The 224,394-nt window shown below is 42.8% G+C and overlaps 6 protein-coding genes across 16 annotated transcripts; 3 read left to right on the forward strand and 3 right to left on the reverse strand.

Moving 5' to 3' along the window:
* Window positions 1-4,469: 4,469 nt before the first annotated feature.
* Window positions 4,470-8,988, reverse strand: LITAFD (LITAF domain containing). Its single transcript, XM_065686319.1, has 4 exons — window positions 8,829-8,988; window positions 6,558-6,623; window positions 5,252-5,411; window positions 4,470-4,819 (listed from the first exon to the last, which is right to left on the reverse strand). The coding sequence occupies exons 1-4, from the start codon at window positions 8,932-8,934 to the stop codon at window positions 4,711-4,713; spliced, it is 441 nt and encodes a 146-aa protein (XP_065542391.1). The 5' UTR covers window positions 8,935-8,988; the 3' UTR covers window positions 4,470-4,710.
* Window positions 8,989-38,709: 29,721 nt separating this feature from the next.
* Window positions 38,710-73,592, forward strand: CARHSP1 (calcium regulated heat stable protein 1). Of its 4 annotated transcripts, none has more exons than XM_065683930.1 (4): window positions 38,710-38,816; window positions 58,167-58,359; window positions 61,144-61,266; window positions 72,692-73,592. In XM_065683930.1, the coding sequence occupies exons 2-4, from the start codon at window positions 58,187-58,189 to the stop codon at window positions 72,852-72,854; spliced, it is 459 nt and encodes a 152-aa protein (XP_065540002.1). In that variant the 5' UTR covers window positions 38,710-38,816; window positions 58,167-58,186; the 3' UTR covers window positions 72,855-73,592. The 4 variants fall into 4 exon arrangements, with proteins under 4 accessions (XP_065540002.1, XP_065540003.1, XP_065540001.1 ...); XM_065683931.1 differs by lacking the exon at window positions 38,710-38,816 and adding an exon at window positions 38,823-38,997; XM_065683929.1 differs by lacking the exon at window positions 38,710-38,816 and adding an exon at window positions 51,731-51,804.
* Window positions 73,593-75,607: 2,015 nt separating this feature from the next.
* PMM2 (phosphomannomutase 2) lies at window positions 75,608-83,417 on the reverse strand. The gene is made up of 8 exons (XM_065683928.1): window positions 83,308-83,417; window positions 82,922-83,033; window positions 81,805-81,881; window positions 80,868-80,959; window positions 80,588-80,687; window positions 79,511-79,586; window positions 78,217-78,332; window positions 75,608-76,441 (listed from the first exon to the last, which is right to left on the reverse strand). The coding sequence occupies exons 1-8, from the start codon at window positions 83,374-83,376 to the stop codon at window positions 76,337-76,339; spliced, it is 747 nt and encodes a 248-aa protein (XP_065540000.1). The 5' UTR covers window positions 83,377-83,417; the 3' UTR covers window positions 75,608-76,336.
* Window positions 80,705-85,948, forward strand: TMEM186 (transmembrane protein 186). Its single transcript, XM_065683927.1, has 2 exons — window positions 80,705-83,475; window positions 84,280-85,948. The coding sequence occupies exons 1-2, from the start codon at window positions 83,449-83,451 to the stop codon at window positions 85,048-85,050; spliced, it is 798 nt and encodes a 265-aa protein (XP_065539999.1). The 5' UTR covers window positions 80,705-83,448; the 3' UTR covers window positions 85,051-85,948.
* Window positions 85,949-86,754: 806 nt separating this feature from the next.
* On the reverse strand, window positions 86,755-161,861 carry ABAT (4-aminobutyrate aminotransferase). 6 transcript variants are annotated; one of them, XM_065683922.1, is made up of 27 exons: window positions 161,790-161,852; window positions 160,134-160,475; window positions 157,259-157,609; window positions 156,835-156,875; window positions 156,605-156,749; window positions 156,061-156,132; window positions 155,464-155,517; window positions 154,197-154,277; window positions 152,554-152,656; window positions 151,582-151,750; window positions 141,963-142,037; window positions 117,441-117,567; window positions 107,911-108,008; window positions 107,162-107,191; window positions 106,485-106,602; window positions 101,134-101,183; window positions 97,492-97,572; window positions 97,169-97,261; window positions 96,729-96,791; window positions 95,485-95,548; window positions 94,652-94,800; window positions 93,658-93,795; window positions 91,572-91,739; window positions 90,703-90,849; window positions 90,079-90,190; window positions 89,745-89,812; window positions 86,755-88,916 (listed from the first exon to the last, which is right to left on the reverse strand). In XM_065683922.1, exons 2-27 carry the CDS (start codon window positions 160,258-160,260, stop codon window positions 88,863-88,865), a joined length of 2,778 nt encoding a protein of 925 aa, XP_065539994.1. In that variant the 5' UTR covers window positions 160,261-160,475; window positions 161,790-161,852; the 3' UTR covers window positions 86,755-88,862. The 6 variants fall into 6 exon arrangements, with proteins under 6 accessions (XP_065539994.1, XP_065539992.1, XP_065539993.1 ...); XM_065683920.1 differs by lacking the exon at window positions 89,745-89,812 and having other exon boundaries at window positions 161,790-161,851; XM_065683921.1 differs by lacking the exons at window positions 89,745-89,812; window positions 161,790-161,852 and adding an exon at window positions 160,740-160,939.
* Window positions 161,862-173,499: 11,638 nt separating this feature from the next.
* On the forward strand, window positions 173,500-190,382 carry TMEM114 (transmembrane protein 114). Of its 3 annotated transcripts, none has more exons than XM_065683936.1 (4): window positions 173,500-174,034; window positions 174,973-175,053; window positions 184,227-184,364; window positions 189,401-190,382. In XM_065683936.1, exons 1-4 carry the CDS (start codon window positions 173,851-173,853, stop codon window positions 189,499-189,501), a joined length of 504 nt encoding a protein of 167 aa, XP_065540008.1. In that variant the 5' UTR covers window positions 173,500-173,850; the 3' UTR covers window positions 189,502-190,382. The 3 variants fall into 3 exon arrangements, with proteins under 3 accessions (XP_065540008.1, XP_065540005.1, XP_065540006.1); XM_065683933.1 differs by lacking the exon at window positions 189,401-190,382 and adding an exon at window positions 186,947-189,121; XM_065683934.1 differs by lacking the exons at window positions 174,973-175,053; window positions 189,401-190,382 and adding an exon at window positions 186,947-189,121.
* Window positions 190,383-224,394: the final 34,012 nt, after the last annotated feature.

Below are 224,394 nucleotides of genomic sequence, written 5' to 3' on the forward strand. Positions count from 1 at the left end.
GATGACTCTGCCTGCCTGTACAAAATTTTGTGGTCCAGATTCTCAAGTCTAATACTATAAATGCTGTAAAGTGAAATCTGGAGTCTCTAAAGGTAAGCCTCCTTAATAGAGTAATAGATTCCCACTGTAATGTGTTCCCTGTATTCATAACCAAAACAGAAAATGCTTAGAAGCTTCCCTTTCTCAGACCTGTCAGTAAACGTTTAGTAGGGGGTGAGTACATGTGATGGCCTTTATACCTTTTTCTGAGGTGGATTCTGGCAATTACTGAAAACACCAGCAAGGATTTTTAAATTTAATTTTAAGATCTAATTCATTCTTTTAGCTTTAAAATTAATTAATTGCTCAAGTTTTTTGTGGGGTTTTGTTTTGTTGGGGGTTTTTTATCTTTCAGTGCTTTTAACTGTCTCTGGTTTCTAGTCAAGGCTTTTCTCTTTTGTTACCTGAGTGCAGAGCTTCCAGGTAGAGGGAAGTGCTTTAAATGACTTGCCGTAAGTGGATAAAGTTTTGCTTTAATTTGTATTTGCATCAAAGTGGTGAGAATTACAACCCCATCCAAGTGGTGTTCATACTAGTACTTAGATTGTCTCTGCAGGCTTTCAGCAAATGTCAGGATTTGTATTCAAAACATTTTGGTAAAATCAGAGACTCTGGTTCAGCAGTAGGAAGCCCTAATGATGTTTTGTGACTTTAATGTTACAGTAACTGATCTAAACTTGAGCTTGTAGCCAAATGTGACTAATTTTTCACGTTCATGCGTAGGATGTTGGAAGCTTTTAGGAAATACCTTAAGGAATCGCAATACTTCCTATTTCAGAAGAGAATACCGCTAACAAAGTAAATTTTGGGTGCCTTTTGATTTTTTTAGATGACAAGTTTTAACGTGCTTCAGTGTTTGTGGTATTCCGTCACTAGTTTTGAAGAGATGATACATGCAGGCATTCCAGATGCAGTTCTCAATAACTGAAGGTTTTTAATGAAAAAATAAATTTTTTTCTGGAGCACAAGTAACTTGTTCAAAAGTGGAAACACCTACGAAGAGAAGAGGAAGACAGGAGGTTTCTCAGGTGCAGTATATTTAGTTCATTCTAAAAAAATTTACATGAATACAGTCCTCAAAATTACCGTTCTTTCAAAATTTTTATTCAGATTTTGGAATTATCTGGATAATAAGCAGTGAATGCATTAAATGAAGTTAATATAAGTTTTAAGCAATAAGGATGTAATTACATGGTACAGGTCATCCGGACAAAATGGTGTTAAATGGCCCATCTGAATTCTCCCTAGGAAAATAGCAAGCATTGTTCGTGTAGATTTACATAGTGCCTTTTATCCTAAAGGAGTCCAAAGCATTCTGTAGGATCTAAGCAAATCACACCAGTGACAGCTGCTTATTAGAGAGTGACAGCCAACCAAACACCCTGTGTACAAGAAGGCCTACTGAGCAACACCTGGACAAACCTGTGCTGCCCCAGGATGCATTGGAGGGATCGGGCCGATGTGCCGCAGGATGTGCCGAACGTGCAGTGCCTCCTGCGTACTGGATCTACCTCAGCTGCTGCCCCTCCAGAGCTGGCACGCCAGCATCCTGCCCACATCCCATCCGGCATCTCACTGGAGCTTGGAGCCCCTGCCCTGTGGGCTCTGTGCTGGCTGCAGGTGTCAGGGCCCAAATACAAGCTGTACCATAGTTTTGCTAGTGAATATCCTTTGTGAGAAATCATTTTCTGTAGGAACTGTATATATTGTAAATAAAGTAGACTAGGGTAAACACTGGATTGGTGTCCTGTCTGTTCATTTCAGAGAAGATCGGGTGTGAAAGCTAAGGAGTACACTCAGAAGTCAGAGTGATTTTGGTTAGACCAAGGAGATAAACTCTGCAAAATTCAGCCGACCTGTGTGTTAAGAATGACACTCACAGTGTAGGGAGAGCTGACCACAAGGCAAACGTTGACTTCTGTGGCAGTTCCCAGTTTTTGAACTCTTTGTTTTTTCTTGGAGGAACTAAACAATGATTTGGATATTGAGGCAGAGAGCATCAGTGTTTGGTGTGTGAATGCTGTGGTGTCATTTATTGTTGGCTTTTAAACCAGCCTGGTCTTTAGGGTCAGAAAAAGGGAAAATACTCACCTGTGCTGTGCCCAAATCTGGTTTCAAATCTGTGCTCAACATCATTTCTGTCCCAGGTGATGTTGAAGTTAGCCATGTACCAAGCACAACAGCAGTAAATTGCATTTGCCAACCACCAGGCTGTGCCTGGAAGCCTGCATTTTGTTATTAAATACTTGTGTAAATTGTTGTTTAAACATCTCCAACTATTGGTGTAAAAATGATCCAGCTACATCTGTTGAATGATTCCTGCACATCTTAAATCATATAAATTATTTCTTATGTATATATTCATGTGGGGTTTTGCTCTGTCACCTTTTCTCCTAACTGTTACTGGTTCGATGCATTCTTTATCACTACTTAACGGCGAAGCTTGCTGTTTCACAGCCCGATTTTAAAATGGAGAAAAACCTTAACATTTAAAAATAATGTGTGAAATGGCGTGAAACTTGTCGGTCCAACATCTCCATGGCTGCTTGTGGATTTAATCCGTGTCATATTGTTTCACCCTGGGTTGAAGGAGGTTGGGTCCCCAGTGGATTGGGGCATTACTGACCTGGTACAATTGTACCACTGGGCTGGGAGGTGGAACATGTCAGCCTCGACAGAAATGCCTCCATTGAGGAACTGCACTGCAGAGCCTCTGCTTCTCTTGGAGGTTGAGTTTCTAAGTGTGCATACAGCAGTAACTCACACAGGTGAGGGGCAGTGTGTTTCCAGGTGGCTTGCTTTGGCTGCTGCTGTGCTGAGGCCCTAAGGAGGGCCAGGTCTGCTCCAGGCGCTATTCTCGGTCCGTGGTGCTCATCGGCACGGGTTGGCCCATAGAGCTGCAGATGTGGGGCATGCTGTGCTTGCTCTACAGCCAGTTTGTGCTTGGCTATTAGCCGCGGTTTCCTTCAGCAGCGTCCCAGTGCCGCTGCTCTCACCTTCAGCAGGTCACCGTGCCTGATTGTGGCGCCTGCCACGCTGCCCCAGCCTGGCCTCCCTCTCTTTGGTTTGAACTGCTTGGGAAACGCCCGCTTTACGTTCTCGCTGGCGTTGATCCAATGTCCTTGTTTCGCTCAGGACCGCGGCTCGGTCCCCGTCCATGCACCCTGCTGCAGCGAGGGGCCCCGCGAGGGGGCGCAGTGTGGCGGCGGGGCGCGGCGGCGCCGAGGGCTGTGCGCGCCGCGGTGCCCGCGGGGAGCGGCGTGCTGCCTCGGGAGCACAGCGAGGGAGGGCTGTGGGGCTCCCTGGTGTCCCCCCGGCTGTCCTGAGGTGCGGAGGGTCCTGTGCGTGCCGGTGGCGACAAACCCCTCCTGCGGCGAGTCCCGGCCTTGAGGGCATCCCCGCGGCGCTGGAGCCAACGTGGCTAAATGGCTGTTGAGGGACACGCTTTTCTTTTTGCGGCTTAAGCGGACTAAATAGCTGCAACAAATGACTCGGTCAAACGTCATGTCAGAAGAACTGGGAAGTTGAAAGGTGTTTCTAACTACAAGGTGGCTACGGATCCTTCAGAGCGCAGGCAGGGTACCTCATCCACAGTCAGACAGTGTCGGGGGATCAGCCTGAGTGCTGCCAGAGACGCACCCCGCTTGCCACCGAAATTACGGTACTAACACGAAAACGGTTGTGATAAAACGTTGAAATCAAGGGCTTCTTACATTCTTCTGCTGACTTTTCCAGCCAGCAATAAACGGCAGCTGGTCCTGTCAGTGTTGAGCAGGTTCTTGGCACCGTCTGGGTATGTAACTGCAGAGATTTGGTTTTGAAAGTTAAGTGTCTTTGGGTGAGAACTGTGAAAGCTCTCTGCAAAGTGTAAAGCCCAGTAAGCCCTTGTTTGGGAGGTGCTGCACTGCAGTGGTGAGGCGGAGAGGTAAAATGAAGGCCTTGTGTTGTGGTACTGGTGGCTTTTTTCCAAGCTGTGCTTGCTGGTTTTTCTGTGTTTGCCTGTTGGTTCTTGGTTTGTAAAGGGGGTATCCCAGGCTGACCAGTGTCTCTGCTCTGGATGCAGTGGGTCATGGAAGCAATGCAGACAGGAGATGTTTTGCCAGTATTGTTAACAATAACAAGTTTATTTTCTTACCTTGTATGTAATACAGTAAAGACAGTTCCATAATTTAGTGTTTCGTTAATAAATTATCAGCTACACTGTACCACCCACAGCCCTGCAGGGGTAGTACTATGAAGAAGAGCAGAGAGAGGTGAAATTCCAGCCAGTCAGTTCCAGTGCATAGAAGGTAAGTGCTTCCCTAAAATGTGCATGTCCAAACCTCTCAGTTAGTGATGGGTTGAAAAGTCCAGAAGACTCTGCGTCCCAGCTGGGTTTGAGATTTGAGAGCAGCAGTAGTAGCACTGAAGTAAGTACTCATGAGCTGGTCACAGCTCAGGACAATGAATCAAATAGAGCATAAGTACAGGTGACACTAAATTAGTCTTCAAGGCTTTTTGTTTTAAAGTAAGTCCAACTATATGATGGTAAACTCCAGACGGATTCACCAGCAAGGGAGTTGCAGAACCTAAGCCTACTCCTATATGTTTCATACCAGTAGTTTTATGTGTAGAATCTTATGCAGTTAAGAAACAGACACTTGATGCCATCTGGTTGCATAAACTTCGTTTCTATAGTCTTTTGTATCTATAAATATGAAAATGGCAGCATGGGCAGTAGTGGTCTGCGTCCTTGAAGATCCTCACAAAGAAAGGTACGAAGCAGCATCCAAAACAGCACCTACAGCCAAAGAGGAGATGGACATGCACAAATGATTTACTGACTTTGCCTTCTGCTTGGCTACATCTGTGGTTTTCTTCTGCCTTATTCTGTCCGCCCTTTCACTGCATAAATCTCAAGTCTTCTAATGTTTGAACTACCTTCCAAAAAATCTTCACCATTAACACCCGACGCATTAGCCTGATTCTGAGCCTGATCCTAAATGTTGTACTGGGGCAGTGGACAGTGTTGTACCAGTTTTGCTTGTCAGTTAAATTTAGCAAGTTTGCATCCCCTGTAGCCATGATGACTGTATCTAGAATGGACAGAATAACTAATTTCCAAGTAGAGAAGGGTAAACCATCTATACAAGCACTAGCTAGAACTTTGGTTTTTTAATACTTTTTTAACCTTCTGCTATGAAGAATCTTCAAAGCATGCATGGAAGCTTACCCAACCATGCACAAGCTGGTGCACAGAAGGTAGGACAGTTTGCCCAGTCTGTAGGTGACCTGTGTGGTGATGTGCTGGCGGCAAGAAGGGCATATTGTGGATGTTGGTTTGCTTGAGAAGATTCCTGCTACGATGATTGGAGGCTGAGACACCATGTAAACTGAGAGCAAGAGGAAATGAGGAGCAAAATTAGAAGTAAATCTTTCACAAGTTATAAAGTCTCAGTTGGAGAATGTAGGTTCTTAACATGGCTGATCTAGAAGCACATATGTTCCTATTACTGATTTCAAGAACCACTGATATTCATAAGAACCACGGTACTGCTTGTTCTGTGTATCCCAGTATGTTGCTTCTACCCACAGCGAGTATTTACCCAGATAAGGACATATGCAAGGAATTGCCTATGCGGTAACCCCCATTGTCAGGCAGTCTCCACTAGCCACTTTGACACTGAAAATTTATCTTCTGATACTTAAAATAATATGAAAAAGCATGTTCTCCCTGAAGAAGAGATTTGAAGGCTATAGAAGAACTTTCTGGATCAACTTTTCAGTGGTTACAAGAAATTCATCGGGGTGGTTATTCTAACATACAAATGTCATTACTTTTATATGCTGGTGCTGTGCTTAGTCAGTGAAGTCTATAGCTTCCCTCACGTTTTTTCAGGCTGGACCTGACTGTCATACTTCTTGAAGGGCATGGATTTTGTAGGTACATGAAGACTATTTTTTCAGAAATGTTTTCAGTGAAAACTATGATTTTAAACATCCTAAACCAAATTTAGGGTACATACTGTAGCCTGAAGCAAAACTTTAAGAGTGGGAAGGTATTGTCTGTTAGATAGATAGGGTATAGTATATCTGAGTTTAATTGCCTTCTGGTCTTAGTGATTTTTAACAATGTTATGTGTCTCCTCCTGTAAGCGATGATATTCGACTGTCCTTTGAAGCCTTTCCTCAGTGTCTCCTTTGAGCTTCTCCACTTCCATAAAGGTGACTAGAACAGGAACAACGAAATACATTGGACTTAAAATTATTTGTTCTGAAAGTCCTAGTTCCTAGCTGGTTAAAAAATAAATAAATCGGGAGCTTCTGTAGATTATCTAATGCTGAGAAACCACGTCCGACTCTCTCATCTTAGTTTGTCTTCCAACATTTTTAGGGAAATTTTCCAGCCCCTTAGATTGTGGCAGGGTAGGTGGTCAGAAAACTCCATCTTCTGTGTTGATTTTAAAACTAAAAATATTTCACTTTTGTTAGCATGTAGAACCTTGAAAATTATAGAAACACAGTCCCCTGGCACTTACCTGGTTGCTCAGTGGTGGCTGTTTCCCGATAGGAGTAAGGTGGGGGAGCAGGATACTCATAACCCCCTGTGCAAAGAAAAACAGGGAAAACCATAAAAATGCCTACAGCTTAATGCTTCTTGAAAGCCCCATTAAGAGTCTGATAAGAAGCTGCACTGGGAGGTAGCTTGCGGCGGGGAGGGGGTAGGGAAGGGGAGGAGGGGGGGGCTGATGTAGCTCAGTTAAGTATAGGGCAAATATGCAGAGTTGAATCATGGAATTTAAAAGGCAAAAGAGCCCACAGTGGCAAGCTGGCCTCATTTCCAATGTAGCATAAACTGAGAAACCAAATTGTTTTTTTCAACACAAAGGCAGTAAATGCATCTATTCCAGCATAACATTGGAATGATACTTGGTTTTAATTTAAGGATTCCATTGATAAAATATCCACTGTACCTCTAACTAGTTCCAGTGATAGACTGAAATTCTCTTAGTATTTAGAGCCTTTTTTCTAGCTTGAATTTTATCTGCCCTCAGCTTCCAAGTAATTTCATTATACCCTTTGTTCTAGAAAAAAGAGATCTTTTTACTTTTGTTGTGGAGAAAGGAAGCTGGTGACTAAGACACCTCGTGCTTTTCTAGTTCTTTAGTTCTGACCTCACAGATTAGGAGTGTAATCAGCTTACCTGAGTGTGAAATAAATGAATGTGTAAAATACACATTCATTAATACCTTCAAAATAAATTAGTGTATAAAACTTTGCAGCCAGCTCGCATAGATGTGGTCTGCAGCAGGACAGTCCCTGTGAGAAGTCTTGTTTGATCAAGCCTGCACAGCATCAGAGAAGCTTTTGCCCCCAGGCAGAGCAGCGCTGATGTGGCAGTCCAGCCTGCACAGTTGAGCCTTGCAGAAACAGCGTGAGTTCAAACAGGGAATAAGCCCACAGGGATACAAAATGAGATAAAAAAATGGATTTTTCCAAAGTGAGACAAAATATAATGGCAAAGTTGAAAAAATGGTAGCAATGTTTCCTTGAATGGCTTGCCAGAAGTGGTAGAGATTTGCAACAGCATTTAATGGTTGGGTGTTTATAGTTGCCAGGTTGTTTGTTGGTTTGTTTATTGTTTGTTTGGTTTTTTTGGGGTTTTCTTTTTTGAGCGGGGGTTGTGGAAAAACAAATTGGTAAAGAAATTAAAAAGTAAAGGATTTCCTTCTGATTTAGAAGAGGAATATTACCACAGGTGAGATAACACTTGATGTGTTTTTGTGAAGGATCTGCAAGGACAAGACAATGCAGCTCAGTGTTAACACGTGTTGAGTACCCATCCCTTGGCTGAGTAGTTCACAAGTGACTTTTTCTCCTCAGCCTCTTGCAAGCTCTTCTGACTTTAGAAAGAGGTCAGAGAGGTCTTTGGAGACAAAAATACTTACTGAGAGAGCTCATCAGAATAAAATGCTCTGACAACGAGTCAGGGTTAGAGGCGCAGTACTGACACATCTAGCCTTATCAGTCACCTTCTGACCTCCCATTCTGGTTTTCTGTTCCAGTCCCATCTGGTGAATAGCAATTTCCTCAATAGCAGGAAGGTAACAAAGGTAAAATCGCTGATATCTCAGTGTGTCTTTAAATGAGTGTGGGCTCGAACAGGCGCAAGACAAAGAGGTGTTGTGAGGTAATTATGTAGGTGTGAGAGCAATGCCTAGTTTCAGAGGGAAAAGCCAGCCCAGCAGAGCAGCAGCTGTCCACACTTGCAGTCATTGGGCTGAATTGTCAGCACTCAGTCATGATGTTTTCCCCATGGTACAATAGTGGGGAGGGGTTGTTCATCGCTCTAGAACCTGGCTGCAGAACTGACTCATGTAGGGAAGGCAGCCCTGGGCAGCAGGAGCATTTGGGAAAAGGCAGGTCCTCTGGAAAACTAGATTACAATTCAAGCAAGACTTAGCCTATCCATGTACAGTTTGCTGGCTGAACATTTGCTTGTTAGAGGTATGAAATTATTGTAGAGGTACAACTGCAATTCTTTTTCCAATAAAGCATATGTTGTTTCGAAAATTATTAACTAAACCAACAAAAATGTTCTTTTGCCATTGTAAGTGATGATGTTAGGAGATCCTATCAGCTTGCCTACCCCAACCCTGTTTTTATATGCTGGCATAGGTACTTTGTAAACTCATCATGTCCTGGGTAAGATGGGCCCTTTAGAGCTGCCTCAGATACACTGTCAATGTTTGCCACACAGCCATGAAGAGGGTGCTCTTTCCAAAGCCCTCCCAGTGAAGCCTGCTTACCTTCTTGGCTGCAGTGCCCTGGTGCAAAGGGTTCTTGTGCATAGGGCTCATGGCGCGGTTCATACATAATCATAGGAATTTCCACGCGTGCCTTCTCACTGGGCATCTCTGCAGCTCACCTGCCAAAAGCAGCGCAAACCAAAATCCACTGTGACTTCCAGTGCCCTGTAATGCCTGCTTCTGTAATTCTTAGTTCTCACGCTCACATTTAACTTAGAGGAAAACCAGCAGTTCTCGTATTCTGGCGTTTTTATAGACTGAAGTGCAGTCAGTTCCTGTTACACTTCATGATGAGGGAGATGGGAAGGGGGAAGAGAAAATACCGTTTTTACATATTTCTTTGTCCTGTAAAGCTAAAAATGTTCCTCCAGGAAAACACACTAGTCGAAGTGTGTAAACTCCTGACTGGAAGTGTTACATTTGCAGAAAAGTTAACCTGATTTTTTCCTATGGGTTGTCAAAGCAATCAAGGAGGGGTAGAGCATATCTGAAAAACCTTCATGTGTCATTAAGTCAGAGCCGGCGACAATGCAAGCAGTGGCAATCTGGATCTGTCTTTCCTTGAGTTGTTGTGCAACCTTATCATCGTCATTATCATGACCAGTTTTGTACTGTGAAACTATTGTCTCATCACTAGTGTGACAGGCTTCTGTTGTGCAAGATCGTTATTAAATATGACTGCACTGCCTGAGGCTCTGAACAGGATGAGGCCACAAAATATATGTGTTTTGCAGGTGTTAGCAGGAACTGCTCCTCACAATAAAGGAGAGTGGGAGGAAGAGGACACAGATGTGTCTGCACTACTGCAAGTGGAATGGTGTTAATTATTTCTAGCTGTCCCTTAAACCAGTATTAGCCTGTTGGTTTCCTACTAACGTTAACTGTAGGAGTCCTTTGCAGAAGAAAGTTACAGCCTTTTGCACAGGTCAGCAAGGAACAGCAATTTTGTGAGGAAAAAAGGAGGAAAGATCTTTGTAAGAAGCTTCTAAATGAGCCTGATGCAGGTTTAGTGGCTGTTTAGGTAACTCCATTTAACTCCTTGCATTCCAGCTAAATGTCCTGTATTGCTGTGCAGATGCCTTCCCTGGTTCAGATCAGGACTGTGCCCATTTCACTTGCTCAGTGGTGATGCAAAAGTGAGGGTTTCTATTGTTTAAAGACACTTGGATAAGCAAATAGGGTCTAAGAAATGTAACCTTTGGCAAGTCAGTGCAAGCTGGCTGAATATGAGCTCAAACTGGTGTAGGATAGAAATTGCTAAACAAGACAAGATGGTCTGAGCAGGTCTGTTTTCAAGGAGCGCTGGAGGGGAATATGGATGGGGGAGGCCAAAAGAGGGGGGAGTTAGTAGTGCTGAGATAAAGCATCAGTCCTTTTAGGGAGGAAGAAAAGGAGGAATTTGTAAATACCACTAGGGAAGAAGTGATGTAATTTTCACAAATCTGTATGAATTGAAAGTGATATTGGAAAATGGTAGCAGAATTAATACTAAAGGGAATAGGTAGAATGGTGGCAAGAAAAAAATCAGAAATGCAGAATTGACAATGTTAAAGGCAAAGATGCTGGAGAAAATTGCCAATATCTGGATTGAAGAGGAGGGGTGGGTATACTTGTCATAAAGAATCTAAAATAGGTGATTGGGAATGTCAGAGATATTAACAGGCCATTGCCGAAGCTTCATGAGGATCCTACTGAGAACAAAAAAGAAATGCGGAGAATCAAGAGAACTTGGGTAAGACGAAGCTATTTGAGCCAAGGGAGAGTAATGATTACAGAGAAGACAGACAGTGTGTCAATAGTAACTGCGGGTTCAGGAGTGTGCTGATAGACAATATTGCATTAGCCAGTGTTGACCAAGGATTGTTTACCTGGGACAGGGATCAGTGAGCAAAATTATAGGGAGTCTCTTAAGTTTTTGGCTTACTGTTATCTTGGTACTTAAGCACCATACACTAAATACTGGGTGGTGTCAATTTGGGTGACATTTCTGCTGAATTCATCTCATTCACTGTGAAGCACGAAAAAGAGGAAAGGGCTTTTAGATTTCATCCCGTGACTATAGGCCCAGGCAAAAGTCCTGTTGTAAGGCACAAGGTAAGAGAGAATAATAATGGTTAACATAGTGAGAGTGTTGCATATTAACAGGTGAATGCAAGCAAACACTGAGTAATCCTTGCTCCACCCAGTGAAGTATTAGTATAATATCACCAGTTAAATGTATAGGACAAGAGATACAGAAGTGAATCAGCAGCAAAGCCAGGAGCAGTGTGGGAGTCCCACTGGATGCCAGGTTTGTGCTTGATCTATTGAGCCGTCAAGCACAGAAGCTGTGGGCCATAAGCTGTTGATGAAGTTGGTGCCCTGAATTTGCTCACTTACAGTGTTGAGATACGTGCTTCTAATAGTGCTGTCAGTAGCTCTGTGTATTGTGATAGAGGACCTGCCTGAGAGCAGATGAGCTGTGAGAACCGGATGGGCAGCTGGGCCTCAGCTTCTGCAGAAGCTTCTTCAGCCTACCTGGGAGAGAGTACCAGGGTGTTTGATACCCTCTGGGCCTGAATGCTGCAAGTCCAGAGGTCCACAAAAGGCATTCTGTAGGATGTTTTACACAACAAAGTAGATCCTTTCATTTGTCATGTAAGTGGTTACTCTCAGTTCTTGGTACCCAAGAGCTCTCTGGGGCTGTGCCCCCAAGGCTGTAAGTGTTATTGCCATAGATTAGAGCTAGAGACTTTAATCTCATTTATGATCATCTGCTGGGTATATCTGATGGGTATGGGCAAGAACATACAGTGTTAGTAGTCCTGTAGGAAAAAGATGTAAGGAGAAATATTGGTCAGCAGTTCCTGAAGAGTAGGAAAATGTCCTATAAACTCCACTCCAGGAACATCTAAAAGGCCAATACCTAATAGCTAGGGAGGTGATGTAAATTGCCTCCTCTGCAGTCACACTGAGCAAAGGGAGCTCTCTGCAAGGACACAGCAGGCCCTTAAGCACTCCTGAAGTGGGGGCTTTGTTTGTCTGAAGCACTCAAGATTGACTCAAACAACTGCAAGCTGCTTGATTTGCAGGCAGGAATATGAAGTCCCAGGGGCACCAAAACAAGTCTGTGACTTCTCTCTTCTGAAGTTTCAGTCTCCTCTACATATGAGTATAATGGGTTTGCACTGGAAAATAAAGCTCACTTGAGCCCTGTGGAAATTACTCTAAAAAAAAAAAAATCACGCCCAGAGGCATATTCACAAAGAGCTAACTCAGGGAAAGGGAGCTGGAAATGACAAAGCCATTGTGTTTCTGCAAGGACACATCCTAGGGGAGGATGGGCAACAGCAGTTCCCATCATCTTCCTCTGGATTTGCCCCAGGCACTTGTGTTCTGGTGTGAAGTGCAGTGTCATGCAGCCAAGGAAAGCTGCTGAACTGCCAAATTTCGGGGCAGGGCCCAGCTCCCACCTGAGCCTCTGCACATTCCCTCCCAACATCCCTGGTGGCTACATAATACCACAGATGAGCATAGTTTGATGTGTGCCTGCAAAGAGGCAGAGGTGCTGTCATTTTTGCTTGGTAAAGGGGAAACTGAGGCACGCAGAGGACAGTCTTATCAGGAGTCCTGACAGAGTTGTCATTTGACCTCCTCTGTGTGGTTCAAATAATTGAAAAGAAGAACCATGGCTTTCCTCCCCTCTGCGGTATTCTTTGGAAAGGTTTTTCGGGCGCTGCTTGTTTGCAGGGGTGGGTAGAGAGAAGGTGACATCATTGCAAATCATTTGTCACCTTTCAAAAATGCTTTTTTCAGTTTGATTTCAAGTTTGTTGGAAATACGCTTTTCCCACAAACACTTCTTCAAAGGCGACATTGTGGTATTTGAAATGGAAGCATTCATGAGCCTCAAGAGTCCCGTGCGATTCGTGCCTGGTTTGACCTAGGTATAGCTCAACAAAACACAAACTGGGAGCTACTTGACAGTCATCTCAGAAATCTCATTATTTGAGTGCTGATGCATCTTTGTTTTAGTCTTACAAGTGTGCCAATGAAGTATGTATGATTTCATTTGAAAGCTGAAGTTCACTGCAGTACTAATCCTTCTCCATTTAGATTCAGAAACTACAGTCTGAGGAGAAGAGGAGGCAGATGGGATTCGGCAGGTGCATGTGTATCAGTCTAAGTAACGTTTACCCTGGAATTCTGTTCTCTTGAGGGAATGATGTGGTACTTCTGTGAAAGCTGATAAAGTTTTACTGATCTATTACTACTACTATTATTATTAATAATATTGATATTAATTTATTATTTAACTGGGGTTTGTTTTAGCAAGATTAATTGTTGGTCTCATACTGCAGACTCCAAATGAATTTTCAAAACAGTTTTCTGAAGTGCTTGGCACTGGCCTATCTCTGTTCCAGTTGAAGCAGTGGAGCTGCTCCCAGGACCCAGACCTGGATGTAACCGCGCAAAGTACCTCACACTTCTGGGACTGGAGGGGAAAATGTAGGGACAGCTTGGATGTGTGAGAGAGGGACTAAAGCTGCAAAGGGCAGCCTGTGCTACAGCTGGCTGTAAGGACTGAATCAGTATGTCACCTGGCAGGTGGTTTTCCTATTTGGCTACCACATCACGTACCAGGATACCATCCAGAATCTTAGGCAGGACAAGAAGCAGACACTTCATAAGTGTTTAATCTTCATTCCAGCTCCAGCTGATAATAGTGTGAGATTTGCCATTGACTTCAGTAAGATCAGATTCAGAGATAGAAGAAAGGGAACATAAAATTTGGGAGGAAGCATTAAGTGATTCATGAATTCATGGATGGCTGATGCCAACCTCATGAAGTTTAACCATGGCAAGTGCAAGGTCCTACACCTGGGTCGGAGCAATCCCAGCCACAGCTACAGGTTGGGCAGAGAAGAGATTCAGAGCAGCCCTGCGGAGAAGGACTTGGGGGTGCTGGTCAATGAGAAAATGAACATGAGCCGGCTTCAGTGTGTGCTCACAGCCCAGAAACCAACCGTATCCTGGGCTGCATCAAAAGGAGCGTGACCAGCAGGTCAAAGGAGGTGATCCTGCCCCTCTACTCTGCTCTTGTGAGACCTCACCTGGAGTATTGTGTGCAGTTCTGGTGTCCTCAACATAAAAAGGACATGGAACTGCTGGAACAAGTCCAGAGGAGGGCCACGAGGATGATCAGGGGACTGGAGCACCTCCCGTATGAAGACAGGCTGAGGAAGTTGGGGCTGTTCAGCCTGGAGAAGAGAAGGCTGCTTGGAGACCTCATAGCAGCCTTCCAGTACCTGAAGGTGGGTTATAGGGATGCTGGGGAGGGACTCTTCATCAGGGACTGTAGTGACAGGACAAGGGGTAACGGGTTAAAACTTAAACAGGGGAAGTTTAGATTGGATATAAGAAGGAAATTCTTTCCTGTTACGGTGGTGAGGCCCAGGGAGGTTGCGAACGCTCCATCCCTGGCGGTGTTCAAGGCCCGGTTGGATAAAGCCCGGGGTGGTATGGTTTAGTATGAGATGTCCCTGCCCATGGCAGGGGAGTTGGAACTAGATGATCTTAAGGTCCTTTCCAACCCTAACTATTCTATGACTCTATGATTTGAAGAAGATAGAATAATGTACTCAAAATTTCTGTGTTTTGTAAGATTAATATTAAAATATTATAGTAAGTGATCTTCAGATTTCATGGGTATAGATTTCATCTATACCTCATGTGGAGGTATAGATGTTTTCACCAGTGATCTGTTGGCTTGCAGGATGCTAGTCCAAAGGCTTTCAGTTTGCTCTAATGTGTTCTTGTTCTCCTGTCATTACTAGTTTAATGCTGTCTTGGGCATTTAGCCCTTCCAGCTGCATTTATGAGACAATTTAAGTTTCTGCTATTTTAAAGAGTGACCATAAAATGCTATTGCTGGCATGCCATTGCAGCTATGACTTGAACAATATTGAGTGCCTGTGTTTTACTTTATTGAAGCAGTTAATTCTAGTTTTCAGCTAGCAACAAAACGCTGAATTCCTCAGTGGAGAGATCTTTTCCCCTTAGCTCTGAGTTGATTGTTTATTGTAACTTTCACAATGTGCTGAGGCTTTTCGGATGTTCAGGAAGCAAGATTTCTAGCTCTAACACAGCTAAACAAGATTTGGGGGAACAGCATTCAGGTATTTGTTTATTCTTTTTCTTAAAATAGAAGCTAAAAGAGATTACTGCTGGCAGCAAAGTAAAAATTGGACATTAAAAGGTATTCAAGATGTCTGAAGTAGACAACCTTTTCAATGAGATGAAGGATGCTCTGCCAATTCCCTGTTCTTTACTCCCAGACTTCTATAATTATTCTGGCTTTTAAGCCTGTATCAGGCTACCAGCTTCCTTTCTCAAACGGAGAGGATATCGCTATGGGGGATTCAGCTGAGTATGAACTGTATTTCTCTTTGCAAACTCTTCACCTGGTTCCTTTGGCTTGTCTGTAGACTGCATTGACTCACTAGCCACCATGTAAGGTCACTGCTTGAAGTGGTCAGTGGAACAAGTTGGTGGTTCATCTGTTGAAGTCATCAGCATGTTTTTGTTATTGAGCCAAGGAACCTAGGTAGAACCTAAAAAGTCACTGTGTAGATACGGCTTCTCCTCTGCTTGTGTGGAAAGGGAGATATTTACGTGTAATCTAAGTCCCTATGGTTTAAATGGAAGTTTAGACTAAAATGAGCATAACCGTTGTTCATAAAATCAGGAGGAAGCACATAGTGAGCAGTGAAATGTTGGTGAACTAAGCTCTACTGAGAAAGAAATAGCTTTTTGCTTCTTCCATTTTGGAGAAAATCTCTGTGGTATTATAAATGGTAACACAGAGGCAAAGAGATTTGGGAGGTCTGGGGGTTTGTTCTGGTTTGGTTTTGTTTGCTGTGATGTGTGCCCAGAGGGCTGGTTCTCTGGTTACTGGGCTTGTGCAAGCAGCTGCAGCACTTGTGCATGCAGATCAGCAGCCTGGCCCTGTCTATGTGGACTCACAGTCCCTTGCTGGTTAGGGAAGGACTCCCCGGAATTTCCAGGCCTGACCCAGAGCATATGTTTATGTTAGGTCGCTCCTTCATGAAGGGAGCTCTGGTCTATAATTCAGTACATTTACTGCTCCTGTTGCTCTCACCTTAAAGATGTTCAAAATACTGTGAACTTTCAGAAACCACCTAGCCTAAAATCATTCATGACAGTTTCTCCCTGTTTGTTACTGTGCCAGCATCACATGTCTATGGAAAAACCTTCTCCCCTTAAGACAGCCCAGAGAACATTCCTGGCTCTCTGCAGCGTTTTGTTCATAGGGCTAAGCAAGCTTTTAAGTCCTTCTTGTTTCTGTACAGTGAATTCGTTGTTAACTATGAACAGCCAGTGTGCTCTGTCCTCAGCCTATACAATGGTATGAATGTCATATTTAATGTAAATGCTGGTTTTAGAACAATCCAGTGGCACTTTTTCCAAAGCCGTTTCGGGCTGATAGTTTGTATTTATGCTGTTATTGACCAGCAGTAGGTCTTTTTCCTCTAATGTAATTTTGTGCTAATGAACTCCCCAGCTTGTAGCTGAAATTCCTGGTACAATTTTCTAACTGCGCTGCTTTGTAGCATTATAACACATATGAATTCTGTCACAGCATTTCTCTAGGTTTTCTTATTCTGTGTAATAGATTTTCTGCTTCCATGATTTATTTCTTCATTCATACATTTTGTTAGCCACTCCTATGTTTCTGTCAAGCTTATAAATTAAATCACTGAGTAAGATTCATCACCTTTGATGCAAACCAGATGTATCTCTTAAATACTGTTCCTTCATTTACTCTTTGAGGTATAATCACTTGCTTCCCTCAGATGAACAACTTTATTCAGATTTAAAGGGCCTTTATTCTGAAGGTTGAGCATGGCCTGGGCCCTGGGATTGCATTAGAATTTGTCCCTCCCTAATTGCCATTTCAAAAATAGAGTCACAACCTCCCCACTAAAAGGAAGTATTGTCCAGTGGCTTGTGTATTAACTGGAGTGTGTGTGTGGGAAAGATGGGCTCAGTTCCTGTTCTGCAACAGTGATGATGAGCAAATTAATTAGTCTTGGTTTTGCTTAGCTCTATTGTATACGGAAACCCTGTATTGGGGAGGCACACTGCGATCATTCTGCAGTGTCATAGTCCACATTTGGTTATGCCTTGTCTTAAAATCTGAGCAAACAACAGAAGATAGGAAATGCTCAGTTGTCCTCTATTGACACGATTTTGTCTTTCACATTCTCTTCTAGCTGTTGGAATTGAGGGAAGCCTTATGCGATTGTTCCCAGCAGTTTGCCATTACCTTAAAATCTGATATTTGCCATTTAATTATTTTATGAATTAACATTCCTTTAGCAACAGCATTGAATCATGGTTAGCCAGGATTTCATTTATACCTGTGTAAAAATAATGTCCATAACTTGTCCTTCAATTGAAAAGTGACCAAACAGCTCAAGTAACATGTCATATAGCATCTGGACCTGGTTTAGCAACTTTTACATAGTTATTATGAATAAACATTCATTTGAAGAAAGCAGGTATGTGCCCTGCTCTTACGCGTAAGCTAAACCCATTCCTATAGAGGATTAGTTTGACTTTCCATTCTTACTGCTCTTCTCATCTTAACCTTATCAGAAAGCTTGTTTTCCTTTTTTTCCATCTCTGATCTGTTCTAGAAAAAAGTTAAAATATTCTGAGAAAAATCTTTGCCTTCAGATTTTAGGAGTATGGCAGAGATCTTGCAGATTTCAATTCAATCACGAAGAGTTAACATTTACAGCAGAGAGCCACAGCTGTCATGCTCCTTGAGCTCACTGTCTGGTTTAATCCTTGCCACTTCCCTTCCTTTACTCCCCAAGGAGCAAACATAGTATTGATCCCATGTCACTTGAAAGCTCTTACCTTTAGGTAGTTCTGGCAAATCCTGGGAGCAAAACTGCTTCAGGAGTTGATCACTTCATCCATGCCTTTTCAACGTGTCTGTGTCTAGGAAGGGAAGCAGCACACATGACCTGCCGTCATGCCTCAGCAGTGTAGCCATTTGAAGATGCGAGTCAGGTTGTTACAGCGTATAATTACCCCCGTTTGCCCACAGTCCCAGCCTACTGCTCACACCTGCTCTGCAGCAAAAGGAATGTTGTGGGACAGGCTTGCATGAGTTTGTTGGTTTGGGTTTTTTTAATAATAACCCAGAAATTTGACTTTGTGCTAACCTGAAAGCTAGCCAAAGACAATTAGAAGAAGCACAGGAATAACTTGAGGACAATGGGGAGAACAGTCTATGTCCTAACCCATAGTGCCTCTATACAAACCATCATGGAGAATGTTGAAAAGCAACAGCTACAGGTGTATATGACGCTCTGATATTGTATTACTGAAGTCAGTGATCACTTTAACTTTCTGACCAATTAGGTGTTTGTGCTTAGGTTAGCAAAGATACCTGTGCAGGGTGGTAACGCTTGACATTATCGCTGAGATCTTTTTGGTAATGAGGTTTGTGGTTGAACTGAACTATTTGTTGAATAGGTGCTTTGTGGTGGGTTGACCTTGGCCAACTGCTAGACTTCCACCCAGATGCTCTGTCTCTCCTCCTCAACAGCAAGGCAGGTAAAAATAATGGAAGTGCTCTTTGGTTGAGATAAAGACAGGGAGATCACATACCAGTGACCACCACAGGCAAAACAGACTAGACTTGGGGAAACTTGATTGAGTTTATTTCTCATGGCTGGTGAGAAACAAAGACAAAAGTTGGAACAACTCCCCTAGATGCCACAGGTTTGGCGTCTCCAAGTATAACAGTGGCAACGTGAACTTCCCATTAAGGATCATTCTTGCTTCAACCAAACCCACTGCAAAACTGTTTTGTAGAAAGACTGTTCTCCACAAGAGGTGCCCATCCACAATGTACTGGAAAGGGACAGAGAATGATGCATTGTGTTTTGCCTGTTCAAACCATGCTCTTTGCTTGGCTCTTGAGCAAACAAAGTCTTACTCAAGAAGCAGCCATAGCAGTGCAGGAAGCCCCTGACCTGGAGAGGTTAGGATTGTACAGTAATTAGCAAAATAGTAAGGTATGGCTGAGGAACTGCCAATGGGTAAAGGAAGAAGAGAGTGAGCAGTTGACCATGCCAATTTTTCATGCTGCTTTTGTTACCATAACTTAGTAACTCTTCGAAAAAGAGATTGTTGTTAATGGATGGTTTGGTGTTACTGGTGAAAGCGCATCACCTGCCTCTCACTCAGACTTGAAGGACCAGGTACAGAGTCTTTGCTCAAATTTGCCTCACCGGCAAGAATGGAAACTCAGCACTTTGTACACTATACACACGCTATGATTTACCTTTGACCACCATCGGAGTAGTTGTGAACTCCCCAGACAACACCTCCAGGCTAAATGAAAAATATGAAAGGATGGCTGAGAGCAACCATGGCTGGTCTGATTTTTGCTTTTCAAATATTTGCTCTGTCACAGATTTCACAGATTTTCACAGATGTTGGGCAAGTTAGTCACTCCTCTGTGTTCTCTCCATGTAAAGGGGGAAATAGACTGATCATAATAGTACTATGCAACTTAATTTTAATAGAGAGGTTAAAATGCTGCTCTATTGAAACTGAAATGCTTTGGGGAGATACATTATTTTGACATTTTCTCAGTAAAGGTTTTATTTCTCAGGGTTCACTGGTCATTTCTGATGAGGGAGAAAGATCATTGCTGCCATGTATATGTCTAAGTGTGCTAGGGTTTGAAGATATTTGATGAAGTTAAAAGCCAAGAGGTATAGATATAATGCATAAATATAACAGGTAGTAATAGGGTATTGAAGAGGCTGAAGTGTGGAATAAGTAAAAGGAATACTGATCTATGAAAACATTACTAATTCTGTATATTCTTATATGTTGTGAAGATGGTAGCCGCTAGCACTGAATCCTTTCACTCCTTGCTTTTCAGTGACTGTAACATTGCAATCGGAGACACTACAATTAAGCAGGAGGTAAATCTGTGGGAGAAAGGGCCTATTTCTTTGGGGAGAGCTGTCTTTATTTTTTCTTCCTCAAAGAGTAGAAGAAAGAAGATGATGAAAACATGAGTGAATCCAGAAATGCTCAGGCACAAGAAATTCTTACTGTGGTGTAGGGTGGCTTAAGTGCTTAAATATTTAGAACAGCTTTAATATGCTTAAGATGCTGCCAAGCTGACGCTCGTGAAAGATCCTGAAGTTGTTTAAGCTCTTAGGGTTGTTTACAGGCGTGCAGGGCACAGGCAGTTACCATTTCACCTGTTCCAAGTGGCACTGGGCACACACGTTTTCACACCTTCAACCTTTATTATAGGTGAAGTGAGAGGACGCAAAGATCCTCTTGTCTCCTGCCGTACACACTTTTCTCACTGCTGTGGTCACCCATGAACCTCACTGTGATTCTTCAGCTTAGGGGAGAAGTGAGTGATTTTAAACCTCTATTTACATGCCTGTCACTGGCTTTCTTTTGCAATCTTAATTATGCTGTTTGCTCTAAGAGGATTTGTGTGATACTTAGCAAAGAGAAAGATGATATCAGTCCCCCTGAATCATTATATCAGTCCCCTTGAATCATATGTATCAATCCCCTGAATATCATCTATGCTATCAGAGACAAACAAGGGTGTAATAATTACTATAAATGCGTCTATCAAGGGCTGATTGCTTTTCCTATCATCACGAAAGATAGCCTCTTACTGCATGTAGGAGCTCCATTAACAATTATGTGGGGGCTTCTCTCCTATTTTACCTTACAGTCTCTCATATGATGGGACAACTGGATTCAAGACTTTCATCTGCGTGTAGTTGATACCCCTAGTTCTGACTGTGGATGTGGTAACCATGGCGTTAAGATCAGAAGGATCATTGTGTATAATAAAAGCTGTGAAACCTCACTTGGGGATTCCTGCATAGCTGCTGGTGGACCCAAGAGCACTTCTAGATACGGAGCGTTACACAGACCCATGTGTAAGGCAGTATCATGGGGAAGCTGCACCAGTGAAAGCTCTGGGAGGTTTGGAGCCTGGCCCAGGCCTAAGAGCATCCTGCAGGTGCACACAGAAGAGAGCACACAGTGGTGCAGCAAGGCCCTGCTAAGTCAGAGCAGCTCTCCTCCTTTGCCAGGCCACATATGAAGCACAAATGGAGCACGCTGGAGTTCTCTGTATCTCTCTATTGACTTTAGGGGTCTTCAGACAACTGGCTCATGCTGTGCTCCTCACTTGTAGGTGGATGAAACTGTGAGATGTTGCCCTCCCTTTGCTCCCTTTTAAATAGTTTGTATGCTCTTTGGAGCTTGATTATCTCTTTGTTGCTGTTTGTGTTCAAGGTCTAGCACAGTTGACTGAAACCTTTGTTGAAGCATGACAGAATAAAGTTAAATTGAGATCTTATTACAGATAATCTGTATTTTTATATAGCTTCTCTGCTACTGGAAAATTAACAATGAATAAAGGCCCTTTCCTAATAAAGCTTGGAGAAAGATCTGAATATCTTTATGGTTACAAAAACCAGAGACCTTGTGCGCACAATTCCCCTCCTGTTTACGCCAGCAGTTATTTGTTTGCAGTCAATGGTATCTGGAGTTGGAAGTATTTTGTAATTCAAGAAATCAGCATCTGTGAATATCCCTGCAATTGTCTACCATAAATATAGTACAGGTAGAAAAAAAAATCCTCTCCCAATTAAAATGTCAGTTTGTCATAGCTGAGGATTCATCCTATTGACTGGGAACTTGCCTATCCTGTTTGGTATCTGAATGCAACATATTTCTTGGAACACTGATTACACAAGAAGGATCAGAGTGACTCAACTGTGAAACATCATTCTTTTCAGATAAGGTCTAGAGATGTGTTGCTTTAGTATGCAAAGTAAATATGTAAGTGTCTCATAGTACATAGCTCAAAACAAAGCAGAAACCGCTTCCACACAATGGTTTCCAAATGAAAAAAGGATCAGCAATATGAAAAAGTATACACAGGCTTTTTCCAGTAGTTTGCCTGTTGAAATAAGACAGACAAAAGCACCAGCCACATGCCATGCAGCAACATGAAAACTCACTGTACACTCTGCAACTAATCTGCTCTGAAACCCCAGCCTGCTGCAACTGGACTGTGTGCCCAGCCACAGTGGGGACATTGCTCAGCTGAGCTGGTAGCACAAAAGTCATAATTTTCTTTATTTTTCCCCTTTTAATGTAACAGTCCTAAAAGCTCAGAGCCTGGTGTCAGGAAGATGTTTGCAGCTTTTTTCTAGACTGTGACTTTGCCAAAAAAGTTTGGACCAGATAATCCTTGAGGTGCCCTTCCAACCTGGTCTTCTGTGATTCACAGAGTCTTACTGATTGACACCCTAAGGCAGAGAAAAAGCTTAATTCAAAATTAATTGTTGGATCAAAGGAAAACTAGTAAACCTAGGCCTTGGTTTGCAAGGAATACCCTTATGGAAAATATTTCATTGTTTTCTTTTTTATCTAGGTCATTTCTGAGAAGTCAAGTCCTCACATTCACAACAAATTCTACTTTCATGCTAATACATCCCTGCCACCAACGGTAATATTTGTGCTTCCAACTTGGCACCACGCGGTTTGGCTTGGACAAGGCAGGCAAAGCTGTCAGCTGAGACCTGTGCAATTACTGCTGAGCTTTTCATGCCTTGGAGTAATAGACCACAGCATGAAACACTACAAATCCTGCTGTAAGAATGAAATTGCATCTACTGCTTATTATCCCACCTTAGCAACTGCTAGAGCCAGAACCATGAAGGAGTAGACTCACAGACTGGAAAAAATACAGAGTTGAGAAATTTCATGCAGGGATGACATAGCCCATTCTGCCGCATGACTGCGGTGCTGACACCAGTGATTATGCAGTTGGGCTGTGTTTGGTATGTCCAAGAATTGTAAAAGCTTCTGCTTAATTTAATGGACTTTCTGACTTTTCTAGACAATAGGAATGAATAGGATTCCCATCTATATGATGTATGTGACAAAACCACCTTAGAGATCATCACAGTGTTATCAGAAGGAAGAGGACTTGACCATTAGCCCTCAGGAAGTAATTAACTTGAATGGTAAAGCCTAAGATGCTGGAAAGGTGATCACTAGAGCTGGCTTGCAAGCCAGAGATGTTTCTGATGTAAGAAAAAGTATGTGGTTGGATGACTGAATTATTGTCTAACTATAAACTTGGTGCAGTCAGAAGAATAAGTATCTTGGTATTTCTGTTGTTCCTAGAATTCTACATTGCTTTATTTATAAAAGTGGACAATGTGGAAAGGAAATCTGACATACTTTAAATAGGCCAAAAATACCTGCTCCTTTGCAAAGGCTGTGTTGAAATTGCACAGGCTTTGCAAAGACTAGTTGCAAGTGCAATCAAAATACTTCAGAGGTTGCTTCCCCTTCAGGGCGCCCTGCCATACACGACAAGGTCAATGCACACCTATGTGGTTCTACAAGGAAAAGGGATGTGAAATGAACAAATATGCAGAATCTCATTGCTGCTGTCGCTCATGAAGAGGGGCTTCAGGTCCCTACAGCCAGGAGGACTCCAAGGGTAAGGGAGGTGCTGTATGGTCCAGTGCCTGCATGGGGGAGGTTCCCAGAGTCTGTTAAATCATAGAATAGTGAGTATTGGAAAGGACTTTAACATTAGCCAGTTCCAACCCTGCCATGGGCAGGGACACCTCACACAAAAGCATGTCACCCAAGGCTCTGTCCAACCTGGCCTTGAACACTGCCAAGGATGGAGCACTTATAACTTCTTTGGGCAACCTGTTCCATTGCCTCACCACCCTCTGACTAAATAGGCCATTAATTAACCTTAGTCACAGATTTTTGTTGTTTGGGTTATTTTGGGGTTTGTTTGTTTGTTTGTTTGTTTGAATGAACAGATATTCCATTTTACAGTACATGATCATATCTTTTTTAGCCCTTTCCCTTGACTGGGCTTTCAAGAGCACTTAACAAAACTCCACCAGAAAAGAGGTTCCACTTAGGGAGAACAAGATTTCCTGTACCTCTGTCCTTAGCTTTTCTGTGTGGTGACTGTGTTCATGAAGATGGCATTGCTGAAAGAGTAATTTATACAAGTTACCTGCAAAGTGTGCAACTAGAATTACATGAGAATGTGACAACAGTACGTAGACAACAAAGTCATAAAGGTCAAGAACTCAAATACAGACTAATGATACATTGATTCGTAGAATAAATATTGTATTAAAACAGACAATTCAGACTGAAATTGTACAGATACTAATGCACTTGCAGTACAGGTTGTGGATTCAAACCCAACAAACCCCGAATTGACTTTCCTCTGGGCGCAGCTCACCCTGCAGCTGGGTTACTGGATGCTGCCACCTACAGTCTGCATTGCTGCAGGTCTCTGTTTCAGCCACTGGCAAGACAAATACAACCTGTCACGTCTTTCTCACTTTAGAAGCCTCGGGTTTTGTCGTGGTTTAAACCCTTTTTAATGTAGTCATTGTTCTGCAGGCAACGTGACGTGAGAAAGCAGTCACATGCTCTGGAGAGGTTGCTAGTTGTGATCACTATGGTCAAGTGAAAACCAGACTGATCCACTTTCTCTTTTTTTGTCATGAAGAGACGAGCATCCTGCCTGTACATTGGTGGTACCTAGCTGGCTGGGCTACTGTCTTTCACTGGGACAGTAAACTGCCTGGCTTGACTGAGAGAGCCATTAAACATCCCTTTCCTTGGTGATAGTAAAATAACTGAAAACCACCACCCAAAGACAGAAATTACACACCCACAAAAACTGATAAGGCTGGCTGGGCCAATAAGTGCAGGAACTAATTGACCTGCCTGAGGGTTGTTAGGAGGAGCCATCAGAGAGATGAAGGTGTCCTTGTGCCAACATAGGGTACCTCAAACATAAGCTGAGTATTCCACTTACGCAGTTGAGTTTTGAAGTCTCTGAAGCTCTCTAATGCCATTTGAAAGTGTTTTTGATTTATGGTAGGCTGAAGTAAAAATATACAAAGAACTGCTTCAGCATGGCAGAGAACATGGCACACAGAGAAGGTCTGCTTCAGCTGCTGCAAGTTGTGCTGTGTTGGAGGTTGAAGCTGTTACTTGGTTAGGAGTGATTTGAGTTGAAGCAGGGTCCTGAGAAGGCCTCTGAGGCAAGGTGTTGGCCTCAGGCAAGAAGGAAATGCTTTTGTGTTGGTCCCAATATGCACACACCTATGCCTCTTACTTAAACTGGGAAGTAGGTACTAAGTCACTACTTCAATATATTTTTACCTAAGTATCATTACAGAGAGCAGTATTTTCTATGCAGAAACTTAATCAAGAATGTCTCTGCTGCCTGCTTTGCATCTGTGGGCAAATAAGGATTGTGAGCAGAGATAAGAGCAAAATCATTCCCTGGTAAAAGAGGTTTGTCATTTGTTTGCCTTTCATCAAAGACAACATCCAACAGCCATGAGCAGTCCTTCCTTTGAGGACTGAAATCAGGAGCACTCAGCCACAGCGCTATTACTGTGACACTGTGGCACCAAGCACATCACCAATAAGAGAACACAGCCGGCCTCATTCATTCCCAGATCTTTCCTCTCTTTTAATATGCACTGTTCTTAGGAGGATTTCACTGCTGTACATGAGGGGCTATATCTGCTTCTCAGATATTTCTCACAGACAAGACACCTAGTGATTAAGTACTGAAGGATCAAAAGACAGACTGGTGCACCTATCCAAATAGTTTCACTTTTGGAGCATAAGGAATCATAGAATAGTTAAGGTTGGAAAGGACCTTAAGATCATCTAGTTCCAACCCCCTGCCATGGGCAAGGAATTCATGCACAGGACAGATCAGAGAGTAGGTTAATTTTAACACAGCGTGCTACTCTTGAGCAGCTCTGCTTGGAGGGGGAGGGTTTCGTCTCACAAAATACTGATTGAACAAGAGTAAGTCAGATTATGTACCTCTGGAAATGCTTTGCATTGCTCTGTGTCTCATTAACTCTTGCAAAAATACTGGTCAGAGCAATATATTATAATGCATCTGTTTCTTGGTGCCTCTATCAGTTAGGAATGTAACAAAGACAGAGCAAGAAATTAAAAGATAATAAAACCTTTTGTTGCTGAACCTGGACTTTTTCCTTGTTCCTGGCATCCAATTCATTTTATTTCTTCAGGAAACAGTCAAATGAATGATTAATAGATCAGCCAGTGCACTGTTGTGAAATACAGAGGTTTTTCTGCAGAGCAAATAGAAGTATTCCTCTTGTTCTGCTGTTTGAGTTCTCTCTTGGTGGCTTATGGTGCAATGGCTAAGAGTTTCCTGTAGCAGACAGACAGGCCAGTGTGTTGAGCAGCTCAGAAATACTATTTTCCCCCGTATCTGTCAGCTGTGACACTTTCCCATCTGCCCCTGCAACCTGTCTGTGGATTGTTGTAACAGCATTAATCAGCAGAATCAACAAAACCCAGATTACATGACTGACAGCAGAGAAAGGCCCAGATGTTACCTCATCAACGTTTTTGCATGGCCTGATCAGCCACGTTCTGCCTGATCTTGTCAGCTCACTACTCTGAGCAGTGTTCTTGCACTGGGGCATAGCGTGGGGCTTTGCTAGGGTAGGACAGAGTATGAAGAAAAGATTGAGAACATGAAGAGTGGCTTTACAGATTCAAACAGCCTACTGTCAGATCTCCCTTTTTATGGTTTAGGGAAGGTGCTTCTGGGTATTTCAGTAGTTCTGCGAAGAAGGAGACACCCAAGTGATCCAGAGTTGGAGAGCTCAGATTTGGATTCCTCCTCTCATTGTCTCATAAGGAAAGACTGTAAGGAGGTCTGCCGGAAGGAGATGTGTCCGTAGCATACGTCAATTTCTGTAACATGCCTTTTTGCAGAGGAGGCAGTGAAACTGAACTGGCAGGTACTCAAACACACACACAAGCGTGAAAAATTGTATCCTTAGCTGTTAATCTGGAAGGATAGTGTATCAGTACCCTGTCCTGCTGGCATCCTCCGAGAGCAAAAGTTGCTTTAAGGACAAAACCAGGAAATGTTGACTCAGGTCTTTTACACGTACTCCTGACAAAACCACTCATCTTGACCACAAATACAAGGCTGATGCGGAAGGCAAATGCAAAGATGGGTTTATCTGTTGTTGGGAACTCAGTACCACCATCTTGTCCCCCCCTTCTGAGACAGCTTGGTGTGCCAGCTAAGTAGTACAGCCTTTCTGGCTTACATTTAGAACAGGGTTTAAAATCTTTTGGAGTATTTTTTGAGCAGTATCATTGTACTGTGATTTAGAGTCTGCAGCATCTAATCCTGCCCAGCACTTAAAAATGGTTTTAAGATGTAGAGCTGAAGCATCCTAATCACTGAGGGATGGTTTGTGTCTACAACAGACTACACCCAAAGACAAGGCTGAAAGCAAATGGCAGTTTCTAATGATGATATGCAGTAGATAATGTGTTTAGCCTTAATTGTATTTACAGTAAGTGGAGCCCTTGAGGGAAAACCAGTTTCTCCGTCAAAATGGAGCCACAAGATAGGCTTGTTGTTTAAATTCACCATCTGCTAGTGAGCTTTTAAATCCTTTAGAAGGCAGGAGCTGGTGTGTGACAGTTGCAGAGTAAATGTTTGCCTGTTTTGGTGCTGCTGACTACAGAGGGGCCAACAATAGTGCACAGCATCGGCAGAAATGAGACATCCTGGCCGGGCAGCTTCCCAGTTCTCCCGACCAGGAGATCACTGAGTTCTTGGCCCTAGGACAGTGAATTTGCGCTAATTGACAGTATCTTACTTTTCTGTGTTACCTTAAGGAATAGTCCATAATATCCCAAATATTCCATATTCCAATATCCCAAATTAAGAACTAGTCCATAGTATCTCTGCAGACCACAGACTGCAGAACACTGGTATAGATTAGACTTACATAGCAACATAAGGAGCCCAAAAAATAATATCAAGGTAGCTGCAGTGCAAGTGTTTCTCAGGCTCTGTGGAAAGAGTAGGTATGTAGTTAATTCAAAAGAGGAAAGAAGGGAGAGGAACATGAAAGCTGTGAAGCTGCCTTGTCAAAAGGACATTACTCCTGTGGTCACTCTTTTTACTCCACAGAAAACACACTGATTCTTTCACTCTCTGTGCCAAACTGACTGCCCCCAGACGGTCTGCTCGAGAGACAACACAGTACTTAAAGAGCAGAGAAATATGTATAGTTTGAGAAGATGGAAAAGCTGCATCAGTCTGCCTGGTACACAGAGAGGGGGAGTTGTATGTTCAGCACGGCTGTCCCTCAGGTAATGAGCTGTGAGCTGGCCGATCCAATCCCTTATGCTATTTAAGCTGAAAGATCTGCATTCTGAGTTCGCCCACATGACGGTCTGAAAAGCTGCTATACAGAGTGGGTATCTTCACCAAATTAAGGAAAATTAGGATACTGAATGCTGCTGCATCCATGATCATGCAGTGTTTCTGTTGATTACTAGTTTTAAACAACAGGTCTTGCTGTGGTATCTGAACACTGCCAAGGTTAAATACCTTTATCTGCAAGTCTGTTTTGTTAGCTCGTTTTCCTTTGCTACAAAAGGAACCTGAGTTATTTACCTGAGTAAATAACTGTGAACTTGAAAATGTAAGTAATATCTGTTTGGGGTTTGGTTTGTTTTTTCTTCTTGACAGAAATGGATTGTGAATAACTTCAAAAGTGAGACCTGAGACCAGCCACTTTCTTCAAAATTAAAACTGAGTCTGTAAGTCATCACCGAGCAATTTGGTACCTGGCAACAGAGTGCTAAGGCTGAAGGGCTGTTTTGTCTATTGCATGGCCAAAGTGAAAAACTGAACACAATTTCACTTTGAATCAGCTCGAAACAAAACATGAACTGAATTAAGAAACATAGATTGCACGAAATAGAACATTGTATTAGGCATAAAACATCTTTACCATGAGGAAGAATTGAAGACATTCACAAACTGATAATAATAGTTAAACTAAGCTGTTTAAACCTATTAGTGAGGTGGTATTGCCAGAGGCTGTTGACTGATAGCTTTGGTGGAGTTGCAGCAGGTTTAACATCAGAGTGGGGAATCACCTCATTGCTGACTGTAATGACTCCATTGAGCACTTCTTTCTGTGTCAGCCTGAAGACTGTTTTTTAATCTCATCCCACTGAAACATTTATGTGTCTGGGCTAAGTGTTGCACCACATACAAATATTCATATGATTAATAAAAGCATCCTTCATACAGCAAATTCTAGTCTGTCAGTCCGGAATTTGAGGCTGCAGGTGGAAGATTAATGGAAAAGCACAAGGCTACTGTCCTTAGCAGGAGAATTGATGTCACCTCTGGTACATAGAGAAACCCTAGAGATGAACAGGAGCCCTCTTCTTTGGTGCTTATCACATGCGATGTTGATTCTCCTGGTGAGAACACTGCTATTTAGTTCAGCTGAAACTGGAGTTAAGTCGGGATCATTTTAATCTGTAACTGAACTGAATACAGTGCCATTCTGAAAAAAATCAGAGCTGGTAAGTGTTTCTGCTTCATAGGTATTTTCTGTTTTCCACAGGCTTAAGGACGTAAAACACCTCTCGAAGCTGTCTTCATCACTAATACATCTAAAGCTGAGTATGTATGGCTGTGGGGTTACTGTTCTTCAGTGTTATCATGCAGGAGTGGCTATCTATAGACTTACTGTGAAATCTTTTCCAGAGTCAAAGCTATTTAGAGATTAATGGGAAAGAATTAAACACCTGAAGACAGCTATGGGGCTGTAAAATGAGGGACATGGATGAGGTGGGAACTGACCTGATGAACTAGTAGGAATTGTTTAATTGAATTCTTTTAAAAAATACAATTTAACTTAAACAAAGTATCTGGGAATTTCTTCTACTTTCCCACTGATTCTTTTTTCCCCTGAGGAAATATGACTGGTGAAAGGACAGAATAGTGCAGAAAATTCCCTGATCCAAGCACCCTTATCTTGGCCTTTTCCTTGTCAGCTGCCCTGAAGTTGGCATTAAAACAAAATGCAATATTCTCTAAGAAAACAGCTAAGATGTGACACTACTGCACCACACTTTCCAGCCCCCTGAAGCTCTTTATAAGCAGAAACAACAACCATTTTTAGGCTACAATCTCTGTGCAAGGATCTTATGTTCCCATGCTTTTATTTTCACGTTTCATACACTGGTGTGATACAAACCCAAAATCCTTATATTTGACATACAAACAAGATTTTTTTTGTTTTTATGTTGTATTAATGCCTCCAAATTTTCTGAAAGCAGCAGGAAATTGTTGGACCTCATGAAATTCTTTGGGTTTTTTCAGACTTACAGAGCCGGGGGTTAACTTTCCTTGAATAGCTGATGGAATCTGACACCTGTAATTGTTAGTATAAAGAGTACAAAAAATATCTGCTCCTGCATGCCCAGCTCCTACTGTCAAAGAATCCCAAACTGTCACTACAGAGGCATGAATCATTTCTCTGGGCTACGAAAAGTAGCCCTTAGTTGAAAGAAGGGCAGTAGCTGAAAGAAGCTGATGTTGTGAACACACTCCTGTTTTAATCCTCCTTTTGCTCGTGCTCTTTTCCCCACCATGAAGGTAGAAGGAGGCAGTGAGATACTGAGGGCTCAAGCTGCCTGCACAAGTGAAACCTGAACTTTTGAAGAAGCAGTTTTCTTAAACAGTTCTGTCCCAAAATAGACACAGGAAGTAGTAACATGGATAGTGAAAGACTGGGAGCAAGGTAGCTGAGTATTTCCTGTTTGCTTTACCTGTTTGAAACAAAAGGGTTGGAAGGTATTTCCTCTTGATGATAAGAACATGGTCATTGCTGGGAAATGGGGTATGTTTAACATCATCACAAAGGCCTTTGTGGCTAATCAGAGCCAGGAATAACTGTAACCAGCCCACCCTGCTGCAGTGTTCTGGTAGCTCGCTGGTGTTGTAAAGGCTTCTGCAGAAGCAAGGTCAGGCTAAAACAGTGAAACTTTGTGAGTACTGACCTTAACAGGCACCAATTCAAGTAACTGATTAGTCTCCTGGATGAGCTGTAGCATCCTCAGAGTTGTTCTAGATCCCTCCCCCAGTAATGACTGTGTCTCAATGCATTCATCCAATGGAGATGGTGCTGCCTGAAAATTTTATCTGAAAATCTTATTTGCTTGTTTACTTAATGCAACATTTACTCTCTTTCTCCTTCAAATTTGTACAGGAGATTTTGACTTGTCCTTGACTCCCCCACCCCCATTTTAGAGCAGATTTTCCAATATTTGACCTTCCTCCAGATGAAGATTCAAAATTAGATGAATGATTTTTGTTCTGTTTTCTAATTGTCAAGTTCTTTGCCAGCACTTGGTCTTGTCTTGTACATAGACTTGCAGAAAGTACATTGGATTCTTTGCATTAAAGATTGTTTACATTTTCCTGTACCTTAAGTGAATGTTTTTGCTCATGCAAACCCCAGAACGTGAGCACATCTGTACCCATTTAGTAAACTAAATATTGATTTTCAAGCTAGATTGTTTGTTGTATTGAGACTCTCTCTATACAGTGATTAGAAGGATTTCCTCTGGGGTAGATGCAGCAGCAATTTAAATGGAGAAGTATGCAGTTATGCAAGAACATAACTGCTAATGTCCTCATGGATTTTCCATCCCAATAAACTCATATCTGCTTTCTTATCAGGCACCTGATCTATAAAAGCACTCTCTGAGAACGGTACAGTCATATTTAAGTATGTTCATCTTTATCAGGTGATGACATCAGTTGTCACTATCCTGGACTTAACCCAAAGGACTGTACAATAGTCTGTATTGTACAGCACTTTGAAATAAAGCACTATGTTATTTTCCTAGTCTCTATTCTGTTGTGGAGTAGAGAAATACGAAGTGCCAGGAGAGGGACCTGTGAACATTGTGGAAAGCATAAACAAACTTCTTTCATAAGGACAAGCTGCTGTTTACTGGGTGGGTATAATAAGCCAGACCAATTCTGTTACTCTGTAAGGAGATATTTTTTTTATTATCCTTATATGCGTCATTTTCCTTTTTATGCAAACCAGAATTCTTGCTGAATCTCTTTCAAATGACTTTTTGATGCCCTTTGCATCATCACAGAATAAATCCCTGCTATTGCTTAGACATAGGTATTTGCACCATGATCTAAGTGTCAAATGCAGAGCATAAAACTCTGGGCCCAAAGGGAAGCTGCGCTAGTGAACAATTACAGTTAAACTTAGATCCATGGGCCCATGAGAGAAACGCAACGGTAGAGAGAGCACTATTATCTGTTAACATTGCCATCCCCACAATTATTTTTCTCTAGCTGCTAAATGCTTTATGAGCCTTGCTTGAATGTCATTGATCTCATTGGGAGACAATAGACATTTCAGTATTAGCTTCAGTTAGAGCAAAACAATTTCCTAGGAGGTACTCTCTGCAATAAAAGGTGTCATAAAACTCAACACTTCACCAAAGATGTAGGAAGTGGGGTTTAGTCTATTTTTCTGTCTGAGTTACTTTGAGCCTACATCTGGCATGTGGATCTCCTGTGGATCTATGTGGTCTTCGGTCTTGGAGCTCTTTGATGATGCAATTCCTTTTGCTGAGAATAATTCAATATATATTAATCCAGTTGTGAAGGAACTACAGTATCATCTACTGATGATGGGAATATTCTGGATGAGGAGAGTCCAGTACTGAAGGCTCAATGCAGGTGACTTATACAGTCCACTTGAGCCAACAGACCAGTTGAGAGACACTGAAGAACAGTCTTACAGTCTTGTCTTCTCTGGGAATTGCCTTAGTTGGAGCTTCGCATGCTCAGCTCGAGCATCCTATCCCTTCAGCTACTAAATAAGGAAAAAAGCACCAACCCTCCTCTAGCTATTGTTTTGCAGAAAGGAACGGGATAAATACTTGGCTCCTGAAGAGACAGAGAGTTAGGAACCCCAGTCAGAGAAGGAGGAGCATTTAGCCAAAGGAACCAAAGTTCTTTTCAGAAGGTGACTTGAGACACACTTTCCTGACTTTGTTGCTTACATTTCTTATATCACATCAGCTCCCAAAGCCTCCCTGTGGTTTTAAAACAAATGGCATAACGTGCTACTTTGCCAGACACAAACCCCATGCCTGCTTTTACGTGCTCCCACTGCATGGTTCGTATGTGCTACATCTGTAAGCAGACATCTTTTAGATGTTCTGCATGTGTGGAACTTACCCCTGTCCACTGCCTTCTAAAGAAGAATTTTGCCTATTTGAACTTGGTGAAAGTTTCCATTTCATTTTATTGTAAGTAAAAAAAAAAAAAAAAAAAAGCTACCAACATGAAGGATATAAAGAAAAGGCTTTATAAAAGCCACTTGATTTCAAGGCAGTGTAGCCCTTGTATGGCTTCAATGTGCCTCTAAAGGAACAGGGCAGAGAATTCTGCCTCCCATACTCATTTCCTAGCAAGTGTAGCTATTGACTGTCTGCTGTGAGAAGCCTCTGCAGGTCTCCAGCGCTGCCTGATTGCACTTTCTGAGACTCTTCAGACTGGTACCTAAAAAAAGAATTGATTAGGAGGATGGATAGATATCATGTCTAATCATTAAATATTTAAACCTGGCAGGCTTTCAGGAGTGGCAGGCTTGCTAGCCTGTGATCACACCCTTGTTTCACCAGATCTAACTTGCCATTGTAGGTTTTCAGAAGACTTGAGATAATGTGTACATGAGATGCTACATCCAGTGGTTTTTAAGAGAAAATGAGGACAGAGATGCAGACAAGGACTTTGCCTTTAATCCTGTCTTGTAGATTGGAACAAGTAATCAGAATTAAGAAATGTAGCTGGGAGAATGCTTTTTTCTCTCCCTGGTGTGGGATTGAAAATACCGATGAGATTAATGCGCAAAATGAAATAAACACAAATATTGTAGCCCATATATCAAATCGATTATAAACAGGAATTAGTATCTTGTTCCATGGACTGTGAATGCAGTTTCTGTTACAAAACTTCTAGATACAGAAGTACAGAGAATCTTCTAGATGCTTGGACATTGAAGCCTTGTACTCATTCTTTTTCATCTCTGTGTTCTTTCACTTAACAGTCCTAGCACCATGGGGATTTTTATCTAGTCCTTAAAAATCCAGTTGTTGACAGTTTTTTCTTGCTGAGCAGGATGTGCATTCACAAGCGTTTGGAAGAATCTGTCTGTCCAGTCAGTTCATACTGCTAGTAACAGCCAGACTTTTTCCAAAAGAGGTAGTAATCCCACTACCAGGGATGTAAATATATTTGTACCAGTTTAATCACAGCTATCACAAACAATCAACTGATAATGAACAGAGAACTTTGCAGGATATCAATTTTAAGCACAACCATGAGCTCTGTGTGCCACTGGGGATTTAAACAGAATAGACAAAGAGGGAAGAGAATGATGAATATTCTGAAGATGGCCAGATCATGAGGGAATAAGAAACATCCTACCATAAGCTGTCTATGAAAATCACCAGCCTTTGTGTTTCACCTTCTAACAGCTGCAGCTGCCACACATTCAAGTGATGCTGCTGTCTATGCACTTTGTGGTTTTGCTCTGGGCTGTTGCCATCTATCGAGGCAGGTCATAAAACAACCCAACCCTCTTGCGTGGCAGGATGGTTTCATAGATTCTTTTTCATGATGAAGCTTTTGCTGTGTGTTCATTTGGACAGAACCTAGCTTCCATTTTGTTCGGGTTTTTTTTTTCTTTTCTGTAATTATTTATCAGCATGTCATCATTATGAATTATGTGATAATTATCATCATTATTCATCATTTTGAATTATGAATATTATCCAGCATGTGGTAAAATAAATGTGTTTAAATAACTGCAGATAATACAACATGATATTTTGTCAAAGACTGATACATTTGTCGAAGACCTGACTGGTTAACTAGCAGCCATCTTTTGATCATGACATCTGTCAGAACTAGTAAAATGTGAGTCAGTTTGATCTCTGTACCAGTTTAAAACTGGAAATCTGTATAGAGACCACAGTAATATGCTTGTTGAGCAGCTACTTTTATATTTTGTGTTTCAAAAAGCAGTTTCCTAACACAATGGTATATACTAGTGATGCACAGTATGGTAGTGTCTCTAGTGACATGCTGTCATATGTATACTCAGAGGATAACCACCATTAAGTGTTTAGTGATTGATTTGTGCCCTGTGTTGCTTTTGTAGATTAACTTCACCTTAACACACTGTACCTTAGAAAGCAAACATCAGCTGAGATGCTGAATCTTGTCTTCAGATATGAATGCCTTTGCCCATCAGTTGCTGGCCTGACCCTCCAGCATGTATGATGTACAACCTCGCATAAGCTCATGCGTTGATCCCTGTAAAGAGCAGAGATCTTTCTGTCTTCTTGACTTCTTATTGCAAGCTCATAGCAAACAGGCCTGATTATGAATGCAGAGCTGAGTCTGCTGGGGCATCAACTGGAATTATAAGGGGAAGCTTTTAGGGAGGGCAGAGGCTGAGGCAGCTTGAGGATGTGAGCCTCCACAGAGCAGCTGGCAAGCAGAGTGGTCAGTAAGACAACTTGTGTTAGTGATTAAGAATAAATATAATCAACAGGAGTAAAGGACAGAAGGTGCTGACTGAAGAGAGAACAGAGGAGAATATTTTATTTCTGACAGCTAGTCAGTATTTACAAAATAAAAAGCAAATGGCAGAGTAAAGAGTTCTTCTTTAAGGCCTTGTTTTCCCACTAGAATAGGGTTTGGGTTACTTTAAAGGCACCTATTGCATGTGAAGTAAAAACACAGAGAAGACAAGACGTATTGGTCTTAAACCACCACAATTTCCCTGGAGCTTACCTTGCTGAAAAGCTCATCTGTTCTGTGTTTGTACTTCAGCACAATCCATACACAGTATTTTTCCTCAAGTGAAAAACTGCATCCTTTTGACTGTGAAGACAAGCAATCTGAAAGAACAGGTTTGAGAGCTCAGTTAGGTGACTGCCTCAGGAGTAATGGACAGGCAACCTGACTGACCCAAAAATATTTGGTAGCTTCTGCCTGATTTTAAGCATTAAAAGATTCCTCTGCTCCTTATCTTTCTTTAGAAGAAGTGGAACCTGAGGACATGCTAGCCAAGAGAAAAAATGATCTGCAATGACTAGGTGGATTATGCCTCCTATCAAGCTGTTCACTGATGACTCCTGCACTGGTATGAAGTCCCTTGCTTCCTAATAAAGACAACTAAATTTCACCTGCATGCAAACAATGGGAGGAAGAACCTGGACCTCTTTTAGTATAAGAAAAGGAAGCATTACTTAGTATTAACTGAAGTCTAACCCCTAACCACAGAGAGAGATTTGTTTTTTTATGATGATTTCCAACCCTGGTTTTGCTGCAGTGATTTATCTGGGAACAGCAAAGTTGTCCTCAATTCCTATGCTTTGCAAACCGAACAGAACTCATCTGAAGCATGATTCAGAGTTACAGATGATTAAGATAGTGAGAGCACACAATAACTTGACAGATACCTGGTATAAAAAAAAATAAAATTATAAAACAGAATGACTGTATCCTGTTGTAAACAGCTTTACATGGAAAGCAGTTCACAGGCTTTTGGTTTAGCACGCTGGTGTGGCATTGCTCAGTTTCCAGTCTGCATTGCAACTGGACACATGAGAACATAAATGGCAATGGAGCACTCTGGAGTGAAGCATATTTAATATGCCACATATTCAAAGAGTTAAGGGTATTTTTCCTCCCATTATTCTCTGCTACAATCTGATTGTTCCAATCATTAAAAGCCTGTTTCTAATTTCCAGGCACAGTTCATTCATACCCAGCCTACACTCTTTGTGCTTGTGCCAACCACATCTTTCAGGTTAAATAGTTAAAAAAACCCAAAACAGTGCAGAAGTCAGAATTGGAAATGGGGTTTCTCTGTGCTGTGTGGAGCTGTCCTAGACTAGTTCATGCCTTTCTAATAGAGCTGGACAGAGTTCACCCTATTCCAGCACCTATCTAGTTATTTAATAGCTGTTGAAGCCATCTCATCCTTGCTGCTATGCAGGGATGTATAGCACCCACCATTACTAATGAATCACATTAGCTGGTACATTTTCCCCCCTACACACTCATTTTCTTGACTCAAATTGTGTAAGTAATTGCACTTGGAATACATTAAATGAATGAAAAGTGCTATAATGATGCTATGCTATCAAGAAACCTGCTTTTTCCCTGTCAGGACTGCTGAGGGGAGAGCATAGCCCCTGTCACAGTCCAGAGCTGTGTCTGAGGAAGCAGAGAACCAGACAGCAGAAAGGAGAGAGGCAGCTCTGGACCACCTCCTGTCCATGAGGTGCCCCTTGTTGGCCCAGCCCAGCGGCAGTGGCCTTGCAGAGATTTCTCAGCCCTGCCTGCAACCCCGGAAGCAGCCAACACCATCCTGCCGCTGTCCACCCCACACCAGGGACAGAGAGAACAAGGTAGGCACATCTGCTGAAGGTGCTCAACCTGTCATTAGTAATTGTACTGCGGAGAAGGAGAAGGGGAGGGAGACAGCTTGGAGTCTAGTGGGAAGCTGGAACCTCGTCTCTTGCAGCTCGTGAAAAAAGCAGCAGGCAAAATCACTTTTCCTAACTGTGATAGCTGGACACACGCACACTCACACGGAGGGACCCTGAAGCCCACAGTCTGGTACTGAAAACCAACCCCATGAATATGTTGTCATCTATCTGCTATAGGCTGTGCACTTCTGTTTGGGTAGAGCAGGGAGAAAGGGGTGACTCACAAGTGCTGAACTTCTGAGGAAAGCACAGCTGTAATCCCAGACCCTGAGACTGGGGAGATGGCTCTGAACAGTGCTTGCTTATGTAGTGCTTCCCCTTCATTCTCCTCCACCTTTTGTATTGCCATACAAAGCAGAAAAGATTTCCAGGAATAACATTAGTGTTTTAAGCAAGAGCACTCATCAGTCCCACTACTGTGTATCCTACACAGGGGTGAGATCTTGTGCAGAACAGAATTGGGCAGGTAAGATACTTTGGAAGATGATGACCCTGTGGTTGACACAGGAAGCTGATTACTTCGTATGGTGCCACCTTTCTTAGCTCTCCTGCCTCAGGTCAACCACTGTATGTTATAGGACTCCTGTTCACTTTTCCTTGCGGAAAGAAAAGCCCTGCAAAAATCTGTGTGTGGTGGCTTGGCTACAAGAGTGTATACTGCTATCTCCTCTACATCTTACATTTGTAATGACATAAGGATGTACTTTGCCTGGTACCTAAAAGTGGAAAAGAATCATAAAGAATTCAGTGCTGAAGCTATTTAAAAAAAAAAAGACACCATACACACACAAAAAAAGAAAAAGCCACTGAAAACCTGTGGTTTATTATCAGCTGAGAGAATTGTGCACAGATGAAAGCACTGCTTTCTGGTGACTGGGTGCTGGGTGAAGACAGCTCTCTTGGTCGTAACATCTTCCAGTAATTCTTGTGTTCCTGTTAAAGTCCGCGCAACTACCTGAGACCTTGTTCTCGTCCCTGTCCTGCCGCATGTTGTCAGGCTCTGCTGTGCGTGGCAGCGCTGGTTTCTGCAGGCAAGCACATGCGAGTGTGCACACGAGTGTGCTTCCGCATCAGCGTGCACCACGGCTCAGCTCCTCAGCCTTCCTCACTGCAAAATCCGAGAAAACACACCGGGATTATCCCTTTAACTTCAACTGCTTCTACTGAGCTCTCTGGCTGCATCCCCCCCTCCAACACCACTGTCGCCTCGCTATTGTGACACGAGCTCCGGGCCGAGCACGGTGCCCTCCTGCGACTCCGCTCCCCGAGCCGGGGCTGCGCTGGCCTCGGGGCGGGGCGGAACGGGCCCGGCCCACCCGCTTTATAGCGCGGGGCGCTCCGCGGCGGCACTAGCGCCGCCCGCCAGCCCGGCCCGCCGTGGGCAGCCAGAGCCCGCTCGGAGCAGGTGAGCAGCTCCGGCCTGGCCGGGCCGAGCCGAGCGGGAGGGGACGCTCGGCAGCGGCGGGGCCGGGCAGACCCTCTCGGCTGAGCGCGTAGCCGCGGAGGAAGCCGGGTGGGGTGAGGCCGCGGGAGGCGCGGAGAGCCCTGCCCGCCGGCCCCCTGTCCCTGGATTGATTTCACTTCAGGTAGTAGGGCTTGTCTGCCTGCTTCCTTTTCTGTTCTTCCTCTTACTGTCTTTTTCCTTTTTTTCCTGTTTTTTTTTTTTTTTTTAATTTGCACAGTTATTTGTGCTTTTTGGCACTCAGGACCGGGGATGCGTCGTTGTTACGCTCAAAATTGCTAATTTTATAAATCACGAGAAAGACAAAGAGTGCTAAGAGTTGTCTCCCAGTAGGAATCGAAAGGTCTAACAGCACTGGTTGCTTAAAGGGATGCTTCAGAACTCACAAAGTCTGTTCCTGTGGCGTGAACGGTTTGCACCTGTCTTTGTTAGAAGTGGGGGAAATAGCCTTTATTTCATGTTCTGCTCGCAAGCTGGATGTGTACGCGTGTCGCTCGTCTTTGTGGAGAAGCCTCTCAGCTTGGTTTTTGGATCTGTGCGTCTGAATTCAGGTTTTAGGGGGAGGATCTGAAGTTCTCTTCTGGCACTGTTATTGCTGGAACTGCAGGGCTACTTCTGAGAAATGTTTGCCAACCCTTCTGTAGTGCTAGATTTGGTTTCTTGGAGAGTGTGAGAAAATTGTAAGGTTGCTTTGACCTGAGCCTCCTGATCATTATGTTTCGTGAGGCTGAGAAGGGGTTTTTGACTGCTGTTCTTAAGCTCGTGACGTCTGGCAAAGATATTTGTTTCCTTTCCTTGATTATCACTGGAAGATAGCAAGTCCCATGAATGCAGCTGCAGAGGGCTTGTGCTTTCGCAAATGCAGCTTAGTAGCTTGTTAAATCTAGAGAGACTTAACTAACATGTAGTAAGGATATTTCTATTTTTTTAAAAGTAAGCATACATGAATCCTTTGTGTTTTTACAGAAAAAAAGTCTCGTGTGCCAAAGAAAATGTAAAAAGATGTGGCTGTTGTCTGGCAATGTGTTTATTTTCACATGCTATGTGAGGGTCTAAAAGGAGAGAAGGCATGTTTCTTGTGAGTGGCTCTTTGCAGGAGCAGAGCTGAGGCTGAAGCTCATCCCACAGCTCTGTGTGCATCATGACATGCCTGGTTGTACTGCCTCTGTGTCCTGTGTACCTACCTGCTGCTGGTTACAGCTACCCTCTCTGCTGCTTTGAGCTTGCACTGAGGTTTGCCCATGGTGTAAATACTTTTACCAGCAGCATCCACTCCTTTATTTGCATTCTTGTAAGCACAGAAATATTTGCATACAAATAATCTGAAAGTAGCCAGGTAACATTAATCTGTTATCTCTTAAGGCTATTGCTTTTTGGGTAGTGGTATACTTCTGGAGAATCCAGCCTTTATCTATACTTGAAGAATTAACCACAGCAAGACTGTGAATGTATCTACTGCAGGTAAATTTCCCTTACAGCAAACTGCTAGACTGTGTTGGTATTACACTACATCAAATGTGGTTCTTTGGATGCAGTGCAGTGTGGGAGGTTATTTCTAGCTGATACGACCAGCAAGCAATGGCCAAGGTTGTTCTTCCTGCTGAGCCTGGCAGTGGCAGAAGGGAAGAAATCTTCCCCCTGCTTCCATTTCACCCTGAGTGGACCATGGCAAAGCAGCTGAGTCCTGGTGTTTGTGGCTAGGGTGGATTCAGGGTGAAAGCTGTTACTGTTTTAATCTATTTTTGTCAAGTTTCTATTGGGCCATTTTTGCCCATGGGGTTGACTTGGCAGGCTTATATTGTAACTGCTTGAAACTTGGAAGAAGACTGCTGAGGATCATCATTAGCAACATGTAATGAGATTGTAGATGTTCAAGTCTGTTCATTAGTATTCTGGATGTCGGTAGCGAGAGTTGATGGCTAATTTGCTCCTCATCTGGAAGGTTTCTGATGAAGGCTAAGGAGAGGAATTGAATTTGGGAAGTGCGAAGCACAACTTCTACCTTGGAGCAGGGGAGGGGGAGCGATTCAGTGTGAGTGGAGATCACATTCGTTTGCAGGCATCAGGGCTGGGAACAGCCCTCTGCACAGCACAGGGTGGCAACGTTTGAGGAGGTTCGTTCCCTTTTGGGGAATGAAATGGTGTGCTTGGTTGTTTTTTTTTTTTTGGTGTTTTTTATATTTTTTTCCTGCACAACAGGGTTGTGGGTTTTTTTGTTTGTTTTGGTATTAAAAAAAAAAAAGGCAACCCAGAAAAAAACAACCCAAAGCTCAAATCCTGCATTTTGCAACAAGTTGATGTGGGGAAGCAAAACGGAACACCATAGAGGAACGAGCCATGAGAATGGTGGTTTGGGTTTGCATAATGTGTCACTCCTGGCACAGTTTAGGTAAAATAACAGGTAGAAAGCATTCATCTCGCTAACCGCTTTCTCTTTTCTCTTGGGAAGGTAGAGGCAGTTTTGCTTTCTTCTGTTTCAGTCTAATACTGCCTTTTCCTCACGTCGGAGGCAGCCCCCGGACAGCTCAGTGATCTTCATTTCCTCTGCCTCCCGCACTGATGTCTGCTCGCTTCCGCTCCCCGCTGCCTGTCTGGATGGTCTCTGGGGGCTGCAGGGTGTAACTCCGAGCCTCAGGAAGCGGATGAACCTTGCTCTGCTCTCTGCTCTCAGTTCTGCAGTGTTGCTCCCCTGAGCTGACCTCTGCTAGCGGGTAGTGCTTTCAGGATTTTTCTTTGTGCCTGTTCACGTTTTTCCTGACGTGTCTGTGGATGTAGCTTGTATGATACAATCCCCATTACCAGGCAGAGCCCTGAACGAAGCAGTGAGTGGTGTCTGTGCTGCTAACAAAACAGTGCTGCCTACATGGCATTGAACTCTCCCTTTTACAGCATTGCCTCCCGCACAGGCTCCCCTTTCTGAGAATAAACAACTGCTTCTTGGGTTTTGTAAACAGGCATGAGCGAGATTGCTTTGGAGGAAGGCTGCTTTTTTCCCTTCAGCTGGTTACCAAGAACAAAAGACATTAAGGAACAGAAGATGCAGAGACAAGGACCACTCCGTCATGAGGTTGCACCTCAAGCGCCATCCCCACCTTAGTGTCAGCTGTTGGGTACATCTGGGAGAGGAACTGAACTGACACTTTCTTTGTCTCTGTGTGGTGCAGAAACACACTTGGCATTCATTTCTGTCACATTTGGGGCACTTGAAGTACATTAAAGTGGTGCTTCTGTTGCTTGCTCTCCCCTAGGGAATCTATGTAATACCATGTGAGTCAAATCACATCTTCTCAGGCTTGGCTGTAGGGCTTAGAGGTAAATGGGGCGTGGGTTCAGCCCTGGGAGCTTGACCTTGTGCTAATGACAGGGCTTCAACAGCCTGGAAACCTCCCTTCCACTTCAGTTAAATCAGGTTTCATTTGTGTGACTGTGATGCTACAATCTCACTGACTGATCACAGAGGCTTGCTGGTGCTTTATCTGCTGTTGGTTTGAGGCTGTTGCACAGCTGCTTTTTTTCATTGGGTCAGTTTTAAATATAGGTAAATAATCAAGTAAACCAAGAAATCCTTTTTAAATCATGATTGATTATCTTGGGGGCAATGACACTTGGGTCAGGAGGTTGTTGCTTTATTAGTGCTATTTGGAAAGTGAACAGTAGTCTAAAGGAAACGAACACTACATTTTTGACCATGGTGTGAGTGTTGGGCTCCTTGGACTGATCAAGCACTTGCCTTGAATTATGCATTTCTTCAGGGAGGAGGTGAAGATAAGGTGAAGGTCTGGACAGATGGTTAAAAACTAATGTTTCAAGCAGATGTGAATCTAGTCTTTGAGTCCTTGCTGTTTTGTGCAAGGATTCTGTGCAGCGTGCTGTGGCCACATACCTCACTTAGCAACAGGGCCTGGGAGGGGAACTGCGGGTTGGGCTGCAGCCTCCTCTTGAAAGGTGATCAGATAGGAGGGATACAGGCACAGAGGAAACAAAATAACCTGCAGTTTAATTCCTGGGTGGTTTTCCACTTCCAGCAGCGCTGCAGGGGAGGGCTCTGTTACGGGTTTCTGGAAAAAGAAAGTGAGCTGTGTGTGCCACTGTGTTGTTCCTTGTGCCCATGGCTCTGTGCCTGATCTGATCACAGACTGCTTTGTGTGGGACAAAGGAAAACAGAGAACCTTGACCTGGTAATTGCTCTTGAATATTAAACCACACTGGTCCTTTGCCATGCCTCGTGAGCAGTGTATGACTTTGGCAGTGGTGGAGAGCTATGAACTAAGGCTGATCCTAACAAGGAAAGCAAAGTATGCATTGGTGCTACCCTGAGTGGGAGCTTGTGAGCTAACACTGGGGACTGCTGCAAAGCTGGCTTCGAAGCCAGGCTGGATGGAGCTGCGGCTGTGAGACACGAGTAGAGTGTGGCCAGTGCCCCCACACTGCGCTGTAGGAGCCTGGAGCAGTGGGTCTCTGTCATGCTCAGCCATGTGTGGTGTGTTCCACGTCCCATCTGCAGCACTGTATTTGTCACATGGGGGGGGGACAAGCTGCCTGCTGCAACCGCAGCTTTTGGATGGCCAACAGTAACAAAATACTAACGTTCCTGAGAATTGGAGTGTGAACCTCTGCTACTAAAGGGGAATTTATGCTGTTGATTGTTGGGGTGAGGAGTAAGGAGGTTTGTATCCAGCTCAACATCTGATGCTGAATGAATGTTTCATCTTGCTTGGCCAGCTGGGGAGGAATTTTCTTTCTGTGTTAGAACTCATTTAGTGTTTGGTTTGTTTACATTGCACAGCCAGACAGGTTGACCAAGGCACTCTAGAGATACGGACTGTGCTGTTTTATGAGCTCCTGCTTCCCAGTGTCTATCGTTTGATGGCTTTGTCTTCATCATATGATTTCAGAAGGCTGGCCAAGGGCATTCACTTGTTTTCAGTTACTTGATTAAAGCAAACCACAGTCATGACTGCAACTTGTTGAGTTACCTAAGAGGGTAAATGAAGCTGCCAGAAAGCAAAGGAAAAGAATTTCCTGTTTACAAAATTTACACCTATTACTGAGGTGTAAATATAGGTGGATTTTTCACCCAGCTCAGCAAGGCAGTGCCTATCTGTGCAGTGGCATGTCCAGACCAGGAGCTCTGCTGGCAGCAGCCAGGAAAGGTGGGATTTAGTTAGCTATGTAGGTTGTGACTCTTACTTCCTCCAGTATTTGGAGAAAATCTAGCAGTGGGGATTATGAAATGTGGTGATAGCCTTTTTATAGAGCCTCTTTGTGATGGAGAATGGCAGGAGGAGTTCTTAAAGTGTTTCACACGGTAGGTTTTTCATTTTGGTGGTAGGGGAGAAGGTAAATAGGCTGAATATTTGTATTCACTTTCTGCTTTGTGGTGTTACAGTAAGAATGTCTGAAAAGTGATCTTGCACGAGTCTCAGTTTCTGAATAAACATGAGGTTTCTTTCCATGTCAAAAGGCTGCTTTTTCCTATCCCAGGAGCTCTGGCAGTGTCCTAAAAATTCTCACCGATGTTTAGAACACAGGATTCTAGAGGAGACAATGTGCTTTTATCTAGAGCTGTGCAGCTACACTGTTGTCTGATGCACTTTTTTTTTTTTATTTTTTTTTTAGATGTTATTTTTTCTTTTCCCCAGTGCCAGCTTTGGGCAGACAAGGTCTCTCTCCCGGGGATGTGAGGTGGTGCACTGCAGTGTCTTTTACCCACAGCAGGGACTTCAGGAAAGCGCATCCCTGCTGGAGTCAGGCCAGGCTGAATCTGGCCAAGCTGCTGCACAGGCAGTGCTGGCATGGTGGTCAGGGTGTCACCATGCTGCTGCCTGCACTGTCAGATCTTCACATGCTGACCTTTCCCACCCTGCCATCCCTCAGGCTCTTCACGTAGACGAATGTCTAGTGAAAACCTCCCAGAGCAATAAAATAAGAAACAAAACTAGTGCAGAGCTGACTTGGCATTTATCACAGCCTGGTGGGGAGAAAAATACTTTGCTTTTTGGCAGCTTCATTTACCCTTTTTGCTGGACACTCTCTAGGCTGCTATAATTAGGACCCTAATCAAATCTGATTATAAATACTTCAGTGAGGCTGGGCTGCAGTGCCACCCCTTCCCTGGCACAGATTCTGAGGATGCACTCTGCCTCTGGTACCCCACCAATATGGAGCTATGCAGCCTGGGATCTCCTGGCCACCAAGACCGGGGTGACCCCGCCAGACATGCATGCACCTGGTTTCCCGGTGCTGTGACAAGACTTGTTCTGGAATTATGGCTTGCTCCAAGGCAGGCAGATGTGCAAGCTTACCTGAGGTTTCTTAGATATGTAGCACCAGGTTTCATGCAAAATATCAGTCTAGGTAAAAAAGCATTTCTCTGCCTTCATTTTCTCACTGGTCTTGAACCTCTCTTGGTCGTGGGTCTGCTCCTGCTTCACTGGGTCACTCCTGTGCAGGCCCTTTGTGCATTGCACCAAACCCCTGTGGGAAGGACTGCTCCCAGTGCTGTGTGTGTGGGGCTGCTATGGGACAGAGTACCCAGCAGCCCTTTGCTCCTGGCTGCAAGTGTGACTCCTGCCTGATTATGGCAGGAGAGCCTGTGCATCCCGGATCAGAAGCTAGGGTGTTGTGCTGCGCATCTTGGAGATCACCATCATCACCAGAGAGCCCTGTGTGAGAAGGTGCCTCCTTGGCATTTCCTGTGGTGTGTGTGTAGGGCTTGTTCCCTACCGGGCAGCTTGCCCCATGCCCAGTGTGTGTGTGTGCCAGACAGAAGCCCAGTTTGTTCTTGGGTTTCATCCATGGCTGTCAAGACTGCCTGCTGGCTGTCAGTGCCTCCTTCTTGCCTGCACCTGGCTCTCAGTACATGTGGTTTTCTAGGTTTGGCTGGTTTTTTGTCTCCTTCCACCAAGCTTGGTACAGGATCCCTGGCGCTAGCTAGCAGGTCTGGTTACCCTGCTGTGCCTCTGGTGTGCGGCTGCATATACATGGGAGGCTGCTGTCAGCTCCCAGTGAGCAAATCTGGTCACTTCTTAAGGTCATGTAACTGTTAGTATGTGACCAACCAGGTAAATTGAATCAAAATACTCTTTCATAGCAGCAGTCACTGCCTTTGCTGTGCCATGCTTGCTCTGCTGCTGTGTCCTGTTCCTTCTGTTTGCAGAGCATGGTACTGTGCAACCTGTGGGTTTGCATGAGCAGGGTAAGCATGAAGCTGAATGCAAAACCTTTAGAATTATGATAGTATCACAGACTGGTTTGGGTTGGAAGGGACCTTAAAGCTCATCCAGTTCCAACATCCTGCCACAAGCAGGGCCACCTTGCACTAGACCAGGTTGCTCCAAGCCCTGTCCAGCCTGGCCTTGAACACTGCCAGGGATGGGGCAGCCACAGCTTCTCTGGGCACCCTGTGCCAGCGCCTCAGCACCCTCACAGGGAAGAGCTTCTGCCTAAGAGCCCATCTCAATCTTTCCTCTGTCGGTTTAAAACTGTTCCCCCTTATCTTATCACTACATGCCCTGAAGTAGGTACAGGTCCTTGAGATAGTGACTATTGTAATATGATGCAATATTCTATTCAACATGTGCTTCTATATCAAATTTTAGTTTTATACCTGAAGAACATGCATGCCTCAAGATTCATCTGCCTTTTTTCAACTACAACAGTTGATTTTTGCCTTTCTTGCAAAGCTGTGTTTCCTGTTCCCTTGCTTTGGTCTGTGTTGGCTTTTGAGCATTATCACAGTAGACATAAACAAGAGCAACAGATCTGTGATTCTGGACAGCTCTACCCTATTCAGTACACTTCCAGCACATCACTGGAGCCATGGCTCTTGCAATCACAGCATGTTAAATAGTTTTGTTGACGTGTAAGTCGGCACGAAATCCAGCCTCACACACGTGCCTGTGCTGGCGCTGTGGTTTCACAGGCAGTAAAACACAATATGACTCCTTTTGCCATTTAACTGGCTCTCAATGCAGAGAGTGGATGTGCTGAGCAAGACAGACCGGTTTGTGCACACATGGTAATTGGGGAAAGCAGTCAAACTCTCTGTGGGTCAATTGTCTCTGGTTGACAGTGCATTGCCTACAGTAGACTTGCTGGACTATTGGTATTGTAAGGCTTTTTGAGACTCTTTTTCCTCGAAGTCTAAAGTGTGTTATCAGTGATGTTTTCCAAACTGCCATCCAAGAGGATGTGATGGAGGATTTGTATGGTATGTGGTTTCCAAAGAGTTCAGGATGTTTATTGAGGTGGCTGCTGTCCCTGAAGCAGCTGTGGACGCTGCGAGCTGTGGGTGTGAGCTTTGGCTGCATTACTGTTCATGCAATCACAGATTTGATTACACCATATGGGGACTACCTGTTTGTCAGTGCAGTAGGTCGCACAGTTCTAGCGAAAGCAGCAGCTCGCAGTGGGGATAGTTCTGCTGCCAAGACTGAGCTGAGGAGACGTAACAGGATAAAGCTCTCTGGTTTGCAAGTAGTTTGGTTGTGTGTGTTTGCTTCTGCATTGTTTGGCAAATAGGTTATGTAAGAAAAACACACACACTGCACAGATCTGTTCTATGTAGTGCTTGTCCTGTGGACTTTAGCCAAACAAATTCAGACAATTACAGCTTGAGAGCCAGGAGCTAAACATGTATTTTATAGTGTTATAAAGCACTTGTCTCCCAGTGGAGCACACGTGTGACTTTTGCTTGTGAGTGGTGTTCATGACTGCAGAGTGTGAAGATCCTTTGCTTCAGTCTCCTCTTCACTCTAAGCAGAATGGAGTTGATTGCAAGGATTTTTCTGGTCACAAGCAGGCACCTTGGCAGTGGGTCTGCTGTGTCCCGCTTGCTGATGCAGGACATGGACATTGGCCTAAGTATGGGCAGGTGCTGTGATGGGCTTAGCAGGAATGAAGCCTTGCTGCAATTGGGACGTGGAGGCACTGGCAGGGAAAGAGCATTAACTCCCTCTATTAAGCTGCTTTGCAAGAAGTCTGTTCCTCTCCAGCAGTATGATCCAGACCAGGAGTGAGACAGACTCTGGATTGAAGCAGGGAACCAGGGCTGGCTATTGGCAACCTGATGAACCTCTGTGGCTCAGTCAGGGCTTTGTATGCAGAGGTATGGACACAGCTGGTCCTCGCCATGTTACTGCAAACTAGGTTGTTATCTTCAGAGCCAGGGGAAGGAGGATGCTGAGGGGAGTCTCAGGGTCACAAGCGCAAGGTTGGTTCCAGCATGGTGAGATATGCTGTTAACTGATTTCAGAAATACAGTGGAGAGAAGAAGCAAGACAGAAATGCAGTTGCTAAATGGGCCAGTGTTTCTATAAGCATATATTTATGAACTTTCTCCATTTAAAATTTAGGTATCATCCCATCTCCTGTCTTTAAGTGTGTGTGTATGTGTGAAAATACTCCCTTTTATTTTATTTTAATGTAATGTGCATTTCTGTACCTCTGAGTGCTCTGTCAATTAGCACAAGGTGAATGTGTTTCAACAAGCTGTCTTGGAGTGATGAAGGCAGTCACTAACTGTTCATTTGGGTGCAATATAGTGTTTCAGTAAATTGTATATCTGTTGGACATTAATTGATATTGATGCAGCTTCCTAATGATATCTTGATTGCAAACCTTTTGTTTAATTGATTTCTGAAAGATCTAATTGGAATATATTCAGGTTATTAGACTAGGATGATTAAAAATAAAAATATGCATAGCAGGTGTCAGGCAGAGAGACTGGGAGATGGCCAGTGCATTGGGATAACCAGAAAATAGAGCCAAGCCTGGCAAAAAGGAGGTGGTTCAGTGGATGCCTCATAGTACTGGTCTGAGGATCAAGTTATTTGTGAGAGGCTTCTGATGCTGTACCCTGACATCTGCCTCTTGCTGTAATGCTGGCAAATTAAAAGTCCTCAGAGGGTTATTTTTTCCATTGTCAATACTCGTATGCCTCAAATTTCCATGGTTATAGATCTCTGCAATATGAACTGTTTTTCCCCTATTCAAAATGTTGATTAGGGAGGAAACACAGTGAACTGATTGTTCTGAATAATACTTGAGCCACATAAATATTTTAGGGAATTTTAGTATTCTTAAAAGGCTCAAAGTTGCACATGAACAAACTTCCCCATAATCCTGGCTGAAGTTTTGAGACGTGAGAGAAGGCTGAGAAAGGAACTTCTCAGAAGTGCCTAGGGATTTACATATGTAGAGCTATTCTTCATAAGTGTCACACTAAGTAAGCCCATTTGCCTTGTAGATAAGCCCTAAGATGCTTAGACACAAGACACATGAGCTATTTCTCATGTTTTGATATAAATATTTTCTGCCAAAATGCAATAAATCCTGGAATAAATTCACATGGAATGTGCCAGCATGGAAGTAATGGCAGAGGGAGAGCTTCAGACCTGCAAAAGCACTGAAGGAAAAGTTGAGTTGCAGAGCTCAAGAGCAGGCACTGGAAGAGACAGCTTGGTCCCTGTCCAGTCGTACAAATGTACTTCATCTGGGAAATATGTATACTTGCTGTGACTGGGCCTGTGTAGCAAGAATAGGATGAGATGTATTAAGTGCTGTCTCTGCTATCAAAGAACAGAGTTCCCAGCCTTGGCTAATGGAGCTGCGATGAAGGGAGCAGGAGTCTGGAGTAGTATAAGGTGTTTCTTTTGTCCTTAGAAATTTAAAAAGGGGGTGGTGGTGTGTGGAACAGCAGGAAGGTGTTTGTAGCTCCTCTTGCTCTCTATCCCATTTATGTGTCTTCTGGTGGAAAATACAAGGTTTGATTTATCAATAAGTCTGTACCCTTCCCTGTGTGCTCCTCTGAGCTAATGCTTCCTTCCTGTTTGGTCCCTTGGATATTATGCTGTTCCCTTTCCTTTTCTTCCCAGTTTGCTATGCTTTGCCTTTTGATCTCACTGCCTTTTCTTAATTTCTCTGTAAAAATGGCCACTCCTCGCTGTCCACTAAAAGGAGATTAATTTGTTTTTTCACATGACCTTTAAGCTGTGGAACTCCTTGCTTATAGAATACTGTAGGTGCTACGAGATTGTATGAGCTCAGAAAAGGCCCCCAAAAACTTACTGGAGGTTATTAAATACCACCATACAACCTGTAGTTTGGCATTTATTTAAATTGTACATCCAAAATGCTGGAAAGTGAACGTAAACACCATTATGTATTTATTTACCTTGTACTTCACTCTGACCTAGGCAGCCACTGCTGGCTTGCCAGCATCAGATGGAGTTAAGTCATGCTGATGTTCCCTCATTTCACTGCGAAAGTACTTTCGTGATCTCCCTTCATGCTTCTCTGTCATAGAATCATAGAATGGTTTGGGTTGGGAAATACCTTAAGATCATCTAGTTCCAAGGCCCCTGCCATGGCCAGGGACATCTCACAGTATTACTACTGTCCCTTTATTACAGCCCATCTGGAACATGTGAAGACTAAATAGGGAAACCAGCACTTGCTACTGGAGGTAATGTGTGGTGTACTTAGCTCCAGGACAAGAGCACTGGGAGCAGGACTCTGGGAGTTGCCATATGTGCTTCTGCTCCTGGTGCTGGCAGCACTGGTGTTGCTGGAGCGGTTTTGCAAGCAGCTGGGCAGTGCTGTGACATAGCATCACAGTGCTGCTACAGAAACAACTGGGTTTGTAGGCTGGCAGTTCATGCAGAAACCAGTTGGAGACTGAAGACAGGGCAACAGGCCTGGTGTCACACCCCAGGCTTGCTCTGGCTCAGCATCATCATCACCATGCTGGTCCAGGAGTGATAATTCATGACCTCCCTGCAGCTCTGCCTTGTCCTGGTGCAGGCCTGGGCTCTTAGCTGCCCCAGCAGCACATGGAAGAGGGTAACAGCTCCCAACTGTTCCCACCATGTGTGGTTGGTGAGAGGCTGCTGCCTCCTGCTGAGGTGCAGGTGGTGGGTGCAGTGGCTAATGTGCAGGTCCCTGTCCCAGACTTCAAGTGTGGTGCACTGAAACCTGTGGATTTGCATGAGCAGGGAAATAAAGATGAATGCAAACCCTTTAGAATTATGATGGTATCACAGGATGGTTTAGATTGGAAGGGGTCTTACAGCTCATATAATTCCAATCCGCTGCCATGGGCAGGGACATCTTCCACTGGAGCAGGTTGTTCCAGGCCCTGTCCAACCTGGCCTTGAACACTGCCAGGGATGGGGCAGCCACCACTTCCCTGGGCAACCTGTGCAGTGCGCGTGAGAATCCCCCCTCTTCCTGTTCTGCCTGCCCTGTTGTGGATGTTTTGGTTTGTACTAGAGATAACCAAAGCAGAGTGAACAGCATTGCAAGTGATGGTCATTTAAATACTTGATGACATTAGCCAGTAATGTATGTGCACAGAAACTTAAGTCGCCGGGCAATACTTGTGTTTGATTAGCATGCAGGAATCACTACCATAATCTTTTTCATCTTTCTTTGCTGGGTAAGAACTCCCATAGGAGGGTGCTTGCCTGGGGCCTGTCATTGCTTGTCCAGACATGCCGTGAGCTGGGGAGAGTTTTCCATCTCTTTTAATCTGTTCTATAAACAACAACAGGTAAGTGAGATACTGTAAGCAGGCTGAAGTCTTGGACTTGTGCTGTGGGAGAGTGTGAGGGGAGGTGGCTGGTCTCAGGGCAGCTCTGTGCCCTACCCAGCCTTGTCTGAGGAAGTGACCTCCCTGCTGGGCGCTCCTGTGTTCTGCTCCCACTGAAATACTTTGTGGCAAGATGTGGGATGAAATATGGCCCCCTTCGTATCACTATGCATGCTCTCTCTTTAGGCAAATACTAGTGATAGTGATGTCACCCTGGCAGCTGACACATTACAGCTGGTGATGGCCTCCTGTGTTTGCCTTCCAGTGGAGGTCCCTGGCTAGCTCTGTTCTGGACAGTTGGGAGCAAGAAGTTTATGCAGCATCAGTCAGCCACTGCAGGTACTGGATTTCCTGTGAGGGAGTCTCTTCTATATTTTTGACAGAATGAGCCACAGGGTATCAACATAGATCCTTCAGTATAACCATAAACCAATCAAACCTGTACCCAACCCAACTATCCACTCTGTTCCTTAACTTAAATGCAGTTTAAGTTCATCTAGAAACTTGCATGACCAGTGGAAAACACAGGACTGTAAGAAGTCCTCATCTTTACCAAGATACTATAGAGGCTGCTGATGACTTGGTTCCCCTCTCACCCACTTTCTGTGGTCTCTGCTGTGCAGGGCTGGTTTTTGCTGCTCAGGCAACATTGATTCAGACACAGCAAACTGCTCACTAGAGGAGCAGAAAGGCAGTGGTAGTGTTTTGGAGAAGGTGTTCACTACTGAGACTGCCTGGAAATAGCTGTTGCTTAATCCAAACTAACTTGAATGCACCGAGGAGCAACAGGAATTTTCCTTGTAGTGTTTTGCTGACCTCATAATTAGGTTTTTACTTGACATGGACAGTTGGGCAGTGTCCTGGTCCCCATTAACTGCCAAATCACTACAGAATGCAGGCACTCCTCTGCAACCTCGAGCATCATGTTTATACTGTAATCCTTTGTGTGGACATGTCACATGCATGTTGTAACTCCTCTGAGTTTCCGTGTTAATTGGAATACCAGTGCTAATTGTGGAAAGTTAGTCATGCAGACTCAGCTGGAAGGGGAAGCTTTTTGAACCAGCTTTCGTAATTGAATGTGTTCTCTAAGTGCTGATCTTTGTGACGTAGGCGTGCTGTGATGCTCTGTGGTGCTGGGATCCTTGCGTACACTGGGGTCTGAGTACCTGAATGCGCTTTGGACAGAAGCTGAAGGTGGGAGCAGTACCATGGCCTGGTGCTCACAGTCAGTGGGTTCTCAGGTGCCTTGTAAAGGTGCCAGGGAAATGGGAGCTGTTTTAGGATAACTGGGGGCACAGTTGGGAGTCAAGCACACCCAGTTCCTCTCCTTCAAGACAAGGGATGCAGAGAGCAAAGGGTCACAGTGCTTTCAGTCTTTCAGTAGATGAGAGCAAGGGACATACTGTTGGGAAAGGGCACTTTGGAGCAGAATCAGCCTCTCATGCTCACTGTGTGCCATCGAGCCATGTTCTTAACCTTGCTGAGATCTTGTAGCTGCCAGCAGAAGAGCAGGCAAAGCACAGGGGTTTATCTGCACAGCTTCCTTAGAGAAGGAGAGAATTGAAGATGTGTAGAATAAATTCAGAAACCCGGACATTTTGAAAGCAAGTGATGTAAAAGTTTGAGTTCTTGACTTTGTTTCTAAATCCAAAGGATGTCCAGAAAACAAATGCATTTTCAGATGTCCGTATTCCCTTTTGAGGCTGAAATGAAAGAGCTAACTTCAAGGAAAAGTCAGCTGAGCGTGTGTCGTGGTTTAAACCGAACCACAAACCTCGTTCACTCACTCCCCCGCTTCTTGCCCTCCCCCTCCTCCTGGAGGGACGGAGAGGAGAATCAAAAAGAATGCAACTCCCACGGGTTGAGATAAGACCAGTTTAGTAACTAAGGTATAACACAGATCACTACTGCTACCGCCAATAATAATAGTGCTAAAGGAAATAATAAGAGGAAAGAATACAACACCTCAGCACCAGCCGACCAATAACTCGCCCCCACTCCCCCCAGCCGAGCACTGACCGATACCTCATCCAACCCTGCAGTCCCCCAGCCCTTCTGGGTCACTCCAAGTTACATCCCTGGGCGTGACGTGCTGTGGTATGGAATACCTCTTTGGTCAGTTTGGGTCAGGTGTCCTGTCTCTGCTTCCTCCCGGCTTCCCCTCCTCCCTGGCAGAGCATGAGGCTCAGAAAGTCCTTGGCCAGACCAAACATTTGAGCAGCAACTGAAAACATCGATGTTATCAGCACTGTTCCCAGGCCAAAAGATCAAAACACAGCACTGCACTAGCTACTAAGAAGGAGAAAAATGCCTGCTGCTGCTGAACCCAGGACAGCGTGGCTGCTCTTGGGGTACAGAATGTGGCTCTCCCGTTGAGGAAAGGGCCTTGTTTTCCAGGTATGTGTGGCCAATGCTGTTCAGAGGCAATTGTGCTGCCTTCTGAAAGCAGCTCCTGCTGACAGTGCTGTTCCCAGGTGAGGAGGCTGGGAAGAGCTTTTCCTCTGTGCCAGAGCACTGAAGCATGCTGAGCAGTGTTCGCTGGGGCTGAGCTGTGTGCCTGCTTGCTGGAGGGGTTGCAGTGTCTCTGTGAAAAAGAGACCATTCATAGATGGAGGGATTTCCTGGAGTCTGTTGTGCTGCTTGCTATATCCGGTTTGAGTTCTTTCCAGGCATTCCCTTTAAATGAAGTGGGACTCGATTTCCATGGTAGTGTTGTGCTGGTCAGAATGGATAACTTCCCCCCAGACTGCGAATTTTAGGGTATTTTTAAAGTTACAGAATATACTTAAAGAAGAATAAAAAAAGAATATGTCAATATAGAGAGAACTGATGGTGGCACCTACAGACCCCCGACTTGAATGACTTCTGTAGATTTTTTTTTTTTAATAGTGTATTTTCTAAGAATTTCAGAGATTTCTCCTGCATGTATTGCACTCTGTGCTTTGTATGTCACCTGTTGGAGGTGACATTTTTGGGGTCCTTTTGTGTACAGAGTGCTCAATTCTTCTGAAAAAGAAGTATGGTAAAATATATGTATTTGCTTTGAAATGTTAGATCAGTTGATTTTTTTTTTTCTCTAATGGTTCTGTGATTTATTTATATTTTAGTTTGGTGCATACTTACAGTCTAAAAAAATTATATATACACACACAAAACCCCCACACTGGTGAAAAATAAATGATGTATGTTGAAATATGGGCAGATTTAAGGGTCATGCGGAATGTGGTTGGAGTTTCCTAAAGAGCCTGAATATACCTTGCATTTTGTTGCCTTCAGTCGGTAAATACCTTGAAGGCAAATACTTTGCTGGCTCAAGCAGAAGAAATACACTGTCTGCACTGTTCCTTGTCTTTGTTGCAGCTAGAATTGCATGCTTCTGGGCTTTTGTAGCTATGATTTCTTGCTGTGAAGTCGTGGCTGCCTTCACAAAAAACAGCAAGCATGAGGCTCTCAGGGAGCTCTCTTAGCAGAGTCTGGGGTTCATGTGATACCTTCCTTGCCATAGGCACGTAGAGGGTGGTGGCTGGTCTGGATGGACAGGGAAACTCACGGGAACAGGGTGGGAGCTGGTGGGCTTGAGATGTAAGAAAGTGGGTTTGTTCAGCTGGTCATGAGGAAGGGAAGGTATTGCTGCTGCTGAGGAAGGGCTGTTGGCAGCGGTCTGCATCCCAGGGCCAAGTGTTGATGTGCAGAGGGTCAATTCAGAACCCCGGATAACATCTGAAAAGCAGTCTTTGAAGGCTGCCACTAACTGCATTTGGAAGGCAAAGCTTGTGCAAAGAGGAAGGCTGGGACGTGAGGTTTCAGTTTGAGTGTTTGCTGTAGGCTTCCTGTATAAACACTGCACAGCCTCTGAATGCCTCCAGCTGTGCGTACAAGTGGGGATAGCATGTCTGCTCCTTTAAGAGTGCTGCCAATGGCAATGAGTTATTCCCTGTAGGAAATGAGTTAATCCCTGTATGAACAACGTCAAGACAGTGGCCACGCCAGAACAAACTGAAATAGCCAAACTCCACCTTTGTCTCTGAAAAGGCTCAGATGAAATGATCTTCTGCACTGAGCCAGCTGAGCATAGGATTGCAGGGGGCAGGAGCTGCTGTCATCTCACTGTACACAGTGCACACAGTAAAACTTGGTCATTCAGTGTGCAGTCCTTTTCAGTGTGTCCCATTTTCATGATTGTCAGAGAAACCCAAGAGGCAAATAGATGTGCTGGTGCACTTGCACACGTAGTAGCACAACAGACATGCCAACACAGACTGTTGCTGAGCTGTAGTGTAGCCACAGGCTTCCTACTGCTGCTCGTTTCATCCCCTCCTCTTCTGAGCCGTACTCACTTGCTGCAGTGAGTGTGAAGTTGAGCGTAGCTGCTCCTGGCTGCTTCCAGCTGTTTGCATTAGTGTATCAGCTCTTACTGAGCTCTCATCACAATTTAGGACTTGGTAATAGACTATGAGAGTCAAGGCCATTCATCTACTTTGGCCATGGGCAGGGAACAAAAAGGGTATTTGTACAGTGAAATGGCACTGAATGTTCCACATCAGTGTTTTACTTTATGTTTATGGAGCAGAAGGCACAAAAATAACATAAATGGGAACAATAAGGTACATTAGCACACATCTAACTCCATTTAGCTGCCTTTATTTGTAAGTATTTTTGTTGTTGTCTGTGTTGTAAAGGGGGAAAATTCTCCTGCCTCTCTACCCTTGTTTGAGGAAGGGAATGGGCAGTATTTTGTGGCTGGCTCTGCTGTACTGCTGTGGATGGGTGGAAAGCTCTGCATTTTGTTTGTCACCTGACAAGCTGGTTTATATTTAAATTAGGAGAGAAAGTGTGTGATTCTGAAAGCTGTGTTTTCACTAATGCGAAGGCCAGACCATGTGTGCTGAGTTCCCAGAATGAAGTTTTATTTGCTATTTGACTCAGTAGTTGTAGTCCTGCCATGTCAAACATGCCTTCCTTGAAAGAAAGGCACGCAAAGGAGAGGTCTTGTGAAATCTGAGGAGACTTCCTCAGTACCAGCCAGCTCAGCAGGGCCTCTTTGGAGGGACAGGAAGTTTGGGAAATCCTGTCCCTTTTGTGTTACCATCTTGGTCTCAGCTGAACTTTGTCATGGTGTTGGGCAGGGCATTAGCTTGTGATTGGCAAATGCCATCCGTATTTGAAACGCCATCCATAAAACTGTGGTTTTGTTTCCAGCTGGGTTGTTGCCCTTGAGAACAGTGTGGAAAGCTCAAGCTGGTACACGAGGGAACATGACTATCCATTTCTACCTTCTCAGTACCCTAAGCAATTAAACACAAAAGCCTTTGTTCCCAGGTGATTTCATTCTTAAGAGGCCTCTTTAATTTTAGTCCTTAGTTTCAAGAAGAAATAATGAGAATTTGTCATTGACAAGAAGGCTGCATTTCTCAAATGTCATGTGAAGGATCCACTCCATAATTCATGTGCTGGGGAGTGTGGGTGTCAAAAGGAGGGTGTGTAATGGAGATGAGAAGTTTCAGTTCAATGAAACTACTGGTCTTAAAGTCAACTTTATTTGCCTTCAGGACACTTTCTTGGCCCAGATCACTATGCTTTTCGCTAATTCATCCAGGTAATTTTAGATTTTTGTGAGATTGTGATGGGTTATTGTTCATTTTTGTACAGCTTATTCCTTTTCCAGTGTGGACAGGCACTTGCAGAGTGAAACCAGAGCAATGCTGACTAATTTCTCTTGTTTCTGTCACTGCTGCACCTGAAAGCCATACATTTGTGTGTGTAGAAGTGCTGCTGCTTCTTCTTACCAGCTGTGAGTTCTGTGAGTTGTGCGTGTGTGATGGGATGCATATTGCTGTTGGTGTGCTGAGAAAGGGACCTTCTCCCTCCTCTCCTGTAGGACATGAGTAGGAGCAAATCTGACGTGGGCTGTGGGGTCTGAATGCAATGGGGACTATTGGCTTCCTAGTTGTTGGAGACACAGGCCTACAGAAGGGGACTGATTGTTCTGCCAGATCTCTCCAGGCTGGAGGGGTCACCTCCTTGTGGTCATCCACTACCTCCCTGCTTTGTTCGTTTTCCTGTCCTTGGCAGAGTAAATTAACTGTCTGACTCAGTCTGAAGTGAATTAAGGAGCCGCTTGTATGATTTCTCTTCTTGCAGTCAAGCTGAAGGTGTTACGAGCTCTGACAGAGCTGTGCTAATAGCTGAGCAGCAGCAACGAAGTTAGCATTGGTGATGGCACTGCAAAAATAACCTCCAGCAGTGAAGATGCAGCTTTTATTTCAGTGTTTCTTCTTTCAGTCTTTCTTGTAAAGTGTGCTGATGTGCAGCTGCAGGAAGCTCCTGTGGCTGTCAGTGGTCAAACCCATCTGCCTGGGAGCTGCATGGGGCACACTGGTACTAGGGTGGGCTTGAGCTCTGTTTCAGGAGTCATTGCCTGTGAGTAAGGCAGGAGTAAGCAAATAAATGTTAGTTGTTGAATAATTAGTTTTCAGTGGAGCTTCCTAGTACAGCTTACAAAAGCTGTGGGATTGAAAAATAAACAAACTTAATAAAAAATGAATTCAACTGATACAGAGCAGGGGCTTTTGATGCAACTGTGTCCATGTGTACGTCTGCAGGAAATGAGTCATTCTTACAAAATCATCGGCTGAAGAATTTGTGACTTGTATGACAATTCCCATTTTGAGCTAAGTCAGATCTCTTCTTCTCTCTAGGCTTTTCTCAGGCATCAGGAATGTCTTCTGAGCCCACTTCATCTGCCTCGCAGCAGTCCCCCACCTCTCCACCCTCACACGGTTCTCTCCATCTGCCTGAAACCCGCAGGGCAAGAGACCGCTCCCCGTCACCCATGAGAGGGTACCTCATTCCCAGCCCACTGCCCACCCGACGGACCAGGACCTTCTCAGCGTGAGTATGGGAAACCTGCACTTCATAAACACACACCAAGCAAGTACTGAGGTGAAGGGAGTCAGTGGGGGTGGTGGTGGTGGGAGTGCTTCTGTCTGGAAGATGCTTTAGTATTTTCCTGTTCTCCAAGAAATTCTGGTGCTGCTAGACTTTTAGTCCAAATTGCCTGTAGTTTTTCAATGCTCTGTTTGTGTAAATGATGCTCAAAGTCTTTTCCACTCTTAAGATCAGTTTTAAAGAGAAGGGAAAATACACTGGGATTTTTTTAAAACAGAGTTTTGTGTCTGAAGCTTTGTTTTGCTTCAGTCACTGGGTTGTGGCTCCTGGGACTAGTTCCTGCTGGTGTTTCTTCATCAGCTCCATCTTGTGTTTTGACATGACCTCTCTTCTCACTGGACCTGACCTCGCTGGAGGTTTTAGTTCATTCAGTCTTGACACCTGTGTTACTGTCAGCCAGGTTCCATTTTAGGGATGCTCCATGACCCTGTCACTTTCCAAAGGGCTTGTTTCCTTTTCCTATTTAGCTTTCATATCTCTATCTTCACATTGCTCAAGTAGACCTGTAAAAGAATATGTTGGCTTTCAAGGTATGAACTCTGGTCTCTGATTCTCTGAAATTGCATGAGTTTTTCCATAAAATGAGGTTTGTTGCTATTTGTAGTTATTTGAGGTAGTGATCCTACAGCAAAGTCAGCTTTCGTGTGGCCCAGGTGGTGCTGTGCAGACTCCTGGGAGCTTCCTGCTCGAAGGGGACTCCTCCACAGCACAGCAGTAGAGGATGATGTTGCAAGGCTTGGCCATTGCAAAAAAGTCTTAGTGCCTATGATGGGCAGTGCCAGTGAGGTGCTGACCTGCAGAAGGCAACGTGGACTTCTTTCTTAATTTCAGTGGCCTTTGACTCAGGGTCTGAGAGTAGGTTATGAAGCTGTCATCAGTCTGTTGCACAGTCTTGCAATTACTTCTGTGTGAGGGAGGCCTGAGTGAGACACTGTGAAAGTAAGATCTCAAACCCTCAGCTAGCTTATTTTGTGCCCCTTAATGTAGTTGGCATGCTTTTTCCTTTTTGCTTCTTGCGGTGTTACCCAGATCTTCAAGAGTTATCCTTGCAGATTTAAATAGCATCAATCTTGATGATGCTTTGTATTATGGCTTCTGTATTCAAAATGAGGCAAAAAAGAACAGCAGCAGCAGAAGAGAAATGTACGTGTTGTCAGTTCCAGAAGCCTTCAAATGTCCTAAACTTTGTAATGGAAATACATTGCTAAAAGGAACATAACTGACTTGATAATTGGGATTGCCCTTGAAAAGCAGTTCCAAACCAGATTTCCTCAGTGCCATGCTAATAATGAACTCTTTGTAATTCTTCTCAGCTGTTAATCCTAGTCTGAGTCCTACAAAACTAAAGAATTAGTTATTTGACTTCCACAGTTCTTTAATCGTTAATTACTGTAGGAATCTTGCAGCATTTGTTTGCTCTGAAGATCAAAATAACTATAATTTTACTTGTTTTTAGTGTTCTCTTTATACAAGAGGAGCTCTAAGTGAGCTCTGTCCCCATAGTTGTATTGAAAAGATGAATGTGACAGGCAGTGGCTGCTCATTCAGTGGGATTATTTAATGTGGGTTCATTGCAAGTGTGGGGTCTTTTTCCCCACTGTACTTTATCTCCTTGAAAGCTGCAATTGAACTTTAATGGTTTACTTAGGGCAGTGAGTGCTTTTCTGTGTAACAAGCACTTGTGGAGTCAGGTGCAGCTTTACAGAGATGGAAATGAAATGATTTAACGTAATGGACTTCTTTCTTTAGCACGTTCAACTGTATTTCTTTAGTGCTAGTTTGACTTAAGGCACAGAGCTATTGCCACATATTTTTTAATGATTTTATTTAGACTTCAGTAAACTTTAAACATTTGGGAAGTGATGTCAAAATTGATGCATGTAACCAGATGGCAACACAGTCACTTACTGAGTTTGAAGAATCCTACTGAAGTCCTCTTCTAACCTAGTGGATAGTCATGGCATAAGGAGGTCTTGATCTATTAATTCCTTTGTGTAAACCCTATAAGAAGCTTAAAACAGTCGGCTTTATTAATGAAAGTATTTGAGATTGCATCTCTGGAGATACAACTCAGTGTATTTGATAGGGAGAAGTATTCAATCCCACAGTTTTCAGGATGGGTCATGCAAGTTGTTTTTCTTGATTGGTAGCAAGTCATTTCAAAATACATGTCCCATGACAATGGAGAAGATCAGTCTTGATCTTGGTGTTTTGCATACCAGATGTACTTTATATCCTGATGGAGTCATTTGAAGGTGAAATAGTGACTTCACTGAATCCTAGTCTGGCAGGGTAAGAATAGACATGTATGCAGAAGGGGTGTGTGTATGTATTTATGCATGACATGTGTACACATTGTCATTATGCACTGCGTTCTCTCTATACTAAGTGCATACTGATGCTCCTAAACTTACAAAAGGTGTAAGATGCTTATATTTAGCATAGTGTCCAGAGGAAAATTTGGCAGGGTGATAGAGCAGATGGATTCAAGATGGCAGCTGATGGATTATAATGCTAGCAAACATCTTTATCTCCCTTAAAAAAGCTACGGGCAAAATATGGGCAATATATGAAACTGAATTGTAAGCAATTGCTACAGAGGAGTGTACCCACAGGAAGTATTTGGACCACTGTGCCCAATTACATAGCAGGTTCTGGCTTACACTCCCAGAATATGTTGCATCCATGCTCAGCAATGAACCACTCTTTTTGTGCTTTCTTCTGCAGAACTGTGAGAGCATCGGAGGGTCCTATCTACAAAGGTGTCTGTAAATGCTTCTGTCGCTCCAAAGGCCATGGATTTATTACCCCTGCAGATGGAGGGCCCGACATCTTTGTACACATCTCTGAGTAAGCTGTCTGGGTGGCTGAAAAGGCTGGAGCTTTGGTTTGCTTCAATTACTGAATGCTTTTGGTGTTTCAGATACAAGAATGGTTTATAACCTGTCACCTTTACCTCAGCAAAGAGGAGTTATGCAGATGCTACTGGCAGCGATAGATTATGCTGCTCTTTTCCTGTATTACTAAAAATCTGTTGAGTTAAAAACTGGAAGATGATCCTGTCAAATCTCTTGGAATAAGCTGTGTAGCTTCACCCAGGCCCAGAAACTTGCATTTACCTAAAGCAAATAATCTATGCAGTATCCAGTTTTAATTTAAAGATTTAGAACTGAAAATTCACTACTTCTGCTTTGCACTGCTTGTACTGTTATTAAAGTAAAGGTTAATTACCTTAACTTTTAAGAAAATTCATACTTTATTACTTCTTTGAATTTATCTATTTTCAGTTTTGAACGGTTTATAGCTAAAGCTATAAACTCTCTGTTAAAGGGTTCATTAGAACCTCCACTGTTTTGCCTTGAGCACACTGAGAGCCATCACCTCTGAATCTACCTTTTGATAAGCTAAACAGATTAAGCTTTTCAAGTTCCTCACTGAGAACTCCTTTTTTTTTTTCCAGTCTGAAACACCTTCCAGTCTCTTTTCTCAGTGTGCTGTAGAACTTAAATTTAAACCAATGCATTTTACACATACTTCCAGTGTAGGGAGATGATATCTCCTCCAGACTCCTACTGTTTTTCTTTTTGTCCCATAATCACATTAGCCCTCTTGTCCCTGGTCTTTTGCTGAGTTGTTTATCAGTTCTGACCTCGTCATCCTTTGCAGTGTCAGAGTTTGGTGCAGCCCCAGATACGGGCTGGCACCCACAGCAGTTGTGTTTGCACACAAACAACACAAGCAGTTGTGTTTCCTTGTTCTTAGATGTCCAAGTCCCTGTTTAGTTGTACTGCAGCACCTCTCACTGAAACAGGCTGTGCTGGACCAAGGGGTCCAGATCATGCACTGTGACTGCACTGTCTGTTATTTAATGCTTGTCTGATCTACAGGGTTTAATAGGCAAATTTGTATTTGTCTCTAGATTGAGATGTTGACCAGCATTGTAGTTGAAACTGGTCTTTGAGGGCATGTAGTAAGATTGCTCAATGTTTATTCTCCAATAACCTCTCTTAGATCTATGGCCAGTTTCTAGTCTATCTATTGTTTACAGTGTTGAAGCTCTATAATCCTTATTTGTTGTTTGGAGTGGTTATCCAGTGATAAGTCAACAAAAGCCTTACTGACGTTGTTCACACTATCCCAGCTATCTTTCCTGCTTGTGTGTATAGCACGTGCCCTTGGAGGAGCACACTGGCCTTCTTCCAGCTTTCTAAAACATTGTTGTGCGATAGGCTCTGGCAAGCCAAAGGTTTTTAGGACTCATAGGTGCAAATGGGCTGAGTAGTCCTACTCGTGTGTTCAACCCAAGGAAATGTTATTCAGTGTCTTCTTTTTCTTGCATATAATACAAATGCACAACTTCTGATTTCCTGACTAACTTAAAAGTAACATTTCTTATGCCACAATTAAAAATTTAACTGTGGACATCTAGTCTGGCCTGTACAGTTACTGATCAGCAAGGGCTTAGTTTAAACAGACCTCTCATGGACACATGAATTTTCAGCCTTCTAATGAATTCTTTTTAAAGAACTGTATTTTCAGTTCTGTTCCCCCCCCCCCCTACATTTTCTCTTCCAATTAGTTGGGTAAAATTCTCTTTGGTCATGTGAAATTAGCCCTTTTAAAACCCTAGAGATTGGTTCACATTTTGTATAGACAAACAAAGGGGCATACCCAATTATTCAGGTGTTCTCCAGTTCCTGTCCTGTGGCCCAACACATCTTTCTCTGTGGGCCCAAACCCCAGTACTTGATTCTGGATATACTAACTGCTTCTACCCTCAGTCCCCCTCCAACCAGCTAGAATTCTGAGTGAATCACACTCCAGTGATTTTTGGCTATATAAGACTCCCATTGTCTTCTATGGTGATACACTGTATGACATTAGGAAAATTATATTTTTGTCTGCTGTAATTTTTTGGTGGTCTAAGAGACCCCCTTTCACAGGAGTTCCCCTCTTGTGGGCTGTGCTGGTTGGTGTATTGATCTTGAGCTTTCAAAAGGCTTTGACTGTGAGCCATCGGTAGGCTAGATTTGAGCAATTGTGCCCTGAGTGTGGTGTGCTGCTGTTCCCTTTTCTTTCACTCACCCCATCTATTCCAAGGCGCTATTGAATGAGTCACCAAGCTTGTAAAAGTTCCTGGGCAGCCACACTTGTTTGTTTTGTTTTTTTTCTTGATGTATTTTCAGCATGTTTATTTTGCTGAAGCACATCAAGTTCTCGGCTTGCCCTCGCCCTCACCCACCTGTGCCCTCAGGCTGCCCCTGCATGGGGAAGCTGGAGCAGATAAAGGATGAGGGGAGGGTTGCTGCATGAGCAGGAGGTGATGGGCTCCGGCCCACACAGGTACAACCTGTGGTACAATGAAGTGGTTTCATTTCAACCTAATGCTCACACCGGTGGGGAGCTGTTTCCATACACCATGCTGCAGTGCACCCAGGCTTTCTCCAGTACAGCAGATCTCGCAAGTTAACTGTAGATGAGAAGATTGGAGGGGACTTCTTCTACCCCATCTGCTGCTGGAATGCAACCATGCCTTTGGCAGATGCTTTACCCAGCCCACTCCTAACAGTTTGAGTTCTGGGTATCCACTGCCTCCCTGGGCAATCTCTTCCTGTCATCAGCAGACCTGGCTCTTAGTTGTTTCTGATGTTTAACTGACATCTCCCCTTGCTTTCAGTATGGCACTTCACTACTTCTGTCTCCGCAGTTGGTAAATAATGCTGTTCTTCTTTAAACCTATCATTTATGCAGTCAAAGACCATTTTTCTTGCTCTTTCAGAAACATTTTGGTGAGGTTAGTTCATATGAATTTTGTAGAACTGAAAGATGTGCTCTATGCAGCTCTGTAGGCACCGTTCTGCCCTTCTGAAGCCAACAGGACTTCTTTTCTACTGAGCCAGGACTGAGCCACTTTTAAAAATGTTTCTTATTCAGGTACCATCTCAGAACTCACTTTCAAAAATAGCTGATTTTTCTGCCTCAACCTGTTACTAAAAGGTGCTATTATTGAAGTACTGAAGGTTTCAGAACATTGTGTTCTTTAATTACTCTGATTGTATTGGAGTTGTTGGAAACAGCTTTTACTGCTAGAGGGTGATGGTATCACTGTCTTAATTCTGATGCAAGGCAGCACTAGAAAGATGACTTAACAATGCCTTCCATTTCAGTTTATTTCACAGTGAATTAGAAACATTGCTCTTTATTAATGGCAGTCACTTATTGCAGCAGCATTCTGTAACCATCACTGTGGTTCCAGGGATTTTAATGCCTCTGGTTTTCACAGTGTGAGTTTTGAGATACTGCTTATGTTTATCACATGATTCTTTTCTGCCTATATTACTCAGTTAAACCTGGATGTGAGACAGACAGCAATCTGTTCTCTCTCTGTGTGGCGTAGGCATCTACTTGTGAGGTGAAAGAGGGTTGTTTCTCCTAAATCAGTTCTTCCTGAAAGCTAGGATTTCAGGAACATGGATAAAATGGTTTGCCGGTTTGGATTCATCAAGTTCCTCTTCAGCAGTGAGCTGTGATGATTAGTGAAGGTTTTGAGCGTCGGGACCAGGTGCAGATTATCTTGTAGGACCTATTTTGCAGATTAATAGGATTTTAAACATAAAATTTTATGTTTATATTTTTCTTCCCTGTGCTTTGGGGGAGATGTAAGGTTACTTGTCAATGAAAATACCTTCCATAAAATGGGATGTTTTCTCATGTAAGTTTCCATTTAGTTCTGGAAAATAATAAAACTTAGCATGGCATTTCCATTTCTGTAAGCGAGCAGTGGTCTAAAAATAAGGTCAAATATGTGTCATTCAAAAGCTTCTTCACTTGGCATCCACAAAACTTTCAATTTCAGTACCTATGCAAGACTTTAAGCTGGATGTGGACACGTAGGCTTGTTTTATGAGTGGAACCTGCAGCAAAGCTGCATTACTTTGAAGTGGATAGATAAGCATGAGAAATGCCATCTGGAAACGCAAGTTTTAATGGTGTGTTTGGTCTCTTTGGCTTTGTCTGTTTTACTGAGTGGTGTGATCTGGTGGACAGATAAGAGCCAGCTCGTGCGTTCTGGCCTGGAGATGCACAGCCTGGCATCAGGCTTGGGCTCACTGCTGCTCTCTGCATTGCACACACAGTGAGTCCTGGTCCCTTGTGTTGACTGGAAACAGTTCTCAAGTTGGTAACAACTGCACTAGGAAAATGTCACGGCTCGAGTATGGAGAGATTTTGTTGTTCCCTGTTTCATCCTTCACCCTTTTCCAGAGCAGAAAATGTAATGTGCTTGCTAGTAGTGATGTAAAACCCGAGCTAGCAAGCAAGGGGATGGAGGAGTTGCTGAGATGGCGATTCCCAATACTGTCTCTGGAATGCTGCAAGCAAAGGCAAATTCATGTGCCTGGAGTGAAAATTTTAAAAAGCCCTTAGTGACACTTTTAGCAGTGACATGAGCTGTTAATGTTTTCATTTCCACCAGCCTGTGTTGTGAGCCACTGTCACCTAACTGATGGTGTTATTGTAGCATCAGTGCTGAGAACCGTATCCTCCCGGATATCTGACCTTCTCTGCTGCCATTCCGTTGTGGGACTGAGTCAGCTCTTGCAAATAGCAGCCAGGCTGGTTGTTGCTGAAACTGATTGCTCTGGAGGCTTCAGTTTCACTCTCTTGCCACTCTTCCTGTGGACATGGGATGCTTCCAAAGAGCAGACAGATAACCCCTGCAGTGCTGGCTGTGGAGGCCCTGCCTTGTGCTGCCTGTACAGGCTCATAGCTGCCCTCCAAACAGGGTCCTGAGGGCACAGGCTAAGGTGGGTGAGTTGAGGTGGGGTGCATGTGCCTGTAGGGCCGATCAAATGATACATTTTAGAGCACTGCATAGGAATCCTGTTCTTCTGCCTTTGCAGTGTATTTGGGAGTGGGCATATGATATTCCTTTACTCTCCAGGCTTTTGCACTTGGTTGGGGCTTGGCCTGAAGCCTGGGTGCCTGCAAGGGCAAGGCAAGGAGATAGTGCACCAGGGAGCAGTGACAAATGGATGACCACACTCTTGGTTTTTAAAGATTTTATTTTGCAAAAGCAGCTGATCTAATGGAACAGAAAAACCACGTGCAGTGCTTGTGGGTTTTCTGCAGTACTTGGCTCCAGAGGGGAAAATGCTGCATTGCAGAGGCCTTCAGGCTGGATTCCCAATCCCATGCTTAATGATGGCTTTGGAGATTTGACATTATACTTCACCTTTGACACTGGCATGCAGTGCCTTTGGGTCCCTGGAGAGATCTGGAGTTTGCTGTGCTTTGCTTTTCTGTTGTGATCGCGGGGAATTATGCTTATAGTGGAAATGAATAGAACAAGGATAGCCTTTTCAACCTGCTGGTTGGCTCAAGAAACTCACACTGCACTGGCGCTTGCAGGAAGTTCAGCTTGCTGTGGTCGTTATTGTAGCAAAACCTTCCCGGGGTCTCCACTTAAATCATACAAACTGTAATAGGTCAAAGCCAAGAGTTACGCTCTACCTGCAAGCCAGGCAGGGGACGTTCAAGGAGCCTGTGGCCACCTGAGGATGGAGGTTCTTCATGGTTAGTGAGCACAGAACATAACTGCCCTGGGCTTTGGTTTCCAGATGCAAAAGCAGGTATTATTGTGACAGGATCCAAGTTGGATGCTTGCAGGAACAGGCATTTTCTGTACCTGAGTCCATGTAGGCATCTTTGGAATGCTCTGCCTCTTGTGATCACCAGTTTCTTCCTCATAGTGCATGGTGTGCTGAACTAGCTGCTGAAAGTAGAGCCATAAATATCCCTGAACATGGATTCAGAAGATGCACCTAGAGAGCCCAGCAGAGCAGACCAACAGGATGGTGCATGCCCTGCGCTGGGAGGGAAGCGCAGCTCCTGCCCTAGCAGGAGATCTGGGAAGATCTCTGCAACAGCTCAAAGACCAGGGGGCAATCGCATGGCAGAGACCTTAAATATTAACAGCTGGGTTTCTTCAGTATTTGGACCTCTTTACACCTGTGTGTCCCCATTATGAGTGTGACTGGTGGGTGAGAGGCAGCCCTGCTTCTGCTTTGCCTGGTGGCCGGCTTGATAAGGTCATGGCCTGGCTTTGCTGATGCATGCTGGACCTGTCAACTTACCCCAGCACTGCATTCAGGATTAGTAACTCTTAATAGTTCATTATTCCGTCATGTCCTGCTGTTCAATAGAACTGTGGGTTTCCTGGGCAGTGTGTTAAATCGGCTTCAAGAAGCCCACAGGGTAATACAGCCCATTGATCCATGGGATCCATGCAGATCCAGCTGCATGGTCTGATCCATGCCAGGCTTGTTGACCAGCAAGGCTCTGAATTCACTGCAAACTCTTGTTCAAAAATGTTTCCATGTGATTTAGTCTTTGTCCCAAGAGGTTCAACTAGAGCCCTGGAATATGAATAGCAGATGTGAGAAGGAAGAACTAGAACATTCCTTATTTAGGTAATTTCCTAATAACCTCCCAGTTCCCTAAAAATAGTGCACGATAAAAAGCTCCCCTGTACCACACTGGCGCGGAGGTGGGAAATGGGAGTTGCTGGATAATCTAAACCTCATTCTATTGTGTCTCACTGACACTAACATCAGGAAAACATTTCCTATTTTTAGCTTAATTTGTTGAAGTATCTTAAAGTTCCTGGATACATAAATATCCATTATTTTGAACAGAAGATGCATATTAATCTCTTAAATAGCACTGAAAATCTCCATCTTCTAGGTCAACATTTAATATATAGCTAGGGCGAAAGTAAAAAAACCCAAAACAAACAAACTTCTAAAAATATTTACTCAATCTGTAACATCAAAAAAGTCCATGTTTAACTTCCTCTACCAAATTATCCAGGTAGCTTATATTATATAGTGAGTGGCTGCTGTAGGCTGAATCTGTTCCAAGATAAGTTTATTTTCTCTGATCTTTTCTAGTTTATTCCCCTCCCAGGCTTAAGGCAATTGCTTCCTGATGGAGGATCTTCTTTGTGTAGGGCTCTGCCTCCAGTGCCATACCCCCTCATCACCTTCAGTGCTACTGTATTGTTCTTTCTGGACACCACCAGAAGTACTGCACAATTTGGATGTTTGTTCCTGCTTCTAAACCTGGGGTAGTGATAACAGTGCTGGAGTCTGTCTGTGCCTATCCCAGAAGCAGCATTTGGTGGGCAAACACTGTGCTGGGAGCACCATTCACAAACAGGTTTACTCAGGCTGCAAATTAAGACCTTTGTCCTTTCACTTTTTGCATGCGCTGGGGGCAATGAGTTAAAAATCTCGTATTCAGTAGCTACCAAGAATAACTGGTAATCAGAAAGCTGAAGGAACCAAGAGAATATTGGATCTGTGGGAGAAAAGTTTAAATACCAAATGCATGAAATGAAATTTGAGCTTTTTGTTGTGGCCACAACCTTTTTGTGCTGTGTAAGGACGGGCCTGGTCTTGATGGGATAAAGTCACCTCTACAAACTTGAAAAGAAATAAGACAAATTAGGGGATGAGAAGAAGCTATGTTGGGGTTGAATCAGGTTTTATTACAAGCTTCAGCCTCCTGTAGTGTCAGCTTGGATAAGGAAAAAGCCAAGAAAGGATCTTGATGCTGCCAGTGTAATGCTTGGTCCTGTAAGAAGTGCTTCCTCATGGAGAAAAGTGTACCTTCCTGGGTAATGCTGTGCAGATCTGGGGCTGATGTGAGCTGCTTAGAAGGAATGGGAGTAATTAACCTCATGATTCAAGCTTCAGAAATCTGTGTAAGCAAATGTTTGCTTTGTTTTCTCCTGTGCAGACCAGGGGCCGTAGACAGTACCCCAAACAGTCACATCATAAGTGCTGAGGGGTGCAGCAGCTTTCACTGACAGCTGAGAGTGCATCATCCAGTCCGACCTGGTCCCTTTGCTTCTGCTTTCCCTCACTGCAGGCTGTCAGATGTTAGGCATCCCATTTCTCTGTATGTATTGATCACTTTTTCTTACTTTCTTGGAAAAACAGGACCGTTTTGGTTACCAGTACACCTATAACCCCTTTCTTACCAGAACCCATCCTGGTATATATTCATACTTCAATTTTAAACCAAAGTGACCCCAACAAAACACCTGTCTGTTTTAGCACTCAAGCTGTATTTCTTCCTCACTAGACTTTGAAGATTTAAGTGTTATCTAATTTATCTGTTTTTTCAAGAACCTTAAAGCCCTGCCTTTGTGTATTGGCATGTGTTTGGTGCTTCAGGAAACAGTGAGAATCCACTTTCTTTCTGCATTAGCCAGACCTACTGATAGCTTTTGCAGATTTGGGGTATTTATTTTGCCAACTGCGTCTCATCCTGTTTTACAGGAGCTTTTAAAGAACAACTGAGGTTCCTGTTCATTAAAAAAGCTTTCCAACCAAACATCAGATCCCTTCCTGGGCAGGGCATCCATTTCATTTGATGCTTGTGAAGTGGTGACTGTCAGCTCACTATTTGCTGTACATGTGCATCCCCTGTGCCACAATCAAAGGCCGTGCTTGGGGCTGTGAAATGGGTGGCTGTAATACCCAGAGGAGATGCTGCTTTAGTTCTAGGCCCATGTAATTGCTCTGCCTGTGCTCCCTGAAACACCATCCATAGCTGGCCTCTGTGCTCAAAGCCACATGAAGAAACATGTTTCATTACAGCTTGTTCAGTGGCTCAGCTGCACTTGACTCAGTGTAGACTTTCCACTTCAGCTCATGTTGTCTACCTTCATTACATCTGAGCTGGGAAATGTTTCTGCTCACTGTTTTGCTAGTACCATGTTTCTTTGTACAGATAAAATGCCTGTGCTGTATTGCCTTCCACGGAAAGATGCTATCTTGCTCAGATGGGACTGACATCCTGCATAGGTTGTCATGTGAGTTACTGCACATGGTAAAGCGATTTTAGCTCAGTGACAATTCTTTTGGCAACCAGCGATCTTTGAAGAGATTCAAGTGGGAAAGATGGTGTCTCTTCTTGGGGTTTCATGTCTGCTTGTCAGGCTCTGAGTGCAGGTAGCGTCTTCTCATCCTTGCTTGAAATCCTCTGTTTAAAGTTTAGGTGAACTGCAAAGAATTTGGTGGCAGATTCCTTTGGCAGTAAGAAAAGGTGAGCTAATGTCTGACAGTAAGTACTGGGTGTGCAACCCCTCCACGCCTGAAGAAATCTTAAACCTGTTAAAAATGGGGAAAGGGGGGTATAACGAAGGCAGTGATTAAAGAGGACAGCTACAGCAAGAGTTTAGAAGTGGGAGCTTCAACGCAGCCTATCCAGTGTGATACAGGGCTGGGCTGACAGCTTGGCCTGGAGGCTTTGGAAGTAACTAAAGGTCAGTGGTGTCAGCCTGCGTGGGGAAGAAAGGGCTGTCAGCTCTGGTGAAGGAGGCTTGAGCATCTTGGGTTTTCTTCTGCCTTCAATTTAGTGCCACTTTCCCAGGCATTGCTCTGAAGAGTTCAGCTTGGGATGTGCCCTCTTGGGTCTGATTCCTGCAGTCTCAGGCAGCTCTCGAGTAAGGGTGTTTAGCCCAGGGAAATCAAGTCTGAAGGACATGTGTTCCCACAGGCCTTGGGAACGCCTCTAGCTTCCCATAGCAGGTTTTAGATCCATATTTAGGTACAGCAGCAAACAGTAACTTTTCTTCCAAATTTCCCATGGGAGAAGTTAACACTTTATGGGTCAGTTTTTGCTTCCCTTGTGCATGCCTGCTTACCCTTGTCTCATCCCTGAGTACAGGCTGCTTCTGCTCAGCCACAGCCTGATGCACCAGCTCCCTGAGCAGCAGTGCACAGCAGATGCACAGGTCAGAGGGGAGCAGAAACAGAGGCAGCCCTTGAAAGAAGAAGGGTGTTGGAGAGGCTGTGCAAAAGATGGAGCTGAAGGAGTTTTGCCGGCAGCAGAGAGAAGCATCTGATGTGAAATTAATACAGGCAGTGAGGGCCAGTATAGTTATCTCCTGTCAGTCCTGCCAGTCTTTCCTGCAATAGAAAAGCTGTAACAAGAATGGGGCATAAGGCAAGAGTGGACTGAATGGCACTGGTGTAGCCTTAGATCTCAGAAACAGTTGTGGGGTAAAATTCCTGGTGGTGTGAGTATGCTCCCAGCCTGCTCCCAGTGAAGGCAGATAACACACCCAGTAGTGTCTGCCCCATTTCTGACCTAGAAGGCTTGTTTTCTTCTTTTGCCCTGACCCCATATCTTGCTCCCAGTGTGACAGAGGGTACACGAGCAAGTCAGACCAGTTGGGCACCCAGTATATTTTACAATTAGCGTTTATCTGTTCACATATACAAATGCTGCTGAAAACCACCAGCAATCTAGAGCCTGCGTTGTAAGAGGAGAGAACCTGAGCATGGGATGGTCTTGGTCTGTTGAAGGGAAGGCGAAGCATTCTTTTCTGCTGTCAGAGGATTGGGTTGGAAGGCATCTCTGCCTGACTGCCTTCATTGGCACGTGCTGGGATCTTTATTAAAAAGCTCTGATCTTGACTGCAGGGGTGGAAGGCAGGCAGGATGTTACCCTTGGCAGTTGTCTCATCAGTATGCTTGCATTTCCCCATCTCTCCAGTAAGGACTCAGGGTAAGGAATGCAGGGTGTAAGTCCTCCAGCATCCCATGTCCTCATGCTGGAAGAGGCTGGGTAGGAGTGAGTGACCCCTGGAAATCCTCCGGAGTGCTGGGGGGCAGTTCCTGTGGTGCGGTGTGTCACCGAGCTCCTTCCAACACTTTTTGCTGTGAAAAACCCCAGGTTTGTTTTCATCCTCCAGACAAACTGTGTTGTGGTGTAACCTAAAGTAATGCCTGGCACGGTACAGTCCGTCTGTGCCATGAAACAAGACAAAGGGGGGGGACCTCAGACAAGCCAAACTTCAAAAGCTTATGCGAGAGAATAAAATAAAACCCACACCAACTTCTCTGGTTTGAAAACACAAACCCCAAATGGAGCGGCAAACGGTGTCAGCCCTGCCCTCTAGTGCTGCTGGCGAGGAAGAGGTGGCTGCAGGGGTGGTTCCCCGCAGGGCTCTCCAAGGCTCGTTGTTTTTAAGCCGTACGAAGTGGGGAGTTGTTTGTGTGTGGTGGTGTTCATAGTGTTTTCATAGGATTTTGGTGCAAGACGACAATAATCAATCTCAGGCTGTGGTGGAAGGTGGGCTCTATAAAACCCCCTGAAATATCTTGGTAATAATTGCCACAAAAGATAATCGTGATAGGAAACTTAAGCTGCGGAAGAGCATTGATGTGATTTATGATTAACTGAAGCTTCCCCTCCACAGCATCGAAGGCGAATATGTTCCCGTGGCAGGCGACGAGGTCACCTATAAGATGTGCACCATCCCCCCGAAGAACGAGAAGCTGCAGGCAGTGGAGGTGGTGATCACCCACTTGGCTCCTGGAACCAAGCATGAGACCTGGTCGGGGCACGTCGTCAGCTCCTGAGGTGCCCCAGAGGGAGCACAGTCACTGCTCAACACCTGGCTGCAGTGGACCTGTGCTAAGAATACCTTGTGTGTTGTGCAGGCGGAAATACTGCCTTGTCAATAAAGCAGAAGCAGGCCAGAATTAGTGGTGTTACAGCTGAAACACAAAACAAAAGGTAATTCAAATGCTAATGAAAACAAAATTTAGCGCAATGTGTTTACAAAACTGTATTTTAAAGAGAGCTGGTGTGTGCTTGGTGGAGGAGGGGAAGCTTGGGGTTTCTCTTTTATCTCATGAGCTGGTGCCAGGAAATGCCCAGGGGACTCGAGGAGAGGGCTGGAGGAGAGCTTTGGCTGCGGCAGAGGCACCGCTCTGAGGCCCTAGAGGTGTGTGAGCACTGTATTCCCTGGAGCTGCTCTTCTGTAAGGCTTGGAGTAGGCTTCCTGCTGGGACAATGCCTGCACACCTTGGCTTGAGTGAGGGAGAGGTGTTCACTGCTGCCACTGCTTTGCCTTATGGATGGAAGCTCACAAGAGTAGCTACAGCAGGGTGGGATTTTTCCATCTGGTGGTTATGCTCCCATGGCCCCAGCTGGGTGCCCTTCAGGTGCTCCCTTTGCAAATGGCATGCCTGTGTATGAGTGGAATATTGTGGTTTTAAAGCCTGGATTGTTTGTGAATCTATTTAGGTGCCTTGATGGTTGATTAGCAACAGATTTTATAGGCCAGTATTAAAAAAAAAAACTAAAAAAAAAAATCAACCCAAAATTCAAAAATTTCACTTCAAGGTAAGTGGTAGAAAACTGTAAAGTAGTGGGTGCTTCACAGCCTCTGTGTCTGTATTTAGACAAAGCTGAAGATTACCTTATTGATGGCATATAGTTGAATGCCTGCCACAGCATTGCTCTGGGCAGGCAGAGTAACCATACCCCTGGAAAGCAAGTTGTGTGCTGTTCAGTATCACAGTGTATGCTGTTCAGGGGCAAGTGTGTAAACTGCTGTGTGAGTTCCTGAACAGGCTCAGCTGCATGTCTGGGTGAAGCAGCTCAGTAGGATGTGATATGGTCACCCTTGCCCTGACTCTTCTCTGCCTGCAAGATTTCATGTAGTTGTAGTGCAACTTAGGTCTGTCCCTGTTTGCCTTCCACATCTTTTATTTTCCAAATGAAGCATTTTTCTCTGTTATGTTCTTAACAGTGGATTTTTATTGACTTTGAAAATAAAGAAATAGAAAAGATGGCATCACACTCTCCTGTTAGTTGTGTGACAGGGAACTAACTCCAGCTGCCTAGTGCAGTTTTAGCAGCCACTTGCTGTCATGAAATATCTTAAGACATTTAAGGTGCCTGGAGACACCTCCAGGTGTCTGGAGGTTAGTAACTACTGTGATGGTGGTTCTACTGTGGCTGTACCTGCATTACACTGTAGTGTGAAATAACAACCCACCTGCAGTAGGGTTTGGGAGTTCTGGTTGTTTTTTATTAACCATAAGACTTAGTAGTGGTGGATTTAACAGTGTTCAGCTTGTTGGAGTAACACAGGCTGCTTCCTTTACAACAAATGTGACCACTGTAATGCTTTAACATATGTCTTCAGTCTGCTCTCTGCGTAGTTTGTATTGAGGTAGTGTTACAGAACACAGGTGCTGCATATGCACTCCTGTATGATGATAGTTGAAATGTTTTAAAAAGCATTGTAGTATCAACTGACTGGCATTACCAGAATGATTAGGGAGTATCTTAGCAAGTTTTCTAGCTGCTTAATTGGTTAGTGTACGATATATACAACCACTTCTGTAAATACATTTTTTTTTCCATTGTATAGTATTTAATATTAGCTATTATTTATATTAACATACAATAGGGGGGAACAAGGAGCTATAAGCACAGCCTGGTCATTTGAATGGGGACGTGGGGGAGGAAGGCAAGCCAGAATGCTTCAGAAGGGGCTCCCAGGGCAGAGCAGCCAGTGTTCACAATGGTGCAGCAGCTTTATCCAGGCTCCAGGGGACAGGACCACAGCTTGGGCCTGACCTGCTTTTTTGAGCTCACACTAGGGAAGGAGAGATGGAGGCAAGGGATGAGACATGGTGGGTTGCTGTGCTTTGCTTTCTGTTCGGTTTTTTTTTTCCTGGCCTCAGGAGACACAATGTTTGCTTCTCATCTGCTGGCCTGAGAGACAAATGATAAACCTCAGCTATTGGCAATGGCTGTGCAAGACCCACTAGCAAGCTTATACCATTCAAACATGTGCAGGTATGTGCACACAGGTGATGGTATTTGAGGCTGAGAACAAATCTGTGTTTGTTCCTGCACGGGGTATTTTGCATAGGTGACATCCTACAAATACAGGACACAACCATGCAGCAGCATAACCAAACCATCAGATACCTCCCAAGTACACTCGCACAAAGCAGCAGCTGCTAAAATCTGGCCACCTTTACAGAGCATCTGGGCACTACAGGTAGTTCTGGCCTGAAGTCTGCTCTCATGGAAATGGCTGAGACTCAGCTACTCTGGAAGTAGGCACATGAAAAGGGTGTTAGAAGACAGATAGTTCCCATGCAGAAGGGCAATGCAGCTCCCCCACCTGTTCTGTAAGCCCTCTGGGGATTATAGTTTGTATACAAAGATGGTGTTCTCCCCTTTTTTACTGCATAAGTATCACATAAACTTGGAAAGATTCAAGTCAAATCATTTCTCTGTGCAGACAGACAGCACACAACAGGTCTGCTTTACATATTTTGTTTGCCAAAATGACAAACTGAAATAGTAATTTTTTGTTATGAGATTTTTATTCTCCTTTACTAAATGAAACCGTTTTAAACAAGATTGCTTTCCTAATGCCAGATGTGACAAGTAGTATTAACAGTTACAGACTGTCATGCTTCAACTTGAAATTTAACAGAGTTTACATCGCTGTCCTTAGTACTAAAATCTCACCTACCCTTAATGTCCTATCAGGAATGTAATCAGTGACAGAAGTGTGACAGTGGCAGCTGTTACAGTGGTGGTAGAACTGATGCCTGTTCTGACCATGCAGTTCTCTCTTCCTAGTCCCAGAGAGAAAGAACACCTCTCTTTTACTCATCTTCCAGTTTTAAACAAGAAAATCACATCTGCCACATAATTCTTGATTTTTATAGTAAAAGGTAGTATTAAAAAAAAAACCCCAACCAACTCTAAAACATTCATCTTTTAAATAGCAGCTTAATAAAAACAAGGGATAAAGCCTTATAGGCTAATTTTGAGATCATAAATCAGATCACAATCAACAAGAAAGAAAACAAAGTACCTGTGTGAATGGGCACAGGGAAAGGATGGTACTCAATGAGCTCTGCTGTATTCTACCACTGAGCAACAAAGTACTTCCCTTCAGTCATGACTGACCTGCAAAGCACTTGCTATTCATGACCAATTACAAAAAACCATACATCAGGAAGACAATTTTGAGTCATTAGTGTGCCTTAACCATTTTATCAGTGTGAATCCTAAAAGTCTTTTATTTAAAAAACAGCTCTTCACAGATTCTTCTTGTATCCTGTGGGGATGTGACGCTGTGGCCTTCTGTTCTGGAGTCTGTGTAAATTTCATAGTCATTCCCTCCCTGAAAACAGATGAGGAAAAAGGCAGAAGGGGATTTAATTCTATTTAACTTAATGTACAGTCACGGACTTGGGGTGGAAAGGGGACACACAAAAGAACCTATGGAAAGAAGGGGCTTTTTACAAGGGGGAATGGCTCTAAACGGACAGAGTGGAGAACTAGATTATATACTGGGAAAAACTTCTCCATGAGGGTGGTGAGGCACTGGCACAGGTTGCCCAGAGAAGCTGTGGCTGCCCCATCCCTGGCAGTGTTCAAGGCCAGGTTGGATGGGGCTCGGAACAACCTACTTTAGTGGAAGATGTCCCTGCCTGGGGCAGGGAGTTGGAACTGGATGAGCTTTAAGGTCCCTTCCAACCAAAACCTTTCTTTGCTAACACTGTCACATCTGAGATGTCTTCCAGAAAGCTAAAAACCTGCGAACCTCCAGTGTGAGATTTTTGCATGATGTGTTTATAGCACAGCTCAGCCAAACCTTCAGCTGAACACCACACGCTTGCATGAGAGCTTCCTGCCCTGCACTTTAGCACTGGTAAAGAAAGAGTACAACTTTACCTCTGTTTATAGCTTGTGTAATTGACTTTTAGAAATTGTTTACTTGTTAATACCAGGGTGTAAAGCTTGTTACAGGACACTATACCAGCACATGGTATTTGTAACTTCTTTTGCATTATCCTCTTCCTTCCAACTTGGTCTTCTTTCCTTTTAGTTATACATCATTGTTCAGATGTGAACTTTTGCTTCTGCACTAATGTTTTGGCCTTGTGGCTACTGGTTTGATGTGACATTTGTAATTGGTTTCAGATCACGGGATCCATTAACTGTCCTTTCACAGCTGGCGCAGGGAGCAAAGCCAGAGGCACCTGCATGAGCAGGGCCCCGTGAAAGCTGCAGCTTCATGTGTTACAGGAAGCAGTTTCCTAATGTTTGTAAATTGTTTGCCACGTGGCTTCCCAGTGAGGCAGCAGCAGCTCTGGCTACTTCCAAACTCTTTAAATGCTGCACTGCCACTTACAGGGGTTTAAAATCAACTGTCCATAGCTCTATGCCAGAGGGACTTTTGCAGCTCATTTCAAGGGGGGAAAAACCCTTTAAAGCTTCTTGTAAAATTTGGCCTTTTATGTTTATAAAGCTATAAAGTTCTTTTTAACTTACAAAAATTGTAAGTTCCTATAAAACTAAGCCTTTTCTGCTAAATCTTAGCCTGACACCATCCCTCAGCCATGCTCAGACAACTTCCATTTCACCCTTGTGCTTGCCGTTGCACTCACTGGCTCTAGACAGGTCTTTGCTTGCTGTTTAGAAAAGCCTCTAACTTGCCCTGCAAAGATGTTTAGCTCAGCCCAATGCCTCAGGACAGGAGTTATGTGTAATTTCAGCTCCTCAATGTGGAGACAGAGTGGTTAGCAAAGGAACAGTATTAAATTCAATGGAAAAATCAATGTTTAATAAACACCAGCCACCAAGAACCATCAATCTACAACAAAAAAACTTGATAATGTTTTACACAGTCATGTCACCTAGGTTTTAAACAGAATTACAGAAGTTCAATTTAAAACCAAACTCTATTAAGTCTGTCAAGAACATGGTGTTCACTTCAGCAAACAGAAGTGACACAGCTGTGTCTCAGCACTGTGCTGACCAGTAACCCACAACAAGGTAAACACAGACGTACGTTTATATTCTGACTTCAATTCCTGTCAGCTGGTTAGAACCCACACTGCTTGTGCTTTAAAAGAAAAGCTCTGAAATACACACACAAAACAGTATACTCACTGGCATAGTCTTATCTCCGAAGAAATAAATGGTCTTGTATCCATCACTGGCAACGATTCCTAAGCAGTACCGCTTATCCCAGCCATCTGGGAACACATCGAAGCTTATCTGGCCTCCTAGGACAGACACGAACCAAGCTGTTGTTAATGCATTGTTATAATTTGTTTGTTTTGTTAATGTTTTACTATTAAAACACATTCCTGAGGGAAGAGTAAGTGCGAAAACCTAAACTGGGTCAGATTTTTGGTAGAGGGAGCTCTGAGAAGTCAGAGATGTTGTAAGACCCTGGAGTTAAGTCTTACAGCAAGTGTTCTATAGGGTATCAGTAATTAGTTGTGATTTACAGATTCTTACTTACCCATTAAACAAATATGAAAGTCTTAGCATGTTCCCAAGCACTCATGGCTCCCAAAACTGAACCTTTATTTAAAAATTACATTTAATCTTTTTAACTTTAGAAAGAAACTACATGACTGAATACAGCCATTGGTCTATGTACAGCCATAAGGTCTTACACAAAAGACTTGCTAAAGCTTGAGAACAGAAAAAGGAGGAAATCAGTTTTTTTAACACAGCCTGACAGAACAACAAATGCTTCAGTTCCAAATGCTTGGGGTTTATCCATGCATAAAAGCATCATTTCCAGTTGAAGCAGGTGTCAAAAGAGTATTTACAACATGCTTTAGGAGAGCCATACTGCAGTTCATTTCTGCCTCAGTGTTTCCACACCACAGCACTAATAGCAACCATACTTTTTTATAATTTTGAAAAATAATAAAGGGCAAGAATGTGGTAATATACTGGGGGAAAGGGAGGAAAAAAGAAACACATGGAAAAGTAATTCCCCATTATATCACTTTTATCTTTAAGACTGCACTTGCTTTTGGAATTCCTTTCCTTTCGCAAATAAAGCTGCAGGGCTGAAGAACCAAGGCTACTGGAACAGTACTGATACAGCATTTCTGATCAAAACTGATTTGCAGAAACAACTCTTGACTAATCAGAAGCATGTAACTTGCTTCAAAATGAGCAAAATCAGTCACCCAACTGACAATAAAAGACAATAAACTGATGACAAGCAACGATGTTATCTCTGTTGATGGATTTCAATTAAAATGTACCACATGAAAGCCAAAGGGGAAAAAGAGGCTTAGTCTTGCATGCAGTGCCTGCAGCCACCCCCAGAGAGAGATCTGTCATACACGAGAGAAGTCATACCCTCTTATGGCTATGACACATACTAAGTGACATTTAAATTAAATGACATTTTAATGACATTTTTTTAATATGATACCTATAGAAAACGTGAGGCCTTTTCCTGCAAATTCTCTTCGTAAATCAGCTACAAATTTCTCTCTTATATGTTCCTTCTGTTGAAAAAATAAATGCACAACAAAACCAAACATCTGTATTAATTCATCAATAAAAAGATAACCCCCAAAAAACACCCCAAAAACATCCAAAGGTCTGCGTAATTAGGATCGGTGTGCTAGAGCCTCATTTTATTATCACTGAAACCACGCTGAGAATATTTCCACTTTAACTGGTTATCAGCCTGTCAAAAATGAGAGCAAAACTTCATTTAGATGCTGCGTTATCTACTTTTCTAGCTGAAAATCTTAGAATGACAAGGAAGTATGCTTTAACTCCTGGTAAAATTCAGTTTTACACATGGGGAGACTGGGGCATAGGAAGTCTCAAAACTGGTACTAATCTTCTGATGCCATATACCGCAAAAATGGGAGTATATGGATGTTTTCAGAATGCTTTGGACTTGGTATCTTTCAGCATCCATTAATTGAGACCCAGGCAAAGTCTTCTTTTGAGGATCTGAATCTCACTTTTTGTGTTGGGTCCGAAACAGTTATGACAGTGTAGCAGGGAACAGAACTCTGATACCACGGCTCAGATTCACATAGCTGTGTGCAAAGGAAAATAAATGGTGAAGAGTTTGGCCTCAGATTTTAAATTCTGCTTTAAAAGGCTCTAAAGAGTTGACAAGAAACAGAATAGTTTCATTGATTTGCATGGATATAGGTTGGTATCCTAAAAAGCGCTCCACATAAGTATGGTTTGATCTCTGAGAGGTTTTTTAAGAAGCATCCTGCAGAAGTAGGATGTTTGGTACTCTGGATATAGGTTCAGCCAAACCCATCCCTTCTGCAAGTAATCATTGTTCACTAGTGCAACAAACAAAGTATTATTAATTTCCTGAAATCTGAACAGAGAAGTTGGTTAAACCACACGGAAAGGGTTAAAATGAAAAGAAAACTTAGAAAGGCGCAAAGTATAAAAGCTTTTTAAAACTCATAACCTGGCCATAACTGCCTCTTCCAGAAGAGCCGTATAGTTTTCAAGAGTTGTAACTCACTTTATCAAGTTCATAGAACTCAACTCGTTCTTCCTGGCTGCAGCTTCTTCCAATGGGGGACACATTTAACATCCCGTTTCGGAACTCAATAAAAGTGCCCCTGAAAAAGAATGGGTTGAGGCAGAAAATAGATGAAAAATTGGTTGAAATACCAAGTATTTGGTTTAATTCCAAAACCAACAGGATCATTAGTTTTTTTGCCAAGCAGCCTGCTTTACACATGGATGTTCAACACTATAGCATGCAGAACATGGTGACGCTGGTGTGTGTACACACATACCTTTTCTTTGGCAGTTTAATCTTCGCAATGTAGCTCAGGCAGTAGTTGATCAGATCCTGAAGTATGTCCTCGCCCAGGTACCCCTGAATGCTCTAACAAAATAACCACCAATCAAGGTCCAGAATTAGAGATTCTAAAAACAAGTCATGTGGAAAACACAGATACTGTATAACGGGGCGCAGTTAATACCACAAAGGAACATGCCTTCAGTAAGTAGCTCTCAGTTGATGCACACATGGTGCTAACTGAAGGCTCTCATTTTTCTCTTTGTTTACCTCCCTTTTTTAAACCATAGCACCAAACTCTTATTCAGTATGAATAAAGAATAAAGAACAAAGCTGGAGGTGCAGACTGTCACTACGTGAATCAGAGAGCTGGAGCACCTCTGCTCTGGAGACAGGCTGAGAGAGCTGGGCTTGTTCAGCCTGGAGAAGGCTCCAGGGAGATCTGAGAGCCTTTTTTTTGTAGCCTAAAGGGGCTACAAGAAACCTGGAAGGGGCTTTTGACAAGGGTGTGTACAGACAGGACAAGGGGGAATGGCTTTAACCTAACAGAGGGGAGACTGAGATGAGCTCTTAGGCAGAAGCTCTTCCCTGTGAGGGTGCTGAGGCGCTGGCACAGGGTGCCCAGAGAAGCTGCGGCTGCCCCATCCCTGGCAGGGTTCAAAGCCAGGTTGGATGGGGCTTGGAGCAACCTGGTCTGGTGAAAGGTGTCCCTGCCCGTGGCAGGGGATTGGAACTGGAAACTGGATGAGCTTTAAGGTCCCTTCCAACTCAAACCATTCTGTGATTCTGTGATCTGTTACAGAGATGACACGTGAGAACAGCAGCCACACTGGCCTTAGTTAGAAGGATGATTATAAGGGACTGCACTGTAGCCACAAAGGAAAGTTTCGTTTAGAAAATGTCTCTTCCATGTCACTAGTAAGTTCCCTTACCTGCTTGCACAAGAATTTCCCATCTTTGTAGGCTACAAGGCCATTTTCTGGAAAAACGTAGTCAAATTTTTCAACCACTACAACCAAACAAAAAGACAGTAATTTATCACTTCCACTGTATGTCTAATGCTGAACTGTATAAAATAGGTTAAACTGTATTAAATAGGTTAAAATCCAGCAAACATTAGATCATACAGAATGAAAGACTCAGTAACATAACACTGAACACGAGTCACTCTCATTTCACTCCACGATTAGCACACACCTCAAATCACATGAAGACTGTGGGTTTGCTTAAAGGCTCTTCCTCTCCTGCAGATATGCCTCTTTGCATCACATGATAAGGAAGTGACTGAACACCTCAAACATTACAAAAGCCTGGCATACAGCCTGGCTAGAGAGCACCTCAACTACTACCCTCTCGGGTTTCTTTTCTCAGTGTTACTAATTTGCAGCAGATGTCAGACTTGTGAGGGTCTTACTGTGGTGCAAGGCCAGGTTGGACAGGGCTTGGCGCAATCTGGTCTAGTGGAAGGTGTTCCTGCCCATGGCAGGGGCTGGAACTGGATGAGCTTTAAGGTCCCTTCCAATCCGAACTGTTCCGAGTCTGATGATTCTATGATGATATGGCTTACTGGAGAGCACTTGTAAGTCAAACAAATTCTGCATTACTTGGGCATTACCGAAGGCATATTTGTGTCACCAGTTAAATAAAGACCATTAAAGGCCACCTTATATACAGAAAATGAAATGCCTCTCAAAGGCCTGAAGCCGAGAGTCCATCTCTGCATCAGAACCCTGCAGTTAACAACCCCAGATCCTCGGGGAAGCGCTCCACAGCTGAGCATCCTGCACCTGTACCTGTTCTGTACGGAATTCCACGGTGGTCAAACGCCCTCCCACGGTACTGTCACCGAGTCAGGATGTCACTGTTAGTAACAACCCCTGAACCGAGGTACCTGCAAACGCAACCACAGGCTGCGCTCTCTAAACGCCTGTAAGTGGCTCTTCCAAGACCGAGTGTGAGACAGCAAAGCCAGGCAGCGCCAGCAGCAAAGCGGGGCGACGGACGGGGGTCACTACGCTCAACCTCCGCAGCCTCCCGCGCTGCCCTCACCGTCATCCCCGAGCTGTTCCTTGATCTTCTCGAAGTCGGAGCCTCCCACCACTCCGACCTTCACCCTCCGCCGCAGCTCCTGCAGGAACGCCGCCATCTCCGCCGTGATTTTCTAAGGGCCAAAACAAAACAAGCTCTCTGTCGGCGTTCCTACCGTGACACCGGCACCTCCAGTTCGCAACGACGAGCAAACCCCCCGCGCCGCGCGGATCTTTCCAAAAGGGTACGGTGTTTCGCCTTAACGGTAGTTAGCGCACCGAGCACCGCGGGGACAGGATGCGGAACGCGGGGCACCCGCGGGGCTGGCAGCCCCTGAGGAGCGGCCCGTGCCCGCCGGCAGTGGAAGCGGCCTGCCCGGTGTGCCCGCCCCGGCGCGGAGCACTCGCCTGTCGCGGAGCGGTGAGGGTGCCATCCACGTCGAACAGGCACAGCACGGACGGCTCCGCCGCCGACATGGCGCCCGCCAGACGCGGGGCACGACGGGAAGCGGGGACACGCTCCGCCCGTGGACGCTGTGGCGCAGGCGCATGTGGGATGCTGGAGCAATGGCAGTGGTGAGCGGGTGCTCCCTTCCTCCTTCCCTTTTCTCTTTCGCCTTCCCTTTTCCCTTTCCTCCTTCCCCTTTTCCCTTTCCTCCTTCCCTTTCCCGGGCGCGGGGTGAGCGGTGCCGCCTGTGAGGCGCCCGCAACGGGTCTGGGCCGCCTCAGTGAGGAGTGGAGCCGCGGTGTCTGCCGCCGGCCTCCAGCCCGCAGGGTGCAGGCGGGCTCTGGAGCGGTGCCCTCGGGCCGTGCCCGTGCCCGTTGCTGTCCGCTGGGTTTCGCGTCCTTGCAGGGACAGTAGCGAGCGTGTGCCAGCGTGAGGGCAGCGCGGAGTTCCCTCTGTTGCCTTTGTCTTGTGTTGTCCCGCACGTTCCTCGTGGTCCTCAGGGCCCTCTTGCGGCGCGGCCCTCCATTGTGGTTAACTCTTTTCTGTTGCCCTAAAATTGTTACAGAAGGGCTTATTGAACACACCCCTGGCCAGCAGCGCCACGTTCTCTTGCCCTCATTGCTTAGAGGCAGCCTGTGGTGCTGGTGCTCTTACTTGGATGTTGCTCAAAGACAGAGTGAGGCAGAGATGCCGTGAGGCTGTGTTCAGGGAGCTGGCTCTGGTATCAGCTATGTTACCAGAAGTGTTTTCCCTCCTCAGCTGCAGGCATGAATACCAGCTTTCTAACATAACGCTGGTTTTAAGTACAAGGTTACAGTCAGCTGGGGCTGCTGCTTGCTGTCCTTGTGTGCCTGAGGAGCAGATTCTGAGCTGAAGGGGACTTGGTCCTAAAGACAACTCAAATGATGACCTGTGGGAATGTTTCCTTATAGGCTAGGCTCTGCAGAATTAGGACTAAGACCTGCATGGCACCAGCTTTTGGGAGATGTCTACAAAAGGAGCTCTGGACAAAGTCATGGAAAAAGCAGGATGCGCAGCCGCCCTGGTTGTGTGGTCCATGGGTGCGTTTGCAGTCACAATTGTGTGGTCCATGGGTGCGTTTGCAGTCACAAAACCAGCACATTAACAGAGTTAATAATTATCCCGGGAGACAGCCAGAGCCATCTGCCTGTCTGTGCCACTCGGCCCCCGCTGCTGTGGTCAGGCAAAAGGCAGCAGATGGGAAAGCAGAAGAGTTCAAGCTGGTGTACAGGTTCCCAGGGATCAAGTACTGCCGGATGCTGTCCCGACTGAAGCTGCTGCAGACTGGCACCACCCTGCTCATGCTGCCGCCTGTCTGCTACCTCTACCTGCAAGACCAGGTTTCTCAGGGTGTCTTCTTGTATACAGCTGGCATCGCATTCTTTGCTGGTGCAATGCTGTATGGTATGAGCTACTTTTTCAGACGAATTATTGGATTAATGTACTTAAGTGAAACTGGCTGTACGGTTAAAGTGGCCCACTTGACGTTTTGGGGAAGACGGAATGACATTTACTGTCCCCTAGAGACAGTGATACCTCTGGATGAAGTCAGAGATAGCAAAGGGGAGCTGCTTCTCCAGTTCAAACGCTATAACAGTACAGACGTTTTATATTTTACACTTAGGTTTGGCCAGATTGTAGACAGACAGAAGTTTATGCAAATATTTGGAGAACCTGAGTGATACAGCAGCTAATTTCCAGTGATTTTCCTTGTTGCATGTTCATTGTGCTTATTCTTCTGTGAAGTTTAACTACCAAAGTAACATACTTCTGTCATTTTCCTATGCAAAGCTAGCTGGTAATTGCACTCGGTGTAGAAAGTAACAACGGTAAAGAGCAATCCACTGGATTAAGTGGCTATGTAGCTTGTTTAAGGTATGAGCAGTGTCTCTTCCATGTCAGATAGTGATGTGCCTGGTGCACTGTCACCAGCAGTTCAGTCTAAAGTGCTCTACTTGGAAGATGCAGTGGGAGGCTATATCAATTACTGCTGCTGACCCCAACTGTTTCCGCTGGCCTTTCAGATGGTCCTGATACAGGGAAAACTCTTGAAGTGCCGCCAGGACAGCTTCAATTAGTTGTTTCTTTCAGCACATTTCAGTTTGTCTGGGAAGCCTCTTGAAATTAAAACTCATATGTACATACATACGACAATGCTGGATGTCAGGGAGCTACATGTTCATGCATTAATGAAATTGGGGTGACTGGGAGGAACAGCATACAATGCTGGATGCAGTGTGTGGGGTCCCTTGGCAAGGTCTTCCAGGACATGAACATAATGGGGCAAAACATGTTGCAAGACATATGGACAGTTCAGGTGTAAGGGTGAGGTACTGATTGGGAGGGTATTTCAGGGGCTTCTTATAGAAACCAAGGGAAAACATACCTAAACCATAAACTGTGATGCTGTGGATTACAAGGACAGTCTGAAAGCCTTTACTCACTTTGGATCCTCATGATCATCTGAAAATTTGGACCTGCTTTGCACATACTCATGTTTGTGTTTTGTGACTGACATTTAATCAATGCTGTAACAAGAGTTGCAAAAACTTCAGTAAATGTAACCAAAACTGTCTTGTACTATGAATGCAGCTGTCTTCTGTGAAGGTTACTATATAGCCTTGATGTGTTTACCCATTTGGGCATATTTTAACATCAAAAGCTCCTTTGCCAAATACCCTTTCCACTCCCTGTTCCCCCAGTCTGAGTTTACCTGAAAGGAAACAAAAAAAAGTATGACACCTGAAAGCAATGCTGAATGAAGGCTGGAAATGGGTGCTTTGCATTCCGTTGTGCTTGCAGGGCTGAGTACCTGTGTCTGTGACACAGTACACTGTGTCAGTGATCTAATTCCATAGTTGTTGGCACGATGCCTCCTTTTGCAAAACCAAAACAGTAGAAATGAGGAGCAGGATGTAAAGCCACATCTGCTCACTTGCTGAGCTGCCATAAGCCAGTGAACTCCTTACACCACTCTTCTAGCTGTTAATTCACAGCAAATAAGCCAGCCCTCACCCACAGAGACATTTGGAGTGTTCTTTTCCTTGTGACTTCCTCATGCATACTGAAACTTGTGTCTCTTCATGGATCAGCAGATGCAGGTAAGTAAAAACACCATGTCACTGCATGGGCTAACCCTGATTTACTATTGTGTTGAACTTTTCCTAATGGAAACTCCATTCTTTTAAATTTTGGCTGACACCGTATGGTAAAGCAGTAGCAAAAGGAGAAATGTTCCATGGCTAAAACACCATTGCAGCAAAATACAGTGGACTGTAAGCATGCATCATGTTTTTTGAAGGCTTATCTTCATTAGAATGTATTTAATATGCACCAGTGCTTCAGTTTAGGAAGATACTAGGTGTAAAATGAAAAGCCTGGAGAAGTTCCATTATAAATATTTTATTTAAGAATATTGATTACATGAGATGTCATTTGTTACGAATCTGTGTACAGTTACTAGTTACACCATGAAGTGTAGTTAAGTATTTGTTTCAACATCTATTTGACACTGTCCACAGGATGCTGTAAACAATAGTAACTTTATATGCTTCAGCTGCAGTGCTTCCTAAGTTATTCTCTTAACATGATTTCATCAACATGTTGTACACAATTATACAGTTACTGAGTGTCAGTAAAAATTATAAAAACACCTAGAATATTCATAATAAAAGTGAAGATGTGGTAAGACTTCAAATTACTGGACCCTTGCTTCTGTAAAAGTACAAGACTTGCTAGAGACATTTACTAAAACTACTGCACTGATATGTTAAACAAACTAATTCCCAAAATGCTGTCAAATACAGTTCTCAGTTTGACTTTCGTCTTGTTGATAATACACTTAAAAGGACAGCGATGACAACGAGATTGTGCTGAACACCAGTTTACAAGTCCTTCCCCCCAGATTTCTACAACCTCTGTTCAAAAACCTGCTCGGATTCTGACCAGCTGGTACCAGGATTCCTGTTTCTGCAGAGGTTTACAGAAATACCCTTGTTTTTAGGCTAGCAGAAGTGAGTGTACTGGGGTTTCCCATTACCAGCACTCAAGAAATAAAATGGGAAAACCACAATTAATACTTCTCAAAGCAAGTAAGAAACCTCTCACATTTTGGTAGTTGTATTAAACGTGTAGATATTTTAATGCTCTGTCTCATTATGTTCTTAAAAATTGTGGCCAGATCATAATAGGGCAGCTTTAAAGCCCACTGTGGTCCCTGTTTTTTGGCGCACAACATAAACTTATTAAGCAAAATGCAGATATTTGCTAGCCAAGAAAAGGGGGGAAAAAAGGCACTAGACCTAGTTCAGGTCAGCCTTAAGCAAACAACAAAGAGCACATAGTAAAGAGACATCCAAAACAATTCTTAGGAGAAATGTATTGACAAACTGTTGACACTTTTTGATCTGTGGCCTTCTAGAAGATCTCTCAAGTATCAATGACAGAATGAACTATTAGAACAAACACAATTACTTTGCATTACAGATGTGCAGTTAGGACTAGGCCTTCACTGTAGTGGCTCCTACTTCAGGTAATTGGCAAGATCAAGCAATTCTGCTTAGTAGTTTTCCAAAATGCCTCAAGTATTCGTGTAGAATGTGTAACAGATAAATGAATGCCTATTGTGTGGTTCGGGGTAAATGGCAGCAAATCATTCTGGGTTGCTGAGAGGTGGTAATAATGTGCTTCACGTGATTCTCTAAGCTTTCTCAAATTAGATACCTCGAGGTGTAGTTTTCTCTGCACAAGTCTGATTGTAAGGGAAGGTAAAAGTTTTAAAATCCAGGACAAAGGAAGAAGCATGAGTACTTGAGTTGCATGTACAGCACTGCACAAGTGGCTGAGTGCATTAGTGCCTCTAAAGTGGTGTGCGTGCAGGCTGAAAGTTGGGCAGAGAGTAGCTGATGGTGTCCTGATCCAGTTGGTGTAGCAGGAGTTCAGGGGCATAAAACTGTAAAACATTGTGTTTGGCAGTGGGGGAAAGCAGAGCTTTCCTTGAATCACTGGGTTTATTCCAGCTACCCTTAGAGAATGGCACTTTCTGTATGGCAGGCTTGTGGCTGCTTGCGGATACAAGAGTAAATGTGCTGGAATTACCTGTGCAAACAGACTGTACCAGGTCATATTTAGACTATCAAATAGTCAGGACCATGAATGTAGAGAGGACTCTGCAGTTACTATGACCCAAGCCAGAAGATGGAGGGCCACAGCATCTACGAACGCACAGTGCGGGACAGCTGCATGTACCTGCTGGTGCCCAGTACCAATGCTCTGCCTGGGTCGAGTTTGCATGGAGCAGCTTGCCTTGGGCAGGATTACAGACAGAACACAAACCTTAGTTTATGACTTTACACTTATCTCGTAAGTAGAGAAGACATGAATTAATGCAAACTAATTTCATAGCGTTCAGTGTGAGGGAACTGCTTTTACTTGAAGTTTGCTAAGATGTCACTGAAAATGTTCAGGAAGAGGTGTGCGTGGTGATCCTTGAAGATCAGCGTTGGACGGAAACGAATTGATCTGTCGCCACAGCCTCCCAGCACAACACCTAAACCAAGCATAGAACAGGTCCTCTAGTCATTTCCATCATTGCCAAATACCCAGAAAATGAGGTTCACCTCACTGCAGGAGCTGGGAGAACTCCCCAAATCACTGCTAACCACACAGCAATATAGCACAGTCAGGGATTCAGAAGGGCCTCAAGCTGCACAGCAACTTAGAACACAGTGGATGCCTGTAGCTAAAACACCTGGAATGTTGGGACTAATCTAAACAGTAGTGGAAAGAGCTCCAACAGCATCTGAGCCTTCAAAGCTGCCATGCCATACTGGTTAAGTACAGCAGTGCCACAAAATGACACAATAGGTTTCTTCAGAACAAAATTGCAAGCTACTTCATTTTTAATGACAAAATATTAAAATAGCTCAGTGCTGGCAAACAACTTCCTGCAGTACTTCAAGTGCATGGTATTGTTTTTACCCCAGAATCAATTCTTTTGAAAACTCCATGCCACAGAGCTGAGCTTGCCTTGCCTTTAGTCAGAGCCTTGGTTACCATGAAACAAACCACTTGCCTTCTCTCTTCAGTCTTTAAAATTGTGCTTTCACAATAGTGTAGATGCATCATGCCCGCTTCAAGAGATACAAGTAACAGAAAAAACTGACAGCAGCAAACCCAGGGTCCACACACAGTTAAATTCAAAGGGCACATTGGGCTTCAGATACCTGGGCTTTTCTACAGCTGGTTATGAGCTCTGTAGTTAAGAGAGGGATGTAGCTGTAGATCTGTGCCCATTTTAGGCAACACACTGTATTTCACTCTTGGGTATTCCATAAAATTCCTATCTTTTCCTCCCTTTCTCCTGAGTGACACTTACATTAGGTTTCTTCTCATTTTCCTGATCTGTGTCTAGAAGTAATGTGTGCCTGGGTGCACCTAGGGTCACTGCAGAGGAATGTGAAAGGGATGTCACAAAAACTCTTGCCCTACATAGAGCTCTTCAGCAATGTTAGACCTATGCAGAAAGGTAAACACACACCATGGAACAGACCGGTCTGATGTTTCTAGAAAATATAAGTATTTCCAGAAAAGTTAAGTACAGTTTTGTTCATAATTGTAGTACACATACCCCTTAGGAAAAAGCAAAATTTAAAACATTACATACGCTACTGCTTGTCACTTGAAGCTAATCCACACACAAGTGTTCTTACCTTTGTTTCTGGCTATTGTAATTAGTTTGTTTCTAGTTGCATCATTTGGAGTGTCAAATGAACAAAATGTTCCTCTTCCTCTCACTCTGCTGATAAGATGGGGGTAACGAGCCTGCAAAGAGAGGTGAGGAAGTAGGGCGGGCAGCTGCTGCCACAGAGGGGACCTGGTGGCAAGCTCTGCTCCGCCAGCATCCTCCTATGGAAACCTGCTGCCTCTGCCGCTACAGTGGAGTGGAGCTATTGCAGGGGCTCGATGTCCCACCCAACCTGCAAGCTCTTTTCCCCATTCTCCTCTCTTACAAGAGTAACCTTATTTGGGTAGTACCAGTTGTATTCTGGCCCTCCAAAGGATGAAGGTTGTAATTTTTTGTGTTCTCCTGCCTGCTATGCCTTGAGTTGTGGAGAGAGCAGAGAAAGTATGTGGGTTTATCCTGTGCAAAATGCCTTTTGGGAGGCAGGCATCTGTGAGCCTACCCTTAAATGCCTGTCTTGATTTTCCTTCTCACATGGAGCTCCAGAGCTGAAGATGGAGTTCCTCAGTCCAAGAGTTTGAAGTGGATGAAGTCAGGTCCTACCTGATGAGCAAATTTCAACTTCTTATCTCTAATTCTTCCAGGTGTTTACCTGTAAATCCAGCAGCCCGGTCAGTAGTGCTTTCCCGGCATGGGTTGCATTGTTTAGAAGGTCTTCTCTTTTAATAACCTTGATGACTTCAGCAAGCAAAAGGTTCTTGGATGGGTCTCCAAGCCAGGTATTAAAAATCCGATAGGGCTTGGGAAAGAGTGGAAAGAGAGTTGTGAAACATATTAACAGGCGAATCACTACAATAAAAAAAAAGCAAGCTGTCAAACTGGTAATGCAAACATCTGGTGTATGCAAAATGCATTCATCCCACCAACCCCCTTTTTTGTTATAAAAGCAAAATACAGCTGCCCTGCTGAGCAGAAACAAAGGGCAACTACTTTATGCTACAAATTCAGGTCATTCTGTCTTGCTGCTCTAACATCTCACTGAAACGTGGCTATAGATGACAGGGAAATCAGCATCCTCTATACAGGTTTTACATTCAAGCTTTATGCTCTCCCACCTGCCTTTTTTTTCTTTTCTTTTTTTCATTTATTGCATCTAAAGGGACATTAATGCAAAGAAGAAATCTTACTGACAGAATCCAAAACACTGGCATACAAGCTCTGAAGATAACAAGCTGCCCTACAGTTTGTGGTTGGATTTTGTACTGCAGGGTAGTTCATTAGGCTAAACCCAGTTCTCTCCCTCCCACCAGCTTTATGACCTTTGTGACTGACAGCAACTGGAATAAAAGTGAAGACACAACAACTTTTGTAGAAGCACAAAGCAAGTGCCTATGAAATAGCAGCTCCATTCAGCTGAACCTGTGTTACTGAAGGAAAGCTTGTCTATTCCATGGCCACTACAGTTACTTGTGAATGGGTCTGCAGCTAGCATGAAGTTCAAGTTCCATTGACAAATCTTACAGCATTTGGCCTGAACTCCTCTTTGTAGAAAAACCCTCCTGTCATCATCTTCTTACTGAAGGATACCACATCAGCTGGGTCATCCAGGCCCCAGTGTTCATGTGCCCAGAATTTTCCTGTGCAGCCACATCCTGTCTGCACCTCATCCACCAAGAAGGCACAGCCATGCTGTAGAAATAGATGTAAAGAGCAGGGAATGAGCCCTTGTTTCCAAACCAAAAATGCCTCCCTTAGTGAACAGATAAATACAAGCCAGTTACAAAAGCCCTCCTGCCTCTCCCTTCACAGCTCCAAATCTCCCTTCCTCACCCCCTAATCCCAACACCACTCCCTGCACTAGATTTCACAATTAAAAATTCAGCTGTTTGTCTCCGAATGGCACTAGAAACATATTTTCTACCTAAATTCACAAACTACATGGTTTTATATAACCATGAACATTTTCTAGAGGAGACCTGAAAACATCTGGTAAGAGCCTGGGTGGCATTTTCAAAACCCTGAGGGAAGCAGAATGTCATTTCTAGGAGGTTTGTTTGTTTTAAATAAGAATTCTCTGCTTCCAATCTGAGTCAGGCATTTGTGCATAAAGGCAGTATCAGCAGCATGATCCATTCGGTCCAGGGGTCTAACCTGATCTTGGAAGATCTGCCTTTTCAGATGTGTCTGCTGAAAGAGCTGCCCATTTTAGCCAGCAACGTGGTTTTTTATGTGAAGTACCATTCTGCTGAAACTTTGAGATAGGGAGATCAAGCTATGTCATGATATTGTAATGAAAAACAATAGGTGAGTACTTTTGGCAGCATCTTGTTTTAGACAAGGCAAACTTTTTCACTTCACCTCATTTATTCTATCACTCCAGCATGAGTAATTGTTAACTATGGGAAAAGCTGCTTTCTCTCGTGGCAGAACAGAATTTCCTAAACATCACCTATACCCCTTTCTGTAAGCACGCAAATGTTTTGAGGGTGAAAAAAGCACTGAGTAGGTCTTACTGAGTATCATCACTTCTAAGGTACTTCACTTTCCAAGTATCAAGACATCTGCATTGATTTACTGCAACATCTGCATCATAGTTGGACTGAGATTTGCATTTCAGCTTTTTTTTTTTTGCAATGAAAAAAAAGTCTGTCAACAAAAAGTCATCCTTTTCCAAACCTGTCTCTTCTGAAATTGTTTGAATCCCCTCAACAAATTTCCATTATAATTCAGAGAACACAACTGTGAAATCCACAGTTAATGAATCAGAGCAATTTCTCTCTCAGACATTAGAAAAAAGCACTAGGTGTGCACCCAGTGGAAGAGAATGTGCCGTGCTGTCCTGGGTTCAGCAGTAGCAGTCAGTTTTTCTCCTTCTTAGTAGCTGGTGCAGTGCTGTGTTTTGACTTAGCCTGGGAACAGAGCTGATAACACCGATGCTTTTAGTTGTTGCTAAGTAATGTTTACTCTGACCAAGGACTTTGTGAGTCTCATGCTCTGCCAGGGACGAGGGGAGGCCGGGAGGAAGCAGGGACAGGACACCTGACCCAAGCTAGCCAAAGAGGTATTCCATACCACAGCACGTCATGCCCAGGGAGGTAACTGGGAGTTACCCGGAAGGGCACAGGCTCTCTTCGGGGGGGTCAAACTCGTTCGGCAGTGGTATTGTATCATAGAATCATAGAATAGTTAGGGTTGGAAAGGACCTCATATTCTCTTCCCTTGTTATTTTCTCTTATCATTATTATCATTGGTGGTAGCAGCAGTGATCTGTGTTATACCTTAGTTACTGGGCTGTTCTTATCTCAACCCATGGGATTCTCCTCTCCACCCCTCTGGGAGGGGGGAGGAGGGGGGGTGGGGAAGGAAAGAAAGAGGGATAAAGAGGCAGGGGAGAGTGAGTGAACGAGCTGTGTAGCTCGGTTTAAACCATGACATGTGCTGATAAGGGGCTGCCTGTATCTGAATACATAAACATAACTACCCCAACTGCTGTGAGGAGGCCTGGAGGCTCTCAAGTTGCCTGGGGCAGGGGAGAGGGCCTCTGGAGACACCAAGAAGTATTTGCATGATTAGCTACCACTGAGTGAACAGTGAAATATTTGATTACCTTTCTGGCAATATCCCGTAGCTTTCTGAAGAAGTCATCAGAAGCATGATTGTCCCCACCCTCTGACTGTATTGGTTCTACAATGATTCCGGCCACAATCTTCTTCTTTTTCCTGTACTTAACAATCAGGTCTTCCACCTGTAAATCAGACATTTATGGTACATTCGCTTTTCAGGAATTTGTACATTTCCTCCTAGAAAGGTTAAGTCTCAGCAACACAACTTCAACATTTCAGAGGCATTCCTGGCTATAAAGGTGTTAGGAACCCTGAGGTTCGGCATGTTTGCATAAGAAAAACGTGCCTTTAGCACACCACAGCCCCTCTGTAGTTTGTGTGGTGCTCCAAACTGTGCCCTATTTCAGTTCCAGTCACCGGGCATACCATGCCTTGCTCCCCACCACCACCTCAAAAGAGATCCCTTGGAAGTGGCAGATCCTGGATCCCAGTAAGCCCAACAGGGAATCACATGGTTCTGGTACCTGGAGACAGTTTTCCTCCCTTATCGCTGTTCTGGCCACCTTTCTTCTCTCTGGGGCTAGAGAAGGCACAAAGTCCCTGCCCACTCCCTCCCTGCAGCCATAGGTAGGACCACAACTTGATGCCAGAACGCTACCACAGAAAAGCTCAAAAACCTGAAAACACTGTTCCAGGTTCTCTTTGCAGAGGATTATACACACTGTGCTTGCTCTTCGTGAGCGTCCCTTTGCAAGATCTGGCAGACAGGTTCACTGTGATACAAGCAACTTCTCCTGCATGTGGTATTTCACTTTGGTAGGGTTCATGTAGACCTCCAACTCACAGTAAGCTTGGCTGTTCCTCTGACAGGCAGGGACAAACTTCAGACCGTAAACAACAGTGAATGCTGCTTTAATCACATGCTGTTCCAACCCCTGAAAACATTCTTCTAGTGAAAACCAGCTAATCCTACTAACACTATTCATTATTTCAAAAAAACCCAAAAACAACTAGAAAGCTGCCAGGGAATTTTTTTACCTCCTCTAAACAACGGGCTTCTTCCTGTTGATTCTCTTTCACAAAGTCTTCCAGAGGATACTTTAGCCTTGGAAATGGAGCAATAGGCCAGTCCAGCGATGGAATGTCCAATTTGTGAATTGCTTTAGAGTGAGTTGTAGCTAAGCAACCTAAACCCAGAAAAGCAAAAATTGAAGTAATACCTGTCTAGGAACAATACAGGAAAAATGCTACCCAGAGGTGAAAAACTGCCTCACACCAGGACTGTAGAATTCTCTAATTGCTCTGGTTTTACTTTAGTTTCTGAAATACTGGGTAATTTGGTTTAGCTAGGCTTAGTGAATTGCTCCAGCTTTCAAGTGTCAGTTTCCACATGCACTGTTGCCAAAGAACAGGAGAACCTCTGTCCATGTGAACAGGGTGCTTAGATGAGATGAGTTTCACCTGACCAAATACAACTGCTTGCAAAGCTCAGAATGGGTAATGTGTTTACAACAGGGAGTGAGCCAATATAAGATGACAAAAATTAGTGACATCTTGTGTGCATGTTGTGGCGATTTTACCCAGGAGTTACCTTTTTACTAGTATAGATAGGAAACGTCAGATTCAGAATGAACATAAGAGACCATCTGAAAATAATTATAGTACATATATAACATTAATTCCCACTGCCACTCAAACACTCTTTCAATACTAGTGTGGCTTGCAAGGTTCTTCAGTAAGTCTACACATCTCTAATGGAAAACAGGAGACTAAGGAAAATAAAACACTTCTCAGGAACCATGGTGAGACGACAGTGCAGCAGTGAGAGGAGGCAAAGGGAGGAGGAGGAGGTATGCCCGTGCTTATCTTACCCAGTGTCCTCCCGTGGAAGCTACCCATGAAGGAGAGCATGGCATAGTCAGGGCAGCCAGGGGGCTGGAGGAAGAGCAGACAGGCAGCAGTCAGGGACAAGGACACACCGCAGCGCTGCTGCCTCCCTCAGCACTCCCACTGGAGGCTGTGGCCATCAGGCACCACGCAGCATTAGACACCCATTTAAACACACACATTTGTCATCCCCTAATAACCACCCAGCCTCCTCAAATGCATTCATTAATACTAATGAACACTTGGCAGCTCACACTGTATCATAGCAACTCTTCACACATGAGGTCACACAAGGGCTGAACATTCAGTAGGATCGGCTCTTTTTGTACAAACTGTGAGCATGTGTATGGGATGCTCGGGGACGGTGATCACCAGAAGTGATCATTAGTTTTGCACGTCCTACACTATCTTGTAAAATTCCTGCTCCTTCAGGTCATGATGTGCCATGTTATTGGTACTGGACACCCATCTGTCTGACCAGCCTGTGAGCAGCATCAAGAACTTCATAATTCTGAAGACAAACAAAGCAAGCCTAACAAAACCCTAGAAGAACCCTCCTCATTTTTAAAGCCAAATGAGTTCCCTAATCCCACATGAATGCATTGAATGCTTGCCACTACAGAAGTGCCATAGATCAGGCTGGGACCAGCAGGTTATTAATTTCTAACACATTTATCTCAAGGAGATCAAGTACTGTCTTCTGCTGTTGTTGCATGTTCAAATTTGTGATTGGCAAGAGCCAGATCACCATCCATCTATCATGTAGGCTCCTCAGGCGATGTTTAGGTTGGATATTAGGAAAGAACATCTTCACCGAGAGGGTGGTCAGGCATTGGAACAGGCTGCCCAGGGCAGTGGCGGAATCACCATCCCTGTGCGCATTCACAGCGTCGTGTGGACGAGGCCTTTAGTGACATGGTTTAGTGGTGGCCTTGACAGTACTGGGGTAATGGTTGGACTTCATGATCTTAAAGGTCTTTTCCAACCTCATTGAATCTATGATTCTATGATGCCATGAAAAAAGGGAGATCTTCCCAAGATTTACAACTGGGAAGTATGCAAGAATACAAGCAGCAGGTCTTGATTATTTGTTGCGAGCAGTTTGTATTTCACCATTTCCTACATTTACAAGCCCAAGATTCCACTTAAAGCTGATTTTAATTCCCCGTCTTCCTTTATAAATCCAAGCCAATGGTACCTCTGAGGTGTGGAAAAGAGCAAACATTACCTGGTTAATTATGCAGGATTCCAGTTCCTCCTTTGTGACATTGTTATGGCCCCTCTCCTTGTTCTGCAAAAAAACCCCCAAAGAACCCAATGATAGTTTTCCTGTAGCTGTAACCAAAGCAGTTATAGCTGAACCACAAATTAGTAATGCTGGTATGCCAAATTAGAGCCAATGAACACACTGACAGTGGCTCCTAGATAGTGACTGCAATCTGCATGTTCTTTATTTCCTTTTCTTCGTAATTTCTAAAGTTGTATCAATACAAACTGAAAGCTCAGATGAAAACTTTTAAATAAAGATTTTATACTAGGTTGAACATAATTAACACCACGAACAAGACAACCTCCAAGCCTTATTTTGGTTTACAGTAACAGTTCTGATAATGAATAAATACTCATTTTACATTGAAGCCTACAAAAATATGTTAATACTTTACTCACTCTGTACCACAGAAATATTGCTTTAAAGGCATTTTCATTAGAGCAGGATCCGCAAGCCATGGTGATCACCTGTGACAGGCCCTTAGGAGCCACCTGTCAAGGAAGACAGGAAATTACTCCAAAATATTACACATAATATCACATAGTGCAAAGTGATGATATCACTGCTCAGTTGTTAACATCATGAGCTGCAGTATAATGGGAGACTAACCGAGTCTAGGATGAGGGAAGACAATTCCCTATCAAAGTCCGTAACATCCTTTGATTTGCCCGTGCCCAAAAGCACAGAACATGGTAACTCATCACTGCTGTCTCAAACTTACTGATAATAAAGATTCCTTCAGTCTTTGTGCAAAGTTCTCTGGAGGCAAAATCCCTAGGGCAGGTCTGTTGACAAAAGTGCTCTAGAAAGACAAAGAAAGACAAATTGTTAGGTTTTACTATCACATAAAAAGGATCATGTTGATATCAAGGCAGTTACATTTTATTCTCATTACAAATACTTAGCCAGAAATTTGTATCGTGGCAGAAGGGGTTTTAAAACCAGAGGACAATACTCATGTCTTAGAAAATGTTTTTTCTGCCTAACTCTTAATACTTCATTCTTGCAGGACACCTTAGAGAAGGGACACACTAACTGATACTGACATCTCCTCTTCAATATTGCAATTTTAGTTGCTCAATCTCATTTTTCCTTATACACAGGGAATACACTTCAAAATCTTAACTATTTGCCTTTAGCCTGTATAGCTACATCTAAATACAATTAGCATAGCAGCATTTTCTTCCTTACTGAGCCTCAAGACAGACCATTTCACAACACTTGTTATAAATATCCTCAAGATACTATTACAATGAGAATCAGGGCAACAAGGCAAAAGTGAACTTAAAGGATAGGGGCTGCATCTGAGAAAGATAACACACATGCAAGGATCAGCAACACAACACTACAAAAAAATAGATTCTTGACAAAAATTTGTGCTCATTGGCATGCTGTCTCCCTTCCAGCCTCCTTGGGCATGTACAATAATGGGCAGTGCAGCACAGAGATGGTGAGAAGCTCCCCTGCATGTTATTACCCCAGTACTCAACAACATGCCTTTAGTGAAGCTCCAGAACATTGACTGTGATATATTCAGACAGAGGTGCAGACTTGGGTACATGGAAAAGCTTTGTCACCAACAGTGAAGCCGTGGAATGGGTTGCCTCAAGAGGCCGTACAGCCTCCCCCCTTGCAGACTACACAATCCAGATAAAGCCCTGAGCAACCTGGTCTGACTCACACCTTCAAGAAAGGTACTTCTGGTGTCAGAAGGTATGGTGGGAATGCTGAGCCACTGGCCTACACAGGCAGCTCTGGAACACACTCAGTCTCCCCAGTCCGCTAACAGAGATGAATGTCATCTTTATGCAATTAATGTAAATTAAGTGTCATGGATTAAAACTGACTCATCATTGCTCTTAGTCTTTGTAGCTAAACTTATTTGAGTCACAATGTGCTACTTCTTATTTTAAATTAAACTTGCTCAGGAAAAGACAAGCTCAATAAGTTTGCCACCTGCAAAGCAGCATTATTTGCCCTTATTTTTGTTACTCTTCTTGTTATAACAAGTCATTGTTGAAATTAAAGGCTGAGCTTCAATGACTTATATCTTTATGGGTCTCCAGAGGGGACAAGCTGCCTCCCCCAAAACATCTGTGTTTTCACTGCCACTCAAACTCAAAGCTTGCACATTTATGATCATCTTTCAATCTTTTTCCTCCATTTGTACTCATTTATTCAGACATGTAGACCACAGCAAGGGGCACGAGTGGCCACTGTGCCTGCAAGAACACTTCATCAGAATTCTTAGGGAAAAACAAAGATCACATGAGATGTAACAGAGTGTGAGCTAGGACTTTGTAAGTTGAACAAGTGTCTCACTTCCAAAACATCATTTCAACAGACTCAAGCTTAAACCCCCACAACCTGAGCAAGGATGTTACTGACAGATTAACACAAAGCTTTTGTTAAGTGTGTATGAGAAATCTTACTTCACTTTTTGTCTCAGCTTAGAAGTAAATTTTCCATCTCAAGTCAGATAAGAGGCCATAAATTTGTTGTGAATTTGATTATGGGCTGTCACAGTCAATTGATAACATTTGCCACTGAGCAGAAAGTTGTGTTTTTCTTTTGTTGTTAATGAGATGCTCAGTACTGAGAAGAAGAGAACATTGACATCACGCTGCTGTAGTCCCAGATGAACAGATGCACATTCTGTTCTCTGTGCCTGGCTACAGAGAGGGTACGTGGAGCATTACAACCAACCAAGTAAGAAAGCACTGATCCCATCATGAACAGTAATCACGGGCCCTCCCTCAGTGTGTACTGCTCAAAAAAAGTACTTTCACAATAAAGCTGGTGCTTTATCTGCAGGCAGAGCCCGGCACACACTCCTGTCTGCAGTGGGTTTGCCAGCACAGCTTCACCAAGGCCAAGTCCTGCCTGACCTACCTGGTGGCTTTCTATTACAGAGTTACTAATTCAGTGGACAAAAGAAGGGCTACGGATGTTGTCCATATGGACTTCTGTAAAGCCTTTGACATGGTCCCCCACAACATCCTTCTGTCTAAATTGGAGAGATATGGATTTGATGGGTGGACTGTTCAGTGGATGAGGAATTAGCTGGATGGCTGCATCCAGAGGGTAGTGGTCAATGGCTCAATGTCTGGATGGGCAAGAGTGACAAGTGGTGTCCCTCAGGGGTCCATACTGGGACCAGTACTCTTTAATATCTTCATCAACAACAGACAGTGGGATTGAGTGTGCCGTCAGCAAGTATGCAGATGATGCCACGCTAAGTACTGCAGCTGACATACCTGAGGGACAGGAAGCCATCCAGAGGGACTTGGACAGGCTCAACAGGTGGGTCCATGCGAACCTGATGAGGTTCAACAGGGCCAACTGCAGGGTCCTGCGCCAAGGTCAGGGCAACCCTTGGTATCAATACAAGTTGGGGGATGAAGGTATTGAGAGTAGGCCTGAGGAGAAGGACCTGGGGGTACTGGTGGATGAAAGATTGGAGATGACCCAGCAGTGTGTACTTGCAGCCCTGAAGGTCTATTGTATCTTGGGCTGCATTCAAAGGAGCATGGCCACCAGGTCAAGGGAGGTGATTCTGCCCCTCTGCTCTGCTCTGGTGAGACACCACCTGGAGCACTGTGTTCAGCTCTGGAGTCCTCAGTACAGGAAAAACATGGAGCTGTTGGAGAGGGTCCAGAGGAGGCCACAGAAATGACCAGTGATGGAGCACCTCTACTATGAGGAATGACTAAGAGAGTTGGGGTTGTTCAGCCTGGGGAAGACAAGACTCTGGGGACACCTTACTGCAGCCTTTCAGTTCTTAAAAGGGGGCTATAAGAAAGATGGGGAGAGACTTTTTAGGAAGTCCTACTGCAATAGGATGAGGGGTAAACGGGTTTAAACTAAAAGAGATTCAGGCTGGACATGAGGAAGAAATTCTTTACAATGAGGGTGGTAAAACACTAGCACAGGTTGCCCAGCAAGGTGGTGGATGCACCATCCCTGGAGACATTCAAGGCCAGGCTGGACATGGTTCTGAGTGACCTGGTCTAGCTGAAGATGACACGCTGCCCAGGCCATGTCCAGGCTAAAGCTTGCTGGATACCAAAACTGCGCAGGGAGGTGCAGACTGATGGGGTTTAGTGCTGCCCTCCCAGTGGACTGGGGCAGGTTTCAGAAATCGGAATAGGGGACAGCAAAAGCTTTGATGCTCATATGTGGGACAGAGGGGTCCTGGCTGCACTATTCACTCTGGGCTTTGGAGGCAGTTCCTTTGGAAGCAGCAGATCCCATCATACTTTAAATTGAGTCATTAAGCATTATCAGTTTAAGAAAAAAGTCAGAATGCCCGCCACAAGGAGGAGGGGATGCCTTCAAGTACTTCATGTTTTAATTCACTTACCAAGTTCTGTGGCTGCTGCAGAAGCTTTATCAGAGAGGGATGGCTGTAACCTAATAAAAAAAAGAACAAAGAAAGAAAATAGTTATTTCCATCCAGTTTCAGTAAACTAATGTGAAGAGTAACCTAGACAATAACCTTAACTTAATGCTTGACTGCTTCTATGTAACTTGTGTATGTTTTAGCTAATAGTAATAGAACTTCTTTTGAAGTTAATGTACTTTAGCTTCAAATATACTTTTGCGAAACTTATGTAAGTACTGAAAGTTAAAAACTGAACACAAAAATAAATGAACACGACATGGATCTTTTGCCTGACAAGGCCTAATTGAAGCATTATAGTTCCTACCTAGTTACTGTAGAACTGACACTATTAACCACTTGCTTGCTTTCCTTTCTAGGTTTCCCACATATATTTGGTTTCTGTACAGTGTGACATGTGAACCTCTCCTCTTCCTCAGTTAACAGCAGCTTTGCACTCTGCCAATGCAGCCCACAAGCTGTTGTTGCTGTAGGTCACCATTTAGCTCTGGTATAGAAGTGTCTCCAGTCTCTCCACCCTGAAGCAGGCTGCTTGCTATTCTCACTCACCACAACCCTGATCTGCTAGACTTGTGTGGCTTTCACCATGCAGTGACCACCCAACACCGTCGAGGGAAGTTCCCCATGCAGCTCTGTCCATTACAGTAGCTGAAGCTACACCTTCATAGCAATCTTTATCATCTTTGAGTATCAGGCTGATTATTCCCAACACAGTGACAGAGGTTCCCCCCCCTCCCTTCCCCCCCTCTGCTTTTTAACTGACTGGATTTTTCTTCATTGCAAAATCAACATTCCCCCTGTTTCTTCCATGCCATTCCTCAGTATTTGGCAGCTGACCATACAAAACAGACATGCAAAAACCCACACTTACTGTTTTCCCAAAGAAAGCTCACTTAGCAATTGTAATTTCACTGCATTACAGTGTGCTAACAAAACATCAGCAAGGGCTTTTTGTCCTTCAGCAGCTCCAGCCAGGCAGTACAGGGTAACCTTACTAGCGCAGCCATGCTGTTCTCAGAGCTGGCTGTTGGTTGCTGAAGAGCACATGATATGGCAGACCCAGCAGGGACAAGCCCTGGGACTCCAGCAGAACTTTGCCAGTGGCTTTACAGTGCTCCCTGACATCAGTTGCGATCGGGCAGCGCTCACCACGCCACCCTCTACAGTGCTACCTCCACACCATGTGCAGAGTGCTGCCACAACTGGGTTTGAGATGTGCCTCCATGCTGTCCAGACTGTCAGGTAGTCATACACTGGCATTTATCTGCACGCATGAAGATGCGCATTCCAGCCAGGCACACTGCAGATGTTCATGTGTGATCATTAACAGTCCCACAAGAAGGAAGAGGCTCTCTACACAGACAGTCATGCACTTGGACCTCGTGGGCTGTGATAAACACCCAAATCTAACCCACCACAACCCATTCATCATTCTGAGACACCTGCCTGAAAATCTTGGTTTCTCATAAATTCATATACCTCAGCTGTGCATCACCATAAAAAACCCTGTTTGATAAACTGCTGTCTCATATTAAAGCAGCAGATTCTGCTTTTTTCACTGTCTTTCATGACCAGTTTTTGTTCCTTCCGGTTTTCCTTACTTTGACAAAGTGTTACTTGGAAAAAGATGCAACGATGTGTCCTTTTTACCCAGAAACACCAAGATACTAAGGATGCTTTGGATCTAACACAAGAAGGATTGATGTTCAACTGCGCAACTTGCTTGCTTACCGGTAAACCAACCTATCTGATATTAAAAAAACCCAACAAAGGAGCCCAAAAAAGTAATTTGAAGCCTGATTTCTAATGTATGAAGTGCCATATCCAGAGATTAACATCATCTTTTATATAGCCTTGTAGAAACAGCTGGAAACTTCATCTTCCCTACTGCTCAAGAAGTCAGCCCCCTCTAATTTTATCGCAGAAGCTTATCAAGCCAGTGCAGCTGAATGACAACAGCCCTGATTATCCTGGCTGAGCAATGGAGCTTTAGGCTGCTGCATTAACAAATCAATTATAAATTCTGTTTTGAGTATTTTAGTTCAAAACAAGGAGATATCCAGATTGTTTTAGCTGCATGTCATGCTGCAAAGAATTTGTTGAAATTATTGTCAAGAGAATCCAAGCAGTTATTTGTGACACAGACAACTAAATCTGCATTGCACCTGCTGTCATGGGAAGAGCTGTTTCTAGGCTGAAAGCTGTGTCACTGTGAGCTGTAGCTGTGCTGCTGCTGAGAGCACCTTTGAGAGTACACCTAGTATTTTAGAAGTCTCCAAACTAAACTCGCAGAACTTTGTTATAAATAGCTACCACTGTTTAGGAGCTTAACCATTAACTCTGCTATTGCTGGTAAAGACATGTAACACCACTGCTGCTGTCAAGATGCATGAAGAATGCAGAGATGTTTGCATCTTCTTTTAAGTAACACAAATTCAAGGCTTTTATTACCCATAACTTACCCCTTCCCACCCACACAAGGTGTGTTTCCCATTCTCTTCGCTTCAGGCCCAGAGGCCCTCCTAACACACCCTATTCAGCTGGTGCATCCCCAAACAGGCCCCAGGAGGAGAAGAGAGAATCCTTAGAGCCCGGCTGTTTCTGTAAGATGCTGAGCTGGTACATGGGTTCACAGTCATAAAGTAACACCAGGCAGAACTAAGCAGTTCAATAACTATTACACAACTGTGGCAGACAAATTCAGGAAGCTCTAGGCTGAGATGTCAAACAGTAGCATGCTTCACTGCCATAACCAATGTGAGGGTTTGTAGCTTTAGGAATCCACTCTCACATACACTCCTTCCAGAAGAGACAGGGCTGGCTCTTAAGAGGACACCTGCTTCATCACTCTTGCTGTGTGTTTAGATCAATGTGACAGGAAAGTACATATCCTCAGGCTTATGAATGTGCCTCTTTGCAAGAGGAAAAAAACTGGAGGCTGCTAGAACAATGAGATGGAGAAAGCCCAAAGAATCCATTTGATCCAAGCAGCAGGCTGCTGTCAATAGTATCCAACTACACCTCTCTGCATTGCCCCAAACAAAACAGGCCTTCCCAGCACTGAAAACCGTGTTTCATTTAACGTTTCAGGATGTTTGCTAGCAAACATGCTGATAGAATCTCCTCTTGTATTTAGCTCCATGGCGTTTCTAACTCCAGACAGACTAGATACAGGTTTAAAGGAGTATATTGAGCCACAGCTTCCCAAAAAACATGATAAAAAATTGTTTTAATTTTTGGTTTTCAGCAAGAAACAGCCCAGAACATCTTTGCCTGGAGGTTTTTTATACTTTAATTCTTATCTCACCACACAGGCACTTATTATCTCTCAAGCTGTGCTGATAAATATATTCTAGGTGGCAGACCATTATTAAATCTCAGGGCATCTTGACAGATTCATAAAAGGTTTTATTGGATTTACTTGCAGAGAGATAAGCACAGATGACTCGCAAGCACATTGTGATCTTGTTTTGGTGTCCCAGTCTAGAACCTAATGCTGTCACCAAGAGGGATGTTATTAGTAACCTCTGCAGCTTCAGATAGTCAGTCTTGTCATTCAGTGCAACTTAAAAAAAACCAAATGAATGCTGTGTGGTCAATTAGATTTAGGTCAGCCTGTAAATATTCCGTTTCCATTTACCCTTTGTTGCTACAAAGGGTATCGCAGCCATTATCTGAGAAGATATATGTGAAGAACTGCACTATAGTTCCCTTGTGACTGAGGAACATGTCCTCTAGGACAAAAAAACCCACAGTTTATTCTCACAAGTGAATTGCCACAGATGAGGGAGGAACTAGATGGCTTAGCTGATATAGATGGCTCATCAGTTATAGGTACTGGAGTCTTATGTATATGTCACCAGTTTCTATCAACCAGAAAAAGTAAACTGCAGAAGCGCTGCCCATTTCTGCCTGTTAAGAAAATATTTCCGCCTAAAACTGAAACGTTTTATACACAAAAAGTGTATTAAAAGAGGTGTTGCTTGCACCATCAGGCATTAGAAAGTCAGAAAGGCTCAGTGCACCACATGAACAACCTTCATTTCATTCTTTTGGAGTATACACTGACTTTCCTTCAATTGCATGACCATGCACTAGTTTCTCAAATCAGTATTTCTTGTGTGAAGAACAGGAGGTCTTGAACACTAAATGCACTTCCTTTCCTAGACCTCTACTGTCCAATCCAACTCAAGCTAGATGAGCATTGGCACACAAGCATTGTGCTCCTTTGTCTCACCCCTGTTTCTACATTAGCAGTGACAAAGTTTACTCAGTGCAGCATCTAGCTAAAAGATAAAAATTATCTAGAACTTCTGTTAATGAAAATAAGCTGCAAAAATTTAAGAGCTCTGGAATGGTTACACATTTACTGAGGTGCTACATGACAGCAACAATATTAACTGTCTGCAAAGGAGACTGGGATAACTACAAACTCACTGCCATAAGACCCACAAGGTCTTTCATAACTGAATTTTGGTAATGACCTGAACAGCACTAAATTCTGTTTCCCAATAAGGGAGGCCTGTAGGGATGATTTTGAGTCGTCACAGTTTCTATACATAGCACAACATCTACCTTTTAAATGACCCCAGCATTTCTGCTCTTTTTGCCTTTGCAGAAATGTATTTTTAAGCAACTGATAGGAACCATGGACAAGGAACAAACTGAACACCTACTGAAACCGGTATTCCTTGCAGTTGGAGCCTACATCTCTGCCTTGCTGCTTTTCCTTCTTGAAATGCTTCATGAAAACATAAAATCAACTGACTTTCCCAAGTAGTTGATACATCCCATTGCTTGGTTCCTCAGCCTGGCTGGCCTGCCTTTGCTTCCACCCAGCACCACAGTTCAGTGTTTGGTCTTCTTTCATCCTATTGGAGTCCATATGGAAAACTCCTTTTTTCAGTTCTTTTGAGATAGAAGTGTTAACTAAAATATATAATTTATTGTTAAAATGTTCAAGTCATGTTTGTTAATGTTTAGAACAGTGACATACTGTTACAGAATCACAAAGTAACAAGTCCAAGCAAAGACCACCTAAACATGGAACTTACATACTCAAGTTAAATTAATACTAGAGCACCTTCCACATACCACTATGTACTTCCAGTGAGTTGTCAGTATTCAATTTGTAGTTTCTTCAGCTGTTCAAAAACACCACATGTAATACACAGCATTGAGATGTACCCTGACCTCAACAAGGCATACCTTATGTCTGCTTTGTTTTTCTATCCAACCATCTTCCCTGGTAGTGGCCAAGATAGATAAGAAAATGACACCTTGAGGACAAAGCAAGATACACTGCTTCCTACCTATTGGGATGGATGAAATCTGAGAGTAGAGATCGAGCATGCGATTGCCATCTACATCTACGAGGTAGTTCCCTCGGCTCTCTTCATAGTTGCAAAAAAAGTGTACAGCATCTGCATTCTTAAAGGAGAAAACAAACAATTAATGCTTTAAAATGTACCAGTGTGTAGGTAGGTTCAACTAATGGCTCTACAGCAAAATCTGATAATGCCTAACAGTAAGATACAAAGGCACATTATATTAATTGCATAGGAATTAACTGTAGAGCTCTTTTTATAAAGAGGGGCTGTTAAAAGGACAAGTATGCATTTCTTCTACAGAAATAAAGCACAGGCTTTAAGCAACTGCTCATCTTGGCAAAGCAATACACACATAGGCTGACATGCTTTAAGCTCAGACCCAAATGTACCTATGTTGTCATTGGCCACTTCATACCAACTTAAAAGGCATGTATAGTGTTTAAAGAAAAATCACTGTTCCCAGCGAAATAACTGCAGTATTCAAAATATACTAAAAAGATTTTATTCAAATGTCCATTCATTCAGTGTGGAAACTCAAGAGTCAAGTGTTTTACCTTTTTTTTTTGGTATGGAATTAAACATACACAGCAGGATTTCAAAGCAAGTTCTAAAATCACAGTATTAACACCCCCCGAAACTCAGAAAACTTGACAAGTTACCTGAATGCCACTCAGCTGCTTCAGTAATTCCTGTAAAAAAACAAGCAAACAACAGAGTCTCAAGTATGTAATTACCACATACTGAAGGAGAATGTATGCTTCTTTTTTACAATCACATCAATCATATGCAAAACTTGCAGTCCTGTGTGCTTACCTAGCAACTCTACTTGCCACATGGACTTCCACAGTGCGTCTTGCAAATACTACAATCAAAACTATGAACTGTGGCATGCAAAGCTGCAGGGGCTGCAAACACAGTTTAATTGTAAACCTCCCCAAAAGGAAAGCTGCCTCTTCTATATTGGTCAACTGAAAACAAGAGAGAAATCAGAAAATAAGAGAAGCCAGAGTCCTGCAAATTGGAACTCTTTCTTCACTTCAAAATGGAAACATTATTTCACATCATATAAAGCCAGCTGAGTTTCTGTTTCAGCAGCAGCACAAGTGACCAAGCCTCATGAGATGTTTCATCAAACTGATGCTCTTTTGCTTTCAATTACTTCATACGGGAAGTTGGCAGTTGAGATTCAGATCTCCCTCTCAGAGAGAGGGCATTTCATTCATGAGCTTTTCACTCTCAGCATCTTCATAAAAGTGGCCGTAGACTGTTGTGAACTGATGTTTATTCATATCAGATTTAAGGGTTGGAATTAAATTTGTTTTCCAACAAGTTAAACACAGCTAAAGAAAAAATAAAAAAGGAAAACTAAACCCCACAAAATCCAACCTACTGTGCTTTGGTAACTTACTCTAGATCGTGGTCCAGGAACTTCTGTCTTCATTAGAGGTCCATCATAATCAAAATCCACATCAATTTTAGCTGCAGCTTGACTGATATATCTGTGCCCTGTAAGAAATAATGAAAACCTGAGTATATTCTGTGCTCTCCTCTCAGAATAAATATCCATACCTTACCAGACTGAGAACACTTGACAGATGAGACCCATTACATTGTACTGTATGAAGTGAACTAAATATCTTTGACAAGTGTTAAAATAAAACTAATACAAGGGAGGTGGCTTTAAAATACATTAAAAAAAACCCAAGAAGGCAACTCTAGAGAAACAGAGACAAATCCTGCTGTAAAGGACAGGGGCACTTAGAGCACATCTCTTTCCATCTCTGTTGTTGAGTCTGTCCGTTACACCTTTGCCATAAATTCCCCACTCCTGTGCAGAGTTGGCTTCATTTGCTAATAATTCATTCAGTAATAACCAAAAAGCCTGCTGGAGTCCACAGGTAAAAACCCTTGCCATGTTCTGCAATAGCTCAAAGAAAACCATCTGGAAAGATTTGTCTCAGAAAGGTAAATGGCTATGTTGAAAACAAATTCAAAATCTCACATGAATGCAGCATCTTGCAGTACAGCTCTGAAATCTGGGTCAGAAATAGTGACAGCTTTTCCTCTGATCCTGCCTCTGACCTTGCTGTTCTTTATCCACATGTGTAATTGGGGAGTCATAATAAACTTGACATCTTAATGAAACAAAAAGGCAAAAATTCACTGTGCTTCATTAGTAACAGGCTCTGCTTCCATATCTGAAATAACTGTTTCGAAATCTAGGGTTTCGGCATACTTCAAATGACAGAGACAGTTCTGGTGAGCATATATTCCAAATATGTACGTATTCCATTAAAGGGATTACAGGATAATATGGGAACTGTACATTTACAACAAAGAAAGCAGATTCAAGAGCTCTACCAAGGTGACCAGTAAGAGACCATGAGCTTGCTCTGAATCCTGTGGTTAAGTGTTGAACTGAACTAACACTCTTAACAATTGCATTTTTGTCAGGGAGCACTTGCAAACCTCTACCCACGACAATGTCAACAACAAATTAACCTTCATATGATGAACTTAGGGGAATTACACTTGGACCAGAACAATACTTGAAAGATAAGGGCATAACTTTAGTCTGTGATGGTGCAATTTAGATAGCCCAAATGTTTGCATAGCCCAAATGGCTTGCCTCAGTTTGTCAGCCCACGCTAAGATGTCTCAGTCAAGCTTGATTTTGAGAAACTATCTAAAAAATTACAGCCCTTTGGGATCTTCTCTAACTGAGCACTTAAATTCACTGCTCATTTTGGGAAAACTTTGTCTGCAAAGATGATTATTCTCAGCTTTAATTCTAAGCCCTTATATCTGAGATGCGTCAGTGCCTCTCTGCAAAGCTATTAATAGATTTCATTACAGCAACACCACTTCATTTTGGTGCCATTCTGTTTAGTGTTCATGTAAATTGGAGACCACATGACAACTGCTCCACTAGAAAAAAAGCAACTGCATATAAAAGATCAAAAGCCACACAATTCATAGCCAATAAAGCTGCAGATTTAGTAGACACACCATGAAGTCTAAAAGGGGAAAAGAGACCAAACTAAGGCTTTTGTGCACCCTGCTCCTCCCTGATGGAGATCACAGCAAAGCAGTGATAAATGTTTCTCCTTGTGTGTCCTCTTCTCTCCCTCTCCCCAGGCTCTGGGTACTAGTTGAGATGATAAAGGAGAAAGCAACAAGAGACGCATAAATTATATATCGGGCATTCTGGAACTTAGCAGTAACAGGAACGATAGAGACCCTGTGCCACCGTGTCCCCTTGTTGGGACAGGGATTAAAGGTTTCCTCTCCAGCTAACAATCAAGCTACTCCTTCAATCATTCAAGGTCCCTGACTAGCTCTGGATCTGAGGCCAACAGTGAAAGACTTCCTGGCCATCACCTGTGAGGTGTAGATGATATCTTCCCTCCTCCACTTCCCTAAAGGACAATCTGTGAAGTATTTTAACAGGTGAGGATTCTGAATTAAACACAGATTTAATTATTCCTCTAAGAAAATTCTGTTGTGGATATTGCAGAGGGCATAGTCTCTCCTGCAAAACCACACATACTTACCGAGCTGCACAACAGGGAATTAATTTGGAGAGTAATTTACTGCTGTCTTAAGTTGTTTAACATTACGTGTCAAGAACTGTGTGCTGTTAAACCATACTTCCATCAGTCAGGCTGTGTACAAAAGACCAAAACCAGTCAGCCTGCTTTGCAGATCATTATCATCATCTTTTTGCTACAGTTTATGCCTCTTTTGCATAGGTCTGTTGAACTAGGTATTTACTGAGGGCATACATAAACGATTAAAACCAAAGAGTATTTTGCTGTGCAGTGCTGCACTAAGTGTACCAACAGACAGGTTTTCATACACAAAGACTGGTCATGTGAAACTAAAACATACAGGTCTTCCCTGAAGAAGAGTTGACTTAAAGATCATTTTTATCAAATCAGTAGTGTTGGTCAATTTGTGAGACTGTATTTTTTTAAACAGCTTTAGGAGCAGCCTATCCAAACTACAATTACTTTCTGCAAACCAGAGCCATCTAAAAAATGACAGCACAAGTGACGGGTTTCCCTTCATTCTCTTATTGTCTCCTAAAAAGCATGCTGCACGCCATCAGGCACTGCAAGCAACTTCTAGGCTGATTGAGTGATACAAATTTGATTCTATATACTTGTTTTCAGGAGCCCACAGAGCATCTCATTTTATTAATGCCAGTGTTATGGCAGCTCTGCTGATCTGCTGATCTACTGATCCTTACACTTGCCACAGAGTTGTTCCACATCCTAGCTCAGGCAAACACTATGGTTTGAATTGGAAGGAATAACTTGCCATAAATATATTGAAAATGCCTGTGTTACCGGATCAAAAGACTTTGAAAAGGTTTGGGGTTTTTTCTTCCCCTTAGGTAGAGGATGATGAATACAGGATAGAACAAAACCCTCACCATACAAGCAAAGCTTCTGATAGCAAAAACTAAAATCAAAGTGGAGTTACTCCTCAAACTTTTTATTTTTTAATGAAGCTCTTCTCCCTTTAGGGGTATAACATAAACGATTGGCACAAGCTCACACAGTTTCTAGCAAGGTCAACAGACTCATTCCAAATAGGCCACTTCACTACGCATCCCACTGCCATACTTGTTCACAGGGTTGGTTAAAAATAAACAAAACAACCCAAATTTTGGGAATACAAAACTCTGGTTCCCCTGCTTCCCCCTTTTAGCTCTGGGCTTTTTTCTTCCCTTACTCTTCCTCAACTAAATCAGGATTCTGATTGGAAATCTTCATGACAGCATAAACAGCCAGCTCCTGCAAAGAGCTCGGCCACTATGTGACTTGGATTGGCACACATGGGCTGTGCAACCCTCTGGTACTCACATATAAATAGCTCTCCTAAAAGAGCATTGTAACAGCAAGAAAACAAGCTGTCTTACTGCCACACGGTGGATAGATGACTTTTAAAGCCTAATGCTACCTCAGGGCTCAGAGACCTGTCCAAAAGCTCCTGACAATGAGACAAAAGGAAGCACAGCAGTTTTTATTAGCTAAGGCTTCCACTCATCTTGATGCTGCAGAGTTCAGCGAGGTATTGCCACAGCACTGCCTTCAGAGGCGCGGTTCATCAGGGTCTTACATGCTGTCCTTATTCTACAGGCAAAACCTGGAGCTCAGACAGCTCTCAACAGGCACTGATGCCAGAGCCCTGGTGAAAGACAGTCTGGCCACCCTCTGCATGAAGACTCGCCAGCTTTTTGGCATTCCTTACTCTGAATACCGTGCCACACTTTGTCCTCCAGGCCCCGAGTAATGGTGGGGCACATGAGTGCTGCCTCTTGCTCCCAGGCCCCAAGGCCCTGCACACACAGCACAGCTCTGGGAGGTGGCTCACTCTCCTGCCAAGGCTCTTCCATGCACTTGGACACTGTGTGACCGCTGGTTGCATCAATACCTGCTTTGTTTTGCTTGAAGGAGGATTTCAACCCAGAGACCGTCTCTCTTGCTTCCCCTCACACCAAGTGTCAGTATTGCATTCTCCTAATGAGACAAGTAAATGCAAGTAAATTGGATCACTCACTGTAGTGTTCTGTCCCCTAGTAAACTGCAGTGTGCTCTGCTCAGCTGGCATTTCTCTTGAAGGTACTCACTGTACTTCACAACTTAGCCCAAGTTGTTCCTGTTTAACTTTTTATATCAACTGATCCTGCAAGAGAGCCCTGGAGTCACCCCATAACTCAGGCTACTCCAATTTCATACTTAGATGAGTTTAAACACTTGCATGTCAGGTCTTGGTTTGAACACTGCACTTTGCCTCTCTAAAAGAAAGCAGAGATGAGACACACAAAAACTGAGATTCTCAGTACGTCCAAGCACGATACTTTCAGTCTGATGGGTGTCTGACTTCATTAGTTTAAAAGAAAAGGTTTTTCTTCAAAAGAAAAGATGGAAGCTCAATAGAAATGTATTACTGGCCTAAACATCTTCACAGATTATTATTTTTTAAACCAATATAATTTTATGTTAATATGCTTAAGTACATATTACACTATAATTTGTATGTAAATCAATACCTAGATGTTTAAAGATATGCTCTTGAGCTAATGGACCAAGTCAATTCACTGACTTTCTAAAGTCTATGATCAAACTGCAACAGGAAAAGAGTTTCTTGTGTTGTATGAGCTTAACTGAAGAGCAGGACCAAACGGCATGACCTCAGCTCTCACCTTAAAAGTGTGTAGAGGTAATGGGCTATAGCAGTGTCCATCTGAAGCAGCATTAGGAAAGCTCTTAAATTACATTTAACTAATACGACTGAGAACAGCATCCTCTTTTCCCTGGTAAACAAAGCTGTTTTTTCATAGCATGGCAAAAGTCAAAACCCCAAAGTACGTACTATTAATGAACCCAATCATCTGAGAGCATATCAGCTGAGTGATTTACAGAGTTTTCTAGCCATCTTATTTAAAGAGAGTGGGTACAGTAAGTTAAATTCTATTTTCCTTGCATCTTGCAGACTTCTCAAAGCTCTATGCAACACACATCATCTTCCTAAACACTTGGATAACATCAGCAAATAATCACATCCTTCCTTTTCATCTAAGAGGATGTAATGATTTGCTGGCAGACAGAAAAGCTCATTTTCCTACTTCTCTTTTCTATGCTACCCTCATCGCTCACCAGGTGTCTCACTACACAATTTTTAACAAAGTACCACATTGCTATAGGAGCATAATTGCTGTAAGTACACCCTCCTAGCATCTTATGATGTTGGTAGTCACAAAGAGCACTACTGTTAGCAGGGCTCTGTGCTAACAAGAGTCAAGTTCAGCACAGGGTTAGAAAGAAAGTGCTTGAACCTCTGATACGTTTGACCACAAATAACGCTCCTGTAACAGTTCCCGAGTGTACAGCAACTGGGGATTGCCTGGGAAAAACTCCAGTGGAAGCACTGAAATTACATCAGTGTAATTAAGAGAAGGATCTAGTGCAAGATAAAAAAGGAAATAGAAGAAGATAGGTGAAAATAAATGCTGGCAGAGCAGATCTCTAAAATGCATGTGAGAGAGCACGGAGTGAAAGCTCTCCAGTCCCCAAAGGGGCACATTACACGTGCCATAGAATGGCTGCCCTATGCAAGTGCAGAACAGCAATCTCCCTGGCATGCCTTCAACCTCCACTCCATGGTGTCTATCAAACCACCTTCCAGACAGTATTTCTAGAGTGTGGAGGCCCTGACAGCCAGAAGTAGGAGGACTGTGATTTCCCCCAAGTCCTCTTTTAGGTGTTGCAAGTAGAATCTGTTACAAACAGATCTTGAGACGGAATGGCAAAAGGCCAGGCTAGCTAGAGATGTTTGGGAAAACGAACATCACTATTGCATAATATTGTGAAAACTGAGATTGCTATTTACAGAGTGCTTTGCTGTACGATCAGAAGCTCTTCCTCATGAGATTGTCTGTGTTTCAGTACTCCCACACTGGAGATTTTATTGGAAGAGGATTCTCCAGAGATGAAGAAAAAAATCCAGTACCCAACAGGCTGTACAGAAGTGGAAGCTCCCATAAGAGAGGTTAAGAATATTCCCCCTCCCCATCAGGGAGGGGGAGAGACTGAGACAGTATTTAGATAAACTGAGAAAGATGAAGTCTTGGGAGAGGTAATAGGTTGCAAATATATAAAAGGCTACTAGAAAGGACAAAACCACATTCCAGCTTCCAGGTCCTTTGAGGGCAGGGCAAACTTTTTTCCCCTGTTTTGAAACTTAGGCTAAATGTTAGAAAAAAGTTTTCAAGGTAAGGTCAGGTCAGCAGTACAGCAGATTGCCTGGGGAGGCTGCAGAAGCCACGCTGCTGGGAGCCTTTCGGAACAGCATCCTAGAAGGGCACAGGCATGCAGTAATGCAAATTGATGCTAACTTAAGGCACAAGGCGGACCTTTTGGCTTGCTTTACGGTTTGAGATTCAGAGACCAATTCAACCCCTTAGGGTAATCAGTAGGAAACTGAACTTTGATCTCCAGAGTCCCAGCCTGCCCAAGTAATTATGTACTACCCTACCAGCTAACAAGCTACTGAATCTTCACCTGCCTCCAAAGCATGGAATGAACAGCTTTTCCTATTACAGCGGCGTGACTGATAAAACCAGAGCTGGCACAAAGCAGAGTAAGTATTTACATTCAGACTGTTGTGTTCACCTTGCAGCACAGTGAGCTGACAGCAACAGTAGAACTCAGCTCAGGTAAAGTGTAACACGGAGGCTAAGGCTGTCATGTCTCCTGCGCTTGCCTGGCTGTTACTGTACTGACAGCAGTACACAGGAGTCTTTGTCAGAAAACATCAGGCAGCTACAGCCTATGGGCATTCTTCTGCTACCCTTCAAATTCCAGTGATCTTTATCTTTGAGGCCAAACTATCAAGTATAGATCAAATATCTAAGGAAAGTAAAACCATATGTGACTAAGGCATATTTTTAATAAAGGAGTAAGGACTCCACATACTCACAGGCTTCACAGTTTTGGGGAAGATTTAAGTTGCATAGTACTGTCATTTTTTTGCCTAGCTTTTGCATTTTGATCAACTTAACTGATTTACATTTTCCCTTTCTAGTTAGCTTGCCACAGACCAGCACTGTGTTAATAATGAGAACACTATAAGCAATGGCTAAGTAAAAAAGATTCTCCAAACAGATGCTTATCTCTTGCCCATGCTCTGTAGAAGACTGAAGGCTTGAAATCCTTCTTAATTAAACATATCCCCCGTGTACAACTAGAGAAAAGGTTCCTAACACTATTTTGATTAATATAAAGCTTAGTTACCTTTGTTCCCACTTGTTTTACAACTGAATGCAAACTTGCCAACATCCTTCCCTTCCACTTGCCCCCTTTTTTCGTCAGTAACGGATTTATTTCAGTCTCAGGGCCAGCACAATGCTAACTCCCACATTTGCTCTAAAAACCAGAAATAATCAAGGGTGAAAAAATCTCTTTCTGTAAATAAGTTTATCAGATTCAAGCTGAACTGGATTATTCCACTTAATGCACACACACAACTGAAACATGATAGCCCACAGACATAGAGACTTCTACCAAGAGGTAATCTATTCTCTCCTGCTCTCCACCTCCATCCCTCTTTGCAAACCCTGTCATTTCAGTACCCACAGAAAATAAATCAGCAAACCAAATGGCACCGCAGGGGGTTTTGTGGGAGTAATGGACAAGTCTCTTTCAGTCTGCAAAGCTCTGAACTTGAGTGCTCAAAAATACCTCAGAGGAAAGCACCCTGGAGCAGAGAGCTCCTGGATGTCAGCCTCAGCATTTCCCCAAAAGCCAGCAGAGACCAGCATCGTGGCACCCTTAGCTGGGGCTCACTACAAAAATGGCCCAGAACTCCAATTTTTGCTACAAGAATCAGAGCCTCCTGCCTATTACGTCAGCCAGGAATGTTGCAGTCTAAAAACCTGCCAGGGTACAGACCCTTCTGGTGAAGGCTTCTCCTCTTGATCCATCTTCCCGAATATCTGGACACAACACAGAGCAGTCAGTCCCAAAGGCCACAGGTCTGTGATACACACTACAGCCAAGGCCCTCTATTCTTCGCTTCAAAATTTTAGCAGACTTTTCCATTTACAAGTTTCCTGAAAGCAAGGATGCACTAACGGGGCCTGGAGGTGCTTTCCTTCCTCATTGCAGAACTACACCCCCCACTGCAATGGTGAGAAAGGAAGAGTGAGTTGGTGCATCTGCCCTCCAGTGACTTCACATATCTTGCATAGCAGCAATATATCTGTCTTGTGGCTGGGAAGCAGCCTGGAAGTTTGAAAGACACGGGGAGGGACTAGAAGCAGTAATGATACTGAGATAACAAATTAGCTCAAAGGACTGACAGCTAACGAAGGCCTGGTTGCTGCAAGCACTTTCCATAGTCCACTATCGACCAAACTATCCCTACTCGCGCACAGCACAATGAGTGGCGTCACCCCCATAAATAGAAACACATTCTGTACTGAAACACTGACCTAATACTTTTCCAATAGTTATCCGACCAGGCTTTGTGTTCTTTAGCCAAAGGTCAGTTGCTCCCCAAAGTGTATTATTTAAAAGGAAATAAATCATGTTTAAGTTTTTGAGCAAATGGAAGGGTTCTCTGTTTGCCTGGCAGTGGCAGAAGGAGCACAATGGCACTGGAAGAAGCCTGGAGGAGAGAACAAGCATTAATATTTACTCAGTCACAGAAAAAGCCATTCAGCCATACTGTATTCAGTGTAACAGCACGTGAAATGGATGGAAGCCAGACCTCAGATTCTACACTGCTTTGTCCAAAAAAGCCAACAGAATTTAGTTTTTGTATCTATTTCACAAAGATTGCAGGTTTAATATACACATCAGAAGCTAAATTACAAGCCCGAGCCAAGCAAAAACTTACTGTCATACGCTTATGAGACAATAGTTTGATTCCATGTGGTAGGTTTTTATTTCACACTAGAGCTAGCTCCAGGCAGAAGTACTCATCCCCTGTGAGGGTCACCTCTTCACATTAGTCACACAAACCCTCTCACAAGGGAAGATGGGCAGGGTCACACTACACAGCACGAAGACAAGAACCAGCTGATTCTGATGGATGATCATTTTATCTCTGCACCATGGAGCGTCAGAAAATAAGAGTTCCAAGGGCTGAAGAGTTTTGTTTCAGTTAACATGTTTACAATGCAAGTTATGAACTGAGTTTTGCTTGCAGAATAACAATTGAAAAAAAAAACCAACAAAGCAACAGCACCTCTATGGGCCACTTCTGGCCTACAGCTGCATCACTACCGAAGATGCAGAGCATTGTATCCTTAAAGACTCACCACCACCAGACTAACCTCAGCAATGTTCAAACTGGAATTTTGTCTACTAGCATGCATAAGTACTTACCAAATACAAACCAATATAGTATAAAAAAAACACTTACCAAATACAAGCAATCTGGAGTTTTGCTGCAGGCAACAGGTCAGCTGTCGACTCAGCAACATTGACGCCATATTTTCTTTACTCAAAAGACCAAGACTTGAAAGACTTTTTTTTTTCTGGCTAATGCTCTGAAAAAAAGAAAAGCGAACACTTATTTGTGTCCCTACAGATGCAGCTGCTATTCCTGTGCCATTCATTTCAATTTCCCCTTTCACTAATTTCAATCCAAAGAAACTGACAGCATGCTTTGACGGATTAATGCAAATGTCCAGAGCAGTCTCAGCACTGAGCCCCAAGTCTGATGCTAGGTCTTGTTGAAGCAAATGACTTCTAGGCTAAATCTGTATCTCCCAGCATTAGCAGGGACCAGTGGTAAAGATCATTACCAGTTTTCCCTTGCTCTTCTTTTCTACTTTATGTATGCTGACTATATTGAACTTTTAAAAACAATGTTTCCAGTCAGTCTCTCAAGCCAATCTGTTACTTCCATTCAACCAAAGTTTATGAGAAAAATCTCATACAAAAAACCAAGAACCAACCAAACAGCAGGGCAAGCATTAGGAAATAAAAGAAAGTAAATCCCCTGAAATAACAAGTTCTACCAATTAACCACATCTCTATGAAGAGACTGTGAGAGCTGAGACTGTTCATTCTGAAGAAGGCTCAGGTTGCATCCCATCAGTGTGTAATAAATACCTGACAGGAGGGAGTAAAAAAGGAGCCAGAGTCTTCTCAGGGGTGTCCAGTGACTGTATAAGAGGAAATGGGCACAAACCAAAACACAGCAAGCTCCATCTAAACATAGAAAAACCCCAGACAGGTCACCCAGAGGGAATGGAGTCACCATGCTTGGAGATATACAAAACCCAACTGGACATAGTCTTGAGCAGCCTGCTTTAGGTGATGCTGCCCAAGCAGAGGGTTGGACCAGATGGGCTCCAGAGGTCCCTTCCAAGCTCAGCTGGTTTGTGATTCTGCCTCAGCTAGTTAAATATAAATGACTTTGTAAAGTCAAATACCATGAATAGTAATATGACTCCTTTTTCACTCTGGATCACCTCTGAAGAAAGCCTGGCTGAAAGTCATAAATAGATAAAACAGGTCATTGAATTATTACCTAGGATACAGGTTAAATTAAAACTTTACACTTAGAAGCTTTGGTACCCCATGTATGTAGGGCACTAGATGTCTTCTTTGCCTGTACAGAGACTGAGCTGGCATTTTTCACCTCACTGGATGTCCGTCCCTCTACCCTCAGAAGGTGTAGCCATCAGCAGCAACTGGCCAAGGCCAAATGAAATGTGGCTACTAACTGTAAGGCTCCTGGAAAAAAACTGTATTTAACAAATATGCTCCAAGAACAGAGCTGAGCTTCCAGCAGAAAGAGATGACACCTTACTGGTTACATCAATGCCATCAAATACATCAAATCCATCATGACTAAATGCAGGGAAGCAGTTGATCTATTGCTACCACAGTAAGTACCACCTCTTACCCAACACTAGTATATCAGAAACTTAATTACTGTATCGTCTTTAACCAAGATACCATTTGTTTTCCTTCACACTTGAGGTTTTTCAAAACTGGCAAAAGAAAACAAAAACCTCCTTGCCTATGGAGATCTATGAATGCATGGACCACTTAATACTCAGGTACAAAGAAATTCCCCTGTGGCTTCCCAGACAGTTGACACAGCATTTGGTTCCACTTGGTTTGCTCTGAGCTCAGTTTAAAATCCAAGGTATTTTGAAATCTGCCACGGTGAGCAGACACTTGCACAATGTTTCAGAGCACGCTAGAAAAGCTGGATGAGCTTTGTTAGGTTTTGGGTCAGACGTGTACAGGGAACTAGTTATTTTTTTTTTCAAAAAAGAGTAGCTTCATGTGTAAGACAAGATTCATTCATTCATTCAGCATTTTTTCACTCTTGGCTCTTTTCTTTATCGTGCTAACTTTTGCATAATCAGTGTACAAATGCCCCAATACCATAAATTTATTCTCATGACTATTGTCTAGCAAAAAACAAGTGCAGGTCTAAGTCAGTGAGATTCCTGTTGTGGAAAAACACTGTTAAAGGGTGAATCAGCCCAGCAGTACCTCTCACAACGATTAACCACCTTGACTGATGTTCTCTGCTCAGAGCTATTTATCTGGTCTGTACTTCTGCAATCAGAAGGCTAAAACACCCCACCAAGATTTGCTTCATTGTTCTAAACCCCTCAGTCATCTCCCATGGGTGGTTTGGTACCAACTGACTAATCCACCTTCCCTGCAGTGATAAGATGCCTCTTATAGAATCATAGAATAGTTAGGGTTGGAAAGGACCTCAAGATCATCTAGTTCCAACCCCCCTGCCATAGGCAGGGACATCTCACACTAAACCATCCCACCCAAGGCTTCATCCAACCTGGCCTTGAACACAGGGATGGAGCACTCACAACCCCCCTGGGCAACCGATTCCAGTGACTCACCACCCTAACAGGAAAGAATTTCCTCCTTATATCCAATCTAAACTTCCCCTGTTTAAGTTTTAACCCATTACCCCTTGTCCTGTCACTACAGTCCCTGACAAAGAGACCCTCCCCAGCAACCCTATAGGCCCCCTTCAGGTACTGGAAGGCTGCTATGAGGTCTTCATGCAGCCTTCTCTTCTCCAGGCTGAACAGCCCCAACTTCCTCAGCCTATCTTCATACGGGAGGTGCTCCAGTCCCCTGATCATCCTCGCGGCCCTCCTCTGGACTTGTTCCAGCAGTTCCATGTCCTTTTTATGTTGAGGACACCAGAACTGCACACAATACTCCAGGTGAGGTCTCACAAGAGCAGAGTAGAGGGGCAGGATCACCTCCTTCGACCTGCTGGTCACGCTCCTTTTGATGCAGCCCAGGATATGGTTGGCTTTCTGGGCTGTGAGCACACACTGAAGCCAGCTCATGTTCATTTTCTCATCGACCAGCACCCCCAAGTCCTTCTCCGCAGGGCCGCTCTGAATCTCTTCTTTGCCCAATCTGTAGGCGTGCCTGGGATTGCTCCGACCCAGGTGTTCTCATACAAGTCACACATACCTTCCAGTCACACCACATGGCTGTACCCACCAGAGTCCAGGTCTCCCTCCAGTAGTCCCTACTTTTCCTCCCCTAGGTGAACCACTCCTACCTCTTTTCTCCCACAATATTATTTTAGAGTTATATTCACTGCTTATCTTCTGTTAAAATACTGTATTCATAAAAGGCTAAAAAGTATATCTGGAAATGCTATTGGCTTTCTGAAAAACTCGTAGAAAAAATTATTACAAGAGGTTTAAAAATAAAGTAGGTTAGCCCTAATTTTCCTTGACAGTTGTTATATAAAAAGTCTTACTGGAGTCAGAATAAATCATGCAATATCACATGATTTATACTAAAAATCAAGCTTCTTTTCCATCTCCATTACGTACACGAGTTCTCACAGGAGGTCAGCTGATGCAACTGCTATGTCTCTAAGCATGTGCTACTTGGTTATCATAATAACCAATTGAATTGTGCCTCCATAATCCACCTCTTGATCTATTCCCACCAGCCCAGCTTCTTCTAGCACTGCAAGCAGCAGTGGCACAGATTGCAAGCCAGCAGAAATCAGTTCTCCGGCACACATCAAACAAGGAGCAGAGCCACGCTGCATCACCTCTGCTGCTGCTTTAAAATCCACGCAAATTGCATCCCCCAGTTCCAGACTGGAAAGGGGATGTGATGAACAGCGTTTAGATGAGATCTGTGATTAAATGCTAGCTACCTTAGACAAGTCAGGCTCTTTCAAAAATAAGATTCACAAAGGTCTTCTCTAAATACTTTTCCTCTAATAGCAACAGTCTAAGTTGGTGAAGGCCATTGTCAAAAACAGCTTTTATGAATGTTCAGGACACTAATTCTGCAGATACATTTGCATAGATTTGTGTATGGAATTTTGCATTACATAAACACATGCATTGGCAAATAAGGTTTAAGTCGCAGACACATTCTTCCAGTAAGAAAACTGATTTTCCAAGAGGAAGCTCAGTACAGTTTGCTGAGCACATGAAGCACAAGGATTTGAGTTTTTAAATGCACACTGCGAAACTGGAGGGATTTTCTTTTTTAACAGCAGCTCTTAAAATTCTGTACTGAGTGATTATTTCTGATAGGCAGAATTTGTTACTAGGAGCGACAGCAGCCATTCAGCAGCACTAGCATTGGCTGCTGTGGACACAGAAAGATGGGTTGGTTTTGAGCTAACAAGATTATGTTTCTTAGGGGGACCTCCTGGAGAAATAAAAAATATTTAGAGAGGGACCCCTAACCTTGATCAAGATACGAGAGAGAAAATAGCCAAACTAGGAGTTCATATAACATCCTGGCTTGCTAGCAGAAAAGCTAATGCAGCATGACGCCTGTGTTTCAGACTGCGGCTTGCAAAAACATGCCTCTGAAAGAAAGCAGGGTAAGAGGTGAAACACAGACCAGCAAAACATGGATGAGAAGTCAGCACTGCAGATTTGCATCTCTTTCCTGCAACTCATGCCAAAGACAGGGAAGCCTGTTTTAAATTCATGGGGGCACATTAATCTGTCCCTTGGCTGCTAAAAACCCATTTAACAGGGAACAATTAAGTGGAACTGCAGCAGGAACTGCATGCTCCACAAGTCTTTACAATATGTATTTGGGGAGAAGGGATGTAAAGGCAAATTCATTCCTTTTTTCCTGTTTTCCTTCGCTTGACTTTTCTATGGTGCAAAGCAGTGCATCATGCTACATTTAATTACTGTGAAATTCAAAACATCTTAAACTACCTTTAGTCCTGCTTGCTTGGATCCATCTTGATGTGAAAGCAGCTCATTCTCTTTAGGAGCTGTGCAGGGTGTGTTGGGGGGAGCACGGGCAGCAGCCCCAGGTCCTCAAGCTTTGCCATCCGTCCCGCAGATGGCTGCAGATGCTCAGCATGATTCGATGCTGCATTTTCTGCATCTGTTTTTTAACAGTGAAAGAAACTGCAAATGGAGACACCAACTTAGCTAAGGTTTCTGTGACTTAAACAAAAGAACAATGTTGAAATGCTTGGCAGTACTCAGGTAGCCATGCTGGAAGTTGAGAAAACACTGCAAAGCTGATTTTCTTTGTAATTAATAGTTAATTTCCTTGGCTTCACAGGAGAGTGAGTCCAACTACAGTTACAAAGACCCACAGCATGATAAAGCGTTAGTGGTTAAGGTTTTTCGTGTTGTTTATCTTCCATAAACTCATTTCTCCTTTTCTAACCCCCACAATGCTCCCATACCTGTACTTCAGGGCCCTTCAAACAGCTTTTCTGGAAGAGAATCAGACTGGAATATATCAGAGGCAAACTTTTGGAAAGAGTTTGGATAATGGGGCCAGGACACGGGCACCAAGAAGAGGGAGTCACAGACCCCATCACATAGGCAGTGACTGTTGCATGGTAAATGAGAGATGAGATAAACAGTTCTGAAACAGAAGAAAGATATAAAGGTACTTCCAGAAGGAAGTACCTTAACTGGTCCTACATTCTGCACCCCATAAACTCCGCAAAATCCCTTGTTTCTTTTTTTTTTTATTTTCTTCATCAACTCGTGGCAGATAACATTCTGTGTCTGGGGCTCACAAAGCAGAGAGGGTCCTGTCTTAAAAGAATAATAAAAATCTGTTTGTTAAAGGGGGGGAAAGTCTCCTGGTTCACGAACAAGCATCTTTCATGACTTAGGTGATGCAGCTCAAGCATTTTACTTCTAAAACCAGCTCAAGATGATTTCAGAGTCTAGAATTTCACAAAGAAATATAAGTATGGGTGCGGTGGAAAACAATTGAGTCTGTCATCCATTAAACATAAGCACATCCTTTCTTAGTCTGTATCTGAGGAAGAACAGGGCAACCTAAGGTCATCGCAGTATCTATGTAAAAAGATTCAGTGTATAGAGCAGTCACTGCTCAAAAATGCACGGCTGTCACCGAGTACTGCTCCACCCTCCCCTGGGGAGACAGAAAATGCCCACAGGCAACAGATCAATAGAGGAGAAAACTGAATGACTTCACCAGTTTTATTGACAGAGGGCAGAGTGACATCAGAAATCCTGACTTACTGCTTTAGCCACTTAAATGTAGTAAGCAACAAAGTAAATAAAGAAGCCTGCCAGCAGATTGATGTATTGAACTGCATTTCACTTGGTCCCAGAGGCAGAGTTAAGAGTTCAATATAAACTATGTGGTTATGAAAGCCTGAGTGCACACAATGAGATGCAACAGGTCCTTTTACTTCAATGGGGTTTTCTTCCTCAAAGGTACAGTTCTGAAAAATATTTTAATTAGTTTACAACAGCATTTGCAAGAGAAGTTTGCTAGAGCAGTACCAAGAATTTCTAGTAACTAAGGACCATGGAAATGAGACAGTCCTGTTAAGAGTTAGTTGCAAGAAAATTTACATCTAGCGTTCATATAAGGCTGACATTAGATTTTCCATCCAGCATCTATACAAACCCAGCTCAAAACAGAGCTGAACCCCTGATTACAGGAAGAACAGTACCTAGCACCACCCTCATGAGGTGGCACAGGAAAGAGAAACAAGCTGTTCCTCACCCAGCTTGGTCAAGCAAAACCACAGCCTCATACCAAACAATCAAAGGTGGTTAACAAGCACTCCACAACATCAAGGCCACATACCAAGATCACTACAGGGGCAAGCTGAGGAAGAGGTCTGCTGGGTCTGTGGGTAAACCGACACATCAGAGAAACCCCTAAGTGAAGCTCAGCACTTACCTGGGACAATTTCACAGGCAGCAGCCAAAAAAATCAGCACAAAGAGTGACTCTCACCAAAGAATGGTGAGCTTCTCCAGGGAGCTCACCAAGGCACTTTCTACCGAACAACACTGACACCAAAACCAGTGACAGCAATCTGGCAAATGGAAGCATGTATCTACCACCAAAATGGGTTTTACCAGTAAACACTTCACAAGCTGACAGTTGCTTTTGCTGTTTATGCCTCTAATAACCTTAACGGCTTTGTGTAGAACAGGATGTAATTGGAACCTCCACGATTGTACTTAAGTTGTCAAGGACACAGTCGTCATAGTTACAAGTGAAGCTCAAGTGTCTGTTATTCATGGTTGCTTATTTATTTATTGATACCGACAGGCTCAAACACCCCGCTACTGTTCAGAGGACAGAAATGGGGAGACTGGTTTTGTCACTCAAGCCTTGACAAAACAGTAAATATAGCACACGACTGTATTAAGTCTTCCCTAATAAACCGGCATTTTTCACAGCTACCTTCTCTCACTCACATTCAGCTGGCATTCAAGTCAGGCTGATCTGAACACTGCTGCAAAAGCCCAGAGCAAGATGCAACACGCAAAACAAAACCCTCTTGTCTGTAGCTTGGAAGTACAGCACAGTATCCATCCTGGCATGGCAACAACTGCCTAGCAGAGACCAACCATCAGGTCAGAGCCGAACCCCCAGCAAAGCTAGAACAGAAACCTTCAGTCCTTCCACCAGGTTTTACAACTCATTTACAGGCAGAAGTGTCATTACAGTCATGTGTCCAGGTTCTCTTCCTCAGATGTCCCCTAAGCAGGGTTTGGTGGCTGTATATGAATACATCTGAGTTTGTTTTCTTTTTAAAAAAACAAACAAAACACAAAACAACAGAAGATTCTGCCTTTGTCTCCATTTTCCCTCTCCCCAACAAATACTGGACCAAGCAAAGACTTCTGGTCCATGAGCCAATGAATAAGAACAGGTAGGAATGTCATGATTGTGGTACACTAGAATTCAGGCGACTCACTAAACTTTTCAGCAGTGCATTTTTGATTCAAGAACTCATTGCAACAGCTAAGCTGGGATGTGATGTGCCTACACCTTCCCTGAGAGAAATATGTTCTCACAGGAAAAGAAACAATGGGGTCAGAAAAGTCATCTGTTAGAAACTGGGCAAGTTCCAGATACAAACTATGTAAGTGGCATACCTGTACATAAACGTTAGTAAAAACCAAGCACAACCAAACTAATGTTAGCTGAAAACATACTATTTTTTTTTTTTTTTAGTCATTCCTTAATAGCTCCCACTGAAAAGAATTGCACTTTGGTATTTCAGGGAACTTAACTAGTGAGCTACACATAAGAACCTCTCTTCAAGCCTGCATATTTTGAATCCATTATTTTAAATGCAAATGGCAACAACATATCCAAACCATGCCTGTTAATTTCCACACATTTCCCACACCAAAGCAGTCCAGCTCTCAGAGGGTTAAATAGCTTACATTAAGACACAGCCCTGCTTTTCAGATTAGTTACTCCACAAGCTTTCTGTAGTTCTGGAAAAAACGAAGTATTGCAAAATACCCTCAAGTTCAGCTTCATCAAAGGAAATTCAGTTATATTCCTTGTCAGATTTTATTCCTCAGCATCCTACCACTGCCTCCTCAGAGGTCATGAAATTAGATAAACAGCATCAAATAAAATGCACTGTAAAAGCACAAATTATTCTTCTGCTTCCTGAAGTCATAAAGGAGCTCACTTGGAGGCAGCCTGCACCAAAGCAAAGGAAACATCTTAAACAGGAGCAAGCACTCTGGCTTCTCAAGGTGACCCCCACTTCAGCTGAGGATACACAAGGCAAACACATGCAGGAGACTCCTTTTACAAGGGGTCTAGCAAAAATTCCGGAGAACAGCTAACAGTGTGTATCCGTGACAGGGACATATCAGCATCACACCTGGCTGCACAAACACAGAGACACGCATTCCCCGCGGCACAGAAAGCTCGGCCAGGGTCTGTGCTAACCCCTACCACATGCAGGCACAAGATAAAGGCACTTACGGGACTTGGATGCAAACTCCCCAGCCAGCTCGCAGGTGGAAAACACTGCTCTCTCCTTCACCTCAGGGTAGGCTGCTGCTGGCTGTGTCCATGAGAAATGCCATTGCTATCAGCTCCCTCCAGCAGCTGCCCGCGACTGCTAGCAGCAAGGACAGGCATCACCCAGAGGAAACACCAAGCTGTGACCATGCAGCTTCGCTGGGGGAATGCCCCAGTTAATGAAGGTTAATGAAACCAGCTTCAGCAAGCTATATTCTGTGCTCCGCCAAACCCAGTGGGGAGCAACACCCAACTTGCCTCAAACTGAGATCATCTGGCTCTGCTTGCTGCCACTCCAGTACCTCTGGCATGTGGGTGTAGCCCATCATCTTGGGCCCCTGGGAGTCTGAGTTCACCTGAATACCTTCTCAGCAGGGCTCTGAAAACTGAGCTGCAGAGCCAGGCTGTATTCATGTATGGAACAGCCCCTCAGTTTTCAAGAACTGAGGAAGCTGAATAACAGGTTTTATCCCTAAAACCCTTCGTTTTATTCTGGTTTGCAAATATCCCAAAGGTGACACCTGGGCACACAACTGCCATAAAATAACCTTGGTTTGTCTCAGCTCCTTCAGGTCATGCACAGGCACAGGCAACACAACAGCCAGCACACATCCCAATGCCACCTCCCACTGCACACTGCTCCAGACGGGAACAGAGAGGCGCAGGCATGCACAGAGCACATCCCTTCAGGCCCGGGATGCCATCACCAGGTTGCCATGGTGCCAGGGGCAGGAGGGAAGATGCGCCAGAGCACAGCAAAAGGCTGAGCTGCTTCAGATTTAAATCCCTGTGACAGCATTCCAGCCCAGCCACTGCACGGTTGCTCTGGCAACCGATGAGTGAAAAATTAGAAAGGAAATCTGTGATTATTACAGGCGAAGGGGTGACTTACCCACTTCGGTAATCAGGGCATTAAAACAATTTGAGCAGAGGAGGAGATGCTCCATGCCCCCCAAACTTGCACAGCTGTGTCCTAGCTGTAGGACCTGCCTTACATCTATCTTCTGTAGGCTCCAGCTGTGGGATGCAATGTTTTGGCAGGATGCTTTCGTAAGCACAGGGTTTGAAGCCTGCCCGAGGGGCTGCAACTGAAGCACCTGCACCCAATATGCTGCAAGGAGGAAGACAAGGGAGCATCCTGGTCCTTAGGCAACCTGAGAAAACCCAAGACTTGGGCTGCCTTTTTTCAGCACATTGGGGCATAAGGAAGGGTCTAAGTCAACAGAGGGAAGGACAGATATCAGAAGCAAGCTACAAAGACAGAAGATGCAGTGCTGATAGGAAGCAGCTAAGGTCCCTGGCATGTGAGTGACTTCGGTTTGTGCTGCTATCACAGCACCACACTTCCTTCTTCCACCTTCTCTCAGTGCAACATCAGCAGCAGTATTTATTCAGTTGGGATGGATACTGTGATCATCACTGTGCTAATACAGGAATAACGAGGGGCAGAGAGTCATTCAGGTAGACTAAACACACTCTGCAGTCTCTCTCCATTATAACATTACCCTGACACAGATAATTTACATACCAACAGATGCTATGCCAGCAACCACTTTATATCCATTACAGGAGTACATGGTTTAAAGTCACCATGTCATTCTCCAGAGGTCTTCTACATGAAACAGACAACTGATCAGCATCCAAACAAACTGCTAATGAAAACAACATTAACACCATAAAGGAAGGGAACAGGACATGGCTAACCCTGTTTTGGTTCCCCTGTCCTCTGCCCTAAGATGGTGGGCTAGGATCCCACATCAGTACTAGCAGCTCTCAAGCAGCCCAGACTGCAGTCATTTGTAAGACAGATACCATAGTACTCCTAAGTAAAAAGCTGTTGATTTGATCCATATCAAAGACTGAAGCTGATTCCTTACTTTCTTCATAATTTAAAGTCTGTTACTAATTACATACCCAGACTGTAAATGACATATTTAAACTGGCCTGTACTGGTTGTTAGTGAAACAAACTGCTAACTCAACTGAACTTGTTAACTAACTAGCTATCTACCACAGAAAGTGCAATAAAGCTATTCAGAGAGATGGCTAGTGCAGGGACACATCACAAAGCAGAGCTGGAAGGCCTGAGAGATATTATAGGTATTTACACTGAACACATATAAAACACTGGATTCAGAGGCAATGCTTTGTATCAGTAATTTATTACTACACTTACTCAGTGAATAATCAGGTTATAAGCTCCTAAGTGTGTGCTCTGGAGAGATCAAAGTATGACAAAGAAATTCTTGTGCCTCTGTTGAGTACTACTTTACATGATGTGAGGCTAAACTCATTAAACAAAATTGTCCTGGGTGAAAAATACTCTATTGTGAGGTGGTGCTAACAATTGATATGACGTCATCTAGAGACCACCAATAGCACTGTGCTAAGCCATGCCCAACTGCTTGAAAACTCATCCTCCAGAGACAGACTAATTCAGTAATAGACTTTATTTGTAGTGGATTAGTTTTTGTTTAACCCTCACATCGCATGGCTTGACACTGAACTACCACTCCCCAGGTAGGACAGAAGCTCTTGCTGTTACAATGGCTGCTTTCAGCCCCTTGGCCCACAGCACAGCCCCTCCATATCTGTAAGTACCCTGCCTGACAGGCTGGAGGCACAAAGAGGATAACAGTGACTGGTAAGTCCTGCTGCAAGGAAAAGAACACAGATGTCCCAATCATGTCAGTGATTTGAAGCAACTATAACTGCAACTGCAAAACATTTAAAATATATTGAAAATATGCAGTTCACAAACACTGTGGACTGAAACAAGAAAGCAATGACTTTCATTTGATTTAATCACAAGAACATTGGTAACAATGTCTAGTTTAGGTTTAACTATGTTATCAGCTGTTGGATTTCACTGCAAATGATGGCAAATTCCTCCAGAAGCAACTCTACAGCCATCCTTAATCCCTGCCTTCCAGTCTAGAAAGCATCTGCTTTCCTAACAATTTGTTAGGACAAACCAAGCATTTCAAATAACACAGACCTACAGCTCTTAAGAAAAATTCAGTATCCACAGATAGCAGCTCCACGGTAGAGACGTCAGAATACTAAATGTCACATACACATGCAAGAGAGAACAAACAGGTGTCCTGGGTTCAGCAGTAGCAGTCATTTTTCTCCTTCTTAGTAGCTGGTGCAGTGCTGTGCTTTGACTTTCAGCCTGGGAACAGCGCTGATAACACCGATGTTTTTAGTTGTTGCTCAGTAATGTTTACTCCGACCAAGGCCTTTTTCAGTCTCATGCTCTGCCAGTGAGGAGGGGCATGGGAAGCTGAAAGGAAGCAGAGACAGGACACCTGACCCAAACTAGCTGAAGAGGTATTCCATACCACAGCACATCATGCCCAGTATAGAATCTGGGGGCAGTTACCCAGAAGGCCCAGATCGCTGCCCAGGTCAGGCTGGGTATTGGTTGGCAGGTGGTGAGCAGTTGTATTCTCTTCCCTTGTTATTTCCCTTATCATTACTATTACTGGTGGTAGCAGTAGTGGTTTGTGTTATACCTTAGTTACTGGGCTGTTCTTATTTCAACCCATGGGAGTTACATTCTTTCCATTCTCCCCCCTATCCCTCTGGAAGCAAGGCGACGAAGAAGTGGGGGAGTGAGTGAGCGGCTGCGTGGTTCTGGGTTACTGGCTGGGCTTAAACCAGGACAGTACCACAAGCAAAGAGCAAGGCACGCCAGCACCAAGTCCTAGTCCTGCTTCAAAAATCAAAGTTGCTACAAGACTAAAAAGCAGAGTCTCAGGACCCCAAACTTGCGTGAAGAAGAAAAGCAACACCCCTCTTTAAGGGCTTGCCATGTTCGGAGAAGGAATAAGGCACTCACTGATGTCTCAAATCAACTTTCAGGTGCTGTGAACAGTAACAGTAATTATCAGGTTCACTTCAAAATATATTAAAAAAAACCTTTTAATGCAGTTGGAAGAAAATATAAATAAATAAGGCTATAAAAATGCTGACCCTCAAGTTAATTATCAAATCTGAGCAAATAACTTGCAGGCAGAAGTATAAGACACTTACTTGGACAACGAGGATTATCATGAAGGGCAAAACAGAAAATAAAAGACAGGGATTGCTTAGCCTTTTGAAAGAAGTAAAAAGTTTCATTAACAGACTGGAATTCACAGCAATCAATACCACTGACATTCAGGGAACACATCTGAACTACACCTGCATTACTCACATACCCATAACTGCTGTAAGTTACACTGACACAGGGACAGTGGGATCACACCCCTCTGGTTTTCAGATGCCAACTACTTTAATTCCCATTAAACGTGACAACTTCACATTCATAAGGAAGAGTTGGAAAGGAATAGAGGAATTAACCACAACTACTATGAATATCTACTATTCAAAAGTCCTATTATTGCCTGTTTAATTGTAACAGGCTAAAAAGAATAGCAGTTGGGGTAGTTTTCAGAACAGTTCAGGGAACATGGATATGTATGCAGTGTTAATTAACAGACTCTGTGGTTAAATTCCCTAGTATGTTTTGAAAATTATTTTTGGGCTCCAGATGGACAAAGAAACTAGTGCCAATCTGATTCAGCAAGACACATATTTCTCAAGTGGTCCCTTTTACTTCACTAGGCCCATTCACAAAACCATAGCTGTGAATGAGCCAAAACACCCTGCTGAATTAAAAGCAAGGTAGAAAAACTGGTAACTGGAAGACTCACTGAAGGTTATCGCCATCTGAAAGTTACCCACTAGGGAAAAAAACCCCACAAGGCCACTGCATAAACTGTGCTTATTTACTCCTTCTATATTGCCTATCTGACAAAACTCACGGAGCTGCTGCATGAAAACATTCCACACAAGCACTAAATAAATACCTGGACACAAACTGGAGGAGGTAAATTAGACCTTACTAAGTAAGCTAATGGCTAAACTCACACGTAAAGTCTCGTTGAGGTACATCTACTCTGCACCCACTTCTCTCACAATAACACTGACACCCACACAATAGACTGAGTGCTGCGTTTTCAGTCTGGTACATACAAGCTATGAATCACATGAACGAGAAGACTCCTTACATCACGTCTAGGTAGTTAAAAAGCACTGGACAGTTTGGGGAAGGTTGCTAGTACTGTGTAAATCACTATCACGAGTTGATCCAGCTTATGGGGTCAAAGAGGTGCCTGGGATCAAGAAATTGTTGAATGAACCCTCGTGATGCTCAGAGAGGCTGTACAAACTGGGAGTGGGGACACAAACCAGGATATTATGTCAGTTGCTTCTGGAATCACAAAAGATACCCACTATTTCCATTTCATGACAGAGAAGGCCCACTGGACCAGAATTACAGATAAGCTAAAAGCAGGAATGGAAAACAAATAATTTTTAAGGATTTGGGTGCCGCACACCTCACCTCCCACACCAACTGTGTGGGCAGCTCTGTGCTGGCTCTACTCATTTCCAGCAACCAAGAGAGCCACTGGATGTCCTGCACCTCCACAATATCCCATGAGGAACATCCATGGGTGCTGCAAGGAAATATCTTCCAAATATAGGCCGCAATTATGAATTGTTTAGTAACAAGTCAGCTGGCAATACCACCAGCCATAGTGCGGTGGGACAGGTAGGAGACTGCCTTCTATCAAATATCACAAAAATACTGCAGCAAGGGCAGAGAAAGGCATCTGTCCAGTGGCATGGGGCAGCAGCTAACCCCCCTTTACTCACTGTCAGACAAGCCTGCCTCTGTAACTACAATATTGTCACAAAGGTGCTAATAAACACTACGAATGACTGATCTCAAAAAGAGACCAACATAAGTCTATTGCCAGTGTAATTTTAAGCAGCAACCCTAAGTTACCCCAGGATGAATACAGTCAATATGAAATAAAGAGCTAGAAGTTAGGTTAAACAAAAGAAAAAATAAAATAAATAAAATAAAGCAAATGTATTGAACAAAAATATCTTTCTAAAGATACCTCATCAATGTAAGCAGCACTAGCACAATGGGACAGTGGAGCACTTCCCTTCAGAGAGCTGCTCCCCATCCTCCTTAAGTGGTACTTAACCTCTCGCTCTCAAGAGGTCCCCAAGAGAGCACTGCCATAACAACTCAGAAAAAACAACTGTTTCTTCTTCTTTATACAATCAGGGTTCATCAAATAGATGCAAGTGCAGGACTTATCAGTAATCACTATTTCTCCATAGAAGTTACTAAATCATGTGCTTTGTCAGCCTTTAGAAGCACTGTGTTAGTATTATCTCAAGTTGCCCCTTTTCCCTTTTTGCTGTTAACTAGTGACAGTAGCTGAAAGACAAACCAGAGGCTGAAGTTTCACAACAGATGCAGCTGCAAACCTGGCTTACCAGCCAGAGCACACATCAGTTATGCAAGGCTGCATATGGATTTTGACCAGATGTAACAAACAGTCCCTTTTTCCTCTCTTTTCCATTCTGAACAATGAGACTGGACCCAGGAACTATTTCCTGTCTTTAATCAGATCACTCTGGAACATGATTTTCCCTGCGTATTTTCTGCAAAAAACCCACAACTTTATGCAAGTGTTGTGTTCAGAAATTAATTATAGCATTACTCAACCAACCTTGGTTTTGCAAGGGTAGTAGCCTCTTTTTAGCCTTTTTTCTGAAGAACTCCACTTTCACCTAGCTCTCCTGTCACCTGCATGGCTCAGACTCCCATCCACACCAGAAAGATTCCCAGTTTGGAGAAGAGACATTACCAAACCCTTTACAGCACCCAGTGTAGTCACAAGTTCAGCTCAGAGAAAATGAGGTACACCAATGAAAGGAAACAACCGAACAGTGCGAGGAATAAGAGGTCAAACCAGAGTGGCCACCACGCTTGACTCCCTGTTGAACCCATGTTCATCAGTCCTACCATTCTAACAGAACAAAGTCCTACTACACTAAAATCTCCTGAGAAGCAAAAGAACAAACTCTGAACTCATTCATGATCATTGTAATGATCCAATTCTTATGTATAAATTAACACCAGGAATCTTACAGGTTGCATCAGAAGCAATACTTTCCAATCACCTTCTTGGCTAAGGAAAAATAAAGATTAGTGATGAATCCAGCCTGTTGTCATTATGCACTGCTTGTCATTATCCCTATTTGCCTCTACTCCCTCTCTTCAAAACACAAGCTAGCCCTTTGTATGTTTTTCCTCAGCTGCTTTATACTGCAGCGAAGGCAGAAGCATCACATTACAGCAGTTACACCAGCCCCTTTCAATGCCCACTGCACAAACCATGGAACAAACTGAGGAATTTCACCCCCAATCTCCATTAGTTAGTAAAACTGGACTGCAAACAAGGAGCATGGAGATCATCGGAGTCAAGCTCATCCTCTGCTTTCCTAGCTTCACCAGTACTCTCTGATTGTGTAATCCTATTTCCCTCTCCAGGAAGCTGCATTGCAGCAATAGCTGTGGAGCGAAAAACAAGATTTGCTTTATGCTGGAGCTGGGATGAGAGAACACTAAGGTGGATGGCAGTATGGTCCACAGAGGGAAAACCCACCCCTCATCCCTGGCCCAGGGTCCACCACTGTCAGTGCACTCAGCAGCATGCTCTGCCCAAAATGATGGAATGGGAGAGGACTCAGAAGCCTCCAGCCTGGCTGCAGCATGGTGTGCCAGGATCACACTCTAGGCCACTGCCAGCAAGTGTCTTACATCTGAAATCTGTTCTGTCATGCCAGAACAGTCTGGTCTGGTTTCTAAACAGCTTTTTAACCTGTCATCTTCTCCAGTTCCCACCGAGGCAATCATTCATATCCTCAGATTTATATAGTGATCTGTTAAAAATGCCTCAATACACACTTGCTCCCTCTGTCCCATTCCCAATGTCCTGATTTATTTTTTTTTTGGCATACATCACAACACTGGTATCACGCAAGCACCTGGCAAAATATGTGTCATTCATGCCAGATGTGGAAAGTGATGTGACAGAGAAGAACAAGATGGCTGGTACCCATTATTTGGCATCTAACATGAAAAAAGTCTGACAGACAGATTTGGAAGAAACATAATACAAACAAAAAATATGACCACTAATAAGTTACACCAAGCTTATTAAGTTTATTTAAAATACTTAATGTTTATATTATTTATATTACTTATTCATATTTTTGCATTATTGCCAGACCAATTTAAAACATACAAGTTGATTTCAGTTGTATTTAATATCCAGGGATCCTGCCAAGAACCTCCGCACACACTATCCTTCGCTAAAAGAGGAAGCCAAAATTGGCATGCTGTTGTGATGTTCAAAGTGCTTAATTGAGACTGAGCCTGATGCAATACAAATACAAATGAGGAATATTCTTTCCTTTCTCTGAAAATTGCTTTCCCCTCTCTTCCTCCGTTTTCCTCAGTAGCTTCCGCAAACCCACATTCTTGCATTACTTCATTCAGAAAGAAAAAGTGCTGGAAGAGCAAGAGATCATATGGTTTTTTTTTGTGAAAAAAAAAAAAAAATCTGCAGGGTTGTTCACTTGCTGGGTAGGAAGGAGGAAGAGGAAGGGATGATTTAATACCAAGATTACAGTAACAAGAAAGCTAGCGTGAGCACAGAATTCAATTAAGAGCTTTCTGCCTTGTGCTTTGTCTGGCATGAGGCTTATAGATAGAAGCTGGATACTTTCAAATTGAGCCAAACATCGAAAATAGGACATCATGAAAACATCATCACTAATTTATGTCTTTTCCCAACACTCACTGTTTTCTTCTGTGAGAAACCAATGATAAAACCAAGGGGAGAAAAAACCCAACAACAAAAGCATTCAACCTCATCCTCAACAAACAACTTGAAAGAAAACCTTGTGCTAGAAATACACACTGTTTGATAATACTTTTCCACTCCCATAAATATATCGCAGTGCTTTCTAGCCACCCAGCCAACACAGAAGTAACCTGTGTACTCCAGGCTGAGATGCCCACTAACATGGCTGATAGGACAGCTCCTCTTCTCACTTTTTCTTTCAGCTTACCCTGTCCATCATTCCAGCTTCCCTTTCCACGTGAACAGGTCAGCATATGTTCTGTTGTACCTCCTACAGACCTATAATGGTCTTCTAGTCAAAAGCATTTATTTTAGAGCTGACAGGTTCTTAAAACAGATCCAAGACAGTGAAAACACAAGGGCTGGAAAGCTAAATGGGAAGACCAGTAGGAATAGAGTATGTCATGCTGACACTGCAGGCAGGCTAAAAGGCTTCAGGAAGGAAAATCCAGTGCTCATAATATGAAGATGGCAGAAGAGATGAAAGGAAACGTGAGAAAGACATTCTGATCCTGATGCCAGCATGCTCACAAACATGGCTGATACAGCTGTGAAAGCAGCACTGTCAGTGGGGAACGGAGAACAGAATTTGACAGGGAAACAGGAATCTAAATCTCTCAGCTGATGCAGCAAAAAGCATCATGGGGGAATCAGCACAAAATATTAATATGCTATAAGCCAAGGCTAAATTGGATTCTACTTGTGTGTTTTAGCAGGTGCCAGGTAAGGATTGCTCAGTGATTACTCGGTCCCTTTGCTAATATCCAGCCAATATTCTGCCCCACATCTAGCTAGGAATTAAAATAAATCAAAATCCACCAAACCCCCAAACCAAACAAAAACCAGGAAGTACTTGAGCTATGCCAGGTTTCAAACTCTGGGCATTTTGAGGACATTGCTAAAAAATTCCTACATAAAATAGAACTATAAATGAGTACAACAGTTGCAAAGCACCTCATTTTCACTTATGAAATTAAAACTGAACTTTGCTTGGGGATGGCAAGGAAAATTCCATCTGGAATAAGGAATATTTTTAAGTGTTCAAAATAAGGAAACCTGCAGACAGGTTCAGAAGTTGTTTTACCCTATGTACAGCTAAGCCAGTACTTTGGCACTTCATCCTGTCACTCGAAATACACTTGAGATATACTGACTTTTTACATTAAATCTTTAGCGAGCTGCATTACTCTAAACTGCCCACAGAAACACCATCAGAATTCATTTGCATTTGTAAACTACTGAGTTTCACAAGAGTCCCAAGAAGATAAACACTTCCTAGAGAGCTCCATTCCCTGAGTTTCACAAGAGTCCCAGGATGACGAACACTTCCTAGAGAGCTCCACTCCCTGGCAATGCCAAGTTGTATTTCAGTGAAATCATAAAATCTAAATGGGAAACTCGCCACGTCTGAAGATTTATTGCCTTCAAAGTGCCTTATACCTTGCCACAGAAAGTTAGAGAGTACTCTGCCTTTCAGCCAGAGACCAGAATAAGAGTTTGATGCAGTACAGTATAAAGACTCATCTACACAAATGTTTTTTTTCCTGCATTAAAACTGAAAGAGATTCACTAAAATAATTACAATAGACAATATAAAGGGGAATCACCTAAGTCTGAATAAATAAAATTCACATTCCTGGCCCTTTTCTTCAAGCTGGCAGTGCTCACATATTAAAAGCAGTACTTCAGCTGCATGGTTCTTGTGCTTCCTCACATCAACCAGTGCAGCTTTATCTTTTTTTTTAAAAAAGGAAGTTCATGTCCTGTGGTCCTTGACACTGGAGGTGTCCAGCTTTCAGAAGTACAGCTTCAGAAGCAAATGCAATATCCCTTCCCAAAGGCAGATACTGAGATCAGCTGCTGGCTGGTGCAGTAAAATAAATGACTATCCAGCCTGAGCTAGAACATGTATTCATTTCCTCAACAGAACTTACAGCTGTACAAGCTGCTATGCACAAAATGCAAAAATACTCCAAATCTACAAACTAGGATGGAAGAACACAAAATCCATCCTGCAAAAAGTGATCAAAAAGAAAATCATACTCTCTGAAAATGCTCTCTCCACTGCAAACAGAAACACCTCCACTGGACAGCAAGAGACAACCTTCTTCTTTCATAGAAGCAAGAACTGCAATACATAACCAAAGTTCCTAGCCAGTTCTTCTGCTGAGTTTCTAGTATCTGGCTAAGAGATGGAAAACGAATAGTAAAATATTTTGCAAAAGGAAAGACAAACAATCTAATACAAGAATGCACTATAAACCCCTACTCCCTCAGATCAGAAAAGAGTCTGAGAGCCACAGAAACAGTTTACAACAATATTCTCTGTTTTATAGACTTTGCATGCTTTGGAAAACACCCAGAATACTGTTATTTTTGCACAAACACCATATGGCTAAGAAAATGTCACTTTCTGTGTTTTCCTGGCCCATAGCCATCACTTCAGGAAACAGGACTGTGATCTGATAAAACAGATCACAAAATTCAGAAACAAAGGGGGACAGGGATGTTACAGCTTTCAAGCCACAGAGCTGGTAGAATTACCTACTTTAAGTTCCTGACCCCTAAGGTAACCTGTTCTGTTCATGAAGAAAAGGAATTTGAAAGCAGATCAGTCTGAAACAAGAATAGGGAGTTTCCAGCCTCCCAAAAGATACAACTGTTATGTAAGGCTTACAGCATATCCATCCTTCCACAGGTGACAGGCCCACACTGATAATTACCTGTGTGCTGTATTCGTGGTCTTTAAGCTGCAGTGTTCCTGATGTGTCATTTTTGCTTTACTTACCTATACTTTCACAGCTTCCTACACATCAGCACTCGCTACTCTCCTGATGGAATCCAGATCTTTTCTGTTAGTTACTCTTTCAAATGGGATAAGATATCTCACCATTTGATTCAGACTTACCATTATGCCTGAAAAATTCTTAAGAGCTTATGAAGAACTGTAAAAGAATAGGAGGCACTACTGGAAAAGCCTCCTTGAACAAAAAAGGCACATACAGATTGACATACAAGGAGGAATCAAATAGTCTTTGACAGCAATGCACAGGAGAAGTATATTACATGAAATCTGAGAACTGCCCCATGAAGACATAGTCTTTTCTTCTCCCTGTTTCTTCTGGCAAAAGCAAAGCCAAAAGCAAAAGAGATTCATTCAAGTTCAAAGAGGCACCATTTGATTAAAAGTTTCCGGTATACAGTCAATACAGTAATATTTTAAGACACAACAGAGTTGTATATTAACATCAGGGATACAACATGAATGTGGTACTTTTCATACAGTACACACATGTACCACCACTAAACAGCCCTTTTTTTCCAAAACATTTCCACAAGCTCTTTCCATTTGGATAAGAAAGGAAAAGAATCTTCATTTGTACTTGAAACTGTTAGAATTTTTTAAAGTGGTTCTGGAAAGGACTCTCAATCCATGAAGTCATAAAACAGAGCTGCGAAGCCAAGAATCAGATCAAATTTGGTTTAGACCAGCTATGACATCTTCCTAATACAGTGAACCCTGATGTTACAATCACCATAAGTATGAAGCTAAGCAGTAGTAGATGTGTATGTCATAAGGTAACTTGAACTGCTTTAATTCAGGCCCAGTGATCAGAGCACAAACCAGGTGACACACTCTGCAGCTCTGAGGGCAGCACGCCTGGGCAGGCTGAGATCTGTGCGGTTGTACCTCAACACACAGGCAGCTTTGCTGGACTGCTGATGAATCCAGCTGGGGGGTGTACAAGGCATTGTACAAACTGTTCTGAAACTCTACTGTTAAGCACCGCACAAACCAAACAGGGCAAGGGAACACCTGGAGACCTCTAAGACGCTGGCAGGTGAACTAGTTTGGATATATATACACATGGACTATGCACATCCCAATTCCTCTCTGTTTCTGAGAAAAATCCAGACCAGGACATTTTCCTTTTCCAACAACAACACAGCTGCCAGCAGTATACCTACTGATCTGATTGGTGTTTATTTGCATGCTGTGTTTGCTTACTGCCTCCTGGTCATAAATATCCCATTTTAACCACTTATTTCAGTTTACTTGGTATCTGAATGCACAAGGCACCTCACTGCACAGCATGCTGCTAAGCCTGTTATTCCTCACAAGACTGAAGGTCTGAACTTTGGAGAAAGCAGTTCTATTATGATTTTTTCCCCTGTATTTTATAAGTGGTCAGCTTGTCTAATAACACCATACACTTACAGACTCAGGTCTCCATTGTCTGAAGATGTCTGCATCATAGTCTTTTGCACTCCAAGTTGCCCAAGAAGTACAATGCAGTGTAATGGCAGAGTACTGGCTGACTGCAGACACAGAAGACCTGAACACTGACCCCGAGTCCAAAAGGCTACCTAGCAGGTTACTTGCAGTAACAGATTTCTTTCCCTGCAACTGTCTCAGTTTCCCCATCTGTACAGTCCATCCAGTGATGTTTTTCTCATTGTGAAGTGCTCTGAACAGTGAGGATAAGAAACACTATGACATGCAGATATTATCCTTTGCATTTATTGTGCCTTAGTACTGCAAGTTGTGATCCAGTATTTGAATCACTGTAACTGCAGTAAGAGAAGACAAACTTAGCCCAGACACAATTTGCCCAACACACTACTCGAGTACATATACAGACCAATTACAGTAAAAAAAAACCCACCCCAAAACAAACAAAACAAAAAACCCACAATGCAACAAGAGCTGTACAAAATATCCTCAATTTACACTAAAATAATCAGACTATAAAAGATTCAATAGGTAACTTTGTTACTGTAGAGCTTCCAGAGGGTAAGTACCCTCTTTTCATATCAGTTGGCTTTCACCCTTTACTGAACTCCCTGCCTGAAACTATATGCCCATGAGCCATGTCTTTGAACTGCAGGGCAAAATCCAATTTTTGCACAACTGAACATTCATTACTGATTACAAAATTAGTTGGAAAACAAGACTTCAGTTTCTTTGCACATCATTCTCTTCACTGTATTTTATAAACAGAGAAGGAGAATCACAGAGGCAAAAGCCAAGCTAGGCAAAGGTAAAGCTCTAGGTAAACAGCCATACACTACTTCAAAGCAGGTAAGGGAAGTGAAGCCAAAGAGGTCTCATGGCAAAGCCTGAGACAGGAGCCTGGGTTTTGCATCACAAGCTAGAGAACAGGAAACTGAAGAGACTCTCAGCTGGAAGTGCAGCAGTAGGCCTCCATAAACACCATTACTCAGCTGGCTGCAACATACTAAGAAGGAAAGAGCTACCTGCAAAGCCAATAGCGTTTTCTCCACTGTATGCACGTATTTTCTACCAGGTTTTGTGCCCTCCCGTTCCCTTTTTTTCCCTTTTCCCCTGCGCAAGTCTATGACAGGGTCCACCCGCCCGCTGGACGCGATCCCTTCAGACACGGCGCGGCTGCAGAGCTGTGTACCACAGCACCGCACACGCCTGCTCCTGCGGCGGAACTCACGGGTGACACCACCACCGCTGCTCAGCAAGGTCCCCGAATCCACGGGGAACCACTGCCCCGCGCCCTGCCTGGCGCCCGCAGGGCCCGGAGCCACGCTCGGGTCTGACAACGCAAGGGCTACAGCGGACGTCAGCGCACCGGTAGCCCGCGGAACGCAGACAGCCCCGTGGATCTCCGCGCCTGAGCCGCCCTCCCAGCGACATCCGAGAGGAGAGCGGCACGGTGGATGCCCAGGGAGCCCCGGCGTGACGGGCACCGCAGCGCTGCCCCCGGGGGCACACGGCGAGGGAAGGGTACCAGCGAGAGAAGGGTACCGGAGAGGGGCCGGCACTGGCAGCCCGCCCTCCTCCCCCACCCCGCGGGGCCATGAGGAGAACCGCTCGCCGGGAAGCAGCCGCCCGGCCCCCCGCCCCGAGCGGCCAGCGTCCCACACGGTTCCGCCGCTCACCCGGAGGTGCAGGGCTGCGTCTCCTCCAGCCGCCGCGCACCGTGGCACCCGGCTGCGCCGGGCCGCACCGGACCGGACCGGACCGGGCACTCACCGCCGCAGCCCCCACAATCACCGCCCGCCGCCTGCGCGGCCCCACCCCGCGTTCTGCAGCCAATCCGCGCCGCCGCGCGTAGCCCCGCGCCCCGCGCGGCCAATGGGGGGGCAGCGCGGGGAGGTGGTGGGCGGGGCCGCGCTGAGGGGAGGGATGCAGCGGGAGGGCTCCGGGAGGGCTGTTCGTTACCCACCCCTCGCTGCTGAGTCCCCCCGGCCTGCATCGCTGCCACCGCGCGGTCCGTCAGGGCAGGGGTGCCCGCCGGTCACACCTGGCAGGGAAAATGGGGGAGAGAACCCCAAAATCCCGCCCCGGGCTTCCGCAGCTAACTCCTCCTGAAAGGGTTGCTGCCAGCCCTCCGCTTGGGCTGCTCCGCTCCGTCCGCTCCGCAGGCCGGAATGCACCGAGAGGAGTCCGTTTGCTAACCGTGATGGCGGTCCGGGTCTGCACTACTGCAGCTCCCACAGACCGGCTGTTCTGTCGTAATTCCTGATGTTTACCTGCAGCTGCTTGGGACACACTGCATTGAGCAAACACGGCAACAAGGAAAAGTCCTTTGGGCTTTCAACTCTGATTAGAAATTCAAATGAAACCTAGTCTTGATATCAAACTCCAAATTTAAAATCCAAGTCTTCACTTACATGCCTGACCTAGAACAAACACCTTTTCCTTGCATCCTGTTCTGAAAGGATCACGTTCTTTCAGGATCATCATTAGCTATAAAAAAAAAAAAAAAAAACGGAGAAAACAAAATCCCTCAAATAGAATCTTTGTCGAGTACAATTTGCCTTCAGTACCCCATTACAAAAAAATACCCCTCATCAAAGGACGCAGGAGCTTAGCGAATGCACTCGCCTTGCTGAAGAAGCCAGGAATGTTCCTTCGCACCTCCTCTTCCCGACAGCCCGGGGACTGGCTCGGGTAAGTGATCTGTAAACACACACATTTGTTTGTATGTTACGTTACTTCATTCGGGTGCTGGTATTGTTAAAGAAACTCCACATGCCATCTGCTGGAAGAAACCTCGGAGGCAGCGCGCTGTACCCACACCTCTGACCGCACACTGCTGGCAGGATTATTCAAGATTAAGCGTTAGCCTGTTAAAGCACCAACTTTCAGCACAGGCACATAGTACACACACAGTGAGGGTCAGGAGGAGTGAGACAATAGCAGGATGAAGTCCGTAAGAAAATACAAGCCTCTGGACCTATGTCCCACGCCAAAGCACAAGACAGCCTGGTAGCAGAAGCAGCCGATTTTCAAATCCTGCTACTGGACTTGAATCTCCAAAGACTTTCTGTGTCTTTCCATAGCTTTTTTCTTAGCTACACACACCACACTGTGGTTACCTGCTCTGTCTGGTGTAACTCTCTAGGTAACAGTCAGCACATTAATCAATAATTTATACTTTGTCCTATGGAAAACACTGCATAATCTTCTCTGTAGAGAGTAGGGGAAAATGAACAAGGGGCAGGATGCAGAAGAATCTGAAAAGAAACAGCTTCTTTCCAGCAGCTGTGGCAGATCCCATTCAAGACTAAAACCTGTTTGGGCTTGGTAATGATAATTAGCTTCTCTTTGACAATGTCTTCAAATAAATGAAAACAAGTTTCAGAATGCAGGAAGAACTGAAGAATTATTACTCTCTAACTCTGTTCCTTCCCCATTTTTGTATTTCTTGTTTGGATCTTAAAGTTTTCAGTCCCTAACATCTGGGATTAATCTACAAGAAAGCTCTTCCTTGCCAACTGTATTTTTCAGGTTGCAAACACCACAACCACTTTCAGGAGGTGAACTGCATTTTAGACATGTTGCTAAGCATTAAGCAAATAATTTCAGTTTACTTTCAGATTTAAACATCTCTGCAAGTTTATGAGGCATGCAGCTACCCTTGACACTTCACAACTGGCAGATACACAAGAATTTAGCATCCACTTTTCAGAAGCAGTCTTTAGTTTTCTGTACCCAACACTCAGCACCAACAACTGCCTTTAAAATCAGCAGCAGCATCTGGCCTTGACACTTCTGGCAATCTGACCACAGGGAATCGTGTGGTACACGATTCGTGTACGAATCGTACAGCCTCATATAACCCTAGAGTGGACCCAAACACCACGTGCCATCAAAATAGCTTGTCTGCCCTCTCTGTACTGGTGGCCTTGTATCACCAGTACAAGTTCTGATCACAGGAGTCAGTTGGATGAGTTCTCATTGATCCAGTGGAGAAATAAGCTTGCAATTAGATTTTACTGGAGTAAAAAAAAAAAAAACAAAATAAATCTGGCTCAGATTGCAAAATTGCTGTAAGCAACACTTACAGAAGGGGAAAATGTACTACTAGAATGTAAAAAGCACAGAAGACTGAAAACAGGACTGCTTCTACAGCAGCTGCCTATTCTTTTATCAAAATGAAGCATAAGGCAAAATTATACCATTCACCTGTAGCCCACATAAAGAAAAATATATATGCTTCAGAATCATGGTTCAGATGGACAGACACAGCACAGCTACGTCTCAGCTACATCACAGTAACCCAAGAACTTGCCTCAGATTCTTAGAGCTCTTCAAAGACAGGCAGCCAACACTCAGACCACATAAAAGGCTGCTTCTGAAAACACATTCTGCAAGAAACAGGAAAACAGCACAGTTGTAATAAAACTGAAGACCTGCTTCCTCATTCTGTCTGCAATAATTTATTTCTCCATGAGCCTTGTAACTTGCATCTTCATTTGTTGACAGGCCAGTATCTCTACATAAAAGGATATAAAAAAAAAAAAAACCCCAAACATGATGATAAAGCTTACCTGTATGTATCATTTAAATATTTCGGCTCCTGAATTTCCCTTACTGCTTTCCAGTTCTCCAGTTACTTCCCAAGAACTAATTCCCACCCTCCAGCAGTTTCCTGGAGTTTACTTCCTGCTGCTCCCTGACACTAACCACACTGGAGGACTGCACCTCCCTGCAATTCCTGACTTTCCAGGAAAATTCCAACAATACTTTCTAGGATTTCCCTCAGTTTTGTAGGAATCCCCCTCTACCCTAAATTCCTCTTGGTCTCCATGAATTCCTTGTGCTGCTTTCTAGGACCACTATTGGACTTCCCACCATTTCCAGGGAATCTCATTTTCTATCCATGGTTTCTCCCTTTTCTATTTTTGAATTAATATGATTTGCTTGCATAGCATCAGGAGAAGTACAATAATTGCTATTTTTTTCCCTGTTATGCTATGTAAGGCCTATAGCAAGATGTGGGTCTGTGCTTCAGAAACAGTGTAATGAATGTTCATAAAATTGTATAATACTGCAAGGTCATTGGTAAAGTGCATTTAAGCCTTTCCAAAATTGGCTCTAGTCACTTTTATTGTTACAAAATAATCCATTTCATAACTTTAAGCACATTGTAGGCCCCACTAGTGACAGGCAAGTATTATATTGGATACTTAACAAAAGATGTGAGTCCATTGGCTTATTGATCTTTACATGGAAGAGAGTAGAAATCTCAAACACACAAAACTATTTCTTCAAGTTTCAAGATTACATCCACCAGAATGAAAAAACAAAAGACACAAACAAGACCCCCCAGAAATGCAACCACCAGAGAAAAAGCCCTTAATTCTCTGGGGAAAACAAAAAAGGAGCGGAGCTTCTGGTGTATCTGCAAGTTCATGAGAACAGCAGAGTCAAAGAACTCATGAGATTTATCTACTATAAAACTTTGAGATCAAATTTGTCATGACCTTCTAATGAAGGAGAAGTCTCTAGTTGCATCCACCTCTTCCTTCAATGTTTCCTGAAAATACAAACTGCTGGAGGCAGCCTCCTAAAGGTACCATTAACGGGCAGGTAATTGAACATCACCTTTTTTAAGATTACTTCCATGGTTACTTCATCCCCAATACACCCAAGTCTAAGTGAGAAATGCAGAACTCAGTATTCAGCCGAAACTGTTACTCCAAAATGTGATATTGTTAAAACAGAACTGAACAGGGTGTTCAACAAACTAAAATGTTTTGACTCAAAGTGTCCTACAGCAGATGGAGCTACAACTATGGTCTATGAATAGCCACCCACACATGAGAACACACAGAGATAATAAATACCCATCATGTATCCCATCAAGTGACTATCTTAAACAACTTTTCTACTGCAAAATGACACACAGTTCATTTTTGTGAAGTTCACATCAAAGCAGCCCTTCAAGTTTCACATCAACGAAGATTAAAAAGAAATGTAATCAGCTTGCGATGCTCATGCCAGTGTCACATAAAAGTTCAAGTTCTTCCCTTGAAGAGTATCTACAGTTATGTCATTCATCTTCCTCTTAAAAGGAGGTAAAATGACAGGGATGCTTGCCATTTTCACCATACATGTGGGGATTGAGAAAGGACGTGCACCAGTGACAAAGGTGACACCAGTCACAGTACGGTTTCACCGTACACCAGTGACAAAGGTGAAAATCAGTTGTTTCAGACAAGATTCCTCCTGGAAGATCACATGTCCATCCATTACCACACTTCCCAAGAAAACTGTGACACTCCTCCTCTTTATCAGAAATAAATGTATTGCAAGAATTCCACAGCTTCCCCTCCACCTCCTCTGTTACTCCCTCCCCAAGACAATCCATCTGGCTAACCAACCAGACTATGTCAACTACACCCAGAAACACCCCGAAGTGCAGAATGACTTACTTTAGCAGAGGTAAAAGTTTTCCAAATGAAATCCTCCCAACCTCAGCTCCACAGCAGAGTAAAACTTTAATCAATTTTAGGTAAAGCACCTACCTTCTCTTTCTTCTCCTACACAGAAATGAAGGGCTTGCAGGAATGGGCAATACTGACTCCCCTTTTTCCCCTACTAGCTATGAGGTGACCAAAAAGACCTATATGAACAGGCCAGCAGAGTTCCTAAGGGTTTTTTCAATGAAATACACAAACTCTTTCCCAGTAGCTCACAAGTCCAAGATCATCCAACTTGATGTTGAATCACCTGACTTCTCTGTATATTCTTGGTAGTCCTGTCTTGTGCCTGTTTTTTCAGCTGTTACAGTTTTCAAATTTAGATATGTCCTGGGTTCAGCAGTAGCAGTCATTTTTCTCCTTCTTAGTAGCTAGTGCAGTGCTGTGTTTTGATCTTTTGGCCTGGGAACAGTGCTGATAACGCCGATGTTTTCAGTTGCTGCTCAAATGTTTGGTCTGGCCAAGGACTTTCTGAGCCTCATGCTCTGCCAGGGAGGAGGGAAAGCTGGGAGGAAGCAGAGACAGGACACCTGACCCAAACTGACCAAAGAGGTATTCCATACCACAGCACGTCATGCCCAGGATGTAACGGGGAGTTACCCAGAAGGGTTGGGACTGCAGGGTTGGATGAGGTATCGGTCGGTGCTCGGCTGGGGGGAGTGGGGCGAGTTATTGGTCAGCTGGTGCTGAGGTGTTGTATTCTTTCCTCTTGTTATTTCCTTTATCATTATTATTATTGGTGGTAGCAGTAGTGATTTGTGTTATACCTTAGTTACTAAACTGGTCTTATCTCAACCCGTGGGAGTTGCATTCTTTTCGATTCTTCTCTCCGTCCCTCCAGGAGCAGGGGGAGGGCAAGAAGGGGGGGAGTGAGTGAACGAGGTTTGTGGTTGGGTTTAAACCTCGACAAGATAACATCACCAGAGGAGCATACTATCTTTTAATTCATGTTCTATTTGGAAAAAAATCCTTCTTCATTATGTAAACACAGATAATGTGCTTGAGGCATTATCATTTTAGGCACTAACTTGATCTGCAATCATGATCTGTATGCTCAATTCCCTGCTTGGATATCCTCATGAACAATGAGCTGCTAAAGGTTTAAATTCACATGACGAGTTCTAAAAACAACTGTCATTTATGCTATATTTAAAGTATGATTAAAGTAAAAATTGAGAAGGTCATATCCAAGAACTGTTGCCTACTTTTGGCTATTCCTTATCATCAGTGAAAAGGGTCATATCCAAATTTGTGATTTGGCCTCAGTCACTGAAACCTCGAAGCTGTTTCCCCTCAACAGAAAGACTAACTTTGTTCTTTTAGGTGGAAATTCTACTTCAACTTGCTTCCCAAGCAGCCACACTGTTTACTCAGCTAAAGATACAAGTATGAAAATATTTTTCAGATGTTAATTTAAGTCAACTCTGGTAAAATGGCTGAATTCTGTATTTAAAAGATCTACAGTATCCCTCTACCTGGATGAGTTTCTATTGACAATTCCAAAGACTTTCAGAAGTCCTGCACAAGTAAAAATCTTCCCTAACTGCACACACTATGTCACATCAGTTTAAATTAGTTTCTTGCTACAGCCTTCAAAAAATTACTACTTAAATAAGCATCTACATTCAAAACCAGTTGTTTTCAGTTAACCTACCAAAGTCAGTAACATTACAAAACAGACAAAAGAACAACAGTTTGGGATTCTCTGGATTAAAATACAGCTTTGTGTCTTTGAAGTTCAAATGAGGGTTGTGAGAGAGAAATTCTGTCTATCTAGGCAGTTACCTGCTACGATAATTTTTACTTTGACTATACTCAGGAAAAGGCCATCATCACTTAATAACCTTTCATCTCATCAAAGAACATGAAGAAAGTATGTCTTCATAAATATAAGCAGTTTATGAAATAACTCACCTAAACCAACTGAACTAAACCAAATGTAAAACAGACTTTCAAGCAGTCAACCAGATGCTTCTAATGCAATGTATACATTAGAAGTCACAAGTCACAGGCCAGAACAACTTTATCACTGATACTCACCTAACATTAAAGAATCCAGAAGCTGGCACAAAAGCTTCCCTGACAGTGTACATATGGCAAGTGATACAAACATAACAGTACACACAAGATTTATTAAAAGTACAAGCAGATCTTGTTTTTATTAATAACACAGGAGAGATGTGACCAATATGTTGTTGTACTTTAATCCAAAAGCTAAGATACTGAAGGCCCCATTCGTATGGGGAAGACATCGCTGGTCACCTTCTCCCCAGCCTCACACATATACAGTGAAGGTACAATTCCAAACATTTAAAGAGCAATAGTGTATCACTTCATGAGGCACCTTCCCACCCTTATCCTGGGTGGGAACAGCTTAAAAGTTCCAGCAGGACAATATACCTTGAAGACCTCTGTGGAGTATTTTTAGAGGCTCAAACAAAATACATCTTGTGTCCTTTCAGTTCAGAGAGTAGAATCAGAATCATAGAATAGTTAGGGTTGGAAAGGACCTCAAGATCATCTAGTTCCAACCCCCCTACCATGGGCAGGGACATCTCACACTAAACCATACCACCCAAAGCTTCGTCCAGCCTGGCCTTGAACACCGCCAGAGATGGAGCATTCACAACCTCCCTGGGCAACCCACTCCAGTGCTTCACCACCCTAACAGGAAAGAATTTCCTCCTTATATCCAAACTAAACTTCCCCTGTTTAAGTTTGAACCCGTTACCCCTTGTCCTGTCACTACAGTCCCTGATGAAGAGTCCCTCCCCAGCATCCCTATAGGCCCCCTTCAGATACTGGAAGGCTGCTATGAGGTCTCCACGCAGCCTTCTCTTCTCCAGGCTGAACAGCCCCAACTTCCTCAACCTATCTTCATACGGGAGGTGCTCCAGTCCCCTGATCATCCTCGTGGCCCTCCTCTGCACTTGTTCCAACAGTTCCATGTCCTTTTTATGCACCAGAACTGCACACAATACTCCAGGTGAGGTCTCACAAGAGCAGAGTAGAGGGGCAGGATCACCTCCTTCGATCTGCTGGTCACACTCCTTTTGATGCAGCCCAGGATACGGTTGGCTTTCTGGACTGCGAGCGCACACTGCAGCCGACTCGTTCATTTTCTCATCAACCAACAGCCCCAAGTCCTTCTCTGCAGGGCTGCTCTGAATCTCTTCTTTGCCCAACCTGTAGCTGTGCCTGGGATTGCTCTGACCCAGGTGTAGGACCTTGTACTTGTCATGGTTAAACTTCATAAGGTTGGCATCCATCCACCTTACAAGCGTGTCAAGGTCCCTCTGGATGGCATCCCTTCCCTCCAGCGTATCAACCAAACCACACAGCTTGGTGTCATCGGCAAACTTGCTGCGGGCGCACTCAATCCCACTGTCCATGTCACCAACAGAAGATGTTGAACAAGACCGGTCTCAACACCGATCCCTGAGGGACACCACTTGTTACTGGTCTCCAGCTGGACATTGAGCCATTGACCACAACTTTCTGTGTGCAGCTATCCAGCCAGTTCTTCATCCACCGAGTGGTCCATCCATCAAATTGATGTCTCTCCAATTTAGAGAGAAGGATGTCTTGTGGGACAGTGTCGAACGCTTTGCACATGTCCAGGTAGATGACATCAGAGTAGCCCTGAACTAGAATGATTTAGATAGGACAAACTGAAAATTAAGGACTAAGTTTCATAAAGAGATTGTTTAAGGAAAAGTCCATGAAAGACAGGCTTTTGCCCAGACCACTGTTTCACAAATGTCCATAAATACAAAATAATGTGGAACCTGGAAGAGACCAAGAGCAGTGTCTATGTTCAGAAAACTAAAAACGAAAATGCATGACATCTGCAAATCAGCCACATGGAAAAGGTCAAGTGCCTCTTTGTGAGAATCTAAAGCTTATGTCATTGATTCCAAAGAGCAAGTCACTGTGTCACTGCCACTGTTCAGTGTCCAGCATGTAATTTGAAGATCAGCATCAAACAGTTTTGTAAAAGAAATGTCAAAGAAACCATATCCTAAGTGCCAAACCCCAAACTTACTGAAGTAAAGCAAATCTGTGTAACACCACTTTCTGAGAGCACAGTCCCACCAGGAAAATTATTTTCTTGGGATGAAAATCCTTTTTTAATAAAATATCACAAAAAAACCTTTATTCTCAGATAAAGACCTTCCATTTTCTCATGTCCCTGTCATGTTAGCTGTTCAGCAATGATCTTCCACAATTCCTGTAGGAGTGGAAAAAATACATGCAGGTACTTTCTCAGGTCAGTAGATTCAACATGCCCACTTGAAGACAAGTTTTAAGACACACCTTCCATCTGTAGATAATATCCATCTGTTGATGGATACGAAGTCCATGTGTATTATTCTAGAACAACCACCAAATTATCTTTCAGAGCATCAGAATTGATTTCTTCACTCTTGTACCAAGGTTTTTTAGAATAAAAGATTAGTACTGAATTAAATAATTTGTTTTAAAATAATTTAATTGTTCTTCATGACCTTCTGCAGTATTCTGACTATCTTGCTCTTTTGCTTAGCCTGTGTTGACAAATGCTTTTGATAATGCTAGTAGAAATACAACTGAAAAAATACTCAATTTAGTGAGGAATCACAGTCTCATAAATGCATTTCTTATTCACCCACGCCCCCGCCTTCTCAATATGTTGGACAACAAAGATGAAAAACAGACCATCTGAATAAACTAAAATGAGTTACCATACACTTTGCCATACCAGTCATTAATCAGACTACCGCATACTCTTCACCATGACATCTTGAATTGTGGCAATATACCTCAGGATAAACAAACTTAGGCATTTTAAATATGCATATATTTCAAAGACCAGTAGCCTTCTGCAAAAAGGCTAAGGAATGAGTTTACACATTTAGGTATAATCCAGGTTACAGTTACACACCTGTAAAACTTGCTTTTAAGTTTTGCATGCATATTTTATGCCTGAAGGTATCAGCATTAAGTAAAATAAATCCGTCTCATGAAGTAACTGTGGCCCCCATAATCTTACTACATATATAAACTGCAGAAGATGAAGCAATAGTATACTGACTACAGGAACATCATTTCTTGTAAGAGATGTGCAATCCAGTAAAAGACTTGCAAATTCTTTAAACAGATCTGTTAGACTGTATTGTTCTAGAAATAAGCAAGTTTTAGCTAGCCTGCCCATAATATTCCTAAGAGCAGACAATTGGAAAAAATATAAAGAGAACCCTATGTGCTTGGGAGGTAATTAGATAACTACAAATATTGTATCTGTCATGCTTCTGAATAACAGAAGTTGACAGCTCATCAACTTCACAGATATTAGAACATTATTTCCTGAACTCTGAACTGGAAAAGGAATTACTAAAACTATGAAATGAAAGCTCTTCTACAAGCAAAGAAATGCCAAGAGATATTGGTCCCATTTTCTAGTCAATGGTGAAATTGTATTTTAAAAAGCAATGGAGACTGTTTCTTAACCTGTGAGAAAATTACCGCAATCTAAGCCACTGTGCTGCTGGTGATAGAAAAGGGGTGTTACGTCAATCCACTATAATTATGTAAGCACAAACCAGAATGATTTTAAAACAACAAAAAGCTAACTTGAAATAAATGGAAAGGTAACGTTTATTCACCTGTTCTTACTTAATGTTAAGTAAATACCTAAAAACTAACTTGAGATGGTTAGCGCAACACATCACCTTATTTTAACGAATGTCACTTACCAACTGCTCCATTCGTTCATAAACAAGAAACTGGCAGAAATCAAGCTTAACGGGCTCCACAACATATTTAATTTTTCTATCTTGAAGGCTCTCCAAATCATTTAGAGTATTTCTAAAATGACTGTAGGCTTCACATGTAACATCCATATGTCTTAAAGTGAAGTTCAGCCTGGCAAGAGAATATCTGATTTAAGATGTCTCTCCTATAATGGCATCTTAAGTAGCTACATAACTTCAAGTAATGGAAAATGTGGGTCTTCTCCGTGTAATTAACTAACTTTGATAGCCAAAAAAAGTAACTCCCCTGCTATTCCTGAAAAGCAGGCAAGACTTAGGTTAGCATCAATATACAGTAACTCTTGGATGAATTTTCCCATTGATTTTAAGGCACTCTGCCACAAGAGAATCATTAGCTTGGCTTCCTGGACAAACACTTGGCAACAAATCTTATGAATAGATATTGCTTACTTATCTCCAGAGATTTAAGCAAGCCTTTTTACATGTTAGTTTATGAATGGATTGCAAGACATGACTACTTAAAAACATTCAACAGTTCCTTGAAAGAAAAATAAGAGAAATTGTTATAAAGGTACTCAAGCTGGGAAACATACACCCTAATTGTAAGCCCCTTCATTCCACCCTGTGACCTCAAAAATAGATAGCAAATGTTGTCAGGCATTACAGAAACACTGTTAATGTCACTTATTTATCCTTGTTTGCTCAGAGGTTGTCACATGCAAGACAAAGGTAGGGCAACAAAAGCTGAACTCTTGTGGAAGTCAAATTCTGAACTGCTAAAAATTAAGCATGTATAAAACCAAATACCTGTCCTGAGCATATACTGCTGCCTGTAGTCAACTAATATAGTGACAATCAGGAGTTGACTTTCAATCACATCAGATGTTTCTTCCAAATAAAGAAAGCACATGAAGTTTTCAGTGCTTTTTATTTTAAGTTCTCCGTGATACTTACCTCTTTTCTAAAGCTAGGTAAACTGTGCAAGAATTTCTCAAGTTGTGTGTGATTCTATACAGCGTTCTGAACAAGGCATCTGTCAGGTCATCATCATAGAACACTGCAAAAAAAAGATTAAGAGCATAAAATACGTATGTTTAAGTGTATTATTTACTTAAGTCTCAGGTATGAAACAACAACAACAAGCCTATTGCGGTTTAAGCCCAGCCAGTAACTCAGAACCATGCAGACGCTCGCTCACTCCCTGCCATTCTTTCTTCCCCTGCTCCTGGAGGGATGGGGAGGAGAATCGAAAGAATGTAACTCCCATGGGTTGAGATAAGAACAGTTCAGTAACTAAGGTATAACACAAACCACTGCTGCTACCACGAATAGTAATTACAATAAGGGAAATAACAAGGGAAGAGAATACAACTGCTCACTACCCGCCGACCGATACCCAGATAGACCTGAGCAGTGATCTAGCCCTTCCAGGTAACTCCCCGAGTTTAGACACTGGGCATGACATGCTGTGGTATGGAATACCCCTTTGGTTAGTTTGGGTCAGGTGTCCTATCTCTGCTTCCTCCTGGCTTTCCATGTCCCTCCTCACTGGCAAAGCATAAGACTGAAAACTCCTTGATCGGGGTAAACATTACTTAGCAACAACTAAAACATTGGTGTTATCAGTATTGTTCTCAGACTAAAGTCGAAAATGCAGCACTGCACTGGCTACTAGGAAGGAGAAAAATGACTATTGCAGCTGAACCCAGGACAAAGCCTTAGTTTGATTATTCTGATGAAACAAGTCACTATTTTAACTAAATCCAAAAGCGCATTTTTAATGTCTACAACTGATCTTCTAATAGTATCCGCTGCTAGTACTTATGTCAGGCTTTCTTTAAGATTTCTCTCATCAATGGGAATCACTTTTGTCAGACAGCTTACTAAACTTTAACAAGATTTCTCTGAGCCTGGAAACACTGCAAAGCTAAAAAACCCAGGATATCATGATGTATAGGGCCTCATTTCTTACAACAAAGGCAGTAACTAATATACCGCTATAACCTTATCTCCTTGGAAAGCAGTCTTGCAACACCTTTCAGTATCATAACTAAAACCAGTGCTCCTTTATTTATATACCGTAACAACAATGGTTTTCCTATAGAGATAAGCTAGCCTGCCATTTTTCAGTCTCTCCCTTCAGCAATAAAAAGAGTAGAAAAAAAAAGACAATGGAGATATCCAAGTGCACAGACTCTATGGGCACGTGCAGCACTGGAAACACTTTTTCACATTACAGAATATGTTAGTCTAACCACCTATTTATCAGAGGCTATCTGATGCAAGACAAAGGTAGCATGACAGAACTCTTCATCACTTGCTTGTACTTATGTTGAGTAATTTATTTAGTCACAATTACCATAGCAAAGGAAAGCAAAAGCTAATAGTTTTCAACACCTGTTCTCCTATTTCCAATTCAGAATGTAAATACAACTGTTTAAAAAAAAAAATACAGGAAGAAACACTTAAGGCAACTCTTTGACAAATTAGATAAGTATCTGACCTACTAGATTTAAAAGCAAACTAGGTATGTTTAAGTTATTACTCATAATGCTCAATTGTTTTGACTTAAAAGCTTGCAGTTTATATTATCCTACCATCAGCTGCTATTATCACAGTACAGTGGTCATGCAGATCAGCAATCTCTTCTTCAGACCAGCTGTAAGGAGCTTCAGGATCTGTAACAAAGAATATAGCTTCGGTGTACATGATTAAACATCTAAAAGGACTGACAGCTGGAAAAACAAAACTTCTTAACTCCTGTGATCATCTGCTACTCAATGAATGGAGCACACCATTGAAGGTAAATCAAACCCTCCTTCTATTCACTCTTTGAACTTCCCTGCAGTCCTTTGCTTTCTCTGCAAGGCTGACTGGCAAGAGTAAATCTTTTTTCACATTAGAATTTACAACCAATTACTACCTTGTAGAGATATCACAGATTTAACTAGATTAAAATAAATACTCATTTAAATAAAAGAACAAATGTATCTGTGTAAGTTTTGATTAAGCTTCCTACTTCATCATGCTTTTTAAAATTTAGGCTTTGTAAAATATAGACACTTTCTCTGAAAGCCAAAAAAACCTCAAACCTTTTCAACTGGCAGTATCAAATATTTTCATTAACCAGAATTTTTTTGAGGTCCAACAGAGGCTTTTGAATGTCTAAAGGATGTTTCCACTTGCTTAAACAGTTGTTTTATTTTTTAAAAGCATTATATCAAATCCAACTGACGATATAAAAATCTATAAAGTAGGCTTCATGTAACCTAGTGCTACAATTTTGTGTTGCCCTTGTAATCACTAGAAAGATAGTTTTAATAATCTGATTTAGTATCATTAATTGCACTTTAAGTTTTACTTGTCAGTTGCCTTTATTTTGGTAAAACTAGCAGAATATATTCCCTTGGCTAATATTTTATATATAACACATTCACCACTTCATTTGAATGAATATTTATACATCTTCAAGTCATACCCTCCCTGCCACCTTTTACAGTTCTGTATTCATGCAGTAACAAGCCACAAAATACCATCACATGAAAATCTGGATTACTGAACTCAAGTCCATGTCATGCCTGGATTCCATTATCCCCATAATAAAATAGACACCTTGTTTGCATCTCTTGATTTTGACCTAAGTAGAGATCAGCCACCACTCGTCTTATTCCCAACCTACCAGTAAACCCTTCCTTACCCATTCACATGGCAATAATGTGCCCAAAGACAACTGTGTACTTTCAACTACTTTCCAGGAGCGTATGTGCTGGAGGACTTCATAAATGGAATAATCTTCTCTTGTTGGCTCTAAGGGAAAAAAAACCTACAAAACCCTATCTGAAAGGACCCATTATAGCCACCTACCAGTGCAGAATTCCTCTTTCAGCCAGTCCAGTTCTTTCACTTTAACTTCCCCTCCTGTGGATGAAGAAAGATCACATCAGTCACAAATGGCATTCAGACAGTACCTAGGCAAAAGCAAAGAGTCAAAACCTCTACCGAAACAAGAGATAAAGATTTATTATGAGACAAGTAAAGTTGAACATCAAATCATTTACTCTACAAAACCAGTTACCCACTCATACCAGAACAGAATGAACTTAAGCGTCAGAAAGACAACCTATGTTCTCTTTTACACATCTCATCTGCAAACTACTTGTCCTTTCCAGAGCTCGACTTCTGTCATTTACACTGGTTATGTTACCCTTGACCCCTGGATATCTGTGATCCTCCCAAGTACCTCAGTGAAATTCACACAATGACTGTGTAGGAACTGCAGCTGGGCTTCAATAATGACCAGAGAAAGAGTAAGTATTTTGCTTTTCTCAAAAGGAAGCTGTTCCATTATGAACTACATACAGATATTTTGCATCTTCCTTTTTAAATGAGTCACTGTGCTGTTTAATCCCAAAGTAGTTCATATATAGGCAACTGCACAAGCACTGACTGCACAGCACTTACTTCCTGGCTCCATCAGGTGTTTGTTTAATGTAACATTTTGCTCACACATGGCCAGAAGATCCTCACCAACATCTGAAAAAGAGTGATAATAGTAAAAAAAAAAAGCATATTTTGCACGGGCTGTGCATGCCCCTGACCCCTCAGACTAACACTTTCTAAGTTTCTCTCAAGCTGACTAGATTAAGGAAAGTTCAGAGCAACTCTATCCACTGATCATTGCTTCACTAGTATCCTTCTTGCTTCTAGCTTTCAGTACTACCTCTGAGCCACTCTTGTAAGAAAAAATTTAAATCCCTATACTGCCTATTTTAACCTAGGCACACTATCTTGAGTTCACAGCAATGTATCTTGATTTTAAACTCTTGCACTTGATAGTAGTACTGCTTTTTCAACCTGTTGGGAAAGTTCTTGTTATAAACAACACAACTTTATATCTATTAATAAAAAAATGTTAACTAAAAGTGAACAGATGACAATGGGAATGCCAAGATGAAAGCACTGCTTCATGAATTTTCACAAAAATATTTAACTGAAACTGCCTTACCTGTGCAATAAACTCTCTTGGCAACTGTTCCCATAATAATGCTTGTAATTCCAGTGCCACCTCCAAGCTCTAGCACTGAGCAACACCTGAACGTGTCCCGTTTAAACAGAATGTAATCAGCAAGAAGAAAGGCTGCACGCCAGACCTGTGGATAAGAGAAACAGTGAAAACTGAGTAAATTGTGAAGCACAATCCATGAACAGCAAGATACTACAAGGCAGGATACATACTTGTTTACCGACATCTTCTAAGGGAGTTGCCATAGTATGTTCTGTGAAAATGAAAGTAGAACAGAAATAATTACCTTAAAATGTTGTTCAAATCAAGTTCCATAGTAGCAAACTTGAAAATCAAGTCGTGCTTCCCTTTCAAATACAGAACTATACACTCTTCATTCTATAAAATAATGCTAGACAATGCCCAAACCCCTACTCTAACTAAGCAGCATGAGGTTTACCATGGTATACTATTGCCCAAATCACTTCTGGACAAAAATGGTAAATTTAAAAATATTTACAATATCACAGTATTAAGTTTGGTTTATTATCTCCTGTCACTTCATACCTGCTGTTCCAGTTCTAAAGAAAACCTATTTTCCTTTTGTTTTATACAAACATATTTATTCCATTTCTCCTTGACTGTAAGCCTATTTACCTATTTTAACAACATCACTGTGAGTGCATTCTTCTTCATCTTCAAAAGCATCTTCCTTCCCTTTCATCAGAATGACAGGATATACTCTATCCCTCAAAAGATCCTCTGCTTCTAAATCAGAGGCACTTCGAGGTCTTCTGACCACTTCTAAGTCTCCATCCTCATCTAGCAGAGCTTCTACTCCTTCACTATTTATAAATTCTCTTTCCTTTTTTAGATTATTCCTGTCCTTGTCACACAGTTCATCTCCACTCTGGTACTGGAGTTCTCTTTCTGTTGTAGCTTCTCTCACATGTTTCTCAGATGACAAATCTTCTATGTTCCAAAGGAGTTTGAAATACGACAGGAATACTGCAAAAACACAAGAGGGAGAAAAGAAGTTAAACATCAGGTAAGAAAAGAATCTATGTGCAACTTACACATGCATTAAAATTCGGTTGCCTTTGACATATTAAAAATCTAGACTATAAAAAAATTATACAGATAATTTGAAATAAAGTTTATTTTGCTACAAATAAATATTTTAGTTATTAAGTTCTGACAGTAGAAATAGTGAAGCACTTTCACAGTCTACTGGCTGACTTAGCATCTACATAGTCACAATGCACACTTTCATCTGATTCAGTAACACTTATTTTAACAATTGGCAGAAGGGACAGTTTCTTCCATCCTCCAACAGATTTTCTTTTGAGACAAGTTCAAACCAAGTTGAAAGAAGAATTAACACAAGTTAGAATTTGTTTCTTTTGGTTCAGTTGTAATTCCTATCCTATAAGAAACACACATGTTCTAGTAAAAAAAGCAAGTAATTTTTTTTTTTTTTTTACTAAGTTTAGGATTTCAAGCAACTTCAAGCCTTGAAATTGGCTTATTATGAGTATGAGGGGGCAGAAATAAGACCACAGGAGACAGCTTGCCAAAATCAGGTATGTTTTTTTGGGGGGAGTCTTGAAACTTAATCTTTGAGATTAAAGGAATAAGGCCACTGTTGTCTATAAACCAATTCACTACAAACCTTTTGCAACCATTATCCAGTGACATGAACATCTACTAAAACTTCTAAGTTATCCACAATAGATCTTGCAATTTTAAATACAGGAATCTGTATTGTCTGAATACGACAGATGAGGAAGACATTTGTCCTAACATCTCCAGTGGATGTCAGCTCTACAGCAGTGCTTACGCACTATGCTTACACAACGTGCCTGATTAAATGGGCCAGTCATGGAACACGTAATCATGGAATTTGATTCAACTGTGGTATAAAACCAGTGTTTGTAAGCACCTTAGGCTGGGTACTATTATTCCAAAATCACACACAATGTGTTGAGACTTGAGAAAAAGATAGCAAGTATCACTAGTGAAAAAGGCCAATACCAGCAGGATTCTAAGAAGAATATCATAGAATTATGTTCACTCACATCAAAAGGGAAGAGATAAAGTGATTGCAACGATTGCTTTCAACAATTTCACTAGTTATGGAGTTCTATTCCAGTTTCTTTACAAAGCTGGTCTACTATAAACTGAGAGTTGTTCTTCTCTAGACCACTGTCAGCTAGATCTAATATAATCTTCACTACTTATCATAAGAATTTTTTTAAGTCATCTACTGTTTGCATGACAACAAGATTAAACTGACTTTTATTTAACAAATTAGAGGATGCCATCAGTGAATGAAATGCTTTTCTCTTCCAAGCCCATTCTGATCCTCTGCATGTTCTATGGTATTTCAAAAGGTTTAAGTAAAACTGACCCAAAGCAGCAGTGCCTAAATCCCCACGAGGTTCCCTAAGAAACAGTAAAGTGACAGAAGTAGATTGTCATCATAAGTGTTAAGAGTAAAAGCTGTCATACTACAATTGAATTCTTGTCTTAAATAAAGGAATTTCCTAGACCATTTCATTCTGTTGAAAGGTTCTTTGCATCAAGCAAAATCACAGCAAACAAATGTCGAATAGCATGAAGCCACAACACAGCATTCATTCCCTGGTTTTGACCTGATCAGGGTCAGAATTATTATCCACTTGTCAAGCCTACTTTTATAATTTTTTACATTGTCATATCCTAAAACAGCTGCAAAAGTTATTATTTTTATGTCACAGCTGAGTTTGAAAAAACAATTAACACTTTTGTCACAGCAGGAGCAGTGCTTTTCTACAGAACATTTTACCAGCAGCTTCAAGGCCAGCTTTCTTGACAACTCTATAGAAACCTACAAGTGGGCAATCAGTCAGACAAGTTTGCCAGTTCAGTTCCACTACAGCCTTGACTCTTCACATTATTGCCAGTTAAAACCATTGCTATTCTGAGCTTTCTTGTTGCCTGTTTTTTTTTTTTAAACAAAAAAACGAAACAAAGCCCAAATAAATCTGTTAGGTTCCTCTGGAATAGTTTGTAAATCATCACATAAAGATTTTATTAAAAGTCATAAATTAAGTGCAAAATAAAAATTATCAGTAATTAAGTTATGCTATTTAAAACATGACTTCTCACTTTGTACACAAGAAACGTGCCAACTTTTTAACATAAATGCCACAGTGCTATATTGAGATTATAGATAAGTGAACAAATAAGTAAATAAAATTAAACCTGCAAGCAAGTTAATTTGGTTACTTCTTCTCAGAAAGTAATCTAAAATTTCTTTTTTTAAGATGTGTTGTCTACAAATTCTACATTAATAGCTTTCATTTCTGTAGTTACTTTAATGAGGAGAACCCAGCTAGACCTCTCCCTAAAGATTGAGTAGGAAGTAATTCTGTTTCTAACCGGTATAAAACATGTAATGATTAATACCAACCATTCGAAAGAGAATTCAGACATTACAAAGAGATGAACAGACTTCAAATACAGCTCCATAAGTCTAAACATAGATTACCTGGTTGTCCCACTGCATTCAATCGTACCATGAGATGTCTTTTATTTGGACAGTGTAAGTGAACATCAGAAAGTACAGTGTCACTTTTAAATGTGGGGCTATCCATCTCCTCTGTTACATCCAGCATGATGTGCTGGCGAGAGGCACATCTACAGTACCCAAAATCCCCTATGAAGTGGTGACACACAGTGATTCGATACTCTTCTGTTATCAGGCATCAAGTAAGTTTTGCTCAGCAACATAACCTCATGACAGTTTCTGAAAAGACCTCAGGGATGATGTGATCATGCAAGCTCCACCATGCTCCAATAAGACAGCAAGTTGGGCATCAGGATATACAACCTAAAACCAAACACAGCTGTTAGTAACATCCTGACACTGAACACTGCTCCAGCAATATTTTAGAAGATAAAAAAATGAGATTACACTGTCCAATAAAGTTGCAATTCTCCAATGCTATTACAATGGTCCAAAGGATCACCAGACACCTAATTGCTAGTAATTCTGTGGCAGACACTGCCTATTTTAGGAAATGCTACTTATTAGCTTATCTTAAAAACAACCCCCTTGAAAAAAACAGACATTACCATGAATGCACAGACTTACAGTGCTAAGTCAAAGGTCTTCAAAGGAACATAAGACCTGCGTGCTCAACTTCACCATTTTAAGGTATCTTGTCCTTCATATAAGTCTTCAAATTTCCCCAGAAATGGACGCAAGTACCGAACACACTACCATAGATTTATCATAGGTCCCTCAAGGAACTAACCTAGGGTGAAAAGGAGTATCTGTCTTTTCCCGCAGAAAATTCAGGTCATTTTATATGTCTCCACTAACTGGGCACTTAATGTCTCCCATCTTTGACGCTCTTTATTCTTCCAGAAAACAACAAAAAGGAATCATCCTCATTACCCAATATTCAAGGCTGAATTGTCTCCCTCTCCTCAAGCACAAACGAATGAATTACCTCTTATGAACAAAGAATAAAGAGGACATTTATTTCCTTATGCTCTAAAAAACTTGGCATTTTGTGAAGGGTACTTTAAACGCTGATGAGCCATTGATCTGAACACAGAATCTGCCTTTCAAAACTGTGATGACAAGCTTAGGTCACACACAGAAATCATCAAGCATTATATGAATGATTTAGCTAAGTCATTCAGGTCTTACCAGCTACGAGCACCCCTAATACTCCTTATGTAAAAACCACTGATGTCATGCCCTGTATTGGCATTGGAAAACTCAGCTAATTTCCCATTATCTGCTTGTGATTGAACAAGATTATATAGTCTTAAACAGGCGTAAACAGGCTTAAAATGCTTCAAGTCACACAGACTGCCTCCGTAACTTTAGTTAGGAAGTTCTAACTTTTGAAACACCTAACCCGGCCCCAAGCCTGCCCTTTGCCAGCGGGAACCCGTGCACAAGACACATCCGAGCCTGATGCAGAGCAACGAGGCAGCGGCCTCACCACCCGCCGTGCCGGCCCGGCAGCGGCTCCTGCGCCCCGGCGCGGCAGCCCGCACCCTCTGTCCCCTCCCGGCCGTGCGGCGGGGCGGAGGAGCGGCTCCCGCGGGAAGGGGGCCGGCTGCGGAGCGAGCGGCTCCCCTCGGCCGGCCCCGCGGCCGCCCCCGCCGCTCCGTCCCGCAGCCGCACCTGCCGCCACAGCCCGCCTCCCGCCGCCATCGCGGAGCGCGGCTCCTTCCGGCGCGCTGCTGACGCGGGGTCGGAGGAAGGAGGGGCGGCCGGCGCGGCGCTTGGGCTCCACAGCTGCCGCCGGGGGCCCTCCCTCGGAAGCCGCCGCAGGGCCCGGGCCGCACGCCGGCGGGCGGTGCCTGCACTGCGCTGGGCCGCCGCTCGGTTGCCCGTTCCCCAGCAGCCGTCCCCCGGGCTGTCCTGCATGTGCGAGTCACCCGGCACTAACCCCTAGGAAAAACCCACCTCGGGAGTCGGTAAACGGGGACACCAGCAGCCAAGTTCAGTGTTGCCACTAAAGCCTTCACAGCAGTTACCTAAAGCTCGAACCCCCGTTTCCTACCCCCGTTCTTGTATTACTTGGTTTCAGCGTTACTTATTCTCTCTCCGTTTATGTGCAATGCCATGCCAAACTTCCAAACAGCTTAAAATAAAATAGAAATATCTTCATGCGGACCAGCGAGCACTTTTCCTTAGCCCAAACAGCGCCAGAGCTCTACTAGCACCGTTAGAGTAGATGAAGCAATAGCAGTATCTGCTCGCTCATCTGGGAAACGGGGATTTTGCTGCTCAGTTCCGCAGTTCTGTGCAGAATCACGGACACGGATGTGCTCCAAACTCCGTCTATATTCTAGTTCATCCTCTGCAAGTCCGCAAGGGCTACTGAAGTTGTTAATACATTTCACCAGAAGGATCCGGTTCAAAAGCGCCACTTACATGCTAATTACTTGTTATATGATGCTAATGTCAATTGCTACAGATGATCCTTCTATTTTCTTGAGCGAATGCTTGTGGAGAAGGAATAATTAAAGAATTAATGTTGGGGAAAAAAAACCACTTGGAATGTAATGTGTTCTCTGTATTTATTGTAGATGCCTGTTTCTCATCATCTGCATCCTTCTATGAGGGCTAAGAATTATGAACAGAATGAAGTAATCTTTCCCTATTTTTACAGTCTGGCATGTTGAGTGGTAATGAAATGGAAAACACAGTGAGCCATTCAGATCTCTCATTGGAGTTTCTGTGGGAAATGTTGTTGGATGAACATCTGATAAAAATGCTTTGGAGATTTGTTTCCCTTTTATCTGGCTCCTGTGCAAGAGCAGAATATTATTTTATTTCCCATGGTGGTATGCTGCCGCATAAATTATTACTGCACTCTCTCTCTGCTGGCTTATTCCCCACTGCTATAAAGTGCTAACAATATGCAGACAAAGCAGATTATATTTGTCACAAAATCTTACCAGTTTGTAACAAGATGCTTACTGGCATGTAGGGTAAGTATTACTAGAGGGGTATCTAGGAAGCCAGGTGTGTCACGACATTGCACAGGATCTTCTCATCACAAAGGTGCATTATACGAGAAATGGGATTGCTACCATTTCTTTTCTAAAAAATGCAGCTACCTTGTTTCACATACATATAATCAAAAGGCAAAGCAAAACTATCTTGTGGCTGCAGAAGGTCTCAATGGAGCCAGTGTGGCTGCAGACATTATAATGTGGGTGATAATGAGAGTTGCTTAGGGTAAATCTAGCCCAGGAGGTGCAGTTTCTGTGCTGCACCGAAGAGGGCTTTGATAGAAAATTCCTGAGACCTACCTCTTTTTAAAAGACTTTAGGATGCACCTCAGTTACATTTCCTATGTTCCTCACAGCCATGTGAGGAATTGGCTTACAGAAAGTAGCCAAGAGTATCCCTTAGTCCCATCACACCAAGAATTAGGGGACTTAAAGAAAGAAATGGTTGTTTCCCATGTGATTTTTGCCCAATCCTGTCATGGCCCAACGGACATTCCTTTGAGTGCCTTCTAAAATGCCAGCACTGCTGCAGGAGGCTCGGAGAAGAAAACTATACAGACAATCCTGAAAAATAGGTATCTTGGGGAAAATCTGTTTCCGTAGGAATTGATAAGAGAATAGAGCTGATTCTAAGCAGACAGGAATAGCCAGATGCATTAATACACCACTACATATTTGATCTTGTACTGTGCAGTAGCATGTTCGTGACAGCTCAAGATATCTTTCCAGTACTGTCTCTTTGCTTGTCTTCTTTTCTTTCATTGTATGTCTACCAGACAGAAGCTCATTCTGTGCCTTCGTTAGGTCAGGAAAACCAATAAAATAAAACAACAAAACAAACTGAAGGCTGTCAGGAAGAAAAAATGTATCAGCCCTCATCATTCCAATCCTACTGTACTGGGACTGTTGAAAGGAGATGTGCTGAACTGGTTGTCACTTCATCTTGTTTGCTGGTATGCTGGCATGCACAGTACTTGGGGCAAATTCCTTAAGCCATCAAGCAACAGGGAGAAATGTCAGGCAACACTGAATAAAAGGACTGCTGGTCTAAATGGTGGATGATGAAGATGGATGAAGATGAAGATGGATGAAGAATTTTGCTTTGCTCTGGAAGCATGTATGACACATCAGTGTTGGTCGCCAGTTTAAACTACTGTCGTAGTTTAAACCAATCCACACAGGTTGTCCACTCACCCCCCCCGACCCTCCCCACTCCCGGAGGGATGGGGAGGAAAATCAGGAGAATGTAACTCCCACGGGTTGAGATAAGAACAGCCCAGTAACTAAGGTATAACACAAATCACTGCTGCTACCACCAATGATAATATTGATAAGAGAAAATAACAAGAGAATACGATACCACCGCCGAACGAGTTCGACCCCCCCGAAGAGCGAGAGCCTCCTCCTTCCGGGTAACTTCCAGTTCCCCCTCCGGGCATGACGTGCTGTGGTATGGAATACCTCTTTGGCTAGTTTGGGTCAGGTGTCCTGTCTCTGCTTCCTCCCGGCCTCCCTCGTCCCCAGCAGAGCATGAGACTCACAGAGTCCTTGGCCAGAATAAACATTACTTAGCAACAATTAAAAACAACCGGTGTTATCAGCTCTCTGCCCAGGCTGGAAGTCAAAACACAGAGCTTGCACCAGTTACTAAGAAGGAGCAAAACGGCTCCTGGTAAACCCAGGACAGCTAGCAATCATACTGCCTCACCAGCAAGAAAACTGAATTACAAACCACTAACATTAGCAGCACAGAGCTAAAATCCACAGTGATTTCTTTTTAACTATTTTGTGGTTGTTTATCAGATACATTCACACTTACTACTACAGCATTTTACTCCATGGGCTTATTCAGAGCCATACTTTGCATGCCTTTGACATCACCCCATCATGGCTTCTCATGTCCAACACAAGCTGATTTGCACAGGAATTTTTCTGAGACACGCATGTGTGTAATATCTCAGGTGATTCTCAGAACAATGTCAACCCAGTGACTATGATTGTAAGCACCAAAAATATCTCTCTTTAGTCAGGGGAAAAGGAGCAAAATTCAGGTAAATGAAAAGCCTTCCTTCACTCCCAAGCACATCAAATCCACAAAATACAAAAGCCATACTGATTCTTCAGCAGCAATCATCAATTGTCTTTTAAATCAGTGTCTCTATGCTAGATTACAGCGAGGAACAGCAGAAAAATAATATTATATTTATGTGCTCAATACCAAATGCTCTATTAAAATTTTAGCAAAGACTTTAACGTTAATCAGTACTTCAGAAATGAGAGAAAGTTCCATCCATCCATTCTACTTAGCACTACTTTCTATTACTTTTTCAAGCATGTCAGCCTAAGGAGGCAGTGAATCAGCCTCAGGCATTTCTCAGCCTTAGACCTGTACTGTATGAAAAAGAGGAAGGTAAAGACTTTAATTTACCTCACATACCAGACAGCTTTACAGAGGTTTAACTGTTTGTTTTAAATGATGAATTGGGCCAGTTTCATCCGTTGAGTGAGTCCTAAGGAGTCTGTGCTAGAGATAAACTAGGCCTATTCAAGACAGAATAATAATTGCATAGTGCAGCAGTTTCTTATGGGCAGTTCACATCATCATCAAGGGTCATTTAATTTCAATACAGTTTCTCATTAGACCTGCTCCTCTGCCATCCTGTACTTTTCACCTCCCTCTCATTGCATCTCCTTTGCATTTTCTTGCACATACCATGGCAGACATCCTCTTTTGAGCTAGCTGGGATAGCCAAAAAATGCTACTGTTTCTGTTACTTAATACAGTCCACTGTTGTGTCTACCGGTATTAGGACTGTTAAGTGTCCTGTAATTCCCTTGAAGCAAAGTCATACAAACGAGGTCACCTTTATCATCTGCTTCGAGTGAGCAGTATTTCACTTACGCTGTAACAAATCATAACTGTGCAGTGGAAATGAGACACTTTTATTAAACTAAGCACTTTAGCATCAACACTGACCTTGATGCTATGAAAAGTTTTTGTATCACAAAATTTTGTATCACCTCATTCATTTCTTCTCTGATCTGTTTCAGAGGCAGGCTTTAATATAACCTTTGTTCGGTTTGGGGATTCAGATCAGGCTATTCTCTATGACTCCTACAATTCTTTTCCACATACTGAGCACTTGGGGCCTTATTATCTTAAAGAAAAAATATGCCTGGACAGTCAGCGTCTCAATAATGACCCTGAAGGAAGGTTTCATTATTGCTACATGTCTATTTTTCCCTGCTACACTATGCACCACTAGATCTGTGGAAGAAGCAGGAAACGGCAGCCTCTTGAAAAACAAATGAATGCACTCAGCTGGGAATCACATAGGCTGGACAATGTCAACTGAAAAACACGTGTAGGGAACTTCCTGCCTTGGTATGGATGGAGAACAGAGCCTGACTGGCTGTCAGAGCTGATATGGAGGCTCACTTAGGGACCTAGAAGAGGCTGTGCAGGAGGCCACTTCCAGACTGCACAGTGAGGCAAAAGGAAAAGAGCCACCCTCTGAAAGTCTCAGAGGACAAGATGGAAAATAAAAAATTATAGAAGTTCCATATTTTAACAGTATTGCTTTATTTTGAAAGCTGTTTGCTCCTTTTTTCATTTTCTTTTGTAATGCATGCTGCAAGGCAGGGTGCTGAGACACTAAGGGGGAACTTCTCTCAAACTTCTTTTTTTTCCAGACACTTCTTCAGAAGTCAAAAATTTATTAGTCCCTCCCTGGTTTTTCTGCACTGCCTTTCTCTTGTGCCCTCTTTTCCCTAGTCTTCATGATCAGTATTTGTTCCTTTCAGCCTGTCACTTTCAGTGTCTGAGGTTATCTGCATCTATTCTGCCTGCTCAATACACTCTTATTAACTATACATCTTTTTCTGCTTGACACACAACATAAATACTTGCTTGACGAAGATTAACGCAAACTTCCTCTTTATTTTGTGTTTCCTACAGCAACTTCCAGTAAATCAAATTATGCTTCTCAGAGTTTTATGCAGTTCTATGTACATAGCCAAGTCAGAATTCAAACAGGGCTCTGTAAATCAATTTCCAGAGTGTGCAGCTTTCAAGAGAAGAGAAACGAGACCAGCTGTTGCTTTTTAATTTCAATGCCGATTTCTTTTTTGCCTGGTATCTTTCTTGTGTATCTGAGGGATGTGGGGCTAAGGCAACGTTTTGGGGTATGTTTAGATACAGTACTTGAGCTGGGATGCTCCACGGTAAAACACAGTACCATTATCACTGGGGATTGCCATGTGGGTGACTTGGAGGCCTTATTACTGAGAAAAGTGAGACCTAAGAACTGCACTGATCTTTGGGTGTTGTAAAGTGATGGAGATCAAACCCAGAAGAAAATGTTAGGAAACCTTATATTCAATACAACAATGATGAGATCATTTTCAGATGTCATTAGGTAGGATTAGAAGTAGAGTGCCTAATCCAGAAGCTTTTCTTTCACATACATGAGCTAACGCTTTGTATGTTCAAGAGCACTGGATTATCTGTATTGCATACTTTACAGCTACTGGCTCCCTAGTCAAAGAAAAGCTAGATTAAAAAATAGTGAGTTTTTTTTATTCTGTCTTTAGACAAGAACTCTCAAAAGGTTGAGATGTGACTAATCTCTTTATTGAGTGTTTTGTACTGCCTTTCAAGCAGAAATGTATTTGAAAAATCTTAACTACAAGGTTTATGTGAACCCAGCCTCTTGAGATCCTTCTTCAGTCTAGTTTTAGTTCACGGTAGGACCAAGTGTAAACATGGATAATCAAAGCTTTCCCACACTCTGTATTCTCACATAGTGAAAGCAGTAAAACTTGGGACTTGCAGTTCACCCCAGTCTTAAGATGAAACCCTCTGAAGACAATAAAATACAAAGTTTTGGTACACGTAGTCAAAGCAACTGCTGAGACCCTAAGGGGCACACCATAAATCAGTAACACTTGTAGCTGACCCAGTATGGTGTGTACAGGGCTTTACAGGACTTACTGGCATATTTTTCTTTTTTTTTTTTTTTTCCATCAAAACACAATCCTGCATTGTGTGCAGCAACAGTAACTTATTACACACCATAGGTTTGCCAGATCAACCTAAAGCACAAAGTGGCTTTGCCAGAGCTTTGCCGATATCCAATGTTTATGCCATAGTAACATAAAGAGGATTTTTAATTTGGGAAACCACTGTGATGTAAAATAACATGGCACAATTTTGAAGAAGGTTTCGAGCTGCACTCTAAGGCAGCTTTTGATCAGTGACTGCAGGTGGCCTACAGTAACCATTTGTGTGGCTTTTGTGACTCCTGTAGGAAGGTTTGATACAACTGCATAGGAAGTTTGTTTCTGACAGTATGATAATAGATTTTGTCTAAAGATTAGTATTTTTCAATAGAACTGCAACTTCTTTTAGTGGCATGACCATGAATAGAGCATTACAGGAGCTATAACTCCAGCAGATTCATACAAGACAAACTTACATTCTGGTTTAAGTATTTCACTTGAATGCTTGCACAAAGTATTCACTAGTGCTCCTGTACATATCAGCACTTACTGATGGTTACAAAGCTTGCAGAAAATCCTCATGTAGTGGGGTCTATTTCTAATGGGACAAGCAGCTACATCATAAAGCATTTAACTTCCTAGCACTTTCCCTCTCTGTACATGGTTCAGCATCAGAACCTCAGCTTTGTAAAGACAAGGACATACCTGATTTGTGCCATTCAAAATACTGCTTTGGATACTTCACAAATGGTCATTGCCTTTCCTGCATGAGAAAGACAGATAATTATATTAATTTTCCCACAGCACATTCTAGCAATATTTTATAAATATAAAGCAATATATAAAGCAGTGACTTCATAAAAATGAGCCTTCTTAGGTGTCCTTGCCACTGTCCTTCATGAGTGACTTTAGAGAAAACCTGCTCTCATATCACAGTGGAACTAAACCTGGGACTAAAACATTTACACTTAATATAATGAAAAACGTTATAGACAATCCAAATTAAAACCAAACACTAACCATGCACTCTTTATTATCCATGCAGGCATCGCTGTAGAGGTATTATTATTCTACATACATTTATAAATGGGTGGTGCTGTGCATGTGTATATAGAATATGCTTCCTGGTAAATGGTAAGTGAAATGATAGATGCTACTACAATTTTTTCTGTTGCTGTAATTTGCTAGAATAAAATTGCTAGAATTTGTTGCCATAAGGTCACAGAATATAATGTAGCCAACTGGCTCGAAAGGGGATGTCCCTCCTACTGTAATCTCAGCAACTAGATCTCCACCAAAACAATTTACAACAAGTCTTATATAAAAAAAAAGTTGGCAGTGATAATCTGTGCTGGGTACTTCAGGCACGTCCCTCCTCTGGTTCCCCTCTTAATCCAACATGGCATGTCTAGACTCCATGGGTTTCTTTGGCAGATCAGGTAATACTGAAAAAGAGTCAGGAAATGGTGATATACGCCCTGTATTCTCGTCAGAGATAAATTGTGACTAGTCAGTCCTCCTTTGAATTCTCTTCAGCTGTGGGTGTTCAAAAAAATGGGTATGTAAAACTGCATGATAAAAAGATTGAATCTGAGAAGTAATGGTCAAACCTCAGATCAACCAGCCAAAAGGTAGTAATTTCAAAAATCATAATATTGTACATTGCCTTTCAGCTTTTCTCTTTTGAACCACAGGTGAAGCTCTTGTGGTAATCTTTTAATAGTTTAAAAGAATAGCGAAGTTAAGAATCCAATGAGCTTTACTGGAATGCTGAGTGGCAAACTGGGTTTCTGTTTAATTCTTCAGTCAATGAAGAAAAAGAACAGGAGAAAAACTGTGGTATTTCCAGGAAAAGATTGTGGATGACATCAGGTGTGTTGATTGATAGTACTTATTTCTGTGTCAGCAGTTACAGTCATTGGTGCACATTTATGATGACTGGCTTTCACTTTCCTGTGGTTGTACGGGTAAACATTGTGGGAATGCCTCCTGTCCTCATTTTATGTGTAATTTACTTTTAGTAACACAGTCATCTCTTTCACAAATACAAACAGAGCAGGGGAAATGAAATAAAGTCAACATTGGGGAATACTGAGGAATTCATCTTGTGAGAAGAGCCTTTTTTAAAAGAAAGGTTTTGATGAATGTGTTAAGAAGAATATGTGCTTGCCGAACTTACATGGAGAGTTTATGTGGGTTGAAAAGATAAATTCCTATGAGAGGAATTGCTCTTATAAATCCTGACGAAAGTTAAGAAGAGAGAGAAGGTGGACATTTTGCTGGTAGCAACTGTGTTATTAATCGATTAATGACATGCTGTTTCCTACTCTGAGCACTGATATTCAGTAAACCATTTAGAATGACTGACCACAAAGTGCCAAATCACTTTCTCTGGCTTTCACTCACTCCTTTCCAGTACTAACACAATTAGTGTAGTACTTCCACAGCAGCTTTACCTCAAGGATCTCAACTGGACTAATCTGGTACTTAATGTACATAACTGGTACATAACTGGGCTGTGGCCTCCGCTGCAGTACCGTACAGGTTGAGGACAACTCAGAAGGAACTGCACTACCCAGTAGGAGTCCCAGGAAGCCACGCTCGTGATTTCCGTAGTGCAACGCACTCTGAAGTCTTCAGCACCCATCTTAAACTTGCAAAGAGAAAGGATAGGTGTTGTGGTTTAAGCCCAGCCTGTCGCTCAGAAACCACGCAGCTGTTCGCTCATTCCCCCCGGCTTCCTCCCTGCACTCCCAGAGTGATGGGGAGGGGAATCGAAAGAATGTAACTCCCATGGGTTGAGATAAGAACAGCCCAGTAACTAAGGTATAACGCAAACCACTGCTGCTACCACCAATAATAATAATGATGAGGGAAATAACAAGGGAAGAGAATACAACTGCTCACCACCTGCCAACCGATACCCAGCCAGACCGAGCAGTGATCTAGCCCTTCCGGGTAACTGCCCCCAGTGTATATAGTGGGCATGATGTGCTGTGGTATGGAATACCTCTTTCGTTAGTTTGGGTCAGGTGTCCTGTCTCTGCTTCCTCCTGGCTTCCCTTCCTCCCTGGTAAAGCATGAGACTCACAAAGTCCTTGGTCAGAGTAAACATTACTGAGCAGCAACTAAAAACATCGGTGTTATCAGCGCTGTTCCCAGGCTGAAAGTCAAAAACACAACAGTGCACCAGCTACTAAGAAGGAGAAAAATGACTGCTGCTGCTGAACCCAGGACAATAGGGTAAAAGTTACTTACGCAAGTTCTACTGTGCTCAAGCTGTAAGACTGCTAATTTTGCTGCACCACACTCTGTGGACTAATAATTCGCTGCAATTTTGGGAGTGTCTTCTGAATTACCTCTGGTATTCTGAGCAGCAGATTGATATTAGCAGATCTAACCAACACCTAGGGTGTATATGCAAAGTGAATTACTCCTTCTCCACAAAGTTAAGTCTAAATTAAAACCTGGAATCTTTTATGCTGAAAATTCTAGCTTAACCATCAGAGTCTTGTGCTCCTTTTAGAGACCTCAGTAAACAGGAAATTAGATCTCTGGAAAAGCTGATCTGTAGTACTGACTTTTTGCTTTCATTACAAACCTTTCCTAATGAATACATAAAGATATTTTGATGAACTCTTTTAGTTTTCTGACTTTGTGTAAATTCATTTTTACTCAGCATGAGTGCCTAAATAGATTATGCTCATGTGGAAATTAAACCTGCATGTAGCACTGATTTATTCTTGACGTAAACTTTTCTATCGTCACAGTCTGGTCACAAAAGGATCAGGTGTTAGCAGGCTCTAACTTTTGTTTACTGTAAAGTTAGTCTAGACAGATTCTATAAGGACCTTCCTACATCTTGATGGCTAAACCAAATCATTTAATAGTATTTAATAATAAAAATAAACACGCTTGCAGTTTGCAGGCCCCAAGGTTAGGACAAGAACTCTCCAGGACACAGATGATCACTGGTAAGCATTGTACAATGCCTGATAACAGCTTGGGCCCAACTGAGTTAAATGTTCCTGCAGTTTTAGCACCTTTGCTTTCTTTTGATTCTAACTTGGAGGTGGCAATGGCTGATCACTGCAGTGGCATGATGGTCTGTTTAGACATAAGAATGCCTCCAGTTTAGATTTATAATACAGCTGATAAATCATCTGCCTAATACATGGTGTTTGTGAGGCTTCATAAAACTTCCAGGTAAGTGCAAATACAGCTGGAAAAAACAGAAGCTTGAAGTCCCAATTAAGACTCATGTGCCCCAAAGCTTGTTCATTTTTTCTTACTGCATCAGTTAGTGTGACAAAACATTTCACCTTGCTTCATAAACCTCATACAGCTTCTATTACCCAACTATCACAATTACAGCAAGCTAACAGCTGCTTATTTTGGAGAACTACGTAGGCACTTTCATATATCACAAATACAGCTTGTAGATGTAGGCAAGAGATGGCAAAAGCTTAGGGTAATGCTGTAGCTGCTTAACAATGTGCTCCTGAATGGAAAGACTATTATAATCCCAGCAAAAGTACCTTTTGCAGAACAAAATGTGGTCTGTAGTGCTGATGATTACTGTGTTTAAGTAAATGCTCTCTCAAAGAATATTTTCCTTTTAACTGATCCTACTGCTGAAACCCTACTGGTTCACGATAGGTTGTTGCCATGGATGGGTAATGATGTCACACATTCTGCCCTGTGTCCATGCTAGAAAATAAACGAGAATGGGGATTTTTTAATGACTAGGAGTTACTTAGCAATTCCCTGGAAGGGCTGAAGTGAATTACAAGTAAGAAAACATGACGCCCTATTGACCCTACTTGCACTGTATCTTCATGCTAGTGAAGTGACGCAGTAAAACTCCGTAGTAAATGCTCTGCAGATTTAAAAACAAGGTTGTGCTTCTGCAAATTACCTTGTTATCCAACGGATTTCAGTGGGCTGAAGATAAGCAAGAGGCTAGGTGAAATGTGGCTTAGGGGATCACGCATGTGTCCTTGGAAACTTCTGAAGTTTTTGGAAGAGGGTAACACTGCTTGTATCCTTCCCTTCATCAGCGGTAACTCTGACAGGAAAATGATCCCGGGCAGGGTACAGACACCACTGCTTCAGGCAGCAATTGCCACACGACTGCCTCCTCTAACACCAGCTTTCAAATTAGATCTGTCCTTTGAGGTCCGCATCTGGAAGGCAAAGAACAGAGGAAATCTCTTCTAAACACAGACAACAGGCTGCAAGAGCACCAGCACCGTTACTGCTCCCCAGACCGTGGCTTCTGCACCCTCCTCTCCTCAGGGACAGCGCTGTTTGGAATAAGGAAGCTTCTGAGGCGAGACCATCCAAGAGTTCCAAAGCTGCATGAGCTGTTGGGATACCGCCCTCCCCGTGTGTCCTATCAGGTATCTCTTTCTAGGAGCCTTCTCGTCTAGGGCTGCCCTGTCCGTGCCGCGGAGCGCAGAGCTCCCCCGCTCTCGCTCAAGCATTCCTTCTCACACCTGCGGGGACAGAGCCGGGCCAGCGCCCGGGGCTGGCGGCTGCGGCCGGGCCGGGTCGGGAGCAGGGTACGGTCGCGACCGGGTCCCGATGCGGGGTCGGGGCCGGAGCCGGATCGTTGCGGGGCCCCCGCTCCGCCCGGCGACAGCCGAGCAGCGACGGGCGGGGCGGGGCTGGGCTCGGCGCGGCTCGGGGCGGGCGGCCGGTGCCGGTGAGGCTGCAGCATGAAGCTGAGCTTGGGCCGCCTGTCCCTCCTCGTGGCCCTGGTGGGAGCGTCAAGCTTCGTCTTCCTCGTGGTGGCCATCGCGACCGACTTCTGGTACATCATCGATGCCTCCAAGCTGGAGACGTCCCGCAACGGCACGGACGCCCTCAGCTCGCACTCGGGCCTGTGGCGGACCTGCCGCGGTGAGTGAGCGGCGCGGGGCGCCCCGCGTTTGCGTTAACTTTGAATCCAAACTTACTTAATAAACGTTAACCATTTAGAAGGGAAGAGAGGTCTTCTGTGCCTTACTCGGGGGAGGGGGGGATTAAGGGGCGAAAGCTCTGGGTGAAAGCCATCAAAAAAGTAAATAACAACAGAAAGAATATGAATTAAAATAATAGCAATCTATATATAGTTTATATAAATAAGCACTATGAATATAAATTATATGAGGGTAAATATTATTAGTTGTATATCTGCAAATGATGTAATTAAATTAACTTAATCCTATGCTAACTAAAGGTAAGTGACTGAAGATTTACCAAGTTCACCAAGTGCTTGTACTGCATTGGGTCTTGCTTGGTGTTTCAGTGCTCTGGATTTTAATGATAGATCCATTAGTCCTATGTGGACATGACAGGATTTTCCCCATTTAGCTTAATTTGTATGCCAGGCGTATTCTTTGGGTTTTAATTCCTCCATTAAAATCAAGGAGTAAGTAATGTTCATCATGGTCAAGAAAGGATGTTATTTGTAGTGGAGGAGAGGTGCAGGTTAAAGGACTTCTTCCCTTTGCTGTACCCTTAGCCCCACGGAAATTAGCAGATTTTCCATCTTGACTTCAGTGAGAGGCCCCATGGGGGCAGAAGCTGGCCAGTGCTGAGTGCAGAAAATCCCCTTCTTCCCTTCCCTTTCCTTCCCTACCTAGGAATGGCTGGTTTTAGAACAGATAATTTTATATGAAGTATATGTATGTGCAAAAAAAACATACATTGCAAGAAGATAAAGTGTAATTTTTTCTCATTGTTTGTTCCCTTCTCTATTACTGTGGAGCAAATGTATACACACAAAAATAGAGGAAATATTGCAATAAGATATTATAGTGTTAATTTTTCTCATTGTTTTTTCCCTTCTCTGTTAGTGAGGAATGAATGTTATCCTTTGATAAACCCTTTCTGGCATGAGAATGCAAACATCACTGATTCACACAGACAGCTTTTATGTGAGTAACTTCTATATTAACTCTGCATTTCCATCCACCCTTCCCTCCCTCCTTGGCCCATTACAAGGTCCCATTTCAGATTCAGAGAGGCAGTTCTTTGAGGTAGTGTTTTCCTTCTGCTTCTGTACAATATCTGTCACTGCATGTGGTATTTAAATGGTGTTACTGTTAAAATAACCATCTAGTTGATGTCAAGTTCAGCTAAATTCTTCCCCAGGAGCAAGATGTTTCTGTCTGGAATGGCTCAGGAAGGTGCAAAATTACCATAAATAAAAGGCAAAAATGTTCAAAATCCCCCCAAAAGAGTTTCATCACTGAAAATGCTTAAGCACACATTTAAACAAATTTTTCAGACAGTCACTTGCCTACCCTGTCAGTGCACTTCCTTGCACTGAAAAAAAATTTGAAGTATGTGGGAATTTAAGGAAAGAAATCGATGACTAAAAGCAGTGTTCATAGGCTTGGGAGAACATTGTGTTCAAAACCATCAAGTTTCTAACTGCATTGGTTGGTATTTACTCCTTTTTCTCTAGGTTCATTTGTCAATGTCAGAATGTTTTCACAAAGTCCAAACTAAAGATTTACAAATATTTCTAGGCTTCTCCAAAAAGATGATTTACGTTCTTTGCCTCGTATTCTGCACAATGCTTCGCTCATACATGCTTGTATATGCACTTGCACTCTTTTTGCTTACTTCACTCTCCTCGCTGACTCTGGCTGTTTTCTCCTTGCAAGCAGAATATATGTGTTTGTTGTGTGTCTTAAAATGGTACTCTTTCCCTCAAAGCCATCCATTTCCCTGAGCAATCCTTCAGAGAGGCTTAGAGTGTCTTTAGAATAGCTTCTGAAGATAGAGCTGAAAGGGCAGTATGCATAACACAGTAAGCCAGTGGGGTACTGATGATAATGTAACTGTGCTGCAACAGTAACTGGAAAGTTAAAGTAGTAGTAAGATCCCAGTGGGCTACTTCACAGTGGTACAAGCATATTGACATGTTCAAGGCTCAAGAGCAGATTGTCTCTCCATGCTTTCAAATTGAAAGGTGCCATTTCTTTAATCTTCCTTGCTTAAGACAGAGAGCCTTAGCTGCTTCATGTTGCTGGAAACTGTGAGGATCACTGAAAATGATTGTCTGCTGGATCACTTAAGTCTTTGAGGGTTTAACATTAATTGGAAGTAGCAAGACTGATCATGTTTTAAGCGTGGGCACCTCAGCTGTTATGTTGGAGATAGTCTAAAAATTCAGGATAAAATTATTAGCATTTCAAAAGTTGTGTTCATATCTGTAATTTTCCTCAGGGGAGGAGATTTTAGATTATGGCTCTTCAATGAAAGCTGAATTCTGCAAAAACAAAAGCAAAGGCTGTACAGAGCTTTTCTGGTTATAAAAATTATGTTGGCTTGGAAACAAAGGACAGCTCTTTGGTAGTCATGAAATGTAAGAAGATTGTGAATATGAGTAAAAATGGGATTCATAGCTATGTTTACAGACCCTTCAGAGCCTCAGAGAATTTGTTTATCTCTTGCTTTTACATGAAATACTATTTTTAGGTTCCTGGACAAAGACTTCAGGTCTGCAAAGACACTTCCAGATTTTACTATAAGTAGGCAGTCTGCCTAAAAATGATGAGAAATCAGAGATACTTTCACTGAAAGAACTTACAGGTTTGATTTGAATGCCCTACAGAGTGAACTTCTTGATAACTCGAATGCTCAGCTTCAATGCAGTGAAACTGTGTTGTGGAACTGTGTGGTGAGGCTACGGACTCATAGCAATAGCAGCTGAACATAGCAAGTGCCATGACAGTACTTCTAGAGAATCCTGATCTTTCCAAGTGACATCTAAGTTTGTTAAGTACTGAGATATTGCCTTCTATTTCAGCCTTACACTTTTTTCTTAAATAATTTCTGACTGTGCTCACTAAGTCATATTTAGGCAGATCATGGCAAACCTTCATCTTCATCTACAACACATTTTGACTAGAACTTTAGAGGACAATTCTGGAATCATGGATTTCAGTGTAGTTACAGTAATTTGTTCACGTGTTGCTATATGGGGCAAACTGGCTAATTGCACACCTTTAATCGGTTACTTTAACAAATGGTTTTTTTTCTCTGTGTGTGCCTGTGCAGGTGTCTATGAGGCATATTCACATGGAATGAATCTCATTCTGTCTCGCTGTACACCCATATTTCTCACTGTTAAATTGGCAGACTGAATTTCAGGAGCTCTGGCACCATTAAACATGCTTCTTGCTGATTATTCCTAAAAAGATTTAGAAGGGTTGTCTCCTAATGCAGGTGCTTAAGTAACACATTGAGAATCCTGTCCTCCATTCTTCAGAGTTCCCATACTCTTCCTGGCGTGTCTTAATTAGACAAAAGTGCCAAAAAGAAAGGGAGAAAGTCTGTATCTGTGCAAAGAGCTGGGTCTAAGTGGAAACAGAAGTGCTAGTCAGTGCCAGAAGACAAACCTTTCATTAGAGAATGAAAAGCCTTCACATTCTCTCCCTCCACATTTCCAATCTCTCTCCTGTTCATCCCCAGCAGATTCCTTTTAGGCTTATTGCGGCCTTCAAGTAGAGCTACTGGCAAGCTAAAGAAAAGAAAGGCGTAAAAGTGAAAGTTCTGTGCTGCCAGCAATATTACTCAGGCAATCAACCTAGGTCTTGTTAAGCCTGAGAGTGCAATGTATTTTTCACATCACAAGAGTACTCCTCAGCAGTTTCTCTAATGGATTAGACACGTGCCTTCTCCTGTACTTTAAGCTTGTATTTCTTTTCTTACCAGTCCCTCCATCTGAACATATGGTGCGTACCCTCAAACCCAGAACGTAAAAAGTATTTTCCTGCTACAGATCACATGATGGCATGGTTATATATTTATTTAAATCATCACAATACACTACCTGGCTGCCTACCACCAGCTCTTCTGAAAATTCTGCATTAAAAAAAATATCTTTTTCTAGAGATGTACATTTTACTCTGTCCCATACAGTACTAAAATAAAAGTGTCACTTTTCATCATTTAGACAGTCATTAGGGTCTCTTGGGGATTAAAGAGCTAGTATTAAAGTACTAGGATTAAAGATAGTCCTATGAAAGTCACCTTTAAAACTGAAATCAGAGACACCCCAGATGTCTTGTCTTGCCATTCATTCTCCTGTGCCAGCCATGAGAGACAAGCAGAAAAAGCAACTTCTTTTCATGAGGAGCTGAATTCCATCTCTCACTACATGGTAAAAGAAGGACATCACTCTGACTTCAGAGGAAGCTGCACCAGGAGTTCTGAGCAGCTTTGCCATTTTCCTCAGGCATCTAAATGTTGAGCATCATGTCCAGAGAGAGGGAAATTGGTGCATAGAAGGAATGGCAGTTTTTAATGAACTATAAAATCTGCCTGAAGAGTTGCAGCCTTTAAAAATAATTTCTTACAAAGAGAAATAAAATCAAAACCAAAAACAAGCCCCCCAAAACCCCCAAACAAACCAACCAACCAAAACCCCCAAGCCCCAACAAATCAAACCCAAAGCCCAACAAGTTACACTGGGGAAGGTTACTCTTAGGGCATTTTTGTAATATTAATATTTTCCATTTACCAAAGTCTGTATTGTTAAAAATAAGTAAATACCAGTATAGATTTACCTAAAGACAGCACCAGTGTAATCCCTGCAAGATGAGCAATTTAAAAGTATTTCTAATCAAAATCAGTTTACACTCTTGGACTTGGTACTTCCTGCAGGATAGACCAGTTGTCAAAAGAAGAAAGTAGTGTGGTTGCTGCATACTAATGTGTCCTGTCAAAACCCCTGGATGAGCTTGACTTTTTGGAAACCCAAGTAACCTGTTCCTTTGTGTCTGTTATGGCAGGACAGTGACCCCTGCTTGGTAATAGGAAAATTACTTCCTTCTATGTTCTGAACAGTGGGTAAGGTTTTCTTCAAGCACGATGAAATTTGTTAACATGAGGAGGTTTTTTTGTGTGTATGCCTTCCCCCCACCCCTTTACTGTTTAAAACCAAATTGCCACAAAGCTGACAACCTCTGGCAACCCTGTTTTTTTGTTAGTAACATGAACATCATGGCTGGTGAATGATTTCCTGTTACAAGTAATTTTTGCCCAGAGTTTTTTAATTTTTCCCTTTTAGACATCAGTGTAGCTGGAACCCTGAGGCTGCAGACAAGCTGGTGCTTCCTGAAGGGAAACAGTCTTTGCAGTAGGGGCAGTTCCTGATGCCTCAGTTGTTAGAGTGTTAACAGCTGCCTTGCTTTCTTCCTCAATAAAATTAGTTTAATAGTGCAGTTAAACAAGGCTGGATTTCCTTACAGCCTGTAGACCTTGTAACAGTCACGAACCAGCTGCTTTCACACTTCTCCCCACTCTTTATGAGCCTGCTTAATTTTTACCAATTTACATGCTTATAATGATATAATCCCAGAATGCCTTTGGCTGCTGTTACATTTTTCATGAGGGATTCACAGTTTTTTGCATTTTTTCCTTTTGGTTTAAAGTAATTAGAAGGAAACAGCTAGGGCTGGAATACCCATCAAGAGTTAGTTCAGAGACTGGGTGAAATAAGACCCAAATGATGTACATAGAAATTCTGACTTATTGCTATGGTAGGTGCATACCTAAACAGATCTGCTTTGTTTCAGAGCAACAGTGCAGTGATGCTTCAAAGAGGTTCCAGTGAGCACTTGCTTCAGTGCTTACAGTAGATATTACAATAAATAGACACAGAAATCTGATATAACTTTAGCATCACTGCATCAAGACCTAATGAGTGACAACTTCTGATGAATATTCTCATTTTCAAATTCACTGCTGCTGTAGCAATAGAATGTGAACCACAGTGCATCACTTATGTTTATCATTCTACCCGTTCCTAGTATCGAAGGTTTTCATCAGTGTCCACCTGTACCAAGCCCAGCATCACTTTATTTCTGCCGTCTGCAATTTGCCTTCCAGTTTAGCTCAGACTTCTTGCATGAGACAAGCATAAAGCCAAAACATGTAACACCAGTCCAGAGCTTAGCTAATTATCCTGGAATACCCTAACCCTGTGAGCTCTCCTCCACCATCATCTTTTCTCTGCTGAAGAGGAGGGAATCCAAGAATCTGTGTCCATCAGGTTCAAGCCCACATTTAGCCACAGACAGCAGTTCTTCTCTGTTGCTCACTATTTCTCTAAGTTCCTTCTTTCCTTGCAAGCAGGTCAGGCTTTCTCACTGCACTGTTTCTTCCAAGTCTTTCCAGGGTGGTCCGGCTGGTTTTAGCTACTACCAGCTTTCTGTTTCAGATAGAGGCTTTTGTCTTTCTAACTGGCTATTTAGTTACTGTTGGGGCAAACAAACAAGTCCTTAATTAAGCTCTTCAGAGCTGCTGCCATATGGAGTATTTCAGATGAGGTGACTATTACAGATGTCTGAAGACTATTTGCTGTAAGCTGTGCAAACAAATCCAAAGTTAGTCTGAAACAAGCTCCAGCATATTAGCAGGAGATGATTAACAAAACTGTTAGACCTGCAGTTGGTTACTTTTGACATCATTCACGTTTTCTAGTTCATTCCACAGATTTCTATTACAAAGCACTCATCAACAACTGTGTTGGGTGACAATTTAGAATTGCCTGCCAAATCTGGACACACACTGCAGATGTCCTTTATACAGACATTTGGTCAGGCCTGTAGTAAAACAGCTTTGGCTAGCTGGTGTAAAACTTTATTAATTATTAATAGGCTGAGAAAGTTGGGGTTAGGCTGAGAAAGTTGGGGCTGTTCAGCCTGGAGAAGAGAAGGCTGTGTGGAGACCTCATAGCAGCCTTCCAGTATCTGAAGGGGGCCTATAGGGATGCTGGGGAGGGACTCTTCATCAGGGACTGTAGTGACAGGACAAGGGGTAACGGGTTCAAACTTAAACAGGGGAAGTTTAGATTGGATATAAGGAGGAAATTCTTTCCTGTTAGGGTGGTGAGGCACTGGAATGGGTTGCCCAGGGAGGTTGTGAGTGCTCCATCCCTGGTGGTGTTCAAGTCCAGGTTGGATGAAGCCTTGTGTGGGATGGTTTAGTGTGAGGTGTCCCTGCCCATGGCAGGGGGGTTGGAACAAGATGATCTTGAGGTCCTTTCCAACCCTAACTATTCTATGATTCTATAATTCAGGTCAAGCAATTTAAGTATTGTTTCTACAAAAAAAAAAGTTTTTAAATGTTCATCAGTTTGTTTCAATATTGTCAAGATTAAACTACGGGATCTTTCTTGTTGGACTGACTGGGAACTCGGGCATTAAGATGTGGGAAACTAATTCTGTTTTCTAGGCAAGTGCATATACCTCTTGTGCAAAATACTTAGGCTGTTATTTTTTTAATACTAGGTTAATTGAAACAAAATGAATTCAGTTATATGGATAATTCATCATACATAAGTATGTGCTTCAACACAAACTAATAAACACTAAAATGACTGCAAAATTAATGTTTTAACTTCTTTCACAGAGGATTATTGAAGACAGAAACACAGTAAAGATATTTTAAGTTGTGTTCTTCTATAAACTAATTCTGTCCCTCTAATCAAGGCATAATATCATATGCCAGACGGCATGAATTCAGATTCCTGAGTGGTTTCCATGGCAGCATTTTAGAATAAGTGTCCCAGACAGTTGCAAGTTTCATAGAAGGACCAATGACTATTAGGTATTGAACTAGAACACTGGAAGTGATACAAGCGCTGTTGAACCTAACTCAATCCATTTAATGTTTCATTTTAAAAAAGCTGCAGGTGATTCATGAGAAATGTGATCCCAGCAGTGTGTAGGAAAAGCAAGGCTCTGGTCACAGTGGGATCTGTGGGTTTCAGCTGAGATATCACTAAAACCTAGATTTCTACTGAAGAGGGCATACAAATCAGAATTATTCTGATATTGCATGCAGTTGTCACAGATCATTAATGCAATCTATGACACTCCCCAGGAGAACAGCCGGATGCAGAGTTGTTTTCCCTTTGCTTCAAAACGTTACATTCAGAGCTTTATTTTCTTCACCCACACTTGTCCTGGCTAAGGTATCCTAGCTGCAGTAGCTGAAATGACATCATGACAAGGAAAGTCAAAGAAATAGCAACTGTTAGAGTTAATGTCCTGAGGAATGGTGTCTTAGCAGCAACTTTTTTTAGTGAGGGACACCTGGCAAATCACAAAGCACAGGTCCAGTGATGACCTTGTTTATATTTCTTCCCTCCCAGCAAAGTCAGGTCTGAGGATGGAGTTGCACCATTCGTACTTTTAAAACGTTCATTGCGTCAGATTTTACACCCTCCTACCTCCCCGCAAGCCCTTTTCACCTCTTACTTGCAAGATAAAATCTAAGAGGACACATAGATGTGAAAATGGTAGGGAAGCAAAATCAGACCTAAAACCCACAGGAAGCAAAAATGAAGCCAAAGACTATCCTGGTCCTGCTGCCTCTCTAGAATATGAGAACTAGATTGTGCACCACATCTCTATCCTGTCTTATCAGGTCTCGTCTAATCCCTGACAACCATTTCTAACTCTCGAACTAAGTTTCATGGCTATTTCTCCTCTTGGTATTCAACTAAGATTTGCAAACAGTTTCAACATACTGGTTTATACACAGCTGAAGATTGATTTGACTGCCAGTTTCTGAGAACTGCTGTGGGTTTGGATTTCTTAGCCAGCAACAGCAGCTGTGGCCAGTTTTGCTGAAGAGAGTATCCTCAGATTTAGAAGCAAAGAAAGTGCTCCCTTCAATGCAGAATGCTGAATTCATGCTTCCTAAGCATCAGCTGATACTGATGTGGGCATATATGGGACTAAATATGAGAATATAATATCAGCATAAGTGGAAATGGAAACTTTGTCAATTGCCACATTTTTCCTTGTGAGCATGTTCTGTACTACACAAAACAAATCATTATGTCTTGAAGCCACATTCCACCCAAGCAAAGAAATTAACAACATCTGCTTTGATCCCATGAAGGCTCTTCCTAACCTTCCCAAGTTCTACAACTGAACAGAGATATGTATGTGCTTGAGCCTTATAGTTAATGTTATTGAAGAGGACAAGCTGGATCCTTAGCCATGGCAGGTGCAGTATCTCCAATTCAGTGGGGAGTTACAGTGACTTTAAAAATTGATCATCTGATCACACACAAACTGTGATCTCTTAACTGACTCCTTTTTCTTGGGAGCCAGGTAGTGGTGTATTGTTGTCCTCTGCGAAATTAAATGAGGCAGCAAAGCCTAGAGCGCTTCATCAAATGCATTTTAAGTTTTCCTTTCTCCATGACTCTGCACTTCATTGTGGTATGAAATAAATTGTTCTGGAAGTTGGAATTACTTTTCTTGTTATTATTCTAGAAAAGGTTGGGTCGAACATTGTTGATGGGTTGCATGAGAGAGAACAATGACACAAGGGTGGTTTATGATGGAAAAAATGGTGTGATATGAAAAAATACATAGCAACCGTCTGTTTACACAGCTATTAAAATGTAGGGATCAAGAAAGATTAATGTAAAACATTTAGCATGAGAGGAAGCAATGAGGATAGGCTAATGTACTTAGTGAAGCTGCTGTAGAAAACAATGACAGACATAGAATCAGAGCTGGATGGGAAAATTTACCTCTAGTTGATGGTCAGCTGCAGCAAAGGAAAAGGTCAACAATTTGCTAGATCTGTTCAGCAGAGGACATGTGACAGAAAAGAAAGTGTTTAACCAAAATACGTGCTGGATCTCACCACCCACACAGAAGAGAGCAATGCCACTCACTGTGATCTGTATGATTCAGATAACCAGGGCTACTTTTTATTAAGGCTGTCAGTAAGTACCTGATATGCAATGCATCATCTGTTATCCAGCTAGGTTTAATATCTGAGAACAGTTTAATTGCCTAAATATATCCATGTAGACATATCCTTTATATTTGTGGTCTCTCTTTGAAACGCAGGCTGTGGTCCTGTGAAAGGCTCACTCTGTATCTTACATTTTTCTCCATACCATTTATTTGTCCTGCTAACTGGAAACCCAAGAGATTTTCTACCTCCTTGTTTTTGCAGCACAGAATAAGGCTTTGATCCTTTCAGGGGCTCTGCACTCAATAATTATTACTACATCCAATGATACCATAATAAAATACTAAAATTCTTAATTTTTCTTCAGATATGCATGGAACATTTGTCATCCTGATGCCTCTCAGCCTGATATTGATGATTTTTGGAGGAATGACTGGATTCATCAGTATTATTGCCAGGGCCTACCTACTACTTCTAATGACAGGACTGCTCTTTCTTTTTGGAGGTACTATATCACACTCCTGTCTTAACCATTTTAAATAATAAGGCATTTTATCTGGGAAACATCACTTTGTCTTCCAGGGGAAAAAAGCTAAGCAAGAATTTACTTTCAGAATAATGCTGGTGTTCATTTACTTGGTCTGCTCAGTCTGACAGGGTTCTGGAATATAAAGCTGCCACTCAGAGTCAGGAAAAAAAAATAATCACACACAATCATATATCCTTGTGGACACAGAAGATTTAATACCTTCTTAGTGCAGTACCCAAATTCTCCACAGACAGGGTAATGGAATAATGGAGGAGTGACTTTGGAATTAGTAAAGCATAGGGTTCGATAGACTTGCACAGAGCTTAAAACTGTTAAGAAAACTGACATTTTTTCAAAGGTACTTGACCCTCAAAAGGGCCTTGGTAGGCGTTCTTGGGTCAGATTCACTGCTAGCTTTGAACTAGAGAAGAGTCCCAAAAGGAAACCCCAAAGAGTTGTTTTAGTTGGAGTGTAACATTTCAATCTGAAGCTGCTAAAATTCTTTTACGTTTTGTATTCTATTATTTCTGCTGTAACCAAAACCATTTCATTTATGAAATTAAAAATTTTCTGTCAAAGTAGAAAAACTGGGTTTAAATCCACTTCTATTTTCTTCTCCAAATAGATTTTCAGTACTGTTTCACGATGTAACTTAAACAGAAATTTTCCCCAGCTGAAAAGGGGACCCTCAGTATTGGCCCTCACCACCTCATCATATGATCCCTGTTTCTAAGAAAAGAATGCTAAGAGACTGCTGGAAGCAAATGCTGCTGTCTCAGAGTCTTGAATGACCTTTTAGTCTGAAATGCTCTTACAAAGACCAACCATCCTCCATTATGCTTTTCTTCTTCAAAAAGAAAAAGTTCTATTTCTTTAGAACATCAGAAAGCTGTATTCACTAGGCTTAGGTTTGAAAACTACTCCAAATAGTAAGTGAAAGATGAAAAGCCATGAAGTGCAAAGCATGATTATCCTGCTGAGGAGTGGAGTACTATACCTTTCTAGCACATTTGGGGTTGCAAAGGGGGAAAGGAAACACAAAGACTGTAGTAGGAGAAGAGTGCTTGAACATGTTTTCAAGATGCAGCTAGTGCTGTTTCCCAGGACAGCATAAACAGACTGACTGCAGGGGGGACTTTGATGTGACACCAGACGCTCTTCCTGCTCAGGTGGTATTGTTCAGCTCTTTCAGGTGCACTGAGGCTTGATGCATGTAACAGGTATGCACAGTTGTGTAGGATATTCCAGTTCACAAAGTTCAGTATTGATTAGATAGTTCTCTCAGCAGAAAGAAATATTTTATGCTGCAATTTCAGAAACCTGAGGTTTTTTCAAAGTACCAGAACTGTTCCACACCCCAGGACATTCATTTTGCTTCCCCATTTTGTTGAAATGCAACCACATTTAAGGGGATCACAGACCTTGGCATACAGTCATCTCCATTTCTGCTGGCAAAAGGTATAAAGTGATTTCTCTCCCCCCACCCCCCTTGCGGAGGACTTGAATAAGATACAGTCATCACATCATGGTTAAAAACAGTAATATGAGTATGAATTTTGACAGTTGGATAACCCAATACTCTTCTGTCTTGGTTTGCCTCTACTCACACTTGTCTTTCTGCCAAAAATGCAAACTCATCTAGACTTACACTGTGATTTAACAAAAACCTAGACCATAATTTTTCTCCCTCAGAATCAGATAAGACACTATCTTATCCTACAAGTATTCCAGGATCTGTTTTCCCCTGGCTACAGTCCTTTAATCCAGGGCCTTTCTATCACGTGTTGCCTGCCACTGATCCAGTAAAGTTGTGACTTTCGTTAACACGTGTCATTTGAGTGACATAGATGCCAGGCCCTGGATGTAGCATGTACTTGTGCTAGATGTGCTATTCCCTAAGTTTGCTAGCTGCTCTACAGTCCTTTCATTCTGAAAATATCTGGCTTTATAAACTTATTTTTAGTCTGCTCCAAGGATGTCTTTTGCTCAATTATTTGGAAGTGATTAATAGTCATGACTCCACAACACTTGGTGGGAGGAGACAGTAAAGACAGACACATGTACATTGAACACTCAAAGCTTGATACCCCAAATTAGAAAACATCCAAAATTCAGGTCACTGACCTGAAGTGCAACAATCTCTGTCTCCAGAGACAATCTCTGGGCTTTCTTGCGTGGAGATACATAACTGCACGTGGTGCACAGCAATGAGAAATCAGGATGCTTTATAATACAGTCTGGAGATGTACATGCATTAGATATCCATAAAAAACATGACTAGATTTTTATCGTGGGAGGCTTGCTGTTACACATTTTGATTCAGTATTTAACAGTGAGAACACATTAAACTCAGTGGACAGAAATAACCATCCCTTTAGTTCCTTCTCACTCATCCCCCCAAAACAGCCTCAGCTAGATTTCAGATTTAAACGGGCTAGCTAGTTATCTAGCCTGGGTAGATAGAAAAGATTGACAAAGAAGCCCTAGGAGATACCCAGTTAATTGTTTTGAATTTCTGCAGTGGATGCTAACTAGCTGAATATGCTTTTCTTTCCCAGCTCTTGTTACACTTACTGGGATCAGTGTTTATATTGCATATTCAGCTGCTGCCTTCAAAGAAGCTGTCTGCCTCCTGAGGAGTAAGGATCTCCTGGCAGAAATTGACATCAGGTTTGGCTGGTCACTGGCACTAGTCTGGATCTCCTTTGTCACAGAAGTGCTCACTGGGGCTGTGTTTCTCCTGGCAGCAAGAGTTGTGGGTCTGAAACAACGACGTGAACAGGTGTTATGAGCAACAGGTATCACTGCAGCATCAGAACGCCACAGAGCCTAGAAGTGTGGATTGCTTGGTCCATCTGGTCACTAGGGGTAATAAAATTGGCAAGGCTGTGACTGTCTTGTCCGCTGCCATAAACCTTTTTCCTCACAGTTAGCTATAAAAAAGATTCTGATAAATCAGTAAAACATATCAAGTGTTGTCAATAAGGAAACTCTTATGACTTTAGAAGAAAATACATTGCAGTGTTAGTGTCTCCAAAATAGTTTCATCTGTCAGCAAATAAGGCATCTCAAATCACTGCTTAGAACAGTCAGATTTCTTGCTTTCTTTTCTCCTTTCTGCTGTCCCAGCAAAGTGCCTCAGTTGCAGGCCAGTATGCACGGTTCACTTAGCTTTTGGTTACTTCTTTGAGAGTCCTGATAAGTGTGCCTCCTAGGATTCCAGGCATGTTGGCAGCTTCTATCACCAGAGATGCTCTGAGATGGCTACCCTGTGGTAGAGTGTGATCTTGAGGCACCCTCAGTAAAATTGCTGACAACACCAAGCTGCATGGTGCGGTCAATCCATTGGAGGGGAAGGATGGGATCCAGAGGGACCTGGACATGCTTGAGAGGTGGGACCGTGCAAACCTCATGAAGTCCAAGAAGACCAAGTGCAACGTCCTGCACATGGGCTGCGGCAATTCCAAGCACAACTGCAGACTGGGTGGAGAATGGATTGAGAGCAGCCGTGAGGGGAAGGACTTGGTGGTGTTGTTTGACAAGAAGCTCAACATGAACTGGCAGTGCGCACTTGCAGCCCAGAAAGCCATGTATTAGTGGCTATGATGGTGAAGTTCTCAAGTGTAGTGCAGTGGGGAATGTACTGCAAGAGAAAGATACAGCTTCTTTTCCAGATGTCTTAAGTACCTACTCTAGCTAGCCACAGTCTGCCAGATGCTCAGGCTATACGCTTACCAGTTTCAGCTTATTACTGCCTGCTTTTTTAGTTCCGTAGTGCAGAAGACGAATCCGATGTATTTCCCAGTTTTTACATAGCAATTTTGACAGTGCTTAGTTTTAATGAAATTTGTTCACATGCTTTGTGCTAGAATATACTTGTGCTGAAAACTGCTGGCATAAACTGGAAACACAGAATACATGTGTTTCATCTTAGCTGCCGAGAAGTCTGGGTTTTCTTAATTAGTTTTTCCTCTGGGTAATAAGCGTTTAAGACAAAATTTACTTTGCTTCCTCCTGAAGTTAAGGAAGAATTTTTCCCCTGCCTGCTATGGCCTTCAGTAAAGACTTGGATGTGTTAACAGCTCCACTACATTTTTGTTAGACCATGTATTTCTGGAGGACTTCAGCATATCGCTGTTCACGACTGTGGCTCAAGAGCTGTGTCAGCAAGGCACACTGTGTCACTGGGCAAGTCCCTTGTACTTTTCCCAGTAGCGCAAAGGGCATCATTTACCTACCTCTGTTAAATATCAGAACAATTTCATCATTGTGTCTTGCGTTAAAGGTTGCACATTTACTCGTACTGAGCTCAGCTCTAATCTTAGTCACACAGTACCAATTACTTTACAAAAAAATAGTGGCAGGGAGCTTCTGAGACCTTCAAGTCTTTGGAGATATAAAGAAACATTATTAGTGCCACGCTGTGAATGGAGAACAGAGGCAGAAAAACTGTCCGAGGTCACTTGAAACCTGAGTTTCTGAATCTCAGTCCAAGACCTTAGTTGGCACACCTTGCTTGTTATTGGGATGAAGCAAGTCCTGAATAGACTGAGCAGTAGAATTTCTGTGAATAGGCAGTACAATTTTGTAATTCTCACCTGCTCCCACATTGGTTTTCACGTATCTTCCACCTTGCCCTGTGCTGAGACTGTGTAATTGAGTCATTTTACAAGTTAAAGCGTATCAAATGAGAGCTGTAAGAAGAGTAATAAAAAAATCCTTTGTATCCAAAATTCCACGTGCTGAAGTGAATTATGTAAAATGTGATATTTCTATGTTTTGGTGCTGGTGAAGCTATTTATAATGCAATTTGTATGGTGTTACTCGGCCGTTACTGGATACTCTAACAGTAAAATGTCATCTGGGTTAGTTTTTGCATATTTATTACAGGTGTTATTTTCCAGTGGTTTTGAATGTTGAAAAATTGAATAAAATGACGTCTTGGAGCTGGGAATTATTTACCAAGATATGGAAGATCTAAGATATATATTTTTCTTTAACTTTTTCTGCAGATATATTGTACAGTTTGCATGATGCTTTTGAAGTGCCTGTGTCACATGTGGTAGGTATTTATAAGATACTTATGCAGCTACAATATAAAATAGTCACATGATCAAATCTAATTTAGAAAGACAATGAATTTGTTATTGAATTAGAGCAATTCTCATTTCCATGGCTTTCCTAAATTTCTAATTCTGGCTTCCTGCAAGATCTGGTACAGTGGTAATAAAGAGTGTCTTCTGCTCCTGAATACTTGTATAACCTCTGGATTTCTCTGAAATTCAGTCTGAATACAAATTAAAAAAGATGGTTTGGAATAGTCAAATTAGCTTTGAATATTTTGAAGAATTATATTAGAAAAAGAAAACATCCTGGAAAGGACCTTATGTAATTTGGTACAAGTGACATTCTAATCTTCTTCCTCTTGCTGAAGCTAATGTTTATTTTATACCCAGTTCTTTGCTGTGTTTTCCCCAAAATGTGTTACTGAGATGAAGACACTGCCTGTTCCCATTATTTTCTAGTGAATCGCAAACCCATAGGCAATTGGCCTCATTTAAATTGAAGAAAAACATATGTACTGAGCAGAGCAGTACTGTTTGAATGGTTGGAGTACACAGAGCTACTGGGCCATACTAGTCACTAATTTGAAGAATTCCTCAAGGGATGGCAGAGAGGGATAAGGGAGGTCAAAGGGATCCCTGAGGGTGAAAAAAGTGCAGAAATGCCAGACATTTAGAGGAGATGCTGGTGAACATAATGTAGACATGAAACCACAAGGATTTAGTTTGGGTCTGTGCTGTGGGAGCTCCTGTGGGAGTAGGTGACAATTACCTGCCTCCGAAGAGCGAGAGGACATTATTAGTTCAGGCATTGCTTCAGTTAAAATAGCTCCCTGTATTTGTTGATCACTGGTCCAGTGCCAATAGACCTGTGTTGTGGGTCAATCAAATCAGCAGGATAACGAGAAATAAAACCAAATCTTAAAAAACACTGCTCCCCAGCCCTTCCTTCTTCCCAGGCTGAACTTCAATACAGATTTTCTCTACCTCCTACACTCCACCAGTGGCACAGGGGAATGGGGAATGGAGGCTGTAGTCAGTTCATCACGTATTTTTTCTGCCATTCCTTTCTCCTCACACTCTTCCTCTGTTCCAGCATGGGGTCCCTCACATAGGAGACAGTCCTCTATGAACTTCTCCAACATGAGTCCTTCCCACAGGCTGCAGTTCTTCATGAACTACCCCAGCATGGATCTCTTCCATGGATGCAGTCCTTCGGAACCGACTGCTCCAGTGTGGGTCCCCTGCAGGGTCACAAGTCCTGCAGCAAACCTGCTCCAGTGTGGGCTCCTCTCTCCACAGGGCCACAGGTCCTGCCAAGAGCTTACTCCAGAGCAGGATTCTGATGCAGTTGCAGCCTCCTTGAGGCATCCCCTTGCTCCTGCATGGGGTCCTCCATAGGCGGCAGGTAGATATCTCCTCCACCATGGACCTCCATGGACTGCAGGTGGATATCTGCTTCAACATAGACCTCTATGGGTTGCAAGTTGGTATATACTCCACCGTATACTTCCATGGGCTGCAGGGGGACAGCCCAGCTTACCATGGTCTGCACCATAGGCTGCTGGGGCATCTGCTTTTGCGCGTGGAGCACCTCCTCCTCCTTCTTCACTGACCTTGGTGTCTGCAGAGCTGTTGCTCTCATATTCTCACTCATCTCTCCCAGCTGCAATTGCTCCTGCACACTTTTTCCTCTTCTTAAATATATTATCCCTGAGGCATTACTGCTGTCACTGATGGGCTCAGCCTTGGGCAGTGGAGGGTCTGTCTTGGATCTTGCTGGCACTGGCTCTGTGGGACATGTGGGGAAGTTTCAAGCAGCTTCTCACAGAAGCCACCCTTGTGTCCCCCCTCCATCCAGCCTTGCCAAGCAAACCCAGTACAACCTGACTGACCCTATGCAGACACATGTGATTCGTAATTTCCTCCTCCCAGATCTGAAAGGATGGCAGGAGGGAGATCCAAAAGGACATGCTCTGTATATGCCTAGTTGGTCAGCAGCAGAGGAGAGCCAGAATCTACCCAGAACCTCCCCACTAAGGTGACCACAGCAAAGCATGGAGTGCCTGCCTACTGAAGCTGTTTAGGAAAACTGGAACTGGCCCACAAGACAGATCCAAGAGACTTAGATTTTCCCAAGCTTGATTCACATGTTGAGATCTCAAGTAATCTAAGCCTCCAATTTTATCACCTATTTTGTATTGTTTTGCAAATGAAATCCAGTGATCTCAGCTATTTAAAACTGAAAACAAAATCTAAAGAAATCTGAGCCAACTTCATGAATACAGATATTCTTTTCCCTGGTTCATTTTGTAAATTCCTTGCAGTGAATCAGTTCATAGTTAGCCAAGATATATCAGCAAAAAACCCACATGTCACTTGGCCTCCTGACTGCCATTTTCATACTGACAGACTTAAGTTGCCCCAGTTCAGGACCAAAAACGAATGCTCTGGCTCTGTACTAGAGAACCAAACATCCCTAGAACTGGTATAACCATGCTTACGAGTTAGACTGTTCTGTGCCTCAGGAGCCCTGGTTTGTTTGCTAAGTGGGCACAGTTGTTAGCCTGGCAATTGCAAGCTCACAAGAATTTGGTCAGATGTTCTTGGAGGCCGGACGAAACTACCTTGAAAGCCAGGTTCAACCCCCAGAGTTTAGTCAGCCTTGGGTTAAGTTATGGTTCTTTACCAGATTGCATTCCCATTAGGTTACAAAAAATAAGATCTTTTTACTTTTACTGAAACATTATAGTGCTGTTTTACTGTAGTAGCTTTCTCCTGTTTTAGACATCAGCTTTAACCCTAACTAGGCCCTCAGACTTTTCTCTCCCTGTTTGCCAATCCCTTCAGCAGCCATATCACTGTCACATTCAGGCTTTGGATGCATATTAGTAATGGCAGTATATGCTGCTGGGTCACGTCCCACTTTGGCATTTGCGTTGCTCGTAATCATAGTTTGAATGCTCTGACTTGAGAGGTATTTTCCATTTTATGATGGTTTGCATAGAAAGAGCGGTCTCTACTGACATCTCATGGCTACACTGAGCAGTTGACTGTATTCAGGAAGAAACCATTCATTTGCATCCATACAGCACATACAGGATCAACATGCAACCGCATGATCAGGAGCAGTCAGCATGGGTTTATGAAAGATCCTGCTTGACTGTCCTGGTCGCCCTTCTATGACAAGGTGGCCCACGTGGTGGATGAAGGAAAAAGCTATGGATGTTGTCTACCTAGACTTTGGTAGAGCCTTTGACACCATTTGCCACAGCATTCTTGTGGAGAAACTGGCTGCTCATGGCTTGGATGGATATATTGTTTACTGAGTAAAAACCGGGTTGTACGGCCAAACCCAAGGGGTGGCGGTGAGTGGAATTAAATCCAGTAGGGGACTAGTCACAAGTGGTGTTACAAGTGGTGCATATGATGGCTTACTTCCTGAAGAAGACTGACTGTCTAACAATTGAACAATTGAAAGGGACAGACCTCAGGATCAGTCCAGAAAATATAAGAGGCATTCTGCAGGAAACAGCACATGTAATCCTGTGGCTCTTAATTTCTTTACCCTCTCTCAATAAAAACAGTTTTCCAAACAAAGTCAGGAAGCTCTGCTTTCAGTGGGAGCTGAGCAACTTCAGTGAGATTCACTAAGACATTGTTCAATTTTGATATGCAACAACTGCCAAAGTAAAAGAGACCAACTCTACCCTCTCACATTTATTAGATTCAGTCTTCCTTTCCTGGGAAATGTGGCACCATTGTCCACTCCAGATCTACAAATATACCTCTGCATAGACTGCTCAGACACATCTGTAATTCTTCCAAGCCAAATTACTAGGGTAGAGCACCTTCTTAAAAAGTGCTCTTAGCTGTGGTGCAAGAGCATAGAATCATACAATCGCAGACTGGTTTGGGTTGGAAAGGACCTTAAGATCATCCAGTTCCAACCCCCATGCCATGGACAGGGACAACTCACCCTGTACCATGTCACCCAAGGCTTCATCCAACCTGGCCTTGAACACTGCCAGGGATGGAGCATTCAGAACCTCCCTGGGCAACCCATTCCAGTGCCTCACCACCCTAACAGGAAAGAAATTCTTCCTTATATCCAATCTAAACTTCCCCTGTTTCAATTTATACCCATCAACCCTTTTCGTATCACTACAACCCCTGATGGAGGGTCCCTCTCCAGCATCCCTATAGGCCCCCTTCAGATACTGGAAGGCTGCTATGAGGTCTCCGTGCAGCCTTCTCTTCTCCAGGCTGATCAGCCCCAACTTTCTCAGCCTATCTTCATACGGGAGGTGATCCAGTCCCCTGATCATCCTCGTGGCCCTCCTCTGGACTTGTTCCAACAGTTCCATGTCCTTTTTATGTTGAGGACACCAGAACTGCACACAATACTCCAGGTGAGGTCTCACAAGAGCAGAGTAGCGGGGCAGGATCACCTCCTTCGACCTGCTGGTCACGCTCCTTTTGATGCAGCCCAGGATACGGTTGGCTTTCTGGGCGGCGAGCGCACACTGAAGCCGGCTCATGTTCATTTTCTCATCAACCAACACTCCCAAGTCCTTCTCTGAATCTCTTCCTTGCCCAACCTGTAGCTGTGCCTGGGATTGCTCTGACCCAGGTGTAGGACCTTGCATTTGCCGTGGTTGAACTTCACGAGGTTGGCATCAGCCCATCTCACAAGCGTGTCAAGGTCCCTCTGGATGGCACCCCTTCCCTCCAGCATATCAACTGGACCACACAGCTTGGTGCCATCAGCAAACTTGCTGGGGGCGCACTCAATCCCACTGTCCATGTCAGCAACAACGATGTTGAACAAGACGGGTCCCAACACCAATCCCTGAGGGACACCACTCATTACTGGTCTCCAGCTGGACACTGAGCCGTTGAACCACCACTCTTTGTGTGTGGCCATCCAGCCAGTTCTTTATCCACTGAGTGGTCCATCCATCAAATTGACGTCTCTCCAATTTAGAGACAAGGATGTTGTGCGGGACAGCGTCGAACGCTTTGCACAAGTCCAGGTAGATGATGTCAACTGCTTTGCCCCTTATCTATCAGTTCTGTAGCCCCATTATAGAAGGCCACCAAATTGAGTTGCTAGAATTATATGTTGGATGAGCACTATTAGGGAATAGTTCCTTTGTCCCTGAACTACAGTCCCCAGCCAGCTGAACAGCAGTTGGCTAACAGTCTGCAGGTGTGTGAAGTCAGGTGTTAAGAGAAAGGAAGAGGAATGCAATGCCATACCCCACTATAACTAAAGTGGCATTGACAGATTGAAATCTCTTGTTACGTGTGACCTAGTTTCTTACCCTATTACCTAAGAAAACCAATCTTTGTGATCTTACAGGAGCCTTTCAGGTTTTATCACCATTGAGGACAAGCACTAAAGTCGATACTTGTAAAATTGTCAGAAAGCATGGGATATGAGACTGCAACTTACCATCAGTTAATGAGTTACTGCTTATCAACCAGGCTGCCACAGCTGGATGTATTGTACTCTCAAGTCTTCTCCCACTCTACAGTCCGGTCCTGTTCACATGACGGTTAAAGCTATTGGCTTTAATATTTCATTTGGAGTAGACCAGAGCTGATGAGCAGTGAAGTATTAAAAAGTAACATCTTAATCCTTGTGATAATCTGCTTATACCACTCATTTCAAGGCTAGCTAGAAGACTCCTTGGTTGGGGTTGGAGGGATGGCAGGCAGTTCCATGAAGAGCTTTTGGCTCATTATTTTGCTGTTTCCATTTCTGCCAAGGACAAGGCAATGTGACTTGTCATGGAAGGCTGGGCTTCTCTCAGTGTAATTCTCCCTTGGTGTTGAAAGGAATTTATCTGCCAGTAGCTGAACAGCACTTGCTAGTGGCTTACGCTTCTGGATAGCACATCTGGCTGCTGAAGGAGCTAACACATTTCTCTGTCCAACCTGGCCTCCTCAAATATTTATAAGCTAATGTTGTATGTAAAGCCTGCAGCATACAGAGAGGTTGAACTGAATTGCACTGTGGAGGAGTCTCTTTCCATAGCCTTTTGGAGTTGGCTGCATCAGTACTATGAAAACCCTTTGGCATCATAAACCTTTTATTGCCACAGCTCCCACTTGGCTAGTATTTATACAGTGAAGTATTTAATTATGAAAAAAAAAAACCCCAAACAAAAACCCCCCCAAAAACAAAACCCAAAAAACCCCACATAAAAAGAATTTTATAACTGTCAGGCAAAATTCATAGAAGAACAAACTTTGTAAGACTTGCAATAACAAGTCATTTGAGTTATCTGCCTTTCTGTTTATAAATTGTACAATCCAGGCATGACAACAGCTGTAGCCAGCAGACTTGGAAGAGCATCCTGTCTATGACAAACTTCATAAATGATAGGACCTTGATATGGCCCAATAGGAAAACCATGCTCCCACTCCCAAGCCCTTCTTGGGGAGAGACCTGCCCTTCAGGTTCTGTCTTGGGCTCACTTTCCTGCTCTCCTGTTCACCAGAAAGCCCTTTTACTCCTCCTTGGCAGCAATTGCAGTGCACCAGGACCCTCCGTCACCATAACAACTGGGCTGTCTTATAATTCAAAGTGCCCTCTCTAACTTCAAGGGCCTCTTCCTACACACTGTCTAGAGCTCATCAATCCTTCCTTGAGCAATTCTACATTCATTATTGGAGCAGTAACTCCTACACCCGCTCCTTCTAAAGCTGCTTCTCTGCCCAAAAAAGCCTGATGAACCATATATTCACCTGTTTGGGAAGAGGATTGAATTTGATACAGGTAAGCCTTTCTCTTTCAAAGACCTGCTAACCTGGTGATTAACCCCATTGTCTTGGGTTTGCCTATGGGAATGGTTGCCTCAAACGAGTTCAGTAAATAATCCCACAGAAAGCAAACTGTTCATATAGTAAATCCCCTTGCAAATCCTAATTCCTTTGGAATTTAGACAATATGACAAGTACTAAAACACCAAAGGCTCTTAGAAAGCAGCATGTCCATCCAAAATGGCAAGTGCATCCCCAAACATTTACTTGACCACTAACTTTGTGACAATTGAATAACTGGTATCTTTTTCTGTACTTCACCATCTTTACTGGCAGTATTCCTCAATTGCCTCAAGTTGAATAAAAGACTTTACTAAACCTCATTTAGAGCCTGAATAATTTTCATCAGATTTTCTTTCATTATATGTAATTTCAGCCTGCCTTGTTAGCTGCAACCCATACAAGCACTGCAAGCCAATACAAATATTTTCTACTAATTTGGAAATTAGCTTAAAATGTGATTTCCTTCTAAATAGTGCTGCTATGTAAGAAATAAGGATATAGTATAAATTAGTGCTTGAATTGGATTTAGCAACACACATAATCATAACTTGACATTTCACCAAGCTCATATATAAACTATTATCACAACATGGGCACCCAGCTTACTGGTAGCTGTTAAGTATGAAGGTAATGTTACTGTACAGAAGCAGTCCCTCTGGTAACACCATTCCCAGTTCTATATTGCTGTGCTTTGCTTGAAAAGCCACTGCATGTCACTGTTGTTCCACACAGGAGAGTCAAAAGCTACTCCTATATGTGAATGAGTAGCAGGACTAGGAGTCTATTTGCCTTTGCAAAGAAGGGGAAAAAATGTGTTACAAACCAAGGGATGGAGCTTACTGAAGTCAAGTGGGACTGAAGGGAGGCCATACCTATTGCTCTTTCACCTGTGCTTTCTATTTTCATTTGCCTGTGGAAAAGGTTTTCGCCATCTTTTCTCCCTAAAGGTGGAAAAAGTGAATGGTCATTAGCCAGGGACACAAGATCCTGAGGGAATTGCCAGGTCTTTGTGTGAATTGTAGCAAATCATAAAACCTCTTGATGCTTAAGTTCTTCAGCAATGACACCATACCCTGCCTCACAGCATTACTGTGACATCTGGAGTTAGAGATATGAAATGCTCAGATATAACGGTAAGAGCCACATCACATATCCTTTCTTAGATTTGGAGCACTTGTTCCTTTCAAGCTAAGGGGGAATCTGGAGTGTTATGTTGCGATTTTAGAAATAAAGAGCTTGTGAATTTGGCATGATCATTAAGTCTAAAAAGGCAGCTACAACCAGTAGGTCTGAATGATGTTTTTCTAGAAGCGTGGAACTGCTGAGAAAGCTTTGCAAAGAACTATCTCAGGTCACATAAGCTAACTAGCACTAAGCTCCTCCTTCCAGTATTTGCCACTAAAAATACAGAAATATTCCCAGTTCCTCCAGGGTTTTAGCAGTTGTCATATTGTCTGAGTGCAATGGGGAGGCTTAATCCCTTTTTCAATGAAGTTTCATGCAAACCAATTCAACAGGAATGAAATTGGCAATTCCAGTAGAGGGTAGAAAGGAAGATGCTGAAGGATAAAATAAAAATAAAACAAAACCACGAGAAAATATTAGGTGGAATTAACAATAAAAGAGATATATAACCTCAACAGGAAATTATTTAGCAAGTAGGGACATTATGGGATCTTGTTGCACTCAGCACACTAAAAGCAGTAGTTCCCCTTCCATAGGTTTTCACACTGTGCTTGCAACCCATCAGTGATAGCCATACTTACCAGATCCCACTGCTGCAGCCTGACTTGGCTGCTGTTTGCATGTCAATCCATGGATCTGGGATCATAAGGGGGAAATGATACTACAGCTGCAGGTGACCCTGAGGTGCCATGTAGACGTACTCAAACGAGGTTTACTCATCTAGCTCCAGCTTCAGCCACAAAGCTGAGGGACAAATTCCAGCATGAAGTAGCTGTGTTCCTGACAGGCTTGCGTGGTGCATGATGACTCCCGTGCCACTGCATTTTTCCTGATAATACTACCCTGATTTGTGATGGTTACAGTTATTTTACAGATGCTTTTCCACATCTCTAGTCTGCAGAAGAGATACAACCTGAGATAAGCATTCTTTTCTTCCCTAAAGGTAGCAGGAATCTGATGCCAGCTTTGTAAGGTTGAGCCGTGGCATTTCCCACACTGGGAACGCTTGCTCAAACACGGAAATACTAGCATCTCTCTGGCTGTATGAAGAAGTTAAGCCTCTGCATGCTGTAGATCCTGTGTCACAGACAGGAAGAAAATTCCAAAAAAGAAATTTTCCTGCGACCTCCACGTGTGATCTCGATCCTTTGAGGTGCCTAAATTCAGGCCGGAATTCTTCATGCGGCACAAGAACAAGGAGTTTTGTTTCTGAGGTTAAGAAACAAATGTTTATTTCATAAGCCAAGATCCAAACATGAGAGCAGAAGGGAACATACTGCCAGAGGGAAGGAAACCCTTTCCTGAAGCAAGTGACTGGGCTGTAACAGTGCATCCTGCTGAGACAGGGGTGATTTATAAAAGAGAAAACATACATGCTTGGCGATCAAAACAGTTGCCTCAAGATTTCTGAGCTGAATGAAGAAGTGAAGGGACACAGAAGTGAATCAAAGTCTAGAACTGAAGGCAGAGGACTGAAAATGTCAGTCCTTCTTCTGACTTGTGAGAAAATAGCATTACCTTTGCCTGCAACTTTTGTTCTCCATTTTGTGTTCCTCCTGTGCTGCTAAGAGATGTGTAATTTCCAGTGTCTTGGTCTCTACCTCATGGTAGCATGCGGGTCAAGATGATCCCTGCTGCTGTACTGCCCTCAGTATACTCGACCTGCAGCTGCTTTCTCTCCTATAAATAACAGACGAAAGAAATCTGACAAAAATGATGGGCCGGATTCTCCTCTCAAGCAGAAGCCTTGGCAGCGAAAGTGGGGCCTTGGGGAGTCACAGCTGCTGCATAGTGATGTCCTGGTGCCCGCTGGCTCTTGAGCCTAATTGTCAGCAAGTTCATCCCTCAGGCAGGGCTAAGGAAGAGCTGTGCTTTGCCTTGCCCATTGCCTGAGCTGGGAATTATCCTTTAAACCAACAATACCTGATTTTTACTGTACAGAAATGTTAGAACAGACTTTGCTGATGCAGTTTTTAGCAAAGCAGCTCTCAACATATTCAAGTTCTTTGTGTGGCTAACATACTGCTCCATGCTGGGAGCCAGAGAAGCCAATTCTGGCTCTGATCTGACACCATAAATTGTTATGATCTGTAAAATGGCAAGATTTGCTTTTGTTTTGCTTACTACATGAGCCCAAATGGAAGCTTGCGGATCTATTTGCCGACCCAGTTGTCTAAAGCTTTTCAGCAGTCATGCTTCTAGGTCCAGCTTTGTATTATTTAGAGCTTTTGGTTGTTGTTTTAGGTTTAATGTGTTTGCTCTCTTGATGGCTCCGTCAATATACATTCTGTGCTGAAAAACTTAAGTGTCAATATATAAAAAAAGATAGGGCAAAAAATACCCATCTAGAGTTTGGAGATGGAAGGCAAATTGCAGGTTTGTCAATAGTCTGTTTGGGAGCATTTTAAATAGTGAATCACTTGATGCTAGCTATTGTAAATATTGGTTTAAAGGTGCAATAAAATTGATGGTGCACAGTTAAACCTTCCTCCAAATCCTGATCTATTTATGCTGCCTCACTTAGTGGCAGATCCAAAGACCACTGAAGGTAATACAAGTCCTTACCAAGCTGTTAACAAGCACAGTGCAGTTTCAGCAAATGCACACAACCTTGCAGTAGGAGCACAATACATTTTCTCATGGTTTTGGTTAAATTAAGCATCCTATACCCCAGACCATGCTTTTCTTTTTTCAGTTTTTTTGTTTTCTCTTTCCACTTTTCTTTTCTCTTCCTTTCTCCTTTTCTTTTCTTTTCTTTTCTTTTCTTTTCTTTTCTTTTCTTTTCTTTTCTTTTCTTTTCTTTTCTTTTCTTTTCTTTTCTTTTCTTTTCTTTTCTTTTCTTTTCTTTTCTTTTCTTTTCTTTTCTTTTCTTTTCTTTTCTTTTCTTTTCTTTTTTTCTTTTCTTCTCTTCCCTTTCCTTTCATTTTCTCTTTTCTTTTTGTTTTTCTTTTCTTTTCTTCTCCTTACTTCTCTTTTCTCCTCTTTTCTTCTCTTTTCTCCTTTCCTTTCCTTTCCTTTCCTTTCCTTTCCTTTCCTTTCCTTTCCTTTCCTTTCCTTTCCTTTCCTTTCCTTTCCTTTCCTTTCCTTTCCTTTCCTTTCCTTTCCTTTCCTTTCCTTTCCTTTCCTTTCCTTTCCTTTCCTTTCCTTTCCTTTCCTTTCCTTTCCTTTCCTTTCCTTTCCCTTCCTTTTTCTCTTTTCTCTTTTCTCTTTCCTCTCATCTCTTATCTTTTCCTTCCTTCCTTCCTTCCTTCCTTCCTTCCTTCCTTCCTTCCTTCCTTCCTTCCTTCCTTCCTTCCTTCCTTCCTTCCTTCCTTCCTTCCTTCCTTCCTTCCTCCCTCCTTCCCTCCCTCCCTCCCCCTTTTCCCTCTTCCCCCCTTCCCCCCTTCTCCCCTTCCTTCCTCCCTTCCCTCCTTCCCTCCTTCCCTCCTCCCTTCCTCCCTTCCTTCCCTCCTTCCCTCCTCCCTCCATCCCTCCCTCCCTCCATTCCTTCCCTCCTTCACTCCTCCCTCCCTTCCTTCCTCCCTCCCTCCTTTCCTCCCTTCCACCCTCCCTGCCTCCCTCCCTTCCTTCCTTCCTTTTTTTTAATGTGACAGCAAAGAAAAATGGCAGAGAGTAATGTTTGAAGACCAGTACCACACTCTACCTTAGCTGCACAGCTTTTGTTGTGTAAGTTTTAGACAATGAACACAGTATTCAACTCCCACCACAAATCGTAGTGCAGGACATGGTGACTGTGGTCAGAATCCTGGGTTGATCTGGTCTGAATAGGATTCCGAGTAGCAATGGGTGAGGTTTGCTGTTTCTGCAGATCCTTTCATTGAATGCTGGATCTGGTCAGAGTTGAGGTGTGATGTCAAAACAGTGAACCTGAAAAATGATGAATGTAATTTCTATGCAGTCCAATCCCCACTTTGTGAAATTTAAAGGAATTCTTTGTCACATTGGCCCTAGTCTTCACAAAATCTTATTTCATCTTCTCAGAGGCATGTCAACCATCTCTACAGCCATACCTTTGGTGAAGTCCTACTTTAGAAACAAAGAATAGTTATTTGATTTCACAAAGGGCTCACCATCATTGGCACAGCTATATTTTCCAAGGATTTCATGTACTAGATTTATGGAAGCATCTGACCAGCACTGTCCTGACACTGGGTTTGGATTTTTGTTTTTGTCTTCGTGTAGATACCTAATGGAAGAAAAGGTTTTATGTGTGCCGAGCACCTTAAAATCTGGCTGAAAAAGTTCTGAAAAATAAATGGGAATTCCAGATCTACAAAAGTAAATCAGAGTTTTGCTGTTGTTGACCTGATTGAAACTGGCATGTGTAGGTTTGGGAGCTCTGAATGAAAATTGTTTCTCAGTCTTGCAAAGACAAGTGCTTAATTCAGCCCAAACTTTACACCACCATGATCCTTGCCTGAAGTATTAATATACCTGAACTCCACATGGAGAAAGGGTTTAATGAGGAAGAAAATCCAACAGGAGAGTTATTCATGCTCATTTGCTTTTGGTGCAGCTGTCTATTGTAGTACATCTGCATTATTGCCCTTGTCTCCCCATTTTTTTACCCATCCTTTTCCAGGGAATAAAGTGAAAACATTTCCGCTGTGGGCAAGTCTGGAACCTGTTTGGTTCTTCACCTGTGGTTTCCATCAGAAAGAAAACTGTGATTAAGGTTGACAGGGCCCTTAGGAGACAGGAAGGTGAGATGGCAGGTGGAGAAGAATATGACAGGCCTCTAGAATTATCTGTTCCCATAGAACTGGTGTCAGCAATCACAGATAAGGCAATGCCTGAAAGTTTCAGCGCTCCAGGCGGCACTGAGAGGGGAAGATGTGTTTGCAAAAGGGCATGTTCACTCAGTTATAGAGTGCATGTGTTGTGCTAAATGTCCTTAAATCCCTCTGGTAATGCAGCCGTCTGTAACAATAAATAGCAAATAACTATTGTCTCCTCTGGGGCTACAGCTATCATACTTCCAAATAGGAGTCATCCCGCTCCGTGTAGAGACCATATATTTTACTTTGAGTTCTGGGGAAAAACATGGAAACACACATAATTTAACTTGAAATCTCAGATTGCTTCTGTTTACACAGGTTTGTGTAAAAGCAATAGTAGCACTTTAAAAATCTCAAGCAGTCCACTCCTTCCAAATATTTGATTTGGAATAATTGATATTTGATTTAAAATCAGCTGATAGGTAAGAAATGTTTGTGTGTTAGTACTTAAAACTGTTATTGTTTGTCTGCCTTTCCATTCCACTTCCTGCCCCCTTGTTTCCATGGGCATTCTTATTTCAAATTCCCCCTCTTCCTCTCAAGTAAAAATACAATCTAAAGTCCCTCGTTGTGCAATTTTTGTGATTGCTAAGAGTGTAAGAAAGTGGATAGATCAACTGAGGAGTGAGGAATCCAGCAGATCATGTACACACATAAGCTTTTAAAAGTGAGTAGCGGCTTGCTTTCTTTGTTTTAAAGTGTTCATGTATATTTCTGGAAAAGAGGATAACAGAACATCTAATAATAGAAAAGGGTTTTATAAGCCAAGCCACTCAGTGTCTTGGAAGTATTTTACAAACATGAGCATAACTATACTTCATGACTCATCTGTAAGGTAGCTCTCATTATTTCTCTTGTTCAGATGGGGAAATGACACCCAGAGACACCAAGAAACGCAAATAAGTAGCACATGTGAAAAGACTGGCAGCAATTAAAATTACAAAAATGACTAGCAAGTGGTATTGTTACTTCGGCTCCCTGCCTGAAATTACCGGAATACGAATACCCCAAAAAATCCAGGGCCATATTTCACACCAAAACACACTGAACCAGAACACCCCAAAAAAGACAGAGGTAGTTCAAAGGTGCTAAAGTACACTGAGTTTTTCTGGGCTGATCACAAATCTCAGACCAGGTTCAATCATAATAAAACATTTAGAAACCCTCCAACAGCTAACGTTTTTCCCCACTGCAATACTGATGCCCTGTTATTTAACGGATTCTTTCACATGTGAGCCAGTATTTCTCTCCTAGAGGGAATTGGGAAGATAATTCAGCAATGCAGATAACTTCTACCTGCTTGGTGTTTTCCAAATAGGCTCTTAAATCCCTGAAAGACTGCAGTGGTTTAAAACTTGAATGGGAACATGCTAATTTCTATGATTTTTAAGCAGTGTTTTAGAAAGGCAAAACCTGTTAGATTAAGCTTGGAAGTAAAGAATGCATTACGGATCACAGAGCTACAGTATACTATGAAAGGTCCATGAGAAGCCTGTCATACAGTTAAAAGCTGAATTTTGCAGTGAGGTTGGTGAAGGGCAAAACTGGTCTTCCTGGAAGCTAGTAAAACCTTCTAAGGCCTGGAGAGACCGCAGATTGAACTAATTATCTGCATCCTTCTATAAAAAAAGACTTTGTTCTTAGAGTCTTGAGCTCTAGAATCACACCCGGGATATCAGTCCTATGTAACAGTCACAAACTGTGGGGAGTGGGACTTTGAACTGCTGTGCATTTCATCAGTGCAACACCTGCAACGCTTCCAGATATAAAATCAGGATTTAGGAGCTCATCGATAGGTAGGTGAAGGCCTACCCAGTATCTTTTCCCTTTCCTCTGTTAGAGAAGTAAAAAATGTTGTTTTTTTTTTTTTTTTTCTGGCTAGAAGTCTAGCCTGTCCACTCAGACAGCCACATAATCCATAACTTCTTCCTCCCCGTGGAACCTTAAAAAGGACATCCTTTCCCTAAACTGCATCCGGGGCTGGATTTCCCAAATGATGCCTTCGCCTTTTATGAAAGTGGGTATTTTTTTGTAGCTCTGTGGAACCACTGAGCATTTGTTTCTTCATCATATGTTCTGGCTTTGTGATCAGCCAGCATAGCCACCTTATGCCAAAAGCCAGCCACAGAATTGTTCTGGTCCAGAGAGTGGTGACAAGAACTCCTTTTCTACCTGTCCCCTTTCTGTATTTGTCAAGGCATTTGGAGTCAATGCTTTTGGCTCCTGGTCTGCACCACTGTGACTCCTGGTCTTCCTCCTGCTATATCATTCTGCATCTCTAACTGCTCTGCACTTCAGCAGCATTAAGCTGCAGAATTGCCTCTTCACTGCAGACTTAGTGCTCCCTAACCTGATGAGAATGACTTACTGCATTCTCATGGTTTCATGTGGTGCCTGTTTCTAGTTTCAGCTTGTCCTTTAGCTCTTCACTTTCTTTCAAGAAATCTTGCTCTCCTATTAGAAAATGTCTTTTCTGTATGATGCTTGATGCTCAGCTTGACTTTCTCCTTCACCCTGAAGAGATATTGGTGCTGCATTAGCATCAGCCTAGCTTACCTGTCCATGCTATTTAGCAGGAATGATACTTCCACGAGTCAAGTGCTTCAAGGTGCCCACAACAATGTCTCTTCCTTTTTGTAGCTACTGACTAGCAGCTCTGTTTATTCGCTGGGCTCAGAACTGTTCTGTACCTTTCCACCATCTGGCCACATTTCTGCAGTCCAACACTGCTGTTTATCCCTGCTGCTTCGATTTTATTGAGCTGGAATTGAACTGGTCATTGCCTTACTAACACAGCTGAAAATACAGCAGTAGAATGACTGCAAGCCTTCATCAGTATTGCATGTATGCTGAAAATCTTCAGATTTCTTCACAGGTTCCTATTCCTAGGTCCTTGGAAAAGGCTTTTTGAGGAGGTCTGTGCTTTCTTGTAAGATTTAGGGAGCAGCAAGAGGCAGAGAGGGCCCACAGATTACACCCAGAGGTTTTTTTTTCTGACCACATAAGCTGTCAACTGTGTCTGATTTTTCTCAGGCTTCTGAAAACATCTCATTTACAAGGGGCGTGCTGAGAGGCTTCTCGGGGATATCAGCACAGTCAGTTCCCTTACAAGAACATGACATCTGTCTTTCCCTCCCATGTCCTCCTTGCCTTTCTGCTGATCGCTCTTAAACTCTGTAGAATCACTTTCTATTTTCAGCTTTTTCCATTATTTTTGCACATACCTTCCACTTCCCGTCGTTTGCATCCTAGTTGCGTTCCTTCGCACTTCCCATGGCATCTTTCTCCATTCCGCCTTTCACTGTTACATGTCAATGTTTCTCTCATTGTTCTTATTTTTTCTTATAATACTTTAATTCTCTCTGTGCTTTGCATTTGTTCTTCTATTATAATTTATCAGGTTTTGAACTACATAGATCTTAAAAATCTTACAAAAGGGATTAATTTTTATCCATATTATGATTAAAGTGAGAAGAAAACTGAATATTGTAACGTTAGAAATTAAATGGCTTGACAATGGTATTAAAGAGATCGGTTATATCTCAAAGTACTTTAATCAGTGCTGCAGTTTGGAAAGACAGGAATCGTGTAAAAAGATTCAGAGGTTCGTGTATGTATACATACACATAACAGACATGCACATACACCCCAGAAATAAAACACATGCAGTAGATGTAACTGAGTCAACTGTTAAACTGATCAGTATAAGACATTTCCCCAAAGGTTTATGGTATACTGAAGTACCACATAGACAACTATTCACATCTGTGTGGTGGCTGGAAGCTGCACTTCTACTATGTGGGCCTTTGTAAGCAAGAGGTCTGTTATGTGCAAGAGAAGACACAAAGACTTAGTGATTTTTTCCTAGTTCTGCTTTGCTTTTCAGAGTTACTACATTTAAAAATAAGCCAATTTACACTGTTCAGAATCAAACAGGCATGATTTTCCAGTTAGCTGCAATTAGTGGTAAAGGCAAGGCAGGATGCCTTAGAAAATGACCTTCCACCAGCGGTATATAATTTTTCACTGGTGCCAAAACAAGTGCTAAAATGCTAAAATCAGTGAAATAGACACAAACACAACTATTATTTAATGCTTTATTTTAATGGGCAAGAACTGTTTCTGTCCTTTAAAACACAGAGACAACCACTCATTTTCCTTTCATTGTTCACTGAGCATTTGGTTTATTATAGTCTGCAGGAAAGATATGTTACTACCTACACAGGGGCTGGTCAGATGTTTGCAGTATCGATGTATTTAAGAGGTCAAACAAGGTGTTTAGTTTAATAACAATTGAGTTTCTTACTTGCTTTTATTTGTCATATATATCATATTTCACATAGCTTTCAAAGTCCCCATTTTTTTGGTGACCCACCATGTTTAAGGTCAAAAACAAAGAGAAGAATCCAATCCAGTTTCATAAAGCTTCCAAAAACAGAGGCCAACAACAGTGGGATGAGATGTGGCCAGAAAGAAGTTCATTAGTCATGTACATAAGGAATAGTAAACCCCACTGCTCTTTGTTTGCTTTGGTCAGATGTGGTTTCCAGAGTCAGTGGCAGGGACATAACAGGTCTAGATCCTCCCATATTTTGCCTCAAAGAGCTCTTCCGTATATTTCATGTTGATTTCCCCTTACGCATAAGCAATTTCCCCTTATGCATAAGCAGTTATACAGTTGACTTGCTTAATGTCTATATTAATTTTGGTACATTTTTAATTAGCATGTAGCTAATTAACGTAGTATAAGGTTATCTTGTTAAATGTTAATCGGATATGTAAACATTCTTTACAAGTTAATATTCAGAGGAAAAATATGTAATATGCATTTGTTGCCTGTGTCATTCCGAATTAATTACATGACAGCCAGATTTATCCCTTCCCAACTTGAGAACCCTCAATAAGTACTCTTTTAAGAATCAATTGATACTTAATTATTATGTACTGGCTGTCGTATTTAATTTAAATTAGTTCTTTGAGCAAGTCACAACGTTGCAGAAAGACACAGCATTCCCCCTGTACACAGAGCGCTTTCTGCTGAGAGCACACGAGGGTGCTGTGAGAAAAGGCTTGGCGCTGCTGGTCCATATTCCACAGCTGGGCACACAGCCTCCTCCTTTCCTCTTATCAAAACCAAAACCTACACACACGGAAATCTTTATGAAAGTCGCATGTACTGTGCTGTATCTCATTCCATGGGGCTTCATATTGCTCAGGGCTGTGTGATAGCTCCCTACCTGGATGGTGTTTATTACATTAGATGATGAGGTCAGTAACCTTCTCCCCCGATCAGGTAGGGAGTGAGGTCCACATTCCTTCACTCCCCTTTTGTGTTATCTTCATAACATCCACTGATGAGATATGTGTACATTTAGCTCATTGTTTCAGTGCATTGATATTCCTAGCTACAGGAGAACAGCATGATTGAGCCCCCGAGGGGCTGAAGGCTGAGATGGATGCATGGCAACAACATTCACGTATAATTTATTATGTGTATGAAATCCTTAACATCAGCAAAATGGTCGCAGAGTTTGCCTTTCTTTTCATCACACAATAAGGCTGTTAATGAGTAAGAAACATCTCTGCATGCTGCAGTTTAACGCATTCCATGCCCAAGCAGCAGCAACAGCGATCTGAACAGCTTTTCTGTCTGCCCAGACACAAATTCCCTCTTCTCTACCTTTGCTGCAAATGATTAGTTTAATTTTTAGATGATTATATCTCCAGTGACCCCCAAGCACTTTATAAATAACGATCAAGTATCACCGTGCTTGGTCATGTAAATATTACAGGTGGGTTAACTGAAAGACAAAGGTGAAGTCTCTTGCCCAAAGCCACAATGTGATATAACAGCAGCTCCCAAGAGTTCTGACTCTCAGTTTCTCCTTCTAAACACAGGATCACACTTCCTTTCTCAGGTAGTTGCACTAACTGACCTCCTTCTGGACAGGTGATTTGTCATCATAGGAAAAATAAAACCCGTGAATTCAGGCTGGACGCTGTAAGTGGGGGCCTGGTCTGACTCTGTGAGGTCAACACAAAAGATCCCTTTCACCCTTGTGTGGTATCAGAATGACAAATGGTGAAGATCAAAGGGTCTGATTTTCATAGGTGCTCAGGCCCTGGGTTAGCTAGTAACTTCAGGATGGGCTTTAAATACTTAACCTTTCTGAAACCGCATCTGAAGGCTTGCCCAAGGTCAGTCACACAGGCAGCCTTTTGCAGTGCTATGGCAGCAGTAAATTTGTCCAATTGTCTTGTCTCTGAGTTTGCTGGTGTTACTAAATTTTCTTCTAAGGAGGTTTGTCCCATTTGTTGCAGCTGAAAAAGCTGTTATTTCAGCTCGAAGCAGCTGAAAGAATGCGAATACATTGTACTGTAATCATTAAATACCAGTTTTCTACTGGATATAAGCAGAACACCTATTTTTAGTTAAAAAGCTGCTGTTAGGTTACACAATATCTTTTATGGCTGGAGTAATGCAGCAAGCTGGCACAAACCAAACGGTACTTGACTGTTTGCAAATTGAGCATCAACACAAACAGCAGGTGGTCACTCAGCTCTAGACTTTCATGCCAATTGTTATAATAATAGCTATAGTGATAATACTAAATAAATAACATCCAGCAATCTATGTGCTTTTTTATGGGGGGGGGGGGTTCAATACTGACGATCCACTTTTACAGTTCATGCTCAGACAATTATTACCTCAGCTTTATTTTTATCACCACTTTCACCATTTTCTTATTGTTGAAAGTTAGGATTAGTATCCCTCTACCACTACAGTCAAGACCTTCAGATCAGATAGGCACTCTCCTGGAGCTCCAGGGTGCCTTTTTAATGTGCATGACTGCTGCACCAAGTTTTGTCTAGAGTGAATTTTTTACTCTTGTAAACCCTAAAAGCAGGAACACATGACCCACTTTAAAACATCTAGGAATCATAACTAAAATTTTCTAAAATAGGCATGTATGACAGCAATATTCTTACTGCATTTCTTCTAGCTCACTGAACAGCTTGCCTATGTCCATTTCTTTGGGCAGTGGGAAGAACTGAACAGTCATTCGCTTTGGAGCATTTTGACACTGTATCCATGTAGATACATGTGAAGAATTCCGATTATAATGTAGCAGCCAGGAATTTTACACTGGAAAGCAGAAGTTAAGCTAAGAAAATCTCCTGGTGTCCAAAAATGCTGAAAACTGACAGATATCCATCATTATTGGCCCACCTTCTTATCCTTATTTTTATTCTATTCTTATTCTTATCCTCATCCTTATTCTTTCTTACTCTTACTGTTGTTATTATCATAATCATCATTGTTGTTATTATTATTATTACATAGAGAATCATAGAATCATAGAACAGTTAGGGTTGGAAAGGACCTTAACATCATCCAGTTCCAACCCTCCTGCATGGGCAGGGACACCTCACCCTAAACCATGTCACCCAAGGCTTTGTCCAACCTGGCCTTGAACACTGCCAGGGATGGAGCATTCACAACCTCCCTGGGCAACCGATTCCAGTGCCTCACCACCCTAACAGGAAAGAATTTCCTCCTTATATCCAAACTAAACTTCCCCTGTTTAAGTTTTAACCCATTACCCCTTGTCCTGTCACTACAGTCCCTGACAAAGAGTCCCTCCCCAGTATCCCTGCAGCCCCCCTTCAGGTACTGGAAGGCTGCTATGAGGTCTCCACGCAGCCTTCTCTTCTCCAGGCTGAACAGCCCCAACTTTCTCAGCCTATCTTCATACAGGAGGTGCTCCAGTCCCCTGATCATCCTCGTGGCCTCCTCTGGACTTGTTCCAACAGTTCCATGTCCTTTTGTTGAGGACACCAGAACTGCACACAATACTCCAGTGAGGTCTCACCAGAGCAGAGTAGAGGGGCAGGATCACCTCTTTTGACCGGCTGTGCTCCAAGATTTTGCCAGGCACAGAGGTGACACTGACTGGTCTGTAATTCCCCGGGTCTTCCATTTTCCCCTTCTTGAAAATGGGGGTTATATTTCCCTTTTTCCAGCCGTTGGGAACTTCACCTGACTGCCATGATTTTTCAAAGATGATGGCCAGTGGCTTAGCAACTTCATTCACCAGCTCCTTCAGGACCCGCAGATGGATTTCTTCGGGTCCCATGGACTTGTGCGCATTCAAGTTTTTAAGATGGTCTCGAACCAGATCCTCTCCTACAGTGGGCCCAAGGTCTTCATTCTCACAGTCCCTGTGTCTGCCTTCCAAGACTTGGGTGGTGCAGTCAGAGCCTTTGCCAGTGAAGACCGAGGCAAAGAAGTCATTCAGAACCTCACCCTTCTCCAAATCCAGGGTAGCCAATTCTTTCGATAGCTTCCTCAGGGGGCTTACATTGTCCCTAGTCTGTTTTTTATTCGCTACATACCTATAGAATCCCTTCCTGTTATCCTTAACATCCCTAGCTAAGTTTAATTCTAACTGGGCCTTAGCTTTCCTAACCTGGCCCCTAGCTTCCCGGACGACATCCCTGCATTCTTCCCAGTCCGCCTGTCCTTGCTTCCACATTTTATAAGCCTCTTTTTTCATTTGAATTTTCCTCTGCAGCTCCTTATCCATCCAAGGAGGTCTCCTGGCCCTCCTGCTGCACTTCCTTCTGGTTGGGATAGGCAAACTTCTGTTTCCTTGTCCCCACTAAAAAGCACTAGTGACTGTGAGGACTACTTATGGGACTTATTACTCATAGAATCATAGAACAGTTTCGGTTGGAAGGGACCTGCAGAGCTCATTTAGTCCAGTCCCCCTGCAAGAAGCAGGAACATCTTCAACTAGATGAGATTGTTCATGAAAACATCCAGCCTGGCCTTGAATGTCTCTAATCAATACAGAGATGGCCCAACCTGTCCGTGAATCAGCTGAATGCAGTTTTTATAGCTCTTACTGTTAGGCACTTAAAATGTCTGCCGTTATATTTACTGTGAGGAGAGTTTGCCTTTACAGTCATTTGTTCTAACAGGACACTGGGAACATATCAGTTACAGACCAACAGACATTGGTCCCTGTGTGACAGTTCCCATGTGCTTGTCAGACTCCCATCCTTACTGATGCTGATGTGCACTAGCACAGTCCAGTACAGGAGGATCCAACAACGTAACAGCATTAACTGCTTGGTTAAGTCCACACATGTGGTGAGGATGACACTGGTGCAGAATGAAAGGTCTGAGATAAATTCCAAGTCAGATGCAGAAAGAATAAAAAAGAAGCTGATAAAGGGAAATTCTAAAAGAATCTTGAGAGTCTGGAGGAAGAAGGTGAAAGTGAATGTTACGAAAATGAAAGCAACAGAGGCTTTATCTCAACAGAATTTAGTTTTATGTATACAGTAGTGTTTATCTTATGCATAAAGCCCTCCCAGGGGTGCTACAAGGCATACCCGAGAGTAATGCAACACCTAATTATCACTATTAGAAAACAATGAAAGACAATGTTAATGCCAAGCATATAAAGAGGATATGAAGTTTAATTTTTAATCATTTTTCGGTGCATTCCCATGAAATTAAAGATCCCCAGAAACAAGCAATGTACAAATGCAGCCTTACAAGTATAACACAGCAGTTTACTTCTGCTAGACATAGGCTAGTCTTCATCCAAATATTCTGGTTGCCCTAAGCATAATTTGAGGAGACCTATGACTATATACAAATTCATGTCAAATATTTTTTTGCAACAAAAGGGAAAAGACAGTATTGAAACATTTCAATGTTGTTTGACCTGTCTGAAACTAGATTTCCCCGATCAACTGAAAATTAGAAGCAACACAACTCAGGTTAATACCCAGGTTAATAATCCAAGGCTTTAAAGCATGAGCAATCTGAGATGAAGTTCCAACGACCATGGACAGGACACATCCTCATGTGACACAACTACTGCTTTTGCACACACCTGATTGGTGTAATGAGCACTTGGAAGCAGTGAAAACTAGCCACTGTAAAGCAGGGAAAGCACGAAAATGATGTAGCCGCCGCTCTTGCAAGTAGGTACCATGTGATTCCAGATTATCAGCAGGACAGCCTGAGAAGGAAGCAGGCATTGTACTTCTACAGGTGTAACATGCAGGGAGATTGCTCAGACTGCTCTCAAAGAACTGCAATTCCCAGAACTGACAACCCCAAAGATCATACAAATACTTAAAGTGAAGCATTAAACAGGGTCTCGTCGGCTGAGTGGCATGTCTGTTAAACCTTCTAAAGCAACACAATCAGCTCCTGTCAGAAAATTCAGATTCATATTTGTGTCAACATTTGTGCTCTCCAGTGTCAGCTGAGATACCTGCTTCTATGCTTGTCTCCTGAAATGATTAGTAGACCTTGGGAGAGTGAGAGTTATTTTTGTGAGCAGCTGGTTCTGATACTGTAAAATGCATCCCTCTGAAAGCTGGTGGCAGGGGGGATTTTAATAAAAAATGGCTGGCATTTCAGGGAGAAGGGGAAAAAGTAGGGACTTTACAGCAAAGGTTGCATTTTGCAAAGGTACCTAAACTTCTGTGGCAGAGATGGATGCACAGTGCCCACATAAACCCCTTATACTAGTCTAGCAGTTTGCTTCAGGAGATGGAAGTTGTGTTGCTTGCCCAGCCTTGGCGTACACCGTCGCATTTGGTCCTGGCTTCCGGAAGAGGATAACATTGAGTAGGGCTAGCACAGGGGCTGTGCTGGAGGTGTGTGAATGTCTACGTGTGCAAAGCTCTGGGGGCAAATTTGGCTAGGCTGACTTTGCATCACTGCTCAATGTGGGCTTCACAGCACAACTCCAGTTTGGGGATGCTCCCAGACCTAAAGCAGGCAGATGGCTAGAAAGAGTGAGCTGGGTGCAGGTAGGACCTAGTGCTGGAGCAGAATGGATGCCACCCCTGTTTGGGAAGGGAGGCTGTGTGTGCCATGTGAGTGCAACACAAGCCTGGGCTCCATAGCTGGTGCTAATGAGGGAAGAGCCATGCTCTCTGTGCCTGCTTTACTGGCTGTGACTACACAGGAGCTCTTTAAGTGGAATTAAAAGCCCTTCCTGCCCTTAATATGTGTGGGAACAAAATGAGTTTCTTCAGCAAGATACTCTCATTTTGTGCAACTTCAAAGAAAGCTCCAACTCCCTGTTTCTTCACGAATAACCCAGTTTGAGTATTATAATATTAATAAATGCATTAGAGCTATTTTTAAGTAAGCAAAGACTGGATGATAGTCATCCAAATTAATGAAGGGTATGAACTTAAAATTGATTATGTAAACTGCACCAAATCCCTGCGCAGATTTAATGATTTAAATTCAAATTTAATTTAGATTTAACTCAAGCACTATCTTGAATTAAAGCCACTTTAATCCTGAATGAGAGTGCCCAGAATGGGCTTTAGTACAGGTTAGCAAATCTGCTCCGTGCAAAGATTTTCTTGAACTGCATTATTTTTTCTTAATGCCATTAAGTCAGTAGTCAGTAGGTTGGATACACTGGGCTTTGAAAGACAGCCTATGCTGAGAGGTAGAGGATGACTCACCAAAACGCATAAGCAGCCCCCAGCTATAAGTATAGCAGAAAACTCCATATTTTAGTCTAATTAAATCCCTGAGTGATAGCTTACACCTTTGGGAAGAAGAGGAATTTCCTTCTCTGGTGTGTAGGACAGTGTGCTGAGGCCTTGAATCTCCCCCTTTTACCAGTACGCTCTCCCCTAAGGACAGAACTGAAAAGGAAAGAAAGTTCCCAGGTTATCGACTCCTTCTGTTGGAGACCATAAAAAACCAAACCAAACAACAGGAAAAGGAAAACTTGACTGTTGCAAAGGAGATATAAGCTCCAGATTTTCCTCTGTTGCAAGGCAATTTTTTCTCATACTTAAATCTCTGCATTTATCACACATATTTAGCATCCACACTTTTTGTTCACTAACCAGAGAAGGCCACCGCTGTATTTATTTCTAACGAGTTTCAAACTGCTACGAGCAGCAGAAATTACAGCAGAGCTTTGTGCTTCAGCACGCTCTAGATCTGACTTTCTCCACTGCACTTCTGCTGTTGCGATTACCCAGGTAGACATAATTCCAGTGCATTTCGTGTTGGATATATAGCACTGCACTGGGTGTCCAGGACCTGGCAGCAAAGCTGTGTGAGGAGAGACTGGGATCTCTCTGGGCACAGCTGGCTCCAATTCTTTGCCTAATGGCCCCATGCTGGGACACAGCTGAGCCCATCAGTGGTGCAGGTGATGTCTCTGGAAAACAGATTAAAGAAAGGGCAAACAGCCTCTGAGGTAGTAAGGAAAGTAGTGTGAGAGGCAGGAGGCTTTGGAGCAGAGAGCCTTGTGCAGATGTTGAGATGACTAGGGTGGAGCAGGGGAAAAGTGTGAGGAGGAAAGTGTTATGGACTGCCCACAGTCCCCATTGCTCCTCTTGAGTCCTTCAGGGCAGGGAGACAGGAGGCAGAGGAGTCCAGGATAAAGGAGTGAAGTTGAGGTCAGTAAAGAAGGGGGTTATGGGATGTTTGTGTTTTAGGTCTTTGTTTCTCACAATCTGACTCTAATTTTAATTAGCAATGAATTAGATTGATTTTCCTCAAATTAATTCTGTTTTACCTGTGGCTATGATTAGTCAGTGTTCTCCCTTCTTTATCTTGACCCATGAGCTTTTCCATCTTACTTTTTCCCCCAGCCTGTTGTGGAGGTGGAGTGTAAGAGTGGCTGGGTGGGCATCTGGCCCAGGCTGCTACTGGGCCTTATTTTGGCTAGATTGATCGAAACTTGAAGAAATGCTATGAAAGCTGGTGGTGTTCATGCATGTGCATGCTTCTGTCTTGTAGCGAAGGCATTGTACAGTGCAACTTTCTGAGGCAGCAGGAGGGTTGGCTACCAATAGCTGTGTTCCCTGTCTTTCAGCTGAGGTGGGGGCCACCTGCCTCTGTTCCAGCACTAACAGATGTGTACCCCTCAGCTAAGTCTAATCAAAATGGGAATGGCAACAAGGGATGGAAAGGGTCCACATAAGTTACAAATTCATTCCTTCTGGGCTGCTGTGGATGTGGCAGCTTCCCTTTCATGGAGAGGGTTTTGCTTGATTTTGCTTAAGTTTCTGGGCCCAGAACACTGGCTGGCATGGGTACCTTCGCAGACTGCTTACCCTGAGCAGGCAGGGTGTCTCTTTAAGAAAGCACATGGTGTGCTCTAGCTTAATGGTACGTGTTAACAAGAACATCTGCTTATAAAGAGATAGATATGGTGAAATACTTACTGATGTTTTGCTTCCTCCCCTTGTGTCACCTGAAATCTATCATCTCACTATGGTTTCCCAGCACAATCCTGCTTGCAAATCTAGGGAAGCAGGGCAATGGTGCACAGCTTTTAGAAAATGATTAGTGATGTGTCAGGCTAACATCTAAACATGGGCACCGACTCAGATGTGTTACCTATAAATCTGCTCATCAGCAGCTGAGGAACATATGTGCCTCTTCTTCCTTAAACATAAAAACATTAATTACATTATATTGTACCACAGTAATGGGCAACACAGTGACAGAGGCTTGCCAAAACTTTAATTTTAACTGTAAATCTGGAGGGTCTGAAATAGCAATTCAAGCTGCTTTAAAAGATGAAGATAAAGCTGAAGTTGGGTGTATAGGAGAGGAGTTGAAGGGGGTAGGGAGGAAGGCATGGAGAATTAGCATAGACTGCCTAAAACACTTGAGACTAAGAGAATAAAACTACAATCTTCCCTGGAAAAGGGACAAGAAAGAACAAATAGCAATTCAGTAACAGCTCCTCTTCTGACTTTCCGCACTAGCTGTGGGATAAAAAGGTTGTTTTTTTCCGACTATTGGGTCTTGGCTTCCTACTGTTTAGTTTTGCTGTCCCTCCTTTTCTGTTCCCCAGTGTAATCATCTAATCACAGAGGGAATACTGAACAAACAGCTCTTGGTATCCTTTCTCTGGCTGTATTTTCATTTTGAACAGAGCCCACCAGGAGAAAAGATGAGGCACAGCATGTAGCCTTCACTGTCCTTGTAGCTGGATGAGAGCAATAAGAAAAAGTATCCAGATTATTTATCAACAGAAACAAAGGGAATATGGAAATCTGTGTGTACCATTAAATATGAAAGGTGCCAGGAATAGGTTCTTCTGTTGCCTTGGGTGCTGTATTGTTGACTGATCAATAAAAATGAGGCAGTCCTGCTTATTTGGGTGAGACAGAGTAGAAAGCAGCAGCTGCCAGAACCCTATCCCACTGTTTGTCTATGCGTGTTCCTCCCAGACCTGACCCAATCCTGCATGGCTGCTACTGTGAACCAGCTGATGCCCCTGAAGCCAGTGCAGAGGCTGGCCCTTTGACAGCCAGAGATCTCTGCTGCAGTTGCCCCAGTCTGCTTTGTGGTGCCATGGGCAAAAGGGCAACAGCTTCTTTCTGAAATGATGCAGGTTTCCTCCGAATTCTTTGCTTCAATTCTAAGGTTTGCCTGCTGTGCCTCAGAGCCGTCTGGCCATGCTCAGGTTAGAAATCTAAAGTGTTGCAGCAATCTGCATCAGATAGAGGGTTGATCTTGGTATTATGTCCTTAAAGGCTTGTCTCCCCTAGTCACTTGTGTCCACCCCTTAAGAGGAAGGGGATGCTATACTGGAGATGGGACTACTGAAGGGAAACCTACACCGTTCTCTTTTAATTTACTTATTCTCTAATTCTCTTATACCAAATTAGTCTCCACAAGAATGACAAAGATGGTGCCACTTGACTGCATAAGAAAGCAAGCACAATTAAAACAGAACAAAGTGATCTGAGTAATAAACCTGACTGAGTAGTACTTGTGGGTGCAAATCCTGAAAGACCTCTTCCCTTTGGAAAGGCAGCTGCTGTTCAGAAGCAATGCAGCCACTATTACATAGTCCTGTTCCACTTTGTATCTTTGCTGGTCAGTTTTTCTTGGGTGAAAAGCCCTGAAGTGGTTTGTTTTTGCAGCAGTTTCAAATGGAGCATCATATGGTTTTAAAACACAAACCTAGTGATGCCTTATAGTCTACCTATAGGCTGTTTCGCTGCTCTTGCTCCAGCATGTCTCTTTCAGGTACGTATGTTCCTCCCATCTTCTGTAAGTAATAACTTTGAATTACAGATACATTGGTCCTTACTGAGCAGGTGTTTTAGTCCATCTAGGTCCAGCTTCAACTGGCAATGCTTCCACAGGTGTTAAAAGGACAAAAAGCTGGAGTGCAATGGACAAAAGCCTTGCTGCAGAGGTCCTGAATAAAGATGTAGTTGTTTAGCAATTCCATAAGGTCCATAATTGCCTTTGTTTTCCCAAAGCAGGAACCATGACATGGAAAATGCTTTCTATTTGCCTCTTGGCTAAAGAAGCTTAACTGACTGCCAGATGTATTAGCCTACAGAAGAGTGTGTAGCAGCAGAAGATAACATCCCATTTGACACACAGTATGGGCTGGGGTGCAGGACAGAGTTTGCAGCTGCTGAGCAGGGCATTTCTCCCCTGTCAGATCAGCACAGGATGTATCTATCGTAGAGCAGAACATTGAGTAGTCACTGTGCACTGGACAGCAATATTTCATTTCATGCGTCATTAAGAACCTGCATTGATTCCAGCTAGTCATATAACTTCATCCTGCACTCACTTTAAAGCAGAAGCAGGGGGTGGGGGGAAGTCTATCCTTCCCAAGTCACTAGATGACTTCAAAACTCAGGTACTTGAAGAAATAGTCTTTTTTTAGTGTTGTCTGTCTTGGGGACCAAGGTGCCAGGTGCAGTATCCTATGACTTAGAAGACAGCAGGGACTCCAGTAAGGGTCTCTGTTTCGGTGTAACATAGGCTTGTTTCACACACAAAGTAGAACTTCGCAGTCACATATTTTCAGGAGGTCTTATTTCCCTGTGACAGTGTTGGAGTCAGTTTGATGTGGAGTAAAATTCAGTTCAAATATTATAAAGGGAAGAAAAATGTCAGAAGAGACTAAACTGGCATGGTAGCCAGCACTGGTCTCCAAAACCTGCTGAGCTGGCTGCAAAGCATGTGCTCCTGGATGGACTTCTTTAGTGCTCTCTGATATGACCATGTAACAGTGCTGTGGGCAGTAGGAAGATAAGCATATTGGCTTGAAAATGTGCCATCTTTGTATGCATTTCAGTTTCAAGGCATTTAGTGGCTCAATCTACTGTAGGTATCTAGAACTGTATCTGAATCTGAGGCTTGGATATGGATTAAGAACAATAAAAGAATTCAGTGATACTAAAGCTGAGTTGTTCAATGCTAACAATTCCATGCGCAAGAAGGCAGAGTGCCTTTCTGCTAGAAGTATGGAGATGTTAGAGAATGCTACCTCTGTTTCCATGCTGTAGCATGACAGTCGGACCATGTGAAGGCCTTCTTCAGGATCTTGTCTGGAGTGTTGACCCCATTGTGAACTCAGGGTGAAAAGGTGTCAAGCAGAGTGAACTGGGAAGACTCGAACAGCTCTGTCTCGTTTCAGTGGCCATTGCTTATTTATAACCAGTCTTTGGCATGTTACTAGCACTTCTTTTCCAAGAATCACATGCACCTGTGTCTCAAAGGGATCCTGCAAATGTTTATCAGTTAAAGGAGGGACCCTTGAAGACTGAAAGTGCTGTATGGGCTTGCTAAACTCGTGGTATTTAACAGAAATGTTACTGCTTGTTTATACTAACAGTCCCTCCTCCTTAATTTGGGAAAGGGGGCAAAAAGATGAAAGTGGAACTGGCATCTTTACCAGCTGCTCTTAACTGGCATCCACCTTCTCAGCAAGAAGCGGTCTTTGAAGGCTTATTAAGTGTTTTCAACAAGAGAGACTGCCTCTTTGCCACTAATCTGTATGTCAGTCTGTCCCAGCATAGAATCATTTAGGTTGGAAAAGACCTTTAAGATCGAGTCCATCATCAAGTCCAAGCATTACCCCAGGACTGCCAAGTCCATCACTTAAACCGTGTCACTGAGGGCCTCATCTACAAGGTTTGTGAACATTTCCAGTGTTGATTCCACCTGGGCAGCCTGTTCCAATATGCAGTTACCCTGTCTTTGAAGAATTTTTTCCTTAATATCCAGTCTAAATCTTCTCTGGTGTAGTTGGTGCAATACCCTATAAAAAATCAGTATCATGTTAGTATATTATTTACTGTTTGAGTGAGACACAATGTCCTTTATAATGTATATGGTAAAGACTGTCAGGGATGCTTGCTCTCCATGAATAGGCTGGGTTTATTGTTCATAGAATCATGGAATAGTTAGGGTTGGAAAGGACCTTAAGATCATCTAGTGCCAACCCCCCTGCCATGTACATGATGTAGTCCAGGGTAGAATAAGAGCCTAGCTTTTCTTTCTGATCATATTTTCACAAAAATCTGGTCTTTTCCCTGTATTTTAGTCTCTCATTACCAGTGCTTGACTTCCTCCCCACTACCCATCCCCCATTCCCCGCCCCCCCACCCCGGTATCTTTAGATCCCATCGCATCTGGTGGCAAATCAAACATGGTAAAATGTTGGGGTTTGAGCTTAATATTTTCCAAGCCATTTGTTTACCAAATGCTTGTGGTGCGAGAGTTTTGTTCTGTATGTTAACAGGTGGTGCATACTCAATCTGAATGTATGGGTAATCAAAGCAGAGCAATAGATATGTCACTCGGGGTGTGTTGAAGTTGGACAAGTCATCAGAAATACAGTGGCAGCATGTTTTGAGCTTCCTGGCCACTCCTCTCGAACATGGGCATAAATTTTGCTGTCACATTACTTCAACTGTTATGATTTGCTTTTCTGTACCTGTTCTCTTTATATTGCAGGGCAGTGACAGCCACTGCCAGGGAGAATAGTGAATGGGCTTATCCAGTACAAAACTTCAGCTAAAAACTCAGGATTCAGATAGAAAGTTACTTCCTCACCTATCCTCAGACCCAAGCCAGATCTCGGCCCTCTGGGCTCTCTCCTTGGTAGGCTGAGCTTATTGTTAGAGCTTGCCAGATGTGTGTTGCTCTGCAGAGGGTTTACTTTGTATTCTCCCATTTTCAGTGACTACAAATCACAAAGGGAACAGAAATAGCAGCAAAACTGTATGATTGCTGTTCTGTACATTGCATTTGGATGAGTTCACAGCCCAATTTCAGATTAGTCACCTAGGACAATGAAATAGAAAATCAATAGAGAAACATTATAAGCAAATTAGCCCTTTTTAATTGTAAACCTGCTTCTTTCTGACTTCATAGAGTACCTGCAGAAATGTGGTGTTTCCAATCATAACTTCTGTGACACCAGAACGGCTTTGCAATATCATACTGCATCCTAACAAAAAGCCTCAAAGCGAAACATTAGAGAAGTTTTTTGTTATTGAACAAAAAAGATAAATTCATTATAAGGGTATCAGGGCTGTCTACAATCAAGACCCTTCTAATCCGAGAGCATTGGATAAATTCGAACTGTAAACTTAGACATAAAAGTTTTTTTGTGTGTGTTTTTTGTTTTTGTTTCCAGTCCACCAAACAACAGGAGCAGATGCAGATTATTTTTTGGATAAGACAACCCTCTCTTGGAATGGTTTCACATGCTAACTTTGCTTGGGAGCTGCTCCTGTTGGTGACCATGTGTTCAGCACATCTGCTTTGGCTTGTTGTTTTCTCTGAGACTGACAATATTGTGGCAAAAAGTCAGAGTGAATTGAGGTGAAGGAAAGGGAAAATTAACATGAAAGAGCTGCATTACAAGTCCATATGAACCCTGAGAGACTTTCCATCCCTTGATCCTCTGTGTGTATATTAGGATGTGTAGAGGGATTTGAAGAGGTGGGAGGAACTGACAGGCTTGAAGTAATACCTGGGCTTGTCTTGTCACAGTCAGAAATTGGGCTCAAGCAGACGTTCTGGGAGGACATTTCTGACTTCTAGCCCATGGGAGAGGATGCCTTCAAAAAGTTGTGAAAATCCTGCCAATGACTCATCAAGGCTAGTTCCGGTGTTCACTGCGTAATGCACCCATTTGTCAAACTGAAAGCATTTCCATCAGTATTGTCAAACTAAAACGTTATATATTACGTACACATGCACACACAAGTGCACCCAGTTATGCGTAACATGTGATGGCCGTCGTCAAATAAATTACAGAGTGGGGTTCCAAACTGAATTTACCAAAAATCCTTATCTCTACCTCTCCCTTATTTGCACCAAGATTCCCACATAAAATTCAATAGTTTTTCATCTGCTTCAAGCAATTATCAGTTAATGAAAACATTTGAAAAATAAACCAAAAAAGGTAGAAACTTTTTCTTTCTTTCTTCAGCCTATGGTTCCTTCACCAAGCTAACATATCTGAAGATGGCTAAGAGGCATCATTCAGTCCCACCATAGAGAAAGCATGAAATCTGAAGCCTTGCCAGCAGAAGCTCAGTTCATGTAGCAATGTGGTGCTTTGAATAAGATCAAGATATTTTCATGAGATCCAAGGCTAACTAACCCAGAGATAATTTCATTGGTCAACCAACAGTTATGCCTGCAGTATAATGTTGTATGATCATTATTTATAGAAATGTGGGTGCAAGTACAAACAGTGATGTGGTTAGAGGGATGCAGGCACTCTGGATTCTGCTCCTCAGTCAGGCCCTATCTCGATGCCTGCACTGGGGGATGTGATGAGAATAAACATTAATTCTCTTAATGCTCTCCTCCTTGGGACTATAGGTAGAGCTGGTTAGAGAGAAAAAAAGAGAAGTAAAATAAGAGTTTTCTGTGGCCACTAACTTGTTCAAACGAATTTCAACAGTGCATGAAAGTCATATGATTTTCTAAAATAGAGGCTAGAGTTGTAGATCTTTGCCTCTGTTCCTGACACCTCAGCAACTCTGCTTCACAGCAATCTGTTTGGTGATTGAGACCTTGTTATCACCATTTGTGGCTGGCTCCTCAACCACCTAGATGTCTGGGCCCTCTGGGCGCTAATAGTCCTTCATGACCCTGAGCATCCTCATCTGTGACCTCCACCCTGCCCCTCTGTCCACAGTTTATCCCTTCCCTTGGTCTGGGACTCTTCATGGACACTGTTATCAGCCTTCGGCTTGGTGCAGGAACTGTAAGTCTGTGCCTGTTGCAGCAGGTACAGCCTGCCTGTGCTGCCTTGTCTTCTGGTTCTTCCCTCATGGAGCAGCCCTGCTCTTCCTGGTCCCTGACGCGAGTTTGTTGTCTGGTACAGCCAGTTAGGCAGTCATTCAGGGTTTCATATAAGAAGTTTGAAGTGTGGGGTGTTGTGAATTGAATTGGATTTTGGTATTTCTCGAAGCGGAATTGTTACACTTCTGTGAACTAAACACACATCAGGCAAACATGGTCTTAGATACCAGGTGTCTTCCCTTGTAATTATCTCATATCTATAAAAGACTGTAAGAACCGGTTGGCTTAACAGTAGACCTCTGCTGAATTCTGCCCACACCCCAGCTCCCAGAGCATTAAATGGGCAGGAAGCTCCTGCCACATGGGCAAGTGCTTTACAATCATGTCTAGAGGTACACTACACAAGAGTAGGCTAATGGTAGACCACTGATGCAGATGAGGATTGAGTAAAGAATTTGCTTCTCAGGTTGAACTCTCATTCATATCAAGCATTTTATATGGGGGTCTCAAAGAATCTTTTAAGATAGATGTATAAAAACATAAAAAGATGTGAGACTTGAAGGTATTTTTTTTAATATGCATAAAATGGAGCAGCAAATCATGTAATAAAGATTTGATTTGACATGGGATGTGCACTCTAGTTCTCAGTCTAGAAAAGCACTTACGTGCAGACTTTAAATTCAAGGATATGAATAGACTCACTGGAGTTAATGTTAAGCCAGTGCATAAGAATGTTTTTGGTTTGGGGATGGGTGCACTGAGCACCCTGCAGGAAAAACACTCTCCATTTGCCAATGGGCTTGGCCTGAATGAGGAGGGCTGAGCTCAGCTGCCTTTTGCTTTCTGTGGAGGAAACTGCTCTGATACCAACATCTGCAGTCTTCTGAATTGCCAGTCCAGGCACTTCCACCACTAGAACAAATACTTGCCATTGTCAGAGGAGTGGCAGAGTATTACAAACCATGTGAAAGTAGAATTGGGCTCCTGTGTTATGGTCACCATAGAATGAACACTGCTTTAACTAGGGGATGGTTTTAATTGTACTTACTGTATGTAGGGGGAAAAAGAGTCCCTCTTTCCTGCAGCTCTGGCCTAACCCTCTCTTTTATTAATTTACGTGTCTTTGTAGGGACAGTTTCTTTCTCCTCTCTTACAGCTCTTCTTTGCAGACCTTGTTTCCCATCACCATTTGTTTGGTTTTCCTTGTGTTCCTGATCTCTTTCTTCAGCTTGAAAGCTGTTGGGACCTTTCACCTTTGTGTCCTCCTTCTTGTAACACTTGTGAGGCTCCTGTTGAATCTGTGCATCCCTCCCACTAAATGGAGGCTATGCACTTGCTGCGAGGGGAAGCAGTCTTCACCCCAGACACGCTGGGTTCCCTCCAGCCCTGGGGTAAAAGTGTGTATGGGTCTGAGATGTAACCTCAGCATGATGTTAGCTCAGCAACTGATGCATTAACGAACAGCATGAATGGGGTGATCTGCTCTCTTCTCTTACTGGTAATTGTTGGTCTCTATGTCACACCTAACCTTTGTGTTGAGTGAGTGAATCTGGTGACTGCATTCTGTGCTGAGGTGGTGGTACTAGGATGAGCTCAAGCCTGGGAAGAAGGCCATTATGTTTTATTTAACTTTTTGAAGTTAAATACAGGTCTTCCAATGCTTTGTGAAGACCTATTTACTGCTGAGTCAGACTCTCAAACATTATTAGCAACATTCCCCTTCTCCCCTCCATCCTCCAACACATCCAGTATAAACACATGGAGACCACACTAGAGTATCTTAGAGTATCTTTCAGTCTTCCCTTTAATAGTAATTGAGTAACAAATACTGAGACAGCACTTTTCAGATTACAGCCTAGACAATTTGGTAGCCTTTTAGAAGAAACAGAGTGCATTGCCACTCACAGGCTTTGCATGTCTTACTTTCCGGAGTATTTAGTTATAAAAAACCCATAATCCTTGCCTGCTCGTTTTACTTTTGAGAGACAGAGTCAGCAATTTTCCTGTTACATGGATTGAGTACTTTATAATGTCAAAGC

This window comes from Lathamus discolor, chromosome 6 (assembly GCF_037157495.1).
Source record: "Lathamus discolor isolate bLatDis1 chromosome 6, bLatDis1.hap1, whole genome shotgun sequence".
NCBI lineage: Eukaryota > Metazoa > Chordata > Aves > Psittaciformes > Psittacidae > Lathamus > Lathamus discolor.

Bases quoted from the DNA above. Each gene is read 5' to 3' on its own strand.
- LITAFD (XM_065686319.1), bottom strand. From the start codon at position 8,934: ATGCCCAGTGAGAAGGCACGCGTGGAAATTCCTATGATTATGTATGAA. The intron at 5,412-6,557 runs GTAAGTGCCAGG...TCTTGCTCTCAG, and splicing joins AGCCACCACTGAGCAACCAG to TTTACATGGTGTCTCAGCCT. The intron at 4,820-5,251 runs GTAAGCTTCCAT...CTTTGGCTGTAG, and splicing joins ACCAGCTTGTGCATGGTTGG to GTGCTGTTTTGGATGCTGCT.
- CARHSP1 (XM_065683929.1), top strand. From the start codon at position 51,780: ATGCAGCATCAGTCAGCCACTGCAG. The intron at 58,360-61,143 runs GTGAGTATGGGA...TTTCTTCTGCAG, and splicing joins CGGACCAGGACCTTCTCAGC to AACTGTGAGAGCATCGGAGG. The intron at 61,267-72,691 runs GTAAGCTGTCTG...TCCCCTCCACAG, and splicing joins ATCTTTGTACACATCTCTGA to CATCGAAGGCGAATATGTTC.
- PMM2 (XM_065683928.1), bottom strand. From the start codon at position 83,376: ATGTCGGCGGCGGAGCCGTCCGTGCTGTGCCTGTTCGACGTGGATGGC. The intron at 79,587-80,587 runs GTGAGTTACAAC...TTTTTTCAACAG, and splicing joins AGTTCTATGAACTTGATAAA to AAGGAACATATAAGAGAGAA. The intron at 78,333-79,510 runs GTATCATATTAA...TGTCTGTCCTAG, and splicing joins AGGCCTCACGTTTTCTATAG to GAGGCCAGATAAGCTTCGAT.
- TMEM186 (XM_065683927.1), top strand. From the start codon at position 83,449: ATGTGGGATGCTGGAGCAATGGCAGTG. The intron at 83,476-84,279 runs GTGAGCGGGTGC...GTTTCCTTATAG, and splicing joins ATGCTGGAGCAATGGCAGTG to GCTAGGCTCTGCAGAATTAG.
- ABAT (XM_065683922.1), bottom strand. From the start codon at position 160,260: ATGCTGGATGTAACAGAGGAGATGGATAGCCCCACATTTAAAAGTGAC. The intron at 91,740-93,657 runs GTAATCAAATAT...CTATTTCTACAG, and splicing joins TACGGGATATTGCCAGAAAG to CATGGCTGTGCCTTCTTGGT. The intron at 88,917-89,744 runs GTAAGTGTCACT...TGCTTGGTTTAG, and splicing joins AAAATGAGAAGAAACCTAAT to GTGTTGTGCTGGGAGGCTGT.
- TMEM114 (XM_065683933.1), top strand. From the start codon at position 173,851: ATGAAGCTGAGCTTGGGCCGCCTGTCCCTCCTCGTGGCCCTGGTGGGA. The intron at 174,035-174,972 runs GTGAGTGAGCGG...CTTCTCTGTTAG, and splicing joins CCTGTGGCGGACCTGCCGCG to TGAGGAATGAATGTTATCCT. The intron at 175,054-184,226 runs GTGAGTAACTTC...ATTTTTCTTCAG, and splicing joins TTCACACAGACAGCTTTTAT to ATATGCATGGAACATTTGTC.